The 288,358-nt window shown below is 47.3% G+C and overlaps 3 protein-coding genes across 4 annotated transcripts; all 3 read right to left on the bottom strand.

Moving 5' to 3' along the window:
* Window positions 1-76,296: 76,296 nt before the first annotated feature.
* DHX35 (DEAH-box helicase 35) lies at window positions 76,297-144,713 on the bottom strand. 2 transcript variants are annotated; one of them, XM_012755097.2, is made up of 22 exons: window positions 144,653-144,713; window positions 140,573-140,706; window positions 138,395-138,487; window positions 128,946-129,023; window positions 122,583-122,687; window positions 120,210-120,271; window positions 119,302-119,371; window positions 116,812-116,871; window positions 113,279-113,391; window positions 112,217-112,313; window positions 111,175-111,333; window positions 108,989-109,199; window positions 104,370-104,494; window positions 100,604-100,658; window positions 97,080-97,175; window positions 94,311-94,405; window positions 92,231-92,308; window positions 90,673-90,802; window positions 88,262-88,343; window positions 85,243-85,314; window positions 83,049-83,160; window positions 76,297-77,467 (listed from the first exon to the last, which is right to left on the bottom strand). In XM_012755097.2, exons 1-22 carry the CDS (start codon window positions 144,690-144,692, stop codon window positions 77,423-77,425), a joined length of 2,112 nt encoding a protein of 703 aa, XP_012610551.1. In that variant the 5' UTR covers window positions 144,693-144,713; the 3' UTR covers window positions 76,297-77,422. The 2 variants fall into 2 exon arrangements, with proteins under 2 accessions (XP_012610551.1, XP_075867233.1); XM_076011118.1 differs by lacking the exon at window positions 97,080-97,175.
* A 6,543-nt stretch (window positions 144,714-151,256) lies between these two features.
* Window positions 151,257-175,546, bottom strand: FAM83D (family with sequence similarity 83 member D). The gene is made up of 4 exons (XM_012755101.2): window positions 175,039-175,546; window positions 161,145-161,312; window positions 156,143-156,267; window positions 151,257-153,875 (listed from the first exon to the last, which is right to left on the bottom strand). Exons 1-4 carry the CDS (start codon window positions 175,513-175,515, stop codon window positions 152,888-152,890), a joined length of 1,758 nt encoding a protein of 585 aa, XP_012610555.2. The 5' UTR covers window positions 175,516-175,546; the 3' UTR covers window positions 151,257-152,887.
* Window positions 175,547-177,669: 2,123 nt separating this feature from the next.
* On the bottom strand, window positions 177,670-280,244 carry PPP1R16B (protein phosphatase 1 regulatory subunit 16B). The gene is made up of 11 exons (XM_012755009.3): window positions 279,868-280,244; window positions 251,591-251,941; window positions 203,291-203,361; window positions 197,257-197,402; window positions 196,004-196,107; window positions 193,887-194,011; window positions 190,747-190,872; window positions 190,113-190,188; window positions 188,968-189,097; window positions 188,707-188,875; window positions 177,670-182,361 (listed from the first exon to the last, which is right to left on the bottom strand). Exons 2-11 carry the CDS (start codon window positions 251,838-251,840, stop codon window positions 181,852-181,854), a joined length of 1,707 nt encoding a protein of 568 aa, XP_012610463.2. The 5' UTR covers window positions 251,841-251,941; window positions 279,868-280,244; the 3' UTR covers window positions 177,670-181,851.
* Between the last annotated feature and the right edge of the window lie 8,114 nt (window positions 280,245-288,358).

Genomic DNA, 288,358 nt, shown 5'->3' with positions numbered 1-288,358 from the left:
GCAGGGGCTCCAGGGCGTGGGGTGGGCAGCAGCTCCCCTGGCTGGGCGGGCGTCACCGGAGGACCACCTGGGGAGTAAGGAGGCGGGTTGCACTCAGTGAATCAAGACTTGGCCTTGGGGCTTTCCCAGGGTGACTCACTGCTGGAATTTAAGGGCAAGGTTGAGTTTGACAACCCGGCTGAGGTGTAAGAAAGAAGAGAGTGTCAGGTCTTGGGCCAGCCCAGCCTGCTAACGTGTCTGCTCCCTTCGTCACTGCGTGACCATACGTGGTGAGTCTGTCTACCTGGACATTGCGAGGGTTTTTTCCTTGGGCCAAATCTGCTTGAGCCTAATGCAGGGGGTCCTAAGGCAGGGGGTCTCTGGCATTGTGGAGCTTCCTGTCCTGGTTTCTGCTGGACTGGTCTCACCTCTGCCTCATCATAAGAGAGAGAGAGAAGTGAGCTGATGGGTTCCAAGAACAGAGAGGTTAAACTGGGTAGCTTCTGCATGTGCCTTCTGGCCCCTCAAACTCCCGGCTGCACGGAGAAGCCCAGCTCTCTGCTCCTCCAGCACCCCCCTGCCCTCGACCCCCTCCGGTCAGCCCCATCGGAGCCTACGGGTGCCTTTGCCGCCTCCGGCCCTGCCTGCCCCCAACCAGGTCACCCAGCCGCAGCACCTTCAATTGCAAAAAAGGACTTTGTTAAGGATGCGCTGAGAGGCAACCATACTTTACAAACACAAGCTGTGAAGGCAAGAATTCTCCAAGCCAAGCTGGGTCCGGAGAGGATGTGTTTGCTGGATTTGGCCGCGGTGCCTTGGAATAATTAGACCCGCAGAGCCAGCTGAGGTTGGAGCACCGCACCATAGCCAAGCTCCAGGGCTGGGGTGGGGGGAAGGCGTGACTTTGTCGTGGAGCCTTAGACAATGGCCACAGGGGAGGGGGCGGACGCTGAGTTGCTGTCACCTCCCTGGCACCTTGCTGCTCCAGGTGTGGTCCCTGGACCCGCCCCACCAGCGTCAGCGGGGGGCTTGTAGGAACTGGCACGTCTCAGCCCAGTGCTAGACGTGCTGGGTCAGAATCTGCATTTTAACAAGATCCCCAGGTGACTTGCACACACGTCCGAGTTTGAGAAGCTCTCTCAGCTTCTCTTTCACAGGCTTGGAGACAGAAAGGCGGAAAGAGGGAAGGGATTGCCGGCCCCTCCTGACAGCCGTAGACTTTCCTCCTGCAGCAAGTGTGGGGACACCCCTGGGATCCCCACGGAGGCCCTGTGCCTCCGTCATTGCCAGCACTCGAGGGTCCCCGGCCCAAGACAGTCGGGGCGGGAAAGGGGCCCCTTCTCACGGCCAGTCCACACCCCGCACCTGCCACGCTCCGCCTGTGGCCTTCTCGGGAGGGGAGGGGCCCCTGACCCCGCCTGGCAAGAGCGTGGGGCAATCCCCCCACCCCAAACTTCTGTGTCTTTGTGAAATGTTTGGTGAAAAACTGCCGACTATGTAAATCAGAGATCATTAGAGGTTGGGTTTTTCCTTAAAGAATGGATTCAGCAAAATGCCGTTTTCTCCCCGGCTCTGGGTCTCTATTTAGGGGATTGGCGCGCCGCGTATTTATTTATTTATTTATTCATTAGCCGGGCCCACAGTCAAGGAGAAGGGAGCAGTGCTATTAATCTTTCCTGTCAGCCATTCACAGATGTGGAGTTCACACCACAGCAAATGTGAAGTCAGCAGTACACAACCACAAGGTGGAAATTTCAAGAGAAACAAGCTTAGAGGAATAGAAAAATAAAAAAATAAAAATAAAAAGGGAGTGGGGGCGGGGTGGGGGAGAGGGAGATGGCAGAGACGGAGCACATTTAAAATACAGCGCCTGAGCCTCCCCGGGCGCATGTGTGTGCCGGGGGTAATCTTGTTCTCAGCATGGAAGTGCCATTGATATGTTAATAATAATTTTCTTTTCTCTTCATCCTCAAGAAATGAAGTTTGCAAACCGATTCTGGTGAAGTAGGTCTGCCTTGCGTGTGCGTGCATGTATGTGTGCATGCGTGTGCATGTGTGTGCGTGTGCATGTGTGTGTGTTCGTGTGTGTGTGTGTGTGTGTGTGTGTGTTCGGAGACTGAAATACACACACACATTAACATTCCCTTCTCTGCCTATTCACAGCATCTACTTAGTAGATTCTGGAAATCTCTGCGGAAAGGCTAGTAGTTGAAGGCTTCAGGTGTCCCTTTGGGGAATGATGTGACTGCCAGCTCATGGGGTGGGGAGACTTCTCAGGGGCTGGAGAAAAAAACCTGTGGAAAGTCACAAGTGGCTCCCATGCTGAGACACCTTCTCTCCAGTGTCCTTAAACTAGTGCTGGTCAGTACGGGGCAGATTAAAAAACTCAGCCCTCAAGCTTCCTAGAGCTGGTGTCGTCCTCAAGCCTGGTGAATCTGCACCTGTGTGTCCCACCTGCCATGGGGTGGGGCTGACCCCTCCCCTGCCTCTGTTTCCCTCTTGCTCTGTTCCTGCTTTGGGGGCAGAGGCCCTGATACTTCAGGGCTTTGCTTGTCGGCTCTTTCCACCACCGGGCCTGGAGAGAATGGGTAGCAGACTGCACCCCTTGTTAGAGCAATCCAGCGTGCACCCACAGCCCGGCCGGGCTCCCTGCTCACGGATCGCAGCCTGGTGCAAACCTGACTCCATCTGTACCTTGAGTTGCCGCCTTTCCCGTGGGGTCCTCACCCCTCCCCATCTGCCTTTTCTCCCCCACTGGTCCGAGAGGCTGAGGTCCCTGCCGTACAGCCATATGCGGACACGGCCTCATCTCGCGTGGGAAGCGCTGAGTCTGGTTCTGCATGGAGTGTGCCCAGCGCAACCCCGAACGACGGCGGGGGAAGACAGTTGCTTCAGAGGCCGCTGAAGTCAATACCCTCTCTCCCTGGAATGTGAGTTCCACAGGGCCCAGGGACCACGCTTATTCACCTCTGCTCCTTGACACTTAGTGGATTCTCAGCAAACATCTGTTGGATCCTGTCGAGTCCGGGGTCAAAAGCAGAGCTGAAAAAAAGGCTGGCTGCCTGGGGGCAGTGATTAGCCTGGTGCAGAAAGCACTGCACAGCGAAAACTCTTCCCCTGGGTCAAGGGAAGGATGAGAAGTGTGCTGGCTGGTATGCTGGAGAGCTGTGTTGAGCAGGATTCTGAGGCTGTGTCTGCACTCAGCAGGAAAGTCTGCTGATCCCATAGTCGGCAGTGGGTGCGGGAGGGGACGGGGCGATGCTTGTGCCCCACACTAAGCATTGAGGGGCAGCCGCCCTGAGTCACGGAGCTTGTTCCCAAGCAGGGACTTGCAGGTCCTATTGGGCTCAGAAGAGGGAGGGCCTGAGGGCAAAGGGCACAGTTCTGTTGGGAGGGCAGGGGAGGAAGGGACAGACCTGGGGCTGAACCCACAACTCGAGGAGCCCTGTCCTAGGTGGTGGCCCAGCAGGAAGGCTGAGAGTGGGCACAGGACACTCGGGCTGGAACAAGTCTCGAATTGCATATTATCCCAGGGACCACGAGCTAATGAGGCCAGGCCAGGGTGCACCCCCAACAATCTAGCCAGAACCTATTCCCGGCACTCACAGGATGTGGTGAACACACTTGGGTCATCCTTCCAGAAAGTCCCTCCCTCCATGAATGCCAGTTCCTTATGGCCACGTCCACTTTCACATCTGTAAAGTAGACACAATAAAATCCAGTCCTGAAAGAAAGAACAAAATATACCCATATCAGTAGCACCGAGCACACCCCACTGCTGACAAACGCCAGTTTCCCCAATGGCTGTGACCCCTCGGCCTGCTGCCAGCGCCCACCACACCCTCGGTTCCAGCCACACCTAGCCTGAAGCGCCACATTCTCTCTCCCCTCTGGCCTCTGTTCCTGCTTTCCTCTGCCGGCAATCTCTCCCCATGCCTTTCCCTAAATTCCTAATCTCATCCTTTAGGTCTCAGATTAGACACCGCCTCCTCCAGGAAGCCTTCCCTCCAAAGCCATGCACTTACTTCTGTCATAGCATTGTCATGCTACGGTGTCATTTCCTGCTTAACTGCGTGTCTGTTTATCCAGTTCTCACTCACTGGACAACAGACTGGCAAGCTTTTTCTATACCAAGCCAATAGTAAATAGTTTAAGCATCACAAGCCGTTCAGTCTCTGCTGCAATTAATCAGTTGCCACCATTGTAGCCTTACGGCAGCTATAGACTCCATGTCACCAAATGAGCATGGCTAGGTCCCAATAAAACTTTATTTACAAAAACAGATGGTGGGCCATATTTGCTTCACAGGCCAAAGAGTTTGACAACCCCTCCACTAGACAATGCGCTTCTCAAAGCAAAAATGTTTCTTATTCAATCATCCCTAACATAATACCTGGCACAGAGAAGGTACTTGGTACTTAATGAACAAAGGAATGATGTTGAAAAAATTGTTTGCAATCCCCATCATGGCCTGATAGGACTGAATGAGCCCAGCCTGTGCCTAACGTCTGGGAGGGCCGCCTAAGCATTGTGCCTTAACCTGAGTGTGGCTGGGACCATTTCACATGGAGGGTGTGCTGAGCCACGGCTGTGCCCAGCGTGTAGGACACATCTCTGAGGCTAGACCCCCACCCTCCACAGGACCCCGGCCCTGTTTCTCAATCTTGCCTCCCATTTCCTGTCCAGATCCCTGCCACTCCTGACAGGTGGGCACCAACGTCGCTTTCCCTGGGGTACTGTTGCTTCTCTGGGACACAGCTCCTGCTGCCAGTGGCCAGACCACCTCCTGCCCCCTGCCAAGCACAGCCGTGGCAGGTGCTCTGGGGCCACAGGGAGGGCTTGTGATCTGGGGGAGAAAACCCCTCTCTCTCTTCGCCTTTAGCTCCCTCAGAAGGGACTCACAGCAGTGGTGTGTAGGCCCCAACATCTCAGAGTTTTACTGAAACAGTAAGCTCTCCCTAGCAACCAGTCATGAGTCGATGGTGGGGAAGGAACCAGGCAGGGGATTAAACCAGAGACTTCCATCCTGGAGCGTTCAGATTGCCCTTCCCTGCCCCTCCCTGCAAGTACTGTGACTTTATTACTTTGATAAGCTCCTTGGCCCAGCTCTGTTATCCAAGAAGGAGCTCACTCTCCTAAGAATCCTCTTTCTCCTGCAAATAGCCCTCCACTGACCTGGTCCAGCAGTTTCTCAGACATTCCTAGGTAAGTATGACCCTTTGCTTGCACACAACTTAGGTTTAGCCCCAATACCTCGACTTCCAAACTCCTCTGGGTAAATATTGCAGACTGTGGTTCTGTTCTCAATTCTTACTCTGCCATATCAAGCGTTTACACCTCACCCTTTGCCATGAAACACACAGGGACCTCCCACTGGGAGGAGAGTTTATGTCTCTGCCCCATTGCTGTGTGGCTTGGCCATGTGACTTCCATCAGCTGGTGGAATGGTAGCAGGCACACCCAGGCAGAAGCCTCGAGTGTGCATGGGTGGTTCACTTGCCCTCTGTGCTCTTCTCATGCTCCATGAGAAGACCATGCATGGCAAAGTTGCTGGTCCAAGGAGAACAAAGCTCTGTGGGGTAGACTTGAACCCAGCTCCCTTTCTGGAGTCCGGCCTGGCCCGGCCAAGATCAGCTGAACTCCAGCCAATCCACAGACCCATGAGAAAGAAAAATAAATACTTTCTGTTTATTTGCCACTGAGATTGGAGCATTTTGTTATACAGCATTATTATAGCAGTAACTGAAATAATGAGGTATGAAATTTTCTCCAAATCTTCCACATTGGCCTCCAGGAACTGATTCACCATGTCAATAAAATGTTTGGGGGTAGCTATTCCCCTAAACCTCCCTGCAACAACTCTGACCATGTGGATCTAGATGTACTCTCTGTTTATTCAGTCATTGGTAAGGCTCTGAGTTTTAGAAGCCTTTAGTTTTCAGTTGCTTTTGACTTTTTGAACTTGTAAGGAGGCTATGAGCTCCGTGGAGGCTCCCCTGGAGACTGCAGGCTTTGAGGAGTCTGCCTTGGCGTCCTCTAAAAGTGATAGAAAAGGTAATTGTATAATGGTTCTCATTAGCAGGACAGGGCTACATAGACAGAGCTACCCTTGAGTCAACTGCCATGGCAAATGAATGGAGAATTAAAGCTCTTGCCTCCATGGTTCACACTTGAAAGGACAATTTCTATGGAAACATCCACTGATTTTAGGAGAAAAAATTTCTGGTTTGAAATTCCACAATTCTCAGCACAGTCTAGTTTTGCAGGTCTGAAGCAGAGCTGTTGAAATTCTTGAATTAGGTGAGCCCATTGGAGCAAATCTCAAATGCAAATTCTTGCTGTCTGATATGAAAACTTATTGAAAACTTGTAATGCTAGATTTTTACGGAAAAAAAAGTGGCAATTATCGACTTTCCATGTCCACATCCCTTTGCAATTTGACATTGTTGGTCCTCCCATCAAGAAACAGAGATTTCCCCACATCTTGAATCTGAGCTGGCCTGGTGATTTGCTTTGACCAGTGGAATTCAGAGGAAGTGATATTGTGCTGCTTCTATTGCTTGCTTTACTTTGTTCTCATGGAACACTGCAGCCTTCGTGTGAGCAAACCTGGGCTAGCCTGCTAAATGAGACGCGGCATAAAGTCCCAGTGAGTCATCTCAGCTGAATTAATCCTAGACAAGCCTACCCAAAGCTAGGCCTAGACACATGGGTGAGTCTGGGCAAGACCAGAAGAGCCACCCAGCTGAGCTCAGTCCATATTGCCAACTCAGAGACTCAGGAGCTGAATAAATAGTTGTTGTTTTAATTAAGCATTGATTTTAAAGTGATTTCTAGGTAGTAAAACTACACAGTCTTTACACTGTGTAGTAAAACTACACAGACTGTAAAACTAATACAGTCATCATTACTAAAAATACATTAGGACCACTTAACACACATCGGGATGGCTACTGTCAAAAAAAAAAAACGAAGAAAATGACAAGTGTTAGAAAGGTTGTGGAGAGATTGAAACCCTTGTGCACTGTTGGATGGAATGTAAAATGATATAGCTGTTGTGTAGAACAGTATGGAAGTTCCCCAAAATAACTAAAAATAGAATTACCATATGATTATCAATAATTAATTACCATAATTAATTAATTACTATAATTACCGATTAATTACCATATGATTACCATGTTATTATCAATTACCATATGATCTAGCAATCCTGCTTCTGGATATATATCCAAAGCCATTGAGATCAGTATGCTGAAGAGATACCTGCATGCCCATGTTCATTGCAGCATTATTCACAATAGCTAAAACATGGAAGCAACCCAAGTGTTCATCAGTGAATGAATGAATAAGCAAAATGTGGTATATACATACAATGGAACATTATGTAGTCTTACAAAAGAAGATTCTGATAAATCCTACAACATGGATGAACTCTTGAGGACATTATGCTATATGAGATAAGCCTGTCACAAATGGACAAACATTGTATGATTCCACTTATATATAAGGTGCTTAGAGTATTCAAAATCATGGAGACAAAAAAGTAGAATGGTGGATTCCAGGGTCTGGGGACTGGGGGAATAGATAGGGAATGGGAATTCTTGTTTAATGGATATGGAGCTTCAGTTTTGCAAGATGAAAAGAGTTCTGAGATGGATGATGGTGAAGGTTGCACAACAATATGAATGTACTTAATACCACTGAACTATACACTTAAAAATGGTTAAAGTGGCAAACTTTATGTTATGTGTACTTTACCATAATTTTTAAAAGACAAATGTATTCAGGAGATATTGGGAACTTTCTGAGAGTAACTGGTGTTTTGAGAATCCTTAGCCACTCTGTGAAAAGGCAGGGACCACAGGGGAGAAGAAAGGTGGCACAAACATCATTAGCAAATGCCAGGGGCAAATCACACAGGGCTCAGAATGGAGGGACTGTGTTGTTAATGCTGGATGCTGAATTACTCAGTATTCTTTCAGTTGCATGTGACAGAAACTAACTCAAACTAGCCTAAAGAAAAATAATGACATTTATTTTCTGCCATATCTGGAAATGATACACACCCATGCAGCTCGTAGAATTAGAAAGGGACCTTGCCAACAAGACTGGGTCACCGTGTCTTACTCTCTCTCCTTTTGTTTGTCTCCTTTCTCTCCTAGCACTCTGGCTGTGAGCAGCTCCTCACCTCCTTCCAGCACACAGACCCCAGAGACAAGGCGGCTCCTCTGGCAGCTCTGAACTGAAAATCCCAGAGAAGCACAGGATTGGTTTATCCTGGATCCCATGCCCACCCCTGGACCAATCACGGTGTCTAGGGCAATGGAGGATTGTGATTGGCCAGACCTGGGTCAGGCGACCTCGGTGGCCAGAATGGGGTGAGATTTGTTTCAGAGAAGTGGATGCTTGCTAGGAAAACATACATGGTTACCCCAGTCCATTATAGGTGCTGTTGTATTAGAATGAGGGTCGTTTAGGGACAGCATTCCCGCTGGTGAGGTAAGTCGAGAACCTGGGTTCTCCACACAGCAGAAATACAAAGAGCTCAAGCTGTGGGGAATATTAGACGTGAGCATGAGGCTTAACTCCATCACCAACCAGCAGTGTGAACTCACACCAGACCTTCACCTTGCACAGCTTCTCTCTCCTCACTTACAAAATGGACTTAATAACACATGGCTGATGCAAGGGTAAAAGATGGGAATGTTATAAATTATTTCTCACTGTGTCTTGTACCTTATCAGCATCAACAACTAAATTTATAATAACAGAAGTAATAAAAATTACTATGACTGTTGCATACCAGCCTGTTCTCTTTGCTGTCTGCCCCATGGGGAATGAGGAGGCAGATATCCATGGCTTTCTTTCATTCATTCATACATGAGCACTTCTGTGTGCAGGCATACCCAGATTGCGGCTGGGTGTTGGTTTTCAAATAGTTAATGCCTGGGCCAGGACTCGGGTGAAGCCAGTGAGGGGCCTAGGGTGTAAATTTAAGGAGGTGCTCACTCTCAGGGCTGTGCATGGGCAGGGTCCGAGCCTGAAAGCCCCAAGTACTGCATTGGAGTCATTTGGGGATGTTGTTAGCAGTATATTTTTGGGTGAAATCCAGACCTAGGGTGTCTGAATATCTATAAATGATGGGTCTGGGCCTTTCAGATCAAGGTCTCATCCCTAGCGATTCTTCTGTCGACAGCCCAGTGCTGGGCTGGGGACTGGCTTGTCAGGACATGGTTGTCCAGTATACTAATGCAGTGGTTTCCCAGCATGTTTGCAGAGCAAGAGGATTCCTGCAGAGATGTCTGGGGTTGCCATGGGGCAGAAGCTCTAGGGGACAAGTGAGATGCGCTCTGCACCTACCCCCATGACCCCAACTGTGTTTAAACTTCATGCATACTGGACTTGTGCTCAGATGTCACCTGACAAAATAGTTCTATTGCTTTAAAAGAAAGTTTGAACACTTCTGGGCTGGAAGTGTTAGAGAACTTAAGATGCTCTTCAATATACAAATGGCCTCTGCAAACTGGTCCCTCCCCTCCACCACTCTCCTCTCTTCAGGCTCACCTTTCTTGCTCTCCTTTCTCTCTAATAAGCTCTGACCTAGAACTGGGGGGCTGTCCCTGGCCAGCAATGGCAGTCAGAGTGGCAGGACAGGCCAGATCCTGGCTTACACCTCTGCAGAGCCCTCATCCCTGCAGGCCACCCTGAGGGACTGACACAGGGCCACCTGGGCTCAGCCTCCCTACTCCTGGCCTTACTCGGTGGTCCCTCTGGGCTGGGTTGGAGACCAGGGCAGCAAGAAGGCTCAGTCTGTTCCACCCCAACCTCCCTGGCCCACCCCATACAATCTGGGTCTCCTTGTTCCCATGGGGACTTCTGCTTCCATCAACCCAGTGAATGCAATAGGAGGACACATTCTAGGGACTGAGGAGGTTCCATTCTGAATCTGATGGGGCCCAACACAGCCAGGGTCCTCCTGCAGATTCCTTCTCCTCGGACTTAAAAAGCCAAGATGATTTCACCATTCCACAACATACACATATTTCAAAACATTATGCTATACATGATAAATATATGCAATTTTTTATTTGTCGATTTAAATAAATATTTTTAAAAGCCAAAGTTTATATGTGATCCCTAATAAATACATATTATACTATATTTATTTTTCACATTTAATTAGAAAATTCTCCAAATTTTCCTCTGAATCATTCTTTTAAAATATATTAAAATATGTTATCAATGCCTCTAGACTATGACTAGGAAACCATATACTCTTTCAAGCGCATCTTTCTTTGATTTTGATGCTGCTGATTTTGAAGAACTTAGTTTCATTTCTGCAAATCAGTTCAGCAACTCTAGAGATAAGTATCTAAAGGGTCTGTGACGGAGATTAGAGATTCTGTTGTTTTGTTTTGTTCTCCAAGAAATTAACCCCCCGAAAAGCAAAGAATCACAAGGGAGAAATGGCCACTCCGTGAATGATCAGTGATGAATGGATGTCACCGTCACACGGTTCCAGACTGCAAACCCCAAAAAAGGAAACATCAGATCTAGAAGTGCACAGAAGCCACCCTGTCACCCCCACCGGCCACAGCATCTAACACTTAGAGGGAATCTTCTTTAATAGTAAAACAGAAATAGATTATATCTTGGAAAGAGACACGAAAATGATTTGACACTATGTGTATAATCTAATTCACATGATGGACCCCTAATCGACATTTAATTGATGCAATAATGTTTGTTCATGACGGTAAATAAACAAAATATATAAACAGAAACATCTTCTTTGATGTTTAATGACTGCTTAGCAGCTATTTGGGTCAGAGCTACTGAGCCCTAATAAACAAATGCTTAATAATCAATTGAAATGCATTTCTCTGGTTATTGCCTTATTAAATCAGGATCTAACTTAAGCTGTGGAATATTCCTTCCAATAGGAAGAAAATGGTTGGAAATGGGAAAGGCTGTCACGGCAGGTCCCAGGGTACCCCACGAGCGAGCAGGAGGGGTTCTTCCCTCCATGCCTACAATCAGACAGAGCACATGGGGAAGCAAACCTGCAGCCGCAGATAACCTGGAACTTCCTGTGCTGAAACAGAATACATCTCTTTCCAGGCTTGACTTTCATTATAAACCCTCTTCTATGACCTATGCTACAGGGGTAATCCATGTAAACAAAATAATCCATGTAGAAGAAAAAAAAAAAAAAGCAGTGCTCGGCACATAGTAAGTCCTCAGAAAAAATGGGTTTTGATATTGCCATTCACCGCCATTGTTATTGTTTTAATTCTAATTTGCCACTGCTCTCTAAGTATGTGTCAAACTCACTTCACCTGAGTGTGGTTTGTGTTTTGTTTTGTTTTGTTTTTTCATAAAAGTGAGCCTCATTTTTCAGTGCCTGGGTCAAGCACTCCAGACATCCCCTCCTTACAGCTGCTCAGCCGCCAGTCCCCTGGCAAGCCCCTTACTTCTCCCCTTTCCTCTCCCTTCCTGCTCTTCTCCCCACAGCCCTCCTCTCTAATGCAACCCCAGCGGCTGGGGTCCGTCTGCCCAGGGTGAGCAGGAGAACCAGAAGTTGCCTGCCCGAGTACAGAGCCTAGGAAGAGCAGCCAGTAACATCTAAGGACAAGCACAGCTACTGGGGCGACCAGAGCCCGGGCAGGTGCTTAACAGTCCCAGGGCGCCATCGTGTGGCCAGTCTGTGTAATGACCAGAGGGTCCCTATCCCGTGATCATCCACCTTGTCTTGGTTACCAAAGTCCCTGACCCTCACCCAGGGAATAAAGTTGTGCCCAACCCCTTCATAGACATCAGAAGTCCCATGATTCACCCTCTTGGAGGCACGGGAACAGAGGGAGAGCAGAAAGGAGAGACTGAAAGCAGAGGCCAGGGCAAGGGGAAGGAAAGGGTACCCGAGGCAGTCTGCGAGGCCTCATAGGCAGACGCTAGTCTTTCTGACAAGTCCAGAAGCTCCTGGAAGAAAGACTGTCAGGAGAGAGAAGCCAGTGTGGACAGCCAAGCACAGCTACAAGGACGGAAACCCCGCTGGAGAACTGGATTCCCAACACTTTGGCGCTGGGGATTGGAGAGAGGGAGAGAGCCAGATTCTGGGGGAAGGAGGAGGAGGGGAGGTCAGAAAACGTCTCCCTTTCCCCTCCTTCCCTTTCCCCCCTCCTCTCCTCCTTCATCTTCAGCAACCAGACGCAGGCTGGGAGAACACAGTTGATGGGACCTTGAAACGCCTTTAAGTTCACAAAACCATCCTCCGTGGCCCCTGGCAGCTGTGCAGAGTTATCACCCTGCATTGGTCCCCATGATCCTGCCAGGCTTGTGCAACCCCGTTCTATAGGTGAGGCCCCTGGTGTACTTGCTTTATTCCAAGTCTGAACGCTGAGTTCTGGGAAGTTGTTACTAAACACTCAGCCTTGGGGATCAGGCTGCCTAAATTGGTATTATATCTCCACGCCACACCCTCCCTGGCTGTGTGGACCCGGACACATGGCTCACCTCCCCTGAGCCACCATCTCCAGGTCTGTAAAATGGACATATTGCAGTTCTCATGAAGGCAAAACACTGGACACTTTTGCACACAGGAGCTAATTCTATTCCCAAAACACACCAGGGAATCATGAGTGCTAGCATCTCCCATTTTACGGGTGAGAAAACTGAGGCTCAGAAAGGCCGGAGGTCACACAAGGTAAGGGGCAGAGCTGTGACTCAACCCTAGATCTGCTCGATTTCCAAGTCTGAATGAGTGTTCACTGGCTGTCTCCCCCACAGCCTGCACGCTGGGTCAAGGCGGAGACTGCACTTGGCACAGTGATTGACAAGCGGCAAGGGCTCGATAAATATCTGCTGAATGATCGGCCAGGTCAGCATGGAGCCGCCTGGGACACCAAGTTTGCTGGGCAAGGGCTGGGTGAGAGAGTCCGAAGGCCACCGTTTGCTCAAGCCACCCTGCACCTCGCAGCTTCCCCAAATACCCCACGTGCTGTCCTGTCTCCCGCTGTTGTACAGCTCCTCCCTCTGCCCTGAATGCCCTTCCCTCTTGACTCCACTCAGCCTGAGGAGCCAGCAGACCCAGGCCAGGTGTCCCCTGCTCTTTGAAGGCTTTCTCCACCCTCCAGGCACAGCGAGGGCCCGGGGAGACCGGCCCAGACCTTCATCAGCGCAGGGGTGACGTGGATGAGGGGCAGGGTCGGCACCTGCCTGCCTGCCTGGCTCCCAAATAGGCAGAGGGCTCCTGGGAGCCGGCAGAGTCCCCCTCCCTGCAACTGGGTCCGCTTGGAGCACTGAGGAGCACAGGGCCCCTCAGTGACGGGGGAGGGGGAGGGAAAGGAAGCGGGGAAAGAGGAAGAGCAGAGCGGAAGGTGGGGCACAAATGAGGAAAAGAGGAAGGAAGGGGGAGGGAGAAAATAAGGGAGAGAGAACAGGAGGAAGAGGAAAATAGGGAGCGGTAGAGGGGAGTAATGAGGAAATAAAGAAGAAAGGAAGGATGGGAGGCAAGAGAGGGTGGGAGGAAGACGAGGGGAAGGGAGGGAGGAAGGGAGACAGCGCCCCACTTCTCAGTTTCCTATGGGGGTCCTTTCCCTGGCAGAGCAGGCGCGCAGCACTGGTTCCAGCCACCTGGCCCTGTCCCAGGCTTCCTTCCCACCAGCTCTCTCCTGCCCCCAGGCCGCACGCGCCTGACTCTGGTTCTCCACGAGTCTGCATTTTTCTTCCCGAGCTGGGGCACAGGCGCAGGCTGGGGGAGCTAGCACACCTGCCACTCCTGTGCTGACACACCGCTTTTCTTTCGGAAAATGGGAAGGCAGGAAGCGAGCTTGGACGGTGCCGGGGTGGGGATGGGCCCTGCCGCCTCCCTCAGGTAGGGAGGGGCGCGTCTTGGGTTTCGCTATGGGGCCCTGCACAGACGACTCTGGGGGAGGGTCTTCTCCCATGGGCCCCTTCCCCCGCACCCCCCTCGCCCTGCTCTCCCCCTGCAGGCGTGGGTGCTGGCCGGGCGGCGGCCCAGCTGAAGCAAAGTGCACAGGGGAGAAGCCAACGGTCCCCTCCCTGGGACAAAGTGTCAGGGCAGCCCTTCCTCTGAACACCCACAAACAGCCCTCCAGCCCAAGTTCAGCAGCCCCACAGCAATGTGACAAAACAAAATGCCCCTTTTAAGGACATTCTATTAGCCGGCAGGTCCCTCTGCGGGTGATTTATGTGGGCTTTGTTTCTGCTAAAACAAAGTTGGTGTCAAATCTTCCTTGAAGAGCTGGGGGAGAGCTTAGCTCCAGCGGCTCTGGGGGAAGGAAAGGGAATGTGCCAGTCCCCAGCCGGCACCTCAAAGCCTGACCCTCAAACCTCGCCCCAAACCGGCAAGAATGAGAGTAACAAGAAGCCCAGACGGTATTCACATAGGGTTTAGCACGTACCATGAGCTACTGAGCTAAGCGCTCAAATCATTTAATCCTCCCAAAATCCCAGCAGGAAGCTGCTACCCTCATTTTACAGAGGACAATTCAGAGAAGCAACAGGGCCCAAGGTCACAGGGAGTAAGGGGCAACTCGGGGTATAAACCCAGCCCATGCCCTAACTCTGGATGCTTCTTGTCTTTTTTTCTTGTTCTCTGGAAAAAGTCTATTGGCGGGGACAGCCAGAGATCAGTTCAGGGACAAAGGCTTAGTGGTAATTAGGAAAGGAAGGCTGTGCGGGAACCAGGTGGGAAGGGACACCAATTAACTCCACATAGGGGCTAGCAGGCTGGCATGGCTCTGCCTCTAGGTGCATCTGACTTGTCCCCACTCCAGCCTGGCCAAACCTAGCAGCCCAGTGATTCTCATCGCCGTGGGCCTGGTTGGACACAAGGGGTGGGCCCAAAGCTAGCAACTAGCGGCCTTTGGAGCCTATGAGGTCAGAGCAAAGCAGAGCCACAGACTGTGGGGAGACGAGGGAGGCAGGCTTGGTCCCCCCAAGGAATGCGAGGATGGGAGTAGGGGGAGTAGGGTGACACCCATGGAGAGCTGTCATCTCAGATTTCCTTGGGTAGACCACCCAAGAACCAATGGCCACCACACCCCTCCCCAAAATTGTAGTGTCCCACAATGAATGACACCCCTAAGTTTCCCCCATCCGTAGCTGTGGGCCCCCAAGAATGTGCAGCCCTTCTCCCCCAGGGCACGAAATCCTCAGCTGCTTTGGGCTAAGACAATGATAGTCTCATTTAAACTGGGCACACACTGTCTGGGAGGGGGATGTCCTATTGACCCTGGAACAGAAATAAATTTAATTTATGTGCATCTGTGATCTACTGGTAATGACTGCCTAGAACAGGGACCTGCCTCTGGGCTCCATGAAAATGTGCACGGAAATCAGTTAGTGATGTCTGCTCTGCCATGGGTAAAGTATAGGGGCTATGCACTTCCCATCCCTGCCTCAATCCGCTTTTGCCCATCATCTTATCAGAAGGATGGAAGGAAAGGGACACTTTGAAGAGCTTGAGTATGAGGTTATCTAAAGGCCAGTCACGTCCACCCAGTGGTTGAAAGGTGATTTCTATGAGCCCCTGTGTCATAGTGTCACTGGCTTACCCAATATTCCCTTAATAAATACCTTTGCTGTATAAATTAGTTGAAATCCATTTTTCCCTGCCTGAAGCTAAATGAGAATTTTCACTTGCACACTTCTTCCTTCCTTCAGTCCTTCAAGACGCCATTAATAAAAGGCTGTTGTACGCAAGAGTCTTATGAAAGGTTTATGGGTAGGAGAACAATTATAGAACAGAGAACAACTTCAAATGTAATGCTGGACATGATGGTTCCTGAGAGTATATTGGCCATTTCTTGCCATGAGGAATTTCTCATTGTCCACACCCTCTCCGTGGGCTGTGACTGCTGACCCAGTCTACATGCATCTCTCTCCCCCTCCCATCCCACTCACCACTCACATCTTCCTTCTACTCCATGGAACCTCTGCCTTCTCTTACATTGTTTCCCGGGAACCGCATAATTCTACCCAAGCCAAGCAGTGTGCCCATCCAGACCTACCCAGGTAAGGTCTTTACCTGCTTCAACCAAGAGGAGCCACTAAAGTTGTCCACAGCCAGAGAGCCTCCCACCCTTGGGGAGAAGGCAGCCCCTTCCCTAGAACGCAGAAGTGCAGCCACTTTGTTTCTAAATAACTTCTTTTCTTTTCCTTCTTGCTACTCTAGCTGTCACCTGGTAAGAACACAACAAATCATAATTGTCGTTGAGCGTGTGAAAGGGTGGGCCCAGCTACGACACCTGTCCCAGAAGGTCCTCTTTCCACACCGGTGGTCCCCAACCTCAGTTGCATGCTGCAGCCCCCTGGAGTGCTTTCCGTAATGCGGGTGCCCAGGCCCCATTCCCAGAGATTCTGATTTAATTAGCCTGGACGGGAACCTGGCAGCTGCTCAAGTGGCTCAAATGTGAAGCCACCACAGAGAGCCTCTGCTCCACACTGCTGTCATCACTCCAAGTAAGGAGGCCTGGGGCAGCGATGACTGATGTTCAGCAGAGCCCAGTTCCTCTACCTGGAGGGCATCCGGGTGGGCTTGTATTTCCCAGTCTCCCTTGCCATTGGGTGTGGCCAACTGGAGCCAATGGAATGCGAGTGGAAGTCGTATACACACCTGAGCCCGGCCATGAAAACCTCCTGCGCAAAGCTCTGCACTCTCTTTTCCCAAGATCCCGAGAGAGGGCAGAGCTACAAGGCGGAGGGCGCTGGGGTTCCTGCACCCCCACGTGGAAGCTGCCTGCCCAGCACACAGGTGGGCTTCATGTGGGAATCAGACTTCTAGGATATTAAGTGATGGAGATTTGGTGGAGTTCTGTGCTACAGGAGCTAGAATTCCCTTCTGGAATATGCCTCTGGAGACTGGCCAGAATGTCATCAGCTCAGCAGGAGATATTTGGTCATTCCTTGGAAGTGTATGACCCTCCCCTTCCAGGCTAGATCTAACACTCTGCTAACTCCTAACTCCCCATGGTTGGCTCATTGACGGGGGTTGAGGGACAGAGCACGAGTGCTTGTCTGGACACCTGCACCCGCCTCACTGCAGTCCCATCTGGCTGTTTCCTGAAGCTTCAGGCCCCTCCTACCCACGACATTCCAACCACAATGGCATTTCTGTGACTCCTTGGACACGAAATGCTCTTTCCTGCCCCAGGACCTTTGCACTCAATGTTTCTTCTGCTCAGGACACACTTAGCCAAATTCTTCTCATTGTCATCTCATCCCTCAGGTCTCAGCTCAATGTCACCTCCTCGGAGAGGCCTCCCCTCACCTCCTGTCTCTGTTGGCACCCTAGCCCTCATCTCCATGTCAGGACCCTGTCTGTTTTCTTCACACCACTGCTCTCAATCCTGATCGCACCTTTATGAGACTTCTTCCTCATGGTCTGTCTCTCTTGGGAGACTGGGAGCATAACACCTGGCACAGAGTAAGGTGTTCAGTAATTATTTACCGAATGAATGAATGCATGAACGCTCCAAACTCAGCCCAGGGATGCGGGCTTCACACTTGCTCCCAGTTCTGGAGCTCCTGATGGAGTGACAAAGTCAAGAGCTTGCAGACCACAGCTAAGCCCCCACTGGAGGGAGCACCAAGACCAGGAGCTGGGTTCACCATCAGAGCAGGAGGCAGACCCAGGACCAGCTCGGTTGACATATCTTGGGGGTGTGGTTCACATCACCCACCACATGAAGTGGACGCCCTGGGCTTCTGTAGGGCATGGCTGATGTGACTCTACACAGCCACCCTGGACAGGCTCCAGGTTGCCTGGGATCGGGCAGGGCAAATAAATGCTCCCAGACAGATCACCATGGTGCAGTACTCTGGCAATTTTGTTCAACACTTTCCTCAAATAAAATCTTATGTGAAATGAGAAAGGTGGAGCTGCTTCCACTGAAGTGGGGTAGTCTGCAAAGCCTGCTCTGGTGGACATAGGAACCCTGAAGGCAAGGAGGACAGGGTGCTTATGCCCCATGGTGCTGACAACAGCATCGTATTTCTCCCCAGACTGAGTTGAGTCTCCAAAGAGGCAGGTGGCTCAGAGAAATTGCACCTGCGAGAGACCAAGGAGAGACCACACCTGCCCTGGGAACAAGACAGGAAGTATGAACTCCTTCTTGGACCACCCCAGGCTTTATGAACCCAGCCTTCTCCTTTCTATCCCAAGCTGGGGTCTCCAGCCCCAGAGGGCACATGCCTGGACTTCCCTCAGCATGTCCAAGTCCAATCCGCCCATCCTGCTCCATTGGATCTTAGAGGAGGCAGGCAAGCCTTCGTGGGAAGCCACTGCAAATGAAGGGCAATGCCCACAGAGCAGTGGAACATTAAATCCACTGCTCCTTACTAAAAATGCTTCCCTGCTGGCTTCTGTCAGTTTCAGCACCGTTTCATGTGATCCAGGCAGGTGCTCTGTTATAGAAAGGATTTGCAAATGACATGTGGATAGATATCTACTTACTTCCTCACACACTATGGATTCTTTGTCAATTGCTTTTAGACCCCATTGGCATGTTTTTATCCCCCTCCCTCTTCCTATCTCTCTTTATTTCTATAACATAGTTCTCCTTCAGGCTATTTCTCATCTGGCTCTGTTGACATAATAAGACTCCGAAATTCTGCTCCCCAAGAGAAGTCCCCAGAATCACAGATCTGCCCTTCCTCTAGTCCCCTTCCCTTTAACAAGTCCCTAGAACCCCTACTTGTCTGCCTGTGACCCGCTGGCTCCAAGCCTAAGAGCTGTTACCTGAGACCAAGGCCAGCCCTGGTCCCAAAGATCTTCAAGTAGCCTTGCAGCACCACCACCACCCCCACATGCAGACAGGGCTCAATGTTTCACGTGGCATCTCTGCCTTGCCTGTCTCCATAAGGATGAAGTCCCCGGGCTCTAGGACCAGATTCACATTCTTTCTCTGCCATTTACTCTTTATGCCACTTTTAACTAGTTTAAAAAACCTCTCTGAGATCCAGCTTTCTGTTTTTATAATCATAAGTACTTTTGCTTAAAAGATCCAGCTTTCTTTTCTGCAAAATGGAATACAGGAGGCTGAACATTAGCCCCCAAAAAGATATGTCCTTGTCCAAATCTGTGGGACCAGGGGATGTTTTCTTATTTGGAAAAAAAAGATCTTTGCCGATGAAATTAAGTGAAGGATCTTGAGATGAGATTATCATGGACTACTTGAACGGGCTCTAAATCCAAAGACATGAGTCCTCAGGTGAGTCAGAAGAGGAGACGCACAAAGGAGAGGTGGTATGAAGGAAGACAGAGACTGGAGTGATGTGACCACAAACCAAGGAAGCTAAGGAATGTTGACGACCACTAGAGGCTCAAAGAAGGTGTGCGGCTTGACTTGATTTCACTTTTCTGCCCTCCAGAACTGTGAGAGAATACATTTCTGTTATTTAAGTCAGCCAGTTTGTGGAAATGTGTTGCAGCAGCCTCAGGAATATAATACATGAGGATAAGTCTTAAATGAGACAATCTATGGAAATCCCTGAGAACAGCCCCTACTACCCAGTAAGAGCTCAATGAAGGTCAGAAGTGATCACCATCACCATTGCTGCCATCACCACCATCACCGTTATTACCATCACCACCATCACCATCACCACCATCACCATCACCATCATCACCATCACCATCACCATCACTGTTGCTGCCATCACCACCATCACCATCACCACCATCACCATCACCATCACCATCACTGTTGCTGCCATCACCACCATCACCATCACCATCATCACCATCACCACCATCACCACCATCACCGTCACCATCACCACCATCACCACCACCACCATCACCATCACCATCACCACCATCACCATCACCATCACTATTGCTGCCATCACCACCATCATCATGGTCATCACCATCACCACCATCACCATCACCACCACAATCATGGCCATCACCATCACCATCACCATCACCATCACCAATACTATCACCATCACCAGTACCATCACCATCATTGTAGTCAAGACCTTCTCCATCTTCATCATCCTCATTTTTATCAGCAGCATCATCATTGTTTCTGCACACATTGAAAATTTCTTCCTCCATTCCATATACTCTATTTTAGTGCACTTAATATTGCTCTATTGAATAGTTTACCAATTTCCCTTTTCCTCTAACATGTTTTGCACAATATAGAAGATACATTCGTGTACTGTTGCTATCTGTCCTTTCTTGGGAGGACTCTGCTTAATTCTGAGATCATATCCTTCCCCCAGTTTTTGCTATTAAAATATTATTTCTTTTTATGAAATGATAATGGTAAAATGGGGTGGCCATTCTATAATGTCATCACTTAGAAAAGACATGGCCTCCCCTGTGCCAGTCTCCCCTGGGTGTTCTGTCTGTTTTATTTTACTGGTCTGTGGAATTCAGAAGTCTGGAAACCAAAGCTCTGGTGTCTTTTGTTGTCTCCCATCCCAGAGTGTGGTACATGAGTATCACGGAGGTGTGTAGGGAACTGGGAACTGGGGGACCTCAGATGCGGGGCTGAGACCTGTTTGGGATGCTCAGAGACAGGAAACAACATTTGAATATAGTCTTCAAGCCAGACAAGAAGTGAATCCTTGGCAGAAGTGGTCCAGAACTGAGGTCTCCATGCACCTGCCATGTCCCTCGCTGTTTCTGAGGAACCCAAGCTTCCAGGAAATCCCAGGCCTGTTCAGCCTGCAGGTGACCTCTGCCCCTCCTCCCCAGGGTCTCACTGCATCCTGACCAGGCCCTCCTCTGCCCTCCCACAGGGCAAGGACCCAGCACTCCTTCCCTTCCTCCACCCACACACTCACCTCGGAAACCAGGGCTGGGATGGTTACCCCAAGAAGCCCCAGGCCATGACAGGTGTGTATGCGCACTGAGTAGCTCAGCAGGCAGAATCAGTTCACCTTCCCTTGGTGAGCTGCACACTGACTCTAAGTATGGGAGGAAAAGATAGAGGCTGCAGGATTCTGTGTCTCCTGCTAAAAACTCTGCAAGAAGCCAGAAGGGCCAACTGGTCATTCCCAGCCCATCCCAGGCCTGAAGGCAACAAACAAGTAACCATGGCACAGCACAGTCCAGGAGTGACACAGAGGTATCCAGGGAACTGGCACCTGCTTCAGGATGCTCAGAAAAAAGAGGTGACATTGAACCCAGGCTTAAGGGACCTGTAGAAGCTGTCAGAATGAGAAGGAAGCTCCAGGAAGGGAACAGCCTGAGCGATGGCCCAGAGGTATGAAGAAGCACATGGAACTAGAGTCGGGCTCTGGGCAGGCTGGGAATGGCTCCCAGGGCAGAAGCTGGGCTTTTCCTCACTCCCAGGCCAGGTGCCTCTGGTGACCACCTGAGTGAAGTGTGGAGGAACGAGGGTCGAACCTACGAAATGGGAACTGAAGCCAAACAGGATTAAATTACTTACCCAAGACTATAGTCAGCAAGTGGAAAAACCAGCATTTGAACCCAGACACTGGGGGTCCCACTCTTAAGCCCTAAACCTCATACTGGCTAGTGACAGAGGCTGTCCCAGGCTCTAAGCCACCATTACAACAGTGCCACAATGGGCTGAGCACAGGACGTCATGAAAATACAGAGGAGAGTCTCTGTGTTCATCATGTTTCTGCTCATAGTGCTGCATAGCAAACAGCCCCAGTGGCTCCACGGTCTACACCACCAGTCCTAGATCTGTGGTCCACGGGGCTGGCTCTGCTCCTGCCTGCAGGCCGTGTTCAGGTCTGTTCCACATGGCTCTGGGACCAGTGATGAACTGAAGGATCCTCTTTTCACAGCAAATAGAAAAAGCCCAAGAGGGTTGAGCCAAATAATGCAATTGCCACAATCCATCCTGACCAAGCCTCCAGAGCCCGAGACCCCCCTGGATGGCACATAGGTGGCCTACTCAGATTCTCTTGGCCACCCGAAGTCCTCCTACATATGCTTGGTAAAGATGTCCTGTGCCCTCCCCCAGATCATCCCTGACTGTCCCTCCCGTGGACCCCTGCCCGTCTTCCCGAACTAAAGTCCTGCCCTGAACACAACCTCAGGCGAAAGCAGTCCCCAATGGGCCAGTTCTGCTCCACAAAATCCAAGGGTCCAATTGACAAAAATAGGAAAACACAGTTTTCCTCATTTCCACAGCACTCAAGGACGTTTCCCAAGTGCCCAAGCTCTGTAGGGGGGTGGCCCCACCCACGTCTCCTGACCCTGGTTCCCAAGCCCCAAGAGCCAGTCTGTCTCGGAATCAGGGATCCAGGACAGGGGAGGGGAAGCTGAGACCCGAGAAGCCACACTCGAGAATATATCAAGCCGAGAAAGAAACTTCTTGATTTGGGTACAATCGGAGGAGGAGCGGGGCTGGGGGGTGCAGATGGCAGGGGAGGCGGGAGGAAGGGACCTGCTGGCTTCCCGGGTCCTTAATTTGAGGCTCCAAAAGGAAGAAATAATAACAACAATAACCATCCCCGCTGCAGCCCCAGCGTTTCCCTCCCGTGAAGGCGCTCGAGAAAGTGCTGACGGGGACGGCTGACAAGCGTGCGCATTGTAATTCACACCATAACAGCATCTCCAGGGCTCATGGATTTCTCATTGAAAAATTATGTGATGTCTTTTTGGAAACCCAATACTGAGTTATTGATATCGTGAAGGCAGCAGGCTCACCACTTCCAGCTTATTAGCTTTATACTTTCTGAAGGACTTTTTTTCTCCTCTAATGTTCCACTTGCTTTTCCCTTTTCAGTTTAAATTGGATCACTGGGCTTGAGTGAGTGTCTGGGAGGGAGTACCGGGGGAGGGGGTGTCCTGGATACCTGGGGGTGGGCGTCCTTAGGAGTGTGTCAAGATAGGTGTGTGTGCTTGTGTTTTTCTGTGAGTGTAAGTGTTGGTCTGGGTGTGCAAGCTTCTCTATATGCTTAAAGGCGTGTGGCAGGAGGAAAAGCTTCCAACTCTACAGATATGTCGGCATGTCCATGTGCAAATACGTGCAGTGAGTGCATCTGTGTGTGTTCCTGTGTGTCTGAGTAACTGTGTGTATGTCGGCGTCTGCATACGTGCAGTTGCAGATGTATTCATAGGTGTACGTAGGTATACACATGGGTATGGGTGCGGGTGCATGGGTGGGTAAGTAGCCATGGGCATATGCGTGTGTCCATATCATATGTCTGTCCACATAGCTACATGTATCTCTGTGTTTTTACATGCATGTTCATATATGTATACCTGTGTGTCTTTGGGTCTGTGCATGTTTGCCTATGAGAGGCAGAATTGCCATGTTGTTAAGAACCTGGGTTCTAGGGTCACAACCTGAGGACCCACGTGAGTTTTGCCTCTTGCGAGCTGTGTGACTTTGGGCAGTTTTCATAACCTCTCTGGGACTCAACTCCTCATCTGCAAAATGGGGATAATTGTAGCCTTGCTAAATAGAGCTATCGAGAGGACAGCACAGAGCACACTGATCTCTCAGTCCGCTTGAACCATGACATCGGGGCCTTCAGCATATGTGTCGAGGCAGCAGCCCCACACTGAGAAATGGAAACCTCTGTTACCAGCTCTTACCTGCTTGAGCTCCAGGATGTGATTTAAGTCAGTGTCGTGCCTGGCACTTCTATGGAGGGCCTTTGCAAAAATGCCTCTTTGCAACTGACAGCCTCAGTTCACTCTGAACCACACCGCTGGGTGTGGGCCTCGTGCCCGGCCCTGTGGGGGTACAAAGGTGCCTGGGGCAGCGTGCAGCCATCCGGGAGCTTAGGCCAAGAAGAGCATGGTGGGCAAAGAGTCTGGAATGAAACATGTGGGGTGTGTCAAGTGCTCTGAGATCCCACGGAAGAAGCCCTCAGTCCCTATCACTGGCTCTCCAGCAGGACATCAGGGAATGAAGAGGGTTTCCGGAGAAATCCTGGGGGCCTAGGAAGAAGAAGGAGGCTGGCATATTCCCCATCAAAGCCCCCTCTGGTCCTTGGAGGTGGGTAGGCTCCGGTGCGGCAGGGCTAGAGACCAGAATCCCGACTCTGGGAGCCTGGTGAGGACGTGAATGAGTTTATGGATTTACGTGGCCTGGAGAGGCGAAGAGATTGTCCTACAGAGCTGATGATGGTTTCCTAGCCACTTGAAATTCAATCCACGAAAGTAAAGTGGTGTGACAGTCAGCTGCTGGCACCCAGGAGCACTGGGTCTCCCAAATCAGGCGTGTGCCCTATGCTTCCGGGACACCTCGACTCCCATGGCAAGTGCTCGGCAGCCACACGCATCTAGTGGCTGCCACACTGGACAGTGTGGCCCTAGACTTCCCACACCAGCGGCCTGCTTGCCATGCCCACCTGGAAACTTCTCTAGGCAGCCCCCAGGTGCCAAATTCCAGTGTGTGGGGTCGGTGCAGCACGAGGGCAGGCACCGAAGGAGGCCCTTCCTGCCACGGCTGCAGCAGCCGGACAAGGCCTGGCCGGTGCTGGGGCCAGCGGGGGCAGGGCAGAGTGTCCACGCGTGGCAGCTGCTGCTGTGGCCGATGCAGGCCTGCGGGGATGCGGAGAGAGCCGACTGGCAGCCGGGGCCGGGCAGCAGCAGGGTCAAGCGCTCAAAATGATGCTCAGAGCGGATTTGCGGGGCTGGAGGAAGGAAGGAGGGGTGACAGGCGAGGGGAGAGGAGACAGCAAAGGAAGCTGTGACGGGCGACTGTCCCCAGGCTGTGCACCTGCCTGCCTGCCGCTTGGCTCACTGAGTCACCGTGTCCTCCCAGCAGCCCTGCAAAGCCGCTGCTTTCCATTCAAGGAGCACGTTGGGGAGCATTCGGGGACCTCACCATGATCGATCACAGAACACCACCGGCGTGGGAGGGAGGGAGGGAAAGCACTACCGGGAAAGGAGTGAGACTAGACTGTCCCTCTCGAGACCCCAACAGTGCGCCCTGCCGAGAAACACTTGGAGACGTTGCCTCGCTTTACAGGTGAGGGAACTGAGATTCCTAGAGGTCAGGTGAGTTCTAGGAACCTGAAAGATGTTCGGTAAGCAGCTGCCGAATGAATGAACAAAAATGGCCTGGGCATTGGCTTCGACCCCGGCACAACTCTGTGCCCCCTCCCGGGCCAGCCGTGCCCTGTCAGCTGGGCCTGTGTGCCCCTGGGCCTCCTCTGCACAAATGACCCACTTCTCCTCCCTGCCCCATGCCCGCAGCTGAGCCCCAAACCCCCTTTTCTATTTGCAGTTTCCTCCCTCCCGCTGCGGGTAGACAGGGCAGCAGAAAGAAGTTCTCAAACTGGAATCAGACTACCTGGGGTCAGATCCCAGCCGCTCGGTTAGGTGATCTTGGCAAAGGCCACCTCTCCTGTCATTCATTCATTCATTCATTCATTCATTTATTCATTCATTCACTGCGTACATTGGTATGGTTAAGAGCAAGTGCTTAGGAGTGAGACAGTCATGGCTCAGGTCCCTGCTCTGCCACTTACTAGCTGGGTGGATTTGAGAAAATTCCCTAACCTCTCTGAGCCAGTGTGCTTCCTCCTACAAAACAGGGTAGTAAAGGCACCCCCCTCCTCACCGAATCGGAGGAGAGTTAAACGCTGCTCATGGGATGTGTCTAGCCCAGGGCTTATCAGCCTGTCAAAAATTATCTAGTGAGTGTCTACGGCACACTGTGGGGCTCTAGGATCGGCAGGAACGGGACAGACATGCACCCTGCCCTCAAGGAGCTTCTGTTCTAGGGAAAAGGGGCAGGGAGGTGCAACAGAACAGCCCCCAGGTGCCTGACTCACCCTGCCCTCCCCGTTCATCTCCCAAGTCTCCTGTCTTCGTGGCCTTAACCCACAATCGGGAGCAGTGGCAAGTGGAACTGGGCTCTTTGACATGCCAGCGAGAGAAATGTGTTGGATCGCACACCCAGCAAGTGTAGCCGACTTCAGACCACAGCCGCCCACCCGCCTCGGAGTCCCACAAGGACAAACCCTGACCCTGCTCCAAGCCCATTTTTCCCTCCCCCCTCGCCAGGATCTAGCATTAGGGCCCAGCGGGCTGGGGTAACCAAAACCCTCAAACATTCCAGAATCTGCGATAACACGGCACAAACACCAATATGGAGAAAGAAAAATGTCCTTTTTATTAGATTCCTGCTGATAGCCAGATGGGAACACACACACACACACACACACACACACAGACCATTTTTCCTTTTTTGTCTTACAGAGAAAGGCCCCAAGCATTCCATTCCAAACCCTTTCCATGGAAAAGGTGTTCCGCCCTGTGCCCCAGTAGGTCTGCGTGACTGAGTTAAAATGTGTTCTTTTTTTTATTAGATGAATTGCATCATTAAATTACATTATAAAAGCTAAAAATGCACCATTAATTTTCAAAAACAATAGTAAATACATCTCATTTCTAATACATGATTCTGCATTTAATTTTTGCCCGGGGCCTTGCCTTTTTTTTTCTCCTAGCCTCACTGTCTCCCTTTATGCAGACTATATAAATGGAGCTAAATTGCCAAAGAAATTTTTGCCAAATGTCCGTAATGTGAAAATAAATGAATTTCTAATTGGCTGTTGCAAAAAGAAAAATTACTTTTTGATCTCAGCTCAGCCAAGCAAAAATCTACCTAGCTTGAGTAATAAGATGCAGGCACATTGTGGGCAATGAACAGAGAGACAAAAGGCCCAGCAAAGTGACAGTCAGAATGCAATCTCTCCTCTACCCTCCCTGCTCCTTCCAGCCCTGTAGGGAGCCTGACCTCTCACAAGCCCAGGGGAGGGGCCGGGCAGGGTGCGGCTTCAGCAGGAGCCCAGCTCTGCTTTCACAAGGCCCCTGGGACCTGGCTGTAGCACAGCTCAGCGGATGGCCTTAAGCCTCATCTATCCCCAGCTGGCTCTGCAACCCTGAGCACGGTGCCTGTCCTCTCTCAACCTGCAACTCCTCAATTGTAAAATGGTGATCACTTCTACCTTTTGTGGGCTCCTTAGGAGATGTTAGGGGTTTAATTGTGTCTCTGCTAAAACTCATATGTTGAAATCCTAAACCAGCCTGGCGCAGTGGCTCACGCCTGTAATCCTAGCACTCTGGGAGGCCAAGGCAGGAGGATCGCTTGAGGTCAGGAGTTCGAGACCAGCCTGAGCAAGATCGAGACCACGTCTCTACTAAAAATAGAAAAATTAGCTGGGCGTTGTGGTTCGCACCTGTAGTCCCAGCTACTCAGGAGGCTGAGGCAGGAGGGTCGCCTGAGCCCAGGAGTTTGAGGTTGCTGTGAGCTAGGCTGATGCCACAACACTCTAGCCGGGGCAACAGACTGAGATTTTTGTCTCAAAAAAAAAAAAAAAAAAAATAGAATCTTGACAGAGGCAACCAAGTTAAAAAGAGGTCATCATGGTGCCCCCTAATCCAATATGACTGGTGTCCTTAGAAGAAGAGGACATGTGGACACACACACTCTAGCACATAGAAGGAAGACATGAGCAGAGACATACAGAGGAGCCAGCCATCTACCAGCCGAAGAGAGAGCCCTGGAGCGGATCCTTCCCTCCTGGCCCTCACAAGGAACCAACCTTCCTGACACCTTGAGTTTGGACTCCAGGAAAGTGACCCAATAAAGTTCTGCTGTTTGGGCCACCCAGTCTGGGGCGCTCTGTTAGAGCAGCCCTGGCAAACTGACACAGGAGGTTTGAGACACTGACAATGTCACAGGCACGTGTCAGCGAGAGTGGCACCTGGTGTTCCCTGCTGTTAGCCCAGCTGTCTCCCAGGACGGTCCTGAAAGGGGGACAGAGGGACTTGGGATTTAGGGTCAAGAGCTTTGACCTTAACACTTTGCCCCCAAGGTCAAAAGAGTCCCAAGGGCTATAACACCCCTTGGGTGGGGAAGTGGTCCTCCTCTGGCCGCGTGGGGTAGGTCTGACTTCGAAACGCCTGCAGATTTAGGCTTTGGCCCCATGCCCAGCCCACCTCCTCCACCCACTGGCTTAGCCACTTGGGGCTGCTGTAACAAAATAGCACAGACTGGGTGACTTATCAGCGACAGAAATGTATCCGAGAAATTCGGTGTCAGGTGAAGGCCTTTCCTCATTCACAGACCAGGTGAAGGCGCCTCCTGGCTGTCTCCTCCCTCCCATGGCGGGAGGCATCCGGCCCCTCTCTGGGCTCCGTTTTGTAAGGGCACCGATCCCACTCATGAGAACTCAGATAGGAACTGGGGTTTCTGGGGCCCATTCAGACCGTAGTAGCATGATTTTTTAGAAATTAATGTTGTCTATGTTCCTTCTTTTTTCATTCTTTCCATTTTTCCCCCTTTTCTTTCTCTGCATGTTAAGCCAATACTCACAGCCTTTTGCACACCCTTGCCCCTGGGATTTTGTAGAACAAAAGATGGGACCTGCCCGTTGGCTTTCTGGCTTGTATAGGAGCTCAGAGCCGCGGAGGAGACTTGGAGAGGTGACTGAGAGTGGGAGGGGCGGGAGAAGAGCTCCCTGACCCAGCAGGAGGCAGCGTCTCTGGCGTGACGTGTCCCAGGCGTCACAGACAAGACGGGGCGAGGCCTGGTCACAGCCCGTGGCCCTCCCGAGACTCGCAGGGCCACTGAGCAAGACCCCAGGCCCCGTGAGTCCAGCCTGGACACAGACATGGGACCCCATGTGGGAGAGTCGTGGGGCTTCGGGAAGCTCTGTGGGCTCGGACAAGGAGGACGTCAGCCTCGGGAGCCGCGTGGAGGGCAGATTAGAGGATTGTCCCCAGTGGTCAGGTGCCACCTGGGCCGCCTGGATCCCGATAAGACCCCAGAGAGGGCAGGACCCTGGGACTGGCTGAAATTGAATCCCCTGCTAGTTCTGGGGCCCAGGGAGCAGGGATTAGTCTGATTCAATTGATTTCAAGAAGAGACCTCATTGGGTATTTCTTTTCACATCTGAAACACCATGTCCCTCTGGGGCCCTGGCTCCTCGTCATTCCCTGAACATGCTGTTAGTGCTTTCCTACTTCACATGAGCTGTTCTCTCTGCCTGGAATAATGTCCTTTCTCCCTGGCTCCACCTGAAGAACTCCTATTCACCCACAACACCCCATCTTCTATGTCCTCGCTTCCATGAATACTTCTCTGGCTGCCCCAGGCTGAGTCACTCTCCAGACTTCCTAAGGAGCTTCAAGAAGGAAGGGCTGAGCTCAAGTTACCCTGCTGTTCTGTCTTTCCAGCAAGGCTTCAAGGATCAGAGACACTCCCCACGTCCGCTCCTTCACCGTTCCCTTCTCCTTCCCGGGCATAGGCATAAAGCCCATCCCGTTTACACTCTGAAAAGAGAAAAGAACAAACAGGCAAGCCGGGCTCTGCTGTCATCTTCATTTCGCAGAGCAGAAACCAAGCCCCCAGGAGGTGAAAGGACTCGGCCAGGACCAACAGCGGGGGAGTGGTGGCAGGTGTCCAAGCCCAGGCAGGCCAGCTCCAGGGCCCAGCTCGCATGGCCGCTCTTACGCTGCCTCTCGGGCAAGTGCTGGGATGGAATTTGTGCTGGGACAGATTGCTCCAGCTGCTTTCCTACCGGGGTCCAGTGAGGGGTCCCCAGGACCTCCACTGGCCAGGCCCTGGAGGCCAGGGCCCAGGAGGGGAGGACAGCAGGAGACCAGACAAGAACAGGCAGAGGCAAGCAGAGCAAATCTCGCTCCCAACCAGAAGTGCAAACTCCCCTCCAAAGAAGTCCCCACCCAGGTGTGCTTAGATCACAGGATTTGGGGGAGTCCATGGGGAGAAATAACTCAGGCAGTGGCTGGAGTTACAGGGTCAGATCTCCCAGGGAGGGGTCTGACCAGGGCTGGGCAGGGGTTCCAGGCTGGAGAGCTGGACAAGGTCTGAGCATAAGGTCATCAGGGAGTGGGGGCAGAGTGGTGGGCAGGGGTGCCAGGTGCGGGTGGTGCACGATGGGCAGATTCCCTGAGGGCCCACAGACCTCTCCTGACCAGGATGAGCTGGAGATGCGGTCTGGAAAGGCTGAGCCCTTCCAGGATGCCTCGGGAACAACCATCACCCCCCACCCCCACCCCTGTGTGGGGAGGACGGCGGAGGAGAAAGCAGGTGGGCTTTGCACATTGACCTTCCATGTAGGAGAATTTTGGCTTCCTCCAGGAAAGCTTCTTAGTACGGCCACCTCTGAGGAAGCAGAGAGGAGCAGAGATGAGGAGAGAGACAGAGAGAGAGACCTGGAGGTCCTGCAGCCTTTCCCTCCGCCCTGGGAGCTCGGTTGTCTCGGGTTTCTGTCGCTTGCAACCAGTGAGTTCTGTCCAGCACACCCCACTTGAGCTTCATGAAGGTCCTACTCACCCCTTTCCCTTAGATCAAACCCCCACGACTCAAGCTGGCTTGAGGGGCTTCTGTTACCTGCGACACAAGAGCTTCCAGCCAGACCCTAGACCGCCCCTCCCTGCCACAAGCCCCTCCCCAAGAGCTCCCAGCCCTCCGTCCTGCAACAGGCAGGCCGCTGACCTGACAACCCCAGAATGGCTGTGAATTTCAGGCCACGGAGTCAGGCGGTTTGTAAAAACTCCTTTTCCCTTTAGTGTGCATATTAATTACCCAGAAACAGGTGCAAAATCAACCTCGTTTATTATTATTTCTTTGAGCCCGTAATGGCAGTTGCTGTGAATAAATCCCGTTAACTCAGGGAAAGGATTTATGGTCCCAAATTTACACCGGCAGTTTAATCATAGCACCTTTGCCGCAGACAGACTTTCTCGAGAACAATTTGCCCCACGATTTGTCAGTGGGAAAATGGCCTCATATAAACGTTGGGAGGAAATAAATGCTAACGCAAAGCTCAGTCTTTCATTCTCCTAATTGCCCAGGGAATTTAAAGGAGACAAACTTATTTACTCACAGCAGGAAGTGAGCTGTAATAAACCATCGCCATTGTGGGCTGAATGGGTCCCCGACAAGGAGGGGGAGGGGCACTGGGGATTTGCACAGGGGGATGGGCCAGGAGCCAGACCCCGGGGGGCTCTAAGACTCTCCTGCATTTTAAGAGGCAAGCCCTCAGGACTAATTCAATTCAAAGAAGATAAATGGCTGGGCCGGTATTAACCTCTAACCACCCTGGGCCTCCCTCACCCCAAGGTTTGCTACTGGAAGGATTCTAGGGAAAGGGGCAAATTACAGGCACCCAGCTGTCCCTAAAAGAAGCAGAGGAAGCTCAGAAGCCGGGCAGGAGAGCTGGCAGAGAGAGGCCACCCACAGCACTGGGCTGGCCAGGTCCTGAAAGCCAGCGTCCCTGCAGGGAGGCTGAGCTCCCACTCCCAGAGTTCCAGAGCTAGGTGTGCAGGGACCTCAGCCTGGAGCACGGGGGCAGCAGAGGGTGAGGCCACCAGGTGCTTGTAAGTAAGGCACCGTGGTGAAGGAGAGACCCGGAAGAACTTGCTGGGGGAGACAGGACTCACACCTGCACCTCACTCTTCTTGGGAGACTTAATGGCCTATTGTGGGCTGTCCCATTCTCATCTCTGTCCACTGCAGGAGCTGAGGGTCCCTGTTCTAAGGTGAGAGCAACTCTTCCTGTCCCCATGGCATCATAGCCAGCTGCTGCAAAGTCCTCTTGCAACATAGGTTGTGAAATGCCTATCCCTACAGAGCGCCATTCTCATGGACTACAGTGTGGACTGATGCCTTCTAGAGTTGTGCAGTCCACAACCTGTGCAACTGTTCACAGTGGACTTCTCAGATAGTGTCTTGGGACCAAAATAATTAAGAAATTCCAAAAATTCTCTTCTCCGTCCCATTCTGTCTCCCCCTGGGCATAGGGGGACCTTCTTAAAATAGGGCTAAGGACAGGGATACCAGGGTTCCACCTCCAGACTCATATACTCTCTACCCAGTCTCTGGACTTCTCTACTTTGTCCTTACCCCATCCCCACTCTTCCCAACTCTGATTCAGTCATATTATTGCAGATCACCCTCAGAATGGCAGGCAGTGTTTATTCAAACCCAGCCACTAACCAACTGTGTGGCTGTGGCACTTTAATCAAGCTTCCTGTGCCTCCATTTCTTCCTTTGTAAAATGGGAATCATGATACTGGTGTGAGAGCAAAGGAGATAATAGGTGCACAGTGCCCTGGCACATCATAACGTTCAAAGGGTGGTTCTTATTACTCTGCAGGCAAGGAGGGTCCCTGGGAACTCTCCATGCGCTGCTGGCTTAGCGAGGAAGATGAAAAACCTCCTAGAGAGAATGGAGGGAGAGTCTCACCAAGGACAGCCCACGGCAAAGGGCAATGACAGTTTGGGATGAAGGTCTAGGATCTTGGCTGCTCGGAGCAGAGAGGCTGAAACCGCCCTTACCAATCAACAAAGGGCGCAAGGTGGCGGGAACTGGGGTGAGGGCCCAAAACTCCGTGAAGGCACAGGCCTAGCTAAAATTCATAATCATAATCAGCCACTGCCCCCTCGTGTGCTCGATAATGACGATAATGATTAGTCACCGTCCCCCTGGAACTGCTACCCGGGAGCCAACAGCTGGTGGTCATAAAGATTCTCAGCTTTCTGCGTAGATCACATCACCTTTCCAAAACCTAGGGGCAGTTTTCAAGACATCTTCCATGTCCCGCATTCCAGTGGGACAGCTGACCCAGCCGGACCAGCGGCCCACGCAGAGGAACTGGCTCAGCTGGGCTTGGGACCCCCACCCAAGAACCTGGTCGGCAAAGAAGACAATTTCTACACCCCTGTGGTTCGGCCCCAAGCCCAGCCAATTAGCAGACCTAATTGTCTACGTTTTGTCTGCCAACCTGTCTTTAAAATCCCTTTCTCCCAAATTTTCAGGGAGGCGGATTGGAGAAATTCCTCCCATCTCCCCACTTAGCACTATAGAGAATTCAACCTTTCCCTGCTGTAACCGCTGCCAGTGTGTTGGCTTCCTATTGGGCAGCGGCAGCGGACCTGGCTGGGCAGTGACACAATGGGGACTTGTCCCCGACAACCCTTGTGGCACACGCCCCGTGGCTCTGCAGCCTCTTGCGGTGGGGCGGACTTAGAGACATGCCCTAGCGGCTGCTCAGTTCTCCTGGAGTGGAGAACCATAGAAAAGGAAATTTCTGTTTCTAAGAGTGTCTGAGAGGGAGGACTAAATCGCTAGAAACTCTTACCATTGTTCTAAATTTACATGACAAGTCTCACCTTTGTTTAGGGTACTTTTCCTGGCCATCTTGTCTTAAATGGGACTTTGCATACAACCTTTTTTTTTAGGGTATGAGCAAATGATGGTACAATATTTAGGCCTAAAGTCCTAGCTCTATGCTTTCAAAATATACATTTTCTGTTGTGTTCCACCTAGGAGTCATCTTTTTAGAAGGCAAATTGTTGCCTAGCTAACAATTGCTTTGGGCAATAAAATAGGTAAGTAAAAGATTGATAGTATGAATAAATATGTATATATAGATTTAAACACCAGCAAGTAAAAATTCTGCTTCTGTCCGTATGTCTGTATGTTTGTGTGTCTATACATGTCATCTGCATGTGATATTTCATTATCAAAATATGTAAAGAGCTCTAATTAATTAGCTTTATAAAAAGTAAGCATTTAAATCAAATATTTTATCAGGAAAACAGGAAAGAACGCAAATGCCTATTAGTCCATGTGACTTTGGTAGTCTCTGACAAATAAAACTAGTTTTAAAATTGTTATTAAAGTCTAGATGTTTTAAGGTCATAAAACTGCTGCTTCCGTAATATTTTTAATATTTTCTGGATTTGACTGGGAGCTTATGTTTTTGGTTTTAAGCCTCTGGATTCTAAGGTCTGGATAGGTGGCCATGCTGGGGACTGGGGACAGGTCCTCAGTGTCTAGACCGGCAGCTACAGGCACAATCTAGCCCAGTAGGCCCCTTCCCCCCAGCCCCCCGCCCCCTGGCTATTCTAGGAAGAATTGGATCCTCCAGACATCCTGTTTTCTGTCCTGAAAGCTACACCTGGTAATCGAATTGAGGGCACAGATGGGCCCTGTCCTTTGTAGCCATCTTTGATGCCACATGGCTACGTGAGACCTAGGAGGCCCATGAAAGACCTTAGAGATGGTCCCTATGTTGTGGTTTCAAAATTCTTTTCAGTAACTTAAAACCTTAAAGTCATGTTAAGTTAAAGAAGATAATCATAAAAAATCTGAGTCATTTATAAGATAAAATACTAATAATACTAAAACATTAATTGTTAAATGTATATACCTTGACATCTTATTTTTATGACATAGAAAACTAAATATATTTAGGTGTACTAATAAAAATTGGGGACTGATAACAGTTCAAAGTTACTTTAACATCCTAGCTTTTTCTAAGAGTTGGCATTAGGATTAATACATGTGATTGAATCTACTAGATAAAAGAGAAACAATTCTGTATTTAAAAAATAAGATTTTTTTAAATAAAAAGGTTATAAGATAAGGAAATGCAGTTTTTTTAAAAAAAGATAATTTTGTCTAATTTACGGGCTTAAAAACTTTTAAATTAAATAAGAAAATGTGATTAAAACTAAATGGATATAAAGGTTTAAAAAATTGAGGTTATATCCTCTGTGGAAAGCAATATGGAGATAACTTAAAGCGATACAAGTGAATCTACCATTTTATCCAGCAATCCCATTGCTGGGCATCCACCCAAAAGATCCAATGACACTCTACAAAAAAGACACCTGCACTCGAATGTTTACAGCAGCACAATTCATAATTTCAAGGCTGTGGAAACAGCCCAAGTGCCCATCAATCTAAGAATGGATTAATAAAATGTGGTATATGTATACCATGTAGTACTATTCAGCTCTAAGAAACAATGGTGATATAGCACATCTTATATTTTCTTGGTTAGAGCTGGAACCCATACTACTAAGTGAAGTATCCCAAGAATGGAAAAACAAGCACCACATATATTCTCCAGCAAACTGGTATTAACTGAGTAGCACCTAAGTGGACACATAGGTACTACAGTAATAGGGTATTGGGCAGGGGGGAGGGGGGAGGGGGAAGGGGGGCGGGTATATACATACATAATGAGTAAGATGTGCACCATCTAGGGGATGGTCATGCTGGAAACTCAGACTTGTGGGGCCGAGGGGGGGAAGGGCATTTATTGAAACCTTAAAATCTGTACCCCCATAAAATGCCAAAATAAAAAAAAAATTAAGGTTATAAAAGGTTTATAAAATCTTAACTTATAGTCAAACTGATTAAAATTGGATGAATTTATTTATAAGATTTTATTAAAATTAGCTTTATCATTAATATACTAATACAAAGGTAAGATTTGGTTTTTTCTTTTGAACAAGTTTTCATATGTATTAATAGGAATAACAAGATTTTTGTTCACCTTTTGACTTATATTTCAGTTTGTCTATATTAGGTCTTATGATTGTTTAGAAAACTGAGTCTCCTCTGTATCAAAGAATACGATTTTTGCTTTTTAAAATCTTTTAATTATAAGTTTGGCTAAGTGAATGGCTATAATTTTATAGTAACCTGTTTTACTACAAGTGTTTTATGACAGACAATTCATGATTTCCTGCTTCTTAAGTTTTCACTAAAATTTAAAGTCACTAAAAATAAGAATTCCAGTCCATACGTGTGATTCTATAGAAAGCATACCAAAGATCCCCTGGTCACTTGTTCTCCATGGCTCTTACCTCTCCTATCTGGACTATTGGTTCCCTCCTCTTAATCATCCTTTTCCTTTTTTAATAAGAAATGTCCAATATTTACAGATGCATAGTTTTCTCAGCCTGCTTCCTCCTGCTCATAGAACCCTGGGGACCCAGAGGCCTGTTTTCATTTTGAACACTTGCATTCACTTTTAGCCCAAGCTTGAAGCTTTCACTGATACAATTCTCTTGGAAACTATATGGATTTTCTATGCATCTGATTGAGGTTCATTTGAATTAACTTCCCCAAGCCCTTTCCTTCCTTCCTATTGAAACTTTAAGATTCTTAAAAGCCATTTCATCTAGCTGAGGGGTCTTCTAGTACCACCTTAAATCTTTCAGAGGTTTCAACAAGGGGGCTTACAGCAACATCCTTGATTTGATCTTTAGCCCCAGGTCTCATCTCACTTTGAAAATTGATTACTGGCTGAGTGACTAGAGATAAGAGATTATTTTATTTTATTTTATTTTCTATAGTTATGACTAACTATAGAAGGCCAAATCCTAGGCCTTCTATAGTTCTCTAAACTATGGGCGCCGGCTGTTACCAGGCCCTGAGCTGGTGCACACTGTCTTGTACAATCCTCGCAGGGGCTCTGGGAAGAAGGACAACCTTCCTTGTCTTGCAGGTGAGGACACTGAGGCAGGGAGATGGTCTGAACTCACAAAGCCAGGGAGTGTCAGAGCTGGAGCTTGAACCCTTTTATCCATGCACACAACTCATGTTTGCTGAGCCCAACCTGAGTGTATTCTACGCACCGGGAATACGGCAGCAAACAGAAGAGACAACCGTCTGTCCCCATGGGGTCCAAGGTCCAGTGGGGGAGACAGACCTTAGCCCATAAACAAATAAATGATGTGTCAGATGATGGCTGGTCCAAAACAAATACAAAGTGATCAGGCAGAGTAAGGGTGACAGTGTGTTCCAGATGGAGGTGGGGCACGGGGCAGGGACGCTGGCGTTTCATCAGGAGGACCCAGGGACGTCCGCTCTGACAACCGCCTACACAGGATGTGTAGATACCCGGGGAAAGGGCATTCAGTGGGGGGTACCGCCGGGCACAGGCCTGGAGGCCTTTGAGGAAGAGCAAGAAGGAGACAGAGCTGGCTTGAGTGGCATGAGCAGGGGACAATGATGGGATTCAAGATCAGAGAGGAAGAGGAGGCGGTGAGGAAGATCATGGAGGGTCTTAAAGGAAAATCATTCGTGGACTTGGCCCTGAACGAGTGAGGTAAGGGCATGGTCTGATTTCCATCTTTGCAGGTGCCTCTCGATCTCCCACTGACGTGTCCGGACCCTGTCGGCCAGGGCTGGGGAGCTCTGGTTACAGGTGGGGAAGAACTTCCTCCCGAGCCCACCCCAGCCAGGGCACCCTCACCACCGTCTCCCCAGCCCTGTTGTGCTCGGGCTCCAGCTGCTTTCTGTCCACCCTCCCAGCCCGCAGGCCACCCTCCCTTCTCCTCCTCCCTGGAGTCACTCACTTTCCCAAGACAAATGGCAGCTTCTTCCTGCCCATCCATCACTGTTCCTGGGCCCATCCGTTAGCAGCCGCTCCCCCATCCTGCCCCCAGCCCCACCGTCCTTGCTTGGGGACGGGGTCCATTGATCAGAGGCCCATCTGCTGCTTGTCACATTCTGGCGGCCCTGACAGCAGGAGACAGAGCTGTTGCTGGCCAGGCCAGCCTGGGGCCAAGGAAAAGCTGAAACTGCCCCGCCCCCTGGCTGGAGCTAAGCCCAGAGCCCTGACCTCGAGGAGGGGGTGGGCGGCAGGGCTCAGGGCAGCCCCCCCCCACCTCCAGCAAGGCATCGTGTTTCTGGGGCAAAATGGAAACTGAGTTCCACAGGACAGGCTTGCAAAGGCTGCCAAGCCCCCTCCACAGCCACGTCTGCTCCAACCGGTGTGCAAGGCCTCAGGGCCTGACCAAGACGCTGAAGGCCCTCCCATCCGAATCCAGCTCTTCCCAGCGTCTCCAACTGCCTCAGGTCACCAGGCCAGACCCAAACTGGACACATCCCCCGAGCCTGACTCTTCTCCGGAGTTTTCACCTCTGCCAGTAGCCCCCTGGCCTCTCCTGGTCCCCTGAGATCCCCCTCCCTGCTGCTAGGTGACAGGGAGGATGGCCACCATAAGGACCGATTGCCATCAGCTGCTGGCTAAAATGGGAGGCACTGGCAGGGCATTGAGGAGGGAGGAGAGAGACTGGGTATTTGCCACCCGGTGCCAGCCCTGCAGGGTCCCTGTGGGTACCCGTGGGTGGCTGGCTGTGTCTCTCCACCTGAGAGCTCTCTTCATAGAGCGTCCCCTCTGGGTGCTGGTAACCACCCTGCCCTTTGTCTGGAGATGCTAAATGCCCCTACAGTCACTCCCCGGGACACTGCACCGTCCCTTGTGGCTCCCTCCCATGTCCACACGTGTGTGTATTGTCCCTTCATTAAACTGCTCTGCATTGCCCAGTTGGAAACTGTGCATTGGGCCGGGACCCGGGCAGCAGGGGGTGGAGGGGGGCTGCCCACGGACCTGTCCTGGGAGGCAGGGAGGGTGGGAGGCAGGACTGGTCCAAGCCCACAATGCACACTCCGTTGTCCCAGAGACGCCACTTAGAAGACACACGCATTCCCCTGTGGGCCTGCCCTGGTTGCACGTCCATGAGCCTGGCCCTGTCGACCATCCTTCCCGCCTTGTCTCTCCCAGCCTCCAACCACCTGGCCGAGACCCCTCACACACTGAAAACTTTTGCCCCTGGCTCGGCCCCCAGTTCCCCCAAGAGCTGGCATAGCCCCAGGGCAGTCATCTTGCACCTGCCTCCCTTCCAGGGACCTCCGCCTGCATGCCCTCTCGGCCAGTCCCTCCCACGGCCAAACCCTGCACAACCAGCCCAGACCTGGACTGGGATGCTTCTTAGACATCTCTTCCTAACATCAGCCAACATCTGTGCCCCGTAAGTTCCTCAAATTATTCTCAGCAAAGCTCTCCAGAGCCCCCACGCGGGTCTGCAGGGGCGGTGCCGGCAGAAGCAGAGGCTGGAGGCAGGTGCCTTGAAGATGGACAGAGGGGCCCTGGGTGAAGGTGCTCTAGACACTGGGGGAGACAAGGAAACGTCCTCCCCTGGCGCCTTCAGGAGGAACACAGCCCTGCCGACACCTTGATGTTAGCTCGGCACACCCATTTTGGACTTCCGGCCTCCAGACTGTGAGATAGCACACTGGTGTTGTTTTAAGTCACCACGTTTGTGATGCTTTTGTTAAAGCAACATTAGGAAACCAATGCAGATTTTGGTCTCCAGACACCCTCTGTTCCAAACTAAGCTCACTCAACTTCCGTCAGCCAGGGAGTGTGATCTGGGGAAAACGTGACCGCTCCAGGCCTCAGTTTCCCCATTTCTAACGTGGAGCCATCATTCCCTCCTTGTGGAGATGCTGTGAGGATTAACCGACAGGTGTGACTGTGGTCAGCATGTTTAGGCAAAGTGCTAGAAATACTAAGCTCTCAAAAACTGTTAGCAGATATTATTGTCATTGTTTGTTTGAGGTTTGCTGCAGCTCAGTGGTTTTCAGCCAGGGGCAGTTCTGCCCCCGGAGGGGTATTTGGCAAAGTCTGGGGACATTTTTTGTTGTCATAGCTTGGACAAGAGGGGTGCTAGAAGTGGGTACAGGCGGTGGAAGCTGCTAAAATTCCTCCTATGTGCCAAACAACATCCCCCAACAAAGAATTATCTAGTCCAAAATATCTGTAGTGCAGAGCCTGAGAAACTCCGCTGGGATTGAAGCTATAATATATAAACGCTTGCATTCGTCTATCAAAAAACCCTCTGGCTCCTACCCCTACAATTCATGTTTCTACCACAAGGTGGCGCGCGGGTCAGGGCCTCGCTTTCCCACGCGGCCGCATCCTTCGCCACGACGCCTTTCCGTGAAAAGCTGTGCGCTGGAAAAGGCAGGCCACGTTCAAAGAACTGTGCGGTGCTCCCTCTCTATGCAGGACGCTCCGGAGCGCATCCACCCACATCTTCTCCTTTGTTCCCCCACACATTTCTTAGGCAGGTATTATTATTCCCACTTTACAGAGGAGAAAACCGAGGCTCGCAGAAGCAGCTCTCCTCTCAAGCCCAGAGCCTCCCTGGTGGTGTTGGCCGGAGCCTTCCTGGCTTGGCGTTCTAGTTCCACAGACTCAGAGTCCAGAACATTCCCTGCAAGGGGAGAATCCCCACAGCTGACCTCACAGGCTTCTCTCTGCCTTTGTGCCCAGTTTCGCCCACCTGGGCTGCTAGAGGCTCATCACCTGAACCCAGCGGTTCCCAAACATGCCCACCTGTTGGAACCCCGCCCCCCCCCCGCCCCCTGGAGCTTCAGAAAGTTCTGGAGCCTGTGTCCCACCTCGAGACTGTGATTTTATTTGGAATTTTTTAAGATCCCACAAGTGATTCGATATGCGCAGATAAGCGTGGGAACTGCTACTGCCTTCTCTGGCGTCTTTTAAAATAAACCCCAAACTCTTCAAGCATTCCGCTACGTTATTAATTTTCTGAAGATTGGAAGGGAAGGAGCAGGAGGCCGCCCTCCATCCCCGCTCTCCCTCTCCCGCCTCCACCTTGTCCTTGCAGAAGGGCTCCCCCCTCTCTCAGGGCCTGCCCTGACTCAGGCAAGCTTGTACGAAAACTTTCACTTGGCATAACAGTGCAGTGTTCTTTTTGAAAAGAATTCTGATAAGCCAAATGTCTTTATTTTTTCACAATTATGTATAAAGTAAAACACTGTGCAGAGCAGGGTCCTCAAACCTGGCTGCACTCGTGGGCACTTTTAAAAAAATAAAACTACACCCAGGCCACACTCCAGACCAATTGCATGAGAATTTCTACGTAGTTAAAGTTAGTTAACGCTCCCCAGGCGGTTCCAATGTGCAGCCGAGTTCACAGACCAGTAGTCTCCGGGCCGTCGGTGCTGTGTGCGGCCCCTTAACGCAGCTGACCACATCAGCATCACCTGTGAGCAGCTGGTCAGAAATGCTGACTCCCAGGCCCTATGCACGAACCGCTGCATCAGAACCTGCATTTCACAAGCTCCCCAAGTATCATTCTAGGACCAAAAGTAAGTCCGTGCAAACAGTCTGCCCCTTCTCCGCAAATCTTGAGCTGCTACGGGTCCCTGCCAGGTCAAGTTCCCCAGCTGTCGCCCTCATGCTCTCTCTCCTGGAAATGGTGGTGTTTGAGGATGGGTTGTTCAGGGAGGCGTTTCATAAGCCACAGTGTTTTCTAACGATTTCATCCCATGCATTCATTCTCGGCCAGGGTGTCAACAAATTTATATTGGGTGTCTTCTATGTCCCAAGCATTGTGCTAGGGTGTGGGCGTGCCACCACGCACAGGACAGACAGCTTCTGTCCTCTCGGAGCTCAGCTTCTAATGGACAAGACACAAGCAAGTAACCACATCAACTTTTTAAAAATTGCAAGTCGTGATAAGTGATGAAGAGGAAACCAATAAACGGCTGGGTTAAGGAGCAGAAGGGGCCCTCACAGCCTCCTTAGACAGTGGGGGGCAGGGGCGGCCTCTCTGATGAGGGGGTGTCAATCTGAAGCCTAACCAGGAGAGGGAACTACCCCACCCCCACCCCCGGGAAGCACAGCAGGGAGGAGCCATCCAGGAGAAGGCACAGTTCGGCTTGGGCAGAGGTCCCTACTGAGTGTTCTAGAAACATAAATGAGGCCAGTGTGGCTGCACCAGAGTGAGCCAGGGAGCAGGCGGGGAAAGAAAGTTTGGAGAGACAGCCTGGCAAGGGGTCGGAATTTTATCACATATACAAACGGAAGCCATCCAAGGCCTCTAAATCGGGGGAGCAGTGGGGTTTTAGTCCTAGAAAGCTCCTTTTGGCTGCTGAGAGAGAACGGGCTAGAGGCAACCAAGGTCCAGGCGAGAAATGACAAATTTTGAAGCCAGGCGACCTGGGTTCAAATGGCAGGTCCCGCACCCCGTTCCTGTGTGCCAGGTGCTGTGATTTGCACCTGAGCAATGAGGCAAGCGGAGGGGTAGGGGCAACTAGTAAGACTCGTTCAGGTTTTCAAAGGGTTAACTGCATATCTGTTACATTTTTTAAACACAAAGTTAAATAAAAGTGAAAAGGCTGATCCTCCAGGGCCTGTTTTTCCTAACTGAGACAGACAGCCAGGAAATAGCTGGCCATGCACGCATTTACCTGCAAAGAGAAAGGCAGAGATGCTGGTTGGAGACCCTGTTGAATGTCCTCTTCTCTTCTCTCCCTAGAAATGCCACCTGCGTCCTGCCTCAGGGCAGATGCGCCCAAAGGCTCCGCTAAGGAGAGGGCTGCAAGGCCCCAGGGATTTGCTGCACGTGGAAGTCCCTGCACATCGCACCCCCTGAGCGGTGACCAGGGGGCCCCTGGCCAGGACGTCGGGCAGATGGGAAGCCACTTCGACGGGCTTGACGGCTGGCTGGCAGAGGAGGTAGAGACATGTCACGAGGGCAGTTTAAAGAAACCAGGCTGTGAGATCCCTCTCAGGGAGCGAGCCGTTTGACGGGGCTGTGGGAATAAAGAGAGATCGTTTTTTTCAGTTGGAGGGTCTTGACAACGTCTAGGTGCTGATGGGGAAAATCCAAGAGAATCCTCGCAAAACAAGAGGTGCAAGAAGAACTAGCCTGTCGGCGGGATTTTAATTTCTGTTTCCTTGATGGCTGCTGTCTTAGAGTTCTCCAGAGAAGCAGAACCAATAGGAGAGATACAGATATAGGTCGACAGATAAAGAGATTTCGTGGAGGGAAGTGGCTTATACCGTCATAGAGGCTGAGCCCCCAAACCTGCAGTCGGCAGCCAGAGACCCAGAAAAGCTGATGGCGTCATTGCAGTCCTAAAGCCAACAGGCTGGAGACCCGAGAAGAGCCAGTGGTTCCGTGTGAGCCCCGAGGTGGGAAAGCAAAAGACTGAAGTCCCAGGGTGAAGACATCGGGCAGGAGTCATCCCTCGGCTCATCCAGCGGATTGGATGAGGCCACCTGCACCAGGGAGGGCCAGGTGCTTTCCCCAGCCTACCAGTTCAGATGTCATTCACATCGAGAAACAGACACATGGTTCACGCCTGTAATCCCAGCACTCTGGGAGGCCGAGGCGGGCGGATCACTCGAGGTCAGGAGTTTGAAACCAGCCTGAGCAAGAGCGAGACCCTGTCTCTACTAAAAATAGAAATTAATTGGCCAACTAAAAATATATATACAAAAAATTAGCCGCAGCCTGAGCAAGAGTGAGATCCTGTCTCTACTAAAAATAGAAAGAAATTAATTGGCCAACTAAAAGTATTTATACAAAAAATCAGCCGGGCATGGTGGCACATGCCTGTAGTCCCAGCTACTCGGGAGGCTGAGGCAGGAGGATCGCTGAGCCCAGGAGATTGAGGTTGCTGTGAGCGAGGCTGACGCCACGGCACTCACTCTAGCCTGGGCAACAAAGTGAGACTCTGTCTCAAAAAAAAAAAGAGACACACCCAGAATAATGTCTGACCACAAGTCTGGAAGCCCCATTCTCTGGTCAAGTTGACACATAAAATTAACCACCATAACTAGTGTGGTTGGAAATGTTTTCCTATGTTAGGAGATACTCATAGTTATCGTTCAGTGATCGGTAGGGTTTTATCCTTTGCCCATTCTATTAAGTCCTAGTGATTTCCTTTATCAACCTGTCAAAAAGGTTTGATCAGTTTGACTTCTGGCCTTTAGTTGGGAGATATGTCTTGAGATATAGGCAAGTAAACACACCGGAAGCCAAGGTCACGGCTAAAGCCCTCCTCATCCAGAGATCCAATGCTTTATGTAGCCTTTCTTCTAGCCCTTTATTGTGTTGGGTTTTTTTTTTTTTAAACTTTCTATTGTTTCTAGCTTTTACTTTTTGAACTCTAGAATGAGATGAAGATCTAAATGGACTATTTTCTAAACAACCAGATTTACAGATAACATTTACGGAATAATCCATCCTTCTTCCATTGCTATGTGATCCTTCATTTTTCATGGACTAGGTTCAGGACTATTCCATTCCATTGATCTGTCTGTCTAGTCTTACGCCGGCAACATGCTGGTTTTATTATTGTAGCTTTATAATGCATTTTAATACCTGGCGAGGTGAGCCTTTTCTCAGATCAGTTGAGCTATGCTCCTCCTGTTGGCATTTTTTGGTTTTGGTTTTGTTTTCTCCCACGTGTGCTTCCGAATCAGTTTCTTCCCTTTGTTCACCGACATCGCAGATGTGTGACTTGGATGTTCATGGGGGGTTGTGTTTGGGGCAGACGTCACGGGGCTGCCCAGCATCCCGGAAGAGGGGCCCTCACCTGGGAAGCTGCCTGGCGTGAGCAGACTTGCCCCGACCCCAGGGGAAACACGGGCTCTTGCAGCGAAGAAAGTGGGGATAAGACTGTGTGTTTCTTCCCCCAACGGCTTCAGTGTTTCTGCTAAATAAAAGTCCATTTTTATTCTTATAGGAGCTGAGCAGGGAGATGTTTTACACCCAGTCTTCACCCGCCATGATCTATGTCCCTTTTACAAACTTATCTCTGGGTTTTTGCTCAGTTTATAAGCTAGGGGCAATCTTTCTTCCCTAAGCCTCCTTCCACCACAGTCTGGAGGAACCTTGAGACTTCCTGCCGATGATTTAAAGGGCTATAACACTCGCAGGCTAGATTTGTTTTAGTGTCCATAAAACTCAAAAATTTCATAAAACAATTGGTGAAAATAAAATTACCAAAAAATGATATAGTGCCAGCAGACTGTATAATAGTTACGGGAGAAATGGAGACTATGATTCACTGGAGGATAAAAATGACAATGTATTTATTGCAGTGCACTGACAAGAAACTAATTTGTCCCTTTTACTTTTGAGACAGGGCAAGAATTCCGATTTTTCTCTCCTCGCGCCGACTCTGACAGGGCAGCGGGAGGTGATAGTCGATGGCTCTCAGCTCGGGGGGCTGCATGTGTGTGTGTGTGTGTGTGTGTGTGTGTGTGCTCACGTGTGCACCAGCAGGAAGGGCTTTGGTGAAAGCAACACTGGGTCTGGCTCCTGTTGGCCTTTGTCTTTTTGAGCCTTGAAAAAGTTTGCTTAACCCATAATATATGTGTGTGCATTTCTGTGTTTGTGCAATGCATGTGTGTGTGTGCATGAGTGTGTGGGGGAGGGTTGCGTGTGTGTGGTACACACACGTGTGTGTGTCCGTGTGTGTGTTCCTTACCAGCAATGGTTAAAGAAGGTATGATAGGAGGTAGGCAAATGTGTGGTTTTACTGAGGAGATGTACGCTCTAAAGAATAAAGGATACGCCAGGAAAAATGAAAATAGAGACAAAGCGAGAGAAGTGATGGAAATCAGATCAGAGGTTGCTTGATGGTGGTGGTGGTGGGGGGTGGTGATGACTTCAAGGAAACCAGAAGGAACTTTCCAGAGTATGGAAATATCTCGACTGGAGTGTACACAGGCACACATGTGTCAAAAGTGGTTGATCTATAGACCTAAAATGTATGCATTTTATTTTATGTCATTATCCTTACTTGGGAGGGAAGGAGAAAAGGGAAGGCAGTTGCTTCTGACCTGATGGATAATGGGTCAGGCACAGAGTATGGCACCTTGGGAAGCCCAGAAGGCAGTCCCTGAATGTATGAATCAATGTATGAATGAATGTATGAATGCATGTATGAATGAATGAATGAGAGGCCCAACCTCGTTCTCCCCAAAGACAGAGTCCACTGTTAGGGATGAAGCACTCTGAGTGGCCTCTGGGAAGGTCTTGTTATACCCACTTTACAGATGAGACCGTTGAGGTTTAGAAAGGTCCCTTGACTTGCTCCAGGTTGCATAACGAATGAGAGGCTGGGAGAGAAAGTGACCCAGGCTCAGGAAACTGCCCAAATTCATCATGCCAAAGAAAGAGAGGGTAGGAATAGTTTAGGACGCCCCCTGCTGGCTGACGTGAGCCTTCTCGGAACACAGACTTGCCAGTGCTGGCAGGGGAGGGTGGCCCGCCACACAGGCCCCCAGGGCTGGGCTCCCCGAGAGTCGGCTCCTGCAAGAAGACAGCTCTCACTCAGCACAGCGGCTGGGATTCTGAAGACACGCGATGACAGGGCTGGGCACAGAGGTGTGGGCAGGATTGAGAGCGCCAACAGGGGAGGGGAGGCACCCCGGAACTCGGCCAGCACAAGCAGTCAGTTCTCCATCTGAGGGGTGGGAGGGGGAGGGGCCGTGTCCCTGAGCCTGCCTCCAGGGAGGAGGGGCCCAGCTGCAGGAAGGAGCAGGGGACCGGACCCCCAGTCGCCCTCCTCCCTTCCTCCAATCCCTCTAGGGGTCCAGAAGACACAGCCATGGGGGTCAGTCCCACTGGGGCACAGAACAGGGTGGCAATGGGGTGGGGTGGGGAGCACAGGCCTGATGGAGTCTGGAGGGAACTCAGAACAGGCCTTCCCTGGGCCCCCAGCTGTCCACTTCAGCTCTGATGGAGAACGAATGAAGACAGTATTTTGGGGGAGGGGTTCAGGCAGGAGAACCACACCACCCACTCACAGGTAGACACAAAGATCAAGGGGGCGTCCTACCAGACATAGGACTCAGCCAGAGATGACCCATTTGGTGCCTGTGATGATTAATTTTATGTGTCCATTTGATTGGGCCATGGGGTGCCCAGATATTTGGTCAAACATTATTCTGGGTGTGTCTATGAGGGTGTTTTTGGATGAAATTAACATGTAAATTGGTAGATGGAGTAAAGCAACTGTCCTCCCTAATGCAGGTGGGCCTCGTCTCATCAGTTGAAGGCCTGAATAGCACACAAAGGCCGCCCCTGCCCTGAGTTAGAGAGACTGTCCTCCTACCTGACTGCTTTTGAACTGGAACATTGGCGCTTTTTTTTTCCTGCCTTCGTACTTGAACTGAAGCATCAGCTGTTCCTGGGTCTCAAGCCTCCCTGCATTCAGAGTGGACCTGCCCCACGGGCTCTCCGGGTGCCCAGCCGGCAGCTCACCTGTAGGTATTGGGGTTTGTCAGCCAAGTCCTTACAATCAATCTGTTTCTATGGGCACATGCACATCCTCATGGTCCCCTTTCTCTGGAGGGCCCCGACCAACACAGTGCTCCTTCTTCGGTGACTGCAAGGGGAGCAGGATTTGTTGAGACAAGAGCAAAAGTGTCTACTCCAGGCAACCAAAGCAAGGCATCGGGGCCAACCTGAGGCTGGATGCATGCATGAGTTTGAATGCTTGAGTATGAATGCTGGATGCTTGAGTATGAATTTCCAATACCGGAAGTCAAGAGCGCCAGCAAGGAGGCAGGGACGAGGTAGGGTCTGTGATACACATCTGTGGTCCTCCCTTCCCAGCTTCCTTTCCTCTCTGCTCCTATCGCAGGACCCCAATCTCAGCCTGGGAACCAGCCCTCTCTCAATCCCAGGCTATGTGGTTTGAGCTGGATTGAGCCAACCCTTGGGGTGAGCACTGATACGTGCCTGGCCAGGCAAAATGCCATGCTCTGCCAGACCAGTGACTGGTTCACACCAGAGAGAGCCAGTCCTGAGACTTTTGCTGGAACTATACTTAAAAGAAAAGTCTTCAGGCCAGGTGCAGTGGCTGACGCCTGTAATCCCAGCACTCTGGGAGGCTGAGGCAGGAGGATTGCTTGAGGCCAGAAGTCCAAGACCAGCCTGGGCAACATAGACCCCATTTCTACAAAAAATTTTAAAAAATAGCTAGGCATGGTGGTGAGCGCCTGGAGTCACAGCTACTCAGGAGGCTGAGGTGGGAGTGTCGCTTGTGCCCAGGAGTTCAAGGCTACAGTGAGCTATGATTGCACCACTGCACTCCAGCCTGGGCAGCAGAGTGAGACCCTGTCTCAAAAAAAATATCTTTTTAAAAGTCTCCTTAGCAAGTCTTCTGAGCTGGGATTGCTCAGCATGAAGATGTAAATCCAGGGCTGCAGCAGCTGTTTTGACTGAGAATTAATAACTCAGAAAGGCTCATTGAAAGATAATGCAGAGCCGGCTCCTGACAACACTGGCCAGTCTCCTGGATCCAGCTCTTCCTGAAGGCAGATTATCTCTAGATGTCTCAAGCACACAAGTCAAGAAAGTCCTGACAAATATAGAGTCCAGAGGTGAGAGAACAAAAACAGAAACAGGGCTACACTGAAGCAAAGGGTAGGAGTGAGAGGTGAAGGGGAGTGGGTGGTCAGTGTTAAGAGGTGATCTTAAGCAGGGAGGGCCTTGGAGGGAAGGGGTGGGACCTGGCTTGTCCCCGAAGAGTCTCAGGGTGCCCAACACCCCACTTCCTAGAGAGAGACAGCACGCAGGGTTCTCTCTGCCACTCTTCCCAGAAAGCCGCCTCTCTGTGGCTATGTTTCTGCCTGCCCTTCTGGAAGTTTGGTTTGCAGATATTAACACCTTGGGGTCAAGCCCAGACCAGAGATCAAAGCTGCTACATTCATTAGTCAAATGCCAGGAGCACTCCTTACCACCAGTGACCTTTGCAGGAAACACCTGTGTCATTCCTCCTCGTGCCCCTCCCTCTCGACTCCTCCTGCACCCGCTCCGCGCCCAGCCACCCCCTCTAAGTCTCCCGAGCTTTGCCAGCTCAGCTGCCTAAATGCCTGTCAAACCCCCCTGCACTGCAGTCCATCCCCGTTGCCTCTCCCCCATAGTCTCCCCCGAGACCATGTCAAGAGCCTCGCTTACAAGCTCACTCAAAGAAAAGGGGCTGCAGCCCACACAGGGGCTCCAGTTCAACATCTCTGAGCTGGGAAACCTGACTTCAGTCTTGGCCCAGGTTGGTCCTGGGGGGTGCACACGCAGGTCCCCTGGGCAGTGCAGTGAGCAGCTCCCAGCAGCGTGGAGTGGGTACCCGTGGGGCAGCGGCTCCCAGCAGAAGGAGGGGTCACGCTGCACTTGGCTGGAGCTCCACGCAGACCCTGGGAGGATGCTGCCTGTGTTCTGCAAACAGAAGGTGCCAGCACGAGGCTGGTTCACAGGGCGGAGCACCTGCCCGTGGTGATACTCAGACTTTATTCCGGGAGCAAAAGGCTGGGTCTGTGCGTGGACAGCCCAGCCCTGGGACCACAGGGGCACCTCATTCTGGGGAGGAGAACCAGACTCCCCCCAGGACATTTCTCCAGGTCAGAGGCCCCAGAAGAAAAGAGCTCTCAGCACCTGCCGCTCCTGGGGGCGTTGGGGGCTCATGTCCCAGCTGCACACTAGGTAAATGTTCCTTCTCTCTGGGAACCTAAGGATTCCTGGCCCTCCTCGAGCTTCAGGATGTACCATCTGGAGCCCTGCTCGTAGGGCCTGGGGTGAAGGGTTCCTGCCCCATCCCACAGCAGAGAGAGCACCTTCCCAGGCAAAATAACCTTGGCTCCAAAGCCAGAACCCAGAGAATGGAACACCTGGGTCTTTGGAACTTGCAAGAACCCACTTTCTCTGACACCTGATTTCTTGGGCTGAGCAAAATCCATGAAAAAAAAAGGTTGATCTTATACAGTTAGCCCTGCTGAGTGGGAGCCTGTGTATGTGCACACCCCATGTGGCTGGCAGCCTCTGAGATGGTCACCAATGATCCTGACCTCCTTGTGTTCACACCTCGTTTATCCCCTCCCCTTCAGTGTGGGCTGGACCTAGTGACTAGTTTCTAACAAATGATAGGCAAAAATGATAGGATGTCACTTCTGCTATGAGGTTATAAAAAGACCATTGCATCTGTGAGTGCTTCTCTCTCTCTCTCTCTCTCTCTCTCTCTCTCTCTCTCTCTCTCTCTCTCTCTCTGCCATGCACAAGCTGTCCTATGGAAAAGCCCACATAGCAAGGAACTGAGGGTGACACCACCACCACCACCAGTAACCAGCAGGAACTGAATCCTGCCAACCACCTGAGTGCAAAGGGACATGGATCTCCCTCGGTTGGGTCCTCAGATGAGACTGCAGCCCCAAGAGTATGACAGCAATCTCAGGAGAGACCTTGAGCCAGAGGCATCCAGCTAAGCCCTGCCTTAATTCCTGACCCACAAAAACTGTGAGATAGTGTTTGTTGTGTTAGGCTTCTAAATTTGGGGATAATTCGTTCTGCAGCAATAGATAACTAATACTCCTCGTACACAGAGCTATCAATCCTATGTGTGTATCTGTGGTAGATGCTTTCACTGTGTGTGTGCCTGAGTGCACACCTGGTGTTTACGTGCTATCAGTTAGCATTGCCACAATAATGCTGCATAACAAATAACTCTAATACTCATAGACTTAAAACAGCTATCACTGCTGCCAGGCCTGTGAGTTGGCAGGGTTCACTCATGTGTCTATGGTCAACTGAGGGCCAGCCATAGAAGCTCTGCTGATCTTGGCTGGACTCAGTCATGTGTCTGCAGGTCAGTTGGCTACAGGATGGTCTAGGATGCCTTGGCTGGGATAACTGGGCTGCCCTCCACCTGGTCTCTAATGGCACCTCACCCTCTAGCTCAGGATTACTCATGTGCATCTGGGCAGAGTTGCAAGAGAGCTAGTGGAAGTTGCAAGGCACCTTGAGGCCGAGGCCCACAACTGGCTCAATGTCCCTTCCACCTCATTCTATTGTCCAAGGCAAGTGTCAAGGGAAGCTCAGGTCAAGGGGAAGGGAAATAGACTTTATCTTTTATGAGGAGAAACTGCAAAGTCACATTCAAAGAGCGCGGATTCTGGCAGGAGTGAAGGAATGAGGACATTTTTGCAATCTATCCCAGCTACCAAAATGTGTGGTGTGCACCCTCCCCTTAGCTGGATGTCTCTGTCTCTGCAACCCCTATGTCTTCATCGCCAGTGTCTCTGACTCAAGTCAACACTCTGTGTTTAAGGTCTGTTCGTTGGTTTTCGTAGCAATATGCACTGTTCACATGCACACGAGTTCAGAAGTTGGCTACATGTGTGTGCAGGCACTAAGACTCAAGAGCACAAGCTCGCTGCTTGCAAATAGAATGTAGTCCATGTACACACAGAGACACGAGACGCAAACATATTCGATAGCCATGTATTCAATGTGTGCACACACCCAGATTTTCCTTGCTTTGTCTACAGTGTGCACGCCCACATGTAACCACACAAGTGCACGCAAGCGGGCACACCTAGGTTAGATAGCCCAATCAAAAGTGTTGACATTCAGACACACGCAGATTTGTGCACAGTTGTAGGAGCTGTACACCATGATCACATGATACCCACAGAAATACCCACAGCACCACGGCTCTGGACACAGCTGCTCTTAGTGGTCTGCCTACCACGTCCCCCCACCTCGAATCCATGTGCACTCACATTCCAGGTGGGTGACTCGGGATCAGAGTGCGAACCTGCAAACAGACCCACACGGGAACTGTTGAATTCGTCTCCACTGAGCTGTTTTCTGCTTCCAGAAAGATAAATGTCCTCCTCTCAGAGATGAGCTGCCGACCCCACAAATCACTGCTCCCCGGCTCCTGCACCTCCCACCCCCGACCCTCCCCCATTACTCATCCAAAGGGGAAATGCAAAGAGAAATAATAATTAGACAAGGACAAATCACTGCGCTGAGTTGGGGATGGCTCCACTCAATAAAGGGCCGTTTCCCTGGCAACCAGGGCAGGTGCGGGGAGGCAGGTGGTCCTGGGGGGCCCACTAGGGGTGGGTGGGGAGAACTGCAGCCCAGGGCTCAGCCCCTCCTCCAAGTCCCGCAAGAGAAGTTTAAGGAACCCGGGATCTAGAGGACCAGGCAAGTCCAACCCCAATCCTAGGAACACTCATAAATTTTGCTTTAAAAGCACACATGTGGGGAAAGGGAGATTAATGACAATATGTCAAGTCCTATGTTCTACATTAAATGGTGCAGAGCTTACCACATTTTTGCAAAAACTTATCTTTTACTTCTGAAGAGTTGAAATTTCTAGGACAGATATTTTATTTCTAAATACTATTTACTAAATACTATTTAATACTAAGCTCTGGTTTAAAAATTTTGGATGATATAAAAGTATATAAAATAGAAAACGAAAGTTCCTCTCCTGTAGGCTCCGGCTCTACTCCCCTGAGATGGTGCCATTAGCCATATCTAGAACTTTCTAAGGCACATACAAATAGAGACACACCCAGCAAGGTACTAATAGACCTATTCTTACACAGCACTTACTATGCGCCAACCACTGTTCTAAGTGCTTTCTGTCCATTAGCTCATCTAACAGTCATAAAAACTTTATAAGGTAAACGCTACCATATATCATTTTGGGGATAGAAAAGCCAAGGCACAGAGAGGTTAGGTAACTTACCCAGCATTCCACAGCCAAACCAGGATCCAAACTCAGGCAGCCGGGCCCAAGACCCAAACTCTTACCTACTGCCTATTATCATCCCTAAGAGGTGAATTTCCTTCTTGTTTCATGCCTTTCTTTACAGAACACTTGATTCCTCCTGCTGATAGAGCTGGGGCATTGAGGAGGGGAAGGGCTCCCAGGCTTGTTAGAGAGGAGGGGGCGGGGAAGAGGGAGAGGGACCCAGAGGGCCACGGGGTGCCCGGGTTGCCAGTGCTGCCCCACAAAACTTCAGAGCCTCGTGAAGAGACCCACATCCTGGCCAGGCACAGGGGGGCTCAGGAGCCTGGGTTTAGATAGGTCACGTGGCTCAGGACAGGGAAAGGGGCCATCTGGATGGAAAATCAGCCTCTCTTCCCATCTCACTGGGCCACGTCAGCCTCGGGGGTCTCATGCATTCCCGGGAGGAAGGACGGTGCCCTGAGGACCGGCAGGGCTTGGAACCCCCCCATTCTCTGCCCCTCTCGGTTCTGCTCTGCCCAGGGGGACCGACCTCAGAGGACAGCATCCCTGAGCCCCTCACCCTCAGCTCCTGGCTGAGCCGGGCCAGCGGGCGCCACTGAGGGGTGGGTGGAGAGCAGGGACGAGGGTCTCTTCTCCGGGGCCTTCCCTGTGTCCCCTCATCCCTGCCATTCCCCTCTAATCCATGAAGCCTCAACAGGAGCAACGTCACCCCCACAGGCGCCCCTGGTTCCTGGGAGCAATAACCTCACGTATCACAATAGTTTGTGACCTCCAGCGGGCCACAGCACAAAAACAGATAGGCAGTATATCTGTGGACTGCAATTTCATGGCGGCAAGAAGGGGACAGTTAGGGGGGGAAAATGTCTCAGAAGGCTCCTTGCTGGGAAGGGCTGTGCTAGTTTCCCAGGGCGGCCAGAAGAAAGCGCCACCAAGAGGCCGGCTCAAAACAACAGAAGCGTCTGCTCTCAACGGTCCTGGAAGCCAGCAGTCAGGAGTCAGGGGTCTGGAGTGCCCCGCTTCTGCCAAAGTCAGTCCTGGGTGTCGCTGGGCTTGTGGCAGCATCACTCCAACCCCTGCTTCCATCACCACATGGCCTCCTCCCCTGTGCCTCTGCGTCCAAACTTCCCTCTTCTATGCGGATGCCAGGCCTCAGAGGGGCCCCCGATCCAGTACGACTCTGTTACGGACTGAATTCGTCCCACCAAAATCCACATGTTGAAGCCCTATCCCGGCATGAGGTACTTACTAGGAGGTAGAGCCTTTGGGGTAAGGGCCACAGGACCCCACGGTGACAAAGTGTCTGTCTACACCCCAGCAATCAGGCCCTCACCAGACACCAAATCTCCCAGCACTTTGATCTGGGACTTCCCAGCCCGCAGATCTGTAAGAAATGAATGTCTGTGGTTTAAGCCACCCCATCTGTGGGACTGTGATAGAGCAGCCCAAGCTGACACAGACTCATCTTAGCTCGATCACATCTGCCAAGATCCTGTTTCCAAACAAGGTCACCTTCACCAGTACTGGAGTTGAGGACTTGAACATATTTTGGGGGGGTGACACAGATCAACCCACAACAGGGGGCCATGAGGAAACATGGCCCTGTGCCATAGACCCTGCAGGGACCCCCACTTTCCCCCCCTCTCCCCCCACCCCTTCAGACCCAGAGGCAGTGATAGCTTCCTGCTGTTGCCCTGCCTGGGTACCTCGACATCCCTAACTGGTTCCTTTAATCCTGCCCACCCTTCTGTAAATAGTCTCTTCATTGAATTCTCTGAAATAGAACCCTAGCATTGTTCTAAGCATTTTATGTCCATCTCTTTCCTGCCGGAACCCTGACCGATTCATTCTGACTTCAGAAAACAATGATATGGCACATTGAGAGTTCCCAGGCACGGCAGGCATAGCTGTGGATTGGTACAACCACTTTGGAAAACAGTCTGCCGGTATCTAGTGCAGGCGAAGGTGTGTGGATTCTGGAGCTACAGTTTCCTGTGCTAGATATCCGTCCAGGAGAGACGTGGATCCGCGTAGTTCAGAAACATGGAATAAGATCGCTCCCGATAGCATCGTTTGCAATAGCGGAAAAACTGGAAACCATCCGCAATCTGTCAAATGTAAGATGGTTCCACTATTACATAGTATTACTATTGTTATATATTGTAGTCATACAATGAGATAATATTCAGCAGGGAAAATGAACCTTTGTTACACACAAAAACATGAATGAATTCCCCATGAAAACATAATATGAAATAAAAAAGGTAAGACACAAAAGAATACATAGGGAATTATTCCATTTATGTACAATTCAAAACAGGCAAGACTAAACCGTATTGTTCAGGGATCCATACTTAGGAGAAGAAAATTATGAAGAAATGCAAGGATCCTAAAAAATTTCTGACCAGCACTCTTTTAAAGTGTCAAGGTCATGAAAAAAAACAAGAAAAAGACTGAGAAACGATCACAGACTAGAGGCAACTGGAGATGCGATAAGTAAATGCAATCTGGGTCCAAATGTTCTGTTCAGAAAAAGAACATTTGCAGAAAAACTGGGGAAATTGGAATAAAGTCTGCAGTTCGGTGAATAGCACTGGGCCAGTGAGAATCTCTTAGTTTTGGTGAACACACGGTGGTTATGTGAGGTGTCTCCAGCTGGGGGAAGCTGGGTGAAGGGTACACGGGTATACAAAGCGCATATGGGAACTGCTTTTACTATTTTTGCAACTCTTTTGTCAACCTAAAAATTATTTCAAAATAAAATAATTTTTTTAAAAAGCAATGACAATTACTATACAAGAATAGTTGGAGGAGTTGATTGGGCAGAGGTGCACGGGGGTGCATGGCTGTTCTACGTCTTGGCCTGGGATGCAGGATCAGTGGGTTGCTTTATAAATTTACATTTCACTGGGCATCTCTGTTTTATGCACTTGCCTGGATATTAGTTATTTCTCACATTTTTTTTTTTTTTGAGACAGAGTCTCACTCTGTTGCCCAGGCTAGAGTGAGTGCTGTGGCATCAGCCTAGCTCACAGCAACCTCGAACTCCTGGGCTCAAGCTATCCTTCTGCCTCAGCCTCCCGAGTAGCTGGGACTACAGGCATGTGCCACCATGCCCAGCTAATTTTTTCTATATATTTTTAGTTGGCCAATTAATTTCTTTCTATTTTTAGTAGAGACGGGGTCTCACTCTTGCTCAGGCTGGTCTTGAACTCCTGACCTTGAACGATCCGCCCACCTTGGCCTCCCAGAGTGCGAGGATTACAGGCGTGAGCCTCCGCACCCGGCCACGATTTTTTAAATGTTAACAAAAAGACAAAAATTATTATTAGGCATGGCAAACATGTGGACTAGAAACACAGGTGTCAAGAGGAAAGAGGGGACAGGGAGTCACATGGTCCCTTTGTCTGATAAAGAGAGAAGGTGGACAGGAAGGAGAGGGGGAGGCAGGTGACATTTCCTTTACCTCAAATGCTTGGTGAGTTCCATCCCATACACACGGGCGCTCTTACTCAAAGAGGATGCTACCACGCACGTTATTCCACTCCCCGGATGATACGCCATGGGCATCGTCCACATCAGCGCACACACGGGGCAGGGCTCATTCTTCACCCTGCTGTCGGAGTCCCGTTGTGCGGCTCCACCATCATTTATGCAATTGGCTCCCCACGGACAGGCACTCGGGGGTCTCCAGTGTCTCTCAATGACACACAAGGCTGCGACAAGTCTCCTCACTCATGATCCCAGCACACCTCAGCCAGGATCTCCAAAGACTCGAACCCCCGAATGGAACACCCCGTCAGGGGCAGAAGGCTGTTGTCAAGGATTAATTAATGTGGAATTCTTTTTCTTCCCTGCTGCTATGTATTTTTACTAATTTTTATTATGATAGAATATATGTAACAGAGCATTGGCCATGGTGACCATGTGTTAGTGTATTGTTCATTCAACGACATTAAGTACATGCTCAGTGCTGGGCAACCACCACCATTACCCATCTCGAAAACCTTCTATCACCCCAAACAAAACTCTGGGCCCGCGAGGCAATAACTCCCACGCCCCCCTCCCCCCACGGCCCTGGTAACCTCTATTCTGCTCGCTGTCTTCATAGATTCGACTGGTCCAGATATCTCACATAAGGGGAGCACAAAAGGACAAGTGTGGCATGAGCCCTGTTGGGTTTTACCCCCCCGCCCCAGACTGTCTCCCATTCAGGCCCCGGCCTGGCGGAGGTAGGGGACTGGAGCAGAACAGGGGAGCTAAGAGGGGAAGAGGTGAGATGTGGAAGATGCGTGTTGAGCGAGTTTTTCTTCCTTCAACGGGGAGAGAGGATATTAGAACAAGGGAAATGTTCTAAGCTAGAAGGCGAACAAGGGTTGGAGAATGGGGGGCGGGGAGCTGATGCATGTCTCGAGGGGAGGGCCACGCGTTTGTCACCACCCTGCTCAGGGTCAGCGCCAAGTACAAGATGGAGGAGACCATGCCTTGGATGCATTTGGGGACCTGAAAGTGGTGGCGACGTGGCCCCGTTTCCCATCTGCGCCCCTCGGTCCTGCTGGCAGAGATGGCGGGGGAGACGCACAGCCGCAGGCAGTCCCAGGGCATTCTCACAGCCCCAAAGCAGCTCGGAGGGAGAGCTGAAAGGTTCTGTGCGTCTTGAGAAGACCAGAAAAGCGAGCCGAGACACCACGCCGGTAGGGTCACAGTGCTGCACGGCTCTGAGCAAACGCCGCAGGTGAGCTCAGCGTGGGCCCATGGGCACCTTCAGGGACGCCAGAGTTGAGGGGCCACGGCCTGGCAAGAACGTACCGCGTAAGCACCTGCCATCCCCAAACACCGTGCCCTCCCAGGAAGAGGGGCATTGAGAGAAGAAATTTTAATTGGGGACCCTCTCAGTGGCCAGTTTATCTTAAATTAACTAGAACTCATTTTCTTTTGTTTTGAAACTTTTTAAGAGATGGGGTCTCACTGTGTTGCCCAGCCTGGCCTCAAAGGATCCCACAGCCTCAGCCTTCCAAGTAGCTAGATCTACAGGCTTGAACCGCCACACCCAACCTCAACTAGCATTAATTTTCTGCCGTCTAATGGAAGGGGATGTGTATTGGGAGGGAGGAGAGGTATTGAGACAGAAACCAAATTCAACCACAGAATAACAAAATCTTACATTTCTTGCCCACCTGAATTCTGGGGACTAAGCGACCCCAAACCACCGGGCACATTTCATATCTCGTGTCATTTCCAAATTGCTCTGCACAAAGGCTGCACCGATTTGTTCTCCCCTAATACGCACATAAGTGTGCCATCGCCCCACACCCACGCCGATGTTCACTGCCAATCTGATAGGTACGCATTTTTTTAAGAAAAAAAAAAATTAAGTTCGCTTCTTTCCCACTGAACAATCGGTAACAGCCACCGCTCCGTGATATTATGAATTCTGTCCACAGCAGCTCTTGGCATAGAAATGGGAAGAGAATATCACAGCAATTTTAATGAATTTGGAACAGCAAGTTCTTGGCTGGGGAAATATTGTGCCTTATTGAGGGATGTTGTTCCTCTGGGGGCTGCGAACATCATGTTCGAGGCAACATCCAAATGGAAATGACTTTGTCAGAAGAAAGCAGGGAGGGGACGCTGTGGGGTGGTCTGCGAGGCTCTCGGGGGACAGAGTCCCAGTGCCGGGGCCCCCAGCGCCCAGGAGAGGCCACTGCCTGCCCTGCAGCCAAACTCTCCTCCTCCTCCCCCTCCTTTTTTTCCTCCTTCCCCTCCCCCTCCTCCTCATCCTCTTCTTCCTCTCCTGCAGAACCATTTCTCTACCAACCACCGTCACCATCTGTCAGGTCCCTGGACACCACCCAGGCATCCAAGTCCTCTGTCAACTCTCCTCCTCTCTCTTTGCACCGATGTGTGCGTGGATTCCCAGGGCTGCAGGAGGCCACACGAGCGTTCAAGGTCAACCACACAGCAGACGCTATGCTCCCCTACGGCCGGGTCAGTGACGGGTCCTCACCCTCCCCAACACAGCCCACCCCACCCTTGACCCCCTTGAGTGTAGGAAGTCCTTTTCCCGAGGAGCTGGGAGCTGGGCATCCTCCAGGGACACACGGAGTCAGCGGAATCCCCCTTCTACATGACGACCCTCACTTCGTCCATCATGGCATCCAATCACTGGTGTTAGTTTCCCAGGGCTGCTACAAGTGGCCACAAACTTGGTGGTTTGAAACAGCAGAAACTTATTCCCACGCAGTTCCAAAGGCCAGTCCAAAACCGAGGTGTCGGCGAGGTTGGTTCCTTCTGAAGGGTTCCAGGGAGAATTTGTTCTGCGCCCCTCTCTGAGCTTCTGTTGCTATGGGCAACCCCTGGCTGTCCTTGGCTTGTGGCTGCATCACTCCAACTTCTGCCTCTGTCTTCCTATCAGCTTCTCCTCTGAGTTTCTCCTCCTCTGGGTCCATGTCTTCTCCTCTCCTTACAGGACACTTGTCATTGGATTTAGGGCTCAAACAGATAATCCAGAATGATCTCATCTTGAGATCCTTAGCTAACTAGGATCTCAAGCTAATTAGATCTGAAAAGACTCTTTTTTTCCAAATAAGGCCACATTCGCAAGTTCTAAGTGGACATATCTTTTGGGGTACTGTCATTCAACTCAATACACCCTCTAAATTTATTTTTCCTTTTAGGAATCTATTTTTATTTTTTTTTTCATTTTAGTGTATTATGGGGGTACAAGTGTTAAGGTTACATATATTGCCCATGCCCCCCCTCGAGTAAGAGCTTCAAGCGTGTCCATCCCCCAAATGTTGCACATCTTACTCGTTGTGGTTGTATATACCTGTCCCTTCCTGCCCCCTCCCACCCTCCCGACACCCAATAAATGTTATTCCTATATGTCCACTTAGGTGTTGATTGTTAATACCAATTTCCTGGTGAGTACATGTTACACCCTCTAAATTTTTTTATTCTATCAACAGAATGGCCTCAGTCTTTGTGCTATTCCTTAGATGGCAAGTCCATTCTATTCCCAATTGTTACTAGGGCAGTGCACCTAATTGCTCCAAATACCAGTAGACATTGTTCCATCTTTTCCACCAAAATGTCATACAAACACTTGCCAAATGCCATTGCAGTTTCAAAACACTCTTTATCAAATTTCCTTGAGCTACAAGGAGCAGCCTTGGGAAGAGAAAGTGCTCAGTGTGGAGTCACTGAGCTCTGCCATTGACTGGAGTGAGGTTTTGAGCCACTCCAAGCCTCAGTTTCCTTGTCTGAAAAATGGGGATAATAATCTCCGCCTCCTACAGCAATGCTCAGGCTCTCTAGGAATCTCTTCCACCCTCTTTGGCTTTGGATTCTTCTCAGCCATGTCCTTCCCGGTTCACAGAATTCCCATTTCCTCCCCATCTCATTGCCTCCACCCTTTCAAAGCCCTCAGCGGCTTCCTGGGCTACCGTTGCTGCCGTGTTCTGGTGACGGTGCTGCCAACTGAGGCAGCAGGCCCAGGCAAGTTCAGGCTCACAAACGGGCTGGTCCAAGACCAGCGAACAAGGCACAGAGGGCCCCACCGCCCAAGGCAGCTGCCTTTGTCTCAGTCCCTTCACCAACACCTGCCAGCATTCTTCACCCAGGGACACACACAGAACGTGGTCTAGCCCCCAAGCTCACTAGGTAAACAAGTGGGGCTATCCTGGCCCAAAGGCCCCAGCCTGGGGGCGTCACCGGTGCCAGGCCTCCCCAGGCTCTGCGAGGAGAGAAGAGATCTGCGTCTCAGCATCTCTGCAACCCGTCTGTGGTCCACCTGCAGTGCAAGCACAGTGACCCGTGTGTCTGTGTCGCCTAATCCTCCAGAGGGGCACTCCATTGGTCCTTGGCCAGCCAACATGATCACCCGCCTCCCAGACAGATTTTCCCAAAATTGAGGGAGGGCGAGAGCAGCAGCAAGTTAAGGAGTCACGGTCTTGCACTGTGAAATTAACACATCAGCCGCTGGCTATAGTCACCGGGATCGTCATGGCGGACACTCCTTAAGGAAGGAGGCAGGGCAGCAAAACGAGGGACCCCAGGGTGGTCTGCTGGGTGCAGAATTAAAACAAAGGAGAGGACCAGAGGACACATTTCTTCTCCGTCCCCTCCCGGCAGTTTCACTGGCCCTCAGGGGGGGAGTGTGGGAAATGACTACCAGAACACAGGGGCTATGGCCTTCTGTTTCCATGGTAACACTGTGCTTAGGTGATGGGCGTGTTGAGTGTGAGGGTGGGGACTCATAGCCTGGGATGAGAAAGAATTCTCGACACAAAGATTAGGACAGTTTTAAAGAGGGAAAGTCTATTTACTTCCCAAAGGTGGGAAGGGCTCTGGAGGAAGGACAGAAAAGAGAAGTGCCGGCCTGAGGCTAAGGTGCTGGGAGTTTTCATGGGAAAAACAAGTGACTGTTGCTAGCTGGTAGCAGAAGATGACTGTGAAACGGCTGCATCTGTTTTTCTTTTCTTTTCTTTCTCTTCTCTGTGAGGCTGGCTTATCGGAGTCCTTGGAACGTGGGCTCACAGGAACTGAGGCAGGAAGATCGTATCCCTGCTATCTGCTCAGGGCTCCTCAAGGCCGTTAAAATAAACTCTCAAATAAAACAATTTAAGCTACAGGCAGTTGACCAAACAAAGGGGCAGTTGTGCTGTGATCTTTCCCTTCAAAGGGGCAATTGGGTGCTGTGAGTTTATTCCTCTTTCTTTCTGCTCGTTTATTTTTCTCTGTTGGATGATTTATTAGCAAGGCCATCCTATCATTGGGCATCCGCAAGGCACCCACTGGACTCTGCACACCTTATCTATCGCCGTCCCCACCCCAACCTCTCCTAGGCCGAGTTCTGGCCACTGGGGGCAGCAGTGAGGGAGGCAGGCAAGCCCTGCCCTCCAGGAGCCCCTCCCCCAGTGGAGCCCACGGAAAAGAGCAAGTAAGCACAGTGATGCATAATACAGATCATATGTCTGTATTGTGCTTTGTTATAGATAGTGCACACTGTATTTTATTTATTTTACATACATAATACAGTATATAATACTGGGTTTTAAATATGTATAGTTAGCATCCATGTAGTAAAATAACAATAAAGCAGAGCAAAGGAAATGAGAATGAAAAGGGTGTTATTCTAGGTGAAATAGCAGGAAAGACCTCTCTGAGGAGGGAACATTTTAACAGAAGCCTAAAGGAGTGAAAGTGTGAGCCAAAGGAGGTTCTGCAGGGAGAGCATGCCTGACACAGGGAACAGCAAGCACAAGGGATCAGATTAGAATGTGCAGGAGAATTACTCAAGACATTTTTAAAATACAGATCCCTTGGTCGCAACCTCAGATATTCTGGTTTACTAAATCTGGGAGTTACCCAGGAATCTATTTTCACATGCCACCGGTAATTCTGATGCAGGTTTTATATTTCTCCGATGGTTTAGATCCTCAATCATCCTCAGTGAATCTGTTCTATGCTTTTATAAAATCCCAAAGGCTTTGGGGTTCAAGATCTACACATCTTGGAGTCAGCTGCCAAAGTCTGGCAGATCCTCCCAGCCCCTTCCCACACCTCCAAGAGCCCTTCAGCAATAGAGAGCAAGATGGTGCCCAGCCAGGGGCTCTGGGATGAGGAGTGTGGGGGACAGGCAGCTACAAGTGCTGGTGGGTGAAGGGTCTGAATGGTACACAAGCCAAATGCTCCACCTCTCACCCCAAGGGGCAAGGTACAGTGATGGGAAATGCTCCCCCAAATGCAAGCTCTGTCTGCCTACCTGGTCCCTCAGCACCCACACTGTGCTCTGAAATAGCAGCCAAGGCAGGCCTGGGCTCTGGAGTTGGAAGTCTAGGTTCAAATCCCAGCCCCACTCCTTATTAGCCACATGACTTAAGAAGCGATTAAGCCTCTGAGCTTCAATGAATTCATCTAAGACATGGAAATAAAAATAATACCTTTACCTTAAGGTGAGTAGCTGGCACATGGAAACCTCTTAGTATAATCTCTCGTCCACAAAGGCATTCCATAAAATGTAATTCTCAATCTGAGTGATATTATTTAATGCAAATAAATTCCATGTACCCACAATCCCAGTCTCCCAGTCTCAGTAAGGTTGGCACATTTAACAAAACACATCCCAAAAGTCAGAAAGTTACTGGAAGTGACTCTACTCTTTGCTTGGATTCCTCAAAGAATAGCAAAAGATGTCAAATTCATTACCCATCACACCACTTCTTAAAATTCCATTTGCACATCCTTTGTTCTTTACTTTTCTCCTCCCACAGCCATCCAGGCACCCCCTCCAATTTCCTCTCATCTCCTGGCCTCAACCTTCTTTAACCCCTGCCATACCAGCCCTTCACTCTTCCTCCTCCTCCTCCTCCTCACTCCTGTCCACGTCTGCTTCTCTCTATTGTACAGCTTAGCCTTGTAGGTACAATTTTCTAGTCCCCACTTTTCTGTCCATCCCCCAACCAACCCCATAGTTACCACGACTGTCATTATAAATGTTGCATCTTCAGGGCTACAGGCAGAGAAAGTGGTGATATCACTGAAAAACAAAGAAGAGACAGTTGAACTCACAAGCACACACGATCACCCCTCAAAAACAGATGTTGTGTACTACGGCAGATGCACATGTATGCACACATGCAAGACACATTGGTGCACACACACCATTTGTAAATGCTGCGTGCTATGGTACATGTACATGTATGCACACAAACAAGGCATATTTGTGCACATTTGTGCTATAGCACATCTATATGTGTGTGTACATGCCATGTATAAATGCTGTATGCTGTAGCATGTGCATGTACATGCAAAGGCATGAACAGGCACGTGTGTGTGCACATGCCATGAATAAATGCTGTATGCTGTAGCATGTGCACGTACATCCAAAGGCATGAACAGGCATGTTTGTATGCATATGTGATGTAGAGTGCACATATAATGTGCCTCGTATAAATGGCGTGTGCTGTAGCGCAAGCACACACCAGCACACACACGGGCCATGTGAGCCCCAGGCCAAACAGCAGCCACGCCGGGCCTCCCCCAGTCCATCCTCCCTCCCGCTCGCCTCAAGAAACAAAGACAGTTTAGCAAGAACTCCCCAGCTAAGCGGTTTTTTTAAGACCTTCAGCAGCAGCCGCGGGGCTGAGCTGAACGTCTCACTTTATTAGTGAGTTTGGCCTTGGGTGTCTGGCTGTTTGATCAATCCTGCCGGGGGTCAGTGATATTTCCTCCCGGCCCCCCCGCCCCTGCCCCTGCCTCTCTGCCGCACCTGATGGACAGCGTGCCCCTGGACCGCTGATCACCTATTGATTTTCCAGCCCGAGGCTGCATCGCCGCCAGCGCCATCTCCAGCCCTGTCACCGGGACCACTTGGTGACTAACTGATCCCCCAGCCCCTCCCAACCCCCCCCCCCCCACTAGCCTGACCTGCCCTCTGGCTTTGTCTGTGCCTAATCCCTGCCGCCTCTCTCAGGGCTGAGTGCTAGGGCCATGGACGACAAAATCAAGTTCTCCCCCCAGCCCAGCCCAGCCCACCCCACGCCCCTCCCCCAGGGGGCCTGGCTTTGAAGCCCAGCTGGTGAACTTGGACAAGTCACTTCATCTCCTTGTGCCTCGGTTTCCTCATAAGTATAACTGGGGCAGTATGAGAATCCACCCATCATGTACGTAAGGCAGGAGTTTCCACTGTGTGTTCTGGGTATGTCTGGGGGTCCCTAAGTCCCTTCTAGAAGGCCCATAAAAGTGAAACTATGTTCCTAATGATACTAAGATGTTATTTGTTTTGTTTTCGTTTTTTGCTCTCAAGGAAAGTTTGTTTGTTTTAACTCTCAGTGGAATATTCTGGGGGTCACATGTCATGTGATGGCTCATAAACGTGAATGCTCGCACCTGTAATCCTAGCACTTTGGGAGGCCAAGGTGGGAGGACCACTTGAGGATAGGAGTTCAAGACCAGCCTGGGCAACATAGCGAGACCCTGTCTCTGCAAAAACATTTTAAAATTAACCAGGTGTGGAGCTACATGCTTGTAGTCCCAGCTACTTGGAAGGCTGAGATGGGAGGATCATCCCTTGAGCTCAGGAGTTCAAGGTTGCAGTGAGCTATAATCATGCCATGACACTCCGGCCTGGGTGACCAAGTGAGACTCTGTCTTTGAAAAAAAAAAAAATCTGAATGCAGAAACAGGTATGAACTCTGGCTGTCTTCTATTAACCCTGACATCATAGAGATTTCCAAAAATGTAAAACAATGCCTTGCGTCTTTCTCCCTATGTATTTGTGTTGGAGGATATAGTAATTTTTCATAGAAATGTGTTATTTATGCTAACATGTAGTGTGTTTTTATTGCTATTTCAAATAAAATGTAAACAAATGTTATTAAAATTTCTCAGTTTTGACTCCTAAAATAGAGTCAATAGTGACAGACACAAGCCACATTAACTAGAGCTCTTTGAGAGCCTCGATGATTTATTTTAAGAGTATAAAGAGTTCCTGAGACCGAAAAGTTTGAGAATTGCTGGCACAAGATGCTAGAACAGGGCCTGGCTCACCACAAGCATTCAGTAAATTATTGCTATGATTCAGAGTGACTGTCTTTGAGAGTTAGAGTGATCCACCAGTTGAGCTGGGAGGTTCAGGGGTGTGGGTTTGAGAAGGTTGTCCCCGATAAGGGATCTATTCCTTGCAGCCAAATGGCACAAAGGCGGGATCCCTCTGCTGGCTCTTGGCAGGCTCCTCCCCTGGCACTCACTGTCAGCTTGGGGTGTTCAGCGCCATGACAAGGGACATGAGCACATGCCTGGCCTTTGCCCAGGCACCTGGCACGGGCTGCACCTCATGACGTGTGTGTGCTCAGAGCTGCCCAGAGGGAGGCACCCGGCGCCCAGAGGGAAGAGGCTGGAGGGGGACATGTCACCATAGCTACTCCCCATTCAGCTTTCACCTGGTCTCAGGCACCATTTTGTAAGCACTTTAGAAAAGTTAAGTCATGTGATCCCTGCAACAATCTTAGGAGGTTGTTTTAAAAACGTACCTAGGATGATTTTGTTGTCATCAGGCATGGTAGGTAGGACGGCAGAGACAGAGACAACTGCCTCAGAAGGAGAGTCTATTACTTACAGCTCCCAAGAGGAAGGGACGCCACTCAGGGACACAAGGGAAGCACAAGGGCAAGTCAGGAGGCAGAAGGAACGCAGCAAAAGCGTAGACAGACGCGTCTGCTGTGGAGTTCACGGGGAAGGAATGGGCGAGGCAAGGTGATCACCTTAGGACCAGCTAGCTTTAATAATCGTAGTTTACATCCAGGCTGTAGGGGTTGTCCCTAATCGTCTGGTGCGTGGCCCTGGGGCGATTTAGGGCAGGGGGAAATTGACTTGGTGTTTGAGAGTTTTATAAAGGGTGGCGAGGGAGTACAGGCTTGGTTCGGCTGGTTTGCATATGAAATGCGTGCTTGCCCTCAGGGGTTCACTAGCTCTAGGAATGTGCTAGTGAGCTAGGCACCCCCTCCCTGGGCCCACCAAGCCCCAAGATGTTGAAGCATCATAAAACACAAAATCCAACATGATTAACACAGAAGTGTATGCTATTACCTGCATTCGCAAATGAGGAAAGCGATGCAGGAAGCAGAGTGTCATCCTGAGGTCACACAGTTGCTAGGTGGTGGCAGTAGGACTTGAACCCAGGTACTATGGCTCCAAAGACCAAGCCCTTAACTTCCCTGCCACTCTGCCTCACCCAGGGCTGCCCCCAGGGCAGGGCTATTCACTGGCTGGTCTACAATGACCAGAGCCTGGAGGGGATGGGGCCAGGGTTCAAGAGCTCTTGGGGTCCCACAGCCTAATGGCCCTGGCACAGATGGGCACATCTCTGGGACCAGGCTGTAGCTCCCAACACTCATGCCCTTGGGCAATGCTCCTGGTACTTGCCAGGTCTCCTGTTCGCTGGGCCACTCCAGGCTGCAGGAGAAATGCCAGCAAGGAGCAGAAGTGCAGAAATGGGGTAGCCTGGGTGGCTTGGACCGCCCACTGGCCCCTGAGATTTACAGAGGCCCCTCTGCTCCTCCTCGCGGGTCCTCAGGTCTGCAAAGACCCTGATGGTGGAGCAGGGGGCTGTGCCGGGGACCACCTGCCCGGGCCTGGCCTTACACCCCTCTCCCGTGCCCACCCCAACTCCACTCCGCAGGACGCCGGCAGGCCAGGATGACGATTAGAACTCCGCAAAGCTGTGCTGGCGTTGCAATTTGGTTTTTCTTGTCGCTTGTTGCTATCATGAACTGGACCTGGAACGTGGGAGATACATGCCTTCCTCGGGGAGGTGGTCAAGCTTTAATTAAGGGCCTGGTGGATAAAGTGCAGCTTTGGGCAAAGCGGACGGAGAAGGGGACTTGACACGGGAGGTGGCGGCTCCTTTCCCTCCGAGGCGCGCAGGCCGGGGCCAGAGCAGCTGGGGGCCTGCCCGGGCGGGAAGGCAGACCGGGACACGGGTCTGAGCCGGCTCTGAGCCCCCTTCGCCCGCGGGACCCCGAGCAGCACCGGGCGGGGGCGGGGCGGGCGGCAGCGAACCGGCCGCGCACACGCGGAGCGCCAGCGCCGCCTGCCGGTCACCGCGGGCAGCACCGGCCGGAGGTGTCGCCGCCTCGGCGTGAGCGTGGGACCCGCGGGACCCGGGCTCCCGCAGCGCCCGCCGGACTCGGGTGGGGGCTCCGGCCGTGCCCCGCGCGGGCCCTGGGTGCGGACCCCGCCCGGGCTGCATCCGCCCTGGGCGAGGCTGTGGCCGTTTGAGCCTCAGTTACTCCTTGCAGGGGACGAAGGGGTCCCACTCCCACCCACCGTGTCCCTGACCTCGTCCCGACCATGCCCGGCCTTCCCTGTGGACAGTCCTCGCCCTCAAGGTCCCCCGCCCCACGCGCGCGACACCTTCCGCAACTCCGAGCCCCAGCGTGCCGCTCCGCAGAGGTGACGGCTGCCGTGAACATTGCCTTCACATTGCAACTGGCGCGGACCCGAGACCGGGATCCAGGAACGAGGAGCTGCCCCGCTCAGCGCCACCAACTCCCTAGGAATCACGGGGGAAGGAGGCCCCTGGAGCTCCAGGCGGGCTAGCCAGGAGGGGGTCCGTACCCCAGGTCAGACCTCAGAGGCCGGTTAGCCTGTTACTGCCGGGGTCTCACGTCCTCCACTGGCCCAACGCTCCCAGACTATTGCTGCCTAGCAATGTGCCCCAAAACCGCCTGGCACAAAATGGCCACCGCTTTACTATGTTCACAGACTGTCCGGAATTTGTACAGGGCACAGCAGGGATGGCTCGTCAGTGCTCCTGGATGTCTAGGCCTCAGCAGAGGGTGATTCAAAATGATAGAACCTGGAAGAGTCGGGCTGCAAGGCCCATATCCAAGACAGCATCCTAGCTCCTGGGATGCGACCAGTGACCAGAACCTAGGAATGGCCCCTCCGGCCTCCTGGTCTCAGGCAGCTGGCCTGCTTAGCTGGCAGTGCCAGTGTTCCAGCAAGCTAGGTGGGAGCTGTATGGCCCCGGAAGTCACACAGTATCAAACACTTCACACCACTCTATTCGTCAAAGCAGTCACCAGCCCGCTTAGATTCAAGAGGAGGGGACACAGACCCCATCTCTTAAAGGAAGGAGCGTCGGGGAATCCGCAGCTGGAATCTGCACACCTAGGCACCAGCCCATCTATTGATTCCAGTTTTGTGGCCTAAGTAAGGTGTCACCTGGGTAAGTCGTCTCCCATGCTCCACCTCCAAACTCAGGTGTTCCTCCTGAAACTCAGGCTTGGCCCCTCCATCCCTGCAGGGTGAAATAACCAAGAAGGGATTCCCTGAACCCGATGCAACCCCTGGGGGTCATGAGGATGGTGCGGTGGAAAGAGGGTGCCACAGGAGATAGCTGAAAAAGTGACATATTTGACTCAACTGCCACTTCCTAAATCAGATATTTATGCGGAAGGGAGGTTGGAGCATGCAGGGAATGACGGGGAGATCAGGGCACTGAGGGAAGCGTTCTTCACCTGCCTCTGCCCCTCCATATCTGCTCTGCCCGGTTGCTAAGAGCAAGGGACCAGAAACATGTTCCCCTCCCCTTAGCCCCTCATTGCCAGGTGGGGATGGCAGTTTGGGGAGTCACTGCATCCATGTGGCCAGCAGAGGGCAGCACAGCGCAGCTCTGGGCGGACTGACTCCAGGGGATGGAACCTGCTAGACACAGGCTAAGGCAGGGTGGGCTGCAGCCTGTGTGTGGGGTCGTGTTGTAGTAGGTGAGCTCCGGGCAGCAGGGAGTTCGTTGTGTTGGCTGTCACATCTCCCAGGCCTAGTATGCAGAAGACACTCGATACCTATTTGAACGTTGGGGTAAGCAGCTGGAATCTGCACACCTAGGCACCTAGGTGTGTGTGTGTGTGTGTGTGTGTGTATGCAATTGTCTCTGATCTGCAAGTGCTTCTGGGTGTGTGTCCATCTGATCGTGTAGGGTCCAAGCACAGGTCTGTCCTGAAGCCACCACTCGCTGGGAGCGTCCAGCAGCCCCACTCGTTGTCCGCTCAACACTCACTCCCTCAAAAACCCAATGTCCCAAGCCCCAGGGCCAGGAAGGCCTCGGTACACCCCTCCCAGATATACTACTCCCCTCTGCTCAGGCCCTGGCTACCTCTAGCCTCAGCCCGTCTGGGAAGCCCTCATCACTGGAGGCTGTTCTTTCCTGGGCTGTTCATCCCATCTCCCTTAAATAAAAGGAGTGCTCCTTGAAGGAGGTGTGGGGAGCTGCAGACCATGGCCCCAGGAAGGCTAGGGCAGGTGTGGAGTGAGGGGCAGCAGGGAGCCTTCTGTGACAGTTGGACTTGGAGGGAACAGAGGCTTCTGTTTACTCAGTAACCCCTGGCCCAGCACCTTTCTGGAGCTCCACGATGGAGCTCACTCCTGCACCAGTGCTCATGGAAAGATGGGAGGGAGGAAGGAAGAAGGCAAGAAGGGAGGGGGGCAGGAGGAGGAAGGCAGAATGGCTGTATTTATTAATATATCCCCATTCTATCAATATGGAAACTAACAGGAAGACAGAAATTGTTTTGCCAAGGGTCACAAAGTTATCTAATTGTGGGAATGGGGTTTAAGTCCACGTTTTCTCCGGACACATGGAATCACTCTCCTCAACGATTTCATCTATATGAAATTCCAGAAAAGGCACTAAGCCATAGTGACAGAAAGCAGAATAGTGACGCCTGAGGCCAGGGGCCATCTGGGGGGCTGTTGACCACAAAAGATCATGAGGGAACTTTTCCAATGAAAATATTCGTATTTTATTTTGGTTGTCACTGTGGCATGTTGATCTGTCAAAAGTCATTGACTATCCAATTAAATTGCATTTATTATATGCAAATTATACCTCACTAAAGAGTTTTTATTATTATTAATACAGGTCTTCGGCCTCAGATTTCAATTCTCTTGTCCACACCACTCAGGTGACATCCAGTCGTGGTGTCACTGATCTGGGTCTGGTGGCAAGAGTTATTCTCACACCCAAAGAGTGCTGGAATTCCATCTGAGTACAAACCCGATCGATCCAGAGAGGTTGCAGGGGCCGGGTGCCAGGGTTCACACCTATAGTCCCAGCACTCAGGAAGGTTTTAGTGGGAGGATCCCCTGAGGCCAGGAGATCAAGGCCAGCCTGGGGAACATAGTAAGACCCCATCTCCACAAAAATTTTTTAAAAATTAAAAAAAAATAGAGGTTGGAGGGATGCGAGGCCCTTTAGTCCTAATTCTGGCTGGGCCAACAGACCAATCAATTGGCAAAAATCACACGTAAAAATTCACTGTATCGAGGCCCATTCAGAACTGGGCCGGCCATTGTCACAGTTCAGGAGAGCTGACCTTGGTTTACTAATCTGGGAACAGAAAACCTGCCCTGTTTCCCTTGAAGCTGGGTTTCCATGACCCCACTCACCACTGGGACAGGTTACTGTCCCAGACTCTGCCCTCCTTCTGAGCCTGCAGCTGAAGTCAGGAACACCCAGGATGATCTAGAATACCCTTCTCCAAGCAATGAAGTTTAGAGTTAGACTTAAATTTAATAAGTTCCCTGATGGCCTCTTCCAGTCTGCATGTTGCCTCACTAACCTGGCCCAGATTTCTGCCCGCTACCAGGCAATCCTTGGAAAACCAGACACCAGTGCTCACTCAGCTGGTTCTCAGTAGCTAGCAAGCCAATGACACAGAGAGAGGAAGCCACATCTGGGGGCAGCAAACACAGCTGAAATTCACCGGCTCCTCGGAAGATAAAAACGCAAGGGATTTTTAGAGCTTTGGCACATCCAATTCCCTTTAGCCTCATAACCATCCAGCCCAGCTCTGAAGGCAAAAGGCTCTAGAAGCCCAGTGCCAAGAGTTAGAGTCCCTGTAGGTTGACAGCATAAATTCCATCAAGGCTGCTGATCAGCAGGAAGGACTTAGTGACATAATGTGTCCTACTGGTTCCTGTCTTGGAAACACGGAGGACCTCTGCCCAGATAAACCCCACGGGCTCCCATCCATCCCAGCAGCCCATGCACTCATAAACTGGGGAGTTTCCCGTGAGCTCATTCGCCCCTACTGAAAGGGGCTGCAGGGCTGCACACCTCCCCGTCCTCGGGGACCAGACGGCCTGCTGCGGTGGCTGGCTCTCACACAGCCGGGGAAAGCTAACTCTACCATGGGGCCTGTAGAATAAATAGAAGTTAAAAGGGTGTCACAAAGAGATCATCTATCTGAATAAAAACGCGCTGTGACAGGGAACATAAGCATCAAGACATCCTGTGCTGTTCACCATGCTGCTCCACTCCGGGTAGAAGCGAAGTTCCTGCAAGGATGTGAGCGGGCGGGTTGGCAGCAGCCCCCGGAGGCCAGCTCCACGACCTCCTCACTGCCGGGGCCACTGGTGAGCATGTCGAAAGCCTGGGACAAGAAGGGATAAGTGTCCTAAAATTCAGGTCTCTTCCCGACGAACACTTGAGGCTCCTTTGGTCCCATCTTGGTTTTTAATATTTCATTTTTAATTTTCTTTTATTGCATTCCTCAAATCCTACTCCCACCCCATATAGGTAACACTTTTAATATGCATCTTGTTTATACAGGTTTTTGCAATTGTATTTGTTTTACGTGCATGTATTTCTAGTTTCTATGAACAGTAGTGTCACATCAGTTTCTTTTTTCACTCAGCTATCGTTAAGGTCCTTGTTATAAGTTGTCTGTGGCTTGAAACTGCTCTGTGGCACTCCATGGTGTCACATGCTACATTGTCCCTGCACACACGATGGGCGACATTACTCCCCACCACACTGGGTGGGCGTCCGTATACATGTCTCCTACGGACCTGGATGAGACTTTTCTTGGGAACACACATCCTAAAGCAGAATTTCGGAGTCGTGGGGCATGAACAAACTTCATTTGATGAGGAGTGGGAGGCGGCCGCGGCAGCCGTGCGTAGAAGCCTCTCCATCTCAACAGCACTTCCATTACTGATCTAACGGGTGCAAACTCATAGCTCATTGTAGCTTTGGTCTGTGTTTTCCCAATGACTGAGTTCGAGCACCTCTTTATTGGCTTGGTAGACTTTCGGGTCTGCTTCTATAAATTGCCTTGCGTTCCCCTGGCCCATTTTTTTCTATTGGGGTTGTCTTTTTATTGGTGATTTATAGGAGATCCTTATGTATTCTTGACATTGAATCCTTTGTTGGTATCAACCATTGCAAACACCTTCTCCCAGCTCCCACACCTACAGGTAGGCCCTCTGCCAGCCCCTAAAGTAAGCGCAAGATAGGAGAGAAGACAGAGGGAGTAATGGAAGTAAAATAACATAGGTAAATTCTTGAGTTTAAAACTAATACATAAAATGCAAGATGAAAATTATAAAATAGGCTGGGCGCAGTGGCTCACGCCTGTAATCCTAGCACTCTGGGAGGCCAAGGCAGGCGGATCCGAGACCAGCCTGAGCAAGAGCGAGACCCTGTCTCTACTAAAAATGGAAAGAAATTAATTGGCCAACTAAAAATATACATAGAAAAAATTAGCCAGGCATGGTGGTCCATGCCTGTAGTCCCAGCTACTTGGGAGGCTGAGGCAGGATGATTGCCTGAGCCCAGGAGTTTGAGGTTGCTTTGAGCTAGGCTGACCCCATGGCACTCTAGCCCGGCCAACAGAGTGAGACTCTGTCTCAAAAAAAAAAAAAGAAAGAAAGAAAATTACAAAATATATTTACAGAACCATGGCAAAACTAAATCAGATTTTTTTGTAGCTAAATGTACAAAATAAAAGTTAGAAACAAACAGGCCGGGCGCGGTGGCTCACGCCTGTAATCCTAGCACTCTGGGAGGCCGAGGCGGGCGGATTGCTCGAGGTCGGGAGTTCGAAACCAGCCTGAGCGAGACCCCGTCTCTACTAAAAATAGAAAGAAATTAATTGACCAACTAAAAGTATATATACAAAAAATTAGCCGGGCATGGTGGTGCATGCCTGTAGTCCCAGCTACTCGGGAGGCTGAGACAGGAGGATCACTTGAGCCCAGGAGTTTGAGGTTGCTGTGAGCTAGGCTGACGCCACGGCACTCACTCTAGCCTGGGCAACAAAAGTGAGACTCTGTCTCAAAAAAAAAAAAAAAAAAAAAAAAAAAAAGTTAGAAACAAACAAGTAGAGTGTAAAAAAGACCAAGAAGTTAAAATAAATGTTAAGGGGGAAAAATTACTTTTGAAGAGCGTAAAGAAAATCGCATCTGTATTCTTTATAGACCTTCACAGTAAAAAGGGAATAAAGCAGAGGTCAGAAAGGCAGAGACTAAAGGGGCAGAGCATGCCCACGAGTAAAACCAAAACACCAAAGAATGGTTGAGAGAAAACATAGTGACAGCAGACACTAAGCAAACCTAAGACTGAACATAAAAACAGAATAAACCTAAACCAGGAGAAAAACCACCAAGAGAAAAAGGCTGAAATACACAAACTGAAGGGGGCCTGGGACATCCCCAGCAGAGGCCAGCAGCAGTGGCCAGGAGGCAGGAAGGAGCCTAGGTAACCTCTGGGTCACACCTGGGTTCACACATCAGGCTGAGACCAGCGAAGGGCCTGGCTAGGACCTTTGTATTCAGAGCCTCTGGCCAGGCCATGGCCACTGGACAAGGACTGAGAAGACACAGGCAGTAGCCGGTGCTGAGCCCCGGCCTGGCTGTGGAGGTTCTGGGGCATTAACCACTGCACCCCGCACACCCACACCCACGTGACCTCCCAGCCTTGCTTGCTGCCTACAGGAGAACCCACACGTGGGCGTGGAGGCGCCATGTGCCAGAGGGCCCCAGGGAACGCTGTGCTGGGAATCTCTTTGGCCCTGCTTAAGCAGGCCAGGAGATAGCCTGCTCTAACAAGTTCAGTACCACCCAGAGCGCACAAGGTAACAGTTCCACGATCCACCAGAGGTGTCACCGTGTCATCCTTGCTTGCTAGAGGGAGCAATGACCAGGAGGGCTCAGGGACCGCAAGCCCTCCCCAGACCACCTGCCATGCTAACTAGCTAGTCACCCAGCATGATCAGCTGTTTGTCAAATGACCTGATTGCCTATTTGCAGTCCCAATGACTCAGAAAAAAAGCAGATGAATCTGATAAGAATTCCATCATCCTGTTCCGTCACAAGTTGGAAGGCTCAGGAAAAATCCAGATGAGTCACTGGAAAGTGGAAAATATCTGATCTTACCTTGAGGTGAAGAAGGGATGTGGGGGCTGAGAGCTGCCACCTCAAACCCTTCCAGTGAGGCGGAAAAACAAGCCCCCCAGCTGCTCCGAAGTTCGCCTGGGACTCAGCTGCCTGGCAGCTCAGACCCATCTCCCCAGAGCTGTGAGGCTGGCACCGATGCTGAGGCTGGCGCCGATGCTGCCACTGGCCCCCAGCACACTCAGCCCCCAGCCCAGGGGTGCCTGGACACAGGGGTTTCATCAACCCACTTTTGTTTTCGTTTCAAATTGGTTTTCAATTGGGTGACTGATGTAGGATTGTTGGCATTTTATTTTTCCAAGGAAAACATTTAAAAACTACCATCTAATATCACCATCATTTCCTAAAACATTTTAGCACCAAGAAAAGACTACAGGATGGTCTTTTATGCAAAGTTAAGCTTGGCCGGGCACACTGGCCAAGTAATCCCAGCACTTTGGAAAGCTAAGGCAGGAGGATTGCTTGAGCCCAGGAGTTCAAGACCAGCCTGGGCAACATGGCGAGACCTCAACTCTACAAAAAATAGAAAAAAATAGCGGGGCATGGTGGTGTGCAGCTATAGCCCCAGCTCCTTGGGAGGCTGAGGCAGGAGGATCACTCGAGCCTAGGAGTTCACAGTTACAATGAGCTACAATGATGTCACTGCATTCCAGCCCGGGCGATAGAGCAAGACCCTACCCCTTTTATATAGATATGTACACACATATATATGAAAAGTTTAAGCTTTACAAAATGCTCATTATTACACATTTTGCAGGAAAGTCACAAAAACCCACAACCTGCCTAGAGTCGAATCCCAAGTGTGCTGATCAGTGCTTTGGGGGCACAGGCAAGTGGGCTGGAGCCGGGGTCTAAGCACATGTGAGGGTACAACCAAGCTGTGCAAAAACAAATTTATCACGTTTCTCTCAAACCTAACGTCCCAACCTCCCATCTAGGGGTTCCCTTCCCCCTGGGCTGCACATGCTCCTATCTCCATCCCCAGTCCCCTGCACCTGTGGGTCCCCCCCCCCTTCATCAGAACCACGAGCCTTTTAAACTTACGGCTTCATAGATCTCACTGTCAGACATCTGGTCCAGGGCCCCAGGACAGGGTCTCATGGTCATCCAAATTCAGGCACCACGGCCTGTGCCCCCCACCCAACCCTCCATCTGGTCAGCAGCAGACGTCCTGGCTCAGGCTACGAAATGACAGCCCTTAGCTGTTAGCGCTGAGTCCTAGAAGGTGAAGCTGAAGGGCTGGGCTGGGATGCTGGGGATAACCAGGGACCGAATGGCAGGGCCTGGTCCACAAAGGTAGCAGGCTGTGCTGACACTGGGACAAAACAGTAGAGATAGGCACATGGAGCTGGGGGACTGAGCAACTCTGCAAGTTCGTGGCCAATGTGAAAAGCTCAGCAGTGAGGGGAGAGCCAGGGCAGCAGAACTCGAGAACAGGCTGTACTTTCACCAGGAAAGCGTCCTGTCATGGGGAAGCCTCTTTGGACACTGCCCTGGCCTCCAGCCACCCTGCTGGCCACTGCAATCTCCTGCCGTCCTCAGCATCTCATCTCAGCCTTGGTGCACTTATCCATCAAGCATCTCCACCGCCACCCCTGTGCCATGCATGTGGCCCAACGGCTCAATATTTGCTGACAGGACTGAGTGACCAGCAGGAGCTCTGACTGAACCAGGGGCTCCTAGTGATGGCAGTGTCCAACCCACAGGGAAACCTGCTATGGGAGAGAGCGGAGGGGTCTTTGCAAGCCACCAACACATCTCCGGGCCTCCAGGACACACCACCTCTCCCTGGGCACGTTTTCCAGCACAAATTCCCTCCACCCTCTCACCTCACTCCAGAGGGAAGACACAGCAACGCTGTAGAAAATATCTCTAATGATGCTTGAAGACCCGTGTGGAGCCTGAGGGGACTGATTCTGTAGCACTACTGGGGGACAAAAGTCTTGTGAGCTGCTAGCCAGGCAGGCTCTACTGTCATGGCTGAGGACTGGCAAGTGGGGTCCGGGACGCAAGACCTGCAAGAGACAAAGTCAAAAGCACCTGGGCTGGGACTACTCCCTGACAAAGCCATGTGGGTCTTCAGGTATGTACCAAGGGGCCCTCAGCCATGGTCATGGGGTTTTGCAGCTGCCTCTGACAATCCACAGCCATCTCCACGCCCCCGGGGGCTGGGACGGAACACAGGACAAACGTGGCAGGTCCGCGCTGGTGAGGGCTGTCCTCTGAGCGGTGGCAAGTGAAGATGGGCCTGACTCAGTCCGCTCCCCAAGACCACTGGCCCCCACCTTGGATCTCCAGCCCCAAACCTGGAGCTGCGGCTCCTGTACCTTTTCCTCTTCCACTATGACATGAGCTTACAAGGATCGGCCCCAGGTCTAAGGCAGGACTTTAAAAATAATGATTCTGACCTCTCTACAGAAAGGTCCCAACTAGAAACTGGCACAAATGAACACCTTGTTGGAACTTCCTGTAAAGCCTCGTGCTTTACTCTGAAACAAGGTCTTGAGGGCACTCGATCAGATGATCTCGCTTTACGGGGCTTCCCGTGTCCATGTGACCCCAAATGTTGCCATAGCATCAGCTTCTTAGCTAATGTCAGGCCCTCACTTGGAACAATTAACTGAACCACCTTAAAATACAGACCACGAGAGCCATGTGTGTGGGAGGGAATACATTTACTTTAGGTATAAAGGTTTACTATTATTAACAAGTTATCACTATTATTTACATGTTTATAAAACAGAAATAAAAATGACATACATGTTTGGTGCCAAAAGTGGCATATCCAAACTAATATCAGTACAAAAATAAATTTTCAAGCTACGTGTTTTTAAAATAAATGTCATTGAAATCGTAAGGGGGGGGGGGAATCTGTATCAGTCATGTGTGGAAATGCAGACATCATCACAGCAAAGCAGCCCTGGGCAACGCTAAAGCCAGTGCCTGCTGGCAGAGCCGCCCCCATGTGCTCTTGCAAGAATCCAAGCAAACAAAAAACAAATATATGGTAGTTATGATGTTCCTGAGCTACAGAAGTTTAGAGCGTCTAAACTGTTGTGAATTTCTGCTAAAGAGGAGCCCCTGTGGGCTGATAAACTTTCCACTAGTGCTCAGCCAGTGGCACCAGGATGTGGTATTGTACTCTGAGAGGAAGCTAAGCCCACTTGTGAAATAGAAATCCTTGACTAACACAGTGCACGAGTCCCCTGTGTCCATCACCAATCCCCTGCAAGTCTCCCGGCCGCAGATAAACAGGGACAAGGGCAGAGAACAAACAGAAGCTGCTTGCTTGTCTGGGAAGCCTAGTGCCCACCAGACACGCCCCTCGGTGACTGCAGCAGAGATCCCCAGCGTTTCTGAGGTCTCATTCCTTTGTAGACACGTGCTTGTTCACACTTGGCAGAGGACGTCACAGTGGCCCCGGCAAGGAAAGTAAACCCTCTGTCCATCAACTTTCCCCTCTTCAGTCCCCAGAAAGCTGGGCCAGGCCCGTGTGCCTGCTGGACGTGGCATGCGGGGTTAGTGAGCGTGCCGAGTGAGCCAACTCCCGCTCTGCCGGGTGCAGCGCGGCGGGATGCCTCCCATGCACAGAGTCCTCTGGGATCCCAGCAAGGAATGCAAATGCTGAGGACGGTGGGAAGAAAGGGGCTAACGAACGGGCTGCAGCCCACTTCAGAGCAGCTGCAGGTTCCACAGGAGCTGCTGCCAGCTCACCCTGCCTGGGGCAAGGGGCAGCAGCATGGAGAGGACACCAAGCAGCCCCTGAAGCCACAGCTGAGCTCTGCTCACTGGTCCTGGACCTTGGCCCTTTTGGCTTTCAGAGACAGGTGCTGTAAGAGAAGAGAAGACACCACAGTTGGGGTTGGGTAGACAAAGAAGCCAGACTCCAACATAATTCCCATATGAATGATCAAATCGAATCTTCCAGATGGTCCACACCGTCTCAATAACTGCTGTGTCCCTCAGGAAATAGTCTAGAGGGGAAATGCCCAAGTTACCAATAAAGGAAATAGACTTCAGTAAGCCGACAATAGCCCGGAGCCTAGCCCATGGCTGGACCTGGTTAGTAGGGCTCTGCAGAAGCTGTCAATAAAAGGTTCTCTTTTTTAGACACAGCTCTCCTCCTGGCCCAGCCCCCAAGGACAGCTCTGCAGCCAAACACCTGGGCTCAGAAGACTGGATTTAGGCTGGAGATGACCTCAAGTTCCCAAGAAGTTTCTGACAAGTACTCTCTCCTTAGGGACAAAGAAATCAATCAATATAGCAAGTATCTCAACATGCCAGGTCCCTGTGCTCAAGGATGGAGATAAAGACGTGGCCTCTGCCCTCATGTAGGGTAGAAGCTTGTTGGGAAGACAGACAGGAAAAGGATACCTCCAAGTGAAACTCTCTTCTCCTCCCAGAAATGTCACTTTCTACTAGTATAAATAACATGCAGCATATCATAATCATAGGCATCAGTTAATAGGATTGAGGGCTAAAAATATTCTTTACATTCTAAAGTAAAGCCAAAAGTGCTAGAAATCCTAAAATATGCATTTGAAGCAGAGTGTGTATACGTAAGTTTTTAATCAAGGACCTCTGCTCACCAACTGAGGCATACTTGATACCTCATTAATAATCATAAATAGATAACCAAGAGGTAGCTCGGGCATGCTGCCGTAACACGTGCTAAGATCCTCACAGGAGGAATCCCCATCCCCCTGACTGCTGCGTGCTGGTCTGCCCGTTTCTTAGTACACCCATGTGGCCTCACGACAGCAAGCCCCGTCAGCCACAGAGAGAAGAGCAGGCCCTGAAAGAACGCAGGGTATGAAAGGAAGCATGGCACACCACCCACCAGCTATGACATGTGAGATGACAGGACCCAGGTCAGACTTTCTATCCACTCACATCTGAGAAAGGACCAGTACAGGTTCTTGCAAAGGCCAGGCTAACAGGGTTTTCCCCTAGATAACAAAGTTGTCTCTGAGAATAAGGGAAAAAAAATTTAAGGACTAGAAGGCAAATCTCTGAACAGGTCACCCTGTTCTTCCCCTGTCCAGCCGTGGGTCTTGCTGAATTTCCCTGAATTATCTCCTCTCTGCACGTCACCTAATGTGACCCCTACAGCTAATGTTAGACATCATAGCCTTAGCTTGGGAATGAGAGGTGACGCCATCGTGCCCATGGGGCCATTTTTGGTACTTGTTTCTGGGAAGAATGTTGAGTATAAACAAAGCTAACTCTGAACCATTTTAGGCTTCTTTATAGGGTGAGAACGACACTCTGAAAAACAATGATGATGGAAAGTCACCAAAGGTGCCAGGAACAGAGCCGAGGATGGTCTGTGGGCCGTGGATGGTTGCGAGGTGCTGCACTGTGTTCAACAAAAAAACGTCTACTGTAGATGGGCAGCTACCAGAGATCTGGAGAGTTCTTTAAGAAATCAATCTGTTTTGGACAAGTTAATAATAGAAGCGTCTTTGGACTATGTAGTCGAGAAGGGAACAAGTTTCTCTGGGGTTTTAAGACCCTCACTGTACAATGAGGTTATTGCACTAGGTGATTCCTAATGTCCCAGCCTCTCTAAAAATACTCTGATCACAGTGGAGGTGATAGGCTGAAAAACAGGCTTTTGGAGAGAATGTAGAAATTTGGGCTTGTCATTTTCTTCAAGCTTCTAAAACTATTTGCTCTTTCACTTTCTGGGTTTGACCTAAAGAAACTGTAATTTTGAGCCAGGAAGGGAAAATGACTCAGCTTCTAGGCTAATTCTGTTCCTCCAAGAGTCTAAATGAATCCAAGACAATTTCAGGTTTATCCCTAACTGCTTGCATCTTATTCCTTTAACAAGCACTTTTACAACTGTGCCATTCTCTCAACTTCCAGTTTGCATTTCTGATCACTTCTCTTGGATTCCTGAAGTCTGCTGCTTTCCACCTGAGAGATTTTGAAAGAAAAGATTTTCCTTCACCACAAGTTTTTTCTTATCCACCCAATACAGCAGAGACAATACACTTCACAATTTTATCAGTCCCTGCAACAGCTGATCAGGTTTCCAGCTGAAATGTCTGTATTGAGATGTGTGAAGAACTATAAAGGTTTGAAATGGTTTTTTTTTGATTGGATGAGAATTAAATTATAAGATAATTTTAAAAGGGCAATTTCCTTTGACGTTGCCAGGGAGGGGGGATGAGAAGACCCTTCCCTTTACAAAGTCACAAACTCAAGTGTCTCCAAGAGTTTAGTAAAGCAGGATGGTGGCACTGGAAAGTGTCACCAACAGCGGGCAGCTACTCTTTAGCCCTGCTGATTGCCACTAAGCAGGAACTCAGGTCCAGTGTCATTGGATTTAACATTTCTTTCAAGAGAAACCAGAAAGACACATTTAATGTGAAATCTCCCAATGTTTACATGTGGCAATCAATTCGAATTTTAAGTTTGAAAACACCGTGCAGTCCAGTTCTAGCCCTGATGTAAGTAATAGGTCTCAGAATTTCCCTTCTGCTATAAACAACAGCAAACTTGGACAAAAATATCTAAAGCAACTGTTTTCAGGCACTGAACAACAAACAGCACAAGGCTGTAATCCTTGAAAAAACAGAAACCCACACATGGTGAGCTCCATATTCATCCCAGGTCTCTTCCTGTATCTCCAAGCCTTATTAGCACAGGGAAGTAAATCCTAAACAGAGAACAAAAGTATGTCCAGACAGAGGAAACAGAGATGAGAGTTGAGGGCTGCAGAGACAGCTGGAATCTGCAGGCAGGGCATAGAAAAGTCGGAGCTACAGAAATCTACACAGGGCTACCCTTAAGTCTTTGGCTGAATACTAAGATACACATATGCAGCCCAAGATTTGATAAGGGAGAGAATTCTAACAGAGAATAGTTACTGGAGAGGTGTAAGCTGAGAAGGAGACTCTGGAGGTTGGTACAGTGCTAGGGACACTGGAGCTCTGACCTGTCTGAGTGCAAAGACCTCCCTGAGTATCCTAGGCATTCAGCTGAGACATCACAAAGGCCATGTGTAATTTAAAAGAAAAAAAAAAAAGCCATGTCTTAAGCATATGGCCACTCTAAACCTGCCCTATTAAAGATTAAAATCAAGGCTCATCAGAATTAAACTGATGTGCCAGTAAATTAACTGACTACCAGGAAAAAAACACAACATTCTATAAGAAAAAAAAAATCCAGACATTCCACAACATAGCATCTGTAACATCCCATATACAACAAAAAATTACTAGACAACAGAAGCAGGAAAATGTGACCCATAATGAAGAAGAAAAACAGTCCAAAAACAGAGCAGACCAGAAGCAACAGAGGTGTTGAATTAGTAGCTATTGTAAAAATGTTAAAAGATTTAAAGAAAAAGATGGGTGTAATGAGTAAACAACACATGAGGAATCTAAATGTGGAAATAAACTAAAGAACCAAATGAAAACACCAGAATGGAAAAATACAATACCAGAAATGAAATATTTCTGGATGGGTTTAACAGGAGACTGGACACTACAGAAGAAACGATTGGTAAACTTGAAGACAGGTCAAGAGGAATTATCCAAATTGAACCACAGAAAAAAAAAGATAACAGCCTCTGTGACAAGTGGGACAACAGCACATGCTCTAACATATATGTAACTGGAGTTCCAGAAGGAGAGCAGAGAGAGAGATTTTAGAGCAGAAAAAATATTTTAAGGAATAATGGTCCCAAATTTCCCATATATAATTTTAAAAAATCAGTCCAAAGATCCAAAAAGCTCAATGAATGCCAAGCAGGATGAACACAAGGAAAATCATAGGTCAAACTGCTGAAAATTAAAGAAAAAAAAAAATCTGAAAGCAGGCCACATTACACACAGAGGAACAACCATGAAAATGACTGCTGGCTTTTCACAGAACAAATCAGACTACAATAAAATTAATTCTGTAAAGTACTAAAAAGGAAAAGAAAAACTTTCAATATAGAATTCAATATAGCAAAAAATATCTTTCAAAAATAAATATTTTCAAATAAATAAATGCTGAGAGAATATTTCACCAACAGACATACACTAAAAGATGTATTAAAGGAAGTTCTTCAGGCTAAAGGGAAGAGATACCAGATAGAAACCTGGCTATACTAAATCAAAATCCACTGCGATGAGTTAAGGATGAATATTATAATCCTTAGAGAAACCATCAAAAAAACCCAAGAGGTATTAAAAAGCCATTAGAGGCCGGGCGTGGTGGCTCACGCCCGTAATCCTAGCACTTTGGGAGGCCGAGGTGGGCGGATTGCTCGAGGTCAGGAGTTCGAAACCAGCCTGAGCGAGACCCCGTCTCTACCAAAAATAGAAATAAATTAATTGGCCAACTAAAATATATATATACAAAAAATTAGCCGGGCATGGTGGCGCATGCCTGTAGTCCCAGCTACTCGGGAGGCTGAGGCAGGAGGATCGCTGAGCCCCAGAGACTGAGGTTGCTGTGAGCCAGGCTGACGCCACGGCACTCACTCTAGCCTGGGCAACAAAGTGAGACTCTGTCTCAAAAAAAATAAATAAAAAAAATAAAAAAAATTAAAAAAAAAAAGCCATTAGAAGAGATAAAAAAAAAAAGCTACTTTTGAAATAACTGATGAATTTAAAAGCAGGCAATATAAAAGGCATGGAGGGAAAAAAGCAAAGACTAAATTGGGCAAACAGGAAACAAATAGCAAGGTGGTAGACTTAAACCTAACCATATCAATAATGACATTAAATAACTGGACTAAATTTACTTACTTTCCAATGAAAAATCAGTGCAGACCAAACAAAATGAGTCTATGGGCTGAATTTAGCCAGAAAGTTTTGAACTCTGATCTTCCAGCCAGCCTTCCAAACTATATCTCCTAATTTACAATCTTGTTAGAAGAATATATACTTTTTTTTTTTGCAATTGACAATCATTTCTTGCAGAAATGAAGACAAAAATAAAACTATGAATCTGCTCTGCAGTGCGCACTGCCCCGCTCTCCTGCGTGTGGGCCTGCCATGGGAGAAGAGTGCACACAGTGATGTAGCCGTTCAACATCACCCACCAGTGGGTTTAAACCACCTCATGTTTAAGCCTACACCACTGTTTACAGTCTTTATTAGGCAATCCACTTCAGAGAACATTTATGTCACTCTTTGTGAATGAACACGGATCCAAAGTGTGATATAATTTCTTTAGAAATGGTTTAGAAGAGCAAACGGGGAGAGAAAGAGCTGAAGATACTTTTTTTTCTTTTCCTTACCAAGTTGGAAGGACTTAATGGGATACGGTAATGGCCTTCTCAACCTATGCACTATTGGAGGCAAGGAGTACAAATTTAGGGCATTAAATTGGAGAATAAATGCACATTTAAAGATATGAAGAGGCTGCTAACAAGTGGTTTGGGTTACAGGTTCTGTTCATTCCTACCGTTCCTTGTTGATAAAAGTGTGGAGCCAGCTCCAACAGCCAGGCAGATTCAATGGCAGTCACATCTCTCATATAATACTTGGAGGTTTGTATAACTTCATTGTAGATAACCCTGAAACAAGAAAGAAACATGAGCTAATTTCCCATAGCTAATGATGATAGTCAGAAACCAATGAGAGATGTCATGCTTTTTCCCTTAACCTTTAACAGGTATCTATCTATTCTATTCCAGGAACTGTACTATACACACGCATTTATTCGCTCACTTAAGCCTACATGAATTCTAGGACATCTCAATTATCTGCAAAGGTCTTTCCTGGATCCTTAATCTGCATTTACAGAACTCTGAACCGAGCCTAATGACTTAAAGGCATGCCTGATTCTGAAATAGGCTGGGAATTAACTGTAAAGAAACATGAAGGAACTTTCTAGAATGATCAAAAACATTTTATATCTTATTTGGAGTGTGGGTTACATTGGTATACACATTGACCAAAACTGATCTTTCATTACATATTAATATAAATTATACCTTTATTTAAGAAAAAAAAAAGACTTATCTGAGGCTCAGGTAATAGGCAACCAAAGAGGCAAGAACATCAAGTCCCCAGACTTTAGGAGTGTGAATTAATAGACAAGAGTTTCTGAGCTATCTGAAGTGCTGATTCAGGGCTTCTCCCAATGCCTGTAAACACCACAGCCACACTGTGGCTGCCTGCCCCTCAAAAGCCAGTAAATGAATCGCAGCTGATGAAAAGCAAAAGGGTGAGGCCTCTGCAAAGAGGCAGCGAGGAGGGGCACTTTCTGTGTGGGTCTGCTTCAGGCTGGCTCCATTCCCCATCCTTTCTTCACCCTTCAGAGCTCCTTGAGAATGAAGCAAAGGCTTTTCTGTCTCTTTTAAGCAACTCCCAAATTTAATCACCCCTAAGTCAGCAAACCCTCAAAAAAGGATCCAGAATTGAGAGGTTTGCCTTCCCTCTTCAAATAATCCTGTACACAAATGGCCATTGGGTAACATTTCTAAACCCAGAACTGACCAAGTCACTCTCTACTAAGAAGCTTCTAAGTCTGCACTGGTTGCAGATAAAGTCTAATGCCTTGGTAGGGGAACAGAGCTCAAACTTCAGCACGCATCAGAAACACCTGGAGGGCTTGTTAAACTAGAGTGCTGGGCCCCGCTGCAGTTTCTGACGCAGCAGAGCTGGGCAGGGCCTGAGAACCTGCATTTCTAACACATCTCCAGATGCTGCTGATGCTGGGATGGAGAACACACTTTGGAAACCCCTGGTGTAGGATACAGAGTATCTTACCACAGACCTCTTTGCCTCTACCTTTATCTACTACAATCTTCCCTCCCTGTCTCCACACATGCCCAGGGCTTCTCCATCTCCCAACTGATGAAGGACCAGATGTCATTATCTTTAAAATTTCCCATCCATGGTTGATCAATATTTTGGTAAAATAAAATATAAATGAATTACTAGAAAAATGAAATTTAAAAAAAGACATACAAAATACAAGCACCCAATTTTTATTATTAAATTGGGCAAAGATAAACTTAACTTGTCAAAATGCTATAAAGATGCCTAAATATCTACTTTCAACTTCCATACTTATCACTTCCTTCCCGGGCAGTGTTAAGAGTGGCACCATTTCACCCCCCAGCCTGTGGGCCAGGTAAACCAATGATTCCCCACCGCCCAAAGACAGGAGGCTCATTCCCGTCCTTTTCGCCCTGATGACTCTCATTTCCACCTCAGAACAGAAGTCATCTCCATGAAGCCAGCCCTAACTCTCCCTGGCACATGAGGTACCAACCCCGGCACTCTATCCATCCCTCCACCAAAGCCCTTCTCCTGAGATGCTGGAATCTGTGTCTGTCGCTACGACAGGACTGTGGACCCCACTCAATTCATCTCTGCACACTGTGCCCAGGGCAGGATTTAGCAGCTAGCCAGTGGGTAAAAACAAATGTTTGCTGAGTGGATGAGTGACAAATATCACCATTTGCTCAAGGAGATCTTTGATAGAGCAGATATTCTATAGAAAACTCAGCGTAACAAAGTCAACAATGTGTATGCAACAGCTGTATTCCAGGCCCTGTGCCAGGCACTGGGGACCCAGAGATGAACAAGAACTCGGCCCTACCTTCAAAGCAGTCGCAAGGGGGCTTTGCAGCAGGAGGGGGACTTACCAGCGAGGCGGCTTCTCTGCGTAGAGGACTGACGCAGGGTGGATGTGCAGTTCATGATCATCACGGATAGTCCTTGCAAAAATAGAAGTACATTCTAAATACTTATAGCAAGACTTTCCCACAGACGTTTTTAATATTGCCAAAAAAAAAAAGTGCATGCAGATTGAACTTCTCACAAATAAAACAATTCTCTCCATCCTCTCTTGTGCCCTTTCTTGGCCCCCATACTACCACCTGCTGCCACCCCAGAAGTCAAGAATAAATCATGTGCAAAAGGAAGAGAAGAAAAACAACATGTAGACACTTGGAAAAAAACCTTCAGAAATATAATGCTCTACCTATGTTTATGTTTATCAACTGCAGGTATTCTTTCAAAACAATTTCCTTCAGGACAGAAATAATGTATATGGTTTCTTCTATAAGCTTTTCTATTAAACAAGTTAAATACTAAGGATAAAGACCATAGGGAGAGGTAATAATAGTGGGGGGAAAAAAAGCTCAATATTGGACTATTAATTTCTCAGAAATACTATATTTCCAATTCCAACTCCAATTTGATTCAACTTAATTCAAAAAAAAATATTTACTAGACGCACAACTATCAGTAAGATCAGATCACAAGAGAACATTAACAGATTAGGATGTTGCTGCCCAAACCACATTAAAGCAGCGTTCCTGTGGGTGCCAGGGGTCTGTTGTGGGGGGGGGGGGAGAAGTGCTTCAAGGGCCTTAAGCGAGCTCCTTGCTAGCACTGATAACAACAGGTCCTAGGGTCCCGCTATCCCACCAGGTGGTGGTGAGCAGCTCTGGAACCTCTTAGGTGGCGCATATTTTGTCAATATCACTGATAAAAGAAGTTCTAAAATGCTAATGAAAATTGCTAATTAATACTCCTCTTCAAGAGAGAGGGGGCAATCCAGATGACAAGTTGGGTGACCTCGGGCCTCTCCAGAGGGGGCTCACCTCCACCTAGCAACAAGTGCCTCAAACTTGGACAAAACTCAATGTGGGGAGGGGGAGCTCATATGATGGGCAACAGAACCATGATACTGACAGGCTGGGACACTTGGCCTGGAGTAATAAACAGAACATACTGGAAATAAATGTAAAGTGCTACACTTCCGTGCCAAGTCAGCTCCTGGTATATGAGATGGAGCAGACCTTGCTGCCAAAATACAAAAACACTCAATGCAACTCTGGACTCATTAACAGAAGCCCAGTGTCCAGGACAAGGGACCTTGGCTGGCCTCAAGATAACAGGATTGTAATAGCTTTTGAGGGAAAAACATTAACAACAAAATAATATGTGGAAGAAATCCAAAGAGTTGGGGAGAAATTCTTTTGATTGTTCCTTTTTAAAGAACAGAAAACAAGAACCACACTTTATTTTGTTTTTATTTTATTTTAGCATATTATGGGGGTACAAGTGTTAAGGTTACATATATTGCCCACGCCCCCTCCACCCTCGAGTAAGAGCTTCAAGAGTGTCCATCCCCCAAACGTTGCACATCTTACTCGTTGTGGTTGTATATACCCATCCCCTCCTCCCCCCTCCCACCCTCCTGATACCTGATAAATGTTACTCCTATATGTCCACTTAGGTGTTGATCCGTTAATACCAATTTGCTGGTGAGTACATGTGGTAAGAACTACACTTTAAACAGGCTACGGTGGAGTTAAGAAACTACAATGAAGGCCGGGCGCGGTGGCTCACGCCTGTAATCCTAGCTCTCTGGGAGGCCGAGGCGGGTGGATTGCTCGAGGTCGGGAGTTCAAAACCAGCCTGAGCAAGAGCGAGACCCCGTCTCTACTATAAATAGAAAGAAACTAATTGGCCAACTAATATATATAGAAAAAAATTAGCCGGGCATGGTGGCACATGCCTGTAGTCCCAGCTACTCGGGAGGCTGAGACAGAAGGATCGCTTGAGCCCAGGAGTCTGAGGTTGCTGTGAGCTAGGCTGACACCACGGCACTCACTCTAGCCTAGGCAACAAAGTGAGACTCTGTCTCAAAAAAAAAAAAAAAAAAAAAAAAAAAAAAAAGAAACTACAATGAGCCACGGGACAGAAAAGATGGACTAAAAATAACAATTTAAAGAACTGGAATGATTTAGTGTGGAGAAAAAAAGGCTAAGCTGGGCTTTAGTTTTTACAGTATTTTAATATATTAAAGGTTCCTAAGGAAGGCATCAATGATTTTCTATGCCTAGAAAATGGAACTGGAAGAAACAGGTTGCAGACTACAGCTGGAGTTACACCCAGCTCATTGAATAAACACTTGCCAACTTCCAAAGACACCAAATATGGCCACAATGTACCAGTGATGTCAGTCCTGCAGATCTCTAAACACATAATGAACTACCCAATCTTTTGTAAAAGTAACTTCCCTTGGAAAGATCATCTTTAATGGTTTCTTCTATTCATATTATTCTATTATTAGAATTGAAACATTACCACCAGCCTCCAGGTATGTAATTGTCATCCCTCTAAAACATGCATTACAACATGTAGATGGGCTGAATATTTGAGAACCATTTCCAGAAAATGAAAATATTTTGCTTAAAGCTATATAGCTAACCTCAACTCAGTTCTGGAAGGAGGTGTGATATAAATTAAAAATAATTATTTAATCTAATTTCTCTACTATTTCTACATATCAGCTTTCTGTGGGGTTTGGGTCATTTTTAAGATTTCTCAGCTGGGCACAGTGGCTCAAGGCTATAACCCTAGCTACTTAGGAGGCTGAGGCAGGAGGATCACTTGAGGGGTTTCAGACCAGCTAATAATACCAAGATCCGTCTCTAAAAAAATTTTCAAAATTAGGTGGGTGTGGTGGTGCCAGTTGTAGCCAGTGGGGAAGCTGAGGCAGGAGGTTCCACTGGGCCTAGGAGTTCAAGGCAGCAGTGAGCTATGATCACACCACTGTACTCCAGCCTGAGTGACAGGGCAAGGCCCAGTCTCAAAAAAAAAAAAAAAAGATTTCTCTTTAACAAATGATTTCACAAAGTATCCTATTACCTGTAAGCTCCTGTAGAATGAAACCTCGCAGCATTTGCAAAGAATCCTGAAACAATGCACCTCAGAACCGGATCTGGATCACCTACACAAGGAACAGAGAGATAAGGATGAGAGAGACCCTCGCCTGTCCTGCGCCCTGTGTGCTCAGGCCAGTGCCGGGATGCGCGGGGTCCAGTCCTAGCCCCACCCTAGGCTGCTTCAAGCTACCTAGAAACCCTCTCGTGAACCAGCTCCAGCCCTGCACTTCCCAGTGCTGGATGCATCTGAGGCCGTTCCCACCTTCCAGAATGGCTGCTGAGGAGAACAATGCTGGACTGCTCCTTAAACTTGGGGACCCTCCAACCCCCCTCTGCCACAGATGACTGGACCAAAGCTGGGCACCAGAACCTACAAAAGCTACGCCATAGGTTGCCCAGGGACCTCAGAACTCCTTCTTAAGAGAGCATCTTGTGGGAGTGATGATCTTTCCCTAAGACACAAACTGGCATACTACACTACAATGTTATTTCTGTGGTTATAAGCTACTGTGTTTGAAAACTGAAGCAATGTTTCAAACGTTCCATTTTAATTGGTGTTTCTACTGCTATAGTAAACATTGTCCAAGAATAAAGCTTCCCCATTTCTTACAGAATATCTGTAGGATACATTCCAAATTACTGTGCAAAACGATAATGCCATTTTTATGGCTTACGACATAACCAGATTTCATCAATTTTAAGACTCACTGCCTTTTTTAAATTTTAACTCACTGAAATTAGGATAGCATTTTACAGTTATAACGGGCAACATTTTTTCTTCCTTAGTGATACATAAAATAATGATGTATCTTATACATGATGGTGTCTTAGATCCAAAGAAATATAGTATGTTGGTAAGTTCATTCCCTAAAGGTGATACTATTTACAAAGCCATCAACAATATATAAAAATGTCAGTCTCACTGAATTCTGACCAGCAATGCTTTGGCAAAAAGGGCTACTTTCTTTTATTTTACATTTATTTGATTACTATCTATGTATTTCTTCTTTTGTGAACTTTTTGTTCCAATTCTTTGATCATATATCACCTTGAAAACTAATGTATTTTTCTAAATAAGTTAAATAAAACCATTCCATAATAAAGTTTTAAATCTTTATTGTTTATCTCATGACTGCTGAAAATATCTTTTACTGTTTGCTTTCTCATTTTTTAACATCTAGATGTTCTAAATTTGTATGTGATTTAATCTCCATGATTTTCTCTATTGTTCCTAAGCAAAGAACTGATAAATCCCAAATCTACATTTCTAATTATGATCTGATCCAAGATTCAGTCCTTCCTCTAGAAATTTCCACATAAAACATGCATTATCAGAGGCCATATTGCTTCCAAAGGATGAAAATCAGTTCTTGAGGGCAGAGGTAGGAGGGAAGCCTTAGATAGCATAATGGTCTGGGGCCCTCCGAAGCTCAACCCCACCTTACAAAATCATAGTCCCTAGCATTTAATTTCTCTCATTTAATTTCTTGCCTCTGAGCCTCATTTATCTTATATGTAGAATGGAGATAATAGCAGCACAAATTTCACAGGTTGTCACAAGCATTAAATGAATTACATATGAAACATTCAAGAATGCTGCCTAGCCATATAAGCACTCAAGAAATGTTAACAAGCACTAGGGGTATTGAGTATCTGGCACACAGGAGATATTCAAGCCAATTGCTCAAAAAATGAAATGTGTCCCTTCCTCAGAAGTGTGGTCTTCTGAGCTGCACAGATCTGGCTCTGCTCATTCCCAGCTGAGTTGTCCTGAACTTAATTTAACTTCTCCCAAGGACTTCATGACTCATCCATAAAATAAGGATAGTATCACCTACCCTTCACAGAACAGGAGATCAGGGAGAGAGTACCTATAGAACCCCTGCCACAGTGAAATCTACTGTGTCCTCTATGAATGGTTAGTGCTGGAGGCCAGAGACTGTGTCTTACACAGTACTTCTCTGCCTCACCCATACTAACTGCCTAGGCTAAACACACAGCACATGCTTTAATAATACTTGTATTTGAAAATAATGTAATATTTATTTAATAGCCATAAATATCAGCTACTTAAGTCATTTTTCTTGCAAAGCCTACATGGGAAAGTCATTTGTATGATGTGCAATGATGTGAATGTTAATAATTCTTAAGTGTTGTCATGGGCTATGAAATTCCTTTAGTAAGAATATCCCTCAGAAATAAAAATGAACTTCCTTGGAAAAAATATGCAACTTTACATTCAGCTTTCAGCTGATTCAGGGCAATTCAAAATGTGAAACTTGGTGTAGGTACAGAGCACACTGTGCTGCCTTGCACCAGCCCGGCATAAGAACTTTAAGGATGCAACCAAACAGCAAAGAAGGGAAGTCCCCAGCTATAGCAGCTTATTCTCACCTTCACTAGACTTCTTGGGTACTTGAAACTTGACAAGAAGCTTTTTCAATTGTTCTCGTACAGTTGCAGCTCTGACAAGGCCCTTGTAATTCAGGAAATGTTCCTGACACCACTGAGAGTTCTTATTGTGCTACAGAACAACCCGGACAGAGAGAGTTAGAAAAACACAGAATGTTCTTGACTAAGGCTATATTGTGAAGACAACTTTTCTCTTTCCCCATTTTTCTATCCAATGGGATGAGATCTTCAGATGCTCAATATCTCAAAACAGTTGTTAACCACCGTGCACATGTCTGATTACACTGCAACCTCCCTCTCTTCTCTAAAGGGCAAATGAGAACTTAATGACAAGCAGAGTCATTTTCAATCTTAAACACCTACATGAGACGTGAACCATTACAAAGAATCACTTCCCTGTGGTTCTTTATAAATCAACTTTTCTTCTTTGGTATGTTTGAATTTACCACTTTATTATACTCTAGGCAAGCAATATGACACCTGCCAATGTAGAAATAATTTGCAAATTATTTTTTCTCCAAAGTATTATTTTTCTCTCAACAGTGTTTAATTTTTCCTACCTTCTTAAGTATGATCATAATATTTGGATGAAATTATCTCTGTGAGAATATACCTCTGAAATTATATTCTAAAGCAGGGAGGAAACTGTTTTAAATATAAGATTTTCCAAGAAGGCAACTACAGAATAATACAATGTAGACCTACACCTACATTCTACTGGTAAAGAAAGATTCAGACTGCAGATGATATATTGTGCTTCTACAAATGAATTTTAACTGATTGAATCAATAAGACAAGATTTTCTAAAAACTCTTCATTAACTGAATAATCTTCCTCAAATCTCTGATAAAATAAAAATTTAGTACTTCCCACTTCTAAAAATATATTTAAGAAATGAACACTGGAAATCTGAAATATCATATTCTTTCCTGTATAGGAGAGGTTTCTTTTTTCCTCATTTTCATCAGCTTTAGATCTCTCTTTTTAACAATTCATAGTGAGAACTTTAAGCTGTTTTATTTGCTCTTAGTTTTATAGAATATAAAGAATAAAAATTAACATTGCTCATAGTTACATATAGGCAGGAGATGTGAATACACACAAATCCTCACCCAAATGTCTTCTCATGGCAGCTGGGATAGCCTTGAAGATTCAACTCAAAACTATAAGTTGCTCTCAGCCTCATTTACCTAGCAGAAAAATATAACAGAATTTTCTACTCAAATGTTGCTTTTCTGTCTAATAAACAGTGGATGTGAGGTATTTTGAGGCGGAGCCCAGAGCCTGCTGCCAGCGTACCATAGCTCCAGGCATGGGAAAGCAATAAGCAACTCCTGTGTTCTTTCCAGCAATACGGCACCAGAAAGCCAGTCAGAAAGCTCCACCCACCAACTAGAAGTACTGGCAATAAGTCTAATAGGAAAATTAAGGGGTCTCTTGGCCATTCCTTTATGAACTGAACTTCTGGGATCCTCACTCCTAGATCACCTCCAGTGGGTAGGTGCGCTGAGGGAGCCCTTTGAGCAGTAGCTGTGCTTACTTTGATAAATGCTTCGTACACGTTAAGCATAGTGAGGTGATCGCCCTCCTCCACGGCAAATTTACGGTGCACTCGAATCTGGAAAGAATAAAACAACGTTTAGAAGTTGACTCCTATGGTTTTGTTTACCAGGAGATAACACTGCATGATGAATAACACATGGGTTGTGAATTCAGAAAGATCTGGTTTGCACCATTCTAGCTCTGTGGTACCTTGCAAGCCCTCAGATTGGTTATTTATTCTTTCTGGACTTTGACCTCTATTTCCTTATCTGTAAAATTAGGAAATTAAACCTCTCTGTCAAGATTGCTGTGGATTAAGATAATTTACTACTAAGTACTTGGCACAGAAATCTGATAAATGCTCTTTTGTCTCTCTCCTCCTTGATCCAGTTGGTATCATCTCTTTCATGTGAACTCCTCCCAGCCCCTGAAGGAACGCAGGCTCCAGAAGGGCGGCAGCCGACTCTGGCACATGGGAGACACTGGATAATTCTAGGCTACCAATAGCTGCACAATCCTGTCAGACCCCATCCTTGAATTTCTCTTTCTATAAAATGCTGAGCAATGCCATATGCTTCCACGGGTTAAAGGAGCAGCATATACAACATACACACAAGTACACAAATACAGCCATTGCTTAATGACAGGGATTCATTCCAAGAAATGCATTGTTAGGCAATTTCGTTGTTGGGCGAACACCAGAGTGTACCTACACAAACCCCTACACACCTAGGCTATATGGTACTGCTCCTAGGCTTCAAACCTCCAGAGCATGTTACTGTACTGAATACTATAGGCAATGGTAACACAAAGGTAAGTATCTGTGTATCTAAACATATCTAAACACAGAAAAGGCACAGTAAAAACACAGTATTATTAATACAATCTCATGGGACCACCATCATATATGGGTCCGTTGGTGACCAAAATGTTGTTATGCAGCACATGACTATATATTAACTGTGGAATTTTATCCTTGAACCAAATACCACATACTCTTCCTCCCTTCTTCCCTTTCACACACTCATTCACAGATATTCACCAAGCACCCCCTACAGACCAGGCACTGTTGTAAGCATATCAGCTGGTAAGAAGCACTAAAGAGAAAAATAAACCGGGGAATGGAGACGGGAAGAGGGGGCTATATTGCAATTTGAGACATAGTGGTCAGAACTTCTGTTTTCTCATCTTTAAAGTTAGTTTGCTTGCTCTGAGGCAGGATTATTAAAAATAATTTTTTTAAAAAAAGAGAAAATGGACAGAAGCATCCAGGCCCAAACTTTGTAACTATAGTTATACACGGTGAGGGGAGAGCTCAACAAGCCGTAAGAAAGTCTCTCTCCTCCTTGCCACACGTCCAAATGCAGCCCCTCCATGCACAAGGCTGCTGCCTGCTCCTCAGCTCTTCCAACAGGAATCGACTTTGAACTCACCTGTGCCCTACCTCAATCACTACCCCACTCTGACAGTCTCTTTAGCATCATGACTTTTCCTTCACTGCCTTTCCAGCATTCTCTCTTTTAGTCATTGCTGATGCCTATGCTTTAGGCAGGGTATTGGCATCTCTTAAGCTCAAAATGCCCCACCTGCAACACCACCATGACGTGGTGTCATGCCCAGAATCACCCTGCGGTGCCCAGGCCCCTAACTTCTTATGTCACTAACATCCTCACCAAGGTTTCTACCAGAGCAGCCTGATGAGCAGCCTGATGACAACTTCCCATATGGAAAACCGGAGGTCAGTAGTTCAATGGTTAAGGCCTGGGACTTTGGACTCTGAAAGCCAACTTCACCAATTTTGGCCGTGCAACCATGAATGAGTTACCTAATCTTTCTTTGCCTCCATCTTTAAAATATGGTAACAGTATCTACCTCCCAGGTTTATGGTGAAGACAAAAATGAAATGATGCCTGTAAAATGCTTGGCACAATGTCAGGCATACAGTAAACACTCAGATGTGAGCTGGTATCTTTGGCACAGCTTCATCTTCACTGGTTCCTGGGTAGAGTTTTAACAAGGAAAGCTCGAAGTGGAAGAGACTGACTGGTATGAGCAGCTTGGGATAAAGCTGGACTTACTGCCTGAGACTTCTGGTTTGAGGGGACCACAAAGATATTCTGGATCTGCATCATGGCCGCGATGCTTAAAATTTCCTGAGAACAGCCAAAATTTCCTATAAAACAAAAAGCATGTTTTATTTCAAACATACAATGTGTCTGTCAACAAGGAGTGAAAAGACATTTTCCCATATTTTCCTTCCACCATACTGTAAACTAAGATCATATATTTTATATAGTTTCATTTTTAAGCTTATAATATATAAATATTTCACTATGCCAAGTGGAATGTCCTATATGTGACCCAGATGAACAGTAGCTTTGCAGGACTCTGAGAAAGGAGCTGCTATTCCACTCTGCGGCTGTAAAACCAAAGGACTCTTTGCTATAAGCCCAGGTGGCGTCCAGACTGGCCCCGTCACAAAGGGCAAGTCACCTCCACACTGCTCCCTACTGTCGTGTGGACGTCCAGGCAGTAAGCCTGAGAAAAAAGGGGGACAGGGAATATGTAGGTTATGTCCCTTCTGTTGTTTTGCTGCTCCCGGACTCTTCTATGAAGTGGTCTCCCTCTCAAAAGGGCTCATCTCAGCTGGGAAGCCCGAGGCACAACCAGACCAGGACAGCATTATGTGGGCTGTCGCTAGCACCTGGGAACAGACTCAGCAGCATTCAACATCGGGGCATTCAGCAAACTGCACCGCCTGTCCCGTCTCCCCACAGCCTCCTGTTCACAAAGAATGTGCTCCCCCAACCCCACACTTAGAGTCCTGTTTCTCAGTGTAAGGCTAAGGGCATTTGGTTGCTCCAAAACAAAACTATGAAGACCATGGTGAAGACCATGCTGGGTCTGAAATACATCTTTATAAATTGCCAGTTGATATAAAAGTTAGACAAAAGCAAGAAAATATTAATATTACCTTTCCTGGGGTAGGAGGGAAGACAAACTAGACTGTCTAGATGATTGTGATTTCTAATTATGAAAAGATCTCTAGGTTATATACTTTTATCCTAAAACTCATATCCTCATAAAATCTGAAGGGGTCAGAGAAATTGGAAGCCTTGTGCATTGCTGGTCGGAGTGCAAAATGGTACAGCCACTGTGGAAAATAGTATGGTGATTCCTCAAAAAAATTAAACAAAGTTAGTATAGCCATTTTGCAAAAGAACATGGAGGTTCCTTGAAAAGCTAAAAATAGAATTACCTTATGATATAGCAATCCTACTTCGTGGTATATATCGAAAAGAATTGAAATTGATATGTCAAAGAGATATCTACACTTCCATATTCATTTCAGCATTACTCACAATAGCCAAAATATGGAAGCAACCTAAGTGTCCACAGTGGATAAATGAATAAAGAAAATGTACTGTGTGTATATATACACAATGAGATACTACACAGCCTTTAAAAAGAAGAAATTTCTAGCATTCTCAACAACATAGATGGAACTAGAGGACATTATACTAAGTGAAATAAGCCAGTCACAGAAAGACAAACACTGTATGATCTCACTTATATGTGGAATCTAAAATGTTGATCTTACAGAAACAGGGGAAGGATGGAAAGGATGGGGAAAAGAAGATGTTCATCAGAAGGTATAAAATTTCAGTTAGACTGGAAGAATAACTTTTAGTGATTTATTACACGGCATGATGACTACAGTTAATAATATATTATTACAATTTCCAAATTGCTAAAAGAATAGATTTTTAATGTTCCACCACAAAAAAATGGTAAGTTGGTAAAGTGGTAGCTATGTTAATTGGCCTGATTGAATCTATCATGTATATATAGATCAAAAGATCACACTGTACCATCATTATTATTTGTCAGTTGAAAATAAATTTTTAAGCACTCTGGGAGGCTGAGACAGGAGGATGGCTTAAGGCCAGGAGTTTGAGATCAGCCTAAGCACGAGCAAGACACCATCTCTACAAAAAATTGAAAAACAATTAGTAAGATGAGGTGGCAACCTCACCAGTAGTCCCGGCTACTAGGAGGCTGAGGCAGGAGGATCAACTTGAGTCTATGAGTTTGAGGTTGCAGTGAGCTAGGATGACGCTCTGCATTCTAGCCAGGGCAATAGAATGAGACTCTGTCTGAAAAAATAAATAAATAAAAATGTTTAAAAACCCACAAATTTTTAAAAATTTAAACAAAGAATTACCATATGATTTAGTAATTCCACTTCTGGGTGTATACTCAAAAGAAATGAAAGCCAGGACTCAAAGAGATTTGTATACCGCTGTTCATAACAGCATTATTCATAATGGCCAAAAGGCAACCTAAGTGTCCATCCACCAATGAATGGATAAACATAATGTGGTATTATACAAAGGCAGCGGAATATTATTCAGCCTTAAAAGTAAAAGAAATTTTGATACACATCATGACATGAATGAACCTTGAAAACATTATGTTAAGTGAAATAAGCCACTCACAAAGTTATGACTCCACTTATATAAGGTTCCAAGAGTAGTCAAATTCCTAGAGACGGAAAGCAGAATGATGGTTGCCAGGGGCTGGGAGTGGAGGGTTAGTGTTTAATGAGTACAGAGTTTCAGTGGGGCAGATGGAAAAAGTCCTAGAAATGGATGGTACTGCTATTGCACAACAATGTGAATGTACTAAATGTCACAGAATTACATACTTAAAAATGGTAAATTTTATGTTAGTTTTTTTTTTTTTAATTGCAATTGTGCCCTGTTCCCCAGGGTGCTCAGAATTCAGGGAAATAACTCCTCTGATAATCCAAATGAAATCAACTCGAGCTCTCAGTCTCCACCCACCTGATTCAAGCAGCATTTTGGCAAACATGGGATTCAAAGGAAACTCTGCTATTCTCATGCCAAGTGGTTCGGTTAGGCGACAGTCTTTGTCCAGACCTGCCATAAGAACAACAAAAGAAATCAGAAGGCACATACCATTGTGCTGGAAGATGTACAGTTGTTAAGAGAATAAAAGATGATGTATGCTCAAATGAAGGTATCCAAAAGATGATTCATGCACTAGCAAACTCAGTCTGATACCAGAGTGCTGTTACATTAAAAGAAGAAAAGATCTCAGCTCTGAATATTTAATTTTAAAAAACTGATACTTCTAATGACTTTTCAAGGATTTAATTAGAAGGAAACAGCCCTGCAGCCTTCCCTCGCTCCCACACTCCTCAACCCACAACAGCCTCACTTCGTTCTCACTGCTCCACAGAGAATGCTCTTTCCAAGGGCCCAACAACTAGGCAGTGCCAAAAACAAAGGCCATCTTCCTTCTGGTCTCCAGCAGCACCTGACTCTGCGACCATGGCTCCCGTGACCCCCTATACTCTCCTGGTTCTCTGCCATCTTCCTTGCTGTCCCCCCTCAGTCACCACCTGGATCATTTCCCACGTCCATGACCCGACAGGCCACAGATGTGCCAGGATGGTATCCCACCTCTGTGCTCTTCTCATGCAACATGAGCAAGTATAAGGCCAGCAACTTGGAACCTAAACGTTTGCTAGCCCAGGTCACTCTGGAGTCAACACCAGACCTGTCTACCCACCTGCCTCCTGGACAGTCACAAACTGGGCTGACTCCTCCAATTCCCCACCTTCCCTCCTTGCCTCTCTACGACCTGCCAACATCCAGGTATTGGACTCCAAGACCCCTGAAATGTTGACTATAGTTTTCCTAACTAAAATGAATGCTGCAAAAGTTCAGAGTAAGACAGAAAAGGTCAGTTCTCTTCTGTTCCAATATAATCATCTCTTTAAAGGTGATAATTCAGCTTGAAACTAAATTAAGTTGGGGGTTTCCTGCTACCTTTTCCAGCTTACTAGGGCAGTGAAGAAATAGGAGATATTTTGAAATTCATTCTGTTTGATTGAAGAAAAATCAGCTTAACGAAAAATTCCTATGAAGCCAATGTTTTCTCATCCTCATTTCAGATTATCCCAGCAAACCTTGCTTTCAAGTGCCTATTGCTTGCTCAAGAACAGGGAACAGAACCCTATTCTAACACACACTCACTCTGGGCTAATCTTATGTTGACCCAGCAAAAGGCCTTTTAAATCACTGGAGATCTTTTAAATCAGTAATTGGCTATTCCTTCATAGAGAAGTATCATAAATATAATGAATGAAGAAGGACCTCTACTTCACCTCACACCACAATATTAACTCGAAATGGATCACAAACCTACTGTAAGGGCCAAAACTATAACATTCTTTAAAGAAAACCTAGGAGTAAATCTTAATGACCATATGACCATGGATTAGGCAATGGTTTCTTAGAAATGACACCAAAAGCAGAAATGACAAAAGAAAAAACAGATAAACTGAGCTATACAAAAACCTAAAACTTCTGTACCACAAACAATACTATCAAGTAAGTAAAAAGCCAACCTGCAGAAATGGGAGAAATATTTATAAATCACATATCTGATAAGAATTTGCATCAGAATATATAATAAACTCCAACTCAACAAAAAAAGGACAATAATACAAATAAAAATGGGCAAAGAATTTGAACAGACTTTTCTCCAAAGAAGATAGGCAAATGGCCAATAAGCATATGAAAAGGTGTACAACATCATGAGTCACCAAGAAAATGCACATCAAAACCACAAGAGACCATTTCATATTCTCTAGGATAGCTAAAACACACAAGACAGATAATAACAAACATTGGCAACAATGTGGAGAAACTGGAACTCTCATAGGTTGCTAATGGGAATGCCCACCAAAAACCTGTATGCTAATCATATTCATAGTAGCATTATGTATATAGCCACAGAGTGGAAACAATCCAAATACCCATCAACTAATGAACAGATAAAAATAACGTGATATATTCATACAACAGAATATTATTGAGCAATAAAAAGGAATAAACTACCAATACATACTACAACATGGAGGAACCTTGGAAACACCATGCTAAATGTAAGAAGTGGCTATAGTCTGGATGTGGTTTGTCCCCACCAAAATTCATGTTGAAATCTGATCCCCAATGTGGCAGTACTGGTGAGGCCTAATGGGAGGTGTCTGAGTCACGAGGGCAGATCCCTCACGAATAGATGAATGCCCTCCTCAGGGGTAAAGGATGAGTTCCCATAAAAGTGGGTTATTAAAAAGAGAGTCTGGCTCTTTCTTGCTTCCTCTCTCACCGTGTGATCTCTGCATGTGTCCATGCCCCCTTCCAATTTCTGCCATGACTAGAGGCAGCATGAGGCCTTCAACAGATACAGCTGCCCAATCTTGGGCTTTTCAGCCACCAGAACCATGAACCAAATAAACGTCTTTTCTTTATAAATTATCTAGCCTCAGGTATTGTGTTATTACAACACAAAGTGGACTAAGACAGAAGCCAATTAAAAAAAAAAAGACCACATATTATACAATCCCATTTATATGAAATGTCCAGAAGAGGCAAATCTACAGAGATAGAAAATGTCTACAGAGATAGAACCAGATTAGTGGTTGCCGAGGGTGGAGGGTGGAGTACAGGGAATGGGGAGTGAGTGCTAATGGGTAAGGCATTTCTTTTTTGGGTGATAAATGTGTTCTAAAATTAGATTGTGGTGATAGCTGCACAACCCTGTGAATATACTAAAAGCCACTGAATTATACATCACAAATGAGTAAACTGTATAGTATATATAAATTATACTTTAATAAAGCTGTTTTAAAAAGAGTAGCACTCAGAATAAATCTCAAAGAACAAAACCTCCACTAAAACTTAATACCAAAGTGAATATTAAATTCAGTTGGGGCACCATTCGCAGAAGAGACAGTACTTCCTAAAGAGGTGGATTCAGGCTACAATTTTCTCTATCGTATGATAAATGCTACATTTTCAAACACAGGAAAATAGAGGTTCCCTGATAACACAATGTTTCCTTGCCCAAACAATAACACGAGCTGGTAATGTACCCAGTTCTCCACAGACAACTCCAGGAATGAAATGGAGTTAGGGAGAGAAACACTGAGCCACAGGTTCAAATGTGGTGTGGGGGATGGAGAAAAAAGTCCAAGGAGGTAACATCTGAAATACTGGTAGGGAATCGCAATCTCTGGCTGCCTCTTAGGAGTTTGGCACTATGATGGTTATTAATAGCTTTTGATGAACTGGCATGCTGTTATAAACTCAGTCATAATTGTCCATCATGTTCTGAATCTAATAAGAGCCCCAACTTCTTATTTCAATAGAGTATCGTTAAGAGGATTATATATACGGGGAGAACCAACCCTATTCCTAAAGACACCAGGAGCCCTAAAGTGAATACAACCTAATATCACATAGGAGAACATGTAATAAAAGAGAAATTGGCATACCTCCCAGAGCATAGAGTAACTCCAAAGCTTGAACCATCGACTGTGCTGGAGGGGGCTGTAAATAAAACAAAAATCCTCCTAAATCAATTTGTTTGGGCAATAGACATAAAAATGTAACCATTTCCTGCTCAAATCCACTCTCTTCTCTAACATGCCCCCTACTTCCCAGCATTCTTAGCACCTTTAGTATGACGCAGCCTATAGGCTCAGCTTGATTAAACACTTCCCCTTGAAGCCCTCCCTCAGCCTCCCCTCCGTCAGAAGCAATGGGTCCCTACCTCTAACTCTGTCCTCACTTCCCCTAAACTCTCTTTTGACATTTCTAACTTTCCTTTCATAGGTTCAACTTTCTACCACACTGGGAGCCCCAGGATACTACAGGACTGGGGAGGATTTATCTTTGCATCACCCAGAGCCCCACGCCAGGCCTTGCCTATGGTAGGTGAATAGCATACATTGAATTTGAATTGCTGAAAATAACAGAGGATGATAGAGAACCTAAAGTTAAGCAAAGCTGATGCTATGACCTTCAGTCTGATTCTCTGGATCCACACCTCCTTCTTTCTTTCCACAAATCTTTACTGAGCACCTACTAAGTGCCAGGCATTATTATTTTCTTCTAAGTTATTTGGTTTCTATAAGCCAGGTAAATTATAGTACTTTTTCAAACTGCATAACATTTTTTCTAAATGCATTCACATAACCAATGTACTTAAAGCATTGCACTGTTTCAGCTCAATTTTTACAGATAAGGAAAGTGAATAAAAGTAAATAAAAGACATTTGAACAAGCTCATATATGCAGGTGACGGCAAAATCAGAAGCTGAACTCCACTTTTTTTTCCATTCTACCTCCCCCACTTTGTTTGCCACGGAACACAATAGAACTTTTAAAGTTGTAATGATGGCACACACAGGTACACACACTTACGAAGGCAAAAACTAAACCTATCTGATTCATTACACAGAGAGTACTCAACAAATCACTGTTGAGCAAATCATGTAAGTGATCCACAAGCCTCTCCTCAATGCCACAAAATCTTTCTTTACATACAGCCAAAATGTACAGCACCTAATGGAGGAGCTTAAACCCTCTGGAGATCTCTCATTATACGAGATAACAGGAATAGTAAAGCTATGAATTAGTTTATAACAATTACAGAACAAAACTAACAAGGTCCTCTTTGACTCCTTTAAATCCCTGGCCCTATTTCCAGTCAATAATCACCAATCAAAAAAATTTACAACCCACCCCACTCCAAAATCATATCCATAGTATTTTCACCTAAACACACACCAGTATTTCTCTATGAACTCAGCTGACTTGGGATCATATAAACATTGCTTTAACATATTTGGAATTATTGTGCATGCGTAATTTTAGTTTGTTCTTTTTGCTGTATGTTTTTCTGTTTTCATTGTCGCTTGCACCCAAAGAAGCCTCACAACAATTACTTGGGGTAGCAGCGTAACACTCTATCATAGTCACTCCACAAAGAAGTCAATTTTCTTATTCCTAGGCAATTGAGTTGCTTCCAGTTTTTCACAACTGTGAATAACACTGCTAAACATATAAAAGCATATGTACCCTGGGATTTCAACTATAAAAAATACAATTTCAGGAGAAAATACACAGAAGGGACTATATGAAGATGAACTTGCATGTTTTTCTTTTCAATTGTCCAAAAGTTTTGATATTTATAAATTTAATATAAAATAATGCTATAAGCATTATTATATATGAAAGCTCTTTTCTTTTTAATTGTTTTTTTCAAGAGAAATTTCTATGAGAAAAAATAGCAGGCATGTCTATGGCTCGTTAAATATTATCACAAAGTCCTGCATGAGGACAGAAACAGAGTATAAAACCACCAGCAATACAGGAAAAATTTACTTTCACAAACTGTGTCAGCTTTGGATTTCATCATTCTTCTTTATGGCTGATCATCTAACTAGTGCAAAGGCATTCTCTACCACTATCTTAGAGTGCACTCACCTCTCTCCTAGAGAAGCTCAACGTGTCCTAAAGTCAGTTTATAATTTGTGCTGTTTCCTTTCCTTAGTTTTGTCTTAGTGGATGTTTGATTTACTCTAAATGGTGTATGTATGAAAACTCTTTGTACTTTTTGAGATAGATATTTATCTGTCATTTCTGCCATTATATGTTTTCCTTTAATCTTACATGTGAGGCTTCTCATAAGCTTTTTTTTTTTTCTTTAATGTTACATAAATGACACACTCATAAGCTTTTAATTTGCATATACTGTTCATCTTTTCTTTACAATATCTCCTACTGCATACCAAAAATCAAAGGGTATATTTTCTCTATACTTAGGGTAAGCACACAACTGTTTTCTTTGGAGGGGTTGGTATTTATACATTCTGTTCTTTCATTCACCTGGTTTCCATGACATATGACATTAGGGACCTTATTGTCCAAGAATCCACACCTGTCACACCATACCAATACAGCTGGGATAGAACAAAGAGTTAAAATGCAACTTATCAAATCATAAAAATTCTAGAAAGAAATATGAGTGAATTAGGAAACTGTTGTCCTTATAAGAAGAAAGATAAATAAAAATAAAAAAAAAAAAGAAATATGAGTGAATATGTATTAACTGACATAGATAAAAGAAGTGCTTCATAGTCAGGCACAGTGGCATGCACCTGTAATCCCAGCTACTCGGGAGACTGAAGTGGAAGGACTGCTTGAGCCCAGAAGTTTGAGACTAGCCTGGGCAACACAGCGAGACCACATCTCAAATAAATTAAAAAAAAAAAAGGAAAAAGGAGTGCTTCAGAAGCACAAGAATAGCATAAAGGCAAAGACAGAAAGATTTTACCATAGATATGTTTAGAATGTGTGCACATTAAAAAACAAAAAGCCAATAAAATACAAATAACAAAAAAATAGCAAAAAATATTACAAAGGTTAATGTCTTTAATATTTAAAGGACTCTTGGAAAGTTACTAACAAACACTAATCCTAACAGATAAATGGCTTAACAATTCAGAAGAATTAAAAATGGCAGATTAAAATTTTACCTTATGAGAAATCAAAAAAAAAAAAAAGAGAGATAAAGATAACATCCACTCCCTCTCTGGGCAGTCAAATTAGCAAAGCTAAAAGAAACAAACACAGCATGACAGGATACCATGACCTGGGCATTCACGCAGTACAATACTGCTGGAGCTGACACAGTATAGCAATCTGGCCAAGTATCAAGAGCTATGACAACAGGACTATAGCCCTTTGACGCAATAATCCCACTCACAGAAAGCTGCCTTAGGAAAGAAGCAGTCTTGCAGTCAGCCCTAGGGTCTTTCTACAGCTCTACCAAAACCCCCAGGGCTCCCTCAGTTGTTGTGCATCTAGGCCCTCTTGCATCTAGGCCTACACACAGACTTGCTATCCTGAACTCTCCACCCCTCCTGACGTGGTGAAATCCTACTTGGATTTCAGGTTTCACCTCACACATGACCAATGACACTGGGGGCTCTTCCTCTCGGAGCACTGGGCACACTGCTCTGTAATTACCCACTTACTTGTCTCTATCCCCCAGCAGGCAAAAACAGGAACTAGACAAGAATAGGAACTGTGGCTGCCTTATCTGGCTGTTTTCCCCCATGCCCTGCAAAGTACACATAACACATGACCTGAACGGGAAAAGAAAAGGAAAGATGGCATGTCCTACGACAATGTCTTGATATCCCCCGTGCACTCTCCTGCCTCTCTGTGGTCCCAGACGGCAGACAGGTCTTACCGACATGAAGTGGAACCTGAGGACATTGTCAATTCCCAGTGCTTTCAGCTGCAGGATGACAGGTGCCAAATTGCTACGCTGCATCTCAGGAACAGTAGATTCAGGCAGCTTGTCAAAGGCTTCCTCTGAGGATAGGAAATCAGAACTGTTTGGGATCAAACGTCACAATCAAATGCAATCATTGTGCCAAAGGGACAGTTTTTCTTCTGTACCTTGAACAAGAGCTCTAGGATTCTAGGAGCAGATACATATGATATTATAATGTTGTTTTTATATTTAAGAAAGACCATTCTATTTAAAAATTACTTTTGATAAGGCCGGGCGCTGTGGCTCACGCCTGTAATCCTAGCTCTTGGGAGGCCGAGGCGGGCGGATTGCTCAAGGTCAGGAGTTCAAAACCAGCCTGAGCAAGAGCGAGACCCCGTCTCTACTATAAACAGAAAGAAATTAATTGGCCAACTGATATATATATATAAAAAATTAGCCGGGCATAGTGGCGCATGCCTGTAGTCCCAGCTACTCGGGAGGCTGAGACAGCAGGATTGCTTGAGCCCAGGAGTTTGAGGTTGCTGTGAGCTAGGCTGACGCCACGGCACTCACTCTAGCCTGGACAACAAAGTGAGACTCTGTCTCAAAAAAAAAAAAAAAAAAAAAAAAATTACTTTTGATAAATATAGTTGAACAATACATCTTTACAAAGTTTGTCTTTTTATTTAGAATGCTGTTTCTCAAGTGCTTTTTGTCAGCAAAACATTAAACCAAAACAACAAGTGTTTATTGACTCGGCATTAGTGCCCAGTTACCAGCATGTTTGCTTGGGGTAGAGAAGTTAAGAAGGTAGGAACTGCACACATAAGCTAAGAGCAACTTCAAAATAGCTCACTAAAATAGCAACCAAAATACAACAAATGATGAAATCTTATAAAGAGCAAAAATTGTCCAAATCTAACTTTTTAAATCAAATGAACCATTCATTCAACATCACATCCAGAATCAGATGCTGCCCCAAACAGATTAATGAATGTTTACATATCCCATCAAGGACAAAAGGTGACCTTAAACAAGAAAGCATGTCACAAGACACAGAGATCCCAAGACGGAAGGGGAAGAAAAGGGGGTGAGGAGAGGAAGAGACCTCAGGAGCTTCTTTATAAATCCTAGGCCAAAAGGGTGGGGAGAAAAAGAGGAAGGAAGAGATTAAATCATGTTTGTATATATTCAGAAAGCTTACAGATTACATAGAGAATGCTCCACCCACAAAATCCTCTCACATCAGTCAACGTTTGAGCTGATGCGCACCCTTCTTAAACAACACGAGGGTGGCCCAACTTCTGTTCAGATCACAAAGCTTTAGTGAACTAGAAAATTAAAAAACAAACCAAAAAAAAGTGTCATGAAGAAATAGCACTGTTACTGAAGAACATGAAAAAGGTTTGCTCTGAGAAAACAGACAACCAATGTCCTATGGACTGACTGATAAAAATTGCCAAATGCATGGGTCTAACTGGAAGATTCTGATGACAGGCAACAGGAGGAAGTTCCAAATGGGATATTCCCTTCAGTTTCAAGACCATTTGAGGTACAGCTTTTTGGTAGGATAACCACACTTCCCAAGCACTGTGCTGACCAAGGGAGAAGGGAAGTTAACAGACAAGAGAACCACCCTGCCAAGAAGATGCTCACAGGAAGTAGGTGTTTCCTGCAAGTCCAGTGACACCCAAACTCTCCTGAGGATGGAAGCGTCTGAGGCATTGGGCCAGGAGCCGCAGGCAATCCCCTTGCAAAGCTTCAGTGACGTGAAGAGACCAGACGGGAGGAGGAACAGGCCAGGTCCCAGTGAGTGGTCCTCCCAAAGGGAAATGGAGGCTCAGGGAAGGAGGACAGCATGGCCACCAAAAGCCACCTAGGGCAGCTTCAAAAGGGAGTGGCCATTTGAGAGGATTTAAAGGATAAGGCAGAACTATTGGGCACACAGGAAACAGCCCAAGCAAAAGTTATCCAAGTAAGACAGCAGAGGGCACCCCCCAAAAAGTATAATTCAACTGGGAAGCAGTAGAGCCTAGATAGAGGTGGCGCACCTGAGCAGGTGCACCCTGCTCAGAGCTGCACTCTCTAGAAGCCAGAGGCTGGACACTAATGCACTCGTTACTGCCAGGTGGCACCTCCCCAAACCTACTTCCACTAAAACTGTCCCTGCTACAGGAGTCAGTGACCTTTCACCCAAATCTACATGCCTATCTTTAGCCCACATTCTAGTACATGATTTCTGTGGTTCATGAGATGGTGCTGGCCATTTACTCTTAAAAAGTAACTTGAGCTCCTTAAAAGTTAAACACGGGGCCAGGCGCGGTGGCTCACGCCTGTAATCCTAGCACTCTGGGAGGCTGAGGCGGGCGGATTGCTCGAGGTCAGGAGTTCAAAACCAGCCTGGGCAAGAGCGAGACCCCATCTCTACTAAAAACTAAAGAAATTAATTGGCCAACTAATATATATAGAAAAAATTAGCTGGGCATGGTGGCACATGCCTGTAGTCCCAGCCACTGGGGAGGCTGAGGCAGTAGGATTGCTTGAGGTCAGAAGTTTGAGGTTGCTGTGAGCTAGGCTGACGCCATGGCACTCACTCTAGCTTGGGCAACAAAGCGAGACTCTGTCTCAAAAAAAAAAAAGTTAAACACGGAATTGTCATAGGACCCGGCAAGACCCAAATGGATTAAAAGCGGGTACTCAAATACACATACATGCTCATTCATAGCAGCTGTATTCAAGATAGCCAAAAGATGAAAACAGCCCAATAATAGATGAATGAATAAACAAACAGTGGTTTATCTATACAATGGAATACTCTTCAGTCATAAAAAGGGATGCAGTACATGCCACAATATAGATGAACCATGAAAATGCTAAGTAAAAAAAGCCAAACACAAAAGGTCACTTACTATATGATACTATTTATAGAAAATATCCAAAAGAGATAAATCCATGGAGAAGGACACAGATTGCTGATTGCCAGGAGCTGGGAGTAATGGGAAGAATACTGCTTCATGAGTAAGAAGTTTTACTTTGGAGTGATGGAAATGTTTTGAAACTATATAGAGGTGGTGGCTATACAACATTGTGAATACAATAAATGCCACTATATTGTTCATTTTAAAATGTATAATTTTGTTATGTAAATTTCACCTCAAATTACTTTTAAAAAGAAAAGCACCTGGAAACTTTCTCTTCCTCTGCATTTCAGAATGTCTTAGTCCTGGCTCTCCTTTTCCCACCCTAGCCCTTCCTTCTTAGCATCTTCAGTGGTTGCCCTTACTTCTCTGGCCTTGAGTTCTGCCTATTCCCTCCCTGCCATGAATGCTCCACACCCCCTTCCTTCCCTCCAAGTACATGCACACTCCAGCCCTCTGCCTAGAGTGCTGAAATTGATCTCCCCTGCCATCCCTTCACCTGGATAACTACTTAGCTGCCAATAAAGTCAGGCTCAAACACCTCCTTGGACATGAAATGCTCCCGAGCTCCCCTGAAGGGGAACACTGGGCCTGTTCTCTGCTTCCAAGTCTCCCTATTCTTTATGGCAGCCCTACCACACCACAGTATGATGATCTATTTGTGGGTTTGCCTCTGTTACCAGTGTCAGCCACGTGGCCACAGACCATGGTTTACCTAGCCCCAAATTTCCAAGCTCTAGCACTACACCCAGCACAAAGCAGGTGCTCTGTAAACATGTGTTAAAGAAAGAAAAACGTCAAAGACTGAATAAGGACAATAGTAATCAGAAGGGAAAATAAGAGATAAAAGGCAGAGCTAAAACCCCTGAACCTTTTTCAGAGGTAGCTATAGCAACAGAAACAAAACAAAACAAAAGGAAACTACCCTGGACCTGGTGAGTGAGTGCAGATGGATACTGGAGAGAGGAGGATTCCCCAGCAATGACTTAGAAATTGAATCTGGACAACTGGGGAAAACCTCGGTATCACTCCCCACAAAAGAGAAGTGCAGAGGAAACAGCAGCTCTGGGCACATCATCACCTGTAGGGAAGGCTGTCTTCAAGCTGCAAAGAAAGTTCCTAAGGGCTCGGAGAGTGTGTATCAGAATTTCATTCTGCCCCCAGAGCCCAGTATGGTGCATGGCGCAGAGGAGTTTACCAGCTGTTTGTTTTCTATGAAAGACCGTCAGGACAGACTCTCCACGTTAGCCCAGCAAAGATGTTCGGAATCAGAGGTAAAAGTAGAACCCAATGTGAGGCCCCACGGGATTCAGAGCTCTCAGAACAGAAAAATACCCACTAAGCCAGGAGAAAGGTAAGAAAGACAGGACCTGAGACAGAGCCCATACTCCAGGGGCACGTGGTTACAAAGAGGCCTGCGCCCAGACATTATTTAGGTTGGAACAGGGATGGCAAATAGGTGGTGACCCATGGCCAGCTCTAGCCGACAGGGAGCAGTAGTGAAGAAATGCCGTGTTTGGAGAGAGGAAGGCAGTGGGGTCCGATTACACAGGGCCCTGTGAGGAGGTCAGGATTTTATGTCACGTTCTGCCATTGGGGTAAATATTTGCTGTATTCTCCAACACCCAAGCTGACTATAAGAATGTCAAAACCCTTAAGGAAAGCCACGCTAACCTGTATAAAGGCGATAGCATTTTCCCGAGCGGCTACGACCACCACGTCCTGCTCGTTGGTTGGCTGAAGCCTGGGACACTGGCACCACCACCAAGCATTCGATAGCCGTCCTGGGATTGTAGGCTCGGAGTTTCACAAAGCCACAGTCGATCACATACACGACACCGCTGATTGTAATGGAGGTTTCTGCCACATTGGTGGCCACTATCACCTAAGTTTCCGTGGAAAGAAGAGAAAGAAGTCATTCTATTCATTTACTTTTAATAAACTCTTAAAAATGCTAAAAGATCTAACAATATTTGCAACATTGTACAATCTGTGAGAGGCAGTCTGGTATATTAGAAAGAGGATGAGTTTCAGAGCCAGGGTAACCTGGGTTTGGAGTCTCCCTAATCATGTGAGGTCTCCCTGCACAAGTTACTCAACCTCCTGAGCATCATTTTCCTCACCTACATAATAGTATTTACCACCTCCCCCAGGGTTGCTGAAGGGATTAAATAAGACATATACATAAATTGATCAGAGTCTACTACTTGGCACACAGTAAATATTCAACAATGTTAGTTTTTCTCTTTTGCATAACCAAAGTAATCACCATCTTCATTTATTCATTCATATTCTAACTATTTTCAGAAGGTGTGAGCTTTGCCACCCACTGCTCAAGGTGCTGGAGATATATGATAGACAAGACAGATAAGGTCCCAGCTCTCCCAGAATTTACTCTGGCATGTTTGGGGTGGCAATGTGCTAAACATAAACAAGAATTTAATTTCAGACAGTGACAAATATTATAAAGAAAATTCGACCAGGTAATATGATGCAGCATACAATATATATAATATATATTATAATATTGTAATAAAAGGGCATAGTAACAGTACATTTGGTTGGCCAGGGAAAGCCTCTCTGAAAGACGACTTTGAATGGAGACCTGAATAACAGGAAGCAGCAAACCCTACAGAGATCTAAGCAGAAAAAACAATTCAAAGGAAGGACAGCAGAGCAGCTAGAGTACAGAGTAAGTACCAGATGAGGTTGGGGAGGGAGGCAGAGACCAGATCATGTGTGGTCTCTGGGCCACTGTGAGATGTTTGCATTTTATTCCAAGTGTACTGGGAACTGCCCCCAAGGGTTTTAAGCAACAAAGGACATGTATTTATGGCACTTAGAAATTTTCTCAGGCACTTTACATTTTATAAATCATCTCATAAAAGTCATTTTATAAACGATCATTTTATAAAAATCTTCCTAGTATTTTTATGTAGTAGAGAGTTAAGATTTTATGCTATAAAATTATCTAAAAGTTATTATTTACATTCAACAACTACAAAAACTGAGACTAGAAATTAAATAACTCATGCCAGGGCACACAGCCAACTCCAGGGTGGAATTCAGGACTCCTGACTGGTTGGCTGCAATTAGTGTTTTTACTGGGCAGACTCGAGCTGCTCCATCCCAATGGCCAAGAGGCTGAGCACCTTCTTTCAAGTGGTCTGAAACTAGAAGTGGACCCGCAGACCATCCCTCATCTACTTTATTCTCTGCCACCTGTTGATAAACAGCTACAATATAAGCTGACATCAGGCTGGTTCTATGCAGTCCTCATGTAATGGAAGGAACAGCAGAGTCAGGCCCAGGGGTACAATGAGCAGTAAGAGGACTGGCTGCCTGCTGGCTCCTTCAAACTGACGCTTTCCACCACACCCTTCCCTACCCCAAGTTCAAGGCTAAAGATTTCCACGCCACACCTTGAATTAATTGATTTAAACTTGGCTCTATAGGCAAACTGATACTTAAATGATTTAGACCATTCCTAGTAACTTATCTATTGTTCCTGACTGACCACAATCCACCAAAACAGTCCGGTGAGCCACGGCAATATTGTGTCATGGGAAATATTGGGTAGGCAGAAGAGAAACAAAGAGAAGTCACCTGCTCTGATAATTACTGTCAGAGTAACCCTTCTGTGGGGCGGGTTTAGAAATCTTTACCACACATTATTTATCATATGCTTTTAGATCTACTACACAGAAACATGAACCTAAAACTCTGAAAGAAACATTCCTGTTTAGCAAGTTTCACGTCAATTAAAAACAAAAATCTTTCCAACACATGGGAAGGATACCAAAGGGGCACTGATGTGATTACAAATGGTTGCAAATACTCATGGTCCTCAGGAGTCTCACCTTTCTGACACTGCGTGACACCCTTTCAAACACTTTCATTTGCTCAAAGGAAGGCAGTCCCGCATACATGGGGAGGACTCGGAGGTGTCTCTTCATCCCAGTGCGAGCTAATGCTCGAGCCTGCTCGATCAGCATAGATACAACAGTTTCTACCTCTTCCTAAAGACAGTGAACCAGGAACCAAAGAAACAGATTAATTTGACTATCATTTCATCATACTGAAAGAAAATGAAAGTTGGGATCAGGATTTTCATTTTGGTCAGATTCAAGAATTTCAATGTTATCATGTTCCACTCTGGGATGGTATTTAATCAAATGCTACTGAACAATGATGCAAAGTGGGGTAAAACTTTGTAACTAATATTAATTACTAAAAATCTATACTATCTGCAAGGAATAGTAGAGTTCCCAATAAACAAAAACAATGACTATTTTACTCAACTTACATGTGTGTGTCAAACAAGCATTTCATGCACATGGACAAGTTGTAGCAGATAAAATTGTTACATGCTTTCCCCAGAAAAGATTACAGCACAGTAGAAATGTTTGGCAGTGGAAAGAAAAGATTACAGCTGGAAGGTAGCTATGAACAGCGCTACCACCTTGAGCGCACAGTTGGGCTTGCTCAGTTGTTTTTCCTGTTACGTGGCCACTTGTCACCTCTAGGATGAGCTGTAAAGGTGTCACTGGGAAAAGAGGTGTGCATGCAGCAGCAACATGCATGCAGCAAAATGTACCTGATGCAATATTCCATTCTGGCAAACAATACAGCCCACTGACACAACTACCTAATTTATTTTGGAATCAGCTAATAAAGTTGAAATACATTTAATCCTTTGCAGATAGAACAGGCAGAAGATAAGGACTCCCTAACAACCCAGTTGGTAGACGAATGACATCAAGCCAAACAAGTGTTTACGCAATTAAGTAACCACAAAATACAATAAAATGTGAAATAAATGACTGAGTAAATTAGCAGGGCCTGTGTTATTTTTGGTGCTGCTTTAACATGCCCCATCACAGAGAGGTCCAGTGGAATTACCTGGCCAGTAAGAAATGCTAGTATGTCTCCATCGCCCTCTGTCTGGTGAATTTTCACCACCGTTTCCACAGTCGATTTGATGTAATCTGGAACAGGACTGAAAAGACATGGGATGAATTCATCAGTAGAATATTCTCATTAATTACAGATCAATTACCCTAATAATCTGGCACCAAAGCATCCAGAAAGCTAGTTTGGGCCTGCTCAGCAGGTAATTAGTACATGGATAAATAAAACAAATATTTACTTTTTTTTCTTTGTTAAAATGCAGCATTCAGGAATAATCCATAATTATATATAAACTATGATTCTCAGCTTTATGTACAAAGAAATAAAAATGATAAACCCATGCAAGTAGATGTGCTATCTTTAACATGCAAAGACACAGGGCCCCTGAAAAATCAGGGACTGTGGTCCTGGTGCTGAATCCCACACTCTTCCGGCCTGTTTTCCCTCCCAATCACTGGCAGCAGGTATGAGTCGGTGGACGGAGCTGGTGGGTGTGCTCTCTAGCCAGAACAACTCAGAAGTCAATCCACAACTCTCTGATTTATCAGCCATTGGACCAGACTCCTGGTCTTTGCTTGTGCGGTGACTGTGTACAGGAATTAGGATGGCTCCTTTCCTGCCCATGGGGCCTCTTCCCCTGTCCATGGGGGCTCCTCCCAATAAAGCCCAACCAGGCCTTCTCATCAAGGATGTAGAGCTGAGAACCAAATCATCAAATCACCAGCACTGCTCCCACTGACAGGCCCCCCTTGTAAATTCCAGTTCTGAGACCTACCAAGCTCCTCACCTACAACCTTTCACTATTTCGCTCTCTCCAGCTGAGCTACTGGCCACAGATTGAGGGAAACGTGCACATCAGTGTCAAGAGTTAAAACTAAATTCAGCAGTGATGCTGAGCAGGGTTTCTGAACATTCTAGATCAATGACAGGAGACACAAAACATGCTCCTCCTCAGCGCCTTAGAGAGTTGCGAGCAGATGCAGTTCCCTGTCAACCCATATTACAGGCAGAGTTTTCGAATCACCACCATTAAGAATTCAAGCATCATCAAACCTTTGCAGATAAAATATATCCACCGGGAATGTTCGCCCTTCCACTGTAAGGATCACACACGTATCCCTGGTTGGGTCACTGGTTTCATTTTGATTAAAGAAATCCCGAAATTTCTAAAAAAAAAAAAAAAGTAAAAAATAAAAATCAATTCTTCATTTCTCTCAGAAAAAGGGTTCATAGTAATTCATGGAAAGAAAGGTGTGATTCAAGTTTGATACAAGTTAAATCAGGCTGATGTGTAGCTCTAAGTGGAAAGCACAGATGTGCTCATATAGTTATCAGTTTATAAAGGAAACTTTTACTTCTGTGAACAGTAGGCCCCACTGTTACTGGTTTTAGGCCACTTGATGGCAGGGACAGTGTCTTCTCCATCTTCACATGCCCTACAGGAGTAAGCGCAACAGTCTGTATGGGGGAGGCATCAATTGTACACGTCCACAACACTCCCACATCTCCCTCTTGGGAGAAGTAGCTATTGGCAGTTTCTGCTGAGCAAGTGACCACATCAAATTCAATGGCACTTGACCAACAGAACAGCAGCCTGTGATAAGACCCAGACAGAGTGGGGAAGGAAATAACAGCAAAGATCCTCTCTTGGGGTATGTACAAGCCCCAGACACAGATCTCACCACTCGCCTCGCAGGGAAGGCACAGAATGAACAACAGGACAGGATGAGGGGAGAAATGGCCCCAGCTCCCCAGGGGCCCCACTGAATGTTGCTTAAGTCCCAGCATGCTCTGCATCCCAGCAAGGTATGACAAATTTCCTACTTTCTACCCACTTAAAAATTTACTTCCAGATCGGGAGCAGTGGCTCACGACTGTAATCCTAGCACTCTGGGAGGCTCACATGGGAGGAATGGTTGAGTCCAGTAGTTCAAAACCAGCCTGAGCAAGAGCAAGACCTCATCTCTACAAAAAATAGAAAAATTAGCTGGGTATGGTGGTACGTGCCAGTAGTCCCAGCTACTACATAGGCTGAGGCAGGAGGATCGCTTGAGCCCAGGAGTTTGAGGTTGCAGTGAGCTATAATGATGCAAGTGCAGGTGACAGAGCAAGACCCTGTCTCAAAAAAAAAATTACTTCTAGAAAGTCATCTCTATCAACTATAACTGCTGTAGGCAGAAATGAAACATGCTATTTTTTAATCTCTATGCCACACCAAAAAACAATGACAGGCAATTGTGAGCAATTAATAAGTATGCATTAATAATGAATCTAAGAAAAGACTTGGACATTACAGTTTTCAACACAACAAAAACCCTTTAGAATACTTTTTAAATTTAATTGACAATTTTTAAGAGAGAGAGGGAGATGGAAAAGGTAAGAAAATAGAGATGGCGCTGTGCAACTTGGCAATGGAGGAGGTAACTGGAGGTGAGGTCAGGTTTAGTCCTCAAAACAGCATTCCAGCGGGCGCGGTGGCTCACGCCTGTAATCCTAGCACTTTGGGAGGCCGAGGCGGGCGGATTGCTCAAGGTCAGGAGTTCGAAACCAGCCTGAGCGAGACCCCGTCTCTACCAAAAATAGAAAGAAATTAATTGACCAACTAAAAATATATATACAAAAAAAATTAGCCGGGCATGGTGGCACATGCCTGTAGTCCCAGCCACTCGGGAGGCTGAGGCAGTAGGATCGCTGAGCCCAGGAGATTGAGGTTGCTGTGAGCCAGGCTGACACCACGGCACTCACTCTAGCCTGGGGCAACAAAGTGAGACTCTGTCTCCAAAAAAAAAAAAAAAAAAAAAAAAACAGCATTCCAGCAGATGTCAAAGGTGAAGGAAATAAGAATTAATTAAAGATGGCAACAAAGAAAATTTAACCCAAAAGTTATCGTCAGCAGACCTAAGACAACAGACTCCTACAGCCAATGAAAAGATCTGAGAAACCAGTCTGGGTACACACAGACATCTGTCTTAGCCATGCAGAACTTGTTCTCTCTCCAAGTTGTTCTGTACCCCTGAAACCAAGAGACAGGAGCCAGGGGCCAAGCCCTTTTCACACCTCACCCAGATTACAGGATTGGCCTCCTTACTGGCATCTCCACACCTCCTCTGGTCTCTTCAACACAGCACCCAGAATAATCTTTCTAGAACCCAAATATGATCGCACCATTACTCTATCTCACATCTTCCCAAGGCTCCCAACCAGACACAAGATGGAGTCTACCCTCCTTCACTTAGCCTATAAGGCCTTCCATCATCTGATCCCTGCCAACCCCTCCATCTTAATCTCCCACTGCTTCTCATTCAATCAAAATTCATTCGGCCCAAGCACCTGCTCTGTGCCAGACACTGCTTTAGGTGGAAGGGATAAAATAATGAGCAAGACAGTCAAAGTCCAATCTTCATGGAGCTTTCAATTTAGAGATGGGAGACACACAATAAACACTTAAATATGCATATAATGTCAGGTAGTGATGAGTGCTAAACAGAAGCAAAATGATCAGAGTAGCAGGACAGAGAGCAATAGGGGTGTTTTAGATAGGGTCATTAGGAATGGTCTCAAAGGAGATGACAAATGATCAAACCTGACATGAAGGGAGAGCCAAGAGAATGCCTAGGGGAAGAATGGTCTAGAAAAAAGGTCCCCCCAGAGCAAAAGCATGCTTGGGTTATTTTGAGGAACAGCAAGGGGACCAGCGGGGCTGAAGCATAGGGAGCACTGGAGAAAGTGGAAGGAGATGAAGTCAGAGAAGTAGCTTGGGGACAGATCACCCACATGAGCCTGGCAGGGAAGGTAAGACTTGAAGCTCCTAGAACAGATGATTTCATGCCCCTGTGGTTCTGTACATGCCTAAGGTCCATCTCCACTTCTGCACATCTAGAAAACTGCTATGCATCTTTCAAGCCCAGCTAGGATGTCATCTCCTCTAAGAAAGGTTCTGAGCACCCTCAGCTGGCTGGAGTTAAGGATGGCCAACCTCAGTACCCTGAACACACTGAACTGTAAACATCTATGTAGGTGTCCACCTCCCACAATGAGTCAGGGAGTGTACAAATCACCTGTAGCTAGCATGGTGCTTAGCATACATATATAGCAAGTGGCCAAAAATATTTATTGAGGTGAACTGCTACTTGAACTAAGATATTAGTCATCAAGAGAGAAAAATAATGTGAATTTAGCCATAAAAAATTTTAACATGGAAATTATTACCTATATACAGGGGAAATTTCAATTATACAGAAAAATCTAAATATATATGCTATAATCATAAATAAATTCAAGAAACATAGCCTCATACTAAAAAAAACAAAAGAAAAGAAACTCATGTATGGAGATAGTTGATATGTTGAGAAATAAGACAAGTAGGTAATTATGAACTCAATTAATTACAGACTAATTTCCACCCACAAGCTGAAATGGAGTAGCCTCTCATTATATGAAATCTAGGACATCAGATGGTCCCAAAAGGAAGGTAGGCCATCCTGCCAAAGATAAGCTCTTGCTACAGGTAACTTTGCAAAGGTATGTCCAACAATTCCAGTGTTTGTGGGAGTTGCAGGGGCAGGGGAGTGGGCGGCTGCTCTCACCTCTGCATCCAGAGTAGCCGAAGCCACAATCAATCGAAGATCTCCACGCTTTTTCTGAATCTAAAAAAAGAAGGCATTAGGAACAATGATAACAGTGCAATACTTATGGATAAAATAATTTGATATCTGAATTTACTTCAAAACAATCCAGCAAGTGTATTTTTTTTTTTTGCTGGTGAGGGGGGGAACTTATAAATGAAACAAGACTAACCACAAATTAGTAACTGTTAAAATCACAGTTGAAAAGGAGTTCATTATATTAATCTTTCTAATTTTGTAAATGCATGGAATTTTCCAAAATAAAAAACTTTTTAAAAAAAGTCATAGATCTGAAGGTCCAGTAACAAGAAAAAAAAAATCATAGAAAGTATAAAGGAGCTTTAAAATCCAAATTTGAATTTACAGAGAATAAAACCATTTTTTTCTGATAGTTGGGTTTTGGGATAGTTTGAATCTGTGTATATACAATTAAAATACAAAAATGTATATCAAAACCAAACAATGAATGATAGCACCAAGACAGAAATATGGACAAAAGATATTAACAGTTACTCAAAGAAACAGATAATCAACAAGCATAGGAGAAATGATCAAATTAAGCTATAGCAAAAATATATAACAAGTTTTTTTTTACTCTATCACATTGGCAAGGATTTATTTTTTTTAAAGCTAATACTCAGTGTTGGCAAATATTCGGTGACATAAGCCCTCTTATTATGTTGTTCCTCGAAAAGGTAATAACTTGGTGGGATATTTCCTCCTAAGTAACAAAAAGTTCTAAATATTTGGCCAAGGAATAAAATAATAATGACAATAATAACAGTGACAGCTAACAAGACTGAGTTATGTGCTATTCCAGAGTCCTTGCATACAGCTATAGAGTGAACACTCTGCACAGAGATGCCCCTCTGAAGATGCTAGGGGCATCTGAAATCCAGCCCACCCCTCCCCCCTCACCTAGCTACAGATAGACGGGACATCTTTTTCTATTTTGCACCTCATAGTCTAGTTGTGATCCTATGCCTGGCACCATCCTAAGATTTTACATTATCTTATTTAAGCCTTAGAACAAATGATACAGAGCAGCTCTGCCCAGTAGAATGCTTTTCAGTGATGAAGAGGCTCCTTATCTGCACTGTGAAATGCAAAAGCCACTAGCCACATGTGGCTACAGAGCCCTTGAAATACAGGAAGTGTGACTGAGAAACTGAATTTTAAAATTTTATTCAACTTAAATCTAAATAGACATAGCTACAGATACAGAAACTACTATTAACCTCATTTTAGAGATGCATAAACTCAGCATTCGGAATTTGAACCCAGGCAGTCTAATCCAGAGCCCGTGCTCTTTATCCCCGTGTTCTACCACTTCTTTCTAGAGTTTTGTGATTGGGAATTTGTCAAAACAAACAACAAGAAGATACAGTAAGGGGGGCCTTTAAGGTGGAGAAGATTGGCCATGAGTTGTAATTGATGAAACCACATGATGGGTACTTGGGGGTCATTATACCTTTCCCTCTAGTCTGAGGTATGTTTGAAACCTTTATAATAAAAAGTTAAATTGAAGCTCAGACTTGTGGGGGGAGGGGGGACAAGGGCATTATTCAAAACCTTAAAATTTGTATCCCCATAATATGCTGAAATTTAAAAAAAAAAGTTAAAAAAAAAAGAGAGAAAACCAAAATGGAACAGATTTAATTACAGAGGTGCTCACTGCAATAGTATTTAAAATATTTAAAATCTGGAAGCCATATAAATGGCTAACAGTAGAGGAAGAGTTAAATACTTTTATGGTAGATATGTGATTATATACCCATTAAAAATAATGTCTTTAGGCTGGGCACGGTGGCTCATGCCTGTAATCCTAGCACTCTGGGAGGCCAAGGCGGGTGGATTGCTCGAGGTCAGGAGTTCAAAACCAGCCTGAGCAAGAGTGAGACCCTGTCTCTACTATAAATAGAAAGAAATTAATTGGCCAACTAATATATATAGAAAAAAATTAGCCGGGCATGGTGGCGCATGCCTGTAGTCCCAGCTACTCGGGAGGCTGAGGCAGAAGGATTGCTTGAGCCCAGGAGTTTGAGGTTGCTGTGAGCTAGGCTGACACCACGGCACTTACTCTAGCCAGGGCAACAAAGTGAGACTCTGTCTCAAAAAAAAAAAAAAAAAAAGTCTTCAAAAACATTTAATGACACAGGGAAATGATCTTGATATAATGTTAAGCAAAATATGCAGTATACAAATTCACACATATAATACAATCCCTATTATGTCAAAACGGATGCACATATATACACAGACACATAACACAGAAAAGAAAACAAAACATACAAACATTCTACCAGTGATTTTTTCTGAATGGGTAGGATTATTGATGATTTTAATTTTTTCCTTGGTATTTTGTTAGATTTTCCAAATTGCTACAATTACTTTCTTAATTAGGCAACAAAACAAAAACACACACACGAAAAGTTGGCAGTGAAGACATACCTTTTTTAGCAAGCCAATGGCTATGTCAGTGTACAAGGTCCTCTCATGAGCTTCGTCCAGCATGATGGCGCTAAGAATCAGAGGAAAGCTCTCCGTGAGCACCTAAACAAACAACCCCACGTAACATCATCTAGACCATCAAAGGGACTTCTGGGTATTTAGACCTCATGCAACCACCTTGTATCAAAAGTAAACCCAAATCACTCCTCTTTGACAATCAGGTAATTCTTAAGCTAATAAAACAGTGACATTAATATACCTTAATTTAAAAAATGGTATATTATTGCTATCTTTAAAGAGTTTTACCATCCACATTGAATTCCAATAGGATTTAGTACCTGATTTTAAATGACAACATAACCTATCACATAAAAATCAGAACAAGGCTCAACCACCAGAAGACTGTTAAGCTTTAGAGACAGTCAAAAAGGCAGGTGATCACAGCTGTGATGTATGTGTATTAGAAAGTCAAATGTGACATCCTCTCCCAGAATACCAGAGTCTGGGTGGGACGGCTTTAATGCTACAGTGATGGACAAAGACACACGAGGAGGGAGAAAGTGATAAATAATTATTTGGACTCCGCATATTATATTCAACAAAACACTGGCCAGTTAGTTCTCCACAGTCACCTTCAATCCTGGAATGTGATGGGCAAGACAAAAAGGACAAGTCAACAGACTTTAAATAATGACTGGGATTTTAATGTGTACATTTTTGACTGTCTGTAAGAGACTATCCTACCTAAATTCAGAGACAAACATCAAGGGTCCCAAAAGCCAAGGTCAAGAAAAACACTTTGGAGCAGCCGAACAGACATGAATCCCAGCAACTAACACAACTGCTTCTCAATCTGTGGACTGTGGAAACTTTAGGAAAGTTATCATAGCAAAAAAAAACACATTTACCTATATTTTGTTAACAATGGATCAACCATCATTTCCCTGACCAGCATTCCATCAGTAAGAAACTAAAAAATAAAAACACAAAGTTTTAGAAATTATTTATATTGTATATTAATAAATTTTTTAAGTTCAAATACAACTTTGTATTGTTCAAGTACAACCTCTTCACCAGCATGTGTATAAGTCAATTCCCACAAAGGACTATGAGAAAATGCCCCATTATCAAGCAATGGAATTATTTACAAAAGACTTCAAACACAGGAGCCTCAGGTAGGGTTACAAATCTTTTGGCAGAATTTCACCTGCGTTTATTACATGAACATCAGCTAAGCCCCATTTCCTCTGGGCCTGCACCACCGATACTGTAAAACAGGCAATGAAGACAAACCTGTGTCTACCCAAAGGCATATCATGAGCCTTAGATAACTGTTCTTCAAAGAACATACTGAATTTGGTTTTGGGTGTTGTTACACCTACAAACAAATACAATATGTTTTGGTTTTTTGTTTATTTTTTTAAGTCAGAGTCTCACTCTGTTGCCTGGGCTAGAGTGCCGTGGCATCAACCTAGCTCACAGCAACCTCAAAGTCCCGGGCTAAAATGATCCTACTGCCTCTGCCTCCCTAGTAGCTGGGACTACAGGTGCACGCCACCATGCCCGGCTAATTTTTTTATATTTTTAGTTGGCCAATTAATTTCTTTCTATTTTTTTTTAGGAGAGATGGGTCAAACTCGCTCTTGCTCAAACTAGTTTCAAACTCCTGACCTTGAGCGATCCGCCTGCCTCGGCCTTCCAGAGTGCTAGGATTACAGGCATGAGCCACCACGCCTGGCCCAAATATAGTATGTTAACAAGGCTAAACATCTCCCTTGCGTGCTGTATCTTAAGTGTTTTTAATTTTTTGTTTTTAAGAATGGAATAGATTTCCATGTTTTTCTTGGACTTGGTACTAACTGCCACATACAGTGGAGTACACATAGGAGTAAAAGTGAGAACTTGCCACCAATGACAAAGCACCGGTCAAGAACTAAGTGCCTTAAAATTATAACCAAATAAGGCTGGGCGCAGTGGCTCACGTCTGTAATACTAGCACTTCGGGAGACCGAGGCAGGTGGATCCTTTGAGCTTAGGAGTTCGAGACCAGCCTGAGCAAGAGTGAGACACCATTTCTACTAAAAATAGAAAGAAATTAGCAGGACAACTAAAAATATATAGAGAAAAAATTAGCCAGGCATGGTGGCGCATGCCTGTAGTCCCAGCTACTCAGGAGGCTGAGGCAGAAGGATCGCCTGAGCCGAGGAGTTTGAGGTTGCTGTGAACTGGGCTGATACCACAGCACTCTAGCCCAGGCAACAAAGTGAGACTCCATGCCAAAAAAAAAAAATTATAACCAAATGGAATATATAAACCTTTTATGAAAGACTCAAAAAGAACCACAAAGTTATATAATCTACTGAAAATTATCTAGTTCATATATATTAGATGGTACAGAAGAATATTCCCTTTACCTTGTAAAATTAATGTCAAAGGTAACAAAATACAGAAATTTGGAAAACAGGGTCCATATTTTCATAAATCATTACACTGATTTATGTAATGATTCATTATCAATCAATCATACATTGATTCATTACATAAATCATCACTTAGCTCATCTGATTATTTTTAATTTTCCCGTTGCAAATTGAGAAGTAAATGAGATTCTAATAACCAATTTTCATTTCATCAAAGCATTTTCATTTACTGTTTTATTGCACTATATGATTAGACTTTGATTCTGGCATAATGGTATGTGGTAGACACCCTGTTGAGTTGATTATACACTGATTAGGGTTAATACTAATATTTTAATATTAGCAACTAGGTCAAAAACACATCTATAAAATCTTTTATCACATAAAAATGGAAAGTTCTAAGTAATGAAAACGATATTTAGGAGTTCTATGCTTTATCAACATATACTACTATTTTCCTGTTCGTAAGTCTTTTACAGGCTTGTTTCTATAGTGAGATAGCTATCTGAGTTAGTGCAAAAACAATAAAACACACGTAAGAAAAGACAGCTTTGAGTCATCATTTGATCACCAATGGGCATATAACATTAGGCAAGTCATTCAACCTCCCAGGCTTTCAACCTCTTCATCTGTAGAACCAAGTGCTAAACCTTCTTCCAAGTTCCTTTCTGGGTGAAGATTCATAGACTCTCTGAAAGAGTTCTGTATCTCCCAGGAGACTAACTCCCCTGAGAACCAGGATGATTTCTGGTACACTTTCTGTCATGGTACCAGTATCTTGTATAACAGTGAGAGGTATTTTAAATTCCCCCAAAATAATCTTCTGTATTTACACTCGGAAAAGCAGCTTGAGAACTTCACCTTAATTCTTGTAGCCAGCAGGTCGGTGCAGTCATCAAAGCGAATGCAGTAGCCCACCTCATGGCCCAGCACTGCACCCCTTTCCTCAGCCACTCTCCCTGCAACCTTTGGGAAGAAAGATCATGCTGAAAATAGAGACATAGAAATTACTGCACAGAGCACACACTATGGAAAATCTAAAGGTCATTTACTTTTTAAATACAGTAGTTTGTGAACATAGTAAAAAACGAGAAGGGGCAGGTTATAAGAGAAAAAGCATGATATAAGTTTTGTTAATAACTCATACATTTATGTATTGCAGTTCATTCTATAATAGTCTTGGAGCAACATATAAGAACATACATAATAAAAAAGAAATCACTTAAAGATGTTACAGATAAAGATTAAAGAAATTATAAATAAAATATCAAGGCCAATAAGGAAAATTTAAAAACATAGATATGCCAAAGTTATTAAAGTTCAGCCACAAGTTCAGCTCTAAATTTGGTGGCGAAAGCAAAAAGGCAAGTAAAAAAAATAAAATTCACCCTGTTCTTCAAGAAAGAGCACACCAACCAGCAACAACTTTTCATCTCCATGCCTTAAAACAAAGCCTACTACACTGGACCACGAAAGCAAGAGAACAGGAATGATCAAATTCAACACTGGGCCAAGTTTATTTTCTCTTTGGAGACAAAAGGATAATGCTTCAAGAGCCAGACACTTAAAACAATTCACACCAGTGTCCCAGCTACCAAAACCACTAAAAGGGGAAGTAAAGACTTGCTTGGAAAAAAGGGGCAGATGAGTGCATGAGAAGATTAATAAAGGATCCAAGCTAACATAATAAAGTAAAAGTAGAAGACAACATCAATAATATATTATGAAGACCATAAATTCTATCCACAGATAGAATTTCACCCACCAATATATGACAAATTAAATGTGAGTGTAGGAAAGAGAAAAGAATCCAATGACAGAATCCCTGCACTCCTCCAAAAGGGCCAATCAAAGGGTATTAACTTATTAATAGAAAACATTTGAGGCCAGACGTAGTGGCTCATGCCTATAATCCTAGCACTCTGAGAGGCCAAGGCAGGAGGATTGCTAGAGGTCAAGAGTTTAAGACCAACCTGAACAAGAATAAGACCCTGTCTCTACCAAAAATAGAAAAAATTAGCTGAGTGTTGTAGCACATGTCTGCAGTTCCAGCTATTCATGAGGATGAGGCAGGAGGATCATCCCCTTGAGCCCAGGAGTTTGAGGTTGCAGTGAGCTAAGATCATGCCATTACACTCTACCCAGGATGACAGAGCCAGACTCAGTCTCAAAAAAAAAAAAAAAAGAAAGAAAGAAAAGAAAATACTTGAAATAATAAATAAGCATAAAAGTGGAAGAATAATAATGCTTATCATTTAGTTTAATTTAAAAGAAAACAGAGTTTAACATTCACTACATAAACTACCTAACTGGAAAAAAAAAAAAACGAAGGGAAACAATATTAATAGAGGTTTCCCAGGGACCTGGCACACCAACCCTCATGGAAGGAAGGAGTTCAGTCTCTCTCTTTTCCAGGTGAGGCGACTGCCTCTCCCCTAACCCACCCACTTCCAGAGTCCTGAGTTTGGAATGTGGCTGGCACAGGAGGTATCCTGAGGCAGAGCTTACTGATCTAGCCATTCCACCCCAGCAGCTCCAGGCTCGGGAACGCAGAGGCTCCCTGCACTCAGCTTCTGACCAACTACAACCAGGCATTATCTCCTATCAGCGTTTAAGACACTGAAGAGCAGATGAGGATCAGAAGTGGCTCTGCCTAATAACTTGAAATCACAGATCTGGAAGGCCAAAACAGAATCAATCATCCACTGGCTGGTATATACCACACAGTCTTTCAAAATATCTTACGAAACCAGAAATTCATCCTCAACCCCAAAAACCAGCATTTCACCAGGACAGTTTTGTTATTGTTTCAATTTCAACTCTATACACTATGTTATAAATCTTGGAAAATGGTACAAATAGAGAATGTGTGCATAAAGATACTGGGAACTTACAGAAAAAATAGGCTTATAAGACTGAACATAAATAAACGAATCCTCTCCATAAAAATATAATCATTTTATGGGTCTATAAAGTAAAAGCCAAACCTGTTTATTCTTTTTTTTTCCCTCTCTTTATGAGACAGGATCTTGTTCTGTGACTAGGACTACAGTACAATGATGTCATCATAGCTCACGGCAACCTCAAACTACTGCGCTCAAGCGATCCTCTTGCCTCGGCCTCCAAAGTAGCTGAGACTACAGGTAGGCACCACCACATCCAGCTAATTTTTCTATTTTTTGTAGAGACAGGGCCTCAGTCTTGCTCAGGCTGGTGACAAACTCCTGGTGTCAAGCCATCCTCCTGCCTCAGACACCCAAAGTGCTAGGATTACAGGTGTGAGCCACCATGCCCGGCCTTGTTTATTCTTATTCCTTCGATATTTGTATACATTTTCTATATAAAGTATATATGTTTATTTTCAAACTTTTTAAAAATTGTATCATTTATAAGCACACTAGGTCATATTCTATTGGCTTTTTTTCCCCCCCGTTGCTAGAGGTTTCTCAGAATCTATTTGGCTTTTTAATAGATTTTTATCTCTATTGTTTAAATTCTGCTCCTCACTAATAACCTCATCAATTTGGCTGGACAAACATTATCTTTTTGACAGCCAGTCACTGAGCACCTACTCCTGGCAAGTACTGTGCTCTAAGCTTTCACAAATTGTAGCTTATTAAATATACACACAGCCCATGAGATAGGTAAGACATCCCCACATTTACAAATGAGGAAACTGAAATAAGACAGGCATTAGAGCTTGTTCTGAATCACAGGTCAAGAAGGGCCTGGTCTTGAAGCCAAACCTAGACCATGAGTCCGACAAACATACTCATGACTAACTGCTTCTTCACAATGATCAAGCAATCGCTTATGCAACCTGTTTTTAGGCTCTGAGATTGTTCTCAGAGTGTAGTCTGCACACAAAGTACTTTCTGAGATGCAGCATTTCAAACTTGGCAGCTCTATTAATATTACATGGTTAATTTATACACTGTTCTTTCAAGAGAAAGCTTGTGGTTTCATGGAAGTTATCCATGGCTACAAATTTGAAGCTAAAATGCAAACTGATTAAGAGGTGGGATTCCAAACCACAAACAGGAAAAATTGCTCTAATTTTTAGGTAACTGAGTCACCTTTCAGTGACATAAAAGGTTAACTCTAGCATTGCAACATAGTTTCCAAACTGTTACCCCATTTTCATACACACAGCGTGGCACACACAGACAGACCTTGTAAATGTTTATCAATAATTTCTAACTTCAACACCATTCTAAAATGGACTTCAGGAAAAAGGATTACACGATAATTAAAACTCCACACAGCTACATGTACTACTAGTCCTCTAGAAATAAGTATGTTTAAAGTAAAGCAACTTGAAACTCTACACAGGGTTTGTTTTCCAAAGAAAAAGTATTCTTTAGAGGAGCAAAATTATAAGCCCTACCCATATGTGTTGTGAAACTGTTTTGAAAAGTGAGGCTTGTGAATAGAAATGTAGTGCCCGAGTCACAATCCACTTAAAACTTGTAACAAATACAGACAAGTTAAAAAGTAAAAAAAAAACCCTCCATACAAAATAAAAACAGAATTAATTTCTTGTCCAGGTAAAGATGGCAAAATAAGAGTACTTTTGCCCCCACTTCCTTCTCTCAAAGCTAATTTAAAACCAACAAAAGAATTTAAACATATTATCAACAATAAACTTCATCTTCAATGAAAGGAGACAGACACAAGCCCAAATAATACACCAGAAAGCACAGCGGCCAAACACTGTGAGGTCTGAATCTAGAAGGAAAGAGGCCCAGGCCTCCTCACAACAAGTGCAGACTACTGGCTACCTTAATATAAGTGTCACCACCCTAAAACGCAGGGCCACAATCCTTGTATTAAAAAGACAAGAAACAACAGTGTGTTCAGGTCAAGGAGACATAGGAAATGTCAGAACAGTGGCCCACCTTGATAGCAAAGAATCATAGGGGAGAGGATTAGAAGAAGGCAGGCAGGCAGGCAGCAAGTATCAAATTCCAAGTCAAAGTGCCAGAAGAATTTTATCCTGAACCATAAAGACCCCTCATATCACTACAGAGTGCACCACCAGATCCTCACCCTCATACCCCACTCAACGAAGGACGAAAAGAGCATTGGGGAGCCATGCATTATCCAAACTAGCACAACCTCACAATCTTGCAGGGGCCAGTGGCCCCATTCAAAGATGAGTAATTATCACAAAAGTATTAACACAAGCCCATTGCATGAAAGCTGGGCAAGAAAGAAGGAATAAAAAGAGGAAAGGAACATGAACAAAAGAACAATTTAAAAGAAACTAGAAGTATTATCCAAAGAAACAGAAGTAGAATTCAGCCAAAGAAATCCTGTTTCAAAGAAATCAAAAAGTTAAGCTAAAAAGAGGTTAAGGGAAGAGATACAAAGTCAAAGCAGAATGAAGGAGAAACAAGATCTCAAATAAACAAGGCAGAAGACAGCCTGGGGAAGTCCTCCAAATCTCAGAGCTTAGATATGAAAGAAGCTAGAGGAAAGTTTTTCCCAAATTTCACAACAATCCCCCAAATTTACACATTGCTACAAATAACAAGTCACAAAGCTAAAGGAACTTCTCTACACCGTCAATAATAAAAAGTGAATTAACCATACTAGAGGAAAGAGTAAAATGTAACTCTACTGTCACTACAGGAAAATAATAGAAAATCACTGTCATGTGACAAGGTGATCAAGGAATGCATCCACAAATTTCAGAGAAATAAGGTTCACAGAAATGTTAGGCAGTTAATTGATAAAAATACTGTTGTTTTTTCTGGATTTTTTTCATGTTTGTGGCATTATCATCTTTTAAAATTTGAAATGTACTGTAATACCTCTTCTCATTCTAAATACACACTTCTCTATTAAAAAAAAAAAGAAAAAAATCATTCAAAGACAGGATTGAGAGACTCGGGTACAGATGTAAAGGAACAAAAATAGAATAAATTTTACTAAAAACAACCATGAACATTTTGGATAGGTTTGAAGAAACCCCACAAACTGGAGAGGAGCAGATGATCCAGAGATGGTGATAAATACTAAAAACAGACAAAGGAGAGCAAACATACACTTAACTGATGCTCTTAGAAAGGAGAATAAAATAAACAGAACAGAAATATATGCTAAGATATAACAGAGGAAAACCTGCCCAATATAAAGATCGATTTGAACCTGAAGATTAAGTGTTTTTCCATATTTAGAAAAAATCTGAGACAAAACAATCAGCATCAAGACATACCCTGGTGAAAAAGCAATCTTATAAGTATTCAACTAGAAAAAGTAAGGTAAGAAGGTGGGGAAGAAGCCCCGCTGAACCATAGACTTCCATACAGTGATCCTCAATGCTGAAAGGCAGTGAGGCAAAGTCTGCACAGTTCCCAGGGAAAGAGTGTGTAAATCAAGAATTTTAAATCAACAAAACCACAATCAAACATACTCAAGCATGTTAAAAAAAAATACTGAATGATAAAATTCAGCCAATCAAGAAATAAAATGAAATGTGTAATTCAGGTTGGCCAAACCATGGAAAATAATTAGTGATAAGCATTCAATCCATTTATACAGTAATTAAGGTTAAACAACTGTGGGGATTATGCTTACAAACATGTATCTTAAAATCTTGAAATGAAAATAACAGTAGTATATCTACAAATGGAGGAAGAGTAGAAAGAAGAATATGTATGCTAATTTCTTCTTCTTTCATAACAAGAAACTATACCATGTAGTTTGAAAGACATGTAACACCCTGGGGTTTTTTGTAATCTTTTTTCTTACTTTTCAAGCTTCAGTAAATTCTCTTGTGGTGAACAAACACTTGTCTAAAGTTTGGTAACTACTCTTGCTTCACTTCAGTTTCCTATTGTGTTAAATTCGACAAAAACAAATATATGGTTATGACCCCATTTTTATTAATAAAATTATTTATGTCCAGCCAGCCAACCATTCATCTTTACCTTTAAGAGAAGCTTGGAATGATGTTCACAAATATTCATGATGTTTTTGCTGGATGATGAAATTTTGGATTTTTTTAAATTTGTTTTTACTTCCTCAGCACTATTACTTAAAATGTTCACAATGTGCAGGTATCAGTTTTACAAAAACATTCAAATCATAGTTCTTTTTAAACTGAATAATTAAATTCTTAAAGAGCAACTTCTATCTATTTGGAGCTTTTAGGAAATGGAAAAAGTCACGGAAATAGAAGATATAGACAGAATGTTTGCAATACAAAAAGAAACTCACTGTAACAGCAGCCACTCTCCGAGGCTGGGTCACTCCCACTACTCTTCCTTCCGCGGTCCAGCCAGCTTCTGCAAGGTACTACAAACAAAATCACATCTAAGTATACATCTGATACCATTTCTCCAGAAACAATCTCCCCCAAGGTGCCCCAGCACTGTATTAAAATCACTGAAAAAGGAAATAGCAAAGTTCTTGTCCAAGTAAAATTTTGAAAACTGTTATACAGATGAAGGATCTGAGGCTTGGAAATGTTAGGTAGTTTACTTAAGTTCACATCAATGCTGATCAACAGAAGAACCAAGGCACAAATTTAGCATTATGAACCCCCGTTCCACAAAATTTCCATGTATTACAGATGCCTCACAGAACAAAAAATTATACATGGGCCACTCAGAATAGTGCTAAATCTGCAGAACAAACAATCTTAAAGTACATGCAGAGATAGCACAATGTAAATATCAATTATATAATATATTTTAGTCAAATTAAATAAAAAGTTAGATTCTATATATATGAATATATGCCATTAGATTATATTGACATATATCTAATTTTAGTAAATGTATTTATTTGATTTATTACTTATTTGATATACATTTATTTATTCAATTATATGCACTTAAAATCCAATATGAATAAAAGTAGTTATCAGAGTTACATATTTTTCTAAATGTCTAATTGTTTTACAATGACTATACACTATTTCGTTAATAGAAAAAAGATTTTAAAAGCTACTGCATGTATCTGCTCATTTGTTCAAAAGAAATAAAGGAAGGATAATACAGAAACTAAAGAAAACTGTTGTCTACAGGGAATGGGTGGGAAAGGGGCAGAAAGAAAGGGAAATGGAAACAGGGTGACAGAGATGAAGAAGGAGTGGAATGCTCCAAACAGATCTTTTCATGTAGCTCTGACTTAGAATCATAGTCATGTTTCCCATACTCTTTAAATATCCAAAAGACAAATAAAACCAACCAGAATGTGGAGAGAAACCAAGAGGAAATAAAACATTAACAAATCAGCCTTTCTGTATTACAAATGACTAACATAACCAAACTCACACTAAAGCCAGCGGAGAAGAAAAGAACTAATCTGAGTAATGATGGGACACAGTATCCTGACTGCATGCTTTAAGGCTACAGATAAAAAGAACTGTACATAAATGCTGTAATCTAGTTAGTAAATCTTAGTGAATACCCAAATAGGGGTATGAGTTTGCAATTCTGAAACTATTTTATGTGCATACTAGAATTAAATGAACTTGCAAATATATTGTAGATAATGAGGACTGAGTTTCTCACTGTTGATGAAAAGTTATAAATAAGGAAAAGCTAAAACGAGCCCTGTGGTATTGGATTGGAATCAGAAGTATCAGTATAATCACCTGATGTTTAATATAGAGAGAGGCAAACACAGATTTATAGATGCTTTCATATGTATGGGTTAATATTCATACATATATTTCCCAAGCCTGCTCACTGAGACTCATGGCAGTGATATCTCAGTAGCAATGAGCATGCTGGGATCCAGATCTTGATTCCTAAACACTGTTTTCCGATAAAAGGAGCCAGTGCTTGTTCCGGGAAAAGAGGACCCTGAAACAGCTTGTGGTGCTAGAAAGTATGGAAGTAGTCAAAAAAAGGATGGAGGCTTTTTTTTTTTTTTATAAGAAAACAGAAGCTAAAACAAAGGAGCTCCTAATGATCAAAGATGAATGATTTGAGGAACAACAACAAAAAAATGATAATATTGAATTTTAACCCATAGTAAAAAATAAGTATCTATGAATCCATATTGACATTCACAAACAATCTAACAAATAAACAAATAGGGAAGAAAGGACAGTTCTTCTTGACAGAAGAGTCTATTGAATAAAGGGAGTGGGAAAGAGGAAAAAAGAAAACCATCACTGCTGCAGACAAGATGCTAAATTAGTAGGTGAAAGTTTGAAGAAAAACAGATTATTTGCAGACTGAAAGTATTTCCCTCATGATATATATCAACTGAAAAGGAAAGACAATAGCTTTGGAGGAAAACCTGGCACCTTAACCATGTGACCAAGGTTAACATCACCAGTGCAAGATACATCAACATCACAAACCCCTTGATAAGATGCAGTAAAGACACAATATCATCTCTGTGGTATTCTTGCCAAAAATGCATAAGCTCCTTCTAATCATAAGAAAACATGACATAAACCCAAATTTAGGGACATTCTACAAAATAAACACCCATTAATCTTTAAAAATGTCAAGATCCTGAAAGATGATGAAAGATTGAGTAACTCTCACAAACTGGAGGAGACAAGGGAGAAATAACTAAACGTAGAGTAGGATCTCGAACTAAAAATGAACATTAGCAGGAAAACCAATGAGATTTACGTAAGATCTGTAGTCTAGTCTTATACCCATGTTAACGTCCTGCTTTTGATTACTATACTAGAAGAAGTGGGGTGAAGGTATAAGGGAATTCTCTAATTTTTTTTTTTGCAACTTTTCTATTAGTCTAAAAATAGTTAAAAATAAAGTTTAAAAATGACTGAAGAATTGTTTTAGAAAATGTTTTTCGCTATAAAAACTATAAAGTGGCTCTTGTATTAAACATACACATAAAATATCACCAACTACCCCATCAATGCAAATACAAAAACAGAACTACAAGGAAAATAGCTAAGATTCACAAGTACCTTACTAAGTTCCAGAAACTATGCTGAGTACCTTACAGGCACTGCCCCATTTATTTTATTTTTATTTATTTATTTCTGAGACAAGGTCTCATTCTGTCACCTGGGCTAGAGTGCAGTGGCATCATCACAGCTCACTGCAACCTCAAACTCCTGCTCCTGCCTCAGCCTCCTCAATAGCTGGAACTACAGGCACATGCCACCACAGCTGGCTAATATTTCCTATTTTTTGGTAGAGATGGCGGTCTGACTCTTGCTCAGGCTGGTCTTGAACTCCTGACCTGAAGCACTCCTCCCGCCTCAGCCTCCTAGAGTGCTAGGATTATAGTCGTGAGCCACTGCACCCAGCCCCATTGCCCCATTTAATCCTCACAAATCTTATAAGGAAGGCAACATACATCATTACCAATAATACATACATGAGAGAACAAAGAGGTCACATAACTTGTCCATGGAAATGGATAAAAATCTAAGTGCTAGAATTCAAGCTCAGTAAACCAAAGCCATGACACATAACTGGGACACAATCTATCATCCAAATTCAAACATGCATAGTTAATGTCTCAGTAATAGTGTTAAGTGAAAGAAAAATAATTTTCATAAAAATAAACAACCTATCCATGAAACTAACTACCTCAATACACTGTGAGTCAGACTTCTACTGCAAGCTGATGATTGCAGAGGGGTGGAAATTTAAAGATACTGAAAAAGCAGGTGTTGTGCTCATGTCAAGAGGCAGAGAGGGAGCTGGGCACAGTGGCTCATGCCTATAATCCTAGCACTCTGGGAGGCCGAGGCAGGAGGATTGCTTGAGGTCAGGAGTTCAAGACCAGCTTCAACAAGAGCAAGACTCCGTCTCTACCAAAAATAGAAAAAATTAGCCAGGAACTAAAAATAGAAACAAAAATTAGCTGGGCCTGTAGCAAGCACCTGTAGTCCCAGCTACTTGGGAGGCTGAGGCAGGAGGATTGATTGATCCCAAGAGTTTGAGGTTGCTATAAGCTAGGCTGACACCATGGCACTGTAGCCCGGGCAACAGAGCTGAACTGTCAAAAAAAAAACAAAACAAAAAACAGCACAGGGGTGTCATGGAGGAAGATCACTAAACCGTGGGCTAAATTCCACCTCAGTTCTCCACTCTTCAAGGACCTAAAAAATCTGATCTTTCTAGCTAAAAGATAGAATTAGGAAGAACTCCACCAATAATCAATAACAGTACTGATAAAAACTGTAGTTAAGAAGAGCTTGTTCTTATAGCCCATTTTTTTGACAGAGTAAAAAATATCATCTAGGTTCCACATACAGTTTGTGGAATTTTAAAACTAGTAAGTCTTTGGTGCTTTAGCATGCTGTACTTTTCCAAGGAAAGATACTCTATAAATCCAGCAAAATAGTTTACTGAGAAAAACCTGCTTCATATACTTGCTGTAACCTTCAGTTCTCAGCCTTTCCAATCTTCCTAGGCCATAACTCAAATTTAGCTTCACAGTAAGCTGGAAACAGTGACTGTCCCAGAGAAGGGAAATGGAATGGCCAGGAGAAAAGGGAATAATCCTCCACAGGAGGGGTAGCAAATATTTGGGCCACTAATACAATCTATCACGGTGATCTAGTCATTGTCAACAGCAAAGCTTAGGAGATTCACTCTCCACCATTCATTCCTTTGTTCTTTTTAAATTTTATACCACGTATTAACAAATACATTTCCTATTCAAAAAAAGTGCTTATAATAAAATACAATTCCATAAAATAATTAAATTCAAATGCACATGTGCTTTGAGCCAGTAATTCCATAACTACATTTATTCTATAAATACACCTACATGCGTACAAGCTAATATATCTGCAAACTGACTCACTGCATCATCATGACAATACAAAAGTGGAAACAACCTAAATGTCCACCACTGAGAATTGGTAAAATAAACTATGTACACATACTGGAACCTTTGGAACTGAATAAAGAATGATACTGATGCATTATGTAAAAAAAAAAAAAAAAAAAAAAAAGACAAGGTGTGGAGGCATCACACTACCTGATTTTCAAAATATACAACAAAGGTATAGTAACCAAATAGCATGGTATTGGCATAAAAACAGACACATAGACCAGTGGAACAAAAAAGAGAACCCAGAAATAAATCCATGCATGTACAGCCAACTGCACATTGAAAAAAGGACAGTTTCTGTAATAAATGGTGCTGGGAAAACTGGATATCCACATGCAGAAAAATAAAACTAAATCCCTATCTCTTACCCTATACAAAAATCAAAATGAATTAAAGACATAAATGTAAGGTGCTCAAAACTATGAAACTACTAGAAAAAAACAGGGGAAATGCTTCACAACATTGATCTGAGCAAGGATTCTCTGGATAAGACTTCAAAAGCATAGGCAACAGGCCAGGTGCGGCGGCTCATGCCTGTAATCCTAGCACTCTGGGAGGCAGAGGTGGGTGGATTGCTCAAGGTCAGGAGTTCAAAACCAGCCTGAGCAAAAGAGAGACCCCGTTTCTACTATGAATAAAAAGAAATTAATTGGCCAACTAATATATATATATATAAAATTAGCTGGGCATGGTGGTGCATGCCTGTAGTTCCAGCTACTCGGGAGGCTGAGGCAGGAGGATCACTTGAGCCCAGGAGTTTGAGGTTGCTGTGAGCTAGGCTGACACTACAGCACTCACTCTAGCCTGGGCAACAAAGTGAGACTCTGTCTCTCAAAAAAAAAGCATAGGCAACAAAAAGCAAAAATAGACAAATGGGATCATATCAAACTAAAAAGCTTCTGCACAGCAGAGAAAACAATCAACAGAGTGAAGAGATAATGTACAGAATGGAAGAAAATATATGCAAACTAAAAACCAGAATATGTTATATAAGGAACTCAAGCAACTCAATAGCAAAAAATAATCTAATTTAAAAATGGGCAAAAGACTTGAAAACAAACAAAAGAAAACCCTTCCTTCATTTGCTGCCGTATTACCCAACTAGGAAACTCAGCCCCTACTCTGTTTTCTCCTCACCATCTTTCCCCAAACTCAGCCCCCAGCAGGCTCTGCTTGTTCCCTGGTAGCTATGCCTCACTGGGGTAAACATCCAGACTGTTGTGATATAATTAGCATTGTTCCAAATGTGTGCTACCCATCCCTGTGGGAGGATTTATACATTGTTACCCTGTGCTATCTAGCCTGGCCATGTAACTTGCTTTGGTCAATGCTATATGAGCAGAAGGGCCACTTTGGGTCACACGTTTTAGGCACCATCTCAAGATTCTGCCATGTACCACAAGATCAACAAGTCCCACATGAAAGCTGCACCATCAGCCTCAGTCCCGATGATGACACGGAGTAGCCTCAAAGCCAACCCAAGATGACCACATAATATGAGCAAGAAATAAACCTTTGTGTTTTTAAGCCACTGAGATTTTCAGGATCTTTGTTACCAGACACAGTTTATCCTAGGCTAACTAAACAACCACAAACGAATTCCAAAACAAACTAAAATTATGGACTATCACACGGCCTTTTACCTCTGTTCTACATTCCTAACCTGACTACTCTGCAGTGTCCTCACCTGTAAACTGTAATAATAGTACCTACCTCATACGGTCTTTGAGGATCTGACAGATGTGACAGATCATAGATCAACACATGTAAAGTGCTCACTTTATATAGCACTTATCACTGTTATTATATTATAATTACTTATTACTATTATTATAATTACTTGTTACTATGATTATTATATTACTCTCCAAATAATAATCACTGGCCCTTCTCCTGTGTCTCTCTGTAAGACTCAAGTAACTTGCTGGGCTCTTGATGCTCTCTGCACACTCAGATACCTTTTTCCTGCAGGCCACCACTTCCTCCACTGTCTGCATTTCAAAATGCATTTCTCTGCTAGGTCATTCCCTTCTGCCTACCCTTCCCTAACTGCACATTAGATCACCTGGGGTGACTTTTTAAAAATGCCTATGTCTGCGTCCCAACCTAAACTCATTATTCAGAATAAGAAGGGGGGAGCAGCCAAAGGAACTGAGAATCACACAGAGATGTTGTCATAGCCACAAGTCTGGACCAGGCAGTCAATAATATATCATTAATATGTTCAAAAATGCAAAGGGATTTCATCACCTTCCCCTGGGAATCTCTCACCGTAAAACCCTACCACTGGACTTGCTCTCTCCAAGACCAACAACCCAGGACTGAATCACGGCTCCTGTTCCCCACCCACTGCCACCTACCCACCTCTCCAGAAACCTCACTCCTCTTTTGCTTTCTCTGACCATGGACAGTCTCGTGGTTCTTCTACCATTTCCCTGGCTGCCAGTCTATTTCTTTTCTGCTCCTGACACCTAAATGTTGATGCCCCCAGGGCTTTGTCTTTTGTTCTCTTCTCATATCTTTCTGTTCCCTCTCACTCCTGCATGTATCAAGATGTTGTACCATCAACACGTGGACAATCCCATGTCCATATCCTCTACATGTGACCTCTGCCAAGTTTCAAACTCCCAATACAATTTTCATATTAGTAATGATGTCATTAAAGACCATCAATGATATAGGAAAAAAATAAGTCTATTTAAAAATCAAACACATTAATTTCAAAAAAAAAAATCTTTACTTTTCTATCATATTTAGCACTACCACTATTCTCCAAGGCAACATCCCTTTACCTTTGTCATCGTAAATATCCAACCAGTTTCTAATTTCTATAGACCCAAACTCTAAAATTGCTCTCATTCCTATCCTCTCCAGATTACCCCACTATCACCTCTTAATCAAGGACCCAATTATACCACTCTTCCCTAGACCACTGCAATAGCCTCCTATGGCCTGCCTCCTGCAGTTGCTAAGTCACCTTGTATTTGAATTTAAAAACTTCCCTAAAACTCAGCTCATGATGCTGTTTACATGCTCAGAAACCCTACAAGGATACAACCACTCTGATAATAGACATTATTTACTGAAGTTGAACATAGGATCCAGCAATGCTACTCTTAGGTACAGCCCAGCAGGAATATGTACATGTGTTCACCAAAGACAAGCAACAAGAATGTTCATAGCAACACTATTCATAACTAAAAACTGGAAAGAACTCAAATGTCAATCAACACTAGGAAGGATAAATAAACCATGGACTACCAATACAGTTGAATACTACATAGCAAGGATTGGCAAACACTTTTGTTTAAGAGCCAGATAGTAAATTTTTAAGCTCTGAAGGCCTTAGGGTCTCTGTTGCACTGCCCAAGTCTGTGTTATAGCATGAAAGCAGCTGTGGGCAATATGTCAATAAGCAAATCTGGCTGTGTGCCAGCGAGGTTTTCTTTGTCGAAACAGGCAGAGAGCTGGATTTGGGCCAAGAGCTGTAACCTGCTGTCCCCTGCTACACAGCAATGAGAATGAACAAAACCACAGCTATACTCAACAACAGAGAAAACTCTCACACATAACATTGAACAAAAGAAGCTATATTATTCCTTTATAAAGTTCAAAAATAGGCAAAACTAACCTATGCTGTCAGAAGCCAAAATAAGAGTTGCCTTTGTGCTTATGTCTGTGGGGATGGAGAGAGAGGGCAGTTAGAGACTAGAAGGAAACACGAGAGGGCTTCCGGGATTCTGGGCTTGTTCTGTTTCTTGAACTGTGTGCTGGTAACACAGGTGTATTCACTTGTGAAAAATGTATCAAGATGTGCAATTATAACATAGGCACTTTTCTTGCACGTACTTTACACTTTAATAAAAATTAACATTAAAAAGGAAAGAAAAATCTCCAATGTCTCTCAACCCTGGTCACTTAATTATCAATCTTCACTCTTCAAGTCAAGGTTCTTAAGACACAGTCTGAACTTACCCTACACTTCTCCACCCCAGTATTTCTAACCATAATATTCACTGGCTTGAAACACCTTCCCAGTCAGCTCCCACTAATCAATCATTCAAGGTTGATTTCAAATGCCATTAACTTTCCAAGGTCTCTCCTCACCCTTCTTTCCACTCCTATCCACATATGATTTTTCTGATAAAAGAGGGTTCTTGCACAGCATTGCATAATTCTATAAAAGCCTATTTTTATTTACAACTATTAATGGTTCATTTTGGCTGGGCGTGGTGGATCATGCCTGTAATCCTAGCACTCTGGAAGGCCAGGGTGGGTGTATCGTTTGAGCTCAGGAGTTGGATACCAGCCTGAGCAAGAGCGAGATTCTGTCTCTACTAAAAAAATAGGAAGAAATTAGCTGGACAACTAAAAGTATATATAGAAAAAGTTAGCCAGGTATGGTGGTGCATGCCTGTAGTCCCAGCTACTCAAGAGGTTGAGACAGTAGGATCACTTGAACCCAGGAGTTTGAGGTTGCTGTGAGCTAGACTGACGCCATGTCACGCTAGCCCGGGGAACAAAGTGAGACTCTGTCTCAAAAGAGAAAGAAGAAAAGAAAATGGTACATTTTGCCCTACCTCTTCGATTGTCATTATTTGGACAAAAACTACAAATTACATATCTTTGAATGAGTCCCCACTGTTCCTTACAGAGGACGGTTATTTTGGAATTATAATAAGCTAAGGACAAACTGTTACTCTAGTACTAATCAAACAACTGTAAGGCTCAAAAGTTTAATAAAAAATATCTAGTTGAGGTGAATATTTCCAGAGAGGAGACTTTAAAAATGCAAATGATAGTAAAGACAATTCTCAAATTACAAACTCTATCCAACCAAGTCTAAGTGTAAAGACACAGATTAAATATGTACTCACTTGAGGAATCTGCGTGCTTTTCCCACATCCCGTTTCTCCAACAATCACCACTGTCTGATAGTTTTCTATCAAGTATAAAATATGATTCCTAAGCTGAAAAAGAATAACCATACACTGTAAACAGCCATATATTGTCTCAAAAGACCTAAACAAATATATACAAACATTGCAAAATGAGCCGTTTCCAGAAGAAAGTAAATTTTAAAAAGAATATCGAAATGTATTTCTAACTCAACCATACTTAAACTCTGTTTTGCTTTATATCAATAACTTATACTCTTCTTCTTACCATTTTAATTTCATCAATGTTTCTCAACTTCCTGTTTTCTTTTCCTTTTTTTTTCATTAGCCATTTCATTTATTCTATCTTATAAGCAAAGCTGGACAACAAAGAATAGTCAAAAAAGGCCAAAATTTAAATATTCAGGTAAACAATAATTTCTCTTGTACTTGAGCATCTACTACATGTCAGGTATCTTACTAAGTGCTCTACACGAATTACCTCATCCAGTCCTTATAACAATCCTGTGAGGTAGGAGCTGCTATTAGTCCCATCTAATAGATAAGGAATCCGAATGATAAGGTGAGGTCACACAGCATGCAAATGGTGACACTTAGGTTTGAACTTTGAAGTCTAGCTGAGTCCAGACACTTTATCATGGCTGAAACCGTCCCTCGGTGGTAAGGAAGCAACAGTGAACCTACCTACCACCTCATCTCCTGAGAGTCAAACCGTTAACATAATGAATGAGGTTAGTCACTTGAGAAAGAAATCCAGAGACCCTCAAGTGACTACAATGTTTGGAGCCACATAAAACTCCAATCAAGGCACTTTGGCTAAATCAAGAAGACTGCTGTTTCATATCCACTTCAAGAAAATATATTAATAGAAGAGGAATTATCAGCAGAGTCTAGACAAAGGAACTCCCTGAATGTAAAAACTTGGCACCCTTGGCTGGGCACAGTGGCTCCTGCCTATAATCCTAGCTCCCTGGGAGGCCGAGGCAGGAGGATTGCTAGAGGTCAGGAGTTCGAAACCAGCCTGAGCAAGCTCGAGACCCCGTCTCTACTATAAATAAAAACAAATTAATTGGCCAACTAATATATATAGAAAAAATTAGCCAGGCATGGTGACACATGCCTGTAGCCCCAGCTACTCAGGAGGCTGAGGCAGGAGGATTGCTTGAGCCCAGGAGTTTGGAGTTGCTGTGAACTAGGCTGACACCACGGCACTCACTCTAGCCTGGGCAACAAAGCGAGACTCTGTCTCAAAAAAAAAAAAAAAAAAGAACTTGGCACCTTTTGCCCAGCACTGTCCAGGAGAAAGAGAAAGAGATGCAGGTACTGGTGACCACACCTACTCGGGTCATTCCAGACACATCTTGTGCAGCAGGGAGTTATTCATCACCCCTCATAGGAGGCTGTATGAAATGAATATCCTTCAAATTTATCTAATCTGCTTTTGGCTCTGCATTTCCTAATTTGGCTTCCCACGTGGACTTGCCAATGGCGAGAAAGTGTGTCCATCAACTGTGTCCATCTGTACAGGAGAACTACGGTTCACCACAATCAAACATGTTCTGAATGAATTCTAGTTTATACTTCGGTCTCTTGTAGCTATGCATACATCCATTTCAAGAGCATTAATAAAATTGAGTATCTGGATGTACGCCCTTGCCACGCAGTAATGACACCAAAATCCTGTCACTGTCTCAGCAAAAGTGACAGTACTAACTGACCTCTTCAACTGAAACAACTTTATATTCCCAATTAATCTTGTTTAAAGGAATGTCTTTTAAAAGAAAGCAAAAATTAGTCATGCTGGTAATTTGTTGCAGCTGGAAACATAAAAACATTCACTGTGCTATTTTTTCTACTTTTCTGTATGTTTGAAATTGTCCATAATTGAAAGCAATGAAGGGAAAAAAGAATGTCATTCCTATTCTTCCAATTTTCCAATATGTAAGATCTAACTAAATAATCTAACAACTTTCAAGATTTTAAAAGATTAAAACACATATTTTCAAAAGAAATCCCTTAGGATTAAGGGTTTTTCTGTAATCACTGTGCTCTAAAAAAATCATTGAGAGCAATATGACATTATCCCCCCAGCGACAAGCACAAAGCTATTAGAGACACACAATTCACACCCAGACTGAACATGCTTATTCAACATACCTTGAACACCGGCAGCTTCTGCCTCTGCTGCTCTATTGAAAGGGCAGCATAAGGGTTGTAAACAACGGTGGTCCCAGAGTTTTCAGTGATACTTTGTCTCTCTTCAGAGATGCTGACACCTGGCCCCTCTGTACCTGCAGCAGAAATGTTTTTTCAGATTCTCTGATGCAGTGAACAGAAAGAGGTGTAAAGGTTATAAATTTTCAAAGACGAAGAAGCAATGCTGTTTTTTTTTAAATCTCAAACTACTAAAAGATATTCAACTTTAACTTTAAGAAAGCATCTAGAAAAGTACCTATCAGAACACAAAACTCTTCCCTAAAAGCTTCACTGCAGTGTCAAGAACAAACGAGATGGCAGTCTCACTGGGCTCCAAATTGGTCATCCAAAACTGTATATTACAGATTACAGTGTCTGTAGTTCTGGTTTCTATGCCCACATTCTTATTGAATTCTTAACAGAAGTGAAAGAAACATAGTAGGAACTAGCTGAGGCAAAAGGATGAATCCTGTTACTGTAGGAGGGCAACAAGGCTCAGAGACGACAGCACGTGGGGACTCAAAGCAGCCATGGCTTTCTCCTTCTCTCATCTTAACACCTCTTGCAGGTTCCTTTCACTCCCTTAGGTTGGCTTCTCTATAGGAGCTGGAAATGAGGCTGCTGGCAGAGCCAGAGCTCAAGCTCACACCTCCTCTACCAATCATTCATTAACTCACCCAGCAAAGATGGACTGAGGACCCACTCTGTGCCAGACACTACTCTAAATGCTGGAAATACAGCAGTGAGCAATACAGATACTGGCTCAAACCTCTTAGTAGAATGTAACAGTGCATGAAGTGGTCATAAATGTTATGGAGAGAAATAAAGAAACTGCAAGCGAGACTAGGAGTCCCAGGTGTGTGTTGTGTATGAGGGTAGGGGAGGCTCTTTTATACTGCACAGTCAGGGACTGGCTTCTTCTCCAGCTTAGATCCAATGTCCACTCTGATCCAGTCAAACATGACAGCAGAGTGGGACGCAGTGAATGGCAGCCCCACTGGAACCACAGAGTCTGAGTGGTTCGATGGAAAATTCTATTCCCAGAAGCCGCCCTGCTGAGCAGACTAAATACAGATAACCACCACAGCTTCTTGCTAACAAGGATGACAAACTGGTGCTCAGAATGGTGAAGAACAGGGAAGGCTTATCTCATCATGAAAACCTGTTGAAGGTACCATAGACTTTTAGCCTGAAAAGGAAAAAGTCTCAGGAGAAAAATGGGTTCAAAATTTAGGATAAGCTTCCGTGACTTTTCATGCTGATTTGTTTGTATGGTCCTAGGACAGAACTAGGAGTAAAAAGCAAATGACACAAGGTTCAGAATCAACTCAACATAAGGAAGATATTTCTAAAAGGTAGAGCTGTTCAACACTGGATTATGCTGCCTTATCAATAAAAATCCTCCCTAGAAGTTCAATAATGTGCTGTACAGCCTCCTAGTGGGGGCACTACATGGATAATTACCAAAAACTACCATCTCCCCAGTCTTCTTAACTCAGAATCTGTGAAAGCACTGGGGCTTTATGACAAGAATATTCAGCTCTGTGATTTATTTTTGCATTTTTTCAGGGGTCCCAGATCCCTTCAACAATCTGATAAAGGCTATGAACTGCCTCTCCTCAAAAATGCACCAGAATATAATATACCAGAATATAAAATGCTGGGGGTCCATGCACTCCCTAGAGCTAAGTTAAGCATCACTGCTTTAGATCTCTGACCCTTTTCCATTTACTTCCAGGAACAAAGTTGTGTTCCAGAGGTTCAAGATTGCCAAAAATCAGTAAGTGGGGCACTGCTGTAATGCTTTTGCCAAAATGTTGACCTTCCTTTCAACAAGATAAAAGATAGAACAGGACCTGGAACAAAGCCTGTACTCAAAGAAGCAGGTTCCCTTTCCTTTCTTCCTTTATTATCACTACATCTTTTTTTTTTTTTTTTTTTTTTTGAGACAGAGTCTCACTCCATCACCCTGGGTAGAATGCAAGCTCAAACTGCTGAGCTCAAGCAATCTTCCTGCCTCAGCCTCCTAAGTGGCTGGGACTACAGGTGGATGCCACCACACCCAGCTAATTTTTTCTATTTTTGGTAGAGACGGGGTCTCGCTCTTGCAAACTCCTGAGTTCAAGTGATCCTCCCACCTCAGCCTCTCAGAGTGCTAGGATTACAGGTGTGAGCCACCACGCCTGGCCTCTCATTACATCTTAATTTCTTGTAATCTTTACCCAAGAAAACTATTGCAAACACTTTATCCTCTTCTGCTGTGTTTTTGTCCTGAATGCCCTCCTTTCCAGACCACACTGTAAGCCTTCACATTCTCTCTGGAACATTTTAACACTGCTCCTACAAGGTCATTTATTTCCTTCCACATCAGGGTTAAAATCCACCCGTGGCTGGGGGAGGGGGGTCTTCTTTACTACCCCCTCACTCCCATGTCTCTAACCTATAGCCCAGTCTATCTCAGCATATTCCATTATGAGCTCTTTTACAAGAAGAGCTACTGTCAGTCAATAAAGAGCATATCTTCTCTTTACAAAAGATTTCATTCAGCCAAACCAGAACATCAGGGCTGCTTTCCCTCTACAAATATCCCACAGCCCACTCTGGCTGCTTATGCTTGTTTTTCCTTCAGAGTATATGCTCTGTGTTTAAGGGAGTAACAACTTTGTGATTTTTAGTAAGTAGCAGTCAAGATGGGGACCACAGTCTGACTCTAGAGCCCATAATCTTTACCACCTTATTCTGCCTCATTTATTGAACTGAGAGAGAAAGAGCACCCTGAGAGGAGATCCCTGGTCATCTGGAATAGAACTCTTCGAGTAATTCCACACTCTTTAGCCAGAACAGTACTCTACGTCTGATTTTCAACAATTCATTCAGGCCTTTAGTATACTTAACATTTTCACCTGTTACTAAAGGCTTGAATAAATAAAAGATATCTCATTACTTGATGAAATCTTAGTTTGGGCTGCAAATAAAACTCAGGATGGATAACAGGCCAATGACTTAAAATGCAGAATCATAAAACTGTTACTAAGTCACAAACTACAGATTTTTTTTAAAAAATTAAGTACATCTCTTGTTAGGGTTTATCACTCACATCACATATGCATGGTGGGAATTTCAGGGAACCACTCTAAAACACCCTTTAAAAGCTTTCCTTATATTACCTTCTCTGTGTCATATCATTTTTGCTGCAATATACTTTGCACATCCAGACCTGCAGAGGTGCAGGTGGTGGAGAAAAAAACAAGCTGGTAACTGTTAAGAAACTTGGTTTTCTAACAAGAAACTGATGGATGGGGAAGAAGTAATGCATCTAGCGTGGTATGGCATACACTCATTGAATAAAAATACCAAAACAAGCAAAGCATTTTGTGATTGTGATTCATGTTAGTCTGCAAGAGAGGAAGTGAGTGGCAGGTAACATGAAGGAGAATGTTCACTTTCAGGTAGATATTCGGGGTGGACAAGAATTACTCTAAAAGAAAATACTCTGTCTTTTTTAATGAGCACTTTACTCTAAGTCAGATAACGCGTTGTGCCCACAGGATAGATGTTGTTATTCTGCCCACCTTACAGGTGAAGAGACTTGCCCAAGGTTACCCTACTACTATAATACGGAGACGAAAATTCGAATCCCGGTAGTCTGACTCCACAGCTTGAGCTCCCAAGCCCTGAGCAGCATCACCTGTCGGGCCCCAGTGCAGCCCCAGGGAGGTAACAAGACGTGAGGGCATTAGAATTCCCCATCTTGCAAAGTGGGCAGGACAAGTATCAGTAACGAGATAAACGAGGCCCGAGGAGGCTGTGAGATTTGAGCAAGGTCACACAGAGTTTCCGCCGAGGCGAGAGAAGGGTCCCCGAATCCCTCAGGACCTCTGTGGGGGCCTGAGACGCACAGTCCACCCGCACAGAGACTGCAGTGCTTAGCTCGCCGAGGTCAGGACTGACAGCAAGTCCGCAGGCCCCAGGGCCCCGGCTGCTGCGCCAAGATCGAAGTCAGGCCGCCGCATCTGCCCAGCGTTCCGCCAAAGGCCTTACCCGGTCGCCAGAACTTCACGGGTCCCACGGGCGCAGCCATGCTGGGGTGAAAGGTCACGAAGAAGGCTCCACCCCGCAATCGCGCGCGAGCACGCTGGGGCCCAGGGGGCGTGGCCCGAGAGAAGCCTCTGCCTAGGCAGATCCGGCAGGGTGGCGGCCACGCCCCCATAGTCTCCGCCCTCTGAACCACGTGACCTACGACGCGTCCCTGGAGGGCGCTCTGGCCACGCCCCAAGCCCACGTGACCCCGCCCCACCATATTGACGCGAAGGGCGCGATTTTGTGCGTGTCTTTAGCGTTGTGGGTCTGTGTTGGCTGGGGGCCTCCTAGGGAGCGTGTAATCGCCGTAGTGGCGGCTACACGCTTGCGGAAGGGCGGCCTTTGGGAGAGCACCGTGGGCGTGAGAGTCTTGCCGCTGCCAGCGGGGCATCGTACACGCAGTGGGCATTGAGGCAGTGCTACTTGGCTTAACTACGAAATATAGTTACAGGCCATCCTACCTTTGCTACTTGTCTTTTAGTCTCCTCATTTTCAGATTGACGGGCAATAACAGTAGCTACGTCGTTATTTTTTTTTTTTTTTTTTTTTTTTTTGAGACAGAGTCTTGCTTTGTTGCCTAGGCTAGAGTGAGTGCCGTGGCGTCAGCCTAGCTCACAGCAACCTCAAACTCCTGGGCTCAAGCGATCCTTCTGTCTCAGCCTCCCAAGTAGCTGGGACTACAGGCATGAGCCACCATGCCCGGCTAATTTTTTCTATATATATTAGTTGGCCAATTAGTTTCTTTCTATTTATAGTAGAGACGGGGTCTCGCTCTTGCTCAGGCTGGTTTCGAACTCCCGACCTCGAGCGATCCGCCCGCCTCGGCCTCCCAGAGAGCTAGGATTACAGGCGTGAGCCACCGCGCCCGGCTACGTCGTTATTTTGATGATTCAGTAATTACTGGGAAACCAGGTACTGCGGTTTCAGCCCCTTCGCGGAGCTTTCGTCCACGCTGGGAGTGGGGGTGTATAGTAAATGAATAAATGCTTGATAGACAGCAGAGTTTACTGTTATCAGCCAATAAAGCAATGTGAAATGGTATGGGAGCCTTCAAGGACCTTGAGCGCAATGCCGAAAAATGGGAGCAGGGGTTGGAAGAAGAGACTAGAAATGGGCAGATCAGTTAGGGCAGGGCACTAACTCGGCGTTTCCGACAGTCGGATGCTCATAAATCAAATTCTTGTTAAAAATACAGATTCTAGGCTCGGATCCAACCTCGAATCAATCTCCAGGGGCATGGCCTGGGAACCTGCATTTTAAGAAGCTTCCAGATTTCTTATATCAACAGCTTGGGAAGATTCTACTCATTCAAAGGAGAGTTAATGAGGGCAAATGAGCTCAAGGGGAGGAAGTACTTTATAGGCAGGCAACTAATTGGAAGGAAGTGAAAGACTTAAGAATCTTTGTATTTTTAAAGTTATGAAGAAAATTCTGAATTCTTAAAGAGACATGGCAGCTATGGCATGTGATGACTAAACTCTGATCTTTTTCTTTTGCCCAAATCATTTTTAAGGGGGCCTGGTGAGTCACACCTACAAATGGTAAAATCTCAGTAAAACTGATTCCAGTACACCATCACCTGAAAGTCAGAGGACCCTTATTTTAACTCAAGCATTGCTTTCTGCTGATGCCTGCCTGGTCTTTTGGACAAAACCTAACTCTTTCAGCCAGTTGTCAACTAAAGAATCCCTAAATCCACATGTGACTTGTAAACCCCTGCTTTGAGATGTCCTGCCTTTTGGGGCCAAACAAATGTAAGCATTCCATGTATTGATTTATGATTTTTACCTGTAATCCTTGTCTCCCTGAAATGTATAAAAACCAAACTCTAACCCAGCCACAGCGAATCCACTTGCTCAAGGCTTCGGTGTCTCAGGGCCATGGTTCTCAAATTTGGCTCAGAATAAACCTATTTAAATTATTTTAGAGTTTGGCTTCTTTTCTGTTGACACAAGTAGGGGCTCTGGAGACAAGCAGCCCTGACTCGGACTGCTGACTTTGCCATTTCCTAGCTCCTAGCTAACGTTTAACCTTAGTTGTAAAATGAGGTTTTAAAAAGGTATTCAAAGAGATGACATGTAAAGTACCTAACAGGATGCCAACATGTAGCAGGCAATCAATGTCAGGTCTCAGTACCTCAATTCAAACAAAGCAAATCCACCAGAGGGAAATATCTGAATTTACCTGCATAAATTCATTTAACAAATAACCTCCTTGGATTTATTTCCATAATAATGAAAAGAGGGTTCAATACACATGTTAATCCTTCTGCCTAGAGTTCTCTATCCATCCTTTAAAATGTCCTCATCCTTTAAAATGTCCTCATCCTTTAAGGGCCAGCTCTGAATTTGCTTTCCAACTTAATGCATGCCTCGTATAGACTCAGAACATGTATGCTTACTTTTGGGATAACACTTATTTAGTTGAACTATAATCTGCCTCACTATTATTATTATACTGGGAACTTCTTGGAGACAAAGACCATGTCACATTCATATTTATAGCCCTGGAACACAATGCTTTATACTTAGTTTTAGTTCTTCATTACATTAATCCTTCCTTGTTTTACTTTTCTTATTCTCACTAAAGGCCCAAGTACAGAAAACAAGGTTCACACATGAATACAAGCAAAAATAAAATAAATACCATTTAAAAAATTGTTTCTATATTTTATGTATTACTCATGACTTAAGAAATCTTCCTGTTTACAAAGAGATAGATTGGCCATTCCCAAATTATTGGATCATAATCTTAAAGCTAAAGGAGACCTTCCTTCATCAACATCTAACCTAAATACCTTGTCTTATAGAAGAAAAAATTGAGGTCCATAGAGGTTAGAAGGACTTGGTCAGAATCAATGGACTAACTTATTAATAGTATCAGAACTGAAACTAGAACTCAGGCTTTCTAAGTCCCAGGCCAGTGTTTTTTCAACCACATGGGCCATTTAAATCCATTAGAGCTTAGCTCTCCTAGAAGAGAATTAGTTCATCTGCCTCAGAAAGTTCTCAAAGTCCAACTGTCCCCAATAGGTTTTATTGCTTAGACAGACTTCTATTAAATACCTTAAATAATAAGCGTTGATGGTGTGGTTTTATTGTCACAACTAGAAATGATCTCAATAGACTATTAGTCTTCCTAATTAGCTATTTTCAGAATGGCCTAAAATAACTCCCCTAAAATTAAAACTTATTTCTTGAGATGGCATCCAGAATTTATTTAGTTCATTGTCAACAATTTTATAAAAGCTTAATCATTTTGTTACATAGAGGTGAATTTTGCAACTTCCAAATGATCATAGGTTTTCCAGAAAGATAATGTTCTTCAAAAATCATGTTACATGGGTACAACATAGAGGTTTTTGTGTGCCTATGGTAAATGGTACTTTCTGCTTTGAAAAATTTCCAGACCAAGCATATTGCTGATTTTTAGGAGACAAAGAATTTAGGGGTTTCCCTTTTTGCACCACTTAAGGCATTTACGGATACAAGTGATAGAAAACTCAACCCAACCTCACCTAAGAAAAATGGTTCACTTAAATAGCCTAAGAGTGTTCTGACATGAGATATAGCTGCATCAGCATACATAACAACATAATCAGAACTTCTGATCATGTCCTACCTTCTACTGACTCAGGTGTAACATGGTAAGATGGCCACATTAGCTCCAGCCACCACATCCAAGCATTAAACCTCTTTCCAAAATTCTCTGGCAAAAGTATCTCTGTCTGGCCATGTATCCATCCCTAAATCAATTGCAAAGGCCAGGGGCTATGATGTACTCATTGGCTTAGGCCTAGGTCGCATGTTCCATCCCTAGAGTAGAGTGTGGTCAGCTTCACCAGAACAACATGGACTGAGGATTGGGAACAGAATGGTTCCCCAGAGGGAAATCTGAGGGTGAGATTATCAGAGGATGAATGATTGAATGAATGAAGTAAAAATAACAGATGTCCATTACAACCATCCATGTATCCATGTGCTAGCTAGACTCTTAGCCTCCTAAGAGAAATCTTAACTCCACTTGGGTTGCCTCTATCAAGCCAGACCAGAGAGAACTGCTATCCTTCAAACTCAAAAGAGGTGGTCCTTTGCAGAATTGCTTTACTGAATTGTACTACACTGGGGTTTCCCACTGAGCCTAGGGTGCAGCCCTGTACTTGTTGTGACATATGTAAACCTGTCTGGTTTGTTGGCTTGTGCAGAGATCGTCACGTTCACACACGTATTCACACAAACAAAAGTGTTTGCTTACCTTCAAAGATGTGGGTACAGAGTTGTGGAGAGAATCACTGAGAAAGGCACTCAGCAGCCAGTGGTGCCTCTGTCGCACTGGCCTAAGGGACATGCAATTCTAGGAAGTCAGTCAAATTGGGGAAGGCCTCCTCAGGTCCGCAGAGTGCTTTCCATGTAGGATGAGCATGTGCTTTACTGTTCAAATGGGACTTACGAGAATAAAAGGTGTTAACCAGATGGGATCTGGGGATAAAAGACATAAACTGGAACTTTGCCAGGCAACCTGGGGCATTCATCTACGTGTGTGGCACCAGGAAAGCCTAACCTGACAATGCTTAACTGTGTTCAACACAAGGTATATGTTCCATGCTAACAAACTCATACTTCAGACAACTGCCCTTGTGCAGTTTACGGCCTGGGCACACCCCACAGTATCTGTCATTATCATCAGGACGTTGCTTATCAGAATGCTCCACAGTCCCATTTTTATGAGAAGATCCTAGTAAGAAATTCTTATCTTAGTACCAGGAATCACTATTCTTTCTGTAGCTGAATTAACTTTCATCTTAAGGATATTGTGAATGGTACATTTCACCAAGTTTCTTTCTGTCTCGGTTACTGGAAAGCTTAGTTAAATGTACAGCCTACACAAAGTATTTGTGTATGTCGTGGCATGCACTTTTAGCCTCATTCCTGACTCCATTTTGTAGCCCTCACCCTTGGATTCCCTTCATGTAACTTTCAATTGACCAAACCTTGTACCTTAGGTTTTCTTGTTAATCATTTTAGGTCCTCTAGGTAACTAAAGATAGACAGACACTCCCCATCTCAACTGCTTACAGAGGTGGGGTGGCCATCTCTTCAGTTGATTCCTTAAGTTTTACAAAAGAATGTCAATCCTACAGTCGGATTGGGTTAACCTTAAAATTGCATGGATTGATCTCTAATTCAGGCAAACCATCAGGGAGAAAAAAATAAAATAAAAGAGACAACTGAATTTGAACAATGAATATTTATTTGATATTGAGAAATTGAGAAATAATAAGAAATTATCAAAGTTATTTAGGTGTGTTAGTGATATTGGGGTTGTTTTCTAAAAGTGAGTTACCTTTAAGAGATATCTCCTGAAATATCTACAGCCAAGTCTGTAATGGCCAAATCAAACAGCAGAACGATAGAGGAATATAATGCTCTCCCAGGGAGGGGTAACAAATATTTTTAAACCATATGGGCTGCCACACTTGCCCTCCTGTCCCCTGGGAGTGGGCCCAGAAATAAACATTTCCAACAAGCACTGTAGCAGACTCTGCCCTATAGTAACACTCTTGAGCTCAGAAAAACTTGGCTTATTCTGAGAGACAGAGCTATTTTCTTAGGATTCCATGTATCTCTCGCTCTTATTTCTAATTTTTGGCAACACTTTCAGAGCATAATGGTTTTGAGCCTTTCGCCACAAAAAGAGGACTTTGTGCTCAGATAAGTTTCTGCGAGGCCATATACCTGCCTGCTCTGTCACTATGATCGTTACCTCAAAGTCCTGAGTAGTCCTGCAGGAAAGAACCCTGTTTGAATTTATTTGGTCCAGCATTTCCCAAACTAAACACAGAACCGTTACTGTGTAATCCTATTAACAGTTCCGAACATCAAGTTAAAATTTCAAACAGAATTAAAATACACTATCATGGATGAGGGCTTTGTTACCGAGGCTAAGTTTTTGTTTCCCAGTTACCATTGCACTGACTGCCATTTCTCAAGGCACACTCTCCAATGCCTCCATACTCCATGTGTTTAACAGTACTGAACTTAGAATCTGGAAACCTGTGTTTAAATTCTTGTGTCACCATTTATAAGCCATATGCTCTTCAATATGCTACTTCATCTGAGCCAGTTTCATCTGAAAATTGGAAATAAGAACTGTCTAACCTACGTAGCTCTCTACTACATTATTGTGAGGATCAAAGATGGCACACATGAAGTGACCTAAACCTAGCCAGGTACAGTGGCTCATGCCTGTAATCCCAACACTTTGGGAGGGAAAGGTGGGAGCCTCACTTGAGGCCAGGAGTTTAACACCAGCCTAGGCAACATAGCAAACAAAAAAAACCCTGTCTCTACAAAACATGTAGAAATTAGCCAGGCGTGGTGGTGCTCCTGTAGTCCGAGCTACTTTGGAGGCTGAGGCAGGAGGATTGCTTGAGCCCAGGAGTTTTAGGTTACTGTAAGCTAAGATTGCACCACTGCACTCTAACATGGGTGACAGAGCAAGACCGTGTCTCTGAAAAATAATAAAGTGACCTATATCTGTAAAATGATTTCGAATAACAATATATTTATTCAAGGCTTAGCTCAGAGTTGTTTACAACCAGATATGGACCAGTTTCCTTACATTTGCTTCATGGCCAGATTACAGCACTAACCCAGCAAATAACCTGGTCATCCTAAGACAGTCCTGGCACATGCATGAGTGCCGAAGCACTCAGGACCGGGTGCATCAGCATTCTAGGTGGCAGACAATGCCCTCCCCTATTATAAATCTTTTTTTTTTTCTCTAGCCAAATCAAGAGAAGGAAGAAGCCAGCATTTAACTCTCTTCCTTTTGTCTGTCCATGTGAATGAGACGAAAACAGGATTGCACAGCCTTGATTAGCAGGGTGTAGAAACCAGTTACATTGCCTGCCACTGGATCAGGAATCTAGGATAATTGTCAGTGTCCTCTTTTGCCCCTACTCCAGGATATCGGATTGCTAAGTCACTGTCAAAACACCCATCTGATGAAACGAGGTCCTTGGGGCCACGAGAGCTAATATCAGGGATGAATCCAGGAATGTACGCTAGAGCCTCCTTTGGCAGAGCAGCAGAAAACCAAGATCCAAATGGAAGTAGCTCAGGCTCCTCCTCTGAAAAAAGAACAGCCAGAGCACATGCGAAGGCCTGCTATTTCTGGCCACTTTCCTCACTCAAACTATAGAGGAGCATTAATATTCAAAAAGCTAATGAAGGTATAATGCTAAATCTAGCTTTATATCTCCTAAGTTTTAAATGGATATATTCTCCCTTTCTTTTACAATCTGGATCATCTACTTCTTCCCCACCCTGACAATGTAAGAATAATTGCATATGTATCTAATAGGTGCATTCATTTGTGACATACTCCTAGATTTAAAGAAAAAAGTGCCAGAGAGAGGGGGAATAAAAGTACCCAAGCAATCAAAAGTTGTTTATATTTATTTAATGCTAAGAACACAGATATTCTAAAGAGATAAACAAGAAACAGTTTTGTTTTTCTAAACAGGATTTTGATCACAAAAACAGTGGTGATCCAAACCTCTGAAACAGAAGAACACACAAATTAAGAAAAATGCGAAACGTATTTCTTACCTGAATTGACCTTAGAACACCCAAACATTCTCTTTAAGAGATATCGATCAGTCAGTCACAGGTCACTCAATGACAGGGATATGTTCTGAGAAATGCATCTTTAAGGCAATTTCTTCATTGTATGAACATCATGGAGTGTATTTACACAAACCTAGATGGTATGACATCTTACACACCTGGGTTATATGATATAGCCTATTGCTCCTAGGCTACAGACCTGTATAGCATATTACTGTACTGAATACTATAGGAAACTGTAACAAAATGGTATTTATGTATCTAAACATAGAAAAATATGGTATTATAATCTTATGGGACCACCGTCGTACATGTGGTCCATGTAATCATTATGTAGTACATGACTGTATTAAAATCGTGCAAAAAACCTGTACCTGTAGTGTTTAAACCATGAAACCAACACCTGGTTTATACGTGGAAAAATAAAACAAAAGCACATAAAAAGAATGTGTAGCTTATAGAATTCAAAGACAGCCAAGGTGACTACAAGTCAGGTGAAAGAAAGGCAATTAGGGACGTGATATTTTTTAAAGCAGGAAGCTTTGATGATGTCAAGCCTGGCTTCTTATTGATAAGAAGGATAAAGTGCTAGATCTCTGATAGCAAGCAAATTAACTGACGCTCTGTTAAAATTTCCAGAATTAAAGCCAAGGTAGTTTTCGGTAAGGAATGGTCTCCTCGAGAGCATGGCCAGCATGTGGTTGAGCCGGGACCTGATACCAGCAAAGTGAAACTGCCGCTCTTTATTCAGGTTTCTAAATGAGTCTCTCAAGTACAGATCCAAGTGGGGGGTGCCCAGGTACTTGGCATATCCAGGACTGTGGATGTCGGCGGCTCTGAGGGAAGCATGGGAGCCAGTGGAGCTTGCCACGGAGCCTTGGGAAGACAGAGAGGAGGAAGACTTTAAACTGGAAGATCTCGACACAGACATTCTGGAGACGGGCGACCCTTCTTTCGACTGGGTTCCCTGAGAAAAGAGAATGTTCTCGTCCACATCAGTCTGCGTGGTGGCCGACCTGGACCAAACCACGGTTTGGGAGCTCGCTGCCCTGGTGGAGACCGCGGCTTGGGTGCCGGCACACGCCGTGCTGGCGCTGACCTGTGTTCCCACCTCGTTCATGTGCACCGCGGGCACCTCCTCCCCTGGCTCTGTTTGTGTGGCCACGTCGGCAGCCTTTCTGCCCCGCAGCTCATCCCTGTGGCTGGTGAAGTGGTCTTCCTCACTCATGGTGGACGACTCAGAGTCACGGCGCTTGGGCCCTGCCTTGCCCTCCCTGGGCGCCTCTGAGTCCAGGTCACTCTTCTTGGGAGTGCTCGAGAGCCTGGCCAGCCGCATCCGCAGCAGGTTGCCCAACGTGGGCTCCTTGGACAGTGGTTTTAGGTCAGCCAGATGGTCGAACTTGTTGCTGATCCGGAAGTTAGACAGGAGTTTGGGGTTGATGGGCTCTGATTGGGCATAGAGGATTCGGAACTCTAGGTCAAAGTGTTCGACCACTTGGCCAGATAGAATCACCAAGTTACTGCTATTTAATTTGCCATCTGTCCATGTAAAACTGAAGGATTAAAAACAAACAGAAGCTGGTAAGAATGAGCAATTTTAGGTTACTTATTGTCAATCTGAATAATATAGCCTAGATATCCTGCCACATAAGATTCACAACTTTAGTGATAGCATACCTACCATAGAGCATGCGTTCAACTAGCCTTAACATATGTATTAACATATATATGTGTTCACACAAAAGTAAAAAGGACAACTGCTTAATCAACACGCTGAAACCTACACAGTCCTCCGCCTCAGAGTTTTTAAAAACTAGAAATATTTCGGCCAACGCCCTCATTTTAGAGGTAAGGAAACCAGCTAGAGATGTCACAGCAGGGAGCTACTGCGGGACCCCAGGTCAGACCCAGTCCGTACAAATTGCTAACGCCCTGCCCCTTGCTACCTCATATACCACTGCCATTTTCACAGACCACCATTGCTCAAGACATGGTCAGAGCTGATTTGTGGCCATTTGCCCTCACCTGTCCAGCAGGAATCCCTTTGCCTTCCTCTGCTAACAGAACTCACACCCCACGCCTACCCAAGAAAGCTTTTATTATTGCATGCTCTCCAATCACAATGGGGCTGCATGTGAACCAGGTGAGCCAGAGATCCTATTCCGTGGGGTGCTGGGATTCATCCAGGGGGACATGTGACCCCACCAGGGCCAAGTAATTTTTCAGGATTGATAGCAGTACTGAGAGAAAGAGAGTTTCACTCTTTGGGAGACACAGGCCATGTAAGTACGCCAGGATCTCTGCCTTCAAAGGGAGAGCCTGCCTGGGAACGTAGATCAACTAGAGAGAGGCAGAGCCAGGGGACAGTATTCTAATCAAGGTACAGCTCCTAGGTCAAAATGAGCTGAAAAGCAGCTGTACCTTCCTACACTTCCAAGTTCTGTAAGTAGATAAGTTTCATTCTGCATAAAGTAGTTTCAGTTAGCTTTATTACACTTGCAATCACCCCACTGGTACAGAATGTATACCAGAAGTAGGTTTTAAATGAGATCATAAAACATAGCGTCAACTCTGTCTCTTGCCACCAAGAATCTCAGCTAGTGCAAATTCCACCTGAGAACTGCCTTCAAAACCTGAGAAGGAAGATTCTTTTGAAATGAGATAATATAAACAAAGCACCTATCCAACATCAAGGTTATAAATTGTCCTCAACAAATGGAAGCTATCATCGTCATCAATGGCAGCATATATCATTTGCAGAGGGCACTTTTAAAAAAAATTTTAGAACAGCCATAAACCATTTGTAGCTAAGTTTCACTGATACAGATAAATCCTACTTTGTATAAAAAAATATAGTTTCCTCCTATTCCTTTTAAACTTCCTACAAAAAAGCAAGTCTCAAGAAACAGTTCGAATTTTGTTCTGAGCAATGATGGTACTGTTTGAAAAGTATCAAGAATTTCTTAATCTTACAGCCTCATCTTCCATGAACTTTTCACATTTCCACCTTTACCCACGGCTGACATGCAATTATCATTCAGGGACACACATTTCTTCAAAAATGAGTTTTTCTTTTTAAAACTCTACAATCGCACCTCTTACACACTATCAGCCAATTGAATGCAGAAGTAGCAAAGCACACAACCACTGGAGCCACGTAAGTGGCACAACTTGTGGAGATTAGTACCCACCACTCAGTATGCCCACCCTCTATTCAACCTCCCTGCTCTCTACCTTAAGATACCACTGCCAAAGGGAAACTTCAAAGGTGTGGTCAGAAACATGATCAGTATTTTCTAGACTAAAGCTCTGAATTACAGGCTAGAAGCTAAGTAAATGACGTAAGTCTGCAGGTGACAGCCTTGGCTCTGCCTTCAACACTGATACTGAAGCCTGCAATTGCCCTTACTGTCAAGTGAGCAGGGCAAGTGGGGTCCCTCCAGAACAAGGACTCGAGATTGTGTGTCACCATTAACCCCCAATTCATCCACCTGGGCCAGGGCTTAAATCTAGGACTTGTTGACTGTGTGACCTTGAGGCAGGTTTAACTTCTACATTTTAATCTTATGGACCATGGGACAGGGGAGGTGACCTCCACCTTGATTACCTCCAACAGAAGAAGGCTTTGATTAACCAACACATACATACACACACACACACACACACACACACACACACACACGCACATATATACACACTTGCATGTATCAGAATGGCCATAAAAGCTCTCATTGAGAGGAAAATGAAACTTTTACATTTATATGACATGTTTCTTCCAAAGAGTTTAGATTAATAAGCAATGAACAGGTTAGAAAGTTACCTGTAGGAGCCTGTTGCCACGCGAATGCCATCAATCAACGTGAACTTTTCATGAACCTTCCCAACAATTTTCGTTCCTGATCTTGCATAGTAGATATTTCCCGTAATAGTACGAACTGTCATCAGCTGTTGGCAGGGGAGTGGGAGAAAAAGAAACGAACACTTCAGCAACACTCATCTGGTGAGCAAATGATGAAGACAAGAGGGCTTAGTTTACACTTCCCTGACAAATTTATTGGCAGATCCATGGCTTAGGGTCACCATTTAGTGGCATCGCACGTGATATGCTAGCCAGATAGTTCTCAGGACTCCAGTAATGTCACTCCTACACTCGGCCCATCTTCTCATATGTCCTTTTCCTATATTTATTTGTGAGAGCCTCAGTTCATGTGTACATTTGCTCTAAAAGATTTATTTACCTTTTTGGGATACTAAACGACAGAATCCAAGCAATGATTCTGAAGCAAAATGTAGAGGATAAAATCATCAAAGAAAATATTCTAGATAACATTTTAGCAAAAGCTGAAGGAAACTAAGCTGATCTTTCTCCTACTCTTTAGTTTATGGCATCACATCAGATTAACAGTACAGCCTCTCATCCCCCCACCCTATAATGGGTATGGAGAAGAGAACACAGGACAAGCCTTCTCTAACGTAGGATGCTGAGGCTTAATCCACAATGTCATATCTACAAGTACCTAATTACCAAATTGGAACACTGGTACTACATGGGGCCCTATACTGCACATGTATATACATAATATCCTGTCAAATGACACATGTAAATGTATACACAATGGTATGCAAAAGACTAAGATAATCTGCATTCTCTGGAGCTCTATATGGTTAGAAATCCTATACATTCAAATAAAATGTTTAAGATGTTTGGTTCTTTCATTCATTCCACAAACCTGGAGTCCCTACACTGTGCCAAGCTGTGAGACAACAGAGATAGAAGGCATGCTCCTTACCTTCAAGGACTAGAATAGGAGAGAGAAAACTAACTGAATAATTAAAAAGTCATAGTAAGACATACCAGAGCAATGAACACCTATGTCCACACCAAGACCTCACCACAAAGGTTCATGGCAACTTTATTCACAATAGACAAAAACTGGAAACTATCCCAAAGTCCTTCAGTGGGTGAATGGTTAAACTGTGGCACAACCATATCACATGATAGTACCCAAAAGTAAAAAGGAACCAACTACGGACACACACTACAACTTGGGTGGATTTCAAAGGCATTGTGATGTGGGAAAAGCCAGTCTCAAAAGATCATATACTATACAATTCCATTTATCCAATAGACTCTAAATGACAAAATTATAGAAATAGAGAACAAATTAGTGGTTAAAGATGGTGGCAGTGAGGCACAGAGGGGACAGTGACGGGGCCGTAAAGGAATTATGGTGACAGACTAGTTCTGTGTCTTGATGTACATGATATGATGAGAAAATGGCACAGAACTACACACACACAGTGTACCAGTGTCAATTTCTAGGTTTTCTGGGTTTTTTTCTTTCCTTTTTTTTTTTTGCGACAGAATCTTACTCTGTTGCTCCAGCTAGAGTGCAGTGGTGCCATCATAACTCGCTGCAACCTCAAATTCCTGGGCTCAAATGATCCTCCAGCTTCAGCCTCCTGAGTAGGTGAGACTATAGGCACACACCATCATGGCCAGCTAATTTTTCTATTTTTTGTAGAGACAGGATTTCACTCTTGCTCAAGCCAGTCTTGAACCCCAGGCCTCAAGCAATCCTCCCGCCCTGGCCTCCCAGAGTCCTAGGATTACATGCGTGAGCCACCGCACCCAGTCAAATACCAGGTTTTGATAGTGTCCTATGAAGTTGCATAAGATGTAACCACTGGGGAAACTGAGTAAAGGGTACATGAATGAAACTTGTCTATACTATCTCTGCAAGTTCTGTGAACTATCATTATTCAAAATAAGTTAAAAACAAAAGACAAAACAAAAAGTATGGCAAGATATAATACTGCTTCTGTAGTATTCTTATCAAAACGCATAACCCTGAATTTAACCTTGAGGAAAGAAATTCTACAAATAACTGGCTAGCATTCTTCAAAAGTGTCAAGACCCAGCTGGGCATGGTGGCACACACCTATAATCTCAGCTACACAGGAGGCTGAGGTGGGAGGATCACTTGAGCTCAGGAGTTCAAGATCAGCCTGGGCAATATAGAAAGACCCCCATCTCTTAAAAAAAAGAAAAAAAGGCATCAAGTCCCCAAAAAACAAAGAAAGATGGAGGAAAAGTTCCAGATTAAAAGAAGCTAAGGAAACTTGACAGCTAAACGCAAGGTGTGGTTCCGGATCAGACCTTGGACCAGAAAAGGGGCATTAATGGAACAACTGGTGAAATTTATAAGGTCTACAGATTAGATAGTATTATATCAAACTTATTTTCCTGATTTTGTTACTTGTGACTGAGGTTTGTAAGATGTTAACATGTAGAAAACTTGGGCAAAGAGTATTTAGGAATTCCTTATAATATTTTTTAACTCCTTTATAAATCTTAAATTATTTCAAAATGAAAACTTAAAAACAAACTAGGACATTTCATAGAGGTACAAATGGAATTGGCAGGAGGAGAGCTTCCTAGAGGAAGTGACGGCTCCTAAGCTGAGCCTTAAAGGATCAACATAGAATAAAAAGCATAAAAAATACCATATGGGCAGATTTAGGTGTGGTTTTGTGTATCTTTCCCTTTGGCACATATCCAAATGTTGTGCACACTCTGTGACTGTGGCCAAAGCATGTCTGAGCACCTGCACACGCATGTGTGACCAAGTTCCTGCAGGTAGGACAACCCAATGTTCTGAACCAGCTGCAGAGTAAGGGCACGTTCGGGAAAGCCAGCCCCCAAACAGCAAGAGTAGACACACCCAGGCTAAAGCAGCAACCTGTAAAGACAGTGCTTGTCTATGAAAAAGGTAAGACACTACGAAATTGAGGAAAGAATATACAACTATTATATACCCATAATAACTTAAAATTTTTTAATAATTTGGGAGGCCAGAAGTATAGACATTCTTTAAACCCTATTGCAGAGGATTTGGACACTCATTAAGGCAGCAGCCAACACTGGGCAACTGAATTAGGAAATAGACCTAGATTTCTGCCTAGTAGATGAATCAGAGCCAATCACTTCATCAAAGTTGCAGTCAGAACTATTCTGATTTTTCTCCTGCTAGCACACATCCTTAATTATAGAAAGAGCACCTTGAAATTAAACACTGACACCACCTTCAATTTCTTCACCTGGCTCTGTATAAGAATAGTCATGGCTGGACATTTGGTTAGATGATAATGCTCTTTTCTATGCCAACATGTATTTTCCTTCGGTTTGCCTGACTTCATTCTTTAATTTACTGTTGGGTTACACAGCTGTCTGGTTTTATTCAGTCTCTAAGCCCCAATCCTACCTCCATCATGAATTTGCTTTGTGACATCAGTGACAGGTAACTACTTAGGTTAAACCCAATCCTCCATTCTCTCTCATAGAGGAAACAGCCAACGAGAACTCTGCGGGAGAATTTAAATAGCCAAACTTTTGCAAACCAAACTGCTTGATAATAACAAGATGGCAAATTAGAGTAACCTAAAGCAACAAAGCCCAAACTCTTTGTTCATTTTGCTGACTGCTTTATTTCTGGTACCTAAAACAGCACATGGCACATAGTAGGTGTTCAAACAGATAATGAACAAATTAAGTTCCAAAGCTCATGGGTTAAATTGCTTAATTTAAAGACATAAGTTCTGTAATAAACATGACCATTTTCTTGCTTCTTTCCACTAAACAAATCTAGGTAGCTGAGTTGTGTAACCTTACATTTCAACACTTAAACTATTTCCATGATTGGAGACATGGACATAGAGTCTAATTTTATAATGAGAGATGAGCAGCAGCACGTGCCAGTCATTATGAACATGGGCTGGAGGCAGGCAATGAAGGCAAAGGCCTGCTACTTGTAGCTGTGGACACTTGGGCTCTCTGTGTCACCAGCTCTTGACCTGAAACACAGGGATCATGCCACTTACCTGATAGGACTGCAGCGAGGATTAAGTTATGTACCATCAAGAGAACAGAGTGATACCAAAGACAGAGTAGGAGATCAATAAATGCTGGTCGCCATGATTAAAAGTGGAGCCTCCTGGAGCTACTGTCAAAAGTAGCAGCTTCCAGGGCGGCTTCCAGGCCCTGGACAGGAGAGCTAGGCCAGGCTTTGTTAAGAGGCAACACAGTACAGGGGAGATGCCGAGGTATTGAATCCTGTCTTTTCTTTTCAACAGTTTAATTGAGATATAATTCACACATCATACAATTCACTATTTAAAGTGCACAATTCTATGGGGTTTTAGTTTATTCATAGATATATGTCACCATCATCATAAGTCAATTTTAGAACATTCTCATCACCTTAAAAAAAAGTATGCACTTTTTAGAAATCACCCCATCCTTCCTACCAACCCCAGCCCTAAGGCGTCTACTTAGGACTAATCTACTGTCTCTATAGATTTCCCAGCTCTGGACTTAATGGAATCACATAACCTGTGGCCTCTGTGCTTGACTCCCTTTACTCAGCACAATGTTTGCAGGTTCATCCATGTCGTAGCATGTTTCAGCACCTCATTCCTTTTCATGGCTGAATAATATCCTATTGTATGAACAGACAACATATTATTTATCCATTTATCAGTTGATGGATATTGGACTGTTTCTACCCTTTGGCTATTAGGCATAAGCCTACTATAAACATTCATACACAAGTTTTTGTGTGAACATATGTCTTCACTTGTCTTAGGTAGATACCTAAGAGTGGAACTGCCAGGTCACATGTATCGTTCATTTCCTGTGAGACTTTAGGCAGGGGACTTTGCTCACTTGTCAACAGGGAAACCACCACCAAGTGCCTAGCAGATCATGGATGCTCAGTTACATTTGCTGATTGTGGTGAAGATGGAAACAGTGTACCACAAACCTTTTCCTGCTCCGGATGAACTTTCAGATCCATGCACATATCCAGAAATTGAGAGAGTAGAGCCTGGTCCAGAAGGATATACACGGCAACTCCCTGTTTCCTGCATATCTCCTGCAGGTCTCTGAAGATGTCGATGTCTGTGAAGACGTCCATTACCACTGCAATCACCTGTGGGGTAAGGCAGAGGGAAGAGCAAGCTGTCAGCTCACAAGAACACACAGCCTTACAGCTCGTTGTCTGACCCCTGGAGCCCATCTCGAGCTGGGAAAGGACCCCACCCTACAGTGATCCTTCCTTCCTTCACCTCCTGCAGTGTCAGTTTTCCCCTCGCCATGGACTCTTTCCATCTCCAAAGACACTCAGGCCCTGTATCCTACAAACCTTGACTTGGCCCAGCTAACACTCCCTACTGCCATCCAGCCACTCTCCTCCACGCTGGAAAAGTTCCCAGAGATACAGATTAATCCCCTGCCTTGCCCTCCCACGAACCTGCTCCATTCAACTTCTGCTCCTTCACTAAAACCCCTGTGTCTCACAGCCTTGGTTCAGACCAACAGGCTGCCCGGATGCTGTGGCTCACACACCATCATCTTAGGCATGTTGCTTTCTCCACCAGGCTTTAGTTTCCTGTCAATAAAACCTTAGGTTCTCTCTGCATTCCTTTCTGGGGGTAGCATCTTCAAAATCTATGATTTGAATTATTGTCTGACTATGGATCACAACCTCTGACTCTCTTAGTATGATCTAGAAAGGCACATCCCATATGCCCCCAACTGATGGCTTAAAAGCAATCAAACTAGGCATGCCAATTCTCCCACCTTTTGTCCCCCTAGTGCTGCACACGACTCAGCATCCCACTCCCTCCGCCAGCCAGGCCGTTCCTGCCATCTGCTACATGGGCTCTAACCAAACAGCTTCCACAGCACCAGCCTCTCCTCTCTGCAGTTCTTTGGTATCCATCCACAGCGCAAGCCCACAACAAGAACAGGGGGACATTTCTTTCCTAAGGATTCTGCCCTCAAGCTCAGACCAGTCCCCTCTTCCCCCCAGCATGGCTCCTTTCATGCCTCCCAGTTGATGTGCCACACCCAGCATCAGACTACAGCTAAGAGCCACCTCTTAACCATGTGTGCTTGGGCAAATTACAGCTGTTTCAACTGTCTGTTTCGCTAGCTGCAAACTAGGGTGGTATAGAGAACTAAATGACTATCTCACATAAAGTGCAAGACATGAAAGATCTCTTATATCTGCTCATTTATCCCCTCTGCCAGTCCAGTGCAGGGCTGCCCAGACAAGCCACCACAGGGAGACACCTCCCAGCCTTCCTTGCTCTTTAAAGGGAGGCTGCTCTGGCCACAAAGCCTCTAATCACACCCTTTGCAGGCTTAAAACTGCGGTCTTCAGCTAACTCGTGGTGGGGGTGGTTTCAAAACATCCAGGCTTAGAAACAAGTCCCTACAAACCACACTGGAGGTTGAGGGTGTTAGCTTAGGAAGCCAAGGTTCCGGAGCTCTTTTGCAGTCTGGAGCTGTAGGGCCTTCTCCTCACTCCCACTGCCACGGTAAAATCCTGTGTCTGTCAGCATCACACCAGCGCTTCTTCTGCATGTAAGATTGTCCCTTATAGGTCTCGCCCTTCCACTGGAGCAGAGGCCCTTGAATGGGACTGATTCATTTCTGTGGACTCAGAGGACGGGAGACCTGACAATCATTAGCCCTTAAGGATCTGGGGATTAAAGAAGAAATGCAAAGGCAAAGAGGCAATTTTGCTATCTTTCTCCTGCACTCCAGGCCCAGGAGTCTCATCGGGACTCTGAAACACCGTTCTGGGCAGTCATTGCTGTGCGCAGTCAGAGACCAGCCATCCCTCTGCCTGCCTTCCCATCCCCTCCTCAATCCTGATGATGCCCCAGCTGTGAGCTGCTCTTGGCAAGGGCTAAAGCCCACCGGACAGAGGGATTTTAAAAGTAGTGCTCTTTCTGAACTGGTGGCATCTTCAGAAACTTACATATTCTTCAGTGGCTTTTACAATGTCCTATTTTGAGAACTGGATCTATTCCATTCACTCAGGTTACATAACACAGTTGTTAAAAGGCAGAAAGGCCTGGGTATAGAACCCCACTCTGCCACTTACTAGCTGTGTGACCCTGGGCAAGTTGCTTAATCTTTCTGAGCCAGTTTCCTCCTCTGGAAGATATGCATGATGGTACTAGGTCACAGGGCTATTGTGAGGATTAAGTGAGACAAAGCACAAAAGGGGCTTGGCCTGGGGCAAGGCATGGAACAGGTGCTCAGGTATGCAGCCAGCACCCCTTCGCAGTCTGCTATGGGCTGTGCACTGTACTAGATGATGAAGAATTTTTCACAGACCTGATTCACCCTCTAGGAGGGGACACAGGATACAGGGAAGCAAAATTATACCCTCCGTAAGAGGCAATTAAATCAGGGGTACACCTTGGGGGAAGGCAGGAAATCATTTCCCTTGCAGTGATGGACGCGCTCTGGCAGGAGGCCACGTGACGACAGAGGAAGGGGTAGGGACGGACGGGGTAGGGACCCGTTTGGCTGGAACGTGCAGTATGCATGAAAGGGAGCCACAGGACGTGACTGGGGAAGGTGGATGAATGAGCAAGATCACAGAATGCCTTGAATGTCAATCAAGGAATCAATAATAAACCTCCTTCCTCACATTGCCTGGATAAGAGCAACGAGTTCCAAGTGATAATCCAACAGGACAGAAGAAACGGATGCTGGAAGCGCTTGGGGGAGGTCTGGGACGTGGCCCCAGCTTCTCCAACACGGGCCCCACAGCGCAGCGGGGGGTGGATGCTCCTTAGGTTAACCAACGGCAGTAGGAGGACTAGAGACAGAAGAAGAATCAGACATGCAGGTTTCCATGACAGGCCCGGCAAGAAGGCATGAGGGTTGCAGAGGGAAAGAGGCCGTGGGAGAGCCCAGGTGGACTGCACGGGCTAGGGGCCCAGAGGACAGGAGACGGAGGCTCAGGTCCACAGAAAAAGAAACAAGCTTCAGAGAGAGGCTTCGAAACTGATTTCGAGGTAGTGGTGAAACCTTCACAAGGAGGATCTGAATACGCAGGTGTGAGAATGAGCAGAGCTCACAAGCAAAGCTAGACAGGAAAACATAGACACACCTTCCTGCCTCTCCAACTCCCCATTCTTCCAAACATTCGGTGTGAGCCGGATTGAGCCAGGCACATCTTGGGCACTGAGGGCCAATTCTGTCCCTGAGAACCCAGTCTAATGAGCAGGAGATGAGCCAGGGATAACACAGTGTGACAGGCCAACTCGCACACCCCCAGGTGCTACTGGAGCGGAGACCAGAGAAGCCCTGCCCAGCTGGCCCGGTTACAGAGCTGCTGGGGACAGGGACCTGGGCCCACAGCACAAGGCACCTGCCAAACTGAATTTTGATTCACCACTTAACAAAACAATTATATAGCAACATCTTTGTTATATGGTGAGTCAATACCTCATTTGCTATTCCTTTCACTGTTTGATTTTAAAGCCTCAACCTTTCTTGTGTGTTGGATTTGAAGACTGGTCCCTCACACCCTCATGGTGTTCAGAGGCTTGATGGAGGCTTTTTCTTCCTCTGACACCCCTGATACCCAACATCCCCTCCTTCCTTACTAAAGTGGGATTCTCAAAAGCTTTTGTCTTTTGGGCCAGGCACAGTGGCTCATGCCTGTAATCCTAGCACTCTAGGAGGCTAAGGTAGGAGGATCACTTGAGGTTAGGAGCTTGAGACCAGCCTGAGCAAGAACAAGACCCCATCTCCACTAAAAATAGAAAAATTAGCCAGACCTGTTGTCCCAGCTGCTCAGGAGGCTGAGGGAAGAGGATCGCTTTGAGCCCAGGAGTTTGAGATTTCAGTGAGCTATAATGATACCACTGCACTCTAGCCAGCAACAGAGCTCAGCTCTGTCGCAAAAAAGAAAAGAAAAGAAAAGAAAAGAAAAGAAAAGAAAAGAAAAGAAAAGAAAAGAAAAGAAAAGAAAAGAAAAGAAAAGAAAAGTCCTTGTCTTTTAAGGAGGAGCAGTCCTACTAGTGGAAGCAATTGGCCTTCCTTTAAAACCTCATTCCACTCCCCTATTTCTCCCCCTTCAGCCTTCGTGGGCCCAGGCCCTGCACAGCTGAACTAGATCCAGGGCTGGACTGGACAGTCTCTTCACGGAGCTGAGCAACTCGCTGGACTCATCCACAAGCCAGCCAGGCCCTGGTCTCCAAGGCAGGACACAGCTCCTAGGTGTCATGCTGCGAACTGCTGGGCCCAGAAGAACACCTGAACTTGAAAGATGGTGTAGACATCGGTCACTGTTCCCACTCCCTAAGGCAAGATGTAGGGCAGACAAGGGTAAGACATGTCTGGAAGGCAGAAAGCCCGTGCCCATCAAGTGCCTGCAGTCATGGTGGGCACTGCCCTCTCCTAGCCTGTGCTGCCCAGAGCCCACCCACTCTCTCAGAGCTGGAAAGCTGTGCCCGTGGTGACTTTTGAGAGTCCCTGCTAGGGTCAACACCCATCTGCAACTCAGTGCAAATCCGTCACGGCATGAGACTTTGGAGGAAGCATCCAGCTGGTCAGAAGCCTGCTAGCTGGCCCACTACCCACTGTCCCTGCACTTCTCCAGCCTCATCTGGAGCAGCCTCGCCCATGTCACGTCTCACGTCATCATCTTGGGTGACAAATCACAAGCCCACCCCTCTCAGTCCAACTATCCCCTGCTGTACCAAGGGACTCAGGGACCCAGGAAGTTGAAGAGCAGAGATCACTGTGGTATTCTAGGTCTTTGGGAAGGTCACAGACTGACTGTCACGTAAAACTGGAATCTCTTCCACTTGCCTCCTTGCACAAAAGCTCTTAAGAGATATCTATCTAGAGATTTTAAAACCCCATTAACTGTTATCCCCAATTTATAGATGAGAAAACTAAAGCCTGGAGAGGTTAGGTAACTTATTCGAAGTGGCACACTTAAGCAAATGCAGGTGCTGGAATTTCAACCCAGGTCTGTGTGACTCTAGAGCCATCTATAAGAAAAGTACTAGACTAAATATTATTCCAAATTAGTATCATGTGATTGGGAGCTTCGCACAGATCCTAAGAGGATCAGCAGAAAATCTCATAAAGTACACAGGCTCCAGCCCACCAGGGAGGCTGATCAGTACCACCTATCTTCTACTTTTTGCTGGTTCAGCCAATGAGAGATGCTTGGCAGTTCCTGGCATCTAGAAGCCCTCAAGTGGCAGCTACTCATATTCTTAGTCCCAATTCTGCCACAATCCCTGGGCAAGCCATTCCACCCGAGCCTTGCTGTCCTCAAACAAGGCCCCTCTGGGAAGTCCGTGATTCATGCAATCTCAGTGGGCGGGTCTGAGCCCTGACCAGGCATCGCTGCGGCCCATGGGGCCACTCGGGGCCAGTCATTCCAGTTCTCATTCCAGCTCTTCCTCGGCACGAAGCAGGAAGTTCGTGCCGATCACCCCTTCTCACTGCACCTCAGTTTCCCTCCCTTCTCACTCAGAGTCACAAAGCAAGGTCAGGTGTGCAAGGTGCCTGGAATCCTGGAATTCCACCAAAGTCCTGTGCAGCGGTCGGCAACAGCCTGGCCGCTGAGCTCCCCGTGCTGACCCACGGCACCCGCTGATCCTTTCTCCTTACTGTCCTGGAGACCCTCTTGCCAAAAAAAGCAAGATATATTTTCTCCCCATTCATTACATGTTTTAATAGAACAGAAGTGATCTCCTTGGGATCACTTTAAAAATTTCTATTTTTTTTGTATAAAAATGTCTTTATTTTGCCTCATAGCTGTCTTAAGTTTTTAGAAGTTTACAATGTAAACATTACAATATTTCTTGAATGTGGTCCCTTTCTTTTGTATTAATAGTTTTCCTCAATGTTTGTTGATCCTTGAAATGTAAAAATCTTTAAATAACTGCCTTTTTTTTTTTGGTTTTCTTTTATTGCAACAAGAGTCTCACTCTGTTGCCCGGGCTAGAGTGCCGTGGTGTCAGCCTAGCTCACAGCAACCTCAAACTCTTGGGCTCAAGCAATCCTTCTGCCTCAGCCTCCCAAGTAGCTGGGACTACAGGCATGTGCCACCATGCTAATTTTTTCTATAAGTTTTTAGTTGGCCAATTAATTTCTTTTTCCTTTCTTTTTTTTTTTTTTTTTAAGTAGAGACGGGGGTCTTGCTCTAGCTCAGGCTGGTTTTGAACTCCTGACCTTGAGCGATCCTCCCGCCTCAGCCTCCCAGAGTGCTAGGATTACAGGTGTGAGCCACTGTACCCAGCCTAAATAACTGTCTTGATATCACCTTCAGGGTTTAAAAACAAAAAAGTACATAAATTTCTGCAGCAAAACCCAAATTTGTTTGTGCACACTGTTTTCCCTAGGTCTCACAGGCTGTTACTATCACACTAGCAACTGGTATCAGATGAAAGTGCTGGCCGAGCCTCAGCCTGCACTGCCTCTCCAGGAAGGCAGGGGCAGCAGAAGCCAGTGTTCCACCTACCTGCAGAGGGACTGGCCACACATAGCTGCACTTCCGCCACCCGTGTGCTGCTGCAGCATGAAGTACACAGGTGGACGGGCTTGTCCAAAGGAAGGGAAAAGCGTCAGGAACTTTGGGAGGCAGGGAGGGCTTATCATTTTGAGTTATTTGTATTTCATAATTACATAAAACATTTGCCTGGTTCTAAAACCAATCTACAAAACAAAGTATATTCAGAGATATCCACTTCCATCCTTGTCCCTCCCCTCATTAAGATGATACTTTCAATTAGTTTTTGGTTTACTCTTCCATTGTTTAAATATAAACAAGTATACTAGGTATGTGTATTATGTATACACATATGTATGTATGTTCATATCTCCCCTATAGGTAAGAAGTAGCATATTACACACATTGTTCTAGATTAGTATGGCCCAAAAGAACTTTCTAAGATGACAGAGGAACTGAACGTTTAATTTATTTAATTTTAATTCATATAAATTTAAATAGCCGCATGTGGCCAACAGCTACTGCATTGGTCAGTGCAATTCTAGACACTTCACATCAGAATACTGAGCTAGTCTGATTCCTTCTGGGAGCTGCCGGGTACCCCATTGCAGAGATGGATCAGTTTATTGGCCAATCCTCTATTGATGGACATTTGAGCCCTCTCTAGTCTTGCTATTACTTGCTACTATTATTAGTGCTGCAACAAATAGCCCATTGCAAACGTCTATTCGTATTTTTGCCAGTGTATCTTTGCCAGTGTAGTGATGGATATATAGAAGTAGAATTGGTAGGTCAATGTGCATATTGCCAAAGTCCCCTCCAGAGGTTATATCATTTGCATCAAGATTTTTTTCTAAAGTGAATTCCCCAGTATATTTTTGGTTTTTGCTTTTTTCCCCCCTAACAGAACATATCTTTTATCCATAAAGGAGTTAGAGAATAATCATCTGATGGATGCCAAGCAAGAAGAATAAAGAAATGGCAGACAGAAAGCAGAATGGTGGTTGCCAGGGGCTGGGAGGAGGGGGGAATGGGGAACTAGTGTTTAATGGGCACCGAGTTTCACTTTGAAAAGGTGACAAAGTTCTGGAGCTGGCTGGTGGTGACAGCAACATAACAGTGTGAATGTACTTAATGCCACTGAACTGTACACTTAAAAATGGTTAGACAGGAAAGTTTGTTATATATATTTTACCACAATTTTAAAAAAGAAACAACTAAAAATTCTAAAATTCTTAACCTGACATACAAAATCAAAAGGAAGGAATAAACAGTAGCCCCGCTTAGTCTGGTGGGTAACATCCTATAATGATGCACTAGTGAGAACTTCACAATGTTCACAACTGGGGAGGGGGGGGGATTTTGCCCCCAGAGGACATTTGGCAATGTCTGGAGACATTTGTTTTATTGTGGTAAAATACATAATACATAACATAAATTTGTCATCTTAATAATTTTTAAGTGTATAAGTCAGAGGCATTAATTACATTCATAATATTGTACAACCATCACCACTATTTCCAAAACTCTTTCATCACCCCAAACAGAAACTATGTGACCATTAAGCAATCACTCCCCACTCCCATCTCTGGAGACGTTTTCAATGTCATGACTACTTGTGGTGGTTTGGGGGGATGCTACTGGCACCTAGTGATGGGGCCATGGATGCTGCTACACATCCTACAGTGCACAGGACAGCCCTCCCCCCACCCCCAGGACAAAAGAATTACTCAGCCCCAGTGGCAACGGTGGCGAGGTTGAGAAGCCCTGCTTTGGGTTGATACCAGCATCGGGAACAGGAACTGATCACACTGCACAGTTTCTACTGTAACGCAGGAGAGCTGAGCAAGACTGGGAGAGCCTTAATTCGGATGCATCCATACACACACCAAGGGCCTCCGCCAGATGCCACAGCTGCTACTCCTCTGGCAGGACAATCCAGCAATGAAATGATCACCATTACTAATGCTTGGGTTATCGAGAGGATGCCCAAGGGTGAGGTCATAGCAAAAGTGCCCTCTGGGGAGCACAAGAGCATAGGGAATAAGCAGCTGGTGAGAGTGATGGCTCTAAGGGGTGCAGAACCTCCTGGTGGGGTGAGCTTTGTCTCTGAACTCCCCTTCACAAACCAGGACCAGCGAGACGGCCAAATCAGAAGTACATCAGCCAAAGGAGGTCACAGCCCAGCCAGACACTGATTGACATAGCAAGGAGCTGAACGAGTCATCAACTGATAAGAGTAGCGTAGGGGTGGATCTACAGCAAGTGTGTAAGGAAAAACTCCTGTATAGTCCAAAATTATCTGAAAAAGCCCTTAGGAAGCAAGCACGTGGGCTCTCAAAAGGTCCAAAGCAGTATTTCCTCCAGCTTCGGTGAAGCTCAGCTGAGCAGCAGGAAGCAGGAAGCCTGTGTTCAAGCCACGCTAAACATAAACTGTGTGTTTTTTTTTTTTTTTTTGAGACAGAGTCTCACTTTGTTGCCCAGGCTAGAGTGAGTGCCGTGGCATCAGCCTAGCTCACAGCAACCTCAAACTCCTGGGCTCAAGCAATCCTGCTGCCTCAGCCTCCCGAGTAGCTGGGACTACAGGCATGCGCCACCATGCCGGCTAATTTTTTCTCTATATATATTAGTTGGCCAATTAATTTCTTTGTATTTATAGTAGAGACGGGGTCTCGCTCTTGCTCAGGCTGGTTTCGAACTCCTGAGCTCAAATGATCCGCCCACCTCGGCCTCCCAGAGAGCTAGGATTACAGGCGTGAGCCACCTCGCCCGGCCAAATTGTGTGCTCTTAAACATTGCACCTCACTCAGAGTGGCAGAACGTCCACACTTTGAAAGGCGTACAGAAGTGGAGCCAACAGAGGGGCTGGCAGAGTCACAACCCCCAGCCACCCCCGCCCCGGGACAAACACTTGCCGACTGGAAAGTCAGACACAGAATCACCTCAACTATACAAAATATTTTGTTTTCTTTCTTCCTACCTCTCTCTGCTCCCCCCATTTCCACCTTAAAAGCGTAGCTGAATGAGCAAAGGTACAGACAATAGGCCTCTACAGTATTTACTGAGCACCTATTATGTGTCAGACACCCGGGTGATTCTGTGTGGTCAGACAGCTGCTGGATGACACCTACCCCAGAACCACCCATGCAGGCTGCAAAGCCAGGATTAGGCCTGCCATTTGCCAAGTGACCCTGGCCCCCTGTGCCCGTACCCTCATCATGGAGCCTTATATCCTAGCTCCTTCCAGAGACACTCCTGAGGATCCAGGTTGGTCCTCAGACCTCCTCAGCAAGGGCAAATACAGCTACAGGGCACACACCTGGGTCTGACCCTGCTCCCCTGCAGTCTGGACCAACCTCTGGGTCATCATGTGGGACCTTTCATGTGGAATTCAAAGTTCCTTCATTCACCCACCAAAGGAGTCCCCTGTACTTACTCTGCTCCAGGTACCAGAAATACCTATATCTGGGCCTATCTTTCCTGGAGGATGGGGATGCTAATTTACAAAATGTAAACCCCAGGAACCTACATTCTCCTGGGATCATAAATAACCTTCCCAGTGTGATAGGCTGAGGAGGGTCTCCACCAGCTTGACACCTCCTCCTCTAAAAAGTGACCACCCCTGTCTTCTTCCTGAAAGGTAGAGATCTAGTACTGTCATCATCATTTTCTTGTTTATTCAATATGCAACATAGAAATTAAGAGTCCAAATCACAAACTGTTAAAAACCTTCAGCCTGTTGAAACTACCAACTACCTGCTATCGTTCCACATAGCAGGGAGGCTGTGTGCAGTGGGATTGGAGGGCGGGGGGCTCCAGAGCTGGAGCTGGGTAGACTTGGGCTTGGACCCAGCCCTGTCCCATACTAACTGTATGACACTGGGCAAGTTACTTAACTTCTCTGTGCCTAGTCTCTTCTTTTTTTTTTTTTTTTTTTTTTTTTTGAGACAGAGTCTCACTTTGTTGCCTAGGCTAGAGTGAGTGCCGTGGCGTCAGCCTAGCTCACAGCAACCTCAAACTCCTGGCTCAAGCAATCCTCCTGCCTCAGCCTCCCAAGTAGCTGGGACTACAGGCATGCGCCACCATGCCGGGCTAATTTTTTCTATATGTATTAGTTGGCCAATTAATTTCTTTCTATTTATAGTAGAGACGGGGTCTCGCTCTTGCTCAGGCTGGTTTCGAACTCCTGACCTCGAGCAATCCACCCGCCTCGGCCTCCCAGAGAGCTAGGATTACAGGCGTGAGCCACCGCGCCCGGCCCCTAGTCTCTTCTTAATTGTGGCCTTCTCCCAGGGTTGGGAGTGTTGAAAGAGAGAATTCAGGTAGAGGGCTTAGCACAGAAACGGACCCACTGGAAGTGCTCGATCATATCATCATTAGGGACCTTTGCCATCAGAACACAGCTTCTCATTTCATCCTGAAAACAACCTGAGACCCGCACCTTCAGGGTCCTTGCTGTCACAGGTACTGGATTTTAAAGGATGTGGCCAGAGTGACGCAGCCACTTCTGTGTACACAATTTAGAGTGGTAGCACTTGGCCAGCCACCAGACCTGCTCTCTATTACCTCTCTCCACCCATACGCATGCCTCTGTCCAGCTGACCACAGGCTCCTGACCCTGCACATGCCAGACCATGGTGGCTAACGGTGGTTCGGAGACTCTGTGCCTCAATTTCAATCCTGACTCCTTCATTCCCTAGCTGACGACATCAGGGTAACGACTTCTCTATGCCTCAGTTCTACCATCTGTAAAACCGGGATGATATTTACACCTACTTCCAGATTACTTAGAACAATGTCTGGTAGGGAGAAAGCACTTTTTTTTTTTTTTTTGGTAAGAGACAGAGTCTTACTATGTTGCCCAGGCTAAGTGCAGTGGCTATTCACACCATGGCACACCAAAGCCTTGAACTCCAAAGTTCAAGCAAGCCTCCTGCCACAGCCTCCCTCCTGAGTAGATGGACTACAGGCATGCACCACAGTACCTGGCTTTTTGTTGTTTTTAACCAAAAGAGACGATCTCCAGGACCTCAAACTCAGCATGGTCTCAAGCCCAACTCATCTCAGCATCCCTTGCCCTCAGCCTCATTCTCCTTCCTGTATTCCAGTTTGGTAGCATCACTGCCCACACAAACAACAAAACAATCTCAATCCTCCGCTCTTCCTATATTTCCTCTCCTAGCCTTGCCTGCTCTCTTGCCCCTCCCAGCCATTCCAGCCCATCCAATCACTGAGTCCTGTCAACTCCACCTAAAATTCTTTCCCTGCCAGCACTGGCTTAGTGCAGACCCTCTTCTCATACATAGCTCCCTAAGGCCTCCCCCTTACACCAACCCAACATATCTCACCCCCTCTCGAACCCATCCTCCTTCATGCTCCTACCAGAATTAGTGCTCACGAACAGCAATCTGATCACGCTCCCCTCCTCCTCCTCCAATGGTCCCCAATGCTCCTTTGGTAGTGCCCAAAGCCCTCAACAGCTTGGCTCCAGTCTTCCCCTCCAGCCTCCTCTAACCCTCATGCACTCTCTGCTCCAGCTGTGGGGAATGTGGCTACCCCCAAACATGCCAGGTCCTTTCACAACCCTAGGCCAGTCCTAACCCACTGGGCTGGCAAGCCCCACCTAGCTCCCAGGTCACTGCCACTCATGAGACTTTCTTCAGCAACCTTCTCAATGCTTCCTACCAGCAGACTGTCCACTCCCAAGTGCAGGCAAGGATCGTGCCTTCCCCGGTGGCCCCAGCTCCTGGTAGTAGCTGATACACGGTAGGCACTGAATAAGTAATTCAGCAGATGCCAGATACACTGAAAATACTAACTGGATTTAAAGGTAAGGCACCACCTTTCTCAGTTAAAATTGCCCATGTTCCAAATATAGAATCTCAGAGGGAAGAGTAGGTAGCTACACTAGAAGAAAGAGGGAAGGAGGTTCTGTCCAGAAATGTCACTAATACAAAATGTGCACAGGATGGAGGATAGTGCGAGTTCCAGGCTCGACCCCTTCCAAGATCAGAGTGTGAGTTTACAGACAGTTTCCCTCTGGACTCTGGACCCTTCACTGTCATTAAAGTCTGGGGCTGAACAAGCCACTAGTGCGATCCATCTCTCTCGTTCATGGAGACCTGATCCTTATTTTTCTCAAGTTCCATGTGCTCAAGTCCTCCTGAAGGTGAGCTTTAAGAATGCACAACCACCCCACAGTTCTGCCTTTTCCATCTTTTTACTCACACTGAACCCACAAGTAAAATGTCTGCTGCATCAAAAGGACCCTCAGCCCACCCAAAGCACCAGGGCTGACCCCAGCCTAGCTGCACCCCATACCCACTTCCCCGAAAGCAAGGCATTAGGTCACTGTATCCACTACCACTGCAACCCTCAGGTCAGGTGAAGCACAACCAAGATCAGGAACACCAGTGAGAGCTGGGGCTTATTCCTGGACTTGGGTATTTCAACTAGACTTCATACATAGATATCTTCACACACAGGCAGACACACTCAGGTCCCTGCCCTACCAAGTCTTACCACGACCTGGGGCTTAACCTGCCATGTCCCTGGCATAGGCAGACAGCCAGGACCCTGGGCACTGCCAATCAGCAAGTAAGCTGACTATGGCCCTGGAGTCTGGACTAAGGTGTCTGCCACCACACCCTACCTACCACACCAACCGGTGTGCTGCATTCTTCCTCCCTGATCCCCAGAACCCTGCTTCAGCTTCATCCTGGCTGGCAGGCAGAAAAGACCTCCCACTGCACCCCAATACCATGCCACACCAAGAGACAGACAATATGACCAAAATCCACTATGAATGGACAGGCCTAATGCAGCCATATCTGCATTTCAGGAGGCCACTGCAAACTGGAACAGACCCAGACTATGCCACTCTTGTATTTATCTGCCATCTACAACATAAAATGTGTGGAAGTAATTAGCAATGATAATTCATCCCTAATACCCCATAGTTATATGGAGTCCATCTTTCAGGAACTTTTCCCTCGGTAATGTGCTTCTTTGGTAATGCATCTCCTACGAAGCTCCTGAAAGTGGGTTCTTCTGTTGGTTGACAGGCGGGAAGATGGACAATTTGGTTTGATTTTAACTGAAGTTTGGAACTAGGAATTTTCCTGGTCCCTCCCCCAGGGAGATATATGTGTTAGGAGCTGGAACCCTGGCACAATTCGCATCCTTGGGGATCGAGGCTCCTCTCATTACCCGCCGCCACGAGGAGCGGCCCGGGGATCTGGGCTCCGAGGAGAGACATGCAGATTGGGGTGAGTCGGGGACCACGGGACCACCCGGCCAGCGCTCGCAACAGGCCTCAGTTTCCCATTCTTGAAGAGGGTGTCCCGTCCAACCGGGGGCCGGCGGGGCCGCTCACCTCTTTCGCCGAGCGGAGCTGCTGGCGCAGCGCGTCCTTGCAGCCGTAGGGGCCGCCGGCGCCCGCGCCGCGGGGCTGGAAGTGCGCCTCGACGCGCGTGGCGCCGCGGTAGGCACCCCGGTAGAAGGCCGGCCAGCCGAGCTCCAGCAGCGGCGGCTCCAGGTCCGACTGCTCCGGGAAGTAGGTGCCCGACGAGCAGTCGTGCGACGAGCCGAAGGAGTCCTCGGCCGCCGCCGCCGCGCCCTCCCCGCCGGGCCGCTCGGCCGCGCTCAGGATGGCGCGCACCTCGTCGGGGTTCAGGAAGCGGCCCAGGTGCTCGCGTCGCAGGAAGGCCGCGAAGGCGTCGGGGCCGCCGGCCAGCAGCTCCTCCAGCGCCAGGCGCCGCGCCTCGCTGAACAGCTCGGCCGGGTTGGGCGGCCCGCACGGCGACAGGCAGTCGGCGGGCAGCTCGTCCAGGGCCTCGGGCCGCAGAGCCATGGCGTAGCTCGGACGGGTCGGCTCTCGGGAGCGAGGCGCGTGCGGACCCGCTTTATATGCACCTTTGAATCAAACCAGCCCGCGCCATTGGCCGCGCCGCCCCGCCCCAGGCCTCCTATTGGCTCTCTCCTTCCCAACGCCAGGAAGGGGCGGGACGCACGCCGCCACGGCCCCGCCCCTGATGCGCTATTGGCTGTACCGAGGCACAGCCGAGCCCTTCCTCTCGCTGCGGAGGTTGCCGAGCGGAATTTAAACCTCGGACTCGGCCGGGGAGGCGGAGCCGGATTGAGGCCGGAGAGCAGGTCCCGGCCGTCCCCGCGCGCCCCCTGCCGGCCGCCCCGCAGCGCGGCCCTGCGTGGCCAGGGCGGTCCGGCCTAGGCAGGGAGCAAAGGCTGGGGCCGGCTCCCACACGCTCTGACCGCGCTGCTCCTGGGCTCTCAGACCCTGCGTGTGGCCACCCGTGTCGCCTCTGTCCCCTGCATTTAACCATTCATTTGTTCGTTTACCGGTCCATCATGATAGCCACTCCTTTGATTATACTCAGGTGGTCTTCTCCTCTCTCTTCATGGTTTTGTGCCTGGTAGAACCCCAAAACTCTGTTTTCCACCTGCACCGGGGCAGCCATACAAGGCTGGGGGGGGGGGGGGAAGACAACCACACTTGCTGACTAATCGTGCTTCAAATTCATGATCTCAGGCAGGCCTTTAAGAGTGCCTGCTAGCTTGCAATTCCTTTACTCACTCTACCTTTTCCTCTCTCCTTACTCTGAGAGCTTGCTTCCTTTTCCCCTGAGAAAATAGCAGTCAGAAGAGAACCTCACACGCTCCCACCACGTCTACTTCCTGTCTGCATCTGAACCTTCTGTACCAGAGACAAACTGTGCCTGAGCCCATCCAACTCCAGCCCTTCTGCCTGGGCACCAGCTTCCAGCTCTCTGCCGCTGACCTGCCTCTCTCCAGCAATTCTCTCCTGTCTCCCAGAACATCGACTTCCCTCTCTACTGATTCATTTCTATCAGCATACAAGCACACTGAAATATTTTTCATCTTTAAACAACCCTCTGGACCCTACATTCCTCTAGAGCTACATCCCCATGTCTCTGCTCTCTTTTGCAGCATAACTGAGTTGTCCATACTTGGTGTCTCCAGTTTTTCTCCAGTTCTCTCTGAGCCCTCTCCAGTCAGGCTAACACCCTGCCCGCTCCTCTTCCAAAACCTCTTGTCCGGGTCACCGTGAGTTCCACAGTGCTAAATGCAACTGTCAATATTCAGGCCACATCTTTGTGTAAAGGAGAGAAAGTATGTACAACCGTGAAGTGCTTCATAAATGTAAGAGGTTGCCATTATTATTTAGCAGCCAATAAACTTTTAAAATGGATGAATGCCCACCTCTGTTAGGACATTTCTCCCTGTCTTTCCATCCCCTGAACATCCCCAGCCTGTTTGTGAAGTTTTTCAAGCCCAGGTACGGGGCCTTCCATGTGTCCCTGCTCTGGCATCCAGAGTCCAGCAGGCTACAAGAAAGCACCTTTTCCATACTCTTTCAAGATACGGACAAACTTCTGCGTGCGACAAGGACAAGGACCGTGGGTGGTCTGGGGCTGTGCAACCACATAGCTGTTCTATGCCTCTCCTGCTTGAGGTAACATGAGACTAGCCGGGGCCCTGCCTGTCTTGTTGTGATACGGCGAAGTGCTACACAGTATTACACTCCCCCACCGTAAGCTACGTGAAGGGGAGGACGAGGGGGGCAGGGGAAGGGGACAGGACAAGCCAGTGCTCTCCAAGAATGGAACAGAGGAGAGGGGCAGCCTTGTTACACGTAAGTGTCATCAGGAAAACCTTTGAAAATGTAGGGAATTAATATATGCTATTATAGGGCCTCCTGTTTATTTCAAAGGGAATATTTGAGGGAAGGAAGGTCATTCCCAACCACCCACCAGTTTTTTGCCATCTCCCAGTCTAGAAAGACACCTGCTCTATGTCACAGCCCCCAGACCTCCCTCTACTTCAGGGGCGTCCCGGGAGAGCCCTCCGTGGTGGGGGCAGGGGCCGGGAGCCCTCACCCACCCTCAGTCCCGGGCACCACCTCCTCACGAATTCAAGTCGGCGCCATTCAAGTGAGCTCATGGCAATAACCAGTCACACCAGCAGGTGTTATTAAAAGGAATTTAATAATCTTAATTAAAAACTCTTAACAGCGAATTCCATCACAGGCCTTGGCAGCTGGGAGCAACTCCAGGGACATGTGCCCCTCTGGGATGCGGCTGAGCCACAGTCTTGGCCACAAGGAGAGGAGGTACCTGGAAGTTACTTCAATACAATATCAAAGATCCGCAAGGATTTTTTTTTTAAAAAAAAAGTTTTAAATATATTAGACTCTCTTGATTGCCATTTTTACACAAAGCTGCTGATACAGTATACAGAGTTTTTTAACTTTTTTTTTCACATAAAATACATTTTTCTTAAGTGTTCTCTGTACATCAGTGGCTTCTGGTCTGGTGGATTATTGCGGAAGGCTGGGGGTCTGCAGACTTTTCCTGGGTGCGCAGAGCCAGGCCCCGCACGGTGGCACCTGCAATGCCCACGGGGAAGCAGGCTCTCTGGCCAACAAGAGATTCCTGTGGAGCGGAGGTCTATAGCCTCTGGCAAAGGGGGTCACTTCTGCAGAGTCATCCACTGACCATGTGACCCTTTGCTCTTATGTGCCCTGGGGGAGGGGAGCCTATCCCCAGGCCACAATAGCAAGACTTAATTACCGTCCTTCTGGGCATCTTGTAAGGAGCACCCTTCTGGCAAGTACCCCAATATCCTGCTCCAGGGCAGAGAGCAGGTGGGAGAGAGAGCTCAGGATTGAAAGGTAGCTAACACCAATAACCCAAATGGTCTCCTGTTATTACAAAGCCAGCACGCTGTGGTGGGGCAGGAAAGGGGACACACCCTTGTTAACTCTTCTAAGCCCTTTGAAACTGGCCAGACAGTGAGGAGCAGTTTTACTGATGCTGCCTATTTGATGGAGAATATCCTGAAGTCTTCAGGAGCCCTGGGCCTACGGTTCATTCAGCTTCCCTGAGCCTCTGGTCAGAAACTCAACAATCTTTTGACAGCCACCAACTTTCAATTGTTTGCGACATAAGGTCTGAGCAAGGGCCAGCGCTCACAGTGAGCTGTGTGCACCTGCTTTGGAAGTGGCCTCCTTTAGTCTATGGGGAGCTGCAGGGGTCAGGCATCTGGTTGACTTCACTAGGCTGCCTCCAACTCCTTGATCCGCCCCTGCCATGGAAAGGCCTCAATGTTGAAAGAAGCTCCTTTTCCTCCCATTATCCACTACCGGGGTGAGGTTGGGGAGGGGGCAGTCTATGTAATAAGTGAGCTAAACGAGCAAGCAACAATGACTGTAAGAACCTGAGATGCGTTTGGCAGCAAACTGCAGACACATTCTTCTAGACACTGACCTCAAACTGCTATTATGCAGTCCCCCAAAGATGCTGGCTGAAGGCAGCTATCCTGGAAAGTTCCAGATGGACTTGGGATGGTGTCTACCTAGAACCTGAGATCTGGCATCTGCACCGAGTGGCAAATGTTATCCAGAGGGGAACATGACAGCTGTTCCCAACTAAAGGGATTTGGAACCAAGCATCTAGGAACTGAAGAGCGCAGGGCTCTAGCCTGGGCTGTAGGTCCTCTGCCTCAGGTGACCTGAGCGGGCCTGCTCATGCCCGTGCCCCCCAGGGATGAAAACCCTAAAGAACAGTCCTCCTCACTCTGTCTTGCTCCTCCTTCACCCGCAGAGCCTAACACAGAGCCAGGGATGTCGCCTGTGCTCAATAAATGACATGAGTGAATATAGATGAATGACCCGGCTCATTCATTGGAGGTTGTTCCCCGACTTGCCCCTCAATACCCAGGAGACCCACAGGAAAAGCTCCCCAGGGACTCAAAGCCCTGAGAGGGAATGGTTTTTCCCTGGCTGAAAACATGAGCTAATGACGGCTCCTGTCGAGGAAGCAGCTGGGATTCCTGGTCTCCTGGGTGGGGAGGAATGGCCCAAGGGCAGGAGGCAAGGGGGAAGGAGGGAATGGCCTCTAGGGCTCAGGGTGGGCAATAAATGCCTTCAGTGTTTGGTCCCTGAGCAAAAAGATGGGAAAACCTGCCTCTCCTGAGGAGCGTGTGGCCTCCCTCGGCACTCCCTACCTGGTAGCTGAAGTCAGGTCATGAAGGACTTCGGTGTCAGTCTGGGTCAATCCTGCCTTCAGCCAAAGGAATGTGTGTTTTAGATCACAGAGGCTGAGATGCTGGAAAGCCCACCCCAGCCCCCAGGGACGTGGGACAGATCCTGTACACCTGTCTTCAGTCTCCCGAGCTGCCTGTCTACTCTACACTACCTCTGTCCTGGCGTTGGGGTGGGGTGGCCTGGTGCTGAGACCCTCTCTGCATCCAGCGGCCACTAGGGGCACAGTCACTCCCACGAGTCCTGTGCTCTGGCCCAGCTGCCCTGCTCCTGGGAGAACATCAGCCAGGCCCCTTGAGGTCCAGCTCCTGCTCCGGGTTACAGGGGCCAGGGGGGGGCCAGAGCAGGGGGCTGGGACTGCAAACAACAGACCCCCTTACTAAGGTTATGGCACAAGGGGGGCTCCCCAGCCTTAGCCCCCTAGCCCAGGGGCCCCTCAGGGAGAATTTCTCAGACTCAGAAAGAAGCAGGTTAAAGAGAATGTGGATCTGTTCCCCAAATTAGGAGCTGGACCTGGGGAGCCCCTTCAGCACTCTAAGGAGGTAGTTTAAGGACAAATAAAAGGCGCACAGAGCAGGGGGCAAGCCTGCAGCTTGTTAGTCAACACCAAAAGGTGCCCAACTCATGGCAACAATCCCAAATGGGCTTGGGGAGAATGCAGGGGTGAGGTGGAGGGCAGCTGGCCCTTCCTGGTCCCTTCCTGGGCCTCCCTCCCCAGCATCAGGAAGACCAGGGCTGTGGAACTGCAGAGCTGGGTGAGACCCCACTCCAGCCCTGCCACTGCTCCGCTCAATGCCACACAGGACGTGACCATCGGCACCCTGGGTCTGCAGCCCTGGGGCATCACCACTCCCGACAGGAGCAGGCCGGGAGCCCCTGGGCCAGGCAGGGACTCACAAGGGCAGACTGGCAGACTTGCCTCACTGAGCATTCCAGAAAAGGCCAAGCTGGGCCCGGGGTCCTGAGCACTGGCTCTGCACAGATGGCTGCTGTGGCGGGGAGGCCCAGACAGCCCTGAACTGCTCACTCGGACAGCTCAGTCTAAGCAGGGCTGGCTGAGATGGGCTGGGCTGAAAGAGCCTGGATATTCACAAAGGTCAGCCGGGGCTGGACTCTGTCACTGTTTTTCGGAAATAAATTCACCCCCTCCCTGGAATAGGGCTTCCAGTGAAAGCTCCTCATTTAGCTTCATTTCCCAATACTGGCCAGTAAAACCTAGTGATCCTGATACTAGCCATAAAAGAAAGTGGATTCAGTTACTTCCCACCCGGAGTTTTACAGCCTAAAAGAATTTTTTTATCAAGTGCACTTTTGTAAACACTGACCTTGCCTCGTTCCTGCCTTTGATGCTTCTATCCAAGAGTAAAACATGGTTTATTCCAGGAGTGGAATAGCCTGCTTTTCCCCCTCGACCCTGAGTGACCACATGGCTGGCTCCTGGCGTGGGCAGGAGGGCGGCTCTCAACAAGGCTGTGGGGAGCAGGCCTGTGTCCGTCCCGTCTGACCCACGTCCAGGCTCCCTGTGAACACAGCCAGGGCTTCCTGCCCCTGCCACGTGCGGCTGCTGGCCCAGACCTTGGGATGACTCTGGGCTGGACAATGGGTCTCAGCCTGGCAGGCCGCCTCCCCTGCTAAAGCCACGCTGGCAGTGGATGAGACTCTGAGTCTTAACCTCCATCCCTTTGGGAACACCCCGTGCATTCCAGCCCCACCTGCTTCCCGTGAGCCCAGGTGTGTCATCCCTTCACACGCTGATTGAGCGCGCACGCGCGTTTGTGTGTCGATAGGGGACGTGCAAGTATTCCAGAGAAGCCTTTACCAAGAACAGAACGGGGATCCCAAGCCCACCCTCCCAAAATGGGACAGCAGAGTGAGCCAGGAGGCCACGGCGGGCCTTGTGTAGGCGTGGACGATGCAGCAGGAAGCAGAACCTGGGGAGAGGAGAAGCTGCAGGCAGCTGGGTGAGGGGTGGGGTCGGCGTTCCTCTGGAAAGCAGAGCCCACCTCTCCCGGCTGCCCTCTGGTACCTCCCCAGCCAGGGCTGTTGGGCTGGCCTGGATTCCAGGGACCCCTCCCCGGGACATCGCTCTCCTCCGTTACAAGGAGACTAGGAGATCCGGCAGCAGCCATGGACCTTCTCCTCCATCTCCTCCATGGGGGCCTTGAACTTTAAGAGCGGGGGGTCTCCGCTGGTGACCGTGTAATACACCGAGGTCCCGTTGCTGCTGTACGGTGAAGTTCTGCCTCCGATCAAGGGGGCCTTGCCTTCGCTGCTACTCTCGCCCGTCCTGGCCATGCTGCTGCCCAGGTGGGTGCTCAGGAAGGGGTGGCTGAGCAGCTTGGCTGCAGCCCGCTGCCGCTTCAGCTCCAGAAGCGTCTGGGGGCTCTGCTCCTTGTAGCCACTCCAGGGTGGGGTGGTGTCAGCCACACTGGGGTTGCCATAGGCCATGCTGTAGTCAGGCACCTCATGCACCTTCCAGACGTCCCCGTTGGCCAGCGCATACTGGTAGGCGCTGACCGGAGCTCGGAGCCCATTCTCAACAGGCATGTCCAGTTCACTTCGTGGAATCTTGGTGGGAAACTCGGAGAGCAGCACGGGCTTCTCTAGCCTGGGGTTCTGAGAGTGAGAAGGACAACATTACCAGTTGGCTAGAGGATCTGAACCCACTACCCACCTGCACCTCTGCTGGGGACATTGTTGTTCGGACCTGCCCTCCATCCATTTTCCCTACCTGGGTGTTAGGGCCCCTCATGTCCTCTGGGGAACCACCAGTCTATGTGTTTCAGTGGAGCTGACCCACCCCAGCCTTGCGCCAGGGGATGGACCATGACCCAAACCCTGGCCGATCAACCTTTGTCACTATCGGGATTGGTCCAGGGATAGGTTCTTAACTGAAATAGGTTCAGTGAAACTCAACCCTGGGACTTTTGCTAGAACAACTGGGAAAGGGAAATTTTAGCAAGAACTCTGAGTAGGAAGAATGATCGCGTACACCTGCAGTCCCAGCTACTTGGGAGGCTGAGGCAGGAGGATGGCTTGAGCCCAGGAGTTTGAGGCTGTTGTGAGCTATGATCACGCTGCATTTTCCAGCCTGGGCAACAGAGCAAGACCCTGGACCCCACCCCAAAAGAGAGAGACTGTTCTGATGATGCATTGTGAGCTCCTGGATCTAGGTGGGCCCTGAGTTTTCAGTTACATGAGCCAATAATTTCCTTTTTGGTGTAAGTCAATTTTAGTTGAGTTTTTCAGTCACGTGTAACCCTTCCTCTGTAATCCCAGCATATCTCTGCTTCAAAGGACATTCTCGCCCAAGAATCCTGTATACCCAGTGATCCTTGGATACCAAGACCTTGAAAAGTAGCTGCTGCCTAGAAACTAGAAACTAAAAAGTAGAAACACTTACAATAACAAAAATGCAAAACATACCAAAACTCACCATAAACAATGTCAAAGGACACATGAAAAAACTGGAAAAATATCTTCCACATATATAACAGAAAAGGGACTCATTTTCTAAATATATAAAGAGCTCTTAAAAGTCAGTTTTTAGAAGCCAAACTACCCAATGAAAAAAGTAGGCAATGGACACTAATATGCAGCCCATAGTAATATATAGATATACATAGTATATAAACATCGGAAAAATATTCAATCTCACTAATAATTAATGACATAACATTAAAACAACAAAATACCATTTTTACCGATCATATTGGCAAATATTCTTAAAGTGTGCTATTACTCAGTGTTAGCAAGTGTGTAGGGAGATAGACAAGACTGTAAACTGACACAACTTCTTTGGAGGATAGTTTTGCATTATTCATCCATCCAAAAAAAATTTTTTTTAGAGAACATATACTTTGCACCAGCAAGCCCATTTCTAGGACTTTGTTTCAAAGGTATACTCTCTTGTGGATGCAAAGCTTGAAAGTCGTCACTGGCTAAGTGAGAAATTGTGGCCAGTACTTCTATTGGAATGCCCCACAGCTGGTAAAACGCTTAAAGGAAGTCCACACATGCTGGTATGAAAAGAGCTCCAAGAAATACATATTTAGGTTAAGGCAAAGAACATTCTCCACAGTAAGTTTCCATTTATGTGTGTGTTTCTTCCTCTTCTCTTTTAAATGGTTCCTTCTGAACAATGCAGGCAGACTGATGCTATATCATGGGGAGACAGATTCTTTATTATTTTGAATTTTTGTTGTTGTTATTTGAGACAGGGTCTGGCTTTGTTGCCCACGCTGGATTGCAGCAGCACAATCATAGCTCACTGCAGCCGCAAATTGCTCCCGAGTACCTGGTTGTAGGGGCACGTGCCACTGTGCCTGGCTAATTTTTTTTTTTTTTTTTTGGTAAGGATGGGGTCTCGCTATGTTGTTCAGGCTGATCTCAAACTCCTGGCCTCAAGCAGTCCTCCCACCTCGGCCTCCCACAGTGCTGGGATTACAGTCGTGAGCCACCACACCTGGCCTAAATTTTTTATTTTTTTATTGTTAAGAGATGGGGGTCTCACTCTGTAGCCCAGACTGGAGTACAGTGGTGTGATCATAGCTCACTGAGACCTCGAAATCCTGGCTCAAGCCATCCGCCTGCCTCCTCCTCCCAAGTAGCTAGGACTACAGGCACATGCCACCATGCCCAACTGATTTTTTGTTGTTGTTGTTGTTAGCAACAGGGTTTTGCTATGTTGCCCAGGCTAGTCTCAAACTCCTGGGCTCAAGCTATCCTCCCATCTTGGCCTCCTAAAGCACTGAGATTATAGGCATGAGCCACTGCACCTGGCCAAGAGACAGATTCTTGACGGTCTAAGTTAGTGCTTCTCAATCTTCAATGTGCCTATGAGTCACCTGGGAATCTGTAAAAAAAATGCATATTCTGATCCAACAGGCCTGGGTTGGGGCCTGAAATTCAGCATTTCTAACAAGTTCCTGCCAGTGTTCTGAGTGGGAAGGATCTGAGACACTGGTCCCGGCTTGGATGCACATTAGAATCATCTAGAGATTTAAAAATGCATATAACAATGCCAATCTGAAAAGACCACATATTATATGATTCCAACTATATGACATTCTGAAAAGGCAAAGCTATGGCAACAGTAAAAGATCGGTGTTTGCCAGGGTTTGGGAGGAAGAACAGATACAGCACCAGAGATATTTAGGCAGTGGAAATATTCTGTGCAATACTACAATGGCTACTTGACATTATGAATTTGCCAAAATCCATAGACTGTACAATGAGTGAACCTAATGTCAACTATGGGCTTTGGTATTAATAATGGTATTAATAATGTGTCAATATTGGCTCATCACTACACTAATGCAAGATGTTAATAATGGGGGACCTGGGGGGGTGGGTAATGAGGAAGCACATGGGAATTGTCTGTACTTTCCACTCATTTTTCTATAGACCTAAAACTGCTCAAAAAAATAAAGTCTAATCCAGGCACGGTGGCTCACACCTGTAATCCTAGCACTTTAGGAAGTCGAGGCAAGAGGATTGCTTGAGTTCAGGAGTTCAAGACCAGCCTGAGGAAGAGCGAGACCCCGTCTCTCCTAAAAATAGAAAAAATTAGCTGGGCATGGTGGTGCACACCTGTGTTCCCAGCTACTTGGGAAGCTGAGGCAGGAAGATTGCTTAAGCCCAGGAGTTTGAGGTTGCAGCAAGCTATCATGATGCCACTGCACTCTAGCTGCGGCAACAGAGCGAGACACTGTCTCAAAAAAATTTAAAAAGTAAAAAAATAAAGTCTATTGATTAAAAAAAACAACAACACATATATCCATCTTCAGTGTCAGAAACCAAAAGCACTGAAGGAAAAGGAATAACCACAGCATGAAGAGTGTGGGTTAGAGGGAAGAGAGCTTTTCTCATGATGTATTTATTTGCCTAGGCACAAATTATGGGCTGAGCTACACAAATAAGAGCACATTTGATCCTAGAACACCCCCTGTGGTCAGCACAATCGTCTGGACAATGTCGAACTTAACAGGAGCCCTGAGAGAACAGGAAGGTTAAAGAAACCTCCCCACCATTTGTGTCCCGGGGAATGGCCCACTGGGCAGAGTCACCCTTCCCCTTATGGTTTCCAGAACCCTCACATGACCACTCCTTTGCCTGGGACGACCCAGACACAGTCCTCCAAATTCTCATTCTTTTTCTCTCCAACGAGTAGCTGAACTGTTTTCCCCACTTATCGAGTGAAAAGACATGCTTGCTAAATGACTTAACCAAACTTTAGTCAAGCTGTCCTCCCCACAGGACCCTGAACCTGCACTCATCCCTCCGGGTAAACAGGCCCCGCAGAGCAGAACATCTCTCCCGAGACCCTTCTGGAAATGGGCCGACCATGGGACACACATTCCTGGTCAACTGTCTGATCACACCACCCTCCCAGGCCACCCTCGGTTCTTCTAGCCTCTGTCCTCCTCCCTAGAAAACAAACTCCTTTCTTTCTGAACTCCAAGATCCTTGCCAATTCTGAGGTTGAAGCATTCCACTTATTGCTACAATCATTTCAAATAAAGTCTCTCTTTAGACTTACACACACATGCACACACACACACACACACGCACGCACACATACATATACAGGGCCTAGGTCCCAACTCCTGAGATTCTGATTTAATCAGTCTGGACTGAAGTCTAGACATCAGGATTGAAAAACAACAAGAACAACAGCAACATCTCCCCAGGTGATTACACTGTACAGGTAAATTTGTGAACCCCTGGTTGAAGAGATGATGGCGGTCATCACTGCTGTGCCCGGTACCAGGGACTTAGCTCTGCCACAAGTGTGAACCAAGGTCAGGCCTGAGGGCTAACAGGGCGGAGCCTTGGCAGACACCCAGTTTGGGAGTCAGGCTGAACAAATATTCCCGTACATAAGTGGCTCAGAAATTCTTGTGTGTATGAGAATCACCACATGTACAGTGGGGCCTGAGAATCTGCATTTCCAGTAAGTTCCCAGGTGCTGCTGATGCTGCTGGTCCGAGGACCACACTTTGAGAATTCCTGCCCTAGAGAGCACCTTGCCAGATCTAAGGCCTTGAAATGGGGGGGATGAAAAAAGGAATGAGTTTTGAGCTCTGTAGCGTGTCCTGTGACCTCCTTTCTTCCTCCAGGGCTGGGTGACTGCTGGCTATGCCAGCTGGGTTCCTTCTCTCCTTTTCCCCAGCCCCAGAGGCAAAGTAGCCCATCTGTTTGCCTTGCCCAACCCCATCAAACAGCAGCCTTGATGAGGACGCCTAGAAATTAACAATACCACCACCACCACCACCACCAAAATCACACATAACTAAGGGTGGCTTCCAGCAGCCATCTGCCCTTCCCCTGTGTCCTACAGCCTTCATGACCGCTGAGGCTCCGCATCCATGAGCACTTCTGGGGGAGTCCTGGGGCCCGTGAGATCTGAACAAACACAGGGTCAAATCGAGTGTGGAGGAGTAAGAGCTACTTGCACGAGGATTTCTTTAAGAACCTCAGTCTTTCCTACAAATCAATAAGGACAAAATAACCCAACAGAAGAAGAGCCAGCTGCACCAAAGAGGATAATGAAATGGCCAATACGCATATAAAAAGGTGTTGAACATCATCCGTCCTCAGGGAAATACAAATTCAAGATGTGAGCTACCATAGCAACCCCTGCAGGATGGCCCCAGTAATTAATAGAACGGACTATACCAGGGGTTGGAAATGCTCCTGCACTGCCGATGGTCGAGCTGACAGGTACAACCACCTCGGAAAAATGCTTGGTGCTATCCACCAAAGCTAAACATATGCTACCCCGTGATTCTCACTGCATTCCTGGGTATATACCCAACACACAATAGTGCTTATAGCCACCAAAAGACATGTGCAAAAACGTTTATAGCAGTTTTATTCATAGGAGTCAAAAACTAGAAACAACCCAAATGTCCACCACGAGGAGAATGGAGACGTAAATTATAATATTCAAACAATAGAATTCTACAGAGCAATGAAAAAGAAGAAACTTCTGCTCTATGCCAAGACATAGATGACTCTCACAGACGTAAAAGAAGCCAGACACAAAAGCCAACAAACTGCATGGGTCCATTCGCATGCACACACACATACAAAACTAGTCTTTAGGTCTCAAAGTTCAATAGGGGGTCCCTCTGGGGTGGGAGGAAAGGTAGAGGTAATAAGTTAAATTAAAAAGAGTTCATACTGGATTGATATGGGCCCTAATCCCAATGACTGGTGTCCTTTTACAAAGAGAACACAGAGACTCAGACACATGCACACAGAAGAAAGCTACGTGAAGATGAAGGCAGAGATTAGAGTCATGTTAGCAAAAGCCAAGGAACGCCTGAGTCACCAGAGCTAGGAGAGAAGCATGGGACAGATTCCCCAGAGGGAACCAAGCCTGGTGTCACCTTGATTTTAGACTTTTGGCCCCCAGAACTGTGAGAGAATCAATTTCTGCTGTTTCAAAGCACCCAGTTTGTGATCATTTGTTACTGCAGCCACGGAAACAACTATGCATCCTCTCAAGAAAGCAGTTTCAAGCCCAGGACCACGGGTGGCTCCTGGAGCGGGCTCCTCGGAGGTCCTACCAGCACCCTACCCAGGTTTTCAAAAACCTCCTCCCAACCACATTGTTCTGACAAACACAGTTCTCAACATCTTAGTATATTTCCTGAGGAAAAAAGCTGTTTGTTGCTCTCAGCTCCTGGTGGGAAAGCCCTGCTGAACCTCTCTTCTGGGCAGCCCACAGCTAGCTCTGCTGCAGAATAGGCGGGCACATGGCGGTCACTCGCTCCCTGCCACCTGGGCCTCTAACATGCCCGGGGTCACCTCATTCACTACAGTGGCCGCCACCATCAGGCAGCTACCTTCCTCTGGAGGCTCTGAGACGGAGAGGCAAGGCCAGGCTGGCTGGCGTCCTCCCCCCAAGGCAGTGGCTGTCACCGGGGGCAGGCAGGGCAGGAGGCCACTCACCGGGTCCTTGTTCTCTTGGTCTGTCCTGGTCTCCCTGATGTCCCCATTGTAGGTCGAGGTGCGCTGGTCCTCGGCCGCACTCCGCTGCTGCCACAGGATGGCCTCGCCCTCGTACTCCTTCCGGTACAGGTTGGTCCTGTCCGACAGGCTGGCTCGACGCACCACCTTCCTGAGGGGACAGAGGGGATGCTGGAAGGCTGTGCCCGGGCGCCACGGGCAGGAGCACACAGGGGACCCCTGGCTGCCCTGCCCCCGACTCACCCACGGCTGCCTGCACTGGATGTCCTCCGGCTCAAGGACGACTTGTGCCGCAGCTGTGACTTCATGATCACATCGTGCTTGTGTTTCAGCTCCAGCAGCAGCACCCTGAACTCCTCCTCCTCACACAGGTCTGAGGGGGCAAAGGGATCAGTAGCCGGGGCAGGGCACAGGCCCGTGGCCCACGAGGGTGCTCCAGACCAGAAGAGCTGCCACCCCGACCCACTGACAGCTCCGAGCATCTTTTGGGCCAGGCAGGGAGGGAAGAAAACAATGCCAGCCTCATTTCCTGGTCTGCATCCCAATCTTTGGAGGTTGGTAAGAATGGGACACCCAGGTTCCATGCACAGTCACAACTCCTAAGGTTCCCAGCTATGACCAGGGATTCGAACTCCTCTTTGATAGTTTCCAAGAAGAGTCACCGAGTCTCCACTGATATGAGAAGTATTCAGGGAAATAAGCAGGTAGCCCATGTGGCCAAAGAAGGAAATTATTTGAAGATGCTGAGGAATCCATATACCCCACACCCACTCCATTCACCTTCCTCCATCTATCTACCAAGTCATCTATCCATAGATTCATCTTCTACCCACCTATCCACTTATTCATCTATTCATCCATCCATCCATCTATTCAACCACACATCATCACTTCCAACCTTTTTTTTTTTAGACAGAGTCTCACTCTGTCTCCTAGGCTAGAGTGCCGTGGCACCAGCCTAGCTCACAGCAACCTCAAACCTCAAACTCCTGGGCTCACGTAATCCTCCTGCCTCAGCCTCCTGAGTAGCTGGGACTACAGGCAGGAACCACCATGCCCAGCTAAGTTTTTCTATTTTTAGTAGAGACAGAGTCTCGTTCTGGCTCAGGCTGGTCTTGAACTCCTGACCTCAAGCGATCCTCCCATCTGGGCCTCCCAGAGTGCTAGGCATTTCTACCCATCTACCCCACTCATCCATCCATCCATCCATCCATCCATCCATCTATCCGTCTGTCCATTAATCTACCATCTATTAATTTACTCATTCATCCAACTATCTACATAACAATTTATTGATCTAGCCAACCAAATATTCATCTATTTATCCTTCCACACATCAAAAAAATTGATGACTGCCTATGTGTGCACCAGTGTTTTGCTGGACTCACCTATTGGCATCTCATCCATGGATGTCCTTGCACTGAGACTAGCCCCATGGGACACCAAAAGTTCTGCCATCTGCATCTGAAACACAGGAAGAAGATCGTGTTCCCCTGCCCAGGGTTCACAGAACCTAGGAGGTGGAGAAACTGCCCGAGGCCTCTTAGGATGTGACCCAAAGAATGGCAGGACAAAGTTGATTCCCAGGGAAGGCCCTGCTCCCTGGAGCCATGGCGGTAATCCTGGCAGGTGCAATGTCCGTGGCACCCCGCCAGCATGCCTGAGCCACACCAAGAGGGAGGAGAGGAAGGAGTCAACTGTAACTCTAGAGCTCGGGTGTCTTAGGAGGGACTGCGTAAACTGCAATCAGAGTTTTCTATCTGGAAACAAATGGAGAAATTACTCAAAGTGGAAATGCTAGGAATTTGCTAATTTGGCAAATTTGATTATCATTCTATCAGGACAGAACTTGTCAAATATTTTTGCAAACTCCCTAGGCCTTTTCAGATGCCACATACTAGCTGTACTCAACACCTTAAGCGGGTCTTGCACTCTTTAGAACCAATCACCAGCCCAAAGGACTTGGTGACAGCCAGTTAACCTTGTGCTGGCCTCCTCAAGACCCCTGTTGGTGGGAATTACCTGTCCCCAAAAGGCAGCCGCGTGCAGGGGCTCCCAGCCATCCCAGTCCTTCACGTCCACACGCACACCGTGGTCCAGCAGGAGCTCAGCTGCCCGCAGGTATCCATTGGCTCCGGCTATGTGCAGCTAGAGGAGAGGAAAGAAGTGAGCATTCCCCAGAGCTGCAGTTCCCAACCTTTTTGGCATGAGGAACAGGTTTCGTGGAAGATGATTCTTCCATGCACCTGGGAGGCGGGGGCGGTGAGGGGGGAGCAGAGCTCAGGCAGCAATGCTCGGTTCCTAACACGCCACGGACCGGTATCAGGCCATGGCCTCAGGGGTTGGGGGACCACAGCCCTAAAGGACTGGCCCCATGGTGGAGGCAGGATATCCCTCACTCCCACCCAAGTCCCAGAGCATCCTTGGGGCCAGCAGAATGGATTAGAATGACATGGAAACATCAGTCATATTGCAGAGGATTATTAAGTCTGAAGTATGCACCTAGAAGGGAAGGCAGAGAGGTGAACTCTTCTCCTCTGTGGTTGGTCTTAGTACCCATGTGCTTAAGGCAACAGCATTTACTGAGACCCTACTGTGTGCGGAGCCCTGGAGAAGGTGTCTCAGAGGTCCAATTCTGGTTTTAAAATATGCCTACAAATTCTTTAACACACCTTCCTTTAAAAGATGGAGCGTGATTGCTCTTCCCTTGAAGGTGGGCCAACTGAGTGACTCACTTCTAACAAGTAGGATATTGTGAAGTGGCAACGTGTGATTTCTGAGGCTGGGGCAAAAAGACGCCGCTGTTTCTACCTTACGCATGCTCGAATCAATCACTCTAGGAGGAGGCAGCCACCGTGTGGTGAGGACTCTCAAACAGCCATAAGGAGGGAAGAAACTGAGGCCTCTGCCAACCGCCAGCACTAACTGGCCAGCCATGTGCGTGAGCCGTCTTAGAAGTGGATTCTCTAGCTCCAGTCAAGCCTTCAGATGAGTCTGCAGCCCCAGCCAACATCCCGATGGAAATCTCATGAGAAATGCCAAGCCAGAGCCACCCTGCTGAGCCACGCCTAATTCCCTGACCCACGGAAACCACGTGAGACAATAAATATTTACTATTGTTTTAAGATGCTACTTTGTGGGGTGATTTGTTATGCTGTGACAGATGACCAACACAACTGACAGGAGAAAGCCCCATGTTGAGGTCCCCACTCTTCCACCTGGCACCATTCAAGGCCTCTAGTCATAGCCACTGCCTAGCAGACCTGGGCTGTCCCACCTGTCCAATCTCCCAGGAAATATACAAAGTGCTTAGCACATGATGAACACTCAGTAAGGGATTAACATTCTTAGAGAGCCCTGAGTAAGGACAAGGTGCACCGTGATAACGGATGAAGGAGAGAGAAGGAGATGAGGCCAAGAGAAACCCACTGCCCAGTCAAGGTGGAAGACAGAGGTGAGAGTCCACAGAGGCCCACAGAAGCCCCTGCTGGGAGGTAGCCAGAGAAGTCCAGGGGGGCTGAGGTCTGGGGCAGCAGAGTCAGTGGGACAGAAAAGGTGTGACCCCAGGAAGTGACTCTTTAGCACACAGCCCTGAATGTCAGATGCTACCTCATCCCGGGGCAACACTGTTGTAAGTTCTGGCAAATGGAAGTTTTCCTTTCCTTTTTTTTTTTTTGTAATGTGCAGAATAAATCCAGGGTATGATATGGCATAGGCACACATGAAAATCAGTATAATTATCTGATTTATAAATGTCTGATGCTTGCCAGTTGTGGAGAATGACACCTGGCCAGCCAGACATTACAAACCACAGGGCTTCTGTACTGGGGAATAAAAAGGCACGAGAGGAATAGTGATATTGTTTATAACGATGATGACCATTGCTAACATCTATTGAGAGTTTACAAACTCTGTGCTAAGCACCTACAGGTAGAATCTCATTTAATCCTCCCAACAACCCTGTGAGGAAGATACTATGATCTCCAGTTTATGGGGAAGACCTGAGACCTACTATGTGCCTGGCCCATGGGGCTACAGCCACCCCAAGACCAGCCTCAGCCCAGGAGAAGAAGAGCCCTGCATCTAGGGGGCCCAGGGACAGACCCAGTGGAGCTCCAGCCATGGTGGGCAATCCCTGGTGCAGCTTGGCCTTGAGTTTAGACAGACCTAAGACCCCTGAGCACCCATGGCCAGCACGGAGCCTGAGCCCAGGGCAGGGCCTAGCCATAGGGGAGTGAGCTTCCACACCATACTCGCTTTCAGTTTCGAAGCTGCAGAAGTAGAACCTCCCAGTACTGGGCTGCAGTGTGCTATGGGAGGCAGCCTCTGAGGACAGGCCAGGAGGTTTCCCAAGTCACTGACATTTGAGCTGCAAGGACGGGTGGTATCCACCAGGCATATTTGAGAGAGAAGAAGATTCCATTGTTTTCTATCTCTACGGTCTAGTAAAGCACGTGGCACAGAGGAGGTGCTCATAACTGTGTGTTGACTGGATGGACGGATGGGCTGATGGACGGATGGATGGATGACTGGGGGTGTCCAGACTCTGAAGTCAGGGAACCTGGAGGAGAGGCCGGTGCAGCAATAGCAGGACTGATGAGGCCAGGCAGTGCGGTGGAGGGGACATAAGGCAGGGGAATTGACAGTGCAACGAGGATGGCACAAGTGGGTGGCTGAGTGGTGGCACCAGTCTTTGAGGGGGAACATCATTACAGCAGGGGGAATGATGAGCTCAGGATGGAGCCCTTGAGCCTGGGATGAAGGAGGATCGTGGGTCTAAACTCATTCGTGTCTGGCTATTGGCAGTCACTACTTGTGCTGTTCATGAAATGGCTCATGGTTGTGACTGCACCTGGAGACAGGTGAGCTGGCCTGGGGTCCTGGAAACATGGACAAAAGCCCTGGGGGCCCAGAGATGGGGAGGGAGTAGGTGGCGAACAGGCTGGATAGTGGCCAGGTTCTCTAACAGGCTGAGCCTGCTCTGCTAACCCTCCACATTTCAGGGGCCACCCTGGCCCCACAGGGATCTGGAGGAGGTACAGTCGGGGCCCCCAGACAGGCCCCGACTGTACAGGTGTGGCCCCCACCAGGTGCTGGCTCACTTCTGCCCTACTTGCTCTCGGTTCTGGTACTGGCCAAACCAGCCTGGCCCATCTCCTCACCAGTGTGGCACCCTGGGCGTCTACCCAGTCGAGGTCCTGGCCCGCTGCGATCATGCAATGGATGTCGGCGATCATCTGCTGCTCCGGGGCTGCCCGCATCTCGTTGATTTTCTCTTGGGTGATGCCTGCAGTGGGGAAGAGGGGATTTATTCAGTACCCTGAGGCCTAGGACGCCAGGGAGGGGGGCAGATGGGGCAAGCATGGCTCCTGTTCCCCAGGGTCTGCCAGTCCAGGGGGCCACACAGACATATCCCAGATCTTTTTCCTCCGGGCCCAATGAACACAGGCACCCTGTGTTGGCCCACGGAGTGATGGCCACTCCTACCCAGCACCCAGTAGGCACTGTATTAACATCGGTCATTTTGACACGTGCTGTTCTCCCACCTAAAAGTCCCTAGCACGAACGTGGTCACCTCCAACTGCTCAAATGGACAGCTCTGGCTTGTCCTTTAGGTCCTAGACTGGATCACCTCCCCAGCTGGCCTCCGCAGACCACCCTATCTGACCAGGGTCTCTGTTCGTTCCCTTTGTCTTGTCCACAGTCATGTTCATAGCAGCAAGCACAATGCGCAATGAATTTTCGTTGCAGGAACAACTGAATTAATGAGTATATTACTTTTGAACGGAGAGTGGAGTCAATTGCAGCAGAGGGGCCCAGAAAGACATCTTTAACCTGAATCCCCGACTGAGAAGTTTGTTACTGGCAGCCACTAACGGTATTTAAGGAGAGAGTGACACACTCCATAAAAAGATCCATTAGACTAGGCATTCTTGTATAGAATTCAGGGGAGGTGGATAAACTTGAAAGGAGAAAAAAAATGACATGTTTATTTTGACTAAGCTTTAAATGAAATTTAGCATTTCCTACTACTAGAACATAAGCGAAACCAGTAGTAGCATTAGCGGTGCTTTGTCTCCAACAGAAACCGCAGGCATTTTCATATCATGTTATCTTGTTGTTTAATGAATCAATAAAGTGTCTATCTAAGACATTTAAAAATATTTTGGTAGCTATGTTTTAATATAATTGGCTTCCTTTATAATCCTATGATTTTATAACTGCGTCTAGAAACATCATTTTGAGCCGGGCATGGCGGCTCCCGCCTGCGATCCTAGCACTCTGGGAGGCCGAGGCAAGAGGATCGCTTGAGCTCAGGAGTTCGAGAGCAGCCTGAGCAAGAGCAAGACCCCGTCTCTACTAAGAATAGAAAAATTAGCCAGGTGTGGTGGTGCGCACCTGCAGTCCCGGCTACTCAGGAGGTTGAGGCAAGAGCATCACTGGGCCCAGGAGTTTGAGGTTGCTGTGAGCTATGATGATGCCACTGCTCTCTAGCCTGGGCAACAGAGTGAGACCCTGTCTCCAAAAAAAATAAATAAAAATAATAATAACAATAATAATAAAATAAATAATTGAAATTAAAAGATAAAAGCACTAGTTTGAGAAGGGGTCCATAGGTTCACCGGATTGGAACAAAAATGGTTAAGAATCTCTGCAGAGGATGAACAGGAAAGACATGGGCGCCAGGGGACAGGAGACCCCACTGCAGGCACAGCAGGGATCTGGGGAGGAGCGGGGGCAGGGCTCTGGCTGCAGCTGAGGCTCTGGCTTGAGGCGTATTTCCAGGGAGGCATTTCAGAGGCATGTTTGTGGGGTGCTGGGGGCAGGGAGGTCTCTCATTGCTACATTTGTTTCCTCTCGGAACCTCATTTGTGAGCTGAGAACAGCCCACGTCTTGTTTATCTGGGCCCCTGGCAGCCAGCGAGGTGCCTGGCACAGAGCAGGCGCCCGCCAGTGTTCTTGACTTTATCATTTTCCCGCATGGGAATGTATCTTTATGGTGAATGTTTATGGAATGGAATTGTCACAGCTGACGAACAGGCGACGAGGCCAGCTGAGGCCGCCCACGTGTGTGGGTGACACATGGAAAACAATACCTCCCTTCTGCACAGCACGTTTTCCAGGGTCCTTTAGCGTCCTCATCGTGATAATTGCACAGATAACGGGGCCCCACCCGTTTATTGAGCGCCGAGCCCGAGGCAGCCAGCACATGGCCGGCTCATTTGTTCACCTGCAACACCGCGCTGTGACCACTCTACGGCACGCCGACCCCCCTCACCTTGGTATGCCATGCAGGTCTCGATGACATCCAGGGTGGGCTCATCCTCACAGAGGTCGTATGGCATGTTCCCATCAGAGTTGACAGCAAGCAAGTCGGCCCCACTGCAGACAGAGGGCCGCGGTGAGCACCAGGCAAGTGTGGCAGGGCTAGGTCTGGCTGCCTCGGCCCTCCGCCCTCTCACCCACAAACCTGCTGTCCACCCCAGCAAGTGACACCCGGCTCTGCCCGCCACACAGCCCATGAGCACAGCAGCTGCAGGATTCTGGGAAGGAACCAAAGTCCCAGGAGAACCATCCCAGGAGACCTCCCTCAGCCTCCTGCTCTGCTGAGCCAGCAGGCTGAACCTCTCTGCTGAAAATAATCAAAATAGTATTAATGGCTGCCCCTGCTTAGAGCTGAGCCTGATATAAGCGCTTTACACATATCATTTTATTTAGTCCTCATAACAGTCCTCTCGGGTTCCTACTGCTGGCCCTCAAGGGGAAACAAGGACTCAGCCGGGTTTGGTCCCTTGTCCAAGATCACACAGCTTGGACAGAGCGGAGTCCAGACTCAAACCTGGATCTCCCATGTGTCAGCTCTTTTCGCTTCTCCCTGCTCTATTTCGATCTTTGCTCATGTGCAGAAACATCTTCCAGCTCCTCCTCCAAGTCCCTACCCAAAAGGCTGACCAGGAGAGGGGCAGGACGGAGCCTTGGGGCTCCCTGGCAGAATGTGCCCTTCGGGCCAGTGGTCCCCAGGCATGGCTCTGGGGTGCCCTGCGGCGGAATTACCAGGAGACCACTAAAATAAAACGCAGCGTCTTGGGCTTCACTCCAGCCCTCTCGAAATAGAGTCTCTGAGGGTGGGGACTTGAGAATACGTATGTTTAGCCCATACCCCAGGTGATTCTGGTACAGATCAGCACCGGGGACCCACTCAACCAGGATGGCACCTCGTTCTTTGTCCTCTTGGCACCATGAGGCTGTGGCTACCTGGCAGGTTCTTATCAGACGTGTAGGTATGGGCCACCATCTACAGTCCTTTGTCCTAACAGCCCACCACTGTGACCTTTCTGATCTGCATGCCCAGAGCAAGCTAACCCACCTCCCTGAGCTGGGGCAGAGAGAGAAAAAAGAGAGAAGAGGAAGGAAAGCAGAAGGAAGGAGGAGGAAAGGGAGGTGGGCAGGTGGGAGGAAGGGAGAAGGAAATTAGTTGGATAAAAGCAAGAGGTGGAGGGGAGGCTGTTCGGGGCAGAGAGGGGCACGTACTACTGAACGAGGATCTTCACCAGGTTGATGTGGCCGCAGGTGGCCGCAGCATGCAGGGGTGTCCACAGCTCGTTGTCCTTGGCGTTCACGTTCGCACCGTGGGATAGGAGCAGCTTGACAATTTCCTCAAAGTTGTCGATGCAGCACTGGGAGGGACACACAGGCAGAGTCAGCACCAGGCAAGGCCCCGGGCCCTGGTGGGGACACGTCACGTTCCCGAAAGAGGCCACGAGAAGGCCAGTGAAGTTGGACGGCCTGAGTTTGAGTCCAGCTCCAATGCTTACGTGCTGTAATTTTGCCCATGGCCTTGGGCAAGCCACTTAACTTCTCTGAGCTTCAGTTTCTTTGTGAGTAAAAATGAAGTTAATAGTTTATAAACTATTTATATAAATAGTATATATAAAAATATAAAGATAAAAACCACTCTGCTGACTATAAAATGCTTTGTGAGTGTTAGCGGAATAGGACAAAATTTCGAATGAGGTTTTAAAACCTTCTTGTTAATCCCAGAAGGCTTTCTCCAAACAAAATTGTGTGGAGCACTCTAACTCGGTTGACCAATAAATTCAAGCAGATGGCTTGGGTCTCGCAGGTGTGTGTGTTGGGCAGTGGCCCCCAAGGTGTGGCCCTAGATCATAGTCTGAAACCTCTGACTTAGGAACTTCTAACCCAGGAGCTCAGATCTTAGGGGAGCCCCCAAGTAACCAAGACTCCCCCAAAAGAATCCAGCTCCATGTGAGGGTCCTAGGGGGTCCTGATACAGTCCCAGCAAGGAGACAGCCACATTTGTGTTCCTGCCTGTACAGAGCAGGGACCGCATGTGGGTCAGCCCCCAGAGGGAACATGGGGCTCCAGCAGGCACTGGAGCCCCCAAACTCCAGAGACAGGGAGTAAAAATCCCAAGGGGATGGAGGGGCTTCAGCTTAGGCCACAGGGAGGGAGAGGTGAGGACAAAGGAAGAAGACAGCTCGGAGCCACTTTACAGACTTGCAGGATGGAGACTCCTGCCTGGAGGTGACTTCTGGAGAAGCCAGCAGGGGACACAGCAGGGGAACCTGTGCTCAGCCCTGCCCATCCAGGTAAGGGCGTGGTCCTCAGCAACAGGAGTCCCACTCGGAGAGGCAGCACAGTCAGGCTTGCTTTGCATGCGGGGAACAGACAGCGCGCATGAGTGCGTGTTGGGAAGGGGAATCTAGGAGCTGTGTTCCTGTGTTTCGGTGTTCCTGGCCTCCAGAAGTGACCGTGCAGATGGGGAGAAGTGGCTGGATGCCAGCAGAAGGAGCAGGGCCACCTGTGTGAGCCCCAGCCCCAGGTGGGAGTGGACGCGGGTGTGGGATGGGACCGCAGCACAGTCCCGCCCCCAGCCCCAGCGGGGCCAGGGCTCCGCGCCAGGACATGCGGGAAAAGAGCAGCCGTTTGCACAGATGGTCCCAGAGCCCCAGGTTCTTTCTGCGCCAGCGGGTCTGGGGGTGGCTGGGACTGAGGGCATCCCTCTGGACAGGAAAGGTGTGACCCTGTGCGGCTGGCCGGCTTGGCCTCAGGTGGGCGGGAGGACCATGCGGGTGCATGGCGCTGCCGGCAGAGGGCGCCAAAGGCGCTGGAGCCAGGCAGCCGTGGACGGCAAGGGTCCCTGGGCTGTCACTGGGGGATGTGTCTGGGGAGCCCTGGGGGTCGGGGGCAAGAGAGCCAGAGCTCTAACCCTGAGAGACTGCAGAAAACACGGGGGTGGGTGGAAGCCCCCGGCTGAAGGGGGAGGGAATTGTGTGCCCAGAATTGCAGAGTTTTGTCAGGAAGACGTCCAGGGGCTGGACCAGTCTGCACCTGGGAGACCCGGCTGGGCAAGGGCGGCGCTGGGCTGGGTGCAGGGCGCACACGGAGAGGGTGTGTGTGGTAGGGTGGGCAGGCCTCCTCTCCAGCACTCGCCAAGGTGGGAAATGGCACCTGGCAGTCGGCTGCCTCCACCCGCCTCCTCACTTCCCACACCCGATCCATCACCAGGTATGAGTCCCATCTCCTAGACAGCTGTCCCCGTCCCCACTGCTCTGTCGTCTCTCCCTGCCTCCCTGCTGCTCCCCTTCCAAACGCCCTAAACCAGAGAGAGCTTCCTCCTTGATTTAATCATGCTGCTCTCAGCTCACAAACCCCTGAAGGCTCCCTGTTGCCAAGAGAAGAAAATCCACACTTTGCCAGGCATGGGAAGCTCTTCTTAATGTGCCCCAATCTCCTGTGTTGCATTGGAGCAACAGTGACAATAACGATAGCAATAACAACAGCCCCAGCAACAACGGGAATAACAACATGTCATGACAGGTGGTCAATGATAACAGCTAACACTCTTTGAGAACTTACCAGAGTCAAGCACCTTGCTAAGCTTTGGCTATGAATTGCCTCCTTTTAATCCTCAAAGCAAAGGGTCCTATTGTCCCCCTTTTATAGATGGGGACACTTGCTCAAAGAGGCCCAGTTGCACAAGGTCACATGTAAGTCGTAGGGATGGATTAAAATCCCAGATTGAAACCCATCTACAGACATGGATTAAATTCCAAGCAGTCTGACTCCAAAGGCCCTTTCTCAGCCTTGTCTCCTGCCCATCTCCATGAGCTCCCCTGCACCCTAACTGTGCCACACCGAACCCTCCAGACCCCATACTTGAAATGTGGAGCCCCTTTCTCATGGCTCTGTGCATGCTGTTCCCTCTGCTTTGAATGTCCTTCCTTACGCTTTTCTATCTAGCAAGCTCCTACTCATCCTTCAAGACCCAGCTCAGATATCCCTTCCTCTTAGAAAGCTTTCTCACTTCCTCTTTGAGTCAGGTCATCAGCTCCCAGCTTTGAGCTACCACTGAGCCCTCTGCTAACCTCCATGGGAGAGCTAACCACATTGCGGTCCTCTGTCATTATTTGTGTGCCTGGGGCTGCGCCACACACTGAAGTCTCAGAGCAGAGCCCCCGCCCAACTCCTTTCTGGAGCCCTATCCTCAGCTGAGTATCTCGCATGGAGTTTGTGCACCATAAATACTTGCTGAACAAATGAAAGGGAGCCCCCAGGCAAGTGGGGGTGGATGTCTCCCGGAGACCACCGAGAAGGGTCTCAAGGTGGGGCCCAAGGTGAGTGGGGTGGTGGAGTCTCACGCAGCAAGTTCTCACCTCCCTGACCGTGCACCCCCAGGAACCCACAAGAGGAACTGGTCCTGAGGAAGCAATGTGACCAACAAGGAAGAAGTGGAAGAATTATACGGCAGGAACCCCAAGCAAAAGAGGGGGTGCCACTAGAGAGTTTACCGCAGCAGGGACAGCACCTCGAGGACCTGGGGCTCAGAGCGTGGGCGCCGCCAGCTGCGGTGTGCACAGAGCAGTTTAGACCCTGATGTTTCGAATCCTGGCTCCACCGCTCACGCACCGTTTGACCTCGGACAGACTTCACCTCCCTGAGCTGCACTGTAGCAGCCACTCTTTATTTAAATTCATACAGTTAAACAAAATTCAAAATCCACTTCCTCAGTCACATTAGCCACACTCCCAGGGCTCTACAGCTGCGTGTGCCTGGTGGCTCCTGTACTGGAGACTGCAGGTGCACAGGACACTGCCACCATCATAGAAAACCCTATGCAATAGGGCCGTCCTGGAGCCTCAGGTTCCTGAGTCATAAAATGGGCGCAATAATATTTCAGAGGGTTGCTGTGAGGATAGGAATGAAATATATAAGTGAAGTGCTTTGCAGAGAAGTGGTCACTTGATGAAATTTAATAATAATAATAACTAATATTTATCTACTATCAAGAATTGCTTAGGCTGGGCGCGGTGGCTCACGCCTGTAATCCTAGCACTCTAGGAGGCCAAGGCAGGCGGATTGCTCAAGGTCAGGAGTTTGAAACCAGCCTGAGCAAGAGCGAGAGCCCATCTCTACTATAAATAGAAAGAAATTAATTGGCCAACTAATATATATAGAAAAAATTAGCCGGGCATGGTGGCGCATGCCTGTAGTCCCAGCTACTCGGGAGGCTGAGGCAGGAGGATGGCTTGAGCCCAGGAGTTTGAGGTTGCTGTGAGCTAGGCTGACACCATGGCACTCACTCTAGCCTGGGCAACAAAGCAAAACTCTGTCTCAAAAAAAAAGAGTCCAGTAATAGGGTATTGGGCAGGTGGGAGGGGGCAGGGGGGCGGGTGTATATATACATAAGGAGTGAGATGTGCACAATCTAGGGGATGGTCATGCTGGAAACTCAGACTTGGGGGGGAGGGCATTTATTGAAACCTTAAAATCTGTTCCCCCATAATATGCCGAAATAAAAAAAAAAAAAAAGAGTTGCTTGAAGGGTCTTTATGTGTGTTCATTTAATCCTCACAACAACCCAGTGAGATGGGTACTTGTTAATTCTCTTTTAGAGATGAGGAAACTGAGGCACAGAGAGCTTCAGTAACTTGCCCAAGGTCACACGGCTAGTGAGTGGCAGCTCCAGGGCTTAAGTCTGACTCTCTACCCCGACGGCCTCACTTTTCCAGCACGCAGCAGGAGGTAGCCCGTCCATTTTATCCTCGGGCCCCGGGTGGTGGGTGCTGCCAGGCTGGGGGTTGCCGTTTGGGTCTCCATTACAGGGTAAGCTATGGCACTCAGCTGCTCTGCACCCTCTGGTGGAGTCTCAGGCACCCTGGAGTTAACAGAGCTGGGGGTTGGGGAGTTTCCATGGGCAGGATTCAGTGGGGATACTGAGGCAGCTCGGAGTGGGTGCCCGAGGCCCCAGAGGACATTAGAAGCCGATAGGACACATGGAGCCAGTGGGCTGCCTGGCTGGGGCAGGAGCCTGCCCTGGGGGCTTATGGGAAGGGCATGGCCAGTTTCTATTCACCCCTCCCTGACCCCGTATGGAGGGGGAGAGGCCCCCCCCAGCCTAGGGATCCAGCTGCATGGCCTCTCAGGCTGCGCTCAAGTCCATCTGCTCAGAAACTTGGGCCAGGGCACAGTGAGGCTTCACTGTGTTCATTCACTAATTCAGCATGCACTTATTGAGCACCTACTGTATGCCAGCATGGGGAAAGAGGCTGGGACACACTAATGAGCAAGAGACACGGGCTGTGCCCTGGTGCAGCTCAGTCTGAGCAGGGGGAGAGGCCAACATCCAACGACCACGTTAATGGCTGAAATGTCTAATTACAAGGAATAGGGCATTCAGCAAACAAAGGATGTGTCTGTCATGGGACAGCTCTAGGGCTCCTGCTGTGGATTGGAGCTATCAGGTGAATGCACCAAGCACACTGTAGGAAGTGCGGTGGCGGGGGACAAGGACCTGAAAAGCTGGGTGGCTGGAGCCTGGGAGAGCTGGGAAACACGGAGGACTGGCCAGGGGCCACACCTCATATGCAGTGTGTCACGGAGTTTGTTCTTCACCCACAGCATTGTGGGAAGGCACCCGGGAGCTGCACGTAGCATGAGTGGATTTTTGGCTCCAGCGTCCCTGCGGCTGCTGCATGGAGGAGGAATGACAGCAGGGCCAGACTGAGTGCTGGGCGCCAGTTAGGAGGCTGTGGCAGCGCTCACGTGAGAGGTGACAGCCAGGCCAGCCTGCCCCCAGGCAGGGAGCGCCGGGCCCATGGCTCTGCCGTGGAGAGGATCTGTGCTGTACGGCACATGGCTCACGGCCCTAGGTCAAGGCCACGTGCCTTACTTAGGCATGTCACATAGCCCCTGTCGATCGCCTCTGTCACCGGGGGGATGAGATGTCCTGGTGGGTGTGAACGTGTTTCATACACCATCAAGCTCCAGACGAACTTGCTTTGCTGGGCAGTGAGTATGCGGTGAACAAAGGCTCCTTGTCCTCGGAGCCCACGTGTGCACGCGCGCGTGTGTGTGCCAGGGCTCTGTGGGCGTGCTGGTAACAGACACACGCGTCTCTGAAGCGGACAAGCGCCTTTCAGATGGGCCAGCTGGGGCTCCCTGCCCCCGTCCTTGAGGGTTCTGGGCCAGAAAGTGCAGGCAAATGGGGCACCTGCCCAGGTGAGGCACAGGGAGCCCGGGAACCCCACGAACCCAGCCTTACCTGGTGCAGGGCTGTGAGTCCGTCCTCGTTGCACAAATCAGGGCTGACCTTGTTCTTCAGGAAGTAGCGTACTGCAACAGGAGGGCACAGGAGTGAGCTTGCTGTCACACGCGGGGTGTGCAGGCACGCAGGGGCCCAGGTAAGACCCACTGTCCCCCAGGTCCCCACACAAACGGTCTTGTTTACACCTGACAGCAGGCCTGAGCGGGAAGTAGTAACATCTTCCCATTTTACAGATAAGGAAACTGAGGCACACAACATAGGTCTTTGGTCCAGGATTTCCAAGAGGAGGATGGCACTGCCTATCTTATTATGGACAACAATAACAAGAGCTAACAATTATTGAGCACTTCCTGTATGCCGGGCCCAGAGCTGAGCAATTAACATTTGTTGTCCAGAGGGAGCACATTCCAGTCATTGAAAGCGTTCACTCTGGGGCCCGGTGGCCCAGCTTCAAATTTGGGCACCATTCTTACTGGCTGTGCAGCCTCAGTCAAGACACTTGCTTCTTTGTGCCTCAGTTTTTTCATCTGTAAAATGGGGGTGATGTTGATCCAACCTTGCAGGGGCGTTATAGGAATAATCGAGGGGAGCCATGTCAGGGGCTGGTGTGTGGGTTGAAGGTGAACTCTTGCTCGGGCCGCTGTAATTATTTTATTAACACCGCAGGTTCCTATGCCAGGTGATAGCTCACCCGTGAGTGTCAAACGCCCCTTCTTTGGCCTTACTGGGCCTTGGGGAGTGGGAGTAGCAGAGGCTTTTACTATGCACGATTTGTAGACTTTTATCTAGTCATGTGTGTGTGTACATGTGTGCATGTGTGTATAGGTGTGCATGGGTGTGTGCATGAGTGTGTACATGTGTGCATGGGTGTGTATAGGTGTGCATGGGTGTGTACATGTGAGCATGGGTGTGTGTGCACATGTGTTCAGGGATGGTGGGTGGAGGGGGCCATGGGGACGACCTGGAATCCTTCTCACTCAGGACGACCCCCTCCCCTTATGATCGTGACCTTTCTTCCTTCTCTCCCCGCCGCCCCTCAGGCCCCGGTTCTCCCCTGAAGCCAAGTGCAAAGGGAGGAGCGGAGAGCTAGCCAGTCAGCCCTGCAGGCCCTTTGGCAAGCGGGACCCTTGATCTCTGGCCAGTCTCCAGCCAGGCCTCCCCCTGGACCGAGGAGTGCATGGGCTGATGGGGTGTGTCCACAGGAGCCCACGTTCCCCTTCTGGGCCACACTCTGCCACCCCGTCCGCGTGGCTCTGAGACTGTCCACAGGGCCTAACAGGCTGTCCCTGGATCCAGCTTCCCAAGGGTGGCCTGTGTGGTTAATGGGCAAGTGTTCCTCTGCGGACAGAGGGGTGAACAAGGGATGGCTGTTTGTGGGGCGAGTGGACAGACTTGAATACACGTCTGGGGGCCCTCGTGTCACGGTGCTGATGAGGCCAGGGCTGGGGGATGTCTGGGCCCTCCTTGCAAAGGGGAGACACAGGCTGGCCCTGGCCCCTCCGAGCCTCCTCCCGCCCCCTCCAAGTCTGGTCCCTCTGGAATACGAGCTGAAGTCACATCCCCCACTGCCCACTGAGGACACTGTCTCCACGCTGTAGTTCATGCAGCTGGGCAGGGCTGAGGCGGTTTCCTTCCCGGTTTGCCTCTACTGTGGAGGAGCAAACTGGGAGTGGGCTGGGAGGGCGGGGAGAAGGCCATCCCTCTGCAGGACACAGTACCCGGTCTGCAACCCCAGGAGGTGGGGGTGGGGAGACGCTGGTGGGCAAGAGGGGAGGGTCTGTGAGGCCTCAGGAGCAGGGCCTGGGGCAGCTCCTCCCTCAGGAGGCCCAGCTCCTGGACCACAGCCCCATTGCACCCTGGGCCCTGGCTTAAACAGAGGCCTCCGCCCAGCAAGGTGTGACGTGTCCAGCACACCCGCCCAGATGCACTGCTGGCAGGGGAGCAGTGTGGCAGGACTCTGTCCAGCAAGGGCCAGAGCCTTTGCGGCCACACTGCCCAACAGGCAGCCACTGGCTACATCTGGCTCTTGTGGCTACTGGAATTTAAATTAATAAACACTCAGAATTCAGTTGCTCAGTCACTCTGTGTTCAATTTCAAGTGCCCAATAGCCACATGTGGAAAGGGGAGAAATTGAACCATATTGGAAAGGGCAGAAATAGAACATTCCTACCTTCACAGAAAGTTCTATTGGACAGCGCTGCTTTCAGGCGTTATACATGGAAATGAGCTCCATCACAAATTGCTAAACCTTTCCATGGCTCCCCACTGCTCGGGGAACATGGTCTACAAGGTCTTGCATGGTGTGATCCCTGCCTGCAGGCCACCATCTTGCACAACTCTAGGGGACCATTCACATCGTGGTTTATGAGCCTGGAAGCTCCTGGAGCTGTGCAGTGCACAACTTACTCGCTGTACACAGTGATCCCCCTGCCTACCTCCCTGGTCCCATTTCTTAAGCCACAAACACTTTCTAAAATAGTCTGTTGTCAGCTACAGAGTCACCACACTTCCTCTGGCCAATGAGCTTCTCCATAGTCTCTTCCCACTGCCTGGAAGACCCAATCATCTACCCATCTATCCATATGCCATCATGCAGCCATCCATCCATGCATCCATTCATGTCTGCACGCATCCATCTACCATCATCCATCCATCCATCCTCCACCACACATGCATGCATCCATCCACCCATCCATCCATCCACCATCATCTACCATCCATGCATCCATCTCTAACAGATATGCACACACACACACACACACACACACACACACACAGCTGCCCCATTCTTCATCCTTTAGGTCTCAGCTCAAACTCTCCAGACTCCCCCTGTTATGCCTACCTATAGCTTCTATACATCTCACTTATAGCCTTATCATAACCATAATTACATAACAATTTGGGTAATCATGGGCTTTGCGTCTGTCTGCCCACTGGATGCTAAGTCCCAAGAATGCAGGACTATGACCTGGTACTTAGGGCTCTATCCTTAAGGCTCGGCACAGAGTAAATCCTCAAGAACTTCTCCAGGACTTTGATCTAATTGTCAGTGCCCTAGTTCAGTCCAAAGACACGGCCTCTCCATCTCTGAGCACAGCTCACCCTCCAATGCTGACTCCAGAAGACCCGTGTCTGTACTCTGCAGCTCTGCTCACAGGTGTCTCCTACAGAGCTGCGGGTGACCTGGTGGCTGGTGTTAGCCTCAGGACCCACTAAAGAGATTATGCAAAGCCACTGATCACCAAGGTCTAGCCTGACCAAGGGCTGGTGCCCTGAGCCTGACAGACAGCCTTGGAGAGAGTAGAAGGAGCCACTATGTCCAAGGTGGGTTTCCTGGAAGGTTCCACTCACATGAGACAAGGGTTCAAGTCCTACGGGGTGGGAGGTAGAACAAGCTTTCTGTCCAGGAGACACTCTATGAGGCAGAAAACAAGCATCAGCTGCCGAAAGCAGTGCTCGTGCTCAGTAATTGTTGTGGTGCTCTCTGGGCTGTGCAGGAGTCCAAGGCGTATAATTACCCTGGTGTTGGGCAGTTATTTTCAGCCCAAGAGGTGGGACAAATCATCCCCATCTTTAAGAAGCCCTTAATATTCATGAGCCAAGGCTGCCGCAGCAGAGCTACTCCACTGTAGCTAGGAGTCCGGTGCCTGGCTCTGTACCCAGCTCACCGGAGCAAAGCCCCGATACCCCGTGTACGACCAGGCCTCCTGCCTCTGAAGTCCAGCAAGAAACATGATTCTTTCATCAATACCTTCCTTCTGTGCCTTTCATTTGCATCCAGGTCAATTCAGAACCACTTTTGTTCACAGGGTCACATCTGTAATTATTCTTCTTATACAGAAGAGGAGACAGAGGGTCAGGAGGGTGTAGCTCAGAGTCACACAGGGCCAAATGGAGGAGCAGGGATTTGGCACCAGACCTCTCTGATTTCAAAGCCTAGGCTGTTGGTCAGTGGGCTGTTCTACTCTGCCCTGTGGCCAGGAATGAGAACCAGCGTTTCCAGAGCCCTGCTCAGTGTCCAGACCTGTGCTGAGAGCTGGTGCGGGGAGGAGGAGGCTAACAGGGAAACGGACAGTGGTGGCCTCTGCTTCCGAGACCAGCTACGCATGAGTGGCCCTCAGGTCTTAGGCAGGTCTTTATGCAGACAGAAGGGCTCAGGGATCTGCAAGTAGGACAGAAGAAATATTGCTGCCTCTGTTAGATCTTTCAGGGCAATTTCAAACATAAAATCCCCTCACTCCCTGCTTACAGCCCTCTCCTGGCTCCACACTGCTCTTGGAATGAAGTTCAAAATCCTTCCATGACTTTCACTGGGATTGGCAAATACGGCCCGTGGGCCAAATCTGGCAGGCAGCCTGTTTCTGTAAATAAAGTTTTATTGGCAAACATCCACACTCATTCATTTACATATCGCCTATGACTGCTTTCACCCTGCAACAGCAGATTTGAGTAGATACAACAGAGACTGCATGGCCCACACATCCTAAAATATTTACTATCTGGCCTTTTACAGACAGAGTTTACAGACCCCTGGTCTTCAAGGTCCTGTATGGTGTGGTCCTGTCTACAGAGCGACTGTCGTGCAGAATTCCAAGGCAAAATGCAAGGTGCTTGCATAACAGTTCCTTGCTCTGTTCTCACCATAGTCTATGTGAATGGGGTGCCCCGGAATTGTGCAGCGCTCAGCTTGCTCAGCTGTGTCCCGAGGTCCTGTCTCCCTGTCTCTCCAGGCTCATCTCTTGCTCCCTAAGAACCTTGCACAATGGAAGAGGCTGTCTTGGGGCTCTAAAGTGCTGACCAGAGCTCAGGGAGCACCAAGACAAGAAGGGTATGCTCTCCCTGCAGCCAACCGTGTCCACCGCTTCTCCTGGTTGCCCACACTCAGGTCTGCTCCCTGCCCACCGAGCCCCAAGTCCCAGGCTCGGCCATCAAGTGTCAGAGTGACCCATTTGTTCTCTCGCCTATGTTTAGCTGTGGCTTCGGGCAACTTATCCCTCCTCTCTGTGCCTCTGTGTCCTTATCTGTAAAATGGGGATCACAGCAGTGCTCCCTCGTGGGGTCACTGTGAGATTTAAAAGAGAGTATGCCCTAGAGCTGCTATGATCATTTGTTTTAAAAATAAAAATAAAAACAAACCACTGAGCTCCTATGTCCCGCCCGGTGCTGGGTGCTGGAGATATAACCATCGACGCCTTGCAGCTGTAAAGAGCTCTCCTAAAAGACAGAGGCCGTCTCCCTCCAGGGAGCCCCCAGTGCATGCTGGTTCACGGACCACTGTGAGGCCATGGTCGGTGCCTCACCACCTCCTGCACAGGCAGGACCCCCCTGGGACGGCAAAGCAGCAGCCCCGCCCTCCTCACTCGTGTACCCAGCTCCTGGCACCAGCCCGCCGCTCCGCCCACACCGCCCTGGCAATCTGGCTGGAATCTGGGCCAAGCAGGGCCATCTGCTCCCCTCCGTCTCCAGCTGTAGCAAGTGAGGCTGAGCCGGCCCATCTCGGCAGGAAGCGGGTGGTGGCTGCCTTTGCAGGGAGAAATCACCGCTGACAAGCTTGTGTTTTCTTTGCCAATCGAGCCACTCTGTCCCACAGAGCAGACTGCCTGACCTCGAGATGGCCGGTGACACATGAGCACAGGTGTGGCTCCTGCTCCTGCCCTGGGGACACGGGGACAGCAAGACAGAGGCGTCTGCCCACTGGAGGTGGCCCTTGGGCAATCGTCATCCCTCCCGGGGCGGAGCTGCTGCCACCTGGTCCCATGACTTGCAGTCCTGTTCACGGGATACCCACCCACCAAGCCCTCGCTTCCCACCTCCCTTCCTTTCCTGCCCAGCGCCCAGCCACGAGGCCTCCTCCTCCACGGCCTCCACAGCCCTGCATGATCTAGTCCCTGCCCACTCCCCACCCCACCTCACCCTGCAATCCCACCTCCCTCCCTGAATGGTGCAGGGATTCGGGCACACTGGCTTCTTTCACTTCCTAAAACAAATCAAATTTGAGCTCCCAGTCTCCAGGCCTTCACACTCTGTTTCCTGTGCCTAGAGCCCTCTTGCTGCCCACTCTCGGGCCAGCAAACTCCTCTTCATCCGTCAGATTCCACACAAAATGTCACCTCCTCTGGGAGGCCTTCCCTGATCACCAATCTTAATCGAGTCTCCCAAGCTATTCTCTGCACAGGACTCTGCATTTCTACATTTGTACTTTGCAACAGCACCTGCTTCACTGCCTGCAGAGCTACTTGCTCCTGAGGCCGTGGGACTGTTTCTTGCTATAGTCCTACAGACACGAGCACCACAAGGAGTGTGACTCAGGACCGAAAAGCAATGATTATGGCTTTTGTACAGAAATAAGTTCGAAGCCAGGCACAGTCGTGCGAGCCTGTAGTCCCAGCATCAGGAGAGGCTGAGGTTGGAGGATCACTCGAGGCCAGGAGTTCAAGACCAGCCTGGGCAACATAGTGAGACCCTTTCCCCCAAAACACCAAAACCGAGTGAGCAAACACCCTTCCCTGAGCCTCCCTCATCAACACGGCCAGACCTAAAGGCTGATGTGGGAGTCCCCCAGCTCCACCCCACACTGTCCCCTCTCCAGGCCATGCACAGGGCACCCATCATTTCTCTCCTGTCCAGAATTCTGGTCCTCATTCTGCCCTGTGTCCTTGGTTGTCCCTCCTACAAGCCAGCACTAAGTGTGTGCCAGGCATAGTGTTAAGCACTTATATCCATCAGATCAATTAGTCTTCATCATCTAGTTATGAGCATTCATGAGCTGCCATGATTAACTAACTACCTTCTCTTACTGCCCGAATCTATAGATGGGAAAACTGAGGCTCAGGTTTGACCATATGAAAAGATTTGCCCAAGGGCATGTGGCTGGGTAGGGCAGAGCTGGGATTTTAACCCAGGCCTAGCCAGCTCCAAACTCTGAACACTTAACCACTTTGATAAAACAGTGCCAAACAAGGACCCAGGGGAGGAAACTTGGGTGGCAGAGAGGTGTGCAGGATGGACACAGGTGTCTGCATGAAGACAGCCACAGAGATGGCAAAAAACTAAAAGGAAGGTCAAGAACATTGCCAACCAAGTTCAGTGTTCCAGAACATCACACGGCAAAGAAGACAACAATCGTCAATAGTCGCAGCCATCTCATTGTTCTCATGTTTGCAAATGAGGTCACTGAGGCACCAAGGGTCACACTGAGCCCAAGGTCATGTGGCAGACTGGTGGCAGCTCCGGACTTCCTGCTGCTTCTCTGCGGTAGGCTTTCCCCGCCCCACCCCTGATTCCAAGCACCTTGGTGGTCTGCCGTACTCCGCCCACTGGGCCAGCACCTCTTCCCTGAAAATCCCTGCCTACTCTGACCCCAGTCCTGCACCCTCAAGGTGCTGTCAGGGTTGCAGCCGGCCCGGCCGTCTGCTCTGACCATGCCCTGCACACTCAGAAGCAGCCCCTTTACTCTCCTCCCAAGTCAGAGTTGTCCTGTGTCCCCAATGCACTGTGCTTCCAAAATCACCCCTGAGCAATTTCAACCTTTCCACCCACCACTGCTCCTCCCTGGAGCACAAACAGCCAGAAATAGCTGCTTCCAGGGAAGCCCAGCCGCCTGGGGCTGGGGGTGGAGACTCCATCAAGTCTCCGGGTGGCTTTTGCAGTGCCTGGTGCAGCCTGCCCCTCTGCCAGGCAGTCACCCAGGATCCTGGGCAATGACTCAGCCGTGGTGGAGGGCAGGCCAGGAGGACGTGGGCGTCCCTCAAAGTCACATCCCCAGGCCCAGGTCCCAGGAGCCAGCCCTCGCTCCTCCCCAGAGGCTCTCACCCCAGCCAGTTCAAGGACAGGAGGGGTAGGACACCCTGCAGGTGGGGATGTTAAATGTCCCAGCCCTGTGGGAAACAGCTGGCAGCTCCTCAAAACACTGAACATGGAATTACCATACGATCCAGCAATCCCTCACACTGGACAGTGGTGAACACATGCAGCCACACAAAAATTTGTGTATTAAGGTTTAAAGAGGCATTATTCACAATAACTGCAAGGTAGAAATACCCCCAAATGTTCGTCTATGGATGAATGTCCATACAATGGAATATTATTCTGCCATAAAAACAAATGAAGTCCTGCTACATGCTACAACACAGATGGACTTTGAACACATCATAGTAAGTAAAATAAGCCAGTCGCCAAAGACTCCGTTTATAGGAAATAAGAAAGTCCATAGAAACAGAAATCAGATTAGTGGTTGTCAAGGGATGGGGGCAGAAGGGGAGTGGGGAGGGGCTGCTGGGTTTCCTCTGAAGATGATGAAATGCTCTGGAATTAGGCAGTGGTCACGGTGCCACTAAAGACCACAAAATCACACACTTTAAAAGTGAATTTATTGGTATGTCAATTACATATCAATTTAAAAAGCAGAGGGGGCTCCAAGCCAGGCCTCGAGTGTCCTGCTGGGAGCTCACTCCCTGCCAACCTGGGAGCCCTGTGAGGTCAAAACAGTGTCCATGCCACTCGTCTCTGTACCCCGGAGTGCGAGGATGGTGCCTCCTGGCACACAGCAGGTGCTCCATCGTTCCTTATGAAAAGCAGAAGGAAGGGGGAAAGCCAGTGGCCACTCGGCCCTTCTGGGCCCTGTACGACTTGGCCTCTGCCCACCCCTCCCAGCCTCGCCCCTCCTAAACACAGGGACTCCCTGCAGGACCACCCACGTGCCCCCTCCCGTGCACCTGCAGGCCTTCTCAGGAGCTGTCCCTTCCGCCCGTCTTTCTCTGTCTTCAATTCTGCCTAATGCATACTTGGCCTCCAGGTCCCAGCTTGAATGGCACTTCCTCCATGAAGCCTGCCCACTCACTTTCCGTGCACTCTTCCCCCCCAAACACTTAACACTATGGAGTAGTTGTATATGGCTTTGTCCACGTCTTTACTAGACTATAAGCTCTGGAGGGGGTGGGGGGCGTGGGACTGCTACCTTCTTGCTACTGTGACGCAGTTCAGGCCCCCAGTCGATGTGTGATGACTGCAGGGATGATTGGCACCTACCTGGCCTCTACCTAAGCCTCAGAACTGGCCAGAGCGTGTGTCCTTGGGCTACTCTACGTATCTTCCTTTGGACCACACTCCCAGCCTGGGCCACAGACTTTTCCATCCCAGAGAGAATCTTCATCCCCTGGCTTGTGCAAAGAGACCAGTTTCTCTCTTAGCATCTCCGATACCCTCAGCATCACCAGGACAAGACAGCCAAGGGGACCCCAGTCATGTAATCATCATCTTCTCCTTTCCAGAACCTCCATGCCCAAGACACGTAGCTGCGCTGGACAGAAGGGGTTGACAGAGATTCGCATCCGCTACCCAGATGCCTCTGCATGTGTGTAACTCGCATCTAGTGTTGGGTGTGTGCAGGAAAAGTGACTGCAGACCCTTTAGGATGCAAGCTCCATGTAGGCAAATCGTGTTTGTCCTCTTATCCGGGGCATTGCAGCACCTAGAAGAAGCACTCAACAAAAATTTGTTTACCGAATAAACAAATTAAAATATTTTTTTGGCCGGGCACGGTGGCTCACGCCTGTAATCCTAGCATTCTGGGAGGCCGAGGCAGGCAGATTGCTCAAGGTCAGGAGTTCGAAACCAGCCTGAGCTAGAGCGAGACCCCGTCTCTACCATAAATAGAAAAGAAATTAATTGGCCAACTAATGTATATATATAAAAAAAAAAATTAGCCGGGCATGGTGGCACATGCCTGTAGGCCCAGCTACTCAGGAGGCTGAGGCAGAAGGATTGCTTGAGCCCAGGAGTTTGAGGTTGCTGTGAGCTAGGCTGACACCACGGCACTCACTTTAGTCTGGGCAACAAAGTGAGACTCTGTCTCAAAAAATATATATATATATTTTTTTTTCTTCTAAAAAGAAAGACTAAAAGATACCAGAGAATCAGACGTGCAAAGTAAGCCCACAATTAATCCTCTAGAAAAATGCATTGTCTACCTGAGTCATGGGGGCAGGGGCTGGGGTGGGGAGTCACTTCCTAATGCGTGAGTGGACATTTATGCACCTGATTTCCTCAAAGGGAGAGTGAACTGCATTTATCTCAACCAATCTGGAGACAATGTGGGTCTGTAAGGTTTCTCCACCAAAGCTGCAAAGACTGTACCTGCACACACTTCCCGCCTCCTTTTTCCCTCTTCTGTTATCCACCTCCTGCCTCCCCAATAGGTACCTTGCCCCCTACAGCGCTTAATAATCTCAGGCACTCAAGGCAAATGTGCTGCTTGTCCAGAAACATGATCCCGGAACTTCCCCGTTCCACTCATGAACACATCAGACCCCAGCTGCGCCAGTCCCTGTTCTTCACTGATTCCACATCCAGAATTCTCCCAGCATCTCCCCCTGCAGCTGCACTGCAGACCCAGGGACCTGGTCCCTCTTCTGCCTGGAAGAGCCTGGCCTGCTTAAACGTGCCGGCTGCCCGGGAACTCTCCAAGGTATCTCCAAGAGCAGCCTCATCTCACTTCCCTTTCTCCCCAAATGCCCCTCACTCCTCTGTCTGACTTCTTCTTGCTCTCCGACCCCGATTCCTCTTACCCCACTTCTCTTTCTACCTATCTCTCCTGAATTTTTTTTTAAAAAGCACAATTATTTTATATCTCTAGGCAAGTAGTAGATAAAAACATTCCCAGCCCTCCAGGTAGGACATGCGCACACATAAACACTGTAGTAACGGCTTCCCAGCCATCTTAATAATACCCAACATTCATTGAATATTTTCCAAGTGCGAGGCGCAGTGCTAGGATTATTATCCCAGATCCCTGGGATCCCTTAATCCCCACAACAACCCTGGGACTCAGATGCTATTCTCAGCCCGTTCAGCAGAGAACTGACATGATTTGGCCAAGCTTATTTAGCTAATAAGTTTTGAGACTCAATTCTAGTCTGGTTGATTCCATGCGTAACTGATATTTTAAGCATAACTAGTGCCAAGAGACCCTCACCCAAATATAGCCAAGGATAAAATCCATTCCTATCAATATTGAGGCAGAAGAAACACATTGCCTATGAAGGGGGAAGTTCCTTCAGCCCCTACCTGTCCACTTTGAATCTTCCCTCTGGTTTCCGTGGTCCTGCCCTGCTGTCCTGTAACCACCTTCCCCCTCTCTGGCTGTTCACCTGGCTCTCGTTTTGGTCTTTCCTAAGGATGCTATGTTGTGCTTGTCTGCCTCAGCAGTGGGTTACACAGGACATAAGCAAATCCCACTCCCAGCTTCCACCTGTATGGCTGGAGAAATTAAACAAAATTTCTGAACATCTTAAAGGTAACCACATGAGAGACTGAAATCAGTATTTGTATCTTCCATTTATCAATGGAAAAGATAAAAGCAAATAAACATAGTATTCACTAAAGTCACAAAATGAAGAAAATAACAAAGAAACATAAATGCCATAAATCATGAAACAAGATGACCCAAACCCAAACGTGTAGCATAAGACTAAATTAAATCATTCATCCTCCCCATAAGGCAATAAAGATTCAGTTGCCAAAAAAAAAAAAAATCAACTGTGTACTGCTTACAAGAGATATGTCCCAAACAAAATAACAGAGAGACTAAAAATAAAGGAATGTTCAAATATAAAACAGGCAACTGCAAACACAAAGAAAGTGGGGGTGGCAACATTACTATGATGCAGAGTGGAATTCTGGGCAAATAAGGAGGTAATCAACTTTAGGTTGATCAAGAAAGATACTTCAAAATGAAATCAGAGCCAGAGAGAGGATCAGTGGTTGCCTGGGGCGAGTGGTGCAGGTGGGGAGAAGGGAGGCATCAGTGGGAAACCTTATGAATTGCATAACTAGTAAAGCAAAATGCAGTAAAGCAAAAACTATGAGTATGGAAGTCAGAAGCACAATTTTCCTAGGAATCTTCAGCACACATACACCCTGAAGAAAAGATCAGAGGGTGGACAAAGATTTATGGACAACAATGCTCATAGCAACATTGTTTATACATGGTTTATACACGAGAAATCCTAGAAGCAACTGGAGTGTCTAAACAACTGGAGATTGATGTGGTAAATTATGGAACATCCATACAATGGGATATTCTGCAGCTGGTGCCTCTGAGGAATTTTTAATGACACGGGAAAATGCTTCCTATATAATGTAGAATGGAAAAACAAGGAATCAAAACTATACATTCAATGCAATCTCAACTGGAAAGGAAAAATGTATTCCATGCATCCATTTTTTTCCATTGGAAAAAAAATTAAATCATTAACTGTGGTTATCCATGATCTTTATTTTCTGTTTCCCAGTATTTCCCAAGCATTAAAAAATCTGTAGGTATTACCTTCTTAATCAGAATTTCTCAAATTTTCTAAAAAACAAAAACCCTCCCCAGGCTAGCCAATGGTAAGAATTATATTTCTGCTAAAAGTTGCTGCTGTAGAGATGAAGTCTCAGGCTGGCTGAGAAGGACATGAAGGAAGTGCTAAAGCTGGGATTCCTGCACTGGGTGGGAGGTTAAATAGCAATGATAACAAAAACCGTTTTGTTTGGAGAGTGCAGGGGTTGGCAAACTGTGATCCACGCGCCAAATCTGGCCCACCACTTAATTTTGTACTGCTTGCAAGTTAAGAATGGTTTCTTTTTTTTTTTTTTTAATAGTTGGGGAAAAAAATCCAAGAATAATAATATTTTATGATACATGAACATTACATGAAAGTCAAACATCAGTGTCCAAAAATTAATTGGAACACATGCTCCTTTGTTATGCATTGCCTATGGCTGCTTTTTGGCTCCAACAGCACAGCTGAGTAGTTAGACAGAGACCATATGGTCCACACAGCCTAAAATATTTCTTATCTGGCCCTTAACGGAGAAACTTTGCTGATCCTTGGGGTAGTGCTTTTCAGCTAACAAAATATGTTCAAAACCACAGTCTCATTTCACCATAAAAGTCTCACGGTCCCAGGTGGGAGAGGAAGAAACGAAGGTGAAGTCCAAGTTGAACCCTGGGATGGTGGCCAGGTCGGGCATGGACAGATCAGGCCCAAGGTCTTCCCCTGCCCTGGAGTGCAGCGTGCACACACCTCCTCCAAGAGCCTGCTGCTGCTTGCCTTCGTCACCACTGTCCCTACCCCCAGCCCCAACTCACCGCCTCTCCCCTCTGAAAGCAGCCCTATTTCCTGTCAAGAGCGTGACCTGCCGAAACCTCCATGGAGGAGGCTGCAGCTGCAGAAGAGGTGGTATTTTTATCCAGACCCCGCTTCCTGTTTGCTGGCTGGGGGACTTTGTTTGCTGGGCTTGGTTTTGTCATTTCGGATGCAGACGCGGCTCCCTTGTCACACCGGAACAGAGAAGTGCGTCCCCTCATCGGGTATGCTGCCTGCCCACCCGGGCCCACCTGCCCCGGGGCCCTGTCCCTCATACTGTCCCCACATGCCGCACGATCTCCTGTGATGCCGAGATACCCATCTTCTGCCGGCTCAAGAGCAGAAATCAGGCCAGCTGGGTGGGCAGAAGGTAAACAGAAGCATTTCTGTCGCAGGAAACGGAAAAATCCACTCTCTTATCAGAGAAGAACAGCTAAAGCGGAGCTGGCTGGGCCTGGAGGGGACAAGCTGCAGGTCTTCCAGAGCTCCTGGAACCCATTGTCCTCAGCCAGCCCTGGCTCCGATAGGACCAGGACAGGATGGAGGGAGAGTTAGGGACGTGGCTTGGGAGTCATTTGCTGAGAATGTCCTTAGCTCTGGGACCTTGATGCTCCCAGCAACAGACAAAAATGCCACTGTCCTCAACGCTCAAGTCCTCATGGCTCAGCAGATGAGGGGACAGAGAGCAGATACCCATCAGCATCTAACAATCCAGTGATACCAAGAGCTTGCATTTATTGAGCACTTGCTGCATGCCCCGTCCTATGTCTAGCACATGTAGGAGTGCAAGAGTGAGGCTGGCTGTATCATGAGCTCCTATTTTGCAAACAGGGATACTGAGGCACAGTAACTTGCCCCATTCTACTTGGTTGGTAAGAGGCTCCAACACCCCACACTTGGTCCACGCTTGCTTCACCATGAGAATTTCAACACATGTCTTAGAGCCAAACCTGACCTCAGGTCCCAAGAGCTGGGGATCTGCAGCCCAAGGCCTCCCTGTTTCCGGTTCTGCCAGCATGTCAAGCCCCAGGCTCCGAGCCCAAGGGATGAAAGGGCTAGTCTAACCTTTGCTGCAATCACAGCCACCCTGGTGAGAGGCCACCAAAGCGTACTATGGGGACATGCAGCCTACACTGCATGCAGCCTAAGCACTGCACCTGGCATGGAAACACAGATGTAGTGGCTCAGAATTCAGACCCCACAATTTCCCAGTGATTTGACCTCGGGCACATTATCTTTTCTATATGAGCCTCAGTTTCTTTCATCTGTAAAATGGGGGCTCTAACCTCATAAGGCTATCTGAGAATTAGGTTATACAGTGCTGACCACGGTGCCTGGAATGAAGCAAGCTGTCGAACTATTCCAGCCTCAGCAGGCCCACCTTAGGAACATGGGGCCCGGGCTCTCAGCTCCAGACAGCAAGCATCTCGAGAGGTCTGTGGCCAGGCTACAAGACAGGGCCAAAGGACAGCCTGGGAGAGGTGGTCAGTCTCCAAGATGCTGCTCAAGCATCTCAGCCTCCTGGGATTCACACTCCTGTGCACAGAGCTAATGTGTGTCACCAATAGGATGGCATGTGCCTTCTGAGGCTAGGTCATCAAAGACGTTTCTGCTTCCATCTTTGCCCTTGGATCGCCCACTCTGGGGGAAGCCGGCTGCCGTGCTGTGAAGACTCAGCAGGCCCATGGACAGACCACGCAGTGAGGAACTGAGGCCTCCTGCCAACAGCCAGGTGAGTGCACCATCCTAGAACCAGCTCCCCTGGCCCCAGACAAGCCGTCGGATGATGGGAGTCCCGGCCGACCTCTTGCCTCCTGCCTCGTGAGAGACCCTGAGCCCAGCCCGCCCAGCCACCCAGGGGCTCCTAACTCCCCCGAATCACAGAAACTGTAAGGCAACAAACGTTTGTTATTGTTTTAAGTTGCTACATTTTGGGGTGATTTTTTATGCAGCCTACAGAACCAACACACCAGAGAGGAGGTCCAACCAGAGGTGGAGGGTCGAAGTGTGCAGAAGACGTTATGCTGAGTTGAGCACCACGAGAACCAAAGAGCCCAGGCCTCCTGCACACCCCCAGAACCCGAGCCCCTACCCCACTCCACCCCCGCCCACAGTCAGTCAAGTTTCCGTTAACCAGGGAATTGTTCTCTTAAGGCTACAGCTGACTAAGGGTTTCTATTTCTGCCCACGGTGCTGGGAACTGTGCATGCACATCACGCATCACCTGGGCCTCTCTCCTGTTCTAGGAGCACAGCCCAGGCGCCCCACCATGTGCGGTGGGTCTTGAGGCCCCCTCCTGAGCTGACCTGGCAGGAGAGGTGGGGACTAAGGTGGCCATCCCCGCCCTGAGCAGCCACCCACAGCTTTCTGAATCGTAAACCTGAACACGCCTCTCTCCAGCTCCGAAACCTCCCATGGCTCCCCACTGCCTTCCCACTGTTCACCAGCTATCCCAGTGGTTCTCAAACGGTGGTCCCCGGAACACCTGTGGCCGCATCACTCGGGAATTTGTTAGAAATGCAAATCGTGTGTCCCTGCCCCAAACCAACTGAATCAGGAACTGTGGGGGTGGGTCCAACAAGCTATGGTTTAACAAGCCCTCCCCGTGATTCTGACGCACCATCAAGTGTGAGAACGGTGGCTCCAGCCTCCTGTCTTGACCGGTCCTTTCTGTGGCTACCGGGTTCTAGAAACACCCGTCTCCTCTCCTCACCTCCCCCCTCCACAAATGTTCACCAGGCACCAACGCTGCGCCAGGTTCAGGGCCACAGCAGTGAACGAAACAGACATTGCTCTGCCCTTTCAGAGCCTGCAGTGTGTCCCCCCAAAGTCTGGAACGCCCCTCCCTCGCCCCAGCACAGCCCCTGCCCGGCCCGCACACCCAGTGCGGGAGGCATTCCGCAGACGTTAGCTGAACAGTAAACGAGCGGTGAAGAAATGACCGGATGCACCATTCCACTAAGTCCCCCTCGGCCCTGAGTTCGGTGTCCTCAGCAGGCCCCGTGCACCCCCAGAGCGCCCATCACCCTCCCCGGCACCCTGTAAGGCAGCACCAGCGGGGGGCACTTGAAACATACGTAATCCAGATTGAGATGTGTTGAAGGTATAAAATACGCATTGGCCTTCGAAGATTTAATATGGAGAAAAGGTATGTAAAATATCTCAGTAATTTGTGTGCTGACTACATGTTAAAATATGTTGAGTTAAATAATTATTCAAATTAATTTCATCAGTTTCTTTTCATTTTCATGCAACTATTAAAAATATAAAATTACGTATGTAGCTCACATTACTTTTCCAATTGACCAGAGCTGAGCTAGATTGTAAATATTTAGTCACGTGACTACAGGCAGTGCTGTCAGCTCCATGGGGACATTTCTGACAGCCTTTCCTTCTTTTTCTCCCTCCCTCACTCCCTCCCTTCCCTCCCTGTCTCCCCCTCTCCTCTCTCCTTCTTCCCATAAACATATGGAACATCTGTTCTTATACTCCACCACGAGGCTTGGCACAAAGTAGGTGCCAACAATGTTTGATGAATGAATAAAACCAATGCCCAGAATGCAGACTGGCCCACAGGTGACCCTGGGGGTATATCCCTCCTATTCAACTCCCCATACCTGCTTGCCTGAGTGTAGTTATCCCATTTCATTTCAAAAGGAGTCAAATTCCAAAGATATCCTTATGTAACTCGGGGCTGGGGTCAGTTTTCTTCTTGCATACAGGGAGCGCAGGTCCCGGGGCCAGGACTCTGTGTACAGATCGCCTCGTTCTCAGAGCTCCAGGAGGATGCCAGGGCATGGACCTGGGCTTCGGGCTTTGGGGCCAGCTCTCCAGTGAGGGGAGGGTCCCAGGCTGAGCCATGCATTTCCCCACCTATGTCCCTGAGGGCCTGGGAGGGTGATGGTGCACAGGGGTCCGGGAGACACACGCATCCAAGCCTGTTTCAGTGTGTAGCCGAGGGGAACTGGGGCCTGGGAGTAAGTCACTGCAGGAATTACACGCCTGTTCCCCGAGGCTCTCTGACGCAGCTGCCCCTAACCACTCCCCAACTCTCCAGCCCTCCGGTCTAAGAGGCTGCAAGACACTGGGATGAGCCACAACATCCTGGCCCAGCTGCCCCTTGGAGCTGAGGAGGTAGCAAGGAAATTGTTCTGGTGCCTGGACTCTTATGTCACGGGTCCTGCTCACAGCTAACACGATGTGTGGCCCCTGCAGCATGGGCCATCAGCCGGTGGTACCACCTCTTCCCTTCCCACTGGTTCGACACCCAACTCATCTCTGAACCACCAGCTCAGAACCCAACTCATCTCTGAACCACCATCGGCTTTCCTGCCCCAGGGCCCTTGCTCATGCTATTTTCTCTTCCTGGAACGCCTCCCTCTGGCCCAGCCTCTTCTCTCCTTCTGCACGGCTTGCTCGTTGTCCTTCAGGTCTCCTAAATGTCACCTCTTCTGAGACCTACCCCAACTGGACTGCCTATACACATCATCGTCCCTTTGTCCTCTATCAAAGCACCCTGCCTGTTCCTTCATAGTGTTTAGACATATTTTTTAATTATAGGGTTATGTATTTGTTGACTTGTTGTCAGTTTCCCCCCATAGATTTTAAACCCCACAAGGGCAGGAACCTTGTCTGTTTATTCATAAATGCATCTCTGTCATCTGACACAGGGCCTGCCGCACCGTAGGTGCTCAGTACATTCTGCTTTGTAATGAAGGCAGGCACACAGGTGCATCTATGTGTCAGGGGGCAGGGATTTGCAGGGGAGGGGGTTACTGAGCTGCCACCTTTGCCTTAAAGAATCTCATCTTCCTTTCCCTTTAATGTATCCCGTAGACCAGGACGTGATTTTTCAGGCTCTCAAACTACACATCTCAAAAATCTTCACATATAGGTTGAATAAAGGAAGGCTCACACAGAGTCCATGCTGTGTGATTGCACTTGCATGAACTTCTAGAACAAGCAAAACAAACAGTATACTTCACACCCACTAAGATGGTTTAATTATAAAAAAGACAATAACAAGTGTTGGAAAGGATGTGGAGACATTGGGACCCTTGTACATTGCTGGAAGGAGTGCAAAATGGTGCAGCTGCTATGGTAAACAGTCTGGCAGACCCCTAAAAAGCTAAAATATAAAGTTATAAGATGGCCTAGTGATTCCACTCCTAGGTATTTATCAAAATACAGTCGTCCCTTGGTATTTGCAGTGGACTGGTTCCAGGACCCCCCATGGATACCAAAATCCACAGATGCTCAAGTTCCTGGTATAAAATGGCATAGCAGTTGCATATAGCCTATGCATATACTCTCATAGACTCTAAATCATCTCCAGATTATGGTACCTAATACAATGTAAATGCTATATAAATCATTGTTATCCTATATTGTTTTTATGTATATTGTTAATTATTATTGTATTGTTAGTTTATTTTATTTTTCAAATAATTTCAACCTGTGATTGGTCGAATCCACGGATGTGGAACTCACGGTTATGGAGGGCTCACTGTTGTTGGAAACAGTTGCTCAAACAAATGCATGTAAACTCATATTCATAGCGGCACTAGGCACAATAACCATTAAGATGGAAATAACCCAAGTGTCTATCAGTGGAAGAATGCATTAAAAAATGTGAGACATATAGAGACATACACGAGAGCTGTCCGAAAAATATCCAGCCATTGTTAATATATTTTCCATATTACATGGCTGGATATTTTCCGGACAGCCCTCATCTACATATACAGGTACTGCTATAGATATAGGTATGCCTATACAGGTTGAGTATCCCTTCTCTGAAATGCACGGGACTAGAAGTGTTCTGAATTTCAGATTTTCAGATTTGGGATGCTCAGCCCATATCTATATAAAACGGCATATTATTGGGCCATAAAAAGGAATGATATACTGACACCTGCTAAAATGTGGGCGAACCTTGAAAACATTATGCTAAGTGAAAGAAGACAGACTCAAAAGGTCACACATTGCATGGTTCCACTATACGAAATGTCCAGAATAGGTAAACCCACAGAGAAGAAACACAGATTGGTTGCCAGGACTTGGAGGGAGGGGGAAATGAGGAGTGATTGCTTAACAGGTATTGGGTTTCCTTTTGGGGTAGGAAAAACGTTTCAGAATTAGGTAAGGTGGTTGCACAACCATGTGAATGCATTAAATGCCACAGCTCACTTTAAAATGGCTAATTTTATGTTATGTGCATTTCGCCTCAAAAAGTAAAAAAGGAAAGAAAAAGATAACCTGTGTTGGGGAAAAGATCTAAAAAACATTAGAACAGTTGTTTATCTGAGAAAGGGTAGGGGATTGACTGGGAAGGGGATAAGGAAAGTTTTTGGACTGACGATAATGTCTAGACCAGCATTGTCCAACAGAAATATAATGTGGGCCACATATGTGATTTTAAGTTTCTGTTGGCAACATTATGAAAGTAAAAATAGGCTGGGCATGGTGGCTCACGCCTATAATCCTAGCACTTTAGGAAGCCGAGGCTTGAGGCCAGGAGTTCAAGATCAGCCTGGGCAACATATCGAGACTCCATCTCTACTAATAAAAAAAAAAAAGAAAAGAAAAACAGGTGAAATTTTAATGATATATTTTATTTAACTCAATATATACAATATATTATAATTTCATCGTGCAATCAATCTGTTAAAATTCTGTATTTTACTGTGGTGACAGTCATCTAAATCTACACCTGTGATAAAAGACATCACAGAGCAAAATACATGCACACACAAACAGGCCCTTGTGAAACTGACAAAAGCTGAACAGAGCTGGCGTTTTGTGGCAATGTCAATTTCACGGTTGAGACAGTATATTATAGTTTTGCAAAATGTTACCATTGGGCTAAGTTGGATGTAGAGTAGAGGGATTTTTCTGTATTTTTTTTTTTTAACTGCATGTGAATCTACAATTATCTCAAAATAAAAGGCATGAGCTCAGCTCACTGGGACAGGCCTTGGGCTCCTGAGATGAAAGCATGAGTGGTGTGGGTGTCCCAGGGTTGCGCAGTAACAAGAGAACCACTCAGACAGGCGGAAAACAACACATGGAGGAGCCTGGGAGGAAAAGGCACGCCACGCGCAGCAGAGACCCACAGATGAGGGCCTCTGCACGGTCTCAGGACTGCAATTTTAAGGGGAAACGCCAACTCATAGAATCAAAGAATAGTAAGAGCCGACAGCTAATGTGTTTTGGAAACTTCCTATGTGCCGAGGCTTCGTTTAGTTCTGGTATAACCTTTTTAACTAGGTACTGTATTATTATTTCCATCGAACCAAATGAGAAAGTGAGGCGCAGAGAGATTGCATGCGTTGCCCAAGGTCACCCAGGAGGCAGTGGGGCTGGGATTTGAGCCCAGATGGTCTCGCTCCAGAGCCCAGGGTCTGAACCATGTACCTCTGTGACTCCTAGGTTGGACCGCACAGGAAGCTCATCTCCTGCCTCTGGTGGATCTTTAACTGTCCCCATGCCCCGGAGTCACTCCCAGCTCACCCCATCGGCACCAGGCTGCATTAGGAGCCGATGAGGCCAGAGAAGCCAAGATCACAGTGCCCTTTGGGGACATCACTTTAACCATCACTGCAGGGGTGGGCCTTAGGGTGGCTCCAGGCTGTGTGTGTGTGTGTGTGGTCTACCTATACAGTGTAAAATTATTCAGACATAACAAGGAATGGGGTGCTGACACCTGCTACAACATGGATGAACCTTGAACACATGCCAAGTGGAAGAAGCCAGACACAAAAGGTCCTACATTATATGATTCCATTGATAGGAAATGTCCAGCACAGATAAATCCATCGAGACAGAAAGCAGATTGGAGGTTGCCAGGGGCTGGGGTGAGGAGGGAACTGGGCAGTGACTGCTGATGAGTACCGGGTTTCCTTTTGGGGTAATGAGAATGTTCTGGAACTAGGTAGAAGTGATGACTGCACAACCTTGTGAATGTACTAAATGCCACTGAACTGTGCACTTTAAAATGGTTAATTTATGTTATGTGAATTTTACCTCAGTGAAAAAGGGGGAAAAAACAATAGTAGTTTTTCCACTTGAGAACCAGGACAGGGGCCGCTGGCCTGCCACGGTTCCTCTTTTGCTGCAGGTCACTCACCGGGCTCCTGGAAGGATGACGGGAGGCTGACACCAGCCTGACCTGGCCCAGCCTCCTGGGGGGACAGGCCTGAGTGTGCAGGGCTCCCGGCTTTGTGGCCTCCCACATCTGGCTTCCATTTTCCCCACTTGATTAAAAAAAAAAAAAAAAAAAAAAACAACCCTGCAGGGTGCCTGGGCTCCACGGCCTGTGCCTGATCCATAGGCCCACCCTCCAGCCCAGGCTGTCCCCTGCATGCCCGCTGTGTCCCCTCCGTGCGAAAGACACGTGCCTCGCCTCACACCCTAGACTTCCACTGCGCAAGCAAAAGCAAGCAGCCCTCCTTCCTTTCGGTTTCCGAGAGGCTAACCACACAAGAGTACCTCGAGACGACTGGTAGCTGTTAATGTACTGTGAGCCAAAGCACAGAAAATGTCACCTATTTAATTCTCACAACGACCCTGAGGAGTGTGCTGCTGTGGCCTCAGTCCTCCAGAGGCGGGAGAGCGGCTCAGAGACACCAAGTCACTTGCTGTAGGTCACACAGCAAGTAAGCGGTGGAATCCACAAGTGCCCCCTTCCTGCACACACCTCAGCCCACGGAGGACAGCGCCCAGGCCTTAGGAGTTCCTCTGGTCCCCAGAAGCCCAGTGCCCGAGCACTCATCCTCCCTCCAAAGCCAGAAGCAGAAATCCGATTTTTTTTTAGCTTTTAAAACTCAGGTTGGCCTGGTGCGGTGGCTCACGCCTGTAATCCTAGCACTCTGGGAGGCCGAGGCGGAAGGATCCCTCAAGGTCAGGAGTTTGAAACCAGCCTGAGGAAGAGCGAGACCCCATCTCTACTAAAAATAGAAAGAAATTAATTGGCCAACTGAAACTATATAGAAAAATTAGCCAGGCATGGTGGCGCACGCCTGTAGTCCCAGCTACTTGGGAGGCTGAGGCAAGAGGATCACTTGAGTCCAGGAATTTGAGGTTGCTGTGAGCTAGGCTGATGCCATGGCACTCTAACCTGGGCAACACAGTGAGACTCTGTCTCAAGAAAAAAAAACAAAAAAAAACCTCAGGCGATGGGTGCTGCTCTCCAACTAGAGGCAGGCCCTGCAGGGGCGGGCTGAGATGGGGCCGAAGCCAGGAGACCTGGAGGTAAGTCTCCTGCTCTGCCACTCCTGCCTCGGGAGCACCAGGTAAGTGACAACCTCCCCGCACTGCAGTCTGCTCATCTGGGAAGCGGAGCCCATTGTGTGAGACGCAGGCAACAGGCACACAAGGCAATGCGTGTCATGGATGTGACACTGTGCGGGTGTGGTGCCCTGCGGGCAGTCAGAGGTCTACGTCCCAGCTGGCCCCGGAAGGCAGCGCGTGGTGGCGTGCAGCCGCCTCTCTCTCCTCCCTGCCTTCCGCACACAACCCAGCGCCCAGCGCCATCTCACATTGCCTCCTTGTTCACGGCAGGTGCTTCCTTGGGCTTGGACAGGGGTGGCATCTGTCTCACACTCAACATGGGAAACTCAGGCCATTCTACATTCCAGCCCGGCTAAGGGGACAGAGCCCAAGAGACAGATAGCCCCAGAGGACTGGGACTGAGGCCACCAGCACGATTTCAGGCCAACCCAGCCCCTTTAATGGTGTTTTCCCAGCCAGAAGGAGGCCACGCTAATTAAGTGGAAACCGCCAGTCTACGAATCGATTTCTGCAGCTCCAGCTCCGGGAGGGGCCAGGAGCTGCCAAACTGGGTCAGACACACGCTGGTCCCTCAGAGTCACCTGGAAACACCCACTTCTTGTCTGCGTCTCAGAGCCTGGCTTTCTGCTGGTGTATCTAGGCCTACTGCCTAGCCAAGTCCTGGAAGATCCTTTGTGAGAAGTGGGGCATCCTGGGGGTCTTACTGGGCTGAGGACGTCCTGTGGACCCCTCTGTAACGGGCACAGTCTGACCTCTGGTTGCTGCAAGGAAGGGCAGCTGGGAACGGTGATTAAGGCAGAAGCCAGACCACCTGGGGTCAGACGCCAGGTCTGCCTGAACTAGCCGTGTGACTCGGGCCATGTTCCTTTACCTGTGTGCGTCTGTTTCCACAACTGCAAAACTGGGGTCATAACTGTACCTCTCCTAAGACTGTCCTGAGGATTCAGTGGGTGAATATTTAGGAAGCGATTTAAGTCCGTGGCACCAGCCAACACTGATAGGTGTCATTTGTTTTCTCCCTAACTTTTCATTTTTTAATAGCCTTATTGAGATATAATGCATATACCATACAATTCACTTACTTAAAATGTACGATTCACAGCATTGTATAGTCATCATCACAATTGACTTCAGAACATTTGATCACCCCAAAAAGAAACTTCACCCCCATCAGCACTCACTCCTCATTCCCCACCCCCAGCCCTGGGGAGCTACTAATCTACTTCTATCTCTACAGATCGGCCTATTCTGGGTATTTCATACACATGGAGTCTTATAACATGTGACCTTGTGTGTCCGGCTTCTTTCACTTAGCATAATATTTTCAAGGTTCATCCATGATGTAGCATACATCAGTTATCAACTTCTTTTTATGGCAGAATAATATTCCATTGTGTCGCTAAACCACATTTTATTTATCCTTTCATCAGCTTATGGTCATTTGGGGCTGTTACTATTTGGGGGCTGTTATGAGAAATGTGGTTATGAACATGTGTGTGCATATTTTTGTGGGGACAGATGTTTTCATTCCTCTTGGGGGATATGCCTAGGAGTGGCATTGCTGGTTCTTTATGTAAGTTTTTGTTAAATACAACATCCTCATCTCATCATATTTTTAGTTGTCCATATAATTTCTTTCTATTTTTAGTAGAGACGGGGTCTCACTCTCTTGCTCAGGCTGGTCTCGAACTCCTGACCTCGAGTGATCCTCCTGCCTCAGCCTACCAGAGTGCCAGGATTACAGGCATGAGCCACCGCACCCAGCCTTCCCCTGAGCACTTACTATCTTCCAGTCACTGTTCCAGGCAGGCCGACATCCACAGCTTCATTTACTTCTCACAATTTCGTCGAGGTGGCTGTTACGGTGACTGTCACTGTCCCGATGAAAGAGGTGAGCTGGAGACAGGCAAAGCAACTCACAGGGTCACAGAGCTAGAGTGGAGAGGAGCCAGAACTTGAACCCGGAGAGGGCGTGTTGGAGGGAAAGGGAAGCATGCCCCCTCAGCCTAGCCTGGCGGAGGGGGCCAGCCCAGCCGCGCAGGGAGCTAAACCTGTCAGCAGGGACCTCTGAGCTGAGCTGGCACAAAACCAGCCAGGTTCACGCTTCACAGACGGGAGGGGAAGTAAGAGGTGCATCAGATTCTGCGGTCAGACCGGGGTTATCTGGGTTGCTTTCCGGGAACTTCTCCATTTCCGCACCGCCCGTGCTTTGTGCTGCAGTTTCCATGCACAAGACAGGCAGCTCGCAGCGGGGAGGCAGGCCGGCTCCCACATGCCGGGCCTCCTGGGGGTCACCGTGGCTCACAGGTCCAGTCCTCAGCCAGGAGAGCCGGACATGCTCTCTGCCTCACAGCCCAGTGCCCTGACAGTCGCCTAGCCTCAGGGGACTGGTGAGAGCCCATTGTGTCTGCCGACAGCGAAGTCCACTCCTTCCCAGAGGCCAGGATGTTCCGGTCCACCGCCCACGCGCTCCCTCCTCCCAACAGCAGACACCCGGGAGGCTGCATTGGTGACAGGCAGGGGCCAAGAAGCAGGGCTGTGACTGACGGAATCTGGGTGGGTAGGAGAGCAAGGAAGGAACCCCAAAGAGCTCCAGGCCCCTGCCCCTGCACTCCCCACTCCGAAGGCAGGCCAAAGCCACCCTGGTGGCCATGCACACGCCCCAGAGCACTTCTTCACCCAGTTCCTCGTTTTCTCAAAGGCTTGCTCATTCCTGCCCTGACCCTGGAGAAATCCCGAATCCTTCAAGGCTTCCCTGGATAACCAACCTCACCCATTATGTTAGGAGTTTTCTGGAAAAAGAGGAGATGGTTTTATTTCTGAATCATAAGGTGGTTCTTCACCTCACCTCTAGGTCCCACCTATATTCTCTATATGTTTGTTTTCATATCTTCCTTTGAATTTTTAAGGTGGTAGGGTTGTGCCGTAGTTAGGAGCACAGACTTGGTCACTCATTTTGACATGGAGTGAAAATCCAAGTTGGCTGCTTAGGAGCTGTGAGACCAGAGCAAGTCTCTGAACCTCTCTGTGCCTCAGTTTCCTCTTCTATGAAATGGTTGTAGCATCTTCTGCCTGACAGTTTCTGCCTTGTGGCATTTCCATTGCACCTGGCACAGTTCAGCGTTCAATATGCTAACATCGCTGTTGTCTCCGCTGAGCAGAGGAATGAGGACTTTGGCTCAGGGTCACTGGACACCTGGCATTCAGTGTCCACTCCTCACAACGTCTCTGGGTGCCTCAGGCAGCCAGCTCAGCATGGCCTGCCCCTGGGGAGAGGGAAGGAAGCCAGGTGTGGGAGGCAACGAAGCCAGGGGCTGTACACGGTGCAGGCTGGACTTAGGCCTGTCCTCCAAGGAGGTGGGCTTGGTCAGGGCTGGTGTCAGCCTCCCAGGGGCCCAGAAGGAGACCCGCAGCAAAGGAGGAAGTGTAGCAGGCCAGGGGCTGCTGTCCTGGTTCTCAAGTGGACAACAGGAGGTTGATGCAGGCTGGCTGGTTTGATAGGGGGTGAAAGTGTCTCACCTCTAGGGAAAAACCCTACAGAAGGTCAGGGTCCCCATCAGAACCAGGCTCAGGTTCTTCTAAGCAAACTAGGGAGCTGGATGGTGGACCGGAGGCAGAGTCCAGCCCTCTGGCGGAGCCATCACATGGCAGGTCTACAGGAGTCTCGGCCCACCCGAGGCATCTCGTAGACAAGGGCTGGGACAGTGAGATCAAGTCCAGCTGCCGAAGTGGGCAGGGGGCCAGCCCTCCTCTAGGTCCTGCCCTGGTCAGAACTAGCTCACATACCAGCTGGGCGTTGGCCTGCAGCTGTGCAGAACCGAAACAGTTGGGAGCCAACATCCTGTGGTAGCTCCGGCTATTCCCATTTTACAGAGGGGAAGGGTGAGACTCAGAGAGTCACACAGCAGATGAATAGGGCTGAGGCTGGAATCCAAGCCCAACTTCTTCTGAGCTGCACATCTCCCTGCTCGTGCTGTCTGCACGTCTACACACGGTGGAGGGCAGCGAAGGGCAGCGTGAGAGACCAAAGAGGGCCGGGGGCAGAGGGGAAAACTAGGGGAGACTGGCATAGGCCCAGAAGAGAACATGGGCACCCCCAGTGGGAGGAAGGACACGAACAAGAGCGTGGGTGGGACGCAAGCCGGCATGGAAGACCCTGGACGCCAGCCACTTCAGGGGATATGGACCATGAACCAAGGGACGCCGGTACGTACACAAAGCGAAATTTCTCCCCCTTGCTCAAAATCTAGGCACAGGCTGCCAACCAGGAGGACCAGCCCATCATAGATGCACAAAAAATTGTTGGCTGCTAGGATAGGCTTCTGTTGTGTTCACCAAACCCTGCTTCCTTATCTTCCTGGACGCAAAGCTAGAAGATCTGTCCCCGTCACCTTTGCAAAGGTGTGACCACAGTCTGGGCCTGGTGAGTGGAATGTGGGCAGAAGTGACCCATGCCACTTGCAGGTGTGGCCTGCAGATCCCTCCCCTGCAATCCTCCCCCCCAGCCTGAATGGAGGGGACTCTGGGCATCCAAAGCTATACTGCCCACTACAGTGACGACAAGCCATGTGCGGCCAAGACACTAGAAATGTGGCCCATCGGAACCAACAGAGCGCATCAACATACACCAGATTCTAAAGACTTAGACAAAACAAACCCAGAATGCAAAATCTCTCATTAATAACTTTTATGTGGATTGCATATTGATTGAAATACTACTTTGGATGTATTATTAAAATTAACTTCACCTGTTTGTTTTTACCTTTTTTAATGTATTAGTGCATTTAAAAATGATGTACGTGGCTTGCATTCTATTCCTATTGGACAGCTCTGATCCGGAGGGAAGAGCCGTAGAATGGAAGGAGCCTAGGTGCGCCGTCACCGCGCAGGGGACAGCTGCCCGGGGCGGGGTGGGGGGCTTCCTGAGTGGTGCGACACCTCCACAATCAATTTCAGAACAGTTCATCAGCCCCCACGGATACCCCATCCCCCACACCAGCAGTCACTCCCCGTCCCCCAGCCCCCACCTCCAGCCCAAGGTAGCCACAAATACCCTTGCTAGACGGTTAATTGAGCAACAGAAATGCTATCGTAGCAGTCAGCCTCCTGTGGTACATCACAGATGGCCACAGATTGCGACCATCAAGCTCCTGCCATCAGAAGGGGAGGTCTTCGTCCCTTCCCCGTAAGTCCTGGTGGGCTCTGTGACTGTTCCAGGTCTCAAGAGCTTGGCAACTTCCTGTATTTTTGTTTGTTTGATTTTTGAGACAAAATCTCATTCTGTCACCCAGGTTGGAGTGTAGTGGCATCATCATAGCTCACAGCAACCTCAAACTCCTGGGCTCCAGCGATCCTCCTGCCTCAGCCTCCCGAGTAGCTGGGACTACAGGCATGCGCCACCGTGCCCGGCTAATTTTTCGGTTTTGAGTAGAGGTGGGATCTCTCTCTTGCTCAGGCTGGTTTCTAACTTTTGGGCTCAAGCGATCCTCCAACCTCGGCCTCCAAGAGTGCTGGGATTACAGATATGAGCCACTGTGCCCGGCCACATGGCAGCTTCCTGGATCCTGAAACACTTGCTCTTGGAGCCCAGAGCCGACATATAAGAAGTCTGACTATGCCAAGGCCACCGCCCTGGAGAAGACACATGGAGAGGCCCTGGGACCGTGAAGGTGACTGTTTCAAGTCATCCTTGCTGCGACCCGGGACATTATGGAGCAGAGATGAAGATTCCCTGCTGTGCTCCACCTGAACTCCTGACCACGAGAGAGAAGGATAAAATGGTCATCGTTTTAAGCCAGTACATTTTGGAGTGGTTCTTTATGTGACAACGGAGAAACAGAGACCTCCCTAATAGCACAGCTTCCCTCCACATCCTGACTTGCTTCGAGTCCCTGGACATCTCTCTGGGTAGCGTCAGGGATTAGCAAACAAGCCCACTGCCCTCTGCTCGGTTCTGTGGATCCGAACCTTCTCCCCCTCCTCCAATCTCCTGGCACGAAGAGGGTGTCAGCCACTGGGCCCACTCACTCATTTACCCAGTAAGTCAGGTTTGCTCCTTCCCTCTGCCTCTTTCCCTTTCTCCTCCACTACAAAGTTTTCAAAGGCCAGGACTGCACCCCCAGAAAGGACACATCAGGAGTTCTGCTTTCCCAGCTTTCTGTGCCCCCTGCCCTCCGGGAGCTCCTACCAGCTTCTCTGGCGTCGCGGGGAGCCACAGGGGCATCAGAGAAGCCAGCCCCCCCACCTGACAACAGAAACGAAACTGCGCCCCCCCACACCACCAAAATACATATGTTGAAGCCTTACCCCCAGTGTATGGCATCTGGAGATGGGGACCTCTGGGAGATGATTAGGTTTAGATGAGGCCATGAGGGTGGGGCCCCCATGATGGGATTAGTGCCCTTATAAGAAGAGACACAAGAGCTCTCTCTCCCCCACTTCCCCTCTCCCCCCCACCACGTGAGGACACAGCAAGAAGGTGGCAAGCCAGGAAGCAGGCCCTCATCAGAAACCAGCCATTCCGGTGCCTTGATCTTGGACTTCTGGCTTCCAGAACTGCAAAGAAATGCATTTCTATTGTTTAAGCCACCCAGGCTACGGTATTTGGGTATGGCAGGTCCAGGCTGACTAAGACAGAACCCCAGTGCCCAGCTGAGGTCCCCAAACCATGTCCACCAAGAAAGACTGATGGGCTCAAGCCACTAGAGGGACTTTGGCCCCCATGAGCTGTGCCCAGAGAGACACCTGGGTCAATGCAACGATCAGCCACCGAGTGCCTTGAGTAGGAAACTGTTTATTAGCCAGAGCACACCAAGACCAGAATATACTTGCCAAAAATGGAGCTTTAAGAAATCTACAGAGTTGTGTGGGCTTTAAGAATGTATTTTCAGCTGCAGAGACAAAGATGGTGATATTTGACATGTCCCCAAACCTACCTACCCAACTATCTATGTAACATCCAACCCCCTTCCATTAATTAGTGCTTAACCTTAAGCTTCTTTTAGTGAAAAACAATTTTACCAATCAAGAACCTCCTGGAGTGGATGGCTCATCTGGGAGCCAGCAGCTTATTAAATAAGGCGCCACGTCACCAATGGCAACGTGACTGCATTTTCGCTTTCATGAAACAAGGAGTATAGTCACCAGGCTCTCCAGGACCCAAATGTAGATCTTTTCTGAATTAAAAAAAATTTTTTTTTTCTAAAGTCTGGAACTATTGCCATACACTGTTTTCCAAGCACCTGGTGTCAGAGATGCTTTCGAAAATGTCAGCTGGGCGTGATCCTTGACATGGCAGGTGTCCCACGACACCCTGGAAAGGATGGCTGTCAGGCAGGAGAGAGGAGAAACTTCCCCAAACCAGGAGGCTTCCATTTCTGCATCTCAGCCTATGCAGAGGATGGAAATTCACCACGGACTATAAATGTCTCGGTGCAAATGAGGTCTGATTGCCAGTGGTGGGTGCACCCTGGGGAAGCCTGATTCTGCACTGTGACGTTATCTGGCAGACCTCACTGGGGACGGGTTTGGAACAGGGTGGCCAGGCGGCTGTACCCACCGCAGGTGGAGGCCAGGAGCACCTGTTCCCAACCACGATGCTCCACCTAAGCCCTCCTGCAGCCCAGACCTCGCTAAGTTTAGCTGCTAAACGGTGAGTGGGCTTTTGAAGAAGGAAAACTGCTCCACATAGATGCAACCGTCACGTGGCCTAAGGCTTAGAATACAGATTCTCAGGTCAGATAGTCCTGCCTCTGCCCCTTACCTGGGCAAGTTACTAGAATTTTCTAAGCCACGGTTTATCCGCCTATAAAATGGGGTTACTAATGGCACTTGTTTCCAAGAATTGTTGAGAGGATGCAACGAGCTGATGCATGCAAAGACTTTAGCACAATGCCTGGCACTTAAGTTGTCAGATAAAAACTGGTAGAGAGGATGATGAAGGTGAGGGCGGGCAGTGGGGGCTCAGGTGTGGCTTGTGCCAGGACCTCTTGCTGGTAACCTCACCCAGCATTTGAGGGGCTAAAAGCCCCTCCTCTGAAGGAAGAAGCTTACCCAGCCACACCACGTGTACCCACCACTGCCAAAACCTCTGCTAAGCTTCACCCCCACTAGTCTCGACAGCCCAGACTGCAGCTACCTGGTACAGACTTCGCCTGCATTTATTTCTTACCGGCAAGATATACTGGAGCAGGGCAGAGTGGCCTGCACCCCACTGTCTGGGGCTGTCTTGTTGTTCCACTGCAGTAACTCCCACTTTGTGCCCAGCCTTCATTATCCAGCTACCCTCCCATGCTCCGGCTACTCCCTCTCTCCCCAGCTCCTTCCCATTACTTCACCTGCTCCTTCATTATGCAACTCCCTGTCACCCACCCAGAAAATCACTCAGCTACTCTGTCACTCCCAGCTTCTTCTCGTATTTGGAGCTACCTTCTCATTTAACATCAGCTTGGAACAATCAAGTGAATCCTGGATTTAGTGGGGGCAAATCTGTCCTCGTCTCTCTCTCTCTCTATATATATATATATCTCTTTCTCTGTAGGAAGCTGTCTCTTCCTGAACCAAGCAGCTGATGATGTTCAGAGATGGGATGTCCTGCCCGTTATCTCTGAGGCCTGTAGGCCGGGCTGCAGGGATTGGGAAGGCAGAGCCCACTTGGTCCACACCATGGGACGCTGGCAGGCAGAGCCAGGAGTCTCAGCCACAGAGGGAGGACCCCAGAGGGTGGGTGGCATGGTCCTGTTGCAGCTGTCCCGGTTGCAGGTGTGATACTCAGGCAGGAGGCTCCTCCCCTGCACCACGGCCCTGCCCCTAACCAGGCCTGCAGTTCAAGATGTTTTCTCCTGAAAACTAGGAGAGCTTCATTACGGATCTGATTAAATCATAAGGAATCTCATCCCAAGCCTGCCAGAAAACAAGTTATTTTCAGCATTCGTGGGCAGCAAATGGAGAAGAAAGTCATGAGCCGGAAGGAATGACTCTGTAGAAACTGAGCCCGTTCAGGGGAAGGTTGGCCACCATGTCTCCTTGACAAAATGTTAGGTGCCAAGTAACTTGGGAGAAGTTTTGTGATATATTCAAGATTGTCTTTTGTTTTTTTAATGACAAGGGTACAGATTACATTAACTCTAAAAGGTTAGAGAAAGCAATTTAAAGATGCTAATTAGGGTCCCTCCAAAGAGTTTCTCTAATTAAGATGGGTTTTAGACATTCAAATGGTTTGAGTCGATCAAAATGGATATTCATGGCTGCCTTAAGGGCTGACACATGGGAATCAGGAAGTCTCAGGCACTGTGAGGTCTGTGGTCTCAGTCAGAAGTTTTTCAGGGGTCCTTTTGTTTCAGGGACTCTGAAAGGGTTTTTCTAAGGCAGCAGGCTATAAGTCATACATTATGTGGGATAGCCCAAACCTTTCATTTCCCACTGGCTTACAATTTTTTTTTTTTAAAAAAAGGCCAACTCATTCATACTAAAGTGTAAATGACTACAATAAGAATACTTTTATGTGAATGACTGAGAGGAGGCTGACACTGAGTAAATAGAGATTGAAAAAATCAGGGTAGTTACAGCAATGGGGTTAAGTGGAAGAATTAGAAAAAAAAGTAAATATTAATCTTGCTTCTGGCCTACTGTAACTGAGGCTACTGGCAAATGCTACTACTAGCTACATTCACTATGTTCACTATCTGTCCTTTACATCTATGAATCTTCAGCCCCCCCCCCCATACACACACACATTATCATTCTCTCCACTTTACAGATGAGGAATCTAAGTCCAAAGAGGTTAAGTGACTTGCTAAGGTCACAAAATGGAGAAGAAAATTCAGTTTTATCTGACTCCATGTTCTTAACCTCCCAGGTCTACCACCTCCCTGCAAAGGGATAAATACTTCCCAACCTTTCCACCCATGGCCCCTTTTATTTGATTTCCCCTATGCCATCTCGTTTTGAAAGATTTCATTACTGAGCACACTGCATTTGTGAACTAATAATTTGTTCCATCTGGAGGATGATTATTTTTCTATTCCTGTTTCTGTTTCAACATTGATCCAGACTTTAACCCCAATTATTGAGGGTTCAACATAATGTTATGAAACCACACAAATCACTGCCATGGCTATGCAGCTAATAGGCAATAAAATTAAATAAGCACCATTCCCCAGCACTGAATTCTGACTGCCACATGGTTTGAGAGTCGATGCCAATCACATAATTGGCATTCTCAACCCAGCATCCAGGGTTCCCAGATAGAGGGCTCTGGTAACAGTGTCTGGTCCACCCTGTACCTCCAGGGACATCCAGGGACATCAACAGCCAATCACGGTGTGTGAGCAACATGACATGCCCAGGGTTATCACATTGCTCTTGCTAGAATTCCAGCCTAAAGAATAGCAAAGTCTAGAACAATAATGGACCCCAATGAATCATGCCTTTTGGTGCCCATGCGGTTGTATAGACTCCTCCCACATTGACCATGAGCTTGGCCACGTGACCCATTTGGGACAATGAGACATCAGCAGACGTGATGCAGGTAGAGGCTTGATAAATACTTGTGCATTGGCGCTCACCTTCTTGGAGCCCTGAGACCACCGTGCTGGTGAAGGAGCACATGGAAGGGGAGCCAAGTCCTCCCAACTGAGCACAACACTGGCCGGCCCAGCAGCTAACTGCAGCCTCCTCAGTGAGCCCAGGCAAGACCAGCAGAAGTGCCCAGCCAAGCCAAAGAATCATTGAGAAATAAGAAGTTGTGACCTTAAGCCACAAACGTGTTTCAAGGTCAATCTGGCAGCAGGTTTAACAACAGGCAACTGATACCGCCTCACTCTAGACACTGACCCACCTGAAGGACTGCCATTACTACCTTCGGGTACCCAGGGAATTTGGGGTCCTTAAGCCAAAAAGCCCACATCCTAGAGTTTTTCCTGAAGGAGTGAAAACCCTGACTCTTCTATCAAGATGTGAATCCCATTTTGCTTTTCAAGTGCATTAAATAAATGACAAAGTGACCATTTCCCTCTCCCCTACTCATTGGTTTCATGCGTCTCCTTTCTTAATCTCCACCTCTGCTCTGGATGCCACTGCTCAGCCTAACACCATAGACACAGGACCGGGGCAGCGTGACCAGCTCTGTCTGTTGGCACAAACATGGGATGGAGGTGCAGGACAAGGCAATGCTCTGGAAGATTCTGCAACATTCTTCTGTTTTTCAAAACCCAGCCTTCCTCCACACGGCGCCTTGGCTTTGGTGATTATTGAGAGAAGGGCTTGGGGTTCGTGCATTCACAGAGCCTCTGAGTTTCTTCCACAAAATACTGACCATTTTCTCATTCGAGCAGAAAGGAAATGATGACCCGAGGGAGCCAAGTGAGAATAAGTCATGCCACAAATACCTCGTCCATCTCCTCAACGGGTTCACTAGACTGAGAAATTTGAAAGATAGGAACCGTTTGGACTCCACTGAGCACTTGACAAGCCTCTGAGATATTTCCTTATTAACACTCGAGGGGAATGCTGGTTGAGCGGCATGGTGGTTTGAGTTTGGTGAGCTTCCAAGAGAGGCGAGATTGGCCGAATGCTCCCAAGACTCCAAGGACAGCATCAGCTGGGTGACTGGCCATGGTTGGCCAGCCGACCGAAAGTGGTTTCTTCTCCCAAGAGTAGCCTCATACTACCCAAGCTTATGAGGCTGCTGCATAAGACCACAATGCCGGCATCACAGAAGCACAAGAATTGCCCTGCACACCATAAATTCATTTAAGCACGGTCAACTCATGCTGTGCTTGTAAGCAGACCTGGCTGAACTGCCAGGTTCAAATCAGAAGGTTGTAAGGAGGTACATAATCATCGTGTTTAACGGTATTATGCCAAGATGGGTTGAACTCTCCTTTTTCCATAATCAGATCATCCTCAGCAACAGGATGGTAATCTTCAAACTTGTTGATCACGGTGTCCTCTCCCCCCCTGGATAATGTTTAAATAGCATTGCTCATAAATGATATCCTAGTCTCCTTTTTCTTAGGCATCTGTTCTTGACAAGGCCCTCTTTATAATAACACTGTCCATTGTTAATCACCTTAATACTGTGCTCTGTTCACGGTGACTTTGTTAGACTCTGAGCTCCAGGATGGCCTGTCCCAGTCTGTCTCGTTCACTACTGAACCACCACTGCCAGCTTGATGATGCCCAGACTGTGCTCCATGAACGTCTGTGCACGGACCTGTACTCTGACCCTAAACTTCACTTTGTTGTGGTTTTAACCCTAAGAGAGAAATCCTCCATCAAGATTTTGTAGAAAATGAAGGCTCTTTTTTTCTTAATGGTAGAGACTCTTGCTATTGTCCCCACATATCAACTACAAATAACAGTGTAGTTAAGTTCATTTCAATTGCACAACTATTCCCAATGGGTAATGAGTGACTTCGATACCTTAATCTGGAGAGGGTCTCTAGGGGTGTGCCCCCAGGCCCTGTCTTTGCCCATAACCTATTCAACATTTTTATTAGGGAGTTGGGTAGCGGTCTAGGACTGTGTTTCCAATTCAGCCTCTAGCCTAGTCACAGTTGACTACTTAAATTATTTTAAATGAAATAAAGTCGAAACCTCAGTTCTTCAGTCCTTCAGCCACATTTTGAGTGCTCGATAGCCACACAGGGCTAGCAGCTATCATGTTGAACAGAGCATCTCCATCAGTGGAAAAAAGTTCTGGTCTCGAAGGCAAATGCTTATTGCATTTATGAATGACATGGAGTAGAAATTTCTGCTGAATATTTCATCTGAGGTGGATATATTTGCTTATGACATAGCCGGCATCCATTTTCCCTCCTTCTGAAACAGCATCCCAATTTTTCTTGGGGTAGATACAACATATCCCTGAGGGTCAGTCCATGTGTTTTGGGAGAAGCTAACTCCAGGGGCGGGCACATGGCTCAGATCAGACCAATCATGGCATTGCTTCCCTGATCTAGCCACTGTGGTTGACTCAGAAGTAAGTATATGGCCAATCTTATGGCCAATAAGATTCCATTCTGGGACTTTTGAGACTGGGACACTGCTGTGAAGATAAATTATTCCTACTGAGGTTGCTAAAAGGGTAGGATATATATCTCCAGCTGCTGACAGTCATCTATTCAGAGACATTTTTTGGTAGTCCCCTGTACTCACATGTGCCTGAAGCTGTGATATAGCTGAACTTTTCAGCTATTTAATACATGAACCCTGTTTTGCTTAAGTTCCTTTGAGTTTCTGTCACTGGTGACACAAAAGTTCTAATTTAGCACTAAGAATCCAAAATTATCTGGGCAAGTAGAATAATGGGCTCAAAACTCAACAAGATAAATTTAGAGCCTTGACCTCAATGTTAAAAATCAACTGTGTGTCCAGGAAGGCTTCTGGGGTATTGATGATGTTCTGTTTCTTGATCTGAGTGCTGGTTACGTGGGTATGCTCATCATATGAAAATGCAACCAGTTTTGCCCTTTTCTGTATGACAAATAGACTTCAACAAATAGGTTTTTTTTAAAGATCAGGATGAAAAAAATGTAGCTTCACTAATGGGAAAATGACTTGGGGGATTTATTTTCTTATAAGTTCAATATGAGTCAACAGTAGCTACCCAAAAAGTCAATGGAAACTTGGGCCATACTAATAGACAAATTCAACCAGAATGAGGAAGATGACAGTTCCATTCACTCTAGGATGAGCCAGATCAGACTTTGGGAAGGATACAGACAAAGTAGAGCATGTTCACAAATCTTAAAACCACAAGTCATGAAAGAATAGTAAAAATAGCAGAAGTAGTTAGCCTGGAGAGAAGAGATGAGAGGATAGGATTTGGATAGGACTAGAATCTTCATGGCTCACTGAAACACTGGAATGAACAGACAACCTTATCATCTGCAAATAATGTCCTTTTCTACAGAGAAAATCCCAAGAGAACCTACTGAAAAACCAAGACTAAGGTGACTTCAGTAAAGTGGCTTGATATAACATTAATATACAAAAGCCAAAAGCCCTCCTTTCAAAGTATAAATAGGACTTTATATGAAAAAAAAAACTTACAGCTTTCCTAAAGGACATGAAAGAATACTTGTCCAATAGAGACATGTACCCTTTCCCTGCTTAGAAAAAAAACTCAACATGATAATGATATCAGTTTGGTCCAAATTAACTTACTGGTTTTTATAATCCCAATCAATTTTGGAGGAATCTATTTTTGAGGTCTGGAGGAGAAATTTGACCAAATAGTCCTAAATGTTACATGAATAGCTGATAATAACCAAAAACATTTTGAAAAAGATGAGGTAGGATTTGTCTTTATCTATATTAAGCCACGATACAAAGCTACGAGGATTAAAGCAGTATGTAACTGGCACCAAAACAGATTGTTGGAACAGAATAAACAGCTTGGAAAGCTATCTTTCTTTGCAGATGAGGCTCTAGCATATGAGGGTGGCATAAGAAACTTGTGAGGAAGGAAAGGATGCTGGGACAATTGATAAATCTTTGGAAACAAAATATAGACAGATTTCCATTTACTACTTTATACGAAAATGAATCCCAGAAAGATGACATATTTATTTAAATAAGGCCACCACAATCTAGAAGAAAATATAGATCAATATAGATCATTAGATGAGGAAACACTTTATAGCAAGAGTCAGCAAACTCTTTCTGTAAAGGCCCAGAGAGTAAATGTTTTCTTCTTTGCGGGCCATATGGTCGCTGTTGAACAACTCAACTCTGCCATTGTAGTGTGAAAGCAGCCACAGAGGATGTGTAAACGAGTGGGCATGGCTGTGTTCCAGTGAAACTTTATTTACAAAACAAACAGTGGGAAGATTTGGCCTTCCAGTCATAGTCTTCTGACCCCTGCTTTAAAGGGATAACAATAAAAACAATGAATGTAATGAAAAAAAAAAAAAAAAAGCAACTATTGTTAGGTTTGACTACACAAAAAATAAGAACTCCAAGGCATTTTTTTAAAACCCACTATAAACAAAATGTTAAAGCAAACACATACATAAACACACACTGCAGAAAATATTCATATGTGAACCATACATGATGACAAAGGGCTGTCATACATGATATCTCTCCCCTCAATGTTATTCTTTCCCGTTCTCCTCTTTTCCCTCTCTCTCCTCTCAAACATGCAACTATACACATACACAGTCATTGAAATCAATAAGAAAAAGAAATGCACTAGTAGAGAAAATGGATGCAAAACACTACACAAATCAAAGAAAGAGTGAGATGAATGACCAGTAAGCTAATGAAATAGGTATGCAACCTTAAATGTCTCCATTTTATGCAAATTAAGACACCAGGGCTGTTTTCTATACATCAAGTATACCCACAAAGGTGTGTTTTCAGTGCCATGGTCCAGTGGTGGTGTGGAAGGCAGTGGTGAGGCAGGCCTGGTACCCACTGCCAACGCAACCTTCCTGCTGACCAGATGAGTGGTTTATATCAAAACCTGGTAGATGTTTATATCCTCGAATCCAATGAACCTCTAGGAATCTACCTAAGTAAATAATCAAAGCTGTAGCCAAATACTTTTATGCACTAATACTCAACACAGCATAATTTAAAGCAGCAAAAATTGGGAACGACCTCAAAATAAAATAATAGGGGAGTGGTTGCACAAATTAGGAAACATCCAGACAGGGTATATGAGGTCGCCATTAAAAATCTCTCTTCCCAAAGATTGTATGAAGACAACACAAAATAGTCAACCTCACAACAGCATTCGACTTAGCAGACAGTCCTTCCTTCTAGAAGCACCTTCCTCCCTCCTCTTCTGAGATGCCGCACTAGTCCTAGCTTTCTTTCTACCTTCCTGGCAGATCATTCTTGGTCTCCTCTGTTCTCTTTTTCTTCTAGGCTCAACATGTAGCTATTGAGGGGTCCCAAGGCTTCCTCTTGGGGTCCCTTCTTTGCTCTATTCTTGCTTCCTACAGGCTCTCCTACAGCCCCTTGGCTTTGAAAAGATCTCATCTGTATGCCGAGGGCTCCCAAAGTGCTGTATCCATCCCCGAGCACCAGAATCACACGAGCGTGGACCTGCTCGAGACCCCCACTTGGATGTTCAAAGTGCACGCCAACTCGGACAGTCCCACAGAACTCTTGATTCTCTCTGAACCCCTACCTCCCCTCTACTCTGATCTTCCCAGTCTCAAAATACGGCACTCTTGGCATCCACCCAGGTGCTCAAGCCAAAACCCCAGAAGCCAACCTTGAGTCCCTCCTTTCCTTGCCTGGCACACAAGCCCTGTCGGCTCCCCCTTCTCTGTTCTGCATCTCCACGTCCAGCGACCGCTTCCTATGAGCACCCTGCCCCCCACACACCTCGATGAGAACAGGCTCCTACAGTGTATTCTCCACCCAGCAGCCAGGAAACTCTACATCTCATTCAAAATTGGTTTCCATCATATGACGCACCAGTGGCTTTTCATGGCCATCAAATTAAACACACACTTGCTACCCTAGTCTCCGCCCCCAACCCACCTCTCTCCCAGCACCCTTCTACCTGCCATCTGTTTTTTGCCCTCAAAACAACAAGCTCAAGCCAGGCACGGTGGCTCATGCCTGTAATCCTAGCACTTTGGGAGGCCAAGGTGGGAGGATTGCTTGAGGTCAGGAGTTCGAGACCAGCCTCAGCAAGAGTGAGATCCCCCCCTCTCTACAAAAAATAGAAAAATTAGCTGGGTGCTATGGCATGCTCCTGTAGTCCCGGTTACTCAGGAGGCTGAGGCAGGAGGATTGTTTGAGCCCAGGAGTTTGAGGTTGCTGTGAGCTAGGCTGACACCACGGCACTCCAGCCCAGGGGACAGAGGAGACTCTGTCTCAAAAAACAGAATCAATGAAACAAGCAAAAAAGCCACCAAGCTCGGTTCTGTTCCCATGGCAGGCCCTTTGTATCCCTCCTCCAGACTCCCCACGGTCAGGACTCAGCCCAAATCACCTCCTCACAGCCGCTCTCCCAGACCCGTGGCTCACACGGCAGCCTCCCTCCCTCGTCCTTTATTTGTAACATTACTCTGTTTAGGTTCTTCAAAGCGCATAGCAGATGCCTAATTTTGCTGAAAGCACAAGGGAATGTTACCATAAAAGTTGTTTTTTAAAGATACACAAATTCACTCTGTGCTTGTGCGTTGATCTAAGGGGTTGAAGACAACCGGGCAGCCGCCCTGCCTGTCCCTCGCATCCCCCTTCTCCGAGCCTGGGGAAGCCGCCCACCTGGACTACCTCAAGGGCGACCTGGCACTCTGCTCTCTGGTTAGGTTTGGTAACGGGAAGCACCGGCAGAAGGCCGGGCCGTGAGGTGGCAGCTGCCGCTCCAGCCAGGCAGCCCTCTCCACATGGTACCTTCTTTAGGTTCCAGCAGGTCCAACTTCCCTTGTCCCTTTCAAGCCCCGGGGGGTGGTAGCATCTCCCCACTCAGGCACCAGCCTAAGGTACTGCCCCATTCCCTGTCGGTTCCCATAAAGCAACGTTTCTCAAAGGGGTCCCCGAGACTCTTTCGGGGTATTCAGAAGATCATAACTATTTTCGTAATAACACTGAGACCTTATTTGCATTTTCCACTGTGTGAACTTTTGCATTGATGGTGCAAAAACAATGGTGGATCAAATGATTGTCACTTTAATAGAATCAGCCCAATGGCACCAAACTGTACTAGCAATCACAGTATTTTTCACTCCTTTATAGACATAGTAAAAAAAAGAATATATATATATATATATATATATCGATACCAGTTTCCCTTACAAATGTTCTTGATGAAGCAGTAAAATGTACTGATTTTATTAAATCTCAATACTTGAGTACATGTCCTTTTTTTTTTTTTTTTTAAACAGAGTCTCGCTTTGTTGCCCAGGCTAGAGTGAGTGCCGTGGCGTCAGCCTCGCTCACAGCAACCTCAGACTCCTGGGCTCAAGCAATCCTACTGCCTCAGCCTCCCGAGTAGCTGGGATTATAGGCATGCGCCACCATGCCCGGCTAATTTTTTCCAGATATATTAGTTGGCCAATTAATTTCTTTCTATTTATAGTAGAGATGGGGTCTTGCTCTTGCTCAGGCTGGTTTCGAACTCCTGACCTCAAGCAATCCGCCCACCTCGACCTCCCAGAGTGCTAGGATTACAGGCGTGAGCCACCACGCCCGGCAATGTCCTTTTAATATTCTGTGTGACAAGATGACAAGTGCAATCATTGTCTCAACCTGCATTCCTTGAGCCGTTGTTTAAGTTGTGCACTAAGCTAGCCTCTTCTCTCCAGGGGTACAGTTTTTACTTAAAGGATGAATAGCAAGCAGTGGTTATTCAGACCGAAGTATTTAGCAGACATTTTTTTTTTTTCTAAAATGAACAAAGGGGTCTTCTCATAACTGACAGCATGCATTGCAAATGCTAGAATTTGAATTTTTCTGCAAAAATTAGAATTTTAGGAAACTGGTATAGCCACCATGAGCTTACAATTTCTAGTACTTGAAGAATTTTCTGGCGAGACCAATGTTGAAACCATAAATATTTTTATATTATATAATGAAACGTGTCCACATTTGGAAGATCGGCATAACTCAGTGAACCACTATTTTCTAACAGACCAATACATGATGTTTTAAAAAGGACACATGGGTCAAAGGGACACTCTTTGTGTCCCAGAATGCAAGCCACACTAATGGATTTTAATGTAACAGAATAAGAGAAGTTAAAAATCAATATGCTTTCAAATTCCACGTGGCGATTAATCTTTAAGAAGCTACCACTTGTTGAGTTTAAATGTAGTATCAAAGAATACCCGCAATAATCTGAAAAAGTAATTAAAATATTTCCTTCCTTTTCTAACTATATATCTCTGTGAGGTAAGATTTTCTTTCCCTATTTCAACCAAAATAACACGCCACAACATATTGAATGCAGCAGATAAGAGAAACCAACTGTCTTCTATTAAGCCAGACCTTAAAAAGATTTGCAAAAGGATAAAATGAAGCTACTCTCCTTGTTATTTTCTTTCTGTTGTTTTGAAAAATATCGTAGTTTTTCATAAACATATTTATGTGAACGTGTGGTGGTTTTTAAAACATGTCCACAAATTCTTCTGTCTTCAATTTAACTGGAGCTAAATTCCCCTCCCTTCTGAGTGTGGGCTGGACTTCATTGAGTCATTTCTTATGAATAGAATATGGTGGAAGTGATGGTGTGTGATTTCCAATGCCAGGTCATAAAGGCACTGTGGCTTCCTCTTGTCTCTTGGCTCACTCACCCCGGCTGTCCTGCAGAGAGGGTCACGTGGCGAGGAACTGAGGCCTCCTTGCCAAGAGCCACGTGAGTGGGACATAGTGGTGGTGGATCACCCAGCCCCAGGTAGACCTTGAAGTGACCACAACCTCAGGAGCGGTTCTGAGCTGGAAGCACCTAGCTGAGCCGAGCCCTGGACTCCTGAGCTGCAGAGATTGTGTGAGACAATAAATGTTTATTGTTTTAAGCTGCTAAATTTTGAGCTCATCTGCTATGCGGCAATACATTAACAGAAAGTACCACAGATAATGGGTTTCTTGTTCTGATTTAATGAGCGAATAAATATTTAATTCCTCGGTTTTCATTTTTAATACAGTAAATAGGGACTGATAAAACCCAGTTGTACCAAAGATCTTAGGAGATCTCAGTTTTTAGGAATATAAAAAGTTATGTAATAGTCTAAATTATTTTTAAAAAGGAAAAAAAGAGTATAGAAGGACTCGGATCAAAAAAAGTGTAAGGACCACTGCCCAAAACCCTTTGCAAAACCCTTCATCTTCTTTTTTTCTGCACGTCAAACATTTTCTGAAGCAAGGATGCATTATTTTTATATATTTTTCTCTCTCCCTCTCCCCTCCGTCTCCGTATTTTTATAATTAAAAGAAAAGAAACTTCCATTTCAAACATCACCAAAAGCGAAAGGCAGAGCTATTTCCTGGAGCCGAGCCAATGGTTCAGGAAGTGGCGACCAGAGCCAGGTGTCTAGCAGTGTGACTGGGAGTGGGGACCGTTTGTGGGGGCTGAGAGGACAAGGTTCCAGCACCCCCAGCCTAACCTCAGTCAGGACAGCTTCTTCATCTGTTTTACATATGGGCTTCCTTCGTATTTCATTTAAAGAAAAGTTTCCACTGCTTAAGAAAAAGTTTGAAAACTTCTACAGTGAGAATCACAGTTAAATTTAATAAGAGTTAAATTTAGAGGACAGAAGAACCAAACATTTTTTTTTTTTAATGAGAACAGAGTTTCCATAAAGAAAACCGTACACATTCTGAGAGAAAAACAAAAGCCCCAACAACATATATTTGGTGGCCTGTAATCCTAGCACTCTGGGAGGCCGAAGCAGGAGGATCGTTTGAGCTCAGGAGTTCGAGACCAACCTGAGCTACAGTGGGACCCCCATCTCTGTTAAAAATAGAAAAATAAGCCAGGCATGGTGACGCACTGACTGTAGTCCCAGCTGCTTGGAGGCTGAGGCAGGAGAATCACCAGAGCCCGGAAGTTGGAGGTTGCAGTGAGCTATGATGATGCCACTGTACTCTACCCAGGGCGACAGAGTGAGATGGTCTCAAAAAAAAAAAGAAAGAAAGAAAAATATATTCGGTGGTTTCAAGGAAGGCTGGGCCATTATAGCCTTAGAAGAAGTTATACCAAGGGATAAAGAGCTTTTCTGGCCAGCAGAAATACCAGGATCCATATAGCCAAAAGAAACACAGACCACAAGGGAGTGGTTCTCTTATTTTCTAGGGAAAATCCAAAACAAGAGATGCCAGGACCGCCTGGTGGTTAAAAGCGTGGGCTTTGGACACAGCTGATCTGGATTTGAGTTCTGGGTCTGACACTTAAAACCTGTGAGACCAGCCAGACGTGATGGTTCAAAGCCTGTAATCCCAGCACTTTGGGAGGCCAAGGTGGGAAGATTGTTTGAGGCCAACAGTTTGAGACTAGCCTGGGCAACACAGTGAGATCCCATCTCTACAAAAAAATTAAGAAAATATTAGGCAGGTGTGGGGGTGCACAACTGTAGTCCTAGCTACTCAGGAGGCTGAGCCAGGAGGATCTCTTGAGTCCTGGAGTTTAAGGCTGCAGTGAGCTATAAATGGGTCACTGCACTCCGGTTTGGGTGACAGAGCAAGACTCTGTCTCTTAAAATATTAAAAACAAAAACAAAAACCTGTGAGACCTTGGGAGGTGACTTAGCCTCCCCGAGGTTCAGATTCCTCATCTGTAAAACAGGGTTTGACAATAGAACATGGTGCAGCCATTTGGGAAAACAGTTTAGCAGTTTCTTAAAAAGTTAAACATAAATTTACCATATGCCCCAGCCATTCCATTCCTAGGTAACCACCCAAGAGAAATGAAAACATGTGTCCACACAAAGACTTGCACACAAATGTGCTTAGCAGCATTAGTCATCATCACCAAAAATGGAAAGAATATAAATGTTCATCAACTGGCGATGGATAAACAAAAGGGGGTCAGTCCGTACACTGGAATACTACACGGCAATGAAAAGGGGGGCACAGGTACATGCTACAGCCTGGGCGAACCCTGAGAGTAGTATTCTAAATGAAAGAAGCCAATCATGAAAGTTCATACGTTGTATGACTCCATGTAAATTAAATGTCCGGAAAAGACAAATATATAGAGAGAGGCAGAGACTAGATGAGTAGCTGCCCGGAGCCAGGGCTGCAGGTGGAAACTGGGAGTCATTGCAAATGGGCAGGAGGCTTCTTTTGGGGGCGCTGGAAATGTTTTAAAACTAGATTGTGACGGATGCACAACTTCATAAATCTACTGAAAATCATTGAATTGTACACTTAAAATGGGCAAACTGTATCATATGTAAATTAAACCTCAAGCTGTTTTTTTTTTAAAATAGGGTTTGATTTTCTAACTTCAGAGGATTAACTGAGAGAACACACGTAAGACAGGCTGCCTGGCACAAAGTAAGTCCCTGATAAATAATGATGATGATGACAATAAAAATATATAATCATAAAATAGATTATGTAAATATAGAAAACAACAATTTATACCACTTATAAAGTTCTTACCATACCGCTTCAATATTTATCAATGCAATTTAACACCCCCTCCCAACCACTTTATGAGGCAGGTGTATTACCACCCTCATTTTTGCAGATGGGGAAACTGAGGCACCAAGAAGTGAAGTGGCTTTCCCAAGCTTGCGCAGCTAGGAAGTGGCGGAGCCGGGGTTTGAATCCTGGAGGAGGAGCTGCAGAGAACTTGCCGCCTCCAGGCCACGTGTGGCCCCTCCAGTCCCCAAGTGCGGCCCCTTGACAGAATCCAAACTTCACAGAACACATCCCTTTATTTTGGCTCTGGAAAATTTGGATTCCGTCTAAAGGCCACACTCAAGGATCCAGAAGGCCGCACGTGGCCCCGAGGCCGCAGGTTGCCCGACCTCTTAGCCGTGAGGCCACAGTGCCACTCGGTAAATGGCATATGCCCGGAGCTGCTGCTCTACCTGGGGCTGCGGTCGGGGTACAGAAAGGCTCACGGACCGCTCCCCAGCGGAGCTCACGCCAGGCCCCAACCTGAAGAGTTATAAGTGTTAGCCAGGGGAAGAGTGTTCCGGACGGAGGGAACTGCACATGCAAAGGTGTGGAGGTCAGAGGACACAGGGCGCATGGGGTGGGGGGGCTGGGAGAAGCTGGGGCAGTGAGGGTGGGGCTCCCGCAGGTCCCCGGGCACGGCCATTAGCCTAAAGGCAGTGCAGGGCCAGAGGAGGAAATTCAGCGCGCTCCCAGCCTGCCTTTCTCGGGGAACAGCTCACATTCCCCAGGCAGGTGGGGGAGGTTGACTCAGAGGCTGCTGCGAGCTTAGGGGAGCGGGGTAGCTGGCACCCCACGCTCCCACCCCACTGTGAGCTAACACCCCGGCAGCCTCCCCAACGCCAGCTCCACCAGCCAGCAGAAGCTGTTCCCAGCCAGCTGGGGGCAGCGGGCTCTGTCACGCTGCCAGGAGGCTTGGCACAGACAGCCCAGCGAGATCAAGGGCTGACGGATGGCAGCCTCCCACCCCCACCCAAACCCAGCCACCTGCGGACCCCAGGGACACCTCTCCCCTGACCCCCACAGCCTGCCACAGAGCACAGTGCTCTGGCCCCGCCACCCTCATTTGGCTGTCCCCAGAGGTGGAGGACCCGCCCATGGGGTCTGGCACTTTCCTCATTCAAATTTAATACCTTTCCATCCATCTCTCCCATTTTTCCACATCTGTTCTAGGTAAACATTTGCAAATGTGCACAAAACATTGTGGCAAAAGCAAAACTACTGGGAAAAAAAAAACCTACATCAATAAAGAAGGAGATAAAAAAAAAAAAATGTTGGTGAATCTGTACTATGAAATACTACACAGCAGTTAAAAAGAATGATGCCGATCTGTTGCACTCTGTATCTGGCATGAAAATATCTCCAAGATATACCATTGGATAAAACAAAAAGGAAATTGCAGAATAATATATCCAGGATGTCATCACTTATGTAAAATCTTTTTTAAAAAATTTGACTCTATCAATCCTACGAGTTCTCTCAAAAAAAAAAAAAAAAAAAAAAAAAAAAATTTGACTCTATATTTCTCTATAAGTAAATGAGAAAAATGCCTGGAAGGAAACACATCAATCTAACGATAGTAATGAAAGAATGAAAGGAGGGAGGGGACTTTCTTCTTTGTGCACTTCTCTGTTGCTTGCTTTTTACAGGAAGAACGTGACAGTGCATACCTGGGTTCTTAAAAACATTCAAGTCTGTAAAAAAAAAAATGCACACACAAAGAAAAAGTGTGTTAAAATTATCACTGGGTTGGCGCAGGGCTCGGGGTAACCTTTCAAAGAGGGGTCACACCCAGAACCTTGTCTAATTCCTGCTGCATCCTTTTGAGGGCAGGCGTTCAAAGCCCCATTTCACAGGTTAAAACGTTGGACCCAGAGAGGTGAAGCAAGCTGCTCAAGGTCACAGGCAGGGCTGCAGGGCACTGGTCCCTGAGACTCCGAGTCCAGTGCTCTTTGTGGCTAGCGAGGGCTGGGGCCCGGGGAGGGGGCTGGGGAGGCACCGTCCCCAGGGGATGTTCTGAAGCTGCACAAACTGCTCACGGGAGCCTCTGAAAGCCCCCCAGGGAGGGGAGACGGGGCTCCGTCAGGGAAGAAGGGAGTAAACGGTGAGGGATGAGAGAAAAGCCGATGAACCGCCGCCCCCGGCAAAAATTAGACATCATGATGAGCCACCCACTGAGTGGGACGGGGCTGCCACGTCACTCGGCAAGCCACACGTGGGAGGGAGCTCTGCGGGGCCGTGTCCCCGAGCATGAGATTTCACGCCTGTCTCACGGGGCTCTCGGTGGAGCTGCTTCCAGCAGTGTGGGGCCCGGCGCCCCTCTGCCCACGTGCCGGAGCCCCTGTGACCAGCGTGGGAACAGAGTCGTGCCTCTCCCGTGGTTCTAGAACCTGAAGAGCCGAGAGAACAGAACCCAGCCCCCTCTCGTGCCACCACCACTCAGTTCTTCCGATGGCTGCTTCAGCGCCAAGAGTCTGGAGGGCGAGCGGAGGGACCCAGGAAACGCGGCTGGGCCTCTCCAGGGACAGCCGGGAGGGCTCAGCAGGCAGGGACCGGGGGCCGGCCCGAGGACCGGCCCGAGGCTGCACAGCAAGCAGTCACAGCCCCCTCGAAATACGCCCAGAAAAGAGGCTTAGGTTAAACCGCGGATTCTCCACCCATTCTCACCACGGGAAACAAACCCACAAGGCCACGAGGACAGTGACAAGAGCCTGGATGCTCGGGGTTCTAATCCTGCTCTGCTACTTTGGCCAAGGTTCTGGACCTTTGTGAGTCTCAGTTTCCCCATCTGAAAAATGGGTGTCATTACACATGGCTCAGATCATGATATCTGGGTCATGGGACACATCATAATAAGATAACTAAATAAAAGATAACAAGTACAGCGTATCCATCAAAAATGGAAAGGTAAGATTATACAAATGTGTATACGTGTTTGTTTATGTTTATTTCTTCATTTACTTTATAGAGTGAAAATGTCCCAGACAACATTATGTATATTTCTCTATGTTTTCAAATGTTATGGGCATCCTAGGATAATATAAACATAATGAAATAAAATATAGTAATAATATAATAAAATATTAATAACCATTTAGCAAGAGGGACCACGTCCAAGAACTTCACAGTGATTATCTAATTTAATGTTCACATCAAGCCCTTATTAGCTCCATCTTACAGAGGTAGCAACTAAGTACAGGGAGCCAAAGGGATTTTTCTGCATGTCAGAGTCACGCAGGAAACGGACAAAGCCAGTTTTAGACCCAGGTAGTCTCGCTTCAGTGTCTAGGCCCTTAGATGGTGGGGAGCCCTCCCCACCATTTATGCCTGCAGCGAAGGCTAAATAAGGTGGGCCCGCATACCCACAGTGGGGTCTGGCCCAGGGAAGGGGATTAAGAAATGCAAAATCCTATAAATATTGAGCTCCTGGAGAGGAGACATCAGATCCAACTTGTTCACCGCTGTATCTAGAATATTCTTGTGCAAGGAGTAGGCTGTCAGTAAATACTTGTGGGAGAGAAGGAAAATTATTATGGTCTTCGTTAGCCAAAGGCTGGAATTCTTGTTTTCAACAATAACAACAACAAAAAAAGCCTAAGACAAATTCATCAAAGGCTTTTAGGAACATCCACTTTCCTAGATGTGAGGGGCCGCCCGAACTTGGAGCGGGTCTGCACGCTCGCGTTGTCCACACCGCTACGGCGCGAACCCGCAATCCAGACCCTGAGCAGGAGGCTCGGAGGCCCGGGCAGCTACGGCCGCCAGGGCACGGAAGGCGCCTACCTTCCTCGGCGTCGTTCCGCAGCGAGGCCTCCAGCAGGGCCACGCTGGCCTCGAAGGACACCTTCTTGCGGCGGCCGCCCGCGCTGCGCTTCCGCTCGTGCTTGCGCTTGCGGTGCTGCAGGTCCTGCTCGTACTGCGCCCACTTCTTCAGCTGCTGGGCCCGGCGCTTCTGGGCGGCTCGCAGCCGCTCCAGCGTGGGCACCTTCTCCAGCAGCTGCAGCTCCGTCAGCAGGTCCACGTGGCTGGCCATGGCCACCGCGCCTCCCCGCGCCCTAGCTGGGGGCTAGCACGGCGCGCCAGGGGCCAGGGGACCGCGCGGGCTCCTGTGGGGCTGGGGCCTCATGGTGGCACCTGCGGCAGGAAGAGAGACACAGACGGACACACGTGTCAGGCTGGAAAAGTCAGATCTGACTGTGTCACCCCGACACCCCAGGCTCAAAACCCTTTCGAGGTTTTCTTCCCATTGCTCCTCAGACAAAAGTGCAAACCCTTACAGGGGCCTTTGAGTACCAGCAACGGCTGGTTGTGCCGTCTAATGCAGCAATCAGCGGCCACACGTGGCCATTTGATTTTTTTTTTTTTTTTTTGAGACAGGATTTTGCTCTGTCACCCAGGCTACAGTGCAGTGGTGTCATCATAGCTCACTGCAGCCTCAAACTCCTGGACTCAAGCGATCCTCCTGCCTCAGCCTCCCGAGTAGCTGGGACTACAGGTGCATGCCACCAGGCCCAGCAAATTTTAAAAAATATTTGTTAAAGAAGGGGTCTCGCTATGTTGCCCAGGTTGGTCTCAAACTCCTGGCCACAATCGATCCTCTTACCTCAGCCTCCCAAAGTGCAGGGTTTACAAGCATGAGCCATCATGCCTGGCCACTATTTGAATTTAAATTAATTAAAGTAAAGTAAAACAATTCAGTTCCTCAGCCACACTAGCCACATTTCAAGTGCCACATGCTTCATACTGGACAGTGCAGACAGAGAACTTTCCCAGCATTGCAGAAAGTTCTACTGGACAGTGGTGGCTGTCTGCCCCTCCAGCCACAGACTGCTAACGGGAACCATGCCCTTCCAGCTTTCTCATATACAGACATTGCATTAATACTTCAAGGATTTTGGCATGTGGGTGCTGGAACCAGGAGGGACACCAGGAGCTCAGAACGTGATGGGGGCTGGCAAACCGAGAAAATATGGAGACTTCACTAGCATCCAAATAGAAGCAAAGCCAAGCCCTCAGAAATATGAATACCCGACACTTCTGCTCAAGCCTCTTTTGGTCTGCTCATTATGGGATGCATGTTGTTACAGAGATGGGAGGGACAGGACTAGAAAGAGACCAGAAGATATATTTAGGTCACTAAATATGAAATGTCCGATTTCTGAATCAAAAGTGTAGTTTATTATATCTCAAACAAGAAGCAGTACAATTAATCAAAGTATGCACCTAAACTATTGTTAAGTTTTGCCATCTTAACGGTAGCTTGTTTATGCCAGCAGCAAAGAAGCCTGGAGAGTGGCAATGAAATTGAGAAAGCCATTTTGCATAGCTCGTTGAGAATTGAACATTTTTCCTTGCAAGAAGTGGTGCAAAGCCTGGAAGGAGTGGTAGTCAGTTGGTGCAAGGTCTGGTGAGTATGGTGGGTGACAGAGAGTTTCCAAGTCCAGCTTCTATAGTTTGAGCAGTGATGTTTGTGTGACATGTGGTTGACTGTTGTCTTGCAAGAGGATTGACCTGTCTCTATTGACCAATCTCAGCTGCTTCATTATAAGCATCCTCATCATTTTGTCCAATTGGTTGCAGTAGACATCCACTGTAATCGACTGACCAGGTTTCATGAAGCTGTAATGGATAATACCAGCGCTGGACCACCAAACAGACACCGTTAGCTTTTCTTGATGAATATTCGGTTTTGGACTGTGTTTTGTCACTTCATCTTTATCCAACCATCGTGCCAGATGCTTTTGATTGTCAAAAAGAATCTATTTTCATCACAGGTAATAATACAGTGTAGAAATGGTTCACCTTTATGTCGTGACAGCAAAGAAAAGCAACCTTCGAGAAGATTTCTCTTCTGATGCTCGTTTACTTCATGCAGAACCCATCTATCCAGCTTCTTTGCCTTGCCGATTTGTTTCAAATGGTCCAATATTGTGGGAATAGTAACATCAAATCATGCTGCTAATTCACACGTAGGTGGATTCACTTCCACTACAGCTTTCAGCTCAATGTTATACACCTTGGTCTCAGGTTGCCCACATGGCTCATTTTCAAGATTAAAATCACCAGAATGGAACTTCTCAAACCATCAACGTACTGTGCATTCATTAGCCACATCCTTCCCAAACATTTGGCTGATATTTTGAGCTGTGTGCACCGCATCGATTCCACGACAGAACTCATATTTGAAAATAACGTGAATTTTTGACTTACCCATGATTTCACAAAAATTGCTCTAAAAAGAATTAGAAAGATAATCACAAGCCAAAACATGTGTTTGCAATACTGAGGATGCATCTTCACAGTAGAAATAAAACAAGAAATATCAAAGTGAAATGTCAAAAATATCAACTGTCAAACTTAGTGCTTAAGGAAATTGGACATTTAATATATTATTGCAGTGGTTCTCAACATGTGGTCTGGGAACACTTAAGGGGATCCCTGAGACTCTTCCAAGAAGTCTACAAGCTCAAAACTATTTTCATAACTATACTAAGATACTATTAACCTTTTCCACTCTCCTTATCTCCCAAGTAAGTATACATTGGGTTCCAAAGTTACATGACAGCTGTTACTGTAACAGATTAAATGCAGAAATATATATGAGAACCCAGCTAGGAAGCCCCCCAAAAAAGAGATATGCAAAATTTTAAAGTGCTGCTTTTCTCACTAGATTTTTTTTGTTTTTGAAGTTATTTTTCATCAAAATGTTATATATTTTTATGTAAATGTTATATTTTCATAATAGTCTAATAAAAATATGATGCTATATTGTTATACCATATCATGGGTTTATTGTTTTTTTAAAGAAATTAATACTATTTTTTAATTTCTCAGTATATATTTATAATATGATAAAGATTGCCAGACATCATCCACATACACAGCAGGTCTTTGGGATCCTTGATTTAAGAAGATAAAAAGATCCTAAGACCAAAAAGTTTAAAAACTGCTGAACAACTACAGGACCTAGAAAATCTTAGTTGAAGTTTCCTTCTTTGTATGACTTTAAAAAAGAAAATAAATAAATAACTACACCTCTTGCTGTCATGAGTCTTTTTTTTTTTTTTTTTGAGAAGGAAAGAGTGTTTATTAATTTGCCAGCAAATGAGGAGGCTGGCAGACTCCCATCTCAAAGTACCAACGACTTGCCTCTGAGCAGAAGTACAGAGCTTTTAAAGCTTCTGATTGGCCGGGTGTGGTGGCTCACACCTGTAGTCCTAGCACTCTGGGAGGCCGAGGCAGGAGGATCATTTGAGCTCAGGAGTTTGAGACCAGCCTCAGCAAGAGCGAGACCCCGTCTCCACTAAAAAAAATTAGCTGAACAACTAAAAATATATATATATATATATATATACACACACACATATATATATAAATTAGCAGAGCATGGTGGTGCATACCCGTAGTCCCAGCTACTCGGGAGGCGGAGGCAGGAGGACAGCCTGAGCCCAGGAATTTGAGGTTGCTGTGAGTTAGGCTGACACCAGGGCACTCTAGCCCGGGCAACCCTCATGAGTCTTGAACAACATGAGGTCAACAAAATTTCAGAGTCTGAACCCAGCTGGTCTTCATGTCACTCGGACCTTATGGTTTCTCTGCTCACAGGGAAAAGGGTTTGGGACAATTACTTGAATCCCTGTTTTCCTGCTGCAAAATGTTCTATCTGCCTCCCAGAAGTTATGGGCAGGGCGTTCAAGGAATAAAAAGACTTGGTCAAAAAAGTTAAACACCTAATAGCAATGAAATCCAAGAAGAAGAGATGGGGAATGCAAATGCACTTCATGTGCCAGCCAACAGACGAGGCTAGTGGCAGGTTGTTAGGTCACAGGGACAGATTGGCAAGGGTCTACATCTGTGTCATGTGGAAATGCTTGCTATCTCAAAGGGGCAGGTTAGCCCTGGGCTTAGGAAAGCCTTGTGACTCTCCCGAGTCCCGTTCCGCGCTGCCCCTCCAAATGCCCCTCCTCCTGAGGCTACAGACCTCAGGGGCTCAGGTTGGCTCAGACTGCTCTTCAGGCCTCTCCCAGCTCTGAGACGGGACAGTAAACAGGCAGAATGTGGAGGGGCTGGCTTGGAAATGCTCAAAGGGCAAAGATCCCAGGGTTCTAAGTGGGTCCCACCTCCATGTAAGGAAGCCAAAGGCAAGGCTGCAGAGGAAACAAGCTCACTGGCTTTGGTTGCCTTTGGTTTGGTTTTGACTTCCGTTTTGAATACCTTGCAAAGCATTTTAAATTAATTAATTAAACTTTGTATTTTGAGATCATTGTAGGTTCACATGCAGTTGTAACAAATAATACAGAGAGATCCCATGTACCCAGTTTATCCTGATGGTAGCATCTTGAACACTACTGTACAATATCACAGCCGGGAACCTAACATGGATACAATCTACCAACCTTATTGGGATTTCTCCAGTTTTACATGTGCTTATTTGGATGTATGTGTTTTGTTTTATGCGATTTTATGAATGTATCCACCAGCACAGTCAAGATACAGTTCCCTCACCACAAGCATCCCTCATGCGCCCCTGTTACAGCCACACCCATCTCCTTCCCTAAGCACCCCCTCCAGCCCACTTCTGTCCCTGCCTTGGCAATTACTAATCTGTTCCCCACCTCTACGATTTTTCTCATTTCAAAATACGGTATGTAAAAAGAATCAGATATCAAGGAACCTATGGGATTGGCTTTTTTTCACGCAGCATCAATCCTTTGAGATTCATCCAAATTGTTGCATGTGTCAATAATAGTTCATCCCCTCTTGCTGCTGAGCAATATTCCAGCTTACGGACAGCCCTGGTTTGTTTAACCATTCACCCACTGAAGAACATCTGTGTCGCTTCCAGTCTGGGGCTATTACATTCATCTACAGGTTTTTGTGTGAACATAAGGTTTTGTTTCTTAGGGGTAAATGCCCAAGAGTATAACTGATGGGTCATATGGTAATTGCATGTTTAGTTTTAAGAGAAACTGCCAAACTTTTCTCCAGGGTGGCTGGCTGTACCAGTTTTCATTCCCTCCAGCAACGAATGAGTGATCCAGTTCTTCTGTGAGCATTTGGTGTTGTCATTGCTTTCTATTTTAGCCATTGAGGTATTCTGGTGGCTTTTTTAGAAGTGAGGAGTTCAAAGGAGTTGAATTCACCACCAGACAGTGTCATCATGACGGTCAGAGCTCACTGGGAGCTAGCAGACCCCACTTCCTCACGTGAGCAAACATTTACTGAACATCTGCTCTGTGACAGGCCCGATCCAGAGATGGATCAGGGACCAGCTCTGCCTTCTAGGAAATCCCTGTCTGTCTGTCAATCTCTCTATAAATCCTTTCAAGCCCCCAGACAACCTAATCAAATAGGTACCATTATAATGCCCATTTTCCAGATAAGAAAATTGAAGCACAGAGATTAATGAAAGAGCCAGTCTGCCTGGGGTCATTACAGAAGGTTCTCCAAAGTAAGGAACAACTGATTTCCATGTCCAAGGATGAGCAGGAGGTGGCCAGGTGGGAGGCAGCTTGGTGATGTTCAAAGGCACGCAGAGAGGCTGGCCACGAGGCAGGGAGTTCTAGAAGCCAACACACACAGACGTGGCCTGGAGAGGACATGGCTGCCCCGCCCACAGGGAACAGAGAAGTCAGGGGGCCGTCATGGGCCACTTGTGGCTGTGGGCCACACTTAACCAGAAGGTCCCCTGTTGTCCACATCAGGTTGGCTTGTTTGGCCAATATGATTTACAATATTTTAATTCATTGCCAGCATTTCACACTTGGAAGTTTTTTTTGAATCCAACATCAGATTTCCCGCTTTTCTTAGAACATCTCGGCATCTGGCCATGCTGGGCTCCCTGGCAGCCATCAACAGGTGCAGAGCAGGGCTGTCTCCTTTAGAGGGGGCATTTACACTCTCACCACAGTCACCCAATCCCCCCCCCCTCCTTTATTAATTGACATCACTTGCTGCTCCCATGGTCATTTGAGTTTGCAAGCCCTGTCTTGAGCAGAATGAGACTTCTGTCTCCAAATATCCAGAGCTCCAATCTGCACAAGAAAGGGCAGACAGTCTGTGAGTCTCCCCAGCACGGAGCAGGACCAGCGTACAGAGCAGCAGCTGTTCGTGCCCAAAGAATGGACCCTTGGCCTCCAGAGCTGCCCAACAAGCAACTCAACAGAAGTGCTCGTGGGCAGTGGCTGTCTAAGGAGCCGGCAAGTTCCCCATCACTAATTGGAGGATAAAATTTCCACTGGTGTCAGACTGGCCTACATGCATAACCTCTGAGATTCCTTCCAGCCCTAAGATTCCATGACCATTACTGACCACCTCTAAGTGGGAGGTACCAAAAGCATATCCAAAGTGAAGATAAAAGTAATGGTGCCAATCACCTCCATGGTTACAAAGCACTTTATCCCTTGCCAAGAATTTCCCTAGCCATCATCTCAGCCAAGTGCTTCCCTAACTGTGGAAAGAAAATCCACCCCAAGGGAATTTTCAAAAGTACAGGGAGCAGGCTTCATATAACACAGACCCACACACAGAGTAAGGTATACGCTTTTCACTTATTTTTTAACCTTTCGGACTTTCTCAAAAAGAAAGCATCATTCCTATGCTAATAAGCCCTTCCTGCCTTGATAACTGTGCAATCTCCCTTCTAAACAAACAGAAAGCCAGCCCCAGGCTCCAGGCCTCGGGCAAGCAATTGCATCTAGCATAGACTGCAATGACATTGTTTGTTTTCTGTGGATTTGCTTTCACAGTTACTGTTTATTTATGGTAGTGATATCGAATTTCCTTTTTAAACAAATCTATTTCAGTTGAAAAGTAGCAAGTTAGTAGTAAAGAAAAATTGAATAACGATGGTATTTAGCGTTGGCAAAGATTATAAGAGACTGACGTTTGGGAAACCCACCTCACCACTGATCCTCATGACAACAATCTTACAAGAGAAGCACTCATGTGAACTCATCATGTCGTTTGACAAATATTCGTGGGGCATGTACCACACGCCAGGACTGTGCTCAGGGCTAGGGACACGGCAGAATAGAAGACAGACGAGGCCCCTGTCCCACGGACAATGGCAAATATAGGCACTGGGAGCGGGTGACGTGCTCCAAGGAGGCTGAGCAGTAACTAAACCTGGGGTCTGACTCCCAGCACAGTGCTCCCTCCACGGGCCCCAGGATGGTGCCCCAGGCAGACAGAAGCCATCACTGCAGCGTCCTCCCTGCTCCTGGCAAAGGAATTAAGGGCAGTTGCCCAGCCCCCTGGAGAAAGGTGAGGACAATGTCTCCCAAGAGCCAACAAAAGGGGCCAGGGCACATTTTCTCCGACTTGGCCCTCCCCGCCAGCCCCTCCCACCTCGCCCCTCTGGGTTTCCTGGAGCTGGGGCTCGAGGACAGCTCCCTCTTGATTACTGGTTTTCAGGTGACCTAGTTTCCCCCAATAGACCCACACACCTCCTCCCGCCCCCGTCTGAGAAAACCCTGCTTGGTCTAATTAAAGAATTGCCGTGGTGCTGCTATCGCAGCAGCTGGGTGGCCCAAGACAAGGCACTGACCTGGGTGCTGGGGCAGCCCACAGCAGCCCTGGCTCCAATGGGCTGCGGACTGGCCTCCTTGCGAGCCCCGGGCACACCTGTCCACACCTCCAGCGAGAGGCCTGGCTGGTGATGCAACCGCAGCCCAAATTGCCAGGGCCTGGGAGAGCAATGGTTATCATCAACGCTAAATGGTTAAAGGGGATCCCCAAGGAAGACCTCATCTGGAGGAAACCCAGCCCCACGGAGACAGATTAAGCACAGTGTGGTGGGAACATCCAGTCGGACCGTCCTGCAGAGACCTGGACACGTGGGATCACAAGTCCACACAGTGGCCGGGCTGGCGAGCTGGGTGTGGGAGGGGTCTGCAGAGGCCAGGTCAGGTGAGGTCATCCAGGAAGTGAGAAGTCAGAGGCAAGGGGAAATGGGAGGAGTTCTTAATTTTTCCAACATCTGGGGGGACAAACCAAAATAGCTTGACCGTGGCCAGCAGGAGGTCAGGGCCCAGGGCCCTTCACCCTGCTGAAGCAGGAACAGACTGTCAAGGTGCCCACACCTCTTCCCCCAGAGCCGATTCAGCCTCTGCTATCTCACAAAGTCTGAACTCGATTCCTCTTGCTGTATCCGCAAACGCTTGCTGCTCCCAAAGGGAGAGAGAGGCCCGGTGTACACCAGGGGGAGCAGAGGCTCAGCTCCAGGAGGCAGACCCTCGAGGGGAAGGGCGAGGAAGTGTGCCAGGGCTCAGGTGCAGAGGGGGAGCCGGGGCATGGGCAGGATGCCCTCTAGAACCCCTCACCCTCACGCCTCCCCACCCTGCAAAAAAGGGATTGTCGTTTGGGACTAAATGTGCCTCTCAGGAACCAAGAGAGGCACTGCTTTGGTGGTCATCTATGTAGTTCCCCTAGTATCGCTTGGTGCTGGGCCCCGATTGGCCAGAGCCTGTCTGCAAGGGACTAAGCCCAGCCACAGTGATTGGCTCATGGGCAGGTACATGTCCTGGGTTGGCCCAATCAGAAGCTTCTCTTCCCACCACGCATGAGCTGGAAGCACAAAGCCCAGGTGCTCCTGGGAGCCGTCCTGCCACCATCCACACAGGAAGCGGGGCCTTTCATGATGCCAATACTTGACAGTCACAGGCAGGAAATAGGGTCCTTTAAGGAGCTTCAAGACTTCAGCTATCCAAGCCTACAACATCCCCTTTAATATTTAAGCCAGTTGAACTGGATTTTGTTACCTGTAGCCAAAAGCGCCCTAAGAGATAGCAATGATGCTTTTAGGGATCCAGAAATAGGGCCCTCAGGAGGAACTGTTGCTTGCAGCAAGACGAGTGGGCCTCTTGCTGGGGCAGATTACCAGCTGCCTCCACTTCCCCCTACAGCGGCCATTTCCGGCCCTTCGGGCAGCTTTAGGAAGGGTGGGCAGGTCAAAGCCAGGTTCCCCAGAAGCTCCGCCCGCTGAGCTGGGAGAAGGAGGCCAGGCCTTGTGACTCCTTCGTTCCCGGGGAGCAGCTGGTTGACACATCTTTGGACTGGAGCCTAGCGCCTTGAGAAAAACAACACGAGGGAAGGTGAATTCAAATGGAAGAGACTTTAAAACATGAGTCAGAAAGCATTTCAAAGTTCACCCTGTTGAAAGAAAACGTGAAGATTTGTTTTCTTGTTCTTCAGCCATTCTTCCCCACACAATATTGGCAGCAGGCCGGAGGAAGGCCAGGGGTGCTTTTCTCCTTGTGTTTCCTGTGCCGTGGAGCACAAGGGAAAAAAGAAAACAAAACAAACAGCCCCGCTTTCCTACTCCTCGGATCTCGCTTGGGACCTACTTTCTCTCCTGAAGGATGCACGCCCCCGCCCGCCCACAACTCACTTCTTTGAATAACAGCATTTTTTTTTTCCAGCACAAAAAAGCTTTACTCATGAGCAAAGAGACTTCTGGGGCCCTAGGTGCTCCAAATATCTGAATTGGAAATTACCCTTGTCCCTCCGACCCCGTTCTCATAGGATTCTGGGGACTGTCCTACTCCTGCTGGGAGGAAGCTTCTAGACTTCAGGCACAGTCATCATGGACAGACCTCCTGGGCTGTGGAACTCAGGTCCCCACGGTCCTGCCCCTTAACTCCACTTCTCCCAGCTGTGCTCCTTCGTTCAGACCTCTGAATGGTGGCCCTGGGCACAGCCCTGACTTGTCACTGTCCCCTGCAGCCCATTTGCTATAACTGAATTTGTGTGTATGGGGGATGAGGGAGGCAGGATTCAAAACCACAAGTTCAACAAGAATGAAGAGTGATGGGACAACTAACACATCTTGAGCTCTCTCATGTCCGGCACTGGAATAATAGTAACAGCCCGGGTGACCTTTAAACTGGCTGGGGCGCATTGGGAGCAGAGGACCAGGCATTAACAAAAGCCACGTGGGAAAGGGTCAGCTTTGCTCTGAGCCTCTAGAGGGCACAGTCAGGATCCCACACGGGCAACAGGAAGAACGATCAGTCTGGCATGAGGGGAAACTGTCTAACGTTGCAATTCAACAGGGGAGAGGGGGGCGGGTATATACATACATAATGAGTGACATGTGCACCATCTGAGGGATGGTCATGCTGGAAACTCAGACTTGTGGGGGGAGGGGGGAAGGGCATTTATTGAAACCTTAAAATCTGTACCCCCATAATATGCCGAAATAAAAAACAAACAAATAAATAAATAAATAAAAACAAAGCCTAGCCATGGCACAATGGAAGGGTCCCCGAACCAGGGTGTCTATGGCCGCTAGTGGGGCTGCTGAGAGAGGGTCCATGTGGGGTGGCGGATGAGACTGGGCCTGCAAGCCCCGATCCTGGCCTGGCAGAGAGATTGTCAGATTAGGAGCAAGCGCTCTGCCACGTACATCTACACCCCGGCATTTGGTGACCACCAGGCAAGACAACCTGCAAGGACCATTCCAACCAGGTATTGGCTGACGTTGTGCAGTGGTTCCGCCTGTGAAGGTGAGACAGCTTTCTCGAGCTCAGCTCCAGGAAAACTTCAAAAGGAGGCCACAGTTTGAACAGGTGAGGGAAAACCCATGCACACACCCATCCCCCATGCTGAGTATCTCCCCACGCGCCTGAACCCAGAGAAGCCGCCACACTTAAACGGGTAAGAACAGCAGTGTGGGGAAGGCCGCAGGGGACAGTAGCAAATGTGCACACACACAAAGCTGACATGATGTCTACAAACATGTTAGTCAGTGACAGTCACGGCGCTAAAGCAAACAGCCAGTCTTCAAAAGACACTTATGTAATAGCTAAGCACCGGGAAATGGGAGTCCAATTACAAACACTGTTTCTCAAGGCTTGGGGGAGTGTGGTCCACCCCCTCCCTGCTCAGGGAGACAAATGCTCCCTTTGCAGCTGGAGAGATCATTTTCCAAAGGAGGCCACCTGTGGCCACAGAACCCCCTCCCGGGTTGCACAGTTATTAAAGAGGGGATGGCCCTTCACACTGGCGAGGCCTGGGGTGGCCTCTGTCTCCTCTGCCTTACTTTCTCAGCATGACCTCCTTGACCAAGCTGTCCTCTCGTGTGCCAACTCTTAGGTTGGTGGCAGCTCTTGGGAGTGCTGTGAGAAAGGGATTAGGAAGCCACATGTGACAAGAGGACAAATATGTGCTGTGATCAATTAGCGAAGTCTGCGGCGGCTAAGGCAGCGGGCAGTGGTGCCGTGCACACTGGGTATGCAACTCTGCTCTGCATCGTGCTGCCTCAACTTGGATTCCAGTACCTGCCTGTGCCTCGTTGACTAAAATCCTCTACTCTTAAGCACAAACAGCGAGGAAGTTATCAGGTTAAGTGGAAGAGTCCTCCAAATCCCAGGATATCATCCGAACAACAACACAGAATCTCCGTGGCCTCAATGGTAGAGAAGAATCAAGAAAATCTCAGATGCCAATAGGAATTTCTCCAGTAGCCTGCCCTAGGGGCAGAGGGAAAAACCGTTATCCATGCTGCTAACCTGCCTGGATCCGGATTTTAGGAAGTCGAATGCTGAGCCAACCCAAGCGAAGGAGGGCAGCCTCTGCAGCCGGCTGCCTCCTTCCCAAAGCTGTCCCTAGAGGGGAGGGACACAGCGTGCTGCTGGCGACTGGATGGGCAAGGGAGCAATGGCACTGCCACCAGCCAACACCCTTCTCCATCCACATCCGGGGATCACTGTCTGGTCCAGGCCAAGCATCTTGGGCTCCTCACCATGACCAGCATAAAGGAGGAAGGGGACCTTGCTCTTCTCCCTAACAAGACCCCTCTCTCCACTTCAGCAACCTCAAAACTATCCCCAACAAGCCACCTCCTCCCCTTTAGCCAGTGGCATTCTTAGCCAATTAGGAAGTAGCTGGGATGGGGATTTTTAAAAGCATTTCATATAGTTTGTTCACTGAGGTTTAGAGAATAATTCCAAGGAAACAAGGATGCTAAAAAGCAGAGTTGAACTTGAAGGAGAAAGTCCCAGCCTGGAGGAAGAAAGAATGAGAAGGGGAAGAGAGAATGCAACGCAGAGAGCAGGTTCCCAGTAACTGCACAGCCAGGACAGGGTCTAACCCCAAAGCCCACACGCGTAAAAAGCAGAAGGAGAAAAAGGAACTAAGAAAAACTCTAAAAGAACTTAAAAGCTTTAAAAGAACTTCCTTGTGAAGTGCAAGAAGATTTCAGAAAATCCATGCTATTAGTGATCGGGGAGATAAGAGGACATTTCAGTTAAGAAACCAGACAGATCGACTTGTAATAGAACAAATATTTACGGATATCAAAATAAAATAAAACCTATGATTAATGAAACTACAGGTAAACACCAAAGAACCTATAAACTAGGTGTGTGAAATGAATCAGAGACAGAGAATGCAAGGTAGTAACAGTAGCTTCTGTGTATAGCACACCTTTCCCCTACCCAGCTCTGTCCATGTGGCATTTCTTGGAATCATTGCACCAACTCTGCCACGTAGATATTGTCCCCATTTCAAAGAGAAGAAAACTGGGACTCAGAGAGGTTAAGGAACTTGTAAGTAGGGCTTATGTGTTCCAGTTGTTTGTGGTTGTTTGTGGTTGTCATCTCTTCTGATTAGCCCAACGTCTGTTTTGATTGATCAGTACCTATGTCATTTATTAAGTATTTTTAATACCCATCCCCCGCTTGAAAATAAAAGAAAAAAAAATTCCGGGAAGATGATCCACAGAAGCATGACTGCTAGCAAGAAGAGGAGTTCTTAAAGGAAAATAAATGAAATCTATGCAGAGTAAACTTAGCTGATTAAAGTCATAACTTCCCTTACCGTTGGGGCCATCATCACTTTTGGAGGCTCGGGCAGGAAATATATATATATATTATGCTAAATTTCATAAAATCTTCCTTCCAAACCCCTATAGGCTCAGCCCCCCCATGACTGTTCCTTTTTTGGTGAGCACTTTCTCACTTTCACTTTACCCAGTAGCTCCCAAGCTAGATTTACAACAGCAACTGGCCTCTCTCCTCTCCTCTCTGAGAGGTGAAACTGTTAGTAGAATAAGTCAGAAAGTTTCAAGATGCTTTGCATTTTGGTACATGAAGTTTCCATCCAATACAGTGGGCTTTGAAGTCTCAGTGCCGGGTCTGTGACCTTCCAGGTCACCGTGCACAGAAGCAAGCTGTAGGACACTGCCTTTACAGCACTACCTCTGTTCCTCCCCTCTTTGATCTCCAGCCAAAGATCCTTCTCTTTGATTCCCTCCTCTTGGGTGTACAGAACTCCAAGCACACCTCTGCTTCACTTCTGACCAGCTTCACTTCCTTTGAACACGGAAACTACTCCACACGCCCTAAGTTCCACCCCATGAAAGTGGTAGTACTATCCCAGCTGAATTTATCTCCTCATATTAAAATCTCAGGCTCACTTCGTTAACCACTTTGGTCTACACTCAAGATATTTGGAGCCCAACCACTATATCAATCCTATGACTTAGCAAATTCCTGAACATCCTATTTCATGCCTGATGTCATCCACGAGTTAATGACTACTTTCAGGGTTTTCTTCTGGAAGTTTTTTCTGCTAATTCACTTCCATTTTCAATTTAAAGCCTCATTTATTTTGTCAATAGATAAATATTTATTGCCATCTATTATGTGCTAGGTAATAAAGTAGGGTGGCCCGAAGGATCCCTTAATGAACAAAACTATTGAACAGAAAAGTTCTGCTCGTAGTATGGCAGAGTAGTTCTTATTGGACCAACCTTCCCAAATTAAACTATCATGAACTCTGGACAGAAAAGAAAAAAACATCAGAGGCACTCAATCTGTTCAATCACAAGCACGTAGAAACTGGAGGGAGTTGACACTTGAAAGAAACAAATGGCAGTAGGTGACTTTCATGGTTTTAAAGCTTTTTACCTGGGGGACGGCCCCAGTCAATGCTGGACTTGTTAGCTAAAACTTGGATAGAAAGTTTCTCTCTTCCTATTAAATATTTGAGGAATTAGAGGCCAGGAGTTCAGCTGTAACCACAGCTAGAAAGTGAAGGCACATATTCCAGAAAAGAGAGAGTCACAAAACAGTAACCCCAAATTCTGACTATAAACTGTACCCAAATATCCCTGAATGCTGTATGTACAGGGAAGACTCTAAGCAGTTTAACTAAAGCAAAAAGAACCTGGTGAAGATTTCAGACATTGCCCACATGAGGGAAACTAAGTTTGGAGTTTGAATTTGGTCAAGGTAACTGCTTGACTTAAAATATATATATATAACATATATATATATATTTCTGATGAACATAATCTCAGCACTTGGGGAGGCCAAGGTGGGAGGATCATTTGAGGCCATGAGTTTGAAACCAGCCTGCACAACATAGCAAGACCCTACCTCTATAAAAAATAGAAAAATTAACTGGATGTGGTGGAGTGCACCTGTAGTCCCAGCTACTTGGGAGGCTGAGGCTGGCAGATTGCTTGAGCCCAGGAGTTGGAGGTTGCAGTGAGCTATGATGACACCACTGTACTCTAGCCAGGGTGACAGAGCAGGACCTTGTCTCAAAAAAAAAAAAAAAAAGAAATAAAATAAATTAAATTAAAAAGAACAAACAGGAAAATGTGGCCCAAACTCAAGAGAAAAGGATATCAATGGAGATTGATCTCAAGATGACCCAGATGTTGGAATTAATAGATAAGGAATTTAAAGCAGTTATCATAACTTTGCTCAAGGATATTTAAAAAAATTATGCTTGTAATAAATGAATAGATAGGAAATCTCAGCTACAACATAGAAACAACAAAGGAAAGAACCAAAACTATTAGTCAACTCAGCTAAATCCTCACCAACACCTTCCTCTGCATCCATGTGAGTTGTGAGTCTCACTGGGGACAATTACAACATTCTAATATTTATTGCAATGGACTTTGTTTTTTTCAGCACCCTGCAAGTGTTAACAGTTTTGGACAAAGTTCAAGTTCTGGGCAGGCTTTGGGGAGCAAAAATATGGCAGAAAATCTTAAACTCTGGTCTCAAAGACCAGATCTTCTCCTCTGATAATATCTATATAGACTACTAGTCACTTCTCATGTCTTCCCTTTTCTTTCAGGTCTTAAATTATAAAAAGAAAGTGAAGTATTGCCGTGGTCTCTTTTCAGAGCTTTATGGAAGTTAGCCTCCAGATCACTCCTGACAGAGCCATTTGCCCGACACGAAGCACACAGGAATGAGGGGCAGGCTGTCAGGTTGAGACACCTAGACCTCCTCCCTCCTGACTGGCCAACCAGCCAGGTCAGGCCTATAAAAAAACTCTGGGTACAGACACTACCAGGAGTCCATGGGAGGCACTCGCAATTATAACATCTCTTTCCCCATTCCACTTTGCTTTTTCAAAACTATTAGGAAAGAGGTTCTCAAAATTGGCATTGGATCATCTGGAGATGCTGGGAATATATGTTAAGACCACAGAACAAGACTACCACATATCTACCCGAATGGCCAAAAAATTTTTTAAAAGACTGAAAATGCCAACCATTGACCAAAATTCTTATATGCTGAGTGGGAATATAAATTGGTACAACCCCTTTTTAAAGCTGCTTAGCTGTATCTTGTAAAGTGGAACATATGCATGTATAATCCAGCAATTTCATTCCTAGGAATATACCCGAGAGAAATTTCTACATGCATCACTAAAAGGCATTCACAAGAATGTTAACATCACTATTTGTAATTGATCCAAAGTATAAACAATCCAAAATGCTCACCAACATTAGTTTAGGGAAAAAATTATGGTATATTCACACAATGGAACATTGTACAGCAATGAGAATGAACACATTATACAATTACACTCAACAATATGGATGACTCTCACAAAGTTAACCAAAATAAGCCAAACGCACACAAAATGCATACTCTATGATTCCATTACCATAAAATTCAATATCAGGCAAAGCTAGTCTGTGAGGTTTTAAGGTAGGAGGAGTGACTGGAAAAGGACATGGGGGATTTCTGGAATGCTGGTGACATTCTGTTTCATGTTCAGTTTGTGAAAAGCACATTCACTGAGAATTTGTGTACTTTTCTGTATTTGTTTTTCCTTAAGAAATCATTAAAAAATTTGTTTAAAAGACTAATGTCTGGGTCCCACCTCAACAGATTCTGGTTTAATTGGTCTGGAGAGCAGCCAGGAATTGACAGTTTTAAAAAGCTCCCCAGGTGGGTCTCCCGTGCATCCAAGAACCACTGTGTCAGAACTTGGCAACCCTCCTTACTCTTTCTTGGAGTAGAAAGTCCTACTGCCTCTCCAGAAAGTCTACGGCAGGATGTTTTGGGTAGAACACTAGCAGCACCAGAGGAGGTTAATAGGCATTACATGGCAAAAGGGTTCCACGGTTAGATAAACAATATATTTAATACAATTATCAACTTTTACTGAATACTCACTGTGTTCCTAGAGCTAAGTGCTTTAGCTACATTATCTCATTTAGACCTCACAGCAAGCCTGTGAGAAAGGTACTATTAATCCCCATTTTATGGAAGGGTAAACTAAAGCCCAGTAGGGTTATAGAATTGGCCAAGGTCATACAGCCAGTAAGCAACAGGGCTAGGATTCAAATCCAGATTAGCTTTGACACTGAAGTCCAAGCTCTTAACCATTGCCCTAAACTGCCTCTCCAGGAAGACTTGACTATAGGGCTTAACAGAGCCTTTACTATGCTAATGTGAGCTGAGTTGCCCAGACAAGAAGAGGGAATGCAGTGTTTTCCAAAGTGGGTTCCTCACCTCCATCTCTTATCTTCCCACCCACCATCCACATCGCTGGTGGAGTTTTCGTTCATAAACCAAGTTGGGTCCTGTGTTTCCATTGTAGGGAAGCATACGATGGGCCCCAGTGCCTATAGTGGCGGCAAGTCTCAAGCCCTCAGCCTAGAAGTCCAGACCACCCAGTATCCGACCTTGACATTGTAGCTTTATCACTGGCCATCCTAGCCTTCCTCCCCACCCCCAGCCCACCAAATACCTGATTCTCCAGCAATACTGAACAAGCCTGATAGAGTCACACCTCCATGATGGCACCCGCCATTTGCTAAGACTCTCCTGTGTGCCAGGTATTGTGCATAAGTTGACTTTAATCCACACAGTGAGCCTTAAAAACAGATATCATTATCCCCATTAGATATACCAATATCAGGAAAGAGGGGCCTCATCCTGACATGCTCAAAATCACAACTGGGAAGTGGCAGGGTGAGGATTTGAACGAAAATTTACCTCTGCAAAGCCCATGCAACCTTCACTCCATCACAGTCACCTCCTCACCTTCGCACATGCTGTTCCACGGGTGGAGACACCCTTCTTTCCTCCCACCTGGCAAACTCCTTCTTGTTCTTTGAGAAGCAGCTCAAGTGCGGTGATGAGAACATCGTCTCTTTTTTGTTTGTTTGGTTTTTTTTTTTGAGACAGAGTCTCACCCTGTTGCCCGGGCTAGGGTGCCATGGCGTCAGCCTAGCTCTCAGCAACCTCAAACTCCTAGGCTCAAGCAATCCTCCTGCCTCAGCCTCCCGAGTAGCTGGGACTACAGGCAGGTGCCACTATGTCCAGCTAATTTTTTCTATATGTTTTTAGTTGGCCAATTAATTTGTTTCTATTTTTAGTAGAGACGGGGTCTCGGCGCTCTTGCTCAGGCTGGTTTCGAACCCATGACCTTGGGCGATCCACCCTCCTCGGCCTCCCAGAGTGCTAGGATTACAGGCGTGAGCCATCGTCCCCGGCCAAACATCATCTCTTAAGTGCTTTCCAAGCACCGTGTTCAGCACTTGCCTTGCTTAGTCTGCCTTAGACAATGTTGTCTCAATGCTCTTAATATTCCCTTGGAACTGTTCTTTCCCTTCCCCATGCCAAATGGGTCTCTTCCTCCTCGCTAGTTCCGAGGCATCTGACCATGTCTCTACTGTGGCATCCAACACTCAACATTCTGTGGTCACCGTTGGTTTGGGATCTGCCTCTTCCATTCCACTATGTGCTCTCGAAAGACAAGGGTAAGTGTCACTCACCTTTACATCCCATCACAGAGCCACCCAGCACAGGGCAGGTAATGGGAGAAAGTAGACAGGAAGCTGGGAGACCAAGAGAATGAAAGTTCATGACGATTATTCCATCAGTTCTGTCATAATAGAGTGGTCCTTTGGCTTGGAATGAGAGCTGTAGCATCAAACCAGACAAAACAGACCTGGCTGATGGAGGAAGAGGGTGGGCCCTGGAACCAGAACCAGGACATAGCTTACCTGGTCCCTGCCTTGCCTTCCATGAGAGGATGGACTTGGATTGCCCTGGACTTCACAGTCTCTTTTCCCCTCCTGCTCTGCAACTGGCTTTGCAATTGGCTCTCTATATCCCTGCTTAGGAGATTCCTTATAAAATAATGGCAGGTTCATTCCCTGGCATGGTTTCAGCTGATATTCTCCACTGCTCCTTGCCTTATGTTGCTCTTAAGATGTCCCAAGTGAATGAAGAGCCATCTGGGACAGGTGGGCCCAAGGAAAATGTATAGCTAAGGCTTGTTTCCCCCCAGGTGGGCAGATCAGGTGATCATACCCCTTTCTAAATGGCCCTATTCTTTTTGAGTCCCTTTACAAAACACAGACAGATCTTTGATGCTCGCTCAGTCACTGAACACCCATCCTGTGCATCCACTCTACAACAGCACTGTTTAGAGCACACCTGCTTATAACCCCTGGGATAAGCAGCCTACTTATGCCACCCACATCCACACTCTATGAGCTCCAAGGTTGCAGATTTTTAAAGCCAGTCTTCTGCTCCCTTGCTGCCACTCCTTCCGGACGAATGTACAGATCTGCCTAGGTGTATGTGATCTGTAATCAGGGCCAGCTGCAAACCCAGCTGGGTTTCTGCACAGGCTCCCTCAAACAAACCCTATTAGTAAACATGGAAACCACCAAAAGAGACTACTTTAAAATTCCTCACCCTTTCTAACCACCCATCTCTTCTGCTGCCCCCACCAGGGGTAAGCTACCTGATTTTTCTGCTTCTAATCAAGTTGTTTGCTTTCAAGAATTTCAAGTCACCCCCCCACCCCCATCCCCACCCCAGGACATAGTGCATATTGTTATTTTATGAATTCATTTGTGATATTCCTGAAAATAGATGTTATCAAACAAAAGTGAGCTTATGCATTGCTCTAGCACAACTTCCACCACCTAATTTTGCTCTTGCGTTTTATTTGTCCACGTGTCTGCCACGTCCAGGAAATGGGATCCACTCGAGGGCAAAGGGCAGTTTCATTTAATTTTGTATCTCTAATTCCAAGCATTAAGGCCAGGTAAAATGTAGCTCCCGAATATTGAACAATCGTTATGGTAGGCATGGTCCAAAGGACCATACGATCTGAATTACTGTAGAACCTAACACAGAAATGTTATTTCTGTTTTATACCGACCAGACTAGCAAAAATGAAAGTTAATTCAGTGCTCAATGTTGGAGAAGCTATGGGAAACAGTCATTCACACACACTGTTGAGGAAACAGAAATCGGTTTGCCCTCCTGAAAGAACAATTTGGCAATGTCTATCATAGTTCAGACTGCCAGGAATTTTCCTGAGGAATAAAATCAAACCAGTGTACAAAGGCATACACTTTACAAACATGGACGTTGCAACATTATACATTTGTGGTACGAAAAAAACTGAAACAATCTTAACCATCATCAAGGGACTAGAAAATAAATGATGGTACATTTTTACCACTGGAATAACATGTAGCCTTAAAGACCCAGGCAGATCTATGTGTTGGCATGTGCTCTGATAAATTAGCTGAGAAAGAAAACCTCAGAAGAGTGTTGTATAAATGTGTTGAAAAGAGAAAAGGATAAATGTGTAAATCAATATGGGTTGATATGTGCATAAAAAATATATGGAAATGTATATAAAACGTTCAGAGATTTCTTCTCAGGGACAGGAATGGGTGGCTGGGAAGATAGCTGAGGAAGTTTTACTTATGATGCATTTGTATTCTTTTTATAATTAGAAAGCATAAAATGCAGCTATAGGAAAACAAAGCCTAAGTTTATATGTAAAAAAAAAGAATGACATTTTGGTGAAAATCTCCCCAATTTCTTTATAAAGCCATAGGCAATGTTTATAGGGCAGCATCTCCTCTCTTGTCCAATTCATGGGAGAGCCAAGGATGGCAATAGTTCCAGAAAGGAACCTGGAGACAGGAAAGTCACCAAAAAGTGCCAAAGCCCTAAAGAGAATAAGTGACAAAATGTGTACCTTTTACCTGCTCTTGGATGACAGGAAATAAAGCCAGTTCTGATGAAGACTCTGGACCAAGACACTCTGAGAACTCACCAAGCTGGTACGGACACTGGAGCCCTTAACCAGGGCCAAGGAGCAAAGGTTCAGGACGCCCACGTAAGTCATGGCCATAAGTAACCTAAGGAGCAAAACAAATGACCAGCCCCTCTGCTCACCTATTCCTCCAGCCCCTAAATACTCCCAGGGGCCAACTTGAACGATAATAACACAAGGATAATAGCTGATATGTATCAAGTATATCCTACCTGCCAAGCAGGGGCTAAATAATTATATCATCTTATGCTATTATTATTCTTATTTTACACATGGGGAAATTGAGGCTCAGTAAATATAAGCAAGTAACTTACTCAAGGTTGGAACAAATGGTCGAGGTGGGAATCAAACCCGGGTCTGACTCCAAAGCCAGCCAAGGCCACTGCTAGCCTTCCCCAGCTCTGAGGGAGGGACAGAAAAAAGGCACTCCCTCAGAGTAGGGACAGCCCCGTGCAGGGAGAGAAGACAGCATTTTTATGCAAAGAAAAGCCAGAGAGCGTAATGATTAAGTGCAAAGGTTTTGAAACCAGATGTCCTGGATTCAAATCCTGACTTGGCAATTTACTGACTGTGTGACCTTGGGCAAGTCACTGAACCTTTCTGTGCCTCACTCTTCTAAGCAGTAAAAGCAGGGTAGTAGTAATGTCACCCCTTGGATTTGTTAAGAGGACTGAAAGAGTCAAATAGACAGCACCTGGCTCATGGTAAGTACCAAGTGCTAACGATGATGATTAATATTAGGAAAAAGGTGCCCTTCCCTCTGGGCAGATGCAACCCTGCAGGGTGCAGAGCTTGGCAAGTGGAGCGCAGTGTGCACTCAACTCTGCCATCGGCAGCTCACAGCCCAACAATCTTGCATAGGTCCCGCTGAGCAATTAACCTGCGTGTGCTTACAGTTCTTCCTCCCACCTCCTCTCCCATCAGCCTGGCTGTGAATCAGAACCACCTGGCGCACCTTTGAAAAATACAGATTCTCAGGGCCCCACCTTGGCTGATTCTGACACAAGTGGGCTGGGCCAGGGCCCAGGGATCTGTACTTTTAACAAGACCCAGGTGACAAGATGACCCGGGAACAGTGTGCTTTTGCAAGCACTCGAAGCCCATCCCACCTTGTTCTGGCTGTTTGAGTTGTTCCTTGAGACCAGGCATCCTGTATGTCACAGCTGGTCCCAGGCCTGGGCACACAGAGAAGGGGCACAGTAAACATCTGTGACTCCACAAGCCGGCCAGCAGAGCAGATGGCCGTGCGTGACGCACGACAGGCCAAATTTGCTTTCGCATTTGAGTGGGTTCCACCAGGGCACCCCATCTGTAGACATGGGGTTCTCCAGACCCTTGCTATTTAAAGTGCAGTTTACAGACCAGCAGAATGACACCCCTGGGAGCTTGCAGAAATGCAGAAGCCCCAGCCCCTGTCCAACTAACATTTTAACATGAACCTCAGGGTGATTCATGCACAAGTTTGAGGCATACCCTAGACCCCTTTTCCCTATCCAATAAGTTCTAACCAACGTTCTTACCTGTCCAAACACCCTTTGGGATCAATCTTGCCATTCAAATTCCTACAGAGACCCGGAAGAACACTGTGATCCTTTCAATAGCCCAGATTCATGCCTTGCCACCAGTGTAAGGCTCAGGGTGAACCTTTGCTTTAACAAGTTATTTATTTTAAAGTCCACATTAAAATAAACCTTCCCAATAAATTGAAAAAGAGATGACTCCAGCTTCTATAATTCCAGGGCGTAAAACACTCCCTGCTTTTGTACAGAGTTGAGACCCTGCCCTGCTTCCCTGCCTAAAGCCATCCAGAGACATCAAACGGCCCAAAGAAAACAAGCGATGTCTTCCTGTTGGCCAAGCTTCAAGTTATCGGGCAGATTTCACACCGTAGCTTGACCTCATTAATCCAAGGCCTATCGCATTGCCGCAAATGTCAGTGGAAAACAGCCATTCAGTGGGTTTCCTTCATTCCACCAGAAAGGGACAAAACAGGAAGCTGACAGCAGCTGTGCCCGAGCTTGGCAAATCCCTAGAGCCCAGCTGACAGGGTGTTTCTTGTCAGCACCTATGTTCCCCTGCCCCAGGCTCCTTGTCCAGATAAAGGTGGGCCCTGTGTCTACACGGGCAAAATGCAGTGCTGACTGCAGGAACAATTCAGATAATTCTGGTCCCCGAGGACTTGCCTGGGAAGGAAAACAGAGAGCTTGTCTGAATTTCTTTGGCCTGAATTACCAAATTGGCTGTTCATCATTCAGGTTCATCTAAATCTCTTCTGCCCATTCAAAATGTCCTGCAAGCCAAACCCCTGGGACTCCAGGGGACATAAAGCCTTCCAAGTCCTCATTCATTCCTTTAATGCATATTGATTGTCTCCCGTGTGCCGGACATCATGCTGGGCAACTGAGGACACGGAGCTAAATGAATTAGACACAGTCACTGACCTTCCAGGGCTCACAGTCCAGTGTAGTGTTTCTCACCTCTGGCACTATTGACATCTGGGATCAGAGAATTTTTGGTCGTAGGGGGCTGTGCTGCTTGCTCTAGAATATTTAGCAGTATCCCTGGTGTCTACTCATCAGATGTCAGTAGCTCCCCTCCCCCACAGCCCCTTCCCAAACTGTGACAACCAAAAATGTCTCTAGATATTGCCAAATATCTCCTGGGAGGCCAAAGTGCCCCAAGTTGAGAATTGCAGTTCTGGTGGATGGGGCAGAAAACTAAAAGAGTAACGATCACAAATAACCATATAATCACAACTATGATAAGTATCATGGAGGAAAATTTGGTGGACAGTATATCAATATTATTTACAGCTTGGAAGCCACGCATTTTACATATGATAATTCGTATGATAAGCCTGAATTTTGTGTGTGTGTTATATATACGTATTTATGATCTGTATATATGATCTGTATTTCCAGATGAAGAAATAGAGGCTCAAGGAAGTGAACAAATTGCCCAAGGCCCAAAAGTCAGCTGAAGGCAGAGCCAGGATTTGAACCCTGGCCCTAAACTTCAGCCCCAAGGCAAAGGAAATTTGAGCCTTTGTTTGGATGTCTTCTGTAACAGGGTGATGCTCTGACCAGCCAGCCACAAAGACGCATTCCTTCCGGAGGCCACCACCTGCTACATCAATCGAGCTGCAAACTGCCTGCACCAAGGCACGTTTTGTTTGTGAGATGCTCGCGGGCTGAGGAATGCATTCTGAGACATCCAAGAACACCTACCCCCACCCCAAAGTTCCTGCACAGAAATTTCCCCAAAATCAGGGCAGGTACCCAGAGCACACCCCACTGTGACCCACCTCCAAGGCGCCCACTGCCCAGCACCGCAGGGTACCCAGAGTGAAAGAAGCCAGACTGGCTGCAGTCAGCTCTAGATTACAAGGTGTGTGAGAGAGGTGGTGCAGGGCTGCACGTGGCGACTTTGGAGACCCCCTCGGATGTGAGTTCCTGCCACTTATAAGCTGCATGCCCTTTAGCAAATTGCCTCATCCTCTGTGCCTCAGTTTCCCCCTCTGTGCAATGGGAGATAAGTGCATCCACTTCAATGGATTGGTATGAGAATTCAATGGCAGTGCAAGGAAAGACCTTGGACAGTGACCGGCATTCTGGAATGCACTTGGTACTATATTATGATCAACACGCAGGTCAAGTCAGGACACTTCCTCCACCCCACCCCTCTTCTTCAAATGTGAAACTGAGTCCCAAGAAGAAAGAAACAGATGCAGAGGTGGGGGGAAACATCTCAGGAAGAGACAGGGCCCTCTGTGCTTCCTGAGTGGAGCGAAGAGGGAGGGGCCATGAATGTACGAGCCCAGGCCAGCCCTTCCTCCCATACAAAAGTTAATCCTGAACTTTCCTCTGGCGCTACAATCAGACATCCCTCGTCAGAGAGACACCAACTGACGAGGCTGCAGTGTGCCTGCTTCGGGTCAGCGAGTGACCTTGGGCCCCTGGCGAGATGGCCTTGCTCCTGCCCCTGCTCCTGCCTCCGTCACACTCTGCGGTGACTGTGCTAGCTGCAACTCGTGCCACTGCTCTCCAAAGACACCAAGCACCTGTGAGCCTTTGTGCTTTGCACACGCTGCTGTCTCTACTACGGCTGCCCCCCCTCTATAAACCACCACCTGGAAAATCGTCACTGGAGGGCTTCATGTGCTCCAAAGCAACTTCTGCCCACCTGTTACTGGTAATAATAGACTAATAATAATAATAGCAACTAACATCTGCGAGCACTTATTCATATCTACAAGGCCCCGAGCTAACATTTTGTACCCAAATTGTCTTGTTTTTCTCCTCACACCACCACCTTAGGGAGGCAGCTTACCTGCTCGAGAGGTAAGGCATCTGTCCCTCCTCACCCAGCTCGCAGGTGGCAGCTGCGGGCTCCACACCTGGGCTGGCCTGAACCACCTGCATCTGCTACTCTGTCTTCTTGCTGTTGAAGCCTTTATCCCACAGTGTCCTCATTAGCTGTCCCCAGGCCTTCCTCTCCCCACAGAGTGAGAATCCCAAGCACTGCCTTATTCATCTTGAAATCCCTTGCTAAGTACAAGGTCTGGACCAGAGTAAACGTCTGTTGAAGGAATCGATGAACCCTGGAAAATGCAGCCAGCTGAGAAAGGCTAAGTGGCTGCTCACAGACTCCCTGGGGACAGGCCCCTGCTGGACTTAAATTCCCAGGAGTCAGCCCCAGCCCCACTGCAGGAGTCAGGCCAACTTTCCCTGTCCTGACAGCGAGAGGCAGAACAGACGCGGTCTAACCCTCCCTGCTCCATGGAAGGAGGTGGAACCTCTGAGAGCCCACTGCAAAGGAGGAAATGGTGGTGATGGTGACAACAATCACTTCCTGCATTCCTGCCCACATCAGGTGCTGCACTAAGCACTTTCGATGCGTTATGGTCTCACAGAAGCCTCTCAACCCCGTGAAGCAGGCATATACTATGATTCACATTTTATAGGTGAGAAAACCAGGGCTCAGAGAGTATAAGTAACTTACACGGGGCCACAGAGTTTTCAGGTATAGAATTTAATGAGACCTTGCTGGCTGCCCTGCACTTCATATTTGTAGCTTTCTATAGAAGGCAGGCTTGCCCAAGCCCTCCTTGAAGCCCAGTTGCTAAGGTGTGCTCAGGAAAAAGGTTTTCCTGGTCTCTACTGGAAGAATGCCATTGGGACCCACTGTCCAACACCTAGGTGTCGTAGGTGCATGGGTGGTAGTGGCTAGGTTGGGAGAGGGGGACGAGTTGAGTGGGGGTTCCTGAGAGTGCAAGCATGTGGAATCCAGGCATGTGCCTTCTGCAATCTGCTAAACCAAACTGGCTGCAGCCTCTGCCGGTCAGAGGAAGTTCACTCCAGGCATGGAGCTGACTTTGAGAAGACCTGCGGCCTAGCTTCCAAAGGGGCCAACAGGGCTCTGCAGAGAGGTTCTGGCCTTTGGGAAAAACCACCTCCCTGCGTCAGCATCCTCTTAGCCCTGTGCCTCGGGCTTCAGAAACGATTTACCAGCTAGATTAGAATTTAACCTCCATGCCAGCGTCATTTACCAGAGAGAACAAAGTCTGAGCGGGCATCGGGCCTCACCTACCACATCCTTCCAGCCAGGGAAGACCCAGAGAGCAGCAGAATGCGTGGGGCCCTGACACGGGGAACCGCAGAGCCACAAATGAGTGTGGCAGCGGGAGGGCATCACAAGAGGGAAAGGAAGGATCCATGGCCTTCCTGAAGGAAGTCATTCCAGAGGCTGGGAAGAGCTGGGGCCAGGAAGGTTCCAGTGCCCGGGGGGACACTGTTGGGTAGTCCCCAGTTGCCAGGTAGGTACAGAGTTGAAGGTCCAGAGTAGCCCAGTTGACACCTTGCCCCCAGCATCCTGGGCACCCCGCCTAGAAGAAGGGATTTGAGTGACAAGTGGGAGAAAGGGGGGTGGGGGGTTGCGTGAGCCAGCAGGTGCTGGGAAGAGGCACCGGCCCCCAGCGCCCCCTGCAAGCTGGCTCCGTATGACAGAGCCGAGGGAGGAAGATGTGGAAACACCCCCAGCCCCTGCAGAGCCACCCACCAGGGCTCCTCTCCTGCACCTGTCTAAAAGGGACACGCCCCACTCAAAAGCAATACTGAAGGCGGCCAACATTTACCTAGGAGAGTTCGCCCTCCCGAGCTCGGCTGCGCCCAGCTCCTGACATGAGGCCACTCACTCAGCCCCACAGCCTAATAAAGGACTATTAGCCCCATCTCTCAGAGGCGCCTGAGGCCCAGGGCCAGACAGCTAGTCGCTGGCCGAGCTAAGAAGCTGTAATACCAGCCTAGGAGGAGGCCTCCCCGACCGAGGGTTTTTCTCGCGTGCTTCACCAGCCGCCGGAAATGGCAGGGCACTCGGAGAAGTACCCCGCGGGTCGAGGCGGCCAAGGGCAGGCCCCTTCCAGGAAAAGCCCTGAGGGAAGGGCGCCTGGTACCTCGGGGCCCCCGGGTCCTCCACAGAGGGTGATTCAGAGGCGGCACCTGGTGCCCAGGCCCGCGGGGAGCTGGTGAGCGCTTCTGACAGCGAGAACAGGGACCCATTATGTGGCATCCAATCACATGGGCGCGCAAGGAGCTCGGCTTTCGGTTCCGAGAAGCGCTCCTGCAGCCGCGTTTCTGTCCCCTGCTGCCGAGGTGTCCGGGGGCACCGGGTCCCAGGCCTGGCGCGCGACGGGAGGCAGGGCCAGATTCAAAGCTCGCCCAGGCTCAAGTTATCCGCCGAGGCTCGGAGCTGCATCATCAGCATCTCCGTGAAACCGGAGGCCGGGCTGGGGAGGGGAGCGGAGGAAGGGAGCCTGCAGCAGGGAAGGAGGCGGGCAGCGAGCGCCTCCCACTCCGGGCTCTCCACCGGGGCGGTCTGGGCAGCTCAGCCTGGACGCTCCGGGTGACCTTGGGGAGACCCCTCTGCGCGACCTCTCGGGGGCGGGCTGCAAGGTGTCTGCTCATCCTCGGCGCTCGGGGGCGCTCCTCCCGGCCGGAGTCGATGCGCGGGACTCGCACGCAGGGAGAGGCGCGCTCCTGGCGTGGGGGACCCAGCAGCCGGCGCTCGGCGGCCCTTGGGAGAGGCCGGGCGCACCTCTCCGGGGAACCACCACGCACGAGGGCTCCTCGGGCTGTCAGGCACTGTCAGCCGGATCCAGCGGCGGGGCAGGTCTGCGTGCGGGGGCGCCTGCCCTGGGGACCTTTCCCGCCCGGGCAGGAGCGCTCCCTGCGGAAACCAAGCCCCGCCACGCGAGGGGGCGGCGCCCCCATGCCCGGCCCGGAGACTGGCCGCGGGAGGGTGTCTGTTGCAGGCTGTGGCTCCCACTCCCCGGCATTGCAACCCCGGGCAGATCGCGGCCCACGAGTCCAGAAGCGGTCCGGGACCCCGCCTCCCCGCCCCAAGATCTGGCCACGACCGCCCCAGCCAACAACCTGCCAATGCGCCCCCTTCCCTCGGCCTCGTCTGGAGCGCGAGACCAAGGAGAACGCCTCGCCCCAGCCCGACTCCCAGACCCCGCGCTCTCGGAATCAGCCTTTCCAGCGTCCCCCAACCCCAATTATCTTAAGCCACCGGCCCTTAGCCAAAGCGTCCCCGCCCCCAGCCAGGCTATCAGAGGCTGGGACTGCCTCCCCGCCCCATCCTAGTCCCCCGCGCTGTCAAGCCGCAGAGCGCAGCGAGGGAGGCGGCGCCGCCGGGGAACTCACCCTCTCTCCGGAGCCCTGCCCCGGGCAGCTCCCGACCCTGGCTCGGTCTGTGGGTCCCCTAGCCGCAGCTGCTCGCTAGGCGACAGAGCCAGCTCTGCTCCGCCCGAGCCTCCTGGGCGCCTCTCGGCTCCTCCCCCAGGGCGGGGCCTGAGCTCGCGGGCAGGGGGTGGGCGCGCTGCACCGGCGGCTTCCACCCAGAGCACCGCGGGGTCCCCGCGCTCTCGGGGTTGGGGCCCCTCCTTTGAGCAGCAGGAAGTTGAGCTGAAACTGGGTGGGACGCGGCCTGTCTTCTGAGCAGTTTTCCTAACGCTCTTCTCCCCAGCCCCCACCGTGGAAACCGGGAAGCCAAGGACGTGTTCTTGCTCCATTTGACAGATGGGCAACGGGAAGCCCAGAGAGGAGCAGTAACCTGCCCAAAGTCACACAGGATTAGAGTCCCAGCAATTCAAGTCTCCTGCCTAAAGGGCCCGCGCAGCCTGAGTCTGAAGGCTTCCCACGAAGTCTGGGGGCCAGACCGGGCCTGGCCCTGGGGTCAGGTCCCCAGCTGGGAGGGGCGAGACGAGTGGGAGCTTGGGGGCCGCGGCCGGCGACGTGGGCTCGCATCATTTCCTCTTTCCGGAAAGAAGAGAGGTAAAACCAAGAAGGAAGGAAGTGGTCGTACCTCCGCCGACGTCTGCCGACGTCTGAGATGTGCAGGACAGAGAAAGGGGCTGCTTCCCTGAGATTTAACGCTAAAAATAAAAAGCAAAACATACGCGGTGGCTTCTGTCATCTAACTCAAGCCTCTTTCTGGGGCTGAAGGCCCCTGCACTCGGTGCACCACCGGTCTGTCTTCACCCCAACGTAATTATCTTTAAGTCGCTGTTGAGAACCACCTCACCACCACCACCACCCCCGGGAAGAGGAGAGAAAGTTAATAAACAAAGGAGAAGAAACCATCCCAAAACATTCTCAGGAATCCACACTGGCCTGAGAACAATAGGGTTCTCTTCTTCACAAAGCGCCTTGTTTCCTGAGATTTCCAGCCCACGGATTAGAGCCCTGGGCACCCTAGGGCCAGCCAGCTGAGGGGAGGATAGGGTTTAAGTTTGGGGGCCTTGGGGGTGGCACCCAGTTAATTCAGCTCCCAGCCATCATGTTTGAAGAACCCCTCTGGGTCCCTTTCACACTAGCAATGTTGCTTTGCTATACTCACCTGAGTGTAGTGATTTCCTTGGGCACCTTTCTCAGGGGAGAGAAAACCAGTGGGTTGGGCTTGTTCCAGGCCCCGAGGCCCTCCCCCAAACTTTGAAAGCCTCCTCCCATTTGCCCCCTCTCAGTTCATTAATAATCCAGTTGTGAACGAAGCCATTTCAGTAGGAGCAATTAGAGAGCAGAGCAGGTGGGGAAGACTTAAAGGGATATTTAGAATAACCCAAGGGGATCATTGTTCTCTGCAGAACGTTTCCATTGATTGATAATGAAGAGTGGGAATCCATCTCTCCAAGGCAGGTGTCTAGCTTGGAGCCTGTGTTCCGGAAATGAAGTCCTTAGGTGGAAGGGACTCCCAAGCACTGGTGTTGTGCTGTTCATTCACATTTCTCCCAGTGTTTCATGTCAAAAGTTAAAGTATATTCAGAATAAGTTGGAGGATTCACAAGTCCTGATTATAAAACTTACTATGAAGCTACAGTAAGCAAGACAGTGTGGTATGGCTCTAAGGATGGACATCTGGACCCGTGGAATAAAACTGAAAGTCCAGACATAACTCCTTACATGTATGGCCAATTGATTTCCAACAAGTATGTCAAGACTATTTAATGGGGAAAGAATAGTCTTTTCAACAAGTGGTGCTGGGACAACTGGATATCTACGTGCAAAAGAATGAATTTGGACCCCACCTCACACCATGTGAAAAATTAACCTCAAATGGATCGGACTCAAATGTAAGAGCTAAAACTATAAAATACTCAGAAGAAAACATAAGCATAAATCTTTAAAGAGGTGATTGAGTTAGGGCCCCTTAGGATGAGGCCCTAATCCAATGACTAGTGTCCTTATTAGAAGAAGAGACACCAGGGATGCTCCCCACAGAAGAAAGACCATGTGAAGACACAGGAAGACAGCCGTCTACAAGCCAAGGAGACAGGCCTCTGGAGAAACCAAACTTACCAACCCCTTCATCCCAGGCTTAAAGGCTTCAGAATTGTGAGAAATCAATTTCTTTTGTTTAAGAAAACCCAGTCTGTGGCATTTTGTTATGGTAGCCTTTGCAAACTAATACAATAACCCACAGATGGATAGGAAATATTTGCAAATCACATATCAGATAAGGGACTTACATCTAGACTATATAAGAATATATAAGGAAATTTTACAACTCAATAATAAAAAGACAAAGGACTCATTAAAAAATGGACCAGGGATATGAATAGACATTTCTCCAAAGAAGATATACCAGTGGCTAATAAGCACATGAAAAGATGCTCAGCATCATTAGCCATCAGTGAAATGCAAATCAAAGACAATGAGATATCGGTTCACACACATTAGGTTGGTTATAATCAAAGACAGGCAATAACAAGTGTTGGTGAGGATATGGAGAAATTGGAACCCTCAGATATTGCTGGAGGAAATGTAAAATGGTCCAGCTCCTTTGAAAAACAGTATGACATTTCCTCAAAATATTAAACATACAGTTACCAGATGACCCAGCAATTCCACTCCCAGATATATACTTGGGGGGAATAAAAACGCATGTACACACAAAAACTTTTATGCATATGTTCATAGTAGCATTATTGATAATAGCTAAAAAGTGGAAACAACCCAAATGTCCATCAAATGATAAACAGAAAAATAAAATGTGGTACATCCACACAACACTATATTATTTGGCAATCAAAAGGAATGAAGCACTGTACATGCTACAACATGGATGAACTTTGAAAACATGATGCTAAGGGAAAGAACCAAGTTATAAGGCCACATGGCCACCTATTGTGTGATTCCATTTGTATGAAATGTCCAGACTGGGCAAATCTTTAGAAGCGGAAATCATACTAGTAGTTGTCTAGAGCAGGGAGGGAGTTCTTTGGGGCAGGTGGGGGATGACTGGTAAAGGCAGTTTCTTTTTGGGGTGGGGTGATGAAAATGTCCGAAAATTGATAGTGATCATGGTTGCACAACTATGAATATACTAAAAAATCATTGAGTCATGTACTTTAAATGAGTGAATTGCATGGTATGTGAATTATAGCCCAATAATGTTTTTACCAAAAAATAAGTTAAACTATACTCTGGTCCTTGAAATCAACACTGACCATGTCCTCCATACCTCTCTCTCCTGTCCCCAGGGAGGAAGGGCCCTCCCTTTGTTTTGAGGTCATCTGTGGTACCATCTGTGGGAAGACAAGGCCAATGAATGTTCTAAGAGAGTATGGAAAATGCTTGATGACCTGCAAATAATTGGATTGGCTCCAACATACAAAATCTGAAACATTGATGTTTATAAATATAGAATTAAATGTCAACATAACTTTAGGTCAAGATGAGTCCACTGCATCTCAATCAACTCATAATTACATATAAATTTTGCAGAAGGTAGAATTTGGGTGAATTACGCAGTTGCCATGATGTGAGGCAAGGCCTAGAGACTCCTGAGTCTGTGAAAAATGAGCTAATTCTAGCCTCAGAAGGGATTCACTCTAAAAGTTATTTGATCCAGTGGTTCTTAAGGCCAGCCTGTGGGCAGGTGCTGGGCTGGATGAATTCATTCATTCATTCATTCATTCATTCATTCATTCAACAGATACCTAGTTCAATGCTGGGCCCAGAGTAGCCTTGCTAGGAGGCCCTTGTCTTTCCACGCTGCTGGTGAAGGTGTTGGCTCCAGGCCAGGCCCAACCAAAAGAAGAGCAGGAAGTGCATTGTGGATTTGAATAAAAATGAGCCAAGAGGGAGAAAGGCATCCCGAATAAGAGTCTTGGCTCTGGCAAGAGCTGACTGGGCGGTCATTTCCTCTTTTAGATTGCTGGTTTCCTGGTCTGTAAAACTCCGATTGTACAACACTTGCGTGTGTTTGCATGTGTGTTTTTTTTCCCACGTCCTTGCGCTTTTGAGGGAAGTGACCTTTCTTCTACCTCTTTTGTAAACTCCCCAAAGAATAATTTGGACACAGTGGAAGCCCCAAAAGTGCCCTTATGGGAGCTCTGGATGTTTGGGGCTAGCAGGTGAGCCCGTCCTGTGAGGCCATGAGTACCAGGGTAGCTAGGCGTGGGGCAGATTGGTTTCCACGTTTATACTCAGCGTCTGGCGAGTTCTGCACAGTGGCTCTCAGTCTCGGCAGTGCATTGGAATCGCCAAGGGAGCTTTAAAGTTTTTGATGCCTGGACTCTACCCCCGACCCTTTGAATCAGAATCTCTAGAGGTTTATTTTTAAATACACACAGATCAAAAAAAAAACCTCCCCAGGTATGTGAAAAATGCAAGCTCACTTAACTTAGTGAGGGTAAGGGTTACTGCCTATGTCAGTGTTTCTCAAACTTCAGTGAGCATAGAATCATGGGGGAAGGCAAGGGGGGGTTGCCGCAGTGTTTAGTCTGTTTTGTGTTGCTATAAAAGAACACCTGAGACTGCGTAATTTTTAAAGAATAGAAGCTGCTTTAGCTCCTGGTTCTGCAGGCTGAGAAGTTCAAGGGCATGGCCCCGGCTTCTGGCAAGGGCCCTCCTGCTGGGTCACAACATGGTGGAGAAGGTCCCAAAGGAAGCAGACACTTGCGGAGAGGGGGAACCTGAGGGGTGTCTTGGCTTTAGAACAACCCACTCTCATGGGAACTAATCCATTCCCTCGAGAACCAATCCCATCTCCCAAGTGAGAGAACAGCACCAAGCCCTTCATGGGGGACCCACCCCCATGACCCAAACACCCGGCCCCACTTCCCAACACCACCACACTGGGGATCAGGTTTCAACATGAGTTTTGGTAGGGACAAGCAAACCATATTCAAACTATAGCAGGGGTGTGTGTTAAAAATGCTCCTTCCATGGCCGGGCACAGTGGCTCACCCCTGTAATCCTAGCACTCTGGGAGGCCGAGGCAGGCAGATTGCTCGAGGTCAGGAGTTCGAAACCAACCTGAGCAAGAGCGAGACCGCGTCTCTACTATAAAAAGAAAGAAATTAATTGGCCAACTAAAAATATATAGAAAAAATTAGCTGGGCATGGTGGCGCATGCCTGTAGTCCCAGCTACTTGGGATGCTGAGGCAGGAGGATTGCTTGAGCCCAGGAGTTTGAGGTTGCTGTGAGCTATGATGACGCCACGGCACTCTAGCCCGGGCAACAGAGTGAGACTCTGTTTCAAAAAAAAAAGAAAAAATGCTCCTTCTTAGACCTCTCTTTTGCACACCTCTCATTCTATGGTGGAGGATAGGGCATAGGAATATGCATTTTAACCAATTCTAATGAATGGTATGCCTTAGCCAAACGTTTCAGCTGACTTGGTAGTAAAACCCCATTCTCTTGGATCCCTTACTTTGAATTAAATAGGGTTTCCAAAATTCCCTAAGAAGAATTATCACCTGGTGTACTTATCAAAAATGCAGATTCCATTTTACAATCACCAATATAATAATTGATCAAGAGAGCAGAGGTCATGAACAGTTTCTAGAGCCATGGAGGGGGAAGTTACTGGGTAACAGAATATTCACATTGTTCAAAACATCATGCCACAGATTATTTACCAGCTAAAAAAAAAGAAGTGGAAAATGTACCTTTACGACAGAGTGATCCAGCGGCCGGGGGTCTCCACCTTAGCCCAGGGCTCACAGTCAGCACGGCCAGGAATGGGACAACCTGACATGGTTCGCCCTGCCCCATGTGACGCAATAAGATGTACCGTACCCCACATCTTCTATGTCATATTCTTGCCAAAAATACTTAGCCTGATTTTAATCATGAGGAAAATTTAGATAAATCTAGAATGTGGGGCATTCTACGCACCTGGACTCTCTTTGAAAAAGTTAATATCATTTTTTTTAAGGTGGGGAGTTATTCTAGATTAAAGGAGACTAAAGGGAAACACCAAAAAATATATAATGTGTGCACCTTGGTAGGAACCTGGATTAAATAAGCAGACAGAGGACACGTTGTGGACCGTGGGGAACTGGAATATCATCTGCACATCAGGTGACATTACTGGATGGGTATTACTGCTCGCAGGTGTGACAATGGTGTGTGATTGTGGAGGGAAAGGTCCTGATAGTTAGGAGATGCCTGCTGAGGAGAGGGGGAGGAAGGGAGGGTGGGGAATGGAAAACCCATCAAAATGTTGAGAATCAGTGAATCTAGGCGAAGGAGATTCAAGTGTTCCTTGTACATTTGTTTCAGTTTCCCTGGGTTTGAGATTTCTCAGCGTAAAAATGTGGGGAGGAATGCAGATTCCTGGGCCCTTCCGCTTGGAGATTCTGATTCAGCAGATCTGGGGCAAGGCCTGGGATGTGTATTTTTATTTTATTTTTTATTTTTATTTATTTATTTATTTTTGAGACAGAGTCTCGCTCTGTTGCCCCAGCTAGAGTGCAGTGGCATCATCATAGCTCACTGCAGCCTCAAACTCCTGGGCTCCAGCGATCCTCCTGCCTCAGCCCCTGGAGTAGCTGGGGCTACAGGTGCGAGCCGAGATGCTTGGCTAATTTTTCTACTTTTAATAGAGGTGGTCACGCTTTTGCTGAGGCTGGTCTCAAACTCCTGAGCTCAAGTAATCCTCCCGCCTTGGTCTCCCAGAGTGCTAGGATTACAGGCATGACCCACCACTCCCTGCCCCCCCCCACCGCCAGGGATCTATATTTCTAAAGGAGTGCTCAGATGATTTTTATCAAATGCAATGCACCACCATCTCTGAAGTCATCCCTAGAGGTCCCCCCCACCCCCAAACCCATGTCCTCATTGCTTTTCAGTCTTCAGACACCCAGCTGGGTACCAGCTCATGGCACGTCCCGTTCCCATGAGCTAGCCTGGTGTTCTCTCTCTGCTTAGACCTCACCCCTCTTTCAGGTCTCAGTTCAAACCCGTCACTTCTTCAGGGAAGGTTTTCTAGAACCCACTCAGTCAAACCCCTTGGGAGTGGCTCTCATGGCCCCAGGGACCATAGCTGTCATTTCACATGTGGCTGTGGAATTAATGTCTTCTCCTTATGGGACAAACTGTGTCCGCCCACCCCCAAATTCATACGTTGAAGTCCTACCACCCAGCCCCTCAGAATGTGACTGTATTTGGAGACAGGGTCTTGAAAGAGGTGGGTGAGGTGAGTTCCTATGGGTGGGCCCTAATCCAGTAGAACTGGAATAAGGGACAGAGAAAAGACCCCGTTGGGACACTGGAGGAAGACGGCACCTGCAAGCCAAGTAGAAACCAACCCACTGTCACCTTGATCTCGGACTCTAAACTCCAGAACAGTGAGGAGATAAAAATCTGTTGTTTGAGCCGCTCAGTGTGTGATATTTTATTACGGCAGCCCCAGGACACTAATATAGTGAGCGCCACCGAGTGCCACCGATCGGGCAGCCAGCCTGCTTTCTCGACAAAGCCTGGCACACGGGAGGAGCACAGGACGGATTTGCTGAACGAATGCAGCAACGCTGCTTTACGAGGCTGGCGGAGGGTTTAGAGGATCAGATTCTGGTCCTGGCGTCATGTCACGAGGGCTTTAGTAAACAAGTGCTCGAAAATGCAGCAAGATAATATCTGGGGAATTACAAACTGAGGTTCGGGTTTTCATCCCCTCCATTTTTTTTTTTTTTTTTTTTTTTTTTTTTTTTTTTTTTTTTTTTTTTGCTGCTGCCGCTGCTGCTGCTGCCTCAGCCCTCACCTGTCTACTGTCACATTTTGCCTCTGGGGCAGGACAGGTGCCACCTACAGCAAACAGACTTGCTCCTCAGTCCCCAGTGGCAAAACTGAGCCTGGAACATCCACAATCCAGCGGGTAGCCTGAAGGCCAAAGTGCTTTTCATGTGTTGCTGCCTGGAACAAAAGAGGGAAGGTCTTCTGGAATTCTAGAAATCCAGGCTTGGAGGAAACACAGTCTTGTCTCAGTATCTGGAGGGCACTGTCTCCCCAAAGCAGTGCGCACTCAAGTCCTACAGTGGGCTCTGCAGAACCTGTGGGTACAGAAACGTGGCCACGCCCATCACCCCTCACACCCTGAGGATACTGTATTTTACACCCGCATTGGATTGCAGAGCTGGGGGACCCGTCCAAAGAGACGGCACTTATTGAACAAAATCTGCGTGTAAGTGGACCCACGCAGTTCAACACTGCGTACAGGCCCGACTGTGCATAGGCAAAGCATGAAGTAAGAAGGCAAAATATTTATCCCCAGACAACAAATTGGTTGAAGAGACACTCAACTTCTCAAGTATCAGGAAAATATAAATAAAACAGCCGGGAGTTCAAAGCCATCAGAAAAGCAAAAAAAAAAAAAAAAAAAAAAAAAAGTCTGCCAGTACTGAGGTG

Source organism: Microcebus murinus, chromosome 16 (assembly GCF_040939455.1).
Source record: "Microcebus murinus isolate Inina chromosome 16, M.murinus_Inina_mat1.0, whole genome shotgun sequence".
NCBI classification, from domain to species: Eukaryota; Metazoa; Chordata; class Mammalia; order Primates; family Cheirogaleidae; genus Microcebus; species Microcebus murinus.
Note: the sequence above shows the minus strand (reverse complement) of the source record. Positions and strands in the feature narration are given on the sequence as shown.

What these genes read in the sequence shown, in the direction of transcription:
- FAM83D (XM_012755101.2), bottom strand. Translation starts at nt 175,515, where the DNA reads ATGGCTCTGCGGCCCGAGGCCCTGGACGAGCTGCCCGCCGACTGCCTG. An exon ending in TTCATCCGGAGCAGGAAAAG is followed by an intron (nt 156,268 to 161,144) that starts GTTTGTGGTACA and finishes CCCTGCCAACAG; the next exon opens with CTGATGACAGTTCGTACTAT. An exon ending in GTGGCAACAGGCTCCTACAG is followed by an intron (nt 153,876 to 156,142) that starts GTAACTTTCTAA and finishes TTAATCCTTCAG; the next exon opens with TTTTACATGGACAGATGGCA.
- DHX35 (XM_012755097.2), bottom strand. Translation starts at nt 144,692, where the DNA reads ATGGCTGCGCCCGTGGGACCCGTGAAGTTCTGGCGACCGG. An exon ending in TCAGGTTCCACTTCATGTCG is followed by an intron (nt 100,659 to 104,369) that starts GTAAGACCTGTC and finishes TTTTATTTACAG; the next exon opens with CCCCCTCCAGCACAGTCGAT. An exon ending in GCAGAGAAGCCGCCTCGCTG is followed by an intron (nt 83,161 to 85,242) that starts GTAAGTCCCCCT and finishes TTCTTGTTTCAG; the next exon opens with GGTTATCTACAATGAAGTTA.
- PPP1R16B (XM_012755009.3), bottom strand. Translation starts at nt 251,840, where the DNA reads ATGGCCAGCCACGTGGACCTGCTGACGGAGCTGCAGCTGCTGGAGAAG. An exon ending in CGGCTGCCTTTTGGGGACAG is followed by an intron (nt 190,189 to 190,746) that starts GTAATTCCCACC and finishes CCTGTGTTTCAG; the next exon opens with ATGCAGATGGCAGAACTTTT. An exon ending in TCCAGTGCAGGCAGCCGTGG is followed by an intron (nt 188,876 to 188,967) that starts GTGAGTCGGGGG and finishes CTGTCCCCTCAG; the next exon opens with GAAGGTGGTGCGTCGAGCCA.